This window comes from Haemaphysalis longicornis, unplaced genomic scaffold (genome assembly GCF_048455015.1).
Source record: "Haemaphysalis longicornis isolate Haplotype H1 unplaced genomic scaffold, Haemaphysalis longicornis Haplotype H1 scaffold_6, whole genome shotgun sequence".
NCBI lineage: Eukaryota > Metazoa > Arthropoda > Arachnida > Ixodida > Ixodidae > Haemaphysalis > Haemaphysalis longicornis.
Window position 1 is genome coordinate 102,814,140 of NW_027526407.1, and position 252,251 is coordinate 103,066,390.

At 46.4% G+C, this 252,251-nt stretch overlaps 3 protein-coding genes across 3 annotated transcripts; 2 read left to right on the forward strand and 1 right to left on the reverse strand.

Annotated features, from left to right (window-relative positions):
* The first annotated feature begins 29,820 nt into the window (after window positions 1-29,820).
* On the forward strand, window positions 29,821-42,419 carry LOC144141828 (carbohydrate sulfotransferase 14-like). The gene is made up of 3 exons (XM_077673315.1): window positions 29,821-29,925; window positions 30,414-31,060; window positions 41,989-42,419. Exons 1-3 carry the CDS (start codon window positions 29,821-29,823, stop codon window positions 42,239-42,241), a joined length of 1,005 nt encoding a protein of 334 aa, XP_077529441.1. The 3' UTR covers window positions 42,242-42,419.
* Window positions 42,420-71,216: 28,797 nt separating this feature from the next.
* Window positions 71,217-80,544, forward strand: LOC144143174 (uncharacterized). The gene is made up of 4 exons (XM_077674973.1): window positions 71,217-71,651; window positions 73,286-73,690; window positions 75,085-75,189; window positions 80,434-80,544. Exons 1-4 carry the CDS (start codon window positions 71,217-71,219, stop codon window positions 80,542-80,544), a joined length of 1,056 nt encoding a protein of 351 aa, XP_077531099.1.
* A 2,787-nt stretch (window positions 80,545-83,331) lies between these two features.
* LOC144141830 (metalloproteinase-like) lies at window positions 83,332-188,747 on the reverse strand. The gene is made up of 14 exons (XM_077673317.1): window positions 188,608-188,747; window positions 173,339-173,520; window positions 171,309-171,401; window positions 157,028-157,154; window positions 156,865-156,921; window positions 156,614-156,732; window positions 151,480-151,551; window positions 151,243-151,385; window positions 137,785-137,834; window positions 133,885-133,993; window positions 132,701-132,871; window positions 108,902-109,049; window positions 96,440-96,556; window positions 83,332-83,415 (listed from the first exon to the last, which is right to left on the reverse strand). The coding sequence occupies exons 1-14, from the start codon at window positions 188,666-188,668 to the stop codon at window positions 83,350-83,352; spliced, it is 1,515 nt and encodes a 504-aa protein (XP_077529443.1). The 5' UTR covers window positions 188,669-188,747; the 3' UTR covers window positions 83,332-83,349.
* Window positions 188,748-252,251: the final 63,504 nt, after the last annotated feature.

Below are 252,251 nucleotides of genomic sequence, written 5' to 3' on the forward strand. Positions count from 1 at the left end.
GAATTCGCTATAGATACACTATTGTAGTTCAAGGTAACCGTGCGACCAGTGTTGGGAAAATAGGGATATTCACTTGGAGCGCTCGGCACTTGCTGCGATCACGTGCTCTTTCTTTCATCGCAGCGTTCCGCTCCCAGGTTGGCACAAGCCAAGCCCTCTTTGAATGATTATCGCTAGTGGCACCTCCTTCGCAGCGCTGTAAGGAAGAAGAAAGTGTGACAGCTGCATCGCACGGGTATTAACCTACGGGGCAGAAAATTGGAGGCTCACTAAGAGGGTTCCATTTAAATTGAGAACGACTCAGCGAGCAATGGAACGGAAGATGATAGGTGTAACATTAATGGAGAAGAAGTGAGCGGAGTAGGTCAGGGAACAAACGCGTGTAAAGGACATGCTAGTAGAAATTAAGAAGAATAAATGGGCGTGGCAGGGCATGTATGCGAAGGCAAGGTAACAATTGATCATTAAGGGTAACAGAGTGGATCCATAGTTAAGGTAAGCGTTGCAGAGGACAGCAGAATGTTAGATCGGCAGACGAGATTTTGAAGTTTCCGGAAATACATTATTCCCGATTTTTCAGTGCTATAAACAATCGCTCTGGTTATCAGTTAAAAGAGCAATGTCATCTGCGTAAAACGTTCTAGTTATACGCTGTGGTACTTGTTCGCCTTTACACATATGCGTTAGTTTGAACCCAAATACATTTTCTTCCAGTTTTTTTCTAACCCTGCCCTGCAATATATAAACAGTAATCGATGCAAAGTGCATCCCTGTTTCCGTCCTCGATGGATGTTAACCTGCTGTGCGCTTTCCGGCCATTACCATGTCAGGTGCCCTCTATTATGTTTATACATTGGTATGTACGCATCACGAGCCATTTATGGGTCGCTTGGAACACTTCTATTCCCTCGAACAATTACTGTATAAACTCCACGTTTCTTCTCTGGTGGCGTAGGGCTAGGAGAAGGGGTTTTGTAGCTGTAATGGTATTAATTTGCCGTTGACTTTGTTTCTGCGTGTGTGAAATTGTGAGAAGACATTTGGGGGGTTGGTACGGTAGAATATTAGCGTAATTAGTATTGTCATTTCTTCTACAATTTTTAAAGTTTCTAACTTTCATTAGCTCTGGTTTCCTTCTTATGACATTATTTCTATGGATGTTAAAAAGTTGTTCTCTGTGTTGATTTGTTACAGGACAGTCCTGTAAATAGTGGTCGAAGCTGTCTGCTGGTAGATTACAATTATATTTGTTATTATTTGTAATAGCAAACCTGTGAAAATAAAATGGAAATCTACCGTGTGCAGTGATAAACTGTGACGTGTAATAGTTCGTGGGAAAGGGGGCCGGAGTTTCGTGAACATTTTTTATCCACTGGAATGTGTCGCTTTCATTTCCTTCTTGTTGCCACTCAACATTCCAATGTTTTCTTACCTTAACATTCAGCTGTTTTTTGGTAAATCGTAGTGAAATAGGCCAGGCTTTTTTAGCTATTTCATCCGCTAATTTGTTACGACATTGCCACTGTGAGCTTTAATGTAAGTGAACGTTATTTTGACCGAGTGTTCTATTTTGTTTAGCATTTCTTTATTTCTAGATTTATTTGGGTTCCGAATATTTGGATTGCTCATTGTGTTTAGGGTTGATAGGCTATCAGTATACAACTGTCCGTTACCTTCTTTGAAGATAGTTTGGAGGTATTCAGTTGCCTTGAAAATTGCGATTCCTTCTGCCTCAACGTTATTGCTGTACTCCGAAGGTTTGTATTGTTTGGTTTCTACTATTTTTCCGGATTTATCTAGAATTATAAAAGCTGCTCCTATGTTAGTTTTTCTTCTTCCAAGCCGTCTGTAAATACTGCCAAGTCCGTCTGCGAAATTCGTTGAGTAAGAGAGGTAAAAGATCTCTTATCTGCTGGATGCAGCTGCTATATATCTACTTTATTAGTTATTTGGTCTCCTGTAACAGCGCTGGTTTTCCAGGTGAACATTTTTACGGCGAATGGTTCCTTAAATGTTTCGATTTCTTTTTCGATTGCTTGATGAATTAGAGGGATATTAGCTATAATGTTTAAGGGAGAATTGGATACTGTTTTAAATGCTTTGGTAATTTTGATAAGCCTTGTTCTTTGAATACTTCGTGGTTTAAACTATAATCCTTTCTACAGCTCTAATAGAAATTTGTTGTTGGTGTTCGCTGGTAAGCCCCCAGTTGTATGCTGTAAATTTTCGTAGGCTGCTTATTATTTGGTTTACTTTTTCCTCTACATAGTTAATATGAGGGATAAAACTGAGCTTGTTGTCTATATAGATGGGTAACGGCATAATTTCTTTACAGAATTTAGGATTTTTGTTTCTATGTTTGATAATGGGAGGTCTTTTATTGTACGTGTCACCTATCACAGTGAATTTTGATTTTTTTGTGTTAAATGGAAGTTCTTTGTCTATTCACATGTTTTTTACTATTTTTAACGCTTCGGTTGCCTTTTGCGCAAAATTATCTCATGCATTGCCTGTTATTACTTAGGTTATGCCGTCGGCGAAGGCCTGAATATATACATCGCTATCAAATTTGCTGTTTATGAGATCTAAGATTGGTATGTTCCAGACTAATGGACTTACAGGTGACCCTTGCGGAGAACCTGACTTAAGATCAAATTGAATTCTTGATTTCTCCACGTTGTAGATAATTTTTCTATTTTTTTATATATGAGCCGAATAGATAAGATTTCTCGGATAGCCTGATTTTTTTAGAAAGTTTACAATGACGGATGATTTGATGCAGCTATATGGCTGTTACTTCAGAAGCGCAACCGCCTGAACGCGGCCATGAGGAAGACGTACAAGGCAGCCATAGGCGCGCTCGATAGCGCGTGCACGGAGAGGCTCTTACAACTGGGAATACATAACACACTGGAGGAGATCATGGAAGCCCAGCGGGTCGGCCTGATAGAGCGGCTCAAGGGTTCGCGAAAGGGGAGGACCATTCTCGCCTGGCTTGGAATGCAGACGGTGGCCGACCCTCAGAGCCTTGGCAAGGAGGAAGAGCGCGAAGTCCCGGTGGCACTCCGAAACGCCGTCCGACTGCACCCGTTACCCAAGAACATAGATCTGACCCACAACGCGGACAGGAGAGCGGCCAGAGCGAAGGCTGTGTTGGAACATCACCTGAACGTTCCGGGCACCAGATTCGTCAACGCCTCGGAGTACTGCGACTACCGGTGCTTCGCGGCGGTAGTGATAGACGGGAAGATGGGACTCCCGGTGAACGCCGCGAGCATCGTCACGAGAGACTCGCAGCGAGCGGAAGAGGTGGTCATCGCCCTGGCCATCGCGGACCCAGAGAAGACGACGGTGCTAAGTGACTCCAAGAGTGCGGTGCGCAATTTCGCCAAGGGTTGGCTGTGCTGGGAAGCAGTGCGCGTGGTGGAGCGGGTGAACAGTGATGCACGCAAGGTGACAATCAAGTGGTTTCCGCCAACGCGGGGAACGAGGTATCTGAAGTCGCCACCAACCACAACGAGACGGCGAACGCAGTCGCGCGAGGATTAGCTGGCTGCGCGGCAGCAGTGGAACTGTCTGCAGAGTGGTTGACCGAGGCGAAGGACAGGTATGATACCTTTCAGGGTATCACCAAATATTATAGAAATAGTGAGAGGGTGCTGGCACCGCCTCACCCCGAGCTAACCAGGGAGGAAGCGCCCATGTTCAGACAGATGCAGACGAATTCACTGATGACCCTGGTCGTCATAAAACCCATACAGCCGGAACTCTATACGGACGACACGTGCGTGTTTTGTAACAATGCTAGGGCGTCGACCGCCCACTTACTGTGGGACACTAAAGTTCAACCTAACGAGGCAGCAACCAGGACAGACTTACCACCGTGGATCCAAGAAGCAATGCGCAGTTGTGACAAGGACACCCCAACTATCAGCCGTCCAGCAGGTCCTGGCGGCCTTCGAAAAACAGCACCGGAGCGCAAGCTGCGCTCGACGCACTCCCTTACGGGGCAGCGGCGTCCAACCCTGTAGCGAGTAGGGAAGGGGTGGTCCGAGTAGGGGTGACGTCGGGATCGACGAGTGGCTATGTCCGGGCGCAGGGTGTCTGCTGCAGGCATTCAACAAAGTCTGTCTTCCTTCCTTCTTTATGTTTAAAGAGAGGACAACACCTACCACTTTATCTAATCTTGCTTGAACGATTTCCTCTTTAACTCGTTTAAGGCGATGGTTGCCGGCGTGTTATGAGTGAATCTGAATTATTTTGTGCTATGGAGCTTTTTCTTGTTAAGAAGTATTATATTCTGTCTAATTTTTTCCACATATTTTTCCTAATATAGAGCTGACTGCTATGGGTATATATTTGTTGGCTCCTTGATTATCTCCTGATTTTGGTTACGTTTGATTCCTCCGACAGTGCGGGAGTGTAGCCTGCTTAGATATATGCGTTGTAAAAATCATGAAAGAATAGTTTTTGATTATTATATAGACATTGTACAAACGTGGCTCGTAGGCCATCTGGTCCAGGAGCTAGATTTCTGCGTAATTAAGAAATAACTGCGTTTATTTCATTTTCCGCAATAACAGCTTCATCGTTATCGTTTTGAATGGGAAAAAGGTCGTCGTCACAAACCTTGTCGACCTCGTATAACTCTATTAATATATAACGTGTTTCTTCGTTTGATTTATTTTTCCTCCACTTTCTTTTCCCGAACTTGAAATGATGGTTGCTTTACTATTCCTCGGGCTAATTTTTACGGTAATGTGAAGGGAGTTTTATGAACTTGTGAACAATGTTGTTCCCAAATTTTATTTTTGCTGTGGCTAAGTTATCATTGTAAGCTTTGTGTTCATTATAGTACTCGCACCTAAATTCTTCCCTGATTTCTCCTCGCGATTTTTTATACCCCCTTCTTAGTGCCCTTACTCGCTTTGTCATGATTTCAAGTTCAGCTGTCCTCCACGGGTTTGGTTGCTTGGGTGTGGTTTAACGTTTCTTTATGTTTACTTACTAAGTTTGCTATTTTTTCATACAGGGTGCTTACAGCATTTTTGATTTCTTCTGTTGTTTAAGTCCCGTTTCTGGCGATTTGGACCCAAGTGTCCCTTTTTAAACGTAGTAGGACATGTTTCTCGCCTTTCAGAGTGAGACGGTACTTGGGTTTATTAAAGATATCGTATAAAAGTAAACTAATTAATTGGTGGTCGCTGCGATTGAAATCTTCCAGTACTTCACAGTGAATAAGTTCTGTTAACAACACTTGCCCTAGAATGGTTACGTCGATCCAACTCCTACCTATACTGATTTCGAATGCCGGAGGTGAGTTAGGGCTCTTTATCACAGACAGGTCGTGCCTAAGGGAAAGTTCAAGTAAATCGTCACCCCTTAGATCGGTTATATCTCCTCCTCATTCTCTGTGTTTGGCATCGAAGTCACCCAGTAGTAATACATGGTCTGTAGAAAAATCTTGAAAGGAGAGTTCTAATCGGTGTAACGTCATTTCAAAATCGTCTCTGGGAGGCGCGTAGCAATTAATTACAATGAATTCCTTTTTTGCCAGTTTACCTTTTCCGCAATAATTTTTTGTTCAAATATTACCGGGAATATTTTTACATCTGCAGAAAAATTTACTGGAGCGACTTAAGGGTTGTTTCTCTGGGCTATGACTTGATGTCACATGGGAAAACATATGGCCTAACCTTTCACATGATAAGGTTCCTGTATTGCTAAGATGTGATTACGATTTTTGTTAAGGTAGAACCTTAACGCCTCGCTCCCTTTGGCACACCTTTCCCAATTAACTTGGATGATGTGTTGTGACGACCGTGGCTGCTGCATCACTGTATCGGCCGTCGTATCGCTGTGAACGAGCCTCCAGACACGCCCCCTTTTCCACAATCATTTCTCTTCCTGAGAGCCCAGCTTCAGGCTGGCGCTGTCTTCTTGCACGGCCCCTATATTTGTGGTTGGCCGTGATGACGTCCTTCTGGTGACGTCTGTTGAGCACATCTGGCGGTGGACAGGTAGCGCCCACAGAAAATATTTCAATGATTTTATTATGACCTCTATTTATTAAAAAGTAAATTCATTGACATGAAATTATTTTTATGATATTTTATGTCCGACGTGCCATTTTTATGTTGCCAAAAATTCTGTGTTTCCGGCAGGATGTAGAGCGTTATTAAACGTGGTCGTAAACTGCGGCTCGTACCTGAAGCCGCCTAAGAGATATCAAATCAGCGTTCTAAAGACACATACCACTAGAATTGATTTTAGGCACTGTTTTAAAATGGGCATATCGCAAAAAAAATTGCAATTGCTGGGGCTATATCCCTGGCCGCCAGCACCAAAAGCATTAACCCTAACTTCAGGCCACAGAGGCCCAACAATGAGATTATGTAGCAGTTGCCTATTGAATAGTCGGCGCCTTCCAGCCGAAACAGCAGAGGCTGCCAGGGTATAGAGAAAACGCCTGGTCGGTTTGTACCCACAGGAGAATGAAATCTCGCATCGGGTGTATGTCTCAGGAGGGGGATACCGCTTTTGTGGAGGGAATTGATGTCGGTATATGGGGTGCGAGAAACTGCCAAGATGACAAATATTTGGAGGCTACTCAATACAGTGAGGAAGAGTTTCGGCATTTCTGGATAGGAAAAAGACACGGCAGTTTCGCCTTTTTCTAAGGCATACCTAGCATTTCTTAAAATCATTGACAATGCTGTGAATTTTTGTTACGCATGCAATAGAACTAAACAATAAAACAGCAAAGCACATTACAGATCACAACGTGGTGATTGGAGTAAAGAAGTTTTAATGTGGGTGGCGCAAAGTGATTCAATAAGTAAACGAACGAGCCGTTTTTCTTTCTGCTCGAAGATATGTTGTAGATGGCCATCAACGACTTTTCACTACAGAACACGACTCCTAAGTTTTTTTTAATGAAAATACACTCAATGAGGCACTTGTTCAGCTGCAACAAATTGGCAGGAGTAAATAGAATTGAAAATGCAAAGAAATATTTTAGATGCGACCGCATCTAATTCACTCGCCTTGTCCTTCCATACGGCGTTGTTGTCCGTCCACACCCCTCCCCCTGCACTATAAAAAAAATAATAGTTAGCTGCGTCCGGTTTAGATCCCACGACCCTGTGGGCGGAACGCGAGGTACATGGTGCTCTTTCCACTGCGCCACAAAACCGAGATAGAATCAAATGCTACGAACGCGCCTTATATCCTTGACTCATTCAAACTACGTCAAGATGCTACTGACGCAACGCATGATGGGGCAATGATTAACACTTGCAATAAAAGAAAAGAAGCTCCTACTTACAGCAACAATGATGGAGTAAAGGTAGTTGCGACAGCGAAGCCCCAAGCATACCACTTCGAGAGATTGACCAAGTTTGGCCAATAAAACATAATAATAATCATAACACATAATAATCATACGCGTTCCCGACATGTTTCACGCGATTTCAGAATCAAGCCAACGGAAACACCAAGTGAACCCCAGGATGCGTCGCATCTACACAGGGTTCTCCTCGCGGGGAGAGGAGGTGGGCGCAATTTTTTTCTTGAGGTTGAGATACACGCAAGCTTTTAGTTCTTTTGTGAATGATCATTGGGTTTGTGTTTTTGTACAAATTACCCATATGCTCAGATTATCATCGCAAGTTGGCAAGCGCCAGGAGGCAAGGCACATGACAAGAGATGAGCAGCGTGTAGGAAACATTGAATATCTCACAATTCCTGTGCTCCAATTTGAAACTACGTAATTTTTGAGTCATTAATTCAATGGCGGGGCTACAATAGACCATTGCGGTGCGTTGCTGTTTCGTTCAATCTTAATTCCCTTCATGGAGCCGAGGTCAGTTATCTGAACGCCTGAGTCGAGGTAATTTACAGAAAAATAAAAAGGCAACAAGACCCTTACCCACAACGCCATCGCGTAGCGAGTGGACAACGTAATCGAATGTTATAGAAGCTGCTAGAAAAAACGCGCAAAAAAGTTTATAGCATCTGGATTCGCTGTTCCTGCTATCAATGACTTGTTTACTGTAAGCTGCGTACCTCATTGTCAGAAGCCTATGGGATTCGGCATGTGTCGCAATGGCAGGTGTTGCAATATAAGACCGGAAAATAGGCAAAACGAACGTTGTACAGAGGAATATAAACAAATATACCTCGAAAACAGGTAGAGAGGTAAAAGTTACGACATTTAAGCGAAGCTGAAAGCAGGAAGAAAAACAACTTAAGCACAGGAAAAATGGAAAAATGACAGAACGAACGCGTTGCATTTGGGACTTGCGTACCAGATGCGACCCGCCAGGTGGTTAGACGTGTAGGTTCCTAAAAACGACGATGGTTCCAGGAACGTGTAGGTTCCAGGAGCATAGGTTTTAGGAACGTGTACGTTCTATAGTTCATATCACAAGCTAGCTGCAGCACTGTGGAGCCTACATCGTTATCAATAGTGCGCCCACTGAGGGCGCCTAATCCGCCGTGAAGGGGGTCCTGAAAGGACACTCCCTTCTCCCCTCTCGGCAAGTGGCACCGCACGGCCCCGGCGCCTTTTGTCGCTTCCTTCGCGGTGACTGAGGCGCCCTGAGGGGGACAACAATGTAGCCTCCATAGTGCTGCAGCTAGCTTGTGATATGAACTATAGTAACTTAGGTTCCAGGAACCTACACCCGAAGCTCATTTAAACAAGCGGCAATGCGCCTTCCTTTTGCATGCTACGAGATCCCGTATGAAAGGCCGAAGTAAGAATTTAAAGCGTGTAATTTCAATCGGGGACGTGTTAACCCCTTTTTTTGTGGGTGGTTTTCTGTGCACCAGTGTGGAATGGGGAGGTTAAACCTAAGAGAATGAACACTATATAATGACTCACGTTCCTGATAGCAGCAAGAAAACAAAAAGAAGACATAATCCAAAGACTATGATAGAGTAGGTAACGTGCCACAGTAGCAAGATTACAAGAAAGTTGGCGGCCTATCTGGTCACCGTCCTGCAAATGTCTTGGAAAGAGGCTAGTATTTTGCCACACGTGCAACAAAAACGCCTCTCTTCATTCCACCTCCCAAGGTTGAATGGGAAAGGCGAAGGTGGGATGGGAAGCTACGCGCGCGCGTAGTCAGCAGCGTCGGTGAAGACCGCCGTAGCCGACTTGCGGTATTGTCTTTCGAGGGTTTATGCCCAAGCCGTTCTTCTGACGACCCTGTGATGGTGACTTATCTTTGTTGGCATGAGCGTGAAGCCCCAAGAAAGGAGAAAAACGGCCAGGACACAAACCCTAACACTGGGAATGCACCATACGTATTCACGTTCTGCCTCGAATACGCCTAACCTTTTTTCTCAACAATGTTGACATGTGTGAAGTATAGTACAAGATTTAGTAATTCGGAAAGGTATTGGGCATATGAACTTAATATTTTAGAACGTTTGTAGTGTTTGCCTGTTTGGATAATTCGAGGAAAAGACCGACAGACGACCATTTTTTAGTTTTAGTAGCCCCATAAAGGATACCGTCTTTGAAAGAAGGATGACAACACAAAACAACTAACGAGACATAGCCTCTTTTTTCGGTCTAGGTCATAGAGGACTCTACTCTGCATTGGTATGCTAGCTAAAGACGCCATGAGCATTTGAAACATGACACGAGCATGCGCAGTGCAGCGCCGATCAAATGGGCACCACCGGTGAAAAACGGCATTTTTAGCACCAGATGAGAAGAAGGAATGGACGATGGGAGGCTGTGAGTATGTAGCTTGCGCCTCACCTCATCGATGGGTATATCTGTGGGCCAAAAGTACTGCATAAACTTTGTACCACCGTCGAGCCACGCGCCCTGTACAAACGAAAGTTCAAAGTACAATAGATTATAAGATGAGACGCATGGACCCACACAGAGTCTGATTTTCAGAGTCCGGGAAAAGTGGCGTATAGTCGCAGGTACAAGGAATCGCAAGCCGGCATACAGGCGATCAAAGGCAGTATACAAGTACAATCTTTCGCCCCATCGAGCACAACGTGGCGACAGCGGCGGGTGCTTCCTTCCTTCGGGCGCCACAAGACCACACCGTCTATGCTTCGATCTAGCCGTCGGCTCCGCAGTCCGATGATTATCACACCTTGCACTCACACGCTTAGACATTTATAATTCGTGGACGTTCCCCTCAGACACTTTAAATACATTTCCGCTTTGCCTATGGATTCCTTAATTTTTGAATCATTGAGGACAGTTTGCTCGTCAACTGTATCGGTGCATTGCTGTTTGGTTTGTACTTATCTCTCATTCGCTGTATTAACGGTGGTGCATAGGGGCGCGCTATGTCCGGCGACGCTTGTTACTCCAGACGAAATGCTGCCCGGCACGCCAGGCGAAGGTACATCGCGGGCCGAAAAATGGCACCACCGCCTCGACGGCCGTCCGATAAACGATCTCCATTGGCACGCCAGAGGGTCAGGAGAAGAGGAAGGAAATGATTATGTAAGACTTAGCGCGGCCATTAGACAAGGGCCTTCGCGCCATGGACGCCGAATGGTTGGACAGACCAAGTGTGCTCACCACTGAACGCTCGCCCATACTCGCTACGAAAACATCGGACGGAGTAGGGCTAGAACATCAGCGCTTGTTCGCCCGTGAGCGTCAACAACAGCTGTGCTGTTATATCCGGTTTCACGAGCGTGACTCTGGCTTTATTTTTAAAGCGACGCTTTAAGGTTCTTACTGATGCCTTCTGTAACACAAAAATGCTGTAGAGAAAGAAAAAAAGCGTTTCCGGTGGCTAGAATCGAACCTGGATGCCTCGCGGTATGAAGCAGGTGTCTGTCGAATTGTTTAATTTCAACATGGTCGAAGCGGCTCGGAAAACATACAGGACAACCAAAGAATCCACCACGAGAAAGCTTCACGTTGAACCATATCCGTCGTTTGACAGACAGCTGCCTGATTTTTTTTTGTTTTCGTGGCCAGCTAGCATGTTTTGTGTTCTGCCTATGATATTTTGAGCTCAAACACGCGGGCGCCCTTTTTCAGATGAAGCTGAAAAACGGGAATGCCAAATGTCAAGAGTGTGAAAAATTACGCCCACCTCCCCTGGCGGGAACCCTGGTGTGATGCGACGCTGAAGGGGGTTCCATTGAGTGTTTCCGTTGGGTCGATTACTCGAATTGCGTGAGCAATCCTCGGATAATGTGAGAGAGAGAGAGAGAGAGAGAGAGAGAGAGAGAGAGAGAGAGAGAGGGGGAGAGAGAGAGAGAGAGAGGGAGCACACGTAGCGCGGACGACCGTCGACTGAGAGACCGGCCGGAGCGCGGCACTCCGCTTATATGCGTAGCATGCCCGAAGGAGAGGAGACCGCGGAGAGAGAGGGCGCTGCACATGCACACAGCGCGCTTGCGCCGCGCGCAGCGCCGCCCACCCGCGGAGTGAGAGAGCGTGCCTCACTGCGCGCGCCACAGATGTTGGGGGAGAGGGCGCGCTATCACGGCGAGAGGAGAGGGGTGAGCGGAGGAGAGACGCAGCTGTGCGGACGCGGACAATGACGACGCAGGAAGGACAGGGCCGCCGGCAAGAGATGCTCCTCTCAGCGTCGCATCTAATAAAGGTGAATACCTTCAGATGGTTGACACCTGATTATCCGGAAACACCTGCAAGTGCGGAGACACATTAGACGCAAAACTGAAAGAAGAGCAGAATATGGAAGCAGCACGGAAAGCAGGGAAACAAATCTGACATCACTTATTAAACCAAAGACTTCAGCCTCACTGATGATGTTCGTCCGTGAAAACGCATTGTAGGAAAGCCAATTTTCTCTGCGGATGATGATGGCAGTGGGCAAAATGAAGCAAAATTAAAACACTCCCCTAAGGAGCTTGACGAAAGCTTCGTTAGGCCCCCTCGTTCAAAGTTGATGTGCGGGAGAGGGAGGAAGTGAAGCAGGATTGCGACGGCGCGGCCGAACGTCATGTTATGAGGTGAACATCAAGAGCCGTTACCCACCACTCGACGCACTGTAAAAAAATTCCCCGCATTTCCCCGAGGGGAAGAATGTGAAAGTGCGAATGCACGAGTTCAATTTGCGCGGTTCGGTAATGTTCGCGAAAGAGAGATCACACACACACACACACACCACTACAAAGAAAGAAAGATGCATTTATTCCCAGACACCTATTTGTGTTGTCGTTGTACTTGATTGCTAGAGCGGATCTCAGCTTTGAAATTTCGTGTCAGTACTCCTTTAAGCGGGTGCATTAGCCCTTCTCACGCCCGATTCCTGGCCAATCCCCCACTCCTGGCCAGGCAGCGCGCGCCCATCTCCCCCCGTTGCTATGGAAGACGAGGAGCGCGCGCACCCGCAGCTGTTGCTATGCGGACTACGGTGGCGGACGATTCAGGCTCGCTTAAGAAGTGCATTCGCACTTAAAACCTTGCCCTGAATGGCGTAAGGCTGTTACCCGCAGGACGTCACGCCTAATGTCGATTTTGACGTTAAGGACGTTGGCCCAAACTTAATATTTTTAGCCTTAGGACGTTAGGCCCTATGTCCCATTCAGAGGTTGAACTCTTCAAACCGACACCCACTCAAAAAAGTACTCACTGTATACGCCCAGCAGCAGCTAACGATTCACTTGCTGCGGTTATTCTAGAAAAGCTGTTCATACCTCCAGAGTAGAACATACTTTTTGTGTGAGATTGGCCAACCGAGGAATCCATAACAAGAACGCTTCGCGCTCAACCATCGTCGTCGTTAGACGGATGGTGCATCTTTTTGCACCGTAATGCCACGTCATGAAAATATTATATATACTGATACAAATTGTGGGGTTTTCTGGCCGTATCTTGGGAATCTCGGAGGGGGTATATTCCGCCTTTGGGGCAGGTTCCTGTAGTATCGCTGTATGTGGCTCACAAAACGGCTCATAAAGGAACACTTGTAAAGCAAGGCTTTCTGCCTCTATCAGCCAACGGTTCTTTCGTGGCGTGCGGAACAAGAAAATCGCAATGCGGCTGGGAAGGCGGGGGGCGCATTTCACTCACGGAGCACAGCGTAGATGGCGCGACGATAGGGCGCTATTACCCAGCGTTCCCCGTGCTCACCCAAGTGTACGCGTCGGCGGGACCCTTCCGTCGCCTTTGTCGTCTGCTGTAGCGACGGTGTTGCGCCTCTATAATGACATTATAGCTAACCATTCCAAGGTGGACCCCTCGGCCATTCTGGCACTCGATCTCCACAAAGCACTCGACAACGTCTCTCACGTAGCCATTCTTAACTGTATAAACTCACTCGGACTTGGTTCGCGTACCGACTATTACATCTTTTCCTTTCTTCGTGACCGCACGGCCACTCTACGATTAGGACCCCTCCAAACCTGGAACTTTCCTTTCCCCGCAATAGGCACACCCCAGGGTTCGGTAATATCTCCTCTTCTTTTCAATCTGGCGATGATCCCCATGACCACTGCCTTGTCCTCCATCACAAATCTCCACACCTGTATCTATGCAGACGATATACGTTATGGGTCAAATCATGTAGCAATGCTCTAATCGTACACATACTCCAGCAAGGCGCAGACATTGCCCCAGCAACTGCTTCTCAGTTAGGCCTCCAGTGCTCCTTGCACAAATCCGAGTTACTTCTTTTGCACCCCCCTTGCAAGCGACCCCCCACGGAACCCCCCATCACAGTTTACGCGGACAACCATATCGTCTCTCATGTCTCCTCCCTCCGCGTGCTAGGTCTCACCATTAAGGCCAACCGAGGAAACGCCACCACCTTAACTAAACTCTGGTCGCACCTAATTAAAACACTCAACCTCCTAAGAAGAATCCCCACAAGGCGTCACGGCATTTCCGAACCTGCACGCTTGCAACTTCTTCATTCCTTCGTACTCTCTCGCTTTACGTTTTACGTCCAGTACTGTAAACATAATGCATCCGACAAAACAAAACTAGATTGCCTACTACGACGCATATACCGAGTTACGCTCCTAATACCTCCCAGCACCCCCACTAGCCCACTATTAGCCCTGGGCATTTAGAACACCGTCGATGAAATCATCGAAGCACACAGCACAGCCCAGATAGCTAGGCTATCGCGCACGCATCCCGGCCGCGCCCTTCTCGCAGCGGCCCGCCTGACCTCTCCCTTCACCTCACCTGTGGTTTCCCGTATTCCCTCTACGCTACGCCAATTTTTGCATGTACGGCCACTGCCTCGCAATATGCACCCCCACCACCACGCCGACCGCCGACTGGCGGGGGCAAGACATCTGCAGCGCACCTTCCCTCCCTCCCGGCATCCTTTATACGTCGACGCAGCCAGCTACCACGATAGGCCGGCTTTCGCCCCAACAGTCATTTGATCGCTCGACAGCCCTCCCTTGGACGCACTCACTAAACATACATCAGCGACCGCTGCGGAGGAGGCGGCTATCGCCCTCGCCCTAGTACAGTCTCCCACACCCAGAGTTGTCCTTTCAGTCTCTCAATCGGCAATTCGCAACTTCTCTGCAGGGCTACTCTCTCCAATCGCCCTCAAAATCCTCTCCCGCAAAGCACCATCCCACCCCGTGGCTCTGCTGTGGACCCTGGCCCACACGGGAACAGAAGCCAATGAAGAGGCCCACCGTACAGCTCGAGCTCTTGTCACCTGAGCAGGCCCTTCTTTTGGCTCTACCCACGGAACCCCCAGCTTCCGGGCCGCTCTAGTCTCGTACCGGGACATTACCCACACTTCCCCGTCCTCCGAAGGCTATATCCTCCCTCACACCCTTCCCTCACTCACGAAGCCGCTCGCCACTGGCGGCTACTTCAAACCCACACAACCCCCTGCCGAACTATCCTTCACCGCATCAACCCGAATCGCTACCCTTCGCCTCTTTGCCCTCAATGTCTCAAACCGGATACGCGCTACCATTCCCTTTGCAAGTGTCCCTACGACCCATTTCCCCCTTTTCCTTCCCCCTTACACTGGGAGCAGGCCCTGGAGAGCTCCGACCCGGAAGTGCAGTTGGCACTAACCAACCGGGCCTCCCAGGTCGCGGAGGACATCGCATCCTCCGCCACCCCTCTCCCCTAGACCCAGTTTGCAAATAAAATGTTTCTCCTTTATCTCCTCCTCCGTGGCCGAAGCTGCAGCGTTCGGGACGGTGCCCCCGGGAATCCCAGGTAACGGCTGACAGAAACTCCGGTTTCACCCTGTCTAGAGACACGTGTACGAATTCAAGTGAGCATTAATTTCAAAATAGCTTGTAAATACAAATATCGCGACAATCAACTCCCGATCGGATGTAAGCAGAACTAGACATAATGCTGTAGAGCGTCCTGTATGAAGTTATGGAATATAGAACAAAGGAGCTGAGACGCGGAAAGACGTAGGAGGAAACTAACGCAAAGAAATGCCTTGTCAGGTATCAACGCTCGGGTGTATCAAATCTTCTGTACACATCACAGTAGCAGTGTTGGTGTTGTTAATAACAGCCATGCAACTTTGCCGAAAAGCCACTTGCCAAAAGGCAAATACATATGCAAATGGTGAGTGTATACGATATGGTAGTCGAGCGTCGCCGCTGGGAACTGGAAAGCAAGGCAGTCTACCTATAATCAATTAGTAAACTGCCCTGTTTTGCAGTTCTCATCGGAACATGTGGCATTTGTGTTGGCTTGTCCAGTTATTTGCTGATATGCCTGTGTTCCTCCCGTCCAAAGCGACATCACCGATTTACCCTTTATATGTTCAGTTCGCTGGTACGCAAATGGCAAAAAAGAGAAGCAATGATGGAACGGAACTACGTGCATCGGAGCAGTGCAATTCCATTGCACTCATTAGTAAAGGCAGTTTCTGTGTTGCGCTTTTGGTTTGACCTTTGTGCTATTACATGCACGGCGGCATTTAGTTCTCGTATTATAAATTGCTGGTTGGGTCTCTCTAATGGCTGCGTGACAGATGGAGAGAAAGGAACAACTAAAGAACGATTGTTTACTCTGCACTAAACATTTCTGAATGCAAAACCATGCAAACAATTTTGCAAAACCTTGCACTTTGCACACGAGCACACAACTTCGGCTAAAACCACACCCATCAGCTACTACGGTCCAGGAAGTCAACGAATTTATTCATAAACGCCGTGGGAGTGGCTTATACATTGTTCACGTTTTTGTACCGTGCCATATGCTTCAATTATACACAACGGCAACTGTTTTCTATGCATACAAAAAAGTAGCTCCAATCTACGCTGAAAAGGCGGTTGGAAAGCAACGATGTAAAAGACACCCACAACAATTGCCCATGCAAGTGAATTGTATTCACACACGTTGCTCCGCAAACAGCAAAACCAGAGGTTCTGCGTGCCGTTACGTAGAATTCGCCTCGGTGGCGTCCCGAACGTAGCAGCGTCGGCCACGGCCAGGCTAGAGCGGTGGATGCCGCCGCTGTAGCCCGGAGGTGCATTGGCAGAAAAAAAATTGCGAGGAGCGTCATTCCAAATCTGAGAAAACGGAATCTATACATTCTGATATACCAGCTCGGGGCTGCACCACCACGCGACACAAGCGCTGACATCGAAACAATTCGCCATATAAGCTTAGAGATTACCATTTATACTGATTTAAACTAGTCAATTTAGTAAGTCTGAGAACTGGGAGAAAGCTTAGGAATTCGCATACTCACTATTTACCAGAACCAGTTGCTTGTTTTGCCAATTGAAATACTTGGTAAGATACAACCGAATTGGTAACCACCAATTTAGGAAATTGAGTGCCATTTGTGGCAAGCAGTGCGCAAAATGGAGTGTTTTTCTAGCGGCCGGATGTCTGTATGTGGTCGCTACATTTTGTTTTCCCACCCTAAAAACCAATCTTTAATGTATATTTGCCGTACGACCACTTAATTCCCTGCGGTCGAACAATTTAATCAGGCCGTGCGAAGAAAGCGCGCAATGGACGCGAAGCTGCGCCTAAACAGGCCCGAAATCAACATCGCCAGAAGTGAACTGGACTTCCAGTTCACTGTAGCCGGGTCGGGTCGATGCGCTCGACGGCGCGAGCGTGCGGGGAACGCTGCGTAAATTCGCCCCACCGTCTACTCTGTGCTCCGTCTGTGAAAACTGTCCTTCCCTCCGCAGCCACGTTGGTAGTTTCTTGTCGCGCACGCCACGAAGGAAGCGTTGGTTGGTAGAGGTAGAAAGCTTTGCTTTGAAAGCATTATGTTTGTCTAACAGCGCCTGGCAACAGCACGTTTTAATGTGCGCAGGGACAGCAATGATCGCGGTGCTTTGAGCGCAATGAGCGCATGTGCTCTCAGCCTATCACTCGCTCGCCGCGCTTTCTTCATTATTTGGAACAAATCGCCGGAAGCTAGATCACGGGACGCAAGGCCGGTGCGGCATTCAATGACGTGTGCACGTGCGTCGTCGAACATGTTCATGCTGAAGTCCTTGGCGTACATACAGTTGGATGTTTTTTTGCGCAGCTGCACGTGCCATGCGTTTACGTGAGAAGGGGAACGGCGTTTTAGCGCCGCACAAAGTGGCAAAGTTTTAAAGCGAAACTTTCTGAGCCTGAATTACGGCAGACATTATGCCACCAAAACGCACTGAAGGAAAGCCATGTTTGCACAATGGGATTTCAGAAATGATTATCATAATTAGCCGAGGAACAACAAGCGTCCTAAGAAATTCTTAAGCCGCTCCACTCAATGTGAAAGCTGTAGGATTTGCAGAGCAGTGATTCGCCATAACGGGCTCTGATGCCTTTATGCGCTGCTCACTGCTACCACTCAATGCGATTCAAAGTTGTCGCCTTCGCAATGCTCACGCTACCCCTGCCTGAAACTGCGTCAGCGGGAGTTCTGTTCCTTTCGTGCTCGCGTTTGCTCCCGCACGTGCCGGCGTTGCACTGCCACTCTTTGTAGCGCACGCTACACTAGCTGACGTTGAGCAGTTTTGCGTGGACGCTGATGGGCGATGCTGCGGAAGCGCGAGGAGCGTTGCAGTGGATTGGAATAAATTTGATTGTATTGGATTGCGTTGGAAATCCAATCCAATTGGAGTACGGGTGTGTAGAGAATTGGGTCCGCACATTTGCCGGTCTGCTCATTCCAGAGGAGTGACGTCATAGCCATGGCAGACGCACTGGCCCCGGCGCGTGCCCAGATGTCGCCTCCGTTGCTCAGTAGCCAAGTCTGACAAGGTGCCGGATCTACCTGATAGCTGTTTCGCGTGGCTCCTGGAGAGCCGTGCTGCGCATGCGCGAGGAGGAGTGACGGCACTGGACTGGACCGGACCGGACTGGACTGAATTAGATTGGATTGGACTGGACTGTACTGGACTGGATGGGATTGGATTGGATTACTGAAGCTTAGCTCACGCTACGTATATCCTTGCATAGCCGAGCTAAGCCACTGCTAATGTTTTCGCTTACTATCGTAAAAACCATGGAAGGAGCGTTCATAACTAATAAAAAGTGGGCGCTGCTGGTTAATCACATATATTTTGTCCCAAGTGTACTACGGTTTTCTTTGCGGTATACAACGGGGAGATGTATGAAAAACACCAGCGGTTCAGGAGTTTCGAACGCTGTGACTATAGAAACCGCTTGGCTTTCGAAGCCTCTGAATTACGCGACGGAACGCTGTGTGGCTGTACTTCGGTCCAGCGAGTTAGCTACGACAAGAATGCGAGCCCTTAAAGTGCTCTGCACTTAAAAACGCTCCCCCTGGTGGGAACAAGATCGGGGTCCTTCGGGTTAGAGGCCGATGCCCACGCAATTTCACCTTTCCAGCACGGTTGAAGCAGTTTGTGTTTAAAGCGAAACTTACTTGGGTCTCACTGTTGGTGGCCGTACTACCACTAAAACTCTGTGAACTCTTACAACCCTAACAACAGCGAACGAACCCCAGAAGCGAAAGCTGGGCGCTTCAACCATCGTTGTCATGAGCCGAAGAGGCATTTGAATTTTTCGAACAGCTTTCGTTTCGTGTGAACAGGATGTACAGGAAATCACGGAAAGCTGCTGCGACGTCAGCGGTCAATATATAATTATTTTGGGGATCCTTGTAAGAAGCATTTTCTATATGCCACATTCTGCCCCAACAATTCTTGACCATGTGTGTATCGCCGTGTGTGTATGACGAATGGGCTGCTGGAAAGAGAACTCTAAATTAAACTTATTCTGAATAGTTGAGGTTTGTAAAACAGGATCCGAGACCCATGGGTAACTGTGGTTGTAATTATAACCGCTCCACCACTAGGGTATGCCGGATGGTTCTGCATGTGGTTTGGTGTTTTTTTTTGGCGCCTGGAAGGAGGAAAGCTGATAAAATGCTTTTGCTTATTCTGTCGCCAATGAATTTGGCAACGTGAAAACACGAACAGTCGCTAATGTACAAGCATACGCATATATTAGTGAAGCAATAGAAAACCGGTTTTGCGTCAAAACCGGGTATGCGGATATTCCACTATCCAACATTCGAATTTGAAATCCGGATAAACGGATAACCGGTGTGATTGGTTAGGGCAGCTTTTTGGCCGCTTTATCTGGATTTCTGTTTTAGATTTCGATGAATCTTAGGAGTGTATCAGGGTAAAATAATTTTAGCTTATGTTGACAATAGATTTCAGACTGTAGGTTGCACGAAGTATTTTGCGGAGTACAAATTATTGCGTTAGCGACACGATATTATCATACGGAACGTTAACCGAGCAATCGAATTGCGGGTTAGCGGCTTTGATAATTGCGTCAAATATTCGGATATGCGGTTAACTAGCTTTTGAAACCGGGTATCCCGATTTTTCTTTAGTAAAAATTTAAATATCCGCATAACCAGCTTTGAAGGCCGGTGTCACCAGTCTTGCCCATTGTAGGATTTTCGCTACACATTCCGAGCGTTTTAGGGATTTCTGTCGTGACTTGGATGCGTAGATTATGGCCGGCCAGCCATTTTTCCGAATGTCGTAGGGCTATTTTAGATTTTCTGGTTAGACTTGCGATTGTAAGTTACACGAAGCTGTATAGATATGAACTTTTTTATTATTAAGTTATAACAAACACTTGGACTGCATAATTACGTTTCTGCGGCTCCATCCGGAAACCGTAAGCAACAGAAGATGAGACTCACCCGACAACAACACAGTGCGGGAGGCATGCGTAGGAAGTATATGAAAAATGTTCAAATCATCACACTCTGCAATGCAACGTTGCCAGCATCAAGGACAAATTAAAAGCTAGCTTTCCTCCATGATCAGCGTCGATCAAGCAATATCTGTTAGCCTAGGCTTTTATACTAATATACAGTGCGTACGGATATTAGTACGCAACTCTACAAATATCAGTTTCGTGCTGGTACGCCTAGAACGCATGATCGTTCCCAGCCGCGGTAGCTGTTTTATAGGTGAAGGTGTAAACAAAAACGTCGTTTGTCGACATTTCGGCACATGACTAACATTCTCAAGGTGGCCAAAATCCACTCGGAGGCCTCTTCTACGGCGTGTTTCATAGCCTAGGTGTGGGTTCTATGTGCTACCTACCCAATTCATTCTTTTGTACCTTTCAGTTGTATAGTGGTGTAGGCCACATCAAATTTATATTTGAGAACAGTTAGCAAAAGATAGAACAAAGGCTAGTGCGCATCTCATAGCCTATGTGTACCTTCTACGCATTAAACCTCACTATTCAGTCGCTTCAACTACCAGTTGTATAGCAGCTCAAGTAACATCATCAAACGTGTACAGTCGAGCCTGCTTATAATGAACCTGAGCGACACGCGGCCTCTATCCGCTATATCCCGAAGTTCGTAGTAAACGGACAACAGTTAAAAAAATCAGAAGTCAAAACACGATTTATTTTGTCGGAAAGGAGTCCTAATTGCTGTTAGCTTGCGGATGATAGCAAGCGACTAACGTAATATCAAAGATTGTGTTCTGCAGCGCAGCATCAAAGGACGCAGCTTCGAAAAAGAAGCTGTGTCAGTAGATGAAAACATGTTCTCGAAGAAAATCGTAACGGCACCCCCCCCCCCCCCCCCCCCGCCAATGGTACGGTACAATCATGATTCTCATAACCTTCAACCGAAAACTGCTGGGTTAAGCGTTCAGGAATGTTTATGTCAGTCAGATTAAGAGCGTCTGGGGATTGTTTTAGTTTACCTGTAATAGATCAAAATTTGCCTCGGTGTTTACAAATCTTTACATGAATGAAAGTTAAAGAGCCATCCGTGGTTGCCGAAAACGACTGATGAAGTGCATAAACATATCTGAATACAAGGTTGTCAGGTGCCATAAAGGAACAAAGCGAAGAAGGACGCGGACCGGTTATTTATGCCGTTCGACGAATAAGAGGTGCCGAAGTTGAAAGGCTTGATGGCCCTTTCTGCGAGGAGTAGATGGGGCAGTTATTACCCACAAAAAATAGCAGTATTGTTCTTCAGCAACACCACGTGAGGCAAAGAAAACCTCCCTGTTTGATCGCGTAGGGTTATCTGAGAAGCAGCACTCTTAGGCAAAAAAGACTAAACGTTCGTCTTCTGGGGAACTAACCGCCTTTGCCACAATCATTGCTCCATTTGGGGACTAAATGTGCGCGGACATACGGCTAGTCTGCCACCCGGTTGGTACGTCCCGATACTCCCCACCCAAGAAATGCTGAAAGGAAGTCGCATCAAAAAAACGATACGCTTGGGCTGGTTGAAAAAGCCCGCCTGGCAGCGACTGCCCAGGGACTTTTGGACTGAGAAGACCCCCATTGATATGACTCCATAACTAATATAAAATAAAGAATAATCTTCCTCCTCCGGCACCAGTAGGGATCTAGCAACCGACTTCCGCAAAAATACCAAAGGAATCCAATACGCTACCACGAGGCCACGGCCGCGGACAGAATGTTTACTTAAAAAGTATGTATTGAAGTTTACAGTGTGGAGTACTGTGCACAACGCGATGGATTCATTGCAACAGGTGTGCGAATTTCCATCCGTCCAAGCGAATGTAACCGCGATTTGCCCTTTGGGCTTTGCTAATTGTAGGGCTGTTGTCAATTCGATTTAAAGCAGAGCTTCACAGGCGTAGTTTTTTCCTCGTGAAGAACAATCAACTCGCCGCCTAGTTGAGACAGGTGGCTGGGTGATGGGACGACTCATTTGTTTTGCAGGAATCAGCGCAAACTAAGAGTATTCTTAGTGTTCGACACATATAATAAATGGTCTTGGTGTCATATGTGAAAGCGGTCGTGTGCATGACCGTCAAGATATTTAAACGGACCATAATTTCGTGCAAAGGCGAAACCGAATTCGGTGTTGCTTAGCCATTATTTCTTCAAGTTAGCAGTGGTGGACAATGAAGACTGGGAACTGCAGCCGTGTTTGACAGCAGTGGCAGCGTTGTCATAGCTTTGGTGCCCAAGGCAATTATGTAGCGATTGTAAGAGACAAGTTTTCAAAGCCCTTAGCGGTAGCGAGCATGTTTAATTTGCAGTTGTCATCAGCAACTAATGCGTTTTTCTCTTCTGTCAAACATATACATATTCATTACGCTTGGGGATCAACGTTTGCTATTGTCACTAATATTTGTCTTATTGTTGACGCGCTTGAAATCTTTCCTTGGCCGTTATTACCTCGCGCGAATCGTATGGAGCACAGCCTATTGACATAACTTCACCGAGAAGCGTTTGTCCATCGAGCTTCGCCATTCCTTGCCATTACCCACCACTCGATTAACGGTAACCACTTTTCTTTAAATTAGCATCGATGTCGTCTCTCGTGGCACTATGTAAAGGATCTACTGACTGCAATGACTTGTGTTTTGGAAATGTAAAACTGTCCACAGATATTTGCGCGAAATGGCAACAACCACGCAATTACAGGGGATTAACGATGCAGCAAAGAGAATAAAAGCACGCATTTTGTCGTCCCGTTACTCGTCTTAGATTGGCGGGGACAAACATATATTCCGAATGTGTGCACACGACCCACCCTCTGCCACAGATACTCCCCTTGAAGATGAATGGTTGCCCGAGAAGACTAACGGCTGTATTTTAATTGCTACTCTGTCCCTTTTCGCCTAAGAGTGAGGTAGCTTTTCTGAGAATTGCTCTTCAGGTAAAACTGTGGAACCTTATAAAAATCGTTGTGGTTCCTTTTGCCGTGAAAAAAACACGCCAATTTTTTTTAACGCCATGTAGAAGGCATGCTGGCTTTTTATTTCCTGTAGTGAGGCGGCTAGCGAGCAGCAAAAAGTGCATTCTAACAGAGGCCGGTGAGGTTAACAGTTACCTTTACGATTGCACGTGCGGTTGTGGAAAAGATAAAGCACACACACACACACACACACACACTTACACATGCTGAGGCTGCAAACTATCCGGCAATACAAATACATCTGAAATGCACTATTTGTATTCGCATAACACAGCCGTGGAAACAATAAAACGGTCTGCCTCCCTCTCGACGCACGCCCTTTGGCAGTGCTAACCAGCATTTATGTCTTTAAGCTTACGTAGGTACATATTCCTAAATATTGCAGGAAACACGCCTTAACTTTCAAATAGGTCGCATCTCACTCCCGGTATTAAAGCTTCCAATGCCCACGACGTAACTCTCCGGTTGTTTTCCCACGAGGATAAAGTCACGGCATCGGCCCCCAACTAACTTCCTGTCCGATTCCGATGCACTGAAATTCTTTATCTTTGCAGAGGGTCCAGAATGCAGCACCACCTCCCCCACCCGTTACTCAGCCACACCAGTACCTTTCATACTACCCCTGCCCTGGACTGCACATCTCCATCAGCATAACCATACAACGTTCGTGCGTGAAACACACCGGGATCCACATACCACCTCCTATAAGAGTTCCCACCTCCTTTACAAAGGTTACAAGGGGGGGAGGGGGGCATTACCTGTACAATATCCCTGTATCATCCTTTTCCCCAGAGCAGTTTCAGAGGGGGCTGATCATGAATTCATGGTCTGTCGGCCTCGAGCAACAACTGTAGCCCGCGGCCTTTGGAATGAGAGCAATTCACGCACCTTTCTTTTCATTTATTTTATTTATTAGCGGTTTAAATGGGCGCTCTTTCCCTCCCCCTCGATTATCAGTATGGTTGCGACCGGATTGCGCAATTAACATCGAAAGGAAAGAAGGTGGTCAAGTATACTGGCATTGGCGAAATAGTTCTGTATTATTTGTATGCGCAATTGCGTTTATTTTAAATGCTAAAAAAAATATAGCGAAAAACATTGCAGGTGACATCTACGTTTAGGTCTTAAGATGTATAGCGGGATAGCATTTTCGGCATAAAAGGAGTGTCTTGGATTGGAGGCGTGCATATGCCATTTATTCATTCCGTGTATTGCAGTTCAGCGATGGCAGATAGCCTAGCCGCAACGTTCAATGCGGCACGGGAAAGGCAAACGACATTTCCGCTGGTGTGGCTTACGATGTGCGCCCGAAAGGCTGCGCTGCGGTGTGTTGGTAAGTGGGAGCAAGAAGTTGACAGTATCAGTGTTTCATCGTATTTATGCTCTAGCGTTGTGAGGTAACTGAATGTTTTTATTTATTTATAACGCACACGCAACACACAAAGAGAGAGAGAGAGAGAGTGCGTGAGAAACAAGGAGAGTCAGAGCTTTATTGAGTAAAATTTAATGGAAGTTGTTCGCCCCCCAGCACACTCTCGAAACTAACCACACCGTGCAAAGAGGGTAGGTGATTGCGCGTATTTAGTACAGTTTAGGGTTGGTGTCGCACGTTTCCAACCTAACATCTTCGCCCATCTAGACTTGTCGGTATATGTATCTGATTGCATCGTGCGCCTAGTTTGCAGTTATTCGGCGCTTAGATCCTTGTGTGGCGCGGGAGTGGCGGTGTTCCTAGGCGTGTGATGATAAGAAGTAGCAAACATTTTTCTTGGAGAGAAGTGTGTAGTCGTGGAGCATGGTATGCGAGTTTCGGTGGATATTCGCCGGCTGCTACATTTCCTTTAAGTCTGCCGTGTCCTGATGCTAATGTGGCGGGTACCTCATCTTTGTGTATTAACGTCTCCTCCTCAATTGTTTAGGTAATGCCTAATTGCCTTTTGAGCGTATGTAACGATGTTTAAGCATAGTTCGGTTGGGAGGATTGTAAAGACTTTTTCCGGTTTTCCTTTTCTATGTTTGGAGTGTAATGAGTCAAAGCGATTGACACTTAAGTACACTGCGAAAATTGTTGCCTTCGTCGTTTCAAACGTGCCGGCGTCGGCGTATACTGTGTTTTCACAGTTTTGGAGCTTTTGTCGAAACAATTTGATCCTAGCCTTTCGCCTGTTAATATGTAGGTCTGGGTTTATGTTTTCCGTTAGTGGGAGGGCTTTAATCAAGGACCGCTGGATCGTGGACATACCTACCATGGCGTGCCGCCCTTTTCTTTCTGGAGGTGCGGCACATTTTTCATAGGATGGCTGCTTCCAATTTGTCCCGCTTTTTTCCCCCAGGGGCTCCTTATGTGCTAGGAAAATGGCCTATCAGATATGTGCAAAATTATTACAAGACAGTTTAGGACCTGTACAGTGATCTTGAAAATTGAGGTGCAGGCGCGCCGGTCTTCCCTATATGAAGTTGTTACCGGGGTCCTTATTCCACTTTCTTCAGGCCGGGTAAGTTTCTGGAACGGCAGGCTGACCGATATCCGACTCGTGACCACGGCGTATAAGTTTTTTAGTTTCTTCTTTTATTGCTGCTGCCCCGTGTATCGGCGTTTTACAGCGTGAGCCTAGTGTTAAATATTCTATGTATTTTTCCGACTGCGTATTCGGCTCCGCCTCTTCTCTGTATGGCCCTATCAATGATTCTTACCTGACTTCTTTCTTACATCACACGCTGATGTATTTTTAAGTTTTTTAAATTATCGTCGTGGCATCATTCAGCAATTACCGCAGAGAGCTTGCGGCGCTGTCGGGCACGAAAAATTCCAGAAATCGTTTAAAAATTCCCGGAATTAGAAGTCATACACCCCATTTTTATTGTTTATTGCAGCACATTTTACTTGGTTTCTGGTGCTAATCTAGGTGTTCCAGATATTTAGCGTGTGAAGCCTTAATCGTTTGCATGTCTTTTATCTAGGTGACACAATGTTAGTGCTGGTATTAGTATAGGTTGGAAAGACACTTTCGTAGTGGCGTAAGTTGCGGGAGCAGCTAGCGACCTTATGTGCCGAGCTTGGGACTACCTAAGGTGCGTAGAACGAACATGACTGCGCAGGTGTGGCGCCTGCTTGAATCACGCACCTTGTATTTCGTCTCGGCCGTACATCATTCAGTGATGCCAATTTAGCGGATTTTCCGCTAAATCTGGCGGATTTCATTTTGTTCTTACGAGGAAAAAATTAGTCTAGCGGCTAGTGGATTTTTTGACGGGCCATTTTCATACATAGCGGATTTCTGGCGGATACCTCACGCAGTGCACCGATTCAAAATCGCCCTGCAAGAAAGCCCTTATGACTTTGCTTTCAAGCTTTGTTAAAAAAGTCGTAATTCCGACAGATCAGATTGCCGTTCTGACGTGCAGACTTGAGGACCACTTGAACCCCAAGGCATATCTGGGCTACCTGTTTGAGACGTACGTTAACAACGTGAAAGTTCATAAGACCGGCGGGTTCTCTCTCGCAGATGAAGCTGTGATGCGAGAAAGCTGCATAAGGTTTATTACCACGCTAGTAGATCAAATCAGTCAGCGACTTCCCTACAAGATCACAGTTCTCCAGGAAACATCACTATTATCCATCGAAAACGCTTTGTGCGTCGTGAAGGAGCCATTGATTCCTCTGCTGGAAGCAATGGCAGTGCCCCCTGAGACAATAGAAAAAATTCAAAACCAGTGGAGCAAAATCACCCTCCTGAACTGGAAGCAAATATCATCCACGCAGTCGTTCTGGTGTGAAGTTCACTCCTGTAAGGACGCCTGCGGCGAAAACCTGTTCGCCGAGCTGGCCAGATTTGCCATGTCGATGCTCGTGCTGCCGTATTCAAATGCCGAAGTAGCGAGTATGTTTAGTCAGCTTAAAATAGTAAAATCCAAGCTGCGGAACAAGATGAAGCCTGAAACTACAAACGCCATCCTCGTCGTAAGAGCGGGGCTGAAGCGACACCAGAAACGTTGTTTTGATTACGAACTTCCCGCGGCAGTTCTTAGTGCCATCGGGACATCTGCAACGTATGTGCAACCAAGTCTCCTTTCTGGTCCCTGAAGAAGTACCTGAACAAGTTCCTGTAGAGATGATATCAGACGACGACAGCGGCGACGAAGACCTCGATGTGTTTTTTGTTGACCTGTGAGTTCTTTTTTCATCCGTGTGAACATTTATAACTTTTAGCCTCATCTGTGATGAGGTTGACAAATGACGACCACCGCCGCACTGAAGCCTCAAGTGTTCTAGTTAGACTCCTTGGAAGACTCTTTTATATGTTATTTCAGCTTTCGTAGTTTTGGGAAGATTCTAAGAATGATAAAAGTGTTTATCATACGAAATTGCACGGTTTTTCTAATAATATAGGCCCTAGCGGGAAATTTAGCGGATATGTTTTAGAATCTAGCGGAATCTGGCGGATCTCTTATTGCTTTTTAGTGGATATCTGACGCCCAGCGATGGCAACACTGCTATCATTGCCCTCCTTTCCACAGCCAAGTTGCCGCTGCTCGGTAGTGCCGCTTCAGGCAAGCCCTCGTATCTTGCTGCCTCAGTTGTAATTTTCGGTTTGCAGCGGTGACGTACTTCCTTGGACGCTTGATGAGCACGGCTGATAGCGGACGGGTAGCAGGCAGGGAAAAATCGAGAAATGAGCCTGATAACGCTATCGCGTTAGAAATACAAGCGCCTGTGTGGGATCATAACTTTTCGTGTGGGGATTACCAATGCGCTGCCTTATCAATTGCTTTAGCACGGCGGCCTTCCTTATTCCCCTCCATTTTCGTGTATTTGCTTGTGAATATATATGTAATTGGGGTGGCAGCCAGCGCCGCTACCACAGCCCGAGTTGTCAGAGAGGCGCTGGCTACTACCGGATGTGCTTGGGATGCCTTTACACTCACACAAATACACACAAAAGTACACCAAACTGGATTATAGTACACCAAATTGCATTATTACGAAATTATAGTTTTGCAGACGAATCGTAGTAAGGATTTGCGATAAGGAATCATTGTTCCGGGTGCACAAATTTTTATTGTTTTGAAGCACTGTAAAGGATGTGTGTCCACAGTAACATTACACAACGATTTTATTTTTCCAACCTCGTAATAGTTCTTAATTGACTAATTTTACTTCAATATCCTCTGTCTCGGCCTCCCCTTTTCCCCCATACCATCCCAACTGTAATTTCTGTCCCTTAACCGGTACCCTATAGTATAGAGTGGGAGCACGGGCAAAATCAAGGCTTTTCCTCCAACCCTTCCACCGCTTACGAGCAGTGGGTGGCCTGCCTGAAACATCCGGACCCTGCTTCCCAGTGCATACGGGTGCAGAGGGCCGGGATGGCCAGCCAAGGTGATGGCATCCCGCACTAGAGACGCCTCCTACCGGGCGGATGCCCGAACAGCAGCACCAACACTCGTCAAATAAACATATTTCACCTGGTGGTGTTTCCCTCAATCACAGATATTTTTAATTCACCAAGTCCTTCCCACCAGATTTATTCTGGGAATGTGCTTCACAGCCTAGAATTGATAAAGTTCGCATTTGCGGCAAAAAAAATAGATTTCCATTCTTTGGGTAAAAGAATGGCACAACATCGTGCCTATGCAGCTACGTCGTGAAGCATAGCTAGGTAACTTATTGACTGCTTGACAGCGGTTTTGCTTAAGCACGTCCTCAAATAACGTTCCATAAAGAACGCCCACTACACCCATATGGCATAGAAAAGGAGGAACATGTACCGTTTGGTGGACTGGCCTGTACAGCGTTTCTTGTTCGCGCTTGGCCTGGCTCCACAATGGTGTACACGGGAGGCCGGATAGTGTATCCCCGAAAAAAGGTTATTCCACATTGTTGAAGTGCGGAAACCAAAGATCCCTGTTTCTGAGGGGCACACGAAGGGTGACGTGCAGACCACAAAAAGAATTTTAACCACAAAGCCTGCCCACTATACGGCCGGTGTCACAGAACCATGCTTCAGTGGTAAATATGTTTTGTTGAGTGAGGACGACTGGTATACCTGGTAATAAAAAAAATTATAGCCTGTTTTATAGCATGACATAGATAAAGGTTAAAAAATACAAGCCAGCAACAAAACAATACGGGACGCATGCGGAGGCACAATAGCCGTCAGAATAGATGAGCGAGAGGAGAGAGCAGTTTCTGCTTGCATTCTTGGGTATAGATAGCTTCTGAAGCAGGTTAATGGGACACAGCTGTGCGTTTAGAGCAAGCGAAGCAATATCGCTTTAGTGGGTCTATCATTTGTCCCACTTTTTCGGAAAGCTATGTGCTATTCCCTTTCGGCCAAGCAGTGCGTACAAATTAGGTGCCTCATGACGCTTCATATCAGCAGCGCAGGTATAGTTGCAGCTGATTTTATTATTGGTGGGGTATCAGCCACCTGCAAGGGCGAAGTTGATTCTGCGGTGCCCTTGGCGCATGTGGATCACAAGCTGCTGCTATCATTTTTTTTTTCTTTTTAGAGCAGAGCTACACACAATAAGGGGAACTCACGGTTTATATGACAACCATGTTTGCTGACCTGAGCTGAAGCATACGCGGAAATGCTGTGCAGATGCAGCATATCAGCTCTAACCTGTGCACAGCTGAGTGCGCCTTAACCGTTAGTTTAATAGCCCGAGAAGAGCTTTTGAAATGGCAATGCAACCTAGTCACGCACGTTGGGCGATTGTAGTTTCCACAATAGCTTTGGGCACCATCTTCGTCATCCTTGAAGGCTACTGGTACCTTCGACATGGGATACGGGTAGGTAAAACGGCAGCAGCTTCAGTGGGCATGTGGATTCGTTCAAGTGCCTTTGGCATTTTTTGTACAATAGAATCTCTGTAGATCCGAGTCCTCTGCGCGGTGTTATGTTTTTCAGATAGGTATCACATCGAGCAGCATATATATAAAGAGCTGATATTAGGTTTTAAGGATTACGTTACGAACATATAGGCAAGTACAAGCCTTTACACCATTCTGTGTCGATTAATTCCGTTTAATATCTCTAGCCCACTCTTTTCTTAAACAAACACATTCGTGATTTAACGCTTCTTTATAAAATATGTTTGAAAATCAGCAAAAGTGTTGGCATCTCACGACTAGAAGGCCGTTAATGGTAGCGTTGCGACGAGTAATGCCAGTGGGTCGAAGAAGAAAGTGTCATATGTATTTTGAAGCGATCTGCTACAGTGGAACTAGGTCAGGTACAAAGACGTATTTAACGCGCTTTTCCCGAATTCTCGTCCCAGGTTTCTGGTTACGTGTTTACCGCCCACGATTTCCTCTTTGGTCCGAACACCAACACGGCAAGCGAAGAATTGGACGACTTACCCTCCAGGTTGACCCGGATAGCCTCCGTCTGCAAGAAGTACGAGGCCCATTTAAGGGAAAGCAAAACGGACTCCAGAGCGAGCTGGCGTCATCCGTACTGCGACAGAGAGACTTGTTCGTTCCACCTCGTCGAGAAGCACCGATTTGGATTTTGTCCTATTCCCAAGGCAGCCACTTCTAGCCTAAAGACACTGATTCTAGCAGCAGAGCACATCAAGGACCCTGGAGATGACCCTGACGACATTTTTAATGCGTTTAAGGCTAGGTTTCCTTCTGTTGCTCCAAGCACCTATTGGGCGGAAGAGCTAGGTTCCCAATACACGAAGCTCATTGTAGTCCGGCACCCTTTTGGCAGGCTTGTTTCCGCGTACGTTGACAAAATACTGACGACTCATCCTTCCATACCCGGAGCCAAGGTCATGTACAAACGTGGCTTTGTTGGCCAAGGACCCAGCGGGACTTTTACTTTCGCAGAGTTCGTCAACAATATTCTGAAGCTACCACTGAAAGACTGGGACCCGCATTGGGCTCCCTTCACACCTCGCTGCAGGCCATGCAGCATGAGGTAGGTCCCGTTGCATTGTACGAAAAAATTGACGGACTTCATTTCTTTTTTTGGAAAACAAAAAAATGAATAGTGAGTCTAGACTTGGGGCACACAATACCGAGACGGACCGGCAATATCGTGTTTCGAAAATCTCCTTGATGGCAACGTACGCGTTAAAGGAGCCATTAAGAGAAAATACAACTTAGTTTAATTTGAACGAACTAGGATTCAGTGTCTCACTCAGCTCCATTACAGCCACAAAAGATGTTTTTTAACGAAAAAAAGCAAGTCGTATTTAAAAACTTTTAAATTTTGCGCCACAGTGACGTGTTATGAGCAAGAATTACGTCATACGGGCCAACAAAAAAACATAATTTTCAGTGCGTTAACTGCATTTAGCATTTAAGTGATGTAGTCAAATGGAACTAGAGGCCCCAATGCAGAAGTCCAGTTGTCTGTCGTCACGACAGGTCAGTTAGGCGGCCGCCAATCGCACAAACAAGGTTTCATGACGTCATAGAAAAGTTGCGGGAAATTGGCTACGGGGTCGCAACTGCTTCACATGGTTTCTTTTAAAATCTCCGTTATTTGTTGGAAGTTTGCGATGATATTGGTATCATTGTTATTGGAACTAAGCAGTCTTTCTAATAAACCAAACTTGTATTTTGTCTTCATGGCTCCTTTAAACAGAATCAGTTTTCGATGCGGCTGTTTGAGCATTCAATAGGGCGTAGTAGCGGTTGTTGCATTATAATACTTTTGAATTTGTACTTATAATATTTGTAGGACTTGTACGTGTGTTAGAAACTAACGTAACATCTTAATGAGGAAATGATTTCCTCGGAATATCAGTATTTTTATCACGGGGTTTATTTCGAACTGAGGAGCAACCTAAAGGCATTAAGCCAGAATCATAAGCGGCATTGCGTTATGTGGTGTAGTTGCTCAAGTACTGTACGGCTGCGGTTGTATTAGGGGCATTAAAAAACTCAGCAGAGGACATCACACCGCTTTTGTTAGGTGTACACAGAATTCGTACACATAATGATGAGTAACTTTATACAATCGTCACATGTCATGCAATTTCATCGCAGCAGGCACTTTCCAGGTGAAGGTATTTCGACAGTGTGAAATCCCGTAGGAGCGTGGAGAGTACGTTGCGCTGATAGAAGTATGGCATTTTCATATTACGATCTTGTTGATCGTTCTCTTTTTGCGTCGATCTTTTTATTATTATCCGTAGATCTTTAAAAACTATTAAGAGGCAAGGCCAATCACCCCGGTTTGCCCTAGGTTACCGCTATAAGGGTAAGTGTTCTTTCGCACGGGAACAATTATCTTGCACAGATTATCGGCGCTGTTCTCAGTACAGGTCTCGGACGCATGCTTGTCGATCGACGGGCTCGACGACTTAACTATGTGCCACTTCTGTCAGCCACGACCATGGGTGGGCCATGGTGCAAAAGATGAGGGAGGTATCTGCGGTCGACTACACCAGAACCAAATTATCCCCACCGTAATATTATTCTCCTTGCACTGTAGGCAATTTCTAAAATCAATGTTAGGTGATGCCCACGCTGAACGCTACTGTTTTTACTTAAAGGCCAACTGCACTCAAACTTTTTTTTGTCCAAATAAGTAGTCTATGCTCTTAAAATCACCATGGCGAAATCCTTAGCTTCGTAATCACAAAGAGCGCTAGGTACCGCCGTTCAAAGTACCTCCGAGCAGACGACGTTTGCACCTGGCGGAGAGTCGCCGTAACAAGTTCCGAGCGACCTGTGACGGAGGTTGGGGAACCTGTTCCGTGAAGCTCGCGCTTCTCCGGCGACTTGCAGGGCGCTCCGCCGGGCGCAATGATGCGTTCGCCCGGGGTTTCTCTGCTACACCAGCGCGCTGTACCGGCGTCGCCATGAAATGTTTAAACTAACCGCATAGGCAGTAATATCCCCCATTTTTCTCAATGCAAAAAAATTATTAGAAGCCTAAACCTATTCAGGCGCTTCCGAACGTGTTGGAGTTAGCAAAACTCTTTTTACTTGAAAATGATATTTTTACTCAAAGAAAACAATAGCGCGAAAGGAGCACTTGCCTTACATTTCTCATTCCTATTGCATTTACCACAGAAAAAAAAGATATATTATAAATTATTGACCACTTGCACTTTCGCGTGCAATATTGACCTCATTTGGCCTCGCCCAATGCCACCTCTATAATTTAGACATTTCCAAAAGTTTTACGACCCAAATAGAGTTCTTGTACACGCGGCTATAAACATTTGTGCGACTTTTGTCTCGCTAGCTAAGTGAACCAAAATCAGGCTTTCTCGTAGTAACAAATACACCCGCACAAATATTGGTCATCGTATTTGGGAAGTGCGAAAACTAAACTGCTCCTCGGCTAAACAATATATTATATTTTTGTTCGATTCCCAAGTGAAGTATTTACTTTGAGCGTTAGATTTAGTTTATTTGAAAGTAAAACGTTTTCAACAGTATCTGTCTCTGGTTAAAGTAGAAAACAGCTGTAGATAGGAAGTGTTTTCGTGTTTTAGTGCGTCATTTAGCTCTTTAGGCGGGCTAATAGTTTCAGATCCCTGTTATAATTCGATTCTCGATGTGCACACAGGGGAAAAAAATACTGGGCCGATATTCACGAAGCTGTTTGTATGTAATGTATAGTAGAAATAGTGATTTATCTCCTCCCGCATGCGATTTGTTCCCTTCAGAGAGGGCGACGTGATAGCCGAGGGGTCGGCTATAATAAAAGCTGCTTTTCGATATCGTATACGAGCAAATAGCTTTGTAAATCAGGGTCTGTTTTTTACTTGCAATGCCAAAAATTGCCATTCTGGCAGTTATTATGATGGAAAAAATTACTGTCGGGTGGTCTACTTCATCTCGATTGATAGCAACGGGATGCCGGAATTGCGCCCAACTCTTTTATCATGGGCAAACGTTAGTGGAAGTTCTTCTGTGGCGCTACCACGCGCATTTGAAGGCGGCTCTGAGCGGCCGCCGGCTCTGGCGCGGTCGCTTTCGTTCCCTCACGTACGTCACGTCCAGCCGCCGGTATGGCCGCCTTTTCTATTCAGTTTTGGTTCCGAAAACGCGAATGTCGCGAGCCGTTTTCGTCGCGCGCGTTGATGTTTGAAGCGCAATGTTTTGCATTTCGCACCCTTTTTATATGAACTGTTAGTTGACATTATTTTTACGTTGTCGAAAATTTGAGTGCAGTTGGCCTTTAAGAGGCGTTTAATTGTTTTGCGTGAAAATCTAGAGAAGAGGGGCTATAGACTAGTGAAACCACACTTGGGTGTCAGGTGGGCCGTCATGTATAATTAGGAATAGTCAAGACCACGACATTTGCAGGACATTTTGACACACGGATATTTTTGTTTTGCGTGCAGATAGAATACGCTGACTGTGGCCAGTGTCAAAGCCGAATCCGCGGGCAAGACACCGACTCTGTACTGCCTCTGCGGTACATGAAAAAAAACTAGAACAAGCTGTCTGATGGAACATTGCCAGGTAACACGTAGTAATAACAGTGGAGTCATATGTGTGATAATTACCTTTAACGGTAGCTTTTAAGTGTCCGCATCCGTACTGTGTAAACCATGCAGATTTGAGCGCAGTTGGCGCGCCATGCGAGCTGACAGCACTTCTCACGTGTACTACCGCGACTCCCGACACCCCTTCTGCAAGTTGTTGAATTGAGGCTGCAGCCACTCCATGGGTGCGAAAAAGGACGCAATGCGAATGACGGCAAAGAAAAGCCGATAGTGGCGGGCAATAAAAGGAACGACAGGCTGCCACTGCCGCTTTGAAATGAAGTACACACCCCGACTGAGACATTTTTGAGCGCCAAGTGTCGTTGGAACTGTGTACGAGAGATGTATCAGAAACACCGCGTGGCGGATGTCTGAAGCCGGAGATGATGATGATGTTTGGAGTTTACTGGCGCAAGGCCAACTAAGGGCAAAGAGCGCCAAACAATAATGATTACGTGAGAGTGACATGGAAGTAAAAGTAGAACGTTTCAGTAAAGTTAAAGTAAAACGCAACGTAATAAAGATGACTGGTGTAAAGGGCCAGGTTGTCAAGATGCATGATAAGAAATGAGGTGTAAAACTTTTATGTCGGCTAGAAACTTAAAAACACGTTTGAATGAAAACATGGGCTCGTCTCCTGAGAAGTATGACGGGTGTTCTAGAATATGTCGTATGTACAGCTGTGGGAAGTGTTTGCGTCGTGTTAATGTCAAGTGCCTTACATTGAATGAGTATGTGGATTATGGATAGGCCCTCTCCACACCCGCTGCATATGGGTCTTGGGGATCCATTGAGCAGGTGGGAGTGTGTTACATGTGTGTGGCCTATCCGTAACCTTGCCAAGGCAACTTCTGTGTGTCTGTTGTGTGAATCGGTTGTGTGTCGTCCCAAGTGTGGTTTTACAATGTGGGCTTTGTTGTCTGTCTGTTCATGCCAATGTTTTTGCCATGTTTTACGTAGTTGTTGTTTTATGTGTGGTTTCAAGTCGGTGTAGGGTACTGTTGTTATGTCCACCGTGTTTGTGAGTGCAGCAGCGGCCATTTTATCTGCTGTCTCATTTCCAGTGGCCTGGGAGCCAACAAACAGTTACCTCAAGGTTTGCGCCATATGCTGACATAATTGTCCTAAGGACAAGATTGATGATGTAATACATTTGGACTTCTTTCGGGATGATAAAGCCCGTGCAATGCTTATGAATCAGTGCAAATGAGAGCTTTTGGAATATGACATTTGGCAATGTGATTCACAGTAAGAAAAATTCCATAAGCCTCTGCTGTGAAGATGCTACAAGTTACATTTATGGTCTCAGAAGCAATAAAATTGAGTCTGTGCGCAGCACGTGACACGGCGGAGGCAGTTTTCGAGGCGTCACTGTAAAATTCGGTACACTGGTACTTCTCCTGCAGTGACAGAAAGTGCTGCAAAATATAATTTCTCAGTACCCTTTTTTATCAAGGTGGATGAAAGACAAGTGACACAACAAAGTGCAAAGGTGCCATGGTGCTATAAAATCAATGCAAGATGATTTCAAGATGTTTAAAAAAGGAGACATTAAGTAAAGGCACCTCCTCTCTCACTCTTTGTTAGAAGAAGAAGAAGAAGAAGAAGAAGAAGAAGAAGAAGAAGAAGAAGACTTTATTTTTCAGCAGACGTTGTTACAGTTCCTGCAGAAGAGGCAGGAGCTAAAGGCATTGAGTGCCTGACGAGGGCTCCTGACTTCTGGAGTTCACAACAGAGGAGTTCACAGTAGAGGACATGTTCGAATCAAATATGCGTGCTTAGCAATAAGACCCAGCAATACAGAGAGAAAAAATAAGTAAATCAAGAAAAATACGAAAATCGTACATTTCCAGTATGAGAAACACAAGTTATACAATATACATAATATTTTTCTTCAATACCTCTTGCCAGCAGATACAATACAACACGAAATGTTTCCTTACTGATTGTTCCTCATGTCTATGAAAAAATCACGTCTTCACACAGTACAGTTTAAATTCTTTAGAGTGAGGCACGCCTAGTGATTGTCATATCTCACTTTCTTTTCTATAAAAGAAGGGAACAGAAGCGGATGGGCGATTTAAAAACAGCTGTGAAGTGGATGTATCCATAAAAACAGGTTTAAAAGGATGGTTATCGATTGATGATATTTTACAAGCATAAAAAAATTAACATAAATTTGCTGGTACTGCAGGCACCATTTGTCACATTCCACATACAGGCTTTGGACAGGGCTTGTATGGAAAGCACCACACGAGAGGCGAAGCCCCAGGTTCAGCACTGGCTCGAGCATTTTTAGCGCTGTTTTTGTAGTCGACCCACAGACAACACTACCGTAATCCAAACGAGACCCTACCAAAGCACTATAAAGGCGCAGCAGGAGTTGTTTATCTGCACTGTATGATTGGTGAGACAAGTCTTTCAAAATGTTCATTGTTTTTAGACATTTTTGTTTGAGTTGTTTGATGTGAGACATGAATGTGAGTTTTTGATCCATCACCACACCCAAAAACTTGTGTTCCTTTTTAACAGGGATTGGGTCACCATTGAGGTTTATTTCAGGATCGGGCCTTACTCCACGTCTCCTTGAGAATACGACACAGGTACTTTTTGTGATATTAAAATTGAAATCATTTTCATCTGCCCAGCGAGAGAGTTTCTTTACCCCAAGCTGGAGTTGACGTTCACATATGGATATGTTGCAAGACTTAAAAGATATTTGTACATCATCAACATACACTAAACGGGAGATAAATGGAGGCAATGCTTTCCGAAGTGAATTGATCTAACGATAAACAGCGTTCAGCTCAAAATCCGCCTTGAGGCACGCCAGTTTCTTGAATGTGAACTCTTGACAGTGCCGACCCGACTCTCCCACGAAATGTTCGTTTGGACAAGTAACTATCAAGAGTGTTCAACATATTACCTGTTACACCATAGGATTTTAAGTCTGCAAGGAAGCCGTAACGCCATGCCGTGTAGTACGCTTTCTCGATGTCAAAAAATACGGTCATGCAACACTGTTTCTGTATAAAGACATCTTTAATGCATGATTCTAATGCCACAAGCTGATCATTTGTGGATCGCCCTGCCCGAAAGCCTGCCTGGCAGCTCTCGAGAAGACCATTGTACACAAGAAATTACATGAGCCTCCGGTTAATCATCTGCTCGAAAAGCTTGCACAGGCAGCTTGTCAGGGCAATAGGTCTATAGCTTGCGGGAGAAGAAGGGTCCTTCCCTTAGTTCACAAAAGCCGCAACTATGGCCTCCCTCCAAAGCCTTGGAAGGTGCCCCGATAGCCATATTTGGTTGTATAGGTGCAGGAGTGTCTCAAGGGTGTCTGCGTGTAGGTGGTGAATCATAGTGTATGTAATGTTGTCTGCACCTGGAGCAGAAGGTTTACAAGTGGCAAGAGCAATCTTCAGCTCATGGAGTGTAAATTCACAATTGTATGCAGACTTGGACTTGTTCTTGTCGCGTATAGGCTTCTTTTCGGCTGATGTTTTGTGTTGCATAAAAGTGTTTGTATAGTGTGCAGAACTAGACGCGTGTTGGAAGTGTTGTGCAAGTGTGTTACCCTGATCTTCCAGAGTGTCCCTTGTCGTGCTAACCAGGGGCAGGCTATGTGTGTTTTCTTTTTAGTTTACGTATTCGGGTCCATACCTTGTGGGTGTCCGTGTATGAATTTATGGATGTGAGCAAGGCGCGCCAGCTGTCCTTTTTGCCTCATGGCGCACACGCTTACCTAATGCCTTTGCTCTTTTGAAAGAAATAAGGTTAAAACTTGTGGTGTGTCTACGGAGGATGCCCCACGCCTTGTTCTGGGCCTCCCGCGCACGCTTGCAGTCGTCATTCCACCAGGGCCTTCTCGGGTTGCGCGGGGCCCCAGAGGCCAGGGGTATTGACTTTTTGGCGGTGGCGAGAATGTGCTCCGTGACGAGCCGGGTTGCCTTCTCTACAAGTAAGTGTGTTATATCTGTGTAGTGTATTTGAGATGTCTCTATGAATGTGTTCCAGTTTGCTCTTGCTTCTATAAACTTGCAATGGGAAGGGGAACTGTTAGGGCCTTTATCTATGTATGTTAGTGAGGTAGGAACGTGGTCACTGCCATATGGGTTAGTGCCGACATAGCACTCAAGTGATGGAAAGATTACTGCAGAGCCAATGGCCAAGTTGAGGTGTGAATAAGTGTTGTGTGCTATACTATGGTATGTAGGCTTGTTTTTGTGAAATAGGCATGGTCCTGCAGATATTAGAAATTTTTTGATTAGGCGACCTCGGACATCCGTGCGGAGAGAGCCCCAAAGAGTGTTGTGTGCATTGAGGTCACCTATCAGAATGAAAGGTTCTGGTAGCTGATATACAAGGCCCTCGAAATCGGAGCTTGAAAGCTCGAAATCAGGAGGGATGTAGATGGAGCACACTGTGATTAGCCTATTGAAAATTCTGGTTCTAATGGCCATAGCCTCAAGGACAGTCTGTAACTGCATAGGGTGGCATGCCAATGATTTTCGGGCAATGATGGCCACACCACCTGAAGATGTACCACCACCATCGGTGTCCTTCCTAAATACCATGTAACTATTCAAGAGATTTGTGTGTTTGGTGTTTAAATGTGTTTCTTGTAGACACATCACACTTGGCTGATTGGAATGCAATATTTCGTAGACATCGTCAAGATGTTTAAGGAGGCCTCTACAGTTCCACTGGATATTTTCTGTTCATATTATATACCTTTCAGAGCTACTGGATTGTGTGTGTGGGTTTATGTTTTGTCTATCGGGGCTTGTATTTTTGTAGCTGGTTTCTTTTTCTTTTCCGTTGGTTTGGACGCCGCAGGCCGTTCTTTGCGCAGCGATGCAGAGAGGAACGGTTCGACGTCCACTTTCTTATCAGATGTTCGGGGGGTGACCAGCGGACCGGGCCCCCTGGACTTGGCACCCTTTCGGGTGCCTTTGGTTCCAGCCGGAAGCGCCGCGGGCGGGGCAGGCGGCGAGGCTAGGATGGGAGCTTCTGTGGGCCCTGTCGTGTCCATCTCCTCCGTGCCCTCAGGTGTCCCTAGGGCCGGTGGAGAGGTGACAGCGAGAGCGGCAGAGCTCCCAGCGGGGATCGCAATCGCCACATACACTGGAGTCGCCACACTGGGCGATTCCTGACTACTCTGGACTACCAAAGGCAGTCCGGCAAGAGACGGGGCCCCCGCATCCTCTACAGGCGTTGTAGAGGCAGCAGGTGGCTGCTCAGCTGGGGGTTGGGACAGCAACACGTCAGCAAGAAGGCTGCTCTGTGTTGCCGTGCTGACCAAACGCCACCCCAACCCCCGGCGGGCGGCGTCTGCGTACGATGTGGCCGAAAGCAGCTTGTGCTTGTGGCGCGCTTCTGGATAGGTGATATTTTCATTTACCTTTATGGGAATTATTTCCTCTTCGGCCTTGAATTGTGTACACGCACGCGAGTAAGTAGCGTGCGGTCCACTGCAATTCGGGCACTTCTGAGTGGTGCTTTCACAAGCTTCTGAGGAGTGACCTGTCTCAGCACAGTTGGCACATGTGAACTTCCCTCTGCATGATTGGGTTCCATGGCCGTATCGTTGGCACTTAAATTAGCGCCTCGGATTTGGTACATACGGTCGTACGTTGCAGCTACTAAAACCAACTTTGACCTTTTCTGGAGGCGCTGTGCGATCAAACGTTAGGTATAGATGCGTTGTCGGAGTTTCTTGATTTGCTCTCCGGATTACAATTCGTTTTACTGCAGTTACACCTTGAGGTTGGAGCGCCTCAAGAAGATCTGCTTCTGTCTCAGACTCTCGTTCTTTCTCTGATATGACTCCTTGCGAGGAGGTGAGGGTCTGGTGTGGCGTCACAGTGACAGTAAAGTTGGCCAATGTCGTCGGTTTCAGTAGCTTCTTACTCAGATTTTTCCTTTTTACTTCAACCAGTACATCACCTGATGCGAGTTTCTTAGCATCATAGTCTGAACCAGCAACAAACTCAATGCATTTTTCCAACAGAATGGCAGACTTCTTTGCAACAGAAGTGGTTTCTGCAGAGTGAATGACAGGAAATTTGTGGAAATATTCTGATTTACGTTTAGCTAGTACTTCGGTGCGGCCTCTTTCAGGGGGCCGATCATTGGATTGGGGGCATAAAGAAAATGCCATGCGATATTGAAAAAAGCAGGGTGGGGGGGGGGGGGGGTACTTTCTTCGCTCAGTTTACCCTGATGCCGAGAGAGGTCCCGGAGCTCCTTGCCTGGTAAACAGACAGGGAGCCCATCCGCCGGAGCTTGACCTGGGCTCCGCCGGCCACCGTTTGTGGTTTCTGCCCTTCACCTACAACTCGTAGCCGCGGTAGATTACAGCAAGAGTATGGGGGCTCGGTGTCCGCGGTGTCGCCAACACCGTCACCAAGATTACTCAAGGTGCCGCGTGCGGGGCTGAAGCCGGAGAGAGGCGTACGCTCTGAACGGAACGTCAAGTTTGCGATGGAGATTGCCGGGACGCTCCTGTGTTCATAAACATCTACTTGTAGATCTTAAAATAGTTTTTTATAATACCAGGAGGTGGTTGAACCTGAAGATGGAGATTATTGACCTAGCGGGGATAAAATCCCGCAGAATTTGAAAATGAACAGAGTATATTTACAAAATTATCGGGGAATATTCAGTGTGCGCTGGGTGCATATTGGTCTCACTTTGTTGCAGGCAATGTGGAAAATCATGCGATCAGTGGATATTTAACCGAACATCTTGGAGTTAAAACTGAGTATTGGATGAATTGGTACATTATGCCTACTAAAGTTGCAAATAACACCACACAAGCTAAGAGGGCACGAACACGAAGCTTACTAAGAACTATTTTTTATTCAAAATTTTTGTGAGTGCCGTGTTCGTGCCCTCTTCCTTCGTGTGCTGTGTTGTTTTCGCTGTTAATAAAAGGATGGCGAACATTTTGGATTTCATGCCACGTTTCTAGTGAGTAAATTTTAAATGAGGTAGGTCTGACCTTGTGCGGAATTCCGAGTAGTATATATTTCGGAAAATCTATATCTGGCTCGTTCTGGTCGTGACGTAGGTGCATTTAGAAGGCCTATGAATAACTCATATGGTGCAGCTCATCTGGCCCTCCCTCTGCGTTCAGTGAATGATGCTTCGCTCGAAGCGAACAACTTGAAACGGGCATAAAACTGAAATAAAAACTGAGAATTCCGCTCATGGTAAATGCATAGGGGATATTAAATAAAAAAAAACGCTACTGCTTGGGCAGTGGAAGGTTCGGTATTTGCCTATTAATGTGATTCCTGCAAAACGTGTTTTTATATTCGGTTTCTGAGAGGGGTTTTTTCTGCACCCAAGCCTTCACTTATTTTATGCGCTGTATCCCACGTGACAGGTACGACGTTATTGTAAAGGTGGAGACGCTGGACCAAGACCTCGAGGCTTTACTTCCAAGGATTGGCCTCGCATCGTGGTCTTTCCCCAAGAGAAATGTGAAGGCGCGTAGAAAAGACACTCGACGACGGACTGTGGCTGACTACTTCTCAGAATTGTCACGCCAGCAGGTGCTGCAGTTGTACGCGATTTACATGTACGACTTTGAATTGTTCGGATACAAGCTTGAGGGATTCACAGACCCTGTACTGTGAAAGCGCTGCGAATAGCCATGGCTTTGTGATGTGTTTCTGCCGGTGATTGGGAAGTTCTAAATCAGGGAATATTGTACAGCTATCCTGCTTGTTTCTGCCGGAAAGTCGCGGATGCGAGCAAAATAACTAATGGCTGAGGTCTGTTTCAAACCACGGAAACAATCTTTGATAAATTCTGAAGGCAGCAATGTGAAGAGGAATAAGGATACCTTTCTTGAAGCCAGTGGTGTTTGGTGCTTGTGCGTGTCGTCATTTGCTGTGTTTTACAGCTTTCGTAATAGCATATTTTACATGCCAGGGCTTTAGGTGTTTTAGGCTGTCGGCTCTGGCATTAGTCACAACTTTACCTGATCCTATTAAACAAGAAAATTTGTTGCTGGGCTAGTAGGCGCAAATCCAGTATAGAAGAATTAAACCAGCTGAACATTAAAAACAACAGACTAATTCTTAACAAAGAAGTCATATGGACACTCCTGTACTAGCAATGGAAATTTTATTACAGAGGTCAAAGGTATATGCGTGAGGTGAATGTTTATCACCTAAAAGTATGAAAAACTTGGCATCTCAGACACGTCCCTTCAAAGCAGAAAACGATATATCGCGGAAATGGGTCTTTTTACCGCCCGATGAACTATGTCTTCGCACATGCCTGCCTAAAGCACAGCTTTTCCTTTTCTGTCTGCAGTACCGACAGACTTCTCGCGCATGCGCTGCCTTTTGTGTCTATCATTGATTGATTGTTGGGTTTAACGCGCCGACGCAACGAAGGCGATGAGACGCGCTGTAGTGGAGGGCTGCGGATTAATTTTGAGCACCTGGGGGTCTTAACGTGCGCCGACATCTCGTGCACACGGGCGTTTTTCATTTTCGCCTCCATCAGAAAAGCGGCCGCCCCGGCCGGGAAACAAACCCGCGACCTCGTGCACAGCAGCGCAACGCCTTAGCCACTGAGCCACCCTGGCGGGTTTTTGTGTCTATCATACCGGCTTCCATGATTTATATCGAGAGCTTGTTTTGTTTTTTCCTGCGATAGCAATATCAAACCGGTTTGCGCTGCATACACACTGTCGGCAATGCATACTCAGATTTCCTGACAAGGCCGTCGTTTTTAAAATTGCCGTGTTCTCTGGCCCTATCGTTCATGTACCGGCCTGTCTGGCCCACACACTCTTTTCCACAGGGTCCCAGCGGGATGCTGTAATCAACGCCTTCCACTCACTCATAATATCTTGCCTTGTGATTTGTCTTGCATATTCGTTCGTCTGAGGCGTTGTTTACTTGGCGGCACATGGTGTATACTTTCATGGGGGCTGAGCACACCACCTTCACACCCTGCCTTGCCGCTATTTTCTTTACATTGTGGGACACGCCATGCACGTACGGAACACCGGCGACCTTCTTTCTTTTCTCAGTGGTCTTTGTCGAGCCTTCTGCCTTGCTCTCGCGCTTTAGTCTTTTCAGAATGGACTCGCACAAAACTGTGAATGTCCTACCTGCCCTAATCGGGCCGATTGCTGGCTGAAGCTGTCGCAGCTATGCTTGACAATGAAGCTATGCTTGACAATGCTATCACGGAAAAAAAAACTTCCGCCAATCCACCCTGTGAATGTGATTGGAAAGCAAAGCTGTAAACGGCACCCACAACAATTAAACATGCGACGACACTTCAATTCACTCACGTGCGTGGCTCTACAAATAGTGAAACCAGAGAGAAGTGAAATGCACTTATAATTTCAGAGATATCCTTGGTAAGGTTAAATGATTGCATGGTGCATGAACGGTGGTTAGTTGAGTTGTATTGGTGTAGAACATGAGTGGAAATTCTTTGTTTATAAAATTAAATCTAAAACCCGGTGATATACTCGGTTAAAACTCAAGAACGGCACCACCTCATGTAGTGTATCACTCCGCCAAAGCGCCGGACCCGTGACGTCAGTGTGCGCGTGTTTTGAAAGGGGTTTGCTATGAATGCGTGATATCGTCTGCCTTGTCTCACGCAGTTTGTTTGTTGTCACTGGAATCGTTTAAAAGCACATTAGCTCCAAAAAATCACGGGAACGGCTCACGCCATGTTCAAAATATTCCCAGTAACGCCCTACTTGCGCCGCGTGGAGAAACATCCGGCTACGGTGATAAGGCACAGCGGCAACTTCCGGGCCGTTCTTAAGTTGTCACCGAGTATAGACGATCTCACTTCTCCGTCTTTGCCATTGTTGACGGAGGCAACGAGGTCGCCGGCGGAGACGGAGGAGCAGCAGGGGTGCAGGGGGAGGAAATACTTCTATTCAGTTTTCTGAACGGCATAGAGTGGTGCCCAGCGCAGTGGTCCCTTTTTCACTGTAGCCCATATACCGTTCACGCCACCTGTGCTCTGTCCACCAGCATAAGCTGGGTAAGCAGAGAGGGGCTGGACAGCAGCGTCTCCCATTGGTCTTGTTGGATAGTTACGGAAAGAGAGGAGGATACTCAGGGCTAACGTCGCACACCCCGATTATGTGGCAGAGTTTTCCTACTTCTGAGCAAAAGTTACATTCAGCGTCGTAGCGATTCGGGTGCATTAAGTGAAGACTCGGCCGGTGTGGGAAGAAGCTGGAGTGTATGAGCCGTAGGGTGGTGTGTTGTTCTATAGAAAGTTCAGGGTAAGGCGACGCTAGGGTCTGTCTCGTGAAGGCGACAATGCTGGGTTATGTTCCTGAACGGGACAAGTGGGTGACTGTCCTCGTGCAGCTTCATAGCACGGGGAGGGGGGGGGGGGTAAAAGTGCGGCTTGGTGGTATTCGTTTCCCTCCATGAAAGCGTGAGCGGGTGTCCAGGCGAGCTGAATGGAAGCGTTTGGGTAGTGGTTAGTTGTTTTTAGCATACGCAGTGCAGGTTGGGACAACAAACCCGACTGGTAATTCCGGTAGGCTTATTGGGAATAGCTGACTACCTTACGAACCCCTGGTTGAGTTAGAGCCAACGCGATGGCTGCCTCTTCTGCTGCCGTCATGTCTTAGGTCTTGAGTGAGGCACAAGCAAGGAGGCTGGTTCTGGAGGTAGTCACGATGATGGCATACCGCTGCCCGCGTTGTTGGGAGGCGTCTGTGTAGGTAACTGCATCATCCCCACCTAGGGTGGTGTTGAGCGAGAGAGCCCGTGCTCGTCGGAGACTCTCGCCGTGTGAGGAGTCCATATTTCTATGAGCAAAAGAAGCACCTTTAGTTCTTGTCACCAAAAGCCCCGGAGTGCATGAAGCAGAGTGACGTTCTGTGCCGCCCAGTCAATCTGGTGAAGGATGGGGCGACCCGCCGCAGTTCTGCTCATTTGGAGCTTCTAGATAGAAATATGGCCCTCTATCAGCTCTTCCAGCATGTGTAAAGCCCCATGCTAATCAGCCTCTCTTTGGACGCACTCAGGGGAAGAACAATCCCCTGCTCAACCGCCTTTCTAACCATTATATAAAACATCTTTATGTCCTCCTTGCCGAGAAGAAGACAGGGGGTTGACGTAAGCGATTCGCGAGAGCAAAAGCTTGAATTATTCGAAAGGTATCGGATCACTTGAGGCCTCGCGTCTTGGTGGCCACTTGCCTGATCATGTGTATGATTTGATGCATGCTGTGTTTTAGGCGCTGCAACAATACGTCAGTCTTGATGTTGGCCTGGAGATGTAGGCCCAGGATCTTTATGCTGGGGCTTGGAGTGATGGCCTGGCCATCAAGGCGTATTTGAATGTGTTCCTTGAGGTGTCGTCTGGCGTGAGGGCGGACGACAAGGAGCTGAGATTTGTTACGTGAACACTGGAAGCCACAGCTTTAGCACATTGGCGTACTAGAAGTGAGGTGCCATCGTTTGGTGTGAGCTTCCTTCGCTATTACGTGGCCTTCAGCGAGAATGCAGGGGTTACACCCGTAGATGTGCTTGGTGTGTGCCCCACTTGTCTCCCTCGCTCGCGTGGGCTCGTAGCTGAATCGATAAGACAACGGGCTCTGGCTTTGTTACTCCGTTAGTTCCAGGTTCGATTCCTGACGGTGCCAGTAAATTCTTTCTGTTGACACCAAAGGTGTTTTCTGTTGACACCAACGGTCGTGGAAGAACCCCTGGGGGATAGAAGTAAAAAGCTTTGATTTGAAAACAAGTTTTCGACAGAAATCATGGAAGCCATTATGATAGACGCCAAAGGCAGCGCACGCGTGAGAAGCCTGTCGGTACTGCTGACCGAAAAGGAAAAGCTGTGCCTTATGCAGGCATGTGCGAAGATGTAGTTCATCGGGCGTGACAGGGATTCATTTCCGCGATAGTGTACTCGGCCTCGAAGGGACGTGTTTAAGGCAGCAATGTGCTTATATTTTCATACGCGATATGCATTCACCTATGTATATATGTGTGACCTTTGTAATAAACGTTCAGTTGCTAGAACAGCAGTACCCCTGTCCCTTCGTCGTTAACACTTAGTTTTTGCTTTCTATGTTGAACTAGCTTCTTCTAAACTTAAACTGATCTGGTTACCACGGAAGAAGATCCCGACAAGCCTTAACCATCATTCTTTCGGATTTAAAAAAAATGCTTTATGTTATTACTCCCCAATAATACCACGTTATAATTATGGCTGACGTGAAATAAATTTCTTTTGGATTCCCGAAGTAGTGTACTCGCTAGTTACATAACCTCGCTTTCCCACGCACAAACTGCTGAGCATACCCTGGAACTAGAAATATTCTGCATAAACATTCAGGATGCGGCTTGTTATTGTCAGCCTGACGCCGCCACATTAAAAAGTTTTGTGTCATACAACGTGCCTATAGGAAAGCTGCCAATACAAAACCTAACGTGCGAATAATGTAATCAGTGAATCAGCCCTAGAGTAATACTCATATCCTACTGTTTGGCGCTCATTGGCTATATATTAGCACATTACTGTTTTAAATTTGTAATGTTTTGCAAAATTGGCGTGCTTCACGTACGAACATTGTTCAAAATAGGAAGTATAAACAAGACCCAGGAACATATTAGGCACCGCAAAGTAACCATCATAAAAATACAAATGTGGTACGCTGTCAGTATAAAATATTGAACAAATGAGGAAATAATCAAACTGTAACATTGAAAAGAATAAACAGATTTTCAACCGTATTTTTAAAACTTCAAAAATTCAGTTACGTACGCAACTGATTGTAGGAGGTTAATCTATTCCTGACAAAAAGTCTTAGACAGTAGTGTTTCAGAATACGTTGCTTCTTCGCGGCGAAGAACAGGAACTTTCTGTGTATGGTCACGACGATTTGAAACGTACGGCGGGGGGTTATCGAAAATGAGCGACGAAAGCAGTGGTTAACGCATATTGTGTGAAATGGTACATGCGAGTTTACTTATGGCGAATAGCAAACAACGCAATTTCAAGTATTGGTTTTTTTGTCATGCTCGGGGGTCTGTGATAATCGGATAAAATAAATCTACCGGCGTGATTCTGATTACGGCTAAGTTCATTAAATAAAGTGATGCTAGCAGGACACCGTATAATTGCGTGGGTTCAAATTGCCAGGAATATATTATGTCATGTAAAACAGCGTTCATAGCTCACGGTGTCGAATTGTTGCTTGTTCGCATAATTCCTAGAACCTGGTTGGTTTTGCATGTGACAGAGTTGACCTGACGTGTTGAAGATAGGTTGTTAGAAATATGAACCACGTACCTGGAAGAGATGAAAGTGGGGGCGGAGATGCTATGAAAATATGTTTATATGCGGCAGTATTTCAGGTCATGCGTATGAATTTGTACCTCGAGACATATATTTGCATTTGTCAGAATTTGCAACAGCTACGCATATTAGTCAAATATGCTTAGAGAATATTGATGTCTTTATCGTTAGACATTGGCGATAAAATATGCCCCTGCCACACGGCCGTTTCAAAGGCATTTGAACCGAATTTCAGTCGGCTCAAATGCCACCTTTGAGCTACTACACGACGTTTTTCAAAGGCATTTGTTGGAAATGCCTTTTGAGTAAAAGAAGCCCCACCCTCCCCCTTTAACGTTCTAAACATCTTTGAAACGCATACGCTTGTACTCTCGGCCCCATTATGTGCATGCTGTATTTATAACAAGCAATTAGTTACCAGTAATAACTTGGCTTTATTTGTGCGCGGTCTCACTCATTTGTTAGTAGTTTTTGTTTTATATCACTCGCTCTACGACGACAAGGTAATAGTGTACTCCCAAAACCAATGGTGCACAAAAAGAAAAGCAATCGGTCATTTTTGTCCATGTTTTTGCGCGTTTGTATGTTGGTATAAATTTTATATCTAGTAATTGTTTTTGTGTCCTGTTTTACCCTGAAATGATTTTTTTATCGAGAAAACAGAACAGTAGAGGCGACACCAAAACACGGCTGGTGAAAGCAAAAACTTTCAACTGCTTTAGAGAATTGCTCGGTTGATCGGCGGAACTCCTTCTAGCTGGTTTCATTTGAAATTTCGAAAGCCATTCTTCTTTATTCTTTATTCAAAAAAACCTTACAGGCCCCAGAACAGGGCATTGGGTAAGGGGGAAATCGGACAGATAACATACAGTTTACAGGCAGGGTCAGTGCGCAACAACAAAAAATATAAATGAAATCACATATATGGTGGTACAGGGTGAGGTAAATTTGAAGATACACCATTTGCCGACTTGAACATGGCGAAAGAGGGATACATTTTCAACAAATAAAAGACAAGCAAAATATAAATCGCTTTATTACGCCATGCACTCAGAATTCAGGAACATGGTCACATGGTGAAGAGAGTGAGGAGCTGACGGCGAAATGTATCGGGATTAGATATGGAGGCTACGCAATCGGGGAGGTCATTCCAAAGACGAACGGCCCGAGGCAGTGGTGATGAATTGAATGCATTAGTTGTACCGTATATGCGCATGAAGCTGAACTGATTATACAATCTGCGCGAAAAGGAGTGAGGTGTTTGAAGCTGAAGCCGCGATCGTTTATTAGAGGTAATATATTTCTGGAACAGGCAGAGAAGAGCAATATCGCGGCAGTTATCTAATGGCGGCAGTTGAAGGTCTAATTTAATTTGTGTTATGCTTGAGCTGATGTCGTAGTTACGTGATATGAAGCGGGCAGCTCTATTTTGAATCTTTTCTGCCAATATGTTTAAGTAGTTTTGATGAGGGGACCAAATTGCTGAGGCGAATTCCAGTATTGGCAGAATAAAGGTAAGGAAGGCTAGTTTTTGAATGTTAGTAGGAAAATTTCGCATGTTGCGGCGTAGGTAGCCCAGTGAACGTGATGCTTTGGCACTGGTAGACACGATGTGTGAGGCCCATGAAAGATTCTCTGTGAGAAGAACACCAAGGTATTTGTACAAAGAAGTGTGGGAAAGCATAGTGTTGTTCAAATAATAGGAAAATTCAGAGTTTACGTGTTTACGGCTGAAGGACATTACCTCGCATTTTGTAAAGTTCAATTTCACCAGCCATTTGTCACACCAGTTACAAATATGATTAAGATCTGCTTGAATGGTTAAGTGGTCATTACTGGAGTTTATAGAACGGTATATTATACAATCGTCGGCAAAAAGACGCATGCAAGAAGTAATCTCGGAGGGTAAGTCATTAATGTAGAATAAAAAGAGTAAGGGCCCAAGGACGCTGCCTTGCGGTACGCCCGAACTGACAGAAGAAAGAGGAGACGCGAAATTGTTAACAACAGCAACTGTTGTCGAAAGGAAATGAAGTTACGAATCCAGGATAATGTTAAAGAGTCAAGTCGTAGAGCAGATAACTTAGAGATTAGTCGGAAGTGGGGCACGCGATCGAAGGCTTTTGAAAAATCAAGAAAGATACAGTCCGTTTGAAGGTTGCTGTTCATGTTAAAGTGTAAATCGGTGGTTAATTAACAGAATTGTGTGTCACACGAAAATCCCTTTCTGAAACCATGCTGATTAGGAAAAAAGAAATTGTTCGACTCGAGGTGATTGTACACGTGTGAACTGATTATGTGCTCAAGCATTTTTCAGCATATGCAAGTTACAGATATGGGTCGATAGTTGTCGGGCGAGTGAATATCTCCAGTTTTGTGAATTGGTTTTATCTTTCCTATTAACCAGTCGTCGGGTAGCATGCCAGATGTTAGAGATTGTTCAAAAATTTGGCATACTATTTTGCTTGATATGGGGAGGGTGTTCTTAAGTATCTTGGAATTAATGTTATCGATACCGGCTGATGTGGATAATTTTAGGTTACTAATGAGTGATTCAATGCCTCCAACTGTGATAGTAATGGGTTCCATATAGGCGGCGTCAAGTTCAGCAAAAGTAGGCACATTGGAATAATCCTCCTGGGTGAAAACAGATGAGAAGAAGCTGTTAAAAACAGAGGGGCAATAAGCGCTAGGAATGGGTTTGTTGTCAGTTCTATGTAAAGTGATAGTGTGAGTATCTCTGGCTGGTGATGTAGTTTGGCAAAATTTTTTGGGATTACACTGAAGCAGGGATGGTAGGTCTTGCGAATAATATTTATCTTTAGCTAAGTTTATTGCTGAGCAGTAGGTTTTCAAACAGTGTTTGTATGCCTGCCAGGCGTCATCCGTGCCCAGGCGTTTGGCCCTATTGTACAAACGTTTCTTTTTATTTCGTAATTTGCCAAGGGACTTGTTGAACCAGGGGCTTAATTTATCGTTGGTGATGCACAGTAAGGGAACATGCTGATCGACAAGCGCAGTTAATTTATCTCTATAAAGTACCCAGTTTTCCATTACGGATCGACAACTGAATGTAGGTAGTAACACTTTCAAAAAAAATTGTTCTAGTTCTGTGTTAATGGCAGCGTAATTTCCTCTATTGTAATCGCGAATTCGCTTTGTTGTTTTACCAGACACAGGCTTCGGAATGCTTAAAGTAAGTTGAACGAGGTTATGGTCACTAAAACCGCTCACATTTGAAATTGAAAGTATTGTGTCAGGAGCGTTAGTGAATACCAAGTCAAGGATATTGGAAGCACGGGTGGGTTGTTTGACTACTTGGAAGACGTTGAAATCCAACGTTAGATTTATTAGTTCTAGAGACGCGTTACATGAAGATGACATGTGTTCCCAGTCGATAAAAGGAAAATTAAAGTCACCAAGAAGATAAACATGGTTAGATAGACACAACTGAATGGCATGAGAGATGCTATCACGCAAGTCTTTCAAAAAGGAATGATCAGAATGTGGTGCACGGTAACGAGCCCCAATCAATACCACACTGGATGACATAGACAAACCTGCCCAAACAATTTCAATGGAAGATTTTGAATCAATGAAATGCGAATGGAGCGTTTTCCTAATGGCAAGAAGCACGCCGCCACCGCGCCTATTTATGCGGTCGTTCCTATAAATTTTGTAAATGTCATTTTGTGGTAGTATTTTGTTATCGCCAATATCTCGATTCAACCATGTCTCCGTTAGCACAACTATGTCCGAATCGCTATCATCAAGAAATGAACAAAACGTGTCACGTTTGGGTAACAGGCTTCGAATGTTTGTGTATGCGACTGAGAGCGAAAAGGCTGCGTGGGGCGCAAGAGGCGGCGCTTGCGAGTTTAAGCTTACATCTAGCTATCTGGTAGATTGCGCAACGTTGTCATTACGGCATCATACACATATACCTTCTTATCTAAGTGAAGCTTGTCAAGGAACAACTTGAACGGTTTGTCAAATGTTTTGGCAAAAGCGACCAGCTTTCTTCTAGCCACACGTGTTGATGGCGCAAAGTCTTCCCCAATCGAAAACGTTGTCCCCTTAAGTTTCTTGGCTGCGGACAAGATGCTCTGTTTGTCCTTGAATGAAGATAATTTTGCTATAATGGGCCGGTTCTTTTCACTGGAAAATTTGCCAAGGCGGTGTGCACGTTCATACTGCACACCGGTAGTGGCAAGTTCGAGTTTTTCTGTGCAAAATTTGATGACCTTTTCTTCAGACGTGGCCCAATCCTCTTTTTCGTCGTCCTCTAAACCGAAAAATATTACGTTGGAACGCCTTAACCTGTTTTCTGCATCGTCGCATCTGTAAGTTATTTGTTTCAGCTGACTTGAGATACCATGCAAGGCATTTTGAGAAGGAACAGCTTCAGGGGAAGGGGAATCGGTTACGCCGGCTTCAAGAGCAGTGACTTGCGCCATAAGTTTCTTGATTTCACCATTAGTAGTAGCTTGTTCTGCCTTAATACCTTGAAGTTCAAGCAAAACAGACTTCAGTTCAGTTTGCAGTTTCTCAATTGCCTCCAAAGCCGAATCGAAGGCAACGCCCTCAGCCTTGCTCATCGGGCCGGGGTTCAATTCTACATCGCCCGCCAGCATGAGCAGCAAGTTGACAAGGGACGAAGATAAGCACAATGAACAATTCCAAACGTTTTTTAACGCAGGACAACTCCGATGGGCACGACACCGCTATAAGGCAGTAATTGCTAGTTTTGTAACGCACGACATGGTTCAAGTAACTAACCTAGAAGGAGAGCATTCGTGAGCAGCGCATGGTTGCAGCAGTGTCGTGCCCGATGGTGTTGACGGCTGGCTCCAATTTGTGCTTCGCTCCGCTTGCGTCACCGGTAAACGTGCCCAATCCGGGTTGCCAGGCGTTGGAAGCGGTTGATTCCAGACACAGCGGGGATCCGAGCAGAACCGGAATAAGCGGTGGTGGGTCATCGAAGTGCAGCGGGAAAAGCCAGTCAGCCAGGAATGGACGGTCCGTAGCAGTGTGGCCTGGAAGAAGAGCATTCGTGAGCAGCGCATGGTTGCAGCAGTGTCGTGCCCCTGAATGTCCCCTCAAATGTTTGTGGAGCCCCGCTATTACACAGTTATCTAGAAATCAGCATGTGTTTTGTGAAATGTTTTTAGGCAATTAGTATATGTACTTTAGAAGGAGCCATGTTCTCGGGGAAACCCTTGTGACACGTCGTTAAGTAGTGGTGTAGTAAAAACGTCAAAAGTATAGGCCGATACCTGGTGGAGCGGCTAGTTGGGAAGTTGTGGATTGAGCAAAGCGTGGATGAAATAATGTTAACTTGTCCTGGTTTGTCCTGGCAGTGTGCTTTTTTGAAAGGCTTCGCTGACGTCTAGCAACCTGCACTATAATAATGTTATGAGTCGAGGGTTATGTATAAGTCCTTAGCTAAATGTAGCAAAGTGGCTTTACATTACTGCTGTTGTCAGAAGATTTGTTGATTGAGCAGGTATCAAGAAATTGCTTGCGACAACATATTAATTAAGGCAACAACTTCAAGACACCTGTGCAGTTTGTGTCGTCTTTGACATTTTCTGGGAGAAATACAAGACAAAAGTTACTTTTAGCCATGTTGAGAAAACGTCCTCAATGAGAAATTTTTAAATAATTACGGGAATGACTGGCATCACCCTTGACTATATGATGCTTTTGTACTTACTGCATCCTGTTGTGGAGCAATGGAACGCTAACAGAAGCTAATGCCGCTTTGGCCTGAAAGAGATATGGGGACTAAGAGACGGACGAAGTTGTTACGTGGAATGCATATTACGAAGTTTGAAATTACAAATTTATATGTTTGCCTGTATATTTAATAAACTTTCTATATTTTCACATTGTAAGTGCTGTAAACCAAAATATCTATCACCTCCGGGTAAAGCAATGAGCTGCCCATAGTTTGCGAGTAATTAAGGGTGATATGATTGTACTTCCGCTTTCATTTTTATATGCAAATATGTTGAAGAGATAGAACTCTATATGAAAACCTAAATTGACGTGTACATAGTACCGGTTGATTGAAATGCGCACTTCCTGCACACGATTTTAAAAAAAGAACAGTGAATAGTTAGTAGGCTCTGACCTAGAATAGACGCAATACAGGTGCCCTTTTGTACACATAGAAACTTGTTAGAAATTCTGGCCTGGCGCGCTTGAATTAGGTTATCTCTTTGGGTCTGATGTAACTTCGATGTGTCTTTTGCAAAAACTAAACCCTATTGTTCCTTATGACAGTAATATTTAAAACTTCTTTACATCATCAACAAGAGAACAGATTGCTACGAGAGCAGAGCCTTCGTCCGGACTAACAGGCTAGAAATTTAGCGCTACCTTTTATCTCACCTAAAATAAATGCACCTCCACTTCAACGTGCGGTAAATCTTTACGGCCAACGCGCGGTAGTGGCCGTGGTGGTGGATCAGCAGGGCAATGTGATCTCATCCTGCTCAATCCCTACGTACAACCTAGAAACGGGTGAAGAGGTGGGCATAGCTCTTGCAATTACGGGCACGCAGGCTACCTCCATCATCTCGGACTCCAAGGCCGCCCTGCGCAACTATGCGCGCGGTAGGATTTCCACTACAGCCGCCAAAATCCTTACGAACAGCGCGACCCCAGTTTCAAGGCACACCCGCTTGGTATGGGCGCCAGCTCACTCGTCTCTCCCGGGGAACGATATGGCACATGAAGCAGCCCGAGGATACACGAACACCAGGCTGAATTCGAATCCGACAACGTGCCGTCTGTGACGGGGGGGGGCGGGGGTGGAGGGGGCGGGAAAGACTCGCAACTTACCGAGAGATTACTCAACACTATATGCTGAGCCGACTGCACTTTTCTGCTGCACACACTGCTCTAAACAAGTGGCAAACAGTTGCGTGGCGCAAGTTGCAATCAAATCCGTTCCCTCACCCCGCCCTGTGTCACTGCAGCTATCCGGATAGTACGCGGATAGGTATCCGAATAGGCAAGTGGTGCAACATTGCAGCAGCCACACTACAGCATATGGTCTGGCAATGCTCCAATAAACCATGGGCCTTTGAACAAGTAATACGTATAAGAAGTAGTGAGCAGTGGGAGGGCGCACTGCTCAGCTCCGTTCCCGAGATAAAAGCTGCTGTCATCCAACCGGCAGAGGACCCCGCCACGGACCACTGGTTCCTGACCGCCGTCTGATGGGACGAAGACACGGGACTTTTCCGCACGGTGCATTCGTCTTAAGAGGGGTGACAATAAAGTCTGTTGTCTTTCTCTCCACGTCAGTTCACGTGACTTGCAGCTCCCAAATATACGTGTATTCAAAGCGCGAATGCGCTTGGGTTACTGTTAGCTAAGTTCTATGTAGCTCTGACTCTAAAATAAATGTGTATATTTCTTCTCACATTTTGGCGTGGCAGTTTTTTTTTCTGTACCACTCTTCAAACAATCTAAAGAGACGCTACAATGTTCGAGGCAAGCTTTTCTATTACCAGCGAACTAACCACACGTTTCACACTGTTCAGGCATTTCATATGCCTCCCCACGTCAGTGGCTAAATATTAGATGGGGCGTTTTCTGCGAGCGGACATTCGTTGTGCAGTTGTCGTATTCTCCATCCTGAGAAAATCTGCAGGTTACAATTTGTTGGCGTTGCATTTATGGTGCCAATGTGGCGGGTAGAGGCGAAAAAATTCCCCGCATTTCCCCGAGGGGAAGAATGTGAAAGTGCGAATGCAGGAGTTGAATTTGCGCGGTTCGGTAATGTTCGCGAAAGAGAGATCACACACACACACACACAACTACAAAGAAAGAAAGATGCATTTATTCACAGACACCTATTTGTGTTGTCGTTGTACTTGATTGCTAGAGCGGATCTCAGCTTTGAAATTTCGTGTCAGTACTCCTTTAAGCAGGTGCATTAGCCCTTCTCACGCCCGATTCTTGGCCAATCCCCCACGTGGGTATGTGTCATGTCAGCGGCCAGGCAGCGCGCGCCCATCTCCCCCCGTTGCCAAGGAAGACGAGGAGATTCCTGGCCAATCCCCCACGTGGGTATGTGCCATGTCAGCGGTCAGGCTGCGCGCGCCCATCTCCACGTGCGCGGACATCGCCGGTGGACGCATGTTCAGGGTAGCTTAAGAAGTGCATTGCACTTAAAACCTCCTGAAGTGGTCGATGGGGCGAAGGGTATGACCGGAAAATAAATGTGCTCAATACATAATTAGGAACATTTAGAAACGACTTGGAATTGTCCCCGGGCCGTGAAATGGGAGTTGAACATGTATTGTAGTTGCTCCGTGGAGCTGTGTGAATGAAAGTAAACCTAGTGAAGACGTGTCCACTTCTCACTTAAAGAACGTGGAAAGCCACTAAACGAAGCTTTTCACAAGAGAATTTTTTCTCAGCCGCATATCGTGGCGCAGCTTCTAGTGGAAAAGCTCTGCACTAAAAACTGCAAATTATTTACCCAGTTTGTGAATAACCCGCTCTTTCAACACATTACAGAACAAATGTCTGGACTGATGAACAAAGTACTACAAAAACAGCCACTGCAGAGGGGCTCAGGGTATTGTTTCTGGCCACTATGAAGCGCGTATTCAAGCTTAAAAAAGGCTCCTCTGCCAGAGCTGACAGCTCGTGCTCCACTAGACTCGTTGGAATCGTCCTTTCATTCTACAGCAGTAGGAACATCGCCTGTTGAGTTCCAGGATTTGGTCACAATACACGTAAGAAAGTCCGCCAACACATCATTTGGACGTGTACTACAGCGAGTTTGCAGCTTCTAGGCACGCCGTTAAATTTAGCTTAACGATCCCCATACTTTTGAGGCTCAGTACATGGATTTCAACACATGCAGTCCGATGGATTGCCCAGTGACGAAGAGAGCTATTGTCAGAAGTTTATTGCCTTTTCAGCATTGACATTTCCACGGTGACGTCACCTCTGTCTCCCACTATTCTCCCATACGCTCAAGGGGGATAGCCAATGCGTACGATATCTTGTGAGCGCGACGTTGCATTGCCAAGTAAGAGCAGACTGGCCACTTCTTGTTCCAACTAACCCAGTATGGCTGCTGGTAGTTTCACTCACTGCAGAAATATTTTTTTATAAAGGGATAAAACAAGCCTGCTATTTGGACTCAAGGGCGTGCGTGGAGCGTCGCCGCTGCTAAAGCTTACGTTCTGTTTGGAGCCCAAGCAATTTTGATTCTTTCTTATACTTCTCTACTCGCGGTTGGCAAAACGCTTTTTTACATCGTTTCTACAGGTTCTGTAGATAGACCAAAGCAGTCACCTACTTTCACACCAGAGTACGAGCGGAGAAAAGCTTGCTACCATGCTTGACTAAAATTCTGCATCGCACCTGAGCTGCCCAGCCTTCTGTGACTTGGGAAGTGATCGTGGCACTGCAGCTCACGGCGTAAACACTTATTTATATTTGGCTGTTGTATGCGTACAACCAACCGATATTCTCGCGTGCCCACTCATTGGAATTGGCCACACACGGGGAGAGGTGCCATATGATGTTCTCACTTGGCTTACCGTTTACGTAGTCGACAAAGATTGATGCAGGCTTTAATTAAACGATAATAATTCACATTCACCGCTCGTAATAAACAATCAGTTTCCCTGGAACTTTCTTCCATTCCAGAACATAAAAAATAGCAACTAATTGTGTGTTGCGATTTTTCAAATGGCTGTGGTGCGCAATACGCCGTGACTCTGAACCGCTAGATGCGCCGACCCAACCTACCGCCTCACTTATACCTGGCCGCACATCCGTAGCGCATCGTAATGTCAAACTTACTGGGCTACACTCCTTTGCAGCAAGAGGGAAATTTGGGCCAGTTGGTTTGGAATCCTGACAAATAGCGCAGGGAACGAGACGGAAACCAGAAACACGCATTGGTTTCCCTGGAACTTTCTTCCGTTCCAGAACATAGGAAATAGCAACTAATTGTATGTTGCAATTTTTGAAATGGCTATGGTGCGCAATGCGCCGTGACTGTGAACCGCTAGATGCGCCGATACAACCTACCGCCACACTGGTACTTCGCGGCACATCCGTAGCGCATCGTAATGTAAAACTTACTGGGCTACACTCCTTTGCTGAAAAAGGGAAATTTGGGCCAGTTGGTATGGAATCCTGATAAATAGTGCAGGGAACGAGACGGAAACCAGAAACATACCGGAAGAGCGCTGACTGACAACTGAATGTTCATTAGGACAAAAAAAAAACAGAAAATGCACGCAGATGCGCGCGCACTATACGCACACTACGAAAAAGAAAAATGTAAAGAAGAAAGTGCAGCGTGGATATTATCATGTAGTATTCAAAAAACATTTTGTTCAAAAGTTCTACTCCTTTTGTTCAAAAGGTATACTCCTGTTGTTGAAAAGTTATACTACTGCCCAAACTACCCTCGTATTACAAGTAGAGCCCGAAGTTTTCAATTCTACTACGAATACTTACGGTTTTATGTGGCAGAATTATATTCTTATGCCAACGCATGTTAAAAAGACACCTGAGTGATTTTCCACCAATGTCTAATCCTCTTAACTGAAACCAAATCTAGAACGCTAGGCCATCGCCACTCTAGTCGTTTAAAACGAATCTTAAACGAGAAAAGAGCACCCAAAATGTGGTTCCTTCGTAACTATCTCCGCAGCACTTCATTTATTAAGCGACAATTACACCGTGCTTAGTTTTCTTATATAAATTATGCAGACTGCCAGCATTCTTTTTCAAACAACCTCTGCATCCAACGTCATATTGACCATGACATCTGCGGAAACTAAAAATTTGAAAGCTTTAAATCAGCCTGCACCATTTGTAAACAATACTTACGCAATTACGTAAGTGGTATAGACGTCCGTAGCTGTTCACTGTATTTTTTCTTGTGAGGGGGAAGCAAATGACGAATGCCGTGAACGGGAAGAAATATTTCTCAAGTCACCTAAATCTGCTTACATGCTCAAAAGGTACTTATTGCAGCTGCAACAACTTATTTTGGTGCCATCTCTCACAGCCACTTATGTTGTTTTTTGGCGCTAATTGCTTCAGCCGGCTGCTTTTCTGATACACCCTGTTTGCGTCTCTGTTTTTGTTTCTCCGCCCAAGGCCTTGAATTACGTTAGCAAGGGGACTGGAACGTGCCACAGCTTTCATGGAATAAGAGTCTGCGCGGGCGGTGCACATGTGTTATACTCACTTGCCATCCTGTTAAAGGGTCACAAGGACGCACTTTTTTAGAACTTCCACGTTTCCGATTTGTAGCGATTCCGTAAAGCGGGCACAATAAACTGGAAAGCTCCCGATATCTGCGAACGTACTACTTCGAAATGAACAAAAACAGTGGCGGCAAGTTTTTCTCTACTCCTAGCACCGCGCTTGCACTTGCGAGTGGTGGCCCATTTCGTTGTTTCTGGGGACAGTGGGCCTGAAACACCATCCTATTCTACTTGTTGGACCAATGTGGCTCCCTTTTCCTAAACGGAGTACAGCGCTACTTTAAGTCAACAATAACCACCATGTTTTTCCGGAGAATGGTGCCCGTAAATCTTTCACTTTATTACCCCTTCATGGGTTACGCCTCATAATAATTTAAATATTCTCATGGGGAACACGGTAATGCGGCCAAACACTATTCGTAGCTAACTGCACCCAGCTGCTGTTATAATCGGATTCATCCCACTTTGGCTCGCCTTAAGGTGTCTGCCAGCAAACATTTTTCAACCGTGACGTTAAAGTGTCCTAAAAACATTGTCGAACGCCACACCCGTCGTACAGCAACTGAAATAAAGGCCAGGAGCCTAATATATAGTCTTCAAGAATGCAACTCTTTGTTTATGGCGTCCATAAACTGCCTCCCAATTTCAATACCTTCTGGGGGATCACGTGTGGGTTAGAGTTATGCAAATCGGAAAGCATAACTTCTTTATGACAATTGTTGCTAAATACTAGGCTTCGCTACCTCAGCGAAATGTTTGGTAGATGTACTCCAATTTCCCTGATTTACCCTAAAGTTTGGGCAATCTCTTTGAAATAGTGGGAGATGGTGCAACAACTGGCAGGCAGTTATAGCTACCTAGCATTACCCTAAATGTGTTAGGCTAGCTTGTTAATAAAACAAATTACAAGGGAATGGTAATATGCTGCCTGTAGATGAATTTGCGCCGTCATAATAGACAAAAAGACAACCAGCCAGTCTGGCAACCCCACTTTTGACATTTGAATAAGAAGCGACAACAGCTGCAACCATAAAATGAACGAAAAGGGACGCTTCGAGCGTCACAGCAAAAAATTGATGGGCTGATTTTAGTCTGTATTTGGTCGCAGCTATAGGTACGTGTTCCGGCTATACTGCGTGCCTGTGCAGTTAGATTCACGTCTGCATAGCTGCGGAGATTCCAACGTCGAATGAGCAGAGGCGGAAACGCTCTACCATTTCCTGAGATGGATGATATAGTGTATAAACATTAGGGCCTATCAATGGCATTTTCAATGGCCCTGTTTTGAAAAATGACAAGCATTTTCAACGGCGCTGTTTAGGAAACGAGTCCGTGAAGACGAAATGCAAGTTTGGTCCAATAAAAATTCCGCTGTGTCCCGATAACAATGACGCCAAGCTCAAGGAATTGTCGAGGTACTAAAGCAACACATTAGGCAACTGGGACTCCCCGGCCACATTGTGGCGATATTTTTTTTTTGGATGTCACAGAATTTCGTTTTTGCGATTGACGGCCGCTCATGTAGGCCACCACAAGGATCATGACTGGAGGCTTGCAGTGGAGCTACTTGTTGCGTTGTGTAGCATCACTTGAGTGCTAAATTGAAGTTGACACACTTAAAAGTTTCAGTATTACGTCACTGTAGAGCAAAACGTCAACGTTGTTTAGCCCTTGCATTTTTTAGGATAAAACACGTCTTTCGAGGCTAAAATGTAGCAGGTGGAGTTACGAAGACGTAGTTCTGTCTGTCTGAATATAGTTGTAGTTAGTCTTTATGCCCCCTGTACTTCATGTTAACTTCTGGTTTACAGCCTGCCTACGTAAACGCCTGGTCTGTAGAGTGGCTTACGTAGTGTAGAGGTAAGAAACACTGCAGTATATAGAACGGCGCGCACTCCTTTAGCTTTGCTTACGTTCACAAAAACAACAGAAGTGGCTGTCAGCTGATGCGACAATGAGTACTACAATGCGTTTTTCTACGTCATTCCGCTTCGAAATAAATACGCACAGTTTATGACTGGAGCTTGCATACGTCACTGGGGACACAAAACATCCAAAACACCAGTTCTCACATTAGAAATCCGGTAATATTGAGGTAATAATATAAGCCACGCGCGTACCATGCCCCAAGAGGTTGATCGGCTTTTGTCGCTTACGCTATTGAGGGCGGCGAGTAAACGTGCCGTATAGTCTCCAGGTACCCCGGATGCCTGTTTCGGGCGTTTAAGCACAGCGCTAACCAGAAATTGCTTACTGAGGGATTTTGAGAAGACGTGCACGCACAAGTGGCCATAACCCGCCTTGTATGTTACGTACGGGCGTAATAATGAAGAAAATGCAAACAAAACACTGCACCAGTGGATATCAACTACTCAGCCATCCCCCATAGACACCGCAGAAGAGCGTCAACAGGATGAGTCTTAGCCGCAATACCCAGACTTTATGCTTCCATGATGAAGGTTTTTTGACTCTAACACTTTGAAACTAGACAAGTTCTCTGTATACACCATGCAACTCTTTGTTGAAGAGCAAGCTGATAGCTAAGTTGGTAATCTGACCTCTGCACACCAGTGGGAAACGTGTTGAAATCTAAGCACTCAAAACTCCATTTTATTTTACAGGCCGGTACGAAGAGTGGCTAGGCACACAATCATGTGAGCTCGCAGTGCGTAAAGTGACATCATTTGCGTAAAAAAGTCTCAGCAGTTTCATTTACGATTTGTGGTGGCGCTCTCTCTCAATGCAGCACAACCAGTTACCATGACCTCCTTGTAGGCAAAATATTGCAGCGAACCATGCATTGGGTTTGTTTGTTTATGTTTTGTTTTACTGCCCAGCCGCGCCCGGCTGTGTTATAGGTGTCCCAAGCGAACCGCGGGTTCTGTTCTTTATTTTTATGCCGCACGGGTTATCTCATTCTGATACGCAGAGCGTTTCGCCTTAACATTACCAGCCTAGAATATCCTTCTTTTATCTACGATGTTCTGGATGTAAATCGACTGTTCGAAAAACACTCACACCGAATGATAAAAGCCTGCACAGAAGACGCCGCGGTATTCGACTAGCCGGTGCTCGCTCCGACTTTGCTCACTGCTGCTTCGCCACCGGTGTATTCTTTGAGTTGTTATGGGAGCACAAATTCGCTCCAATAAACTTGTTTTCCTTCAAGACAACTCAGTCGTATTTGGCTTCGTGACAATATTAAAAAGGAGCTATGTAGCTGCCATGACCAAATCAGTCCAAAGTTAGGAGGTATGCTATTACAACTGCTGCTCCATACAACTGCAAGTTCTAAGACATGCGTTAGATATAGTGTTAGACATTAAAATATAGTTCGTTTCCTCCCGCTAACAAGCCTTATGACCATGTCAAATAAAAAGTGGAAAAAATACGCCAGGTGTTCTATGACTCATACTATGACGGATCTCGTCTTGGCTATTTCAACATTCGGGGCCACTAACCTCGTTATCTATAAACTATATAACTAACAACTGAAAACAACCTTGTCTACTCCGTATATTTCAATATGCTGGGACATGCATTACGTCCCGACATAACTACCAGAGTCCTAAAGACTTTTATTATATGTACATATACTTATACCCTATGCGTATGCAGTTGAAGAACTGATTGGGAATGCACTCAGTGTTAGAGGAGCGTAATTAAAATTTATAATTTACCTCTGCTCTGTAATACGCGCTCCTAATGTGTGCGAACATGCAGTGATCCGGAACAATAAATGAATCTCTGCTTATAATTCAGCCTATTTCGAACAATGCCTGTTTCTGTGAAATATTAATTGCAACAAACTTTAGGGGCTCGCCTTGTCATCGTAGCTCACTCGCTGGACCAGAGTACAGCCACACGGCGTTCTGTTGCCGCGGCGTAACCCAGATGCTTCGAAAGCCAAGCGGTTTAAATAGTCATAAGGGTTCGAAACTCGGGAACCGCTGGCGCTTGTCATACAACTCCCCGTTGTTTAGCGCAAAGATAAATGTAGGTACATTTGAGGCAAAACATACGTATTAAGCGGCAGCGCACGTGTTCAGTTAGTTAGGAACGCTCGTTGGGTTGGTTTTTACTATAGTAAGAGCAAAAAGTGGCAGAGCAGCGCCTGCACGTGCGGGAGGATAAGCAAGCACAAAAAGAAGAGAAGTCCCGCTGCCGCAGATTCAGGCAGGGAGCGCGCGAGCACTGCGATGGCGGGAAAGTAGAATTCCATTGGGTGGTTGCAGTGAGCGGATAACAGCGCCACAGCATATTGCGGGAAATCGCTGCTTTGGACGTCCGACAGCTTTCACATTTGTGTGGAGCTCCTTTAATTCTTAAAATAAGGGGGTTAGAGCCGTGAAGCCACGCCTGAGCTATGAGGTGGGCCGTGGAGGCGAGTTCCGGACTGAATTTACAAACCTCGGCGTTTTTAGCTTGTGCCGTAGTCTGCACACAGGTCGTTTTGGCTTTTCACCACCATCTTAAAGCTGGCCACCACTGCTGGAATGAAACGCGCCTCCTTCCCTTGGGCTCAGCAGTACAACTCCTTAGGCAGGGAGCCACCGTGGCTGGTTGCTTGTTTTGTGTTGCGCGAAGAGTCTGGATATGAAACACCATACTTCTTTCTGCACTGGCGTAAAGTTATCCTATTTTTCCGCATGCCAGTAGCGATTTCAGGAACCTGAAACTTTATTTGTATTTTGGGTAAAATCTAACGAAATTGCTGAAACGGGCTTCTCTAGTGCGCAGCTCGTGAAAAAAACACCTGTCTACGGGCGGCACGTTTGGATAGCAGTTGCTGGATCGATAGAGCAGAATGCTGCCTGTTTTCGCTTGCACTGTTTGCCCGTGCATGACTCGATTCCACAAACTTTGTTGGTTACTGGAACGAGAGGGCTCCAGGTGGGCGGCAGGACGAGGTTAGGCCTCACGTCACGCTTTCCGGTCTAAACTCGGCAACAAAAACAGGTGCATTGACGTAAGATGAGTATGACGTTTCGCAGAATGAAGAATCCCACAATTTTACCCAATAAAGTTGATTTGTTTCCTCCCTGCCGGTTAACCCTCCCTGAACAGACAGAGAAATTTTAGGCCTAAGCTCAGGTGATGCAAAAAACAGGAGTTGCTGTTGTTCATCAAGCAAAGTACTTCACAACCACACAGAGGCAGAACGTCTCAGTGCATTATTAAACAACGCTGTATAAGCGAAAACCTACGCTGCTGCACCGCGCAATCGCACAGACACTGGTGGGAATGCAACAAGGACTCAGTGAATCTGTAAAGTATTTACAATGCAAGCACAAGGATGGTGGGCATTGCGAAACATGCGATTGCACTGAGAATCATGTATGGTTACTCAGATTTCTAGGATTCTTTAGATCGTTGGTACATATTCATGCGCAGATTATGCGGTGATTAACGTGTTTTCCTTCACTACAATTGCCGAAGGGATGTACAGGGTGGATTAAAATAAATGCAAACAAAGTAGGGCTAACTTAACTAAATAAAGAGGATCATTAACACGACGCCTAAAAATTTTTTCGACGAAATATATCCAGAGACTGTCAACGTAGTTGCCGATAATCGAAAAAAAAAAATCAGCTTCGTGTTTACGTGTTTTGATGTCTATGACGTCGCCGACGCGATCTCACGGAAAACTTCGAGGTATTACAGCTCTAAATATGTGGGGAGTATGAGAGAGGAATGAAATTAACAAAAATTGCTTTTGAGGCATGCTCATCGCTTTCTTATACCGACCACTAAACCTCGCGTAATGTTTACCGTCCGCTAAAGTAGGGTGCGTAGCTTGGAACTTCGGAGTTAAGACTTGTACAAGTTTTTCAGATTCTTTAGGTGAATGTGAAAATTTATGCCTCTGTCTTACTGGTTCGCTCATGCATCCCCCCCAATTTCGGCCCATCACCTTATGTAGGCTCGTATTGACGGTAAAACCTTTTTCACATAGTGTGGCAATAAAGAGCTTTTTGACCACTGTATAGCACGCATCTGGAATGCATAAGTACGGCCCGTTCATTTGGTGCTCGGCATAAGGTATTGCAGTGCGGTGGTACTGCTGGAGACGTCTGCTGGCTACTATTGTGGGTGGCCCAAAAACACGTGAATGTTTCCAAAATCGCATGATCCAGAACCGTATGCAGGCCATGTTCCTTCTGTAAGAAAAATCTTCGTGCAAAAAAAAAACCGGTTTTATTTTCAACGCACTTTTTAAATCAATATAAACTCAAGAAGGTTGAAAAATATTTATTCACAACTCGCAAACTTTGCTACAGCAAGACCGAAGGCGGAAATTAAAGACTTTATTTATATAAATAATTTACCATACTTGGTATGTTGATTATAAAATTCCCGCCATGACATCGGGAACCACACTACATATAAACACGAGTTATCGAAAGTGTGGAAGGCCGCGGTGGCTCAGTGGCTAAGGCGTTGCGCTGCTGAGCACGAGGTCGCGGGTTCGATTCCCGGCCGCGGCGGCCGCTTTTCTGATGGAGGCGAAAAGCAAAAACGCCCGTGTGTACGAGATTTTGGCGCACGATAAAGAGCCCCAGGTGGTCAAAATTAATCCGGAGCCCTCCACTACGGCACGCCTCATCGCCTGCGTTGCGTCGGCGCGTTAATCCCCACAATCAATCAATCAATCAATCAATCAATCAATCAATCAATCAATCAATCAATCAATCAATCAATCAATCAATCAATCAATCAATCAATCAATCAAAATGTGGATGGGAAGTTGTATTAGTTCGTCATTTCAAATGGACGTAATTTCTTCTGTTCTGCTGAAATTCCGCATGACTCGCCATTCCCCGCTAGAGGTTTATCGTGGCCACCATCAAATTTCAGCTAGCTCCAAATAATTGGCTATCCATTTCAAAAAGGCTACTGCATCATCCTGAGTATTAGCGTGCGGTTTATAGGTGGAGACCGGAGTTTTCAGAGTTTATTTCTAATAAAATGCGGTTGGCGTTTTTCGGAGTGCGTTTGTAGCGAACTTGTGGATGTTATAAATATGCAATTCTTGAGTATTCCGATTTAATACCCCGCAATTCTAAATACTCGAAATCATAGATGAAATGATATCTGAACCCGAACACCTCAGAACTCTCGCAGAAAATGTTTATTATCTCAAAGGTTTGTATGCCAGACACTTCCACACAAGCACAAATAGGTAAAGAGAAAACACGCATGTTTCTCCTATTTCAGCCTTAAAGCTTGTTATAATACAATCTAAATAACTGACGAGATCAGTGTAGCTCACGGAAACGCGCTGCTTTAGATTTATGATTCTCAGCATACACAATGTGATTTCAACATTTGGGCTAAAAAAAATTCCCCGCATTTCCCCGATGGGAAGAATGTGAAAGTGCGAATGCACGAGTTCAATTTGCGCGGTTCGGCAATGTTCGCAAAAGAGAGATCACACACACACACACACAACTACAAAGAAATAAAGATGCATTTATTCACAGACACCTATTTGTGTTGTCGTTGTACTTGATTGCTAGAGCGGATCTCAGCTTTGAAATTTCGTGTCAGTACTCCTTTAAGCGGGTGCATTAGCCCTTCTCACGCCCGATTCCTGGCCAATCCCCCACGTGGGTATGTGCCATGTCAGCGGCCAGGCAGCGCGCGCCCATCTACCCCCGTTGCTAAGGAAGACGACGAGCGCGCGCACCCGCAGCTGTTGCTATGCGGACTACGGCGGCGGACGATTCAGGCTCGCTTAAGAAGTGCATTCGCACTTAAAATAAGTAGAGCGAGAAGCCTCGCCGCCCAGTGAAAATGCACTGGCCGCTGCTTAGGATGACCTCTCCGATACGAGAGGGGTTCAACAGTGTTATTTATTTCACATTATTGAAATTAAGCAAAATCTTTCACGATATGGCTCATGTCGTCAGTTAAAAGACACACTAACTGGAAAATCAGCACATACGTTTCGAATGCGTGGGGAAGCTCAAAATTCACACGTGGTTTAACAATTCGAACAATTTACGAGAACGATTCGCTGGAGAGAGAGAGAGAGAGAGAGAGAGAGAGAGAGAGAGAGAGAGAGAGAGAGAGAGAGAGAGAGAGAGAGAGATGAAACATTTATTGCGCTGTAAAGGTAGGGGTGGATTCTCAGTTCAGGAAGCCATGTGTTGAACGTGCAGTCATAGCCCGGGTTACAAGGAGTGCTTGGTCCTCCAGGCGAGCGCTAGTCAACAGTATCTCCAACTGCTCAGGGGGAAGGGCAATTGTATTTGTGTTCCTTTAAAAATTTCCCTTAAACTGTCTGGCTTCCCTTTTCTTCGACCTCGGCGTAATGTTATATAAGGTCCGTCACAACTGCTGAGCGGCCGTTCTGTTCAAGGACATGTAAGAGGCTTTGGACATCTAGAGGAAGGTATCAGACTGGCTATGCTCATCACTGACCAGAGCATGCAAACAAACCCCCCGAAGCGGGGAAACCTGGTGCAGCAGATTTCCTTCAGCCTCAACTTCAGTAATGATTGCAAGCACAACTGACGAATTTGTCTCACGAAACCTGAGCTTAATCATGTCGCGCACAAGTAACTGTAATGAAACAGGCGTTTTGTGCACTTTTCACTATAAAATCGCCGTTTATCGTATAAATCGCGATTATCCAAGTTTTTACCGGCGATTGTTGAACGGAGTTTTTGAGTGATTTCCAAAACCTGATATACTTTTGAGGCCGTTGCCTCTACTTTTGAGGCCGTTGATATACTTTTGAGGCACAGGCCTCCTGTGGTGTTGGCCTGGCCTTTCCTAATGATGAAGACAAAGCGTCGTACAACTGCCGTCTGTTGAAGAAAGGAGTGCGAAGCCGCCATACAGAAAGAAAAATCTCTATTTACATCAGACTGAATTGCTTAATCTCCTACAAACATGGCGTTCCAACGCTGCTCGCCTTTCTTCTCTTCCTTTCTGTCGACCCCTGAATCGTCCTCTTCTTTATTTTCATTCTTGCCCCAATGTCCCGCGCAGAAAATGCAACACCGTCCTTGTTCTTTAAGCTAAATCATGGGTGTTGACACCGGAAGAGCCTTCAAAGTTGTAAACGGCATGAGATAGCGAGCAGCCGCTGCTTTCCGCGTATTTTTTTTTTTTGTGCAAGATCTTGCTAGCAAAGGCTTGTGCGGCTAAACGGGATCGCTTTCGTGAATAAAGCGCACAAATCTTCCGGTAACGACGGCGGGCAAGATAAAGAGGTGAGGTGGATAGACCATGCAGATCATTTATTTGTCGAACGCGCATATTGTCGAATAAAGCTCTTTTCAGAAATAAGGACAAGGCGTAATGGGCTGTGCTTGGTACTTCGCCCTTACAGCGCGAAGGCCACTTTCAAGGCGCACATTTGCTATTTTCATTTTCCGTGCCTGCAAGGTTGACTTGTTGAAACAGGGTGCAGTGGTCCTACCCTTAAAAGAAACGAAAAGAGTGCAAATAAAACGGTTTCGCGTTGCGAGGCAAGAATACTAAACACACACTATTTTGACAGCATCTCTGGAGCCACGCACTTATCGAATGCGTTTTTTGAAATTTATTGGGTCACGTTCCTGCCCCATCATGACTGCAGAAACTACCACAAACAGTACCATAAAAGTTCTGTAATTTAACGAGGCCCAAGCCGACCAATCTCTGTAGAAGGCTATATACATGTCTAAGCGAATCGGTCGGAAAATAAACGCAAAAACAACGCTCACAAAAAAACATTTCCAGACGACTTGGGCGCACCATCGCTAAAATCATGACATTAGAATAGATTCTTCGGAATCGTATTGTTTTTTGGTAATGATGTACTATTTTATGGCAATGAATGTCTTTCGGCTGCGGTAGCCATTGTGGTGTCGGTAAAAAATGTCTCTCAATCTTTACCACTTTGTGGAAGTGACGGAAGGACCCAGCCCAAGTGCAATGATTCGAGTTTCAGCTGGGAAGTTGTCATTCTTGATCGGTAGACTGCCGGCACGGAGTGCGTGAATTAGCCACGCCACGATATGCGGCGTCTGGTGAAATAGTGAATCAGCCATTTACAGCTGCCGGTGATGAGCACAGAAAAGCCGAAGATGCCAATAAGAAATTCTTTGCGATGGCTGTTGCGATAACTAATTATGATCGCACGACAATTTCGCATATTGGCAATCATGGCTTCTTGTTGCACCCAGTGACCTGCGAGGAGAAATTATTGAGGCCTGTCATGATGACCCCAGCTCTGGACACCTCGGCTATACGCGCACGCTTTCAAGAGTACGAGAAAGTTACTACTGGCGGCGACTCGCGAAGACCATACGCTGGTACACTAAGACTTGCCACCAGTGCCAAAGACGGAAGACACTGCCCTTACGCCATGCCGGCTTTCTGCATCCAATTCCACCGCCAAGGGTGCCATTCCAACAAATCGGAATGGACTTACTTGGCCCATTTCCTAGGTCAGAGTCAGGAAATCGGTGGATTATTGTAGCGACTGATTACCTGAGCCGCTATGCCGAGTCGAAAGCCCTACCGACAGGAACTGCGACGGAAGCGGCGAAGTTTTTTATCGAATGTATTGTACTATGGCACGGCGCTCCCGAAGTAATCATTACTGACCGAGGATCAGCATTTACGGCACAACTTACTGAAGGAATCTGACGTTTAAGTGGCACTAGTCACCGCAAATCAACTGCGTACCACCCACAAACAAATGGGTTAACCGAAAGGCTAAATAAGACGATTTCTGACATGATCGCTATGTACGTAGACGTGAAACACAGAAGATGGGATGATGTACTTTCGTACGTAACCTTCGCATACAACACGGCCGTGCAAGAAACTACCGGAACGTAACCATTTCAACTTGTTCACGGTAGAAAGGTAACTACCATGCTGGATGCCATGTTGCCTCACCAACAGGACGCAATCACAGACGTTGATTGCCAACTCGTGTGCCAGCGTGCTGAAGAAGCCCGTCAACTAGCAAGAACTCGAATATGCGACCAGCAGCGCACCGATTCCCATCGGTAGAATCTCCGCCGTCGAGACGTACGGTTCAACCCTGGTGACAAAGTATGGATATGGACACCGATAAGACGCCGCGGCCTAAGCGAAAAGCTCTTGAAACGCTATTTTGGTATATACAAAATAACGCGCCGTGTCAGTGAATTGACCTACGAAGTATTACCCGACGACACTCAAGCGTCATCCAATAGGCGGCCGCTTCGTCCGGAGGTGGTGCACGTTGTGCGGCTGAAACCGTACTACTCTCGCTAGTGCAGTGAGTGTATTGAACGCTTTGTTGTGTTTTTTTGTCCTAGGCAGCATCGGGACGATGCAGCTTTTCTGAGGGGGGATAGTGCCACACGCTCCGACAAAGCGTTCCATTTTTAGTAAGAGCAGGGAGTGCCAGCGACCACCGGAACAGCGCCGCGTCATGCGACCGCGTTCGAGAAGATTCTGCGCCGGGTAGGACGCGCAAGTGTGCCGAGTGGCGTCCAGCGCACAGCTCGCGGACGCACGTGGGAGGAATCGACGAGGAACGCGTTCGCAGTGGAAGAGTGCTCTCTCTTTCTCGACGGCGGCCTCCCTGTTCGTGTTTCTTCAGTTCGGTGGGCACAAGTTCGCCTAATTAAAACAGTTGTTTTGCCCTACTCTACCCATCTGTCATCCTGTCATCCGTGACAATATATATATATATATATTGTGAGCATCCTTGGGCAATTTATCGGCACCGGTGGGCACAGTCGGTCTTGGTGGGGAATCATCGGACTGCCATCAGTGCTTCCTCTTCATCTGTACATTGTCATCATCATTAGCGAACCTGCTCTAGCACTTCGTCCTCATCTCTGTGAATATTCATCATCATGGTGTGTGTACTCGCGCCTTCCCTGCTCGAGCCTCCGAATAAACGGTCGCCCCGAACATCGGCCTCTCCGGTGAACCTTGTCGTCTCAAGTGGTGGAGGGTGCGTTTCGGTCCCACTTCGTACCTCTTCGGTCCCACTCCTGGAGCTGCGTTCCGGTCACCGGTTGCCTGGCCCAGCCATGCCCATGACGCGAGAATTGGCCAACACTGCCCCCAACCCGGCACCGCCGCAGTGTATCATTACGACCCGCCAGCGCGACCCGCTATCGTTCGCTGGCCTTCGTGGCGAAGATATTGAGGAGTGGCTCGATAGCTACGAACGAGTCAGCGCCTTTAACAGGTGGGACGACCGCGCTAAGCTGCAGAACGTCTCGTGGTCCCTCGACAAAGCAGCCAAGACGTGGTTCTTCAACAACGAGCACCGAATCGCTGACTGGCTCGATTTCAGCGGGCAGATACGCCAGAAATTTGGCTCGTCCGCTGCTCGTTCTGACGCCGCGAAGAAACAGCTGGACGATCGCGTGCAACATGCCCAAGAGACGTATACGTCGTATATAGAGGACGTTCTTGCGCTGTGCCGTCGGGTCAACGGAGATATGCCAGATGCAGATCGGGTGCGTCACATTATGAAGGGGATCGGCCAGTTTGCATTTTCAGCCCTTGCTGTGCAGAACCCAGCGACGGTAGCCGATGTGGTCGCGACGTGTCAACGATTGGACGAGCCGCAATCCATCCGCCTACACAATGACTCGCTGGCACCTGCCTATCTCGCAAATGATGAGCTACGCACGATGATTCTTGCCATAATTTGTGAAGAGCTCGTCAACCAACCGTCACTATGCAGTGCCGGCTTTCGTCGCAGCGCTCCTGCACCTGGGCTTCATGAAATAGTTCAAGAGGAGCTGGCGTCTATGTCCTGCCTTTCGGCGTCCCCTCTACCGACAGCGGCAACCAACCCGTCGTATTGCGAAGTCGTAAGCCGAACGCCCTTGCCGTTGGCGCCAGTCGCTGCTCAGCCTCACCCTGGGTTTGTGGCAGCTGTTCCTGCCGTCTCCCGCCCGCAGACCTTCCAGCCGACGTGGCGACACCCCCGCCAGGACCTCCGCACTCGCCGGCCAACGTGTTACTCTTGTGGAATCCCGGCGACGCCAGCAAGACGAAAGACGCGGCTACGATGTCAACGAACGGGATGACTTCCATTTTGGTTCCGGTTGCCGTCCACGGTCCTATACGCCCCCTATGCGACGCTCATCGTCTCCACCTGGCCAACCAGCCTATGATCACGATTCCCGAGAAGTACGCCGCCGATCTTCGTCACCGTATCGCCGCACGTCGTCTCCTCTTCGCCCTGTCTCTCATGAGACTAACCAATTGAAGGGAAACTAGGCCCTGCAGTTTTTTTGGGGAAACCTGCACCAGTTTCGAAAATTGAAATTCCCCCAGGTCATCCAGCTAATATGTTATCGGTATCGGTTGAGGGGATTCCTGTACAAGCTTTGATTGATACGGGAGCAAGCATTTCGATTATCCATGCCAATTTTTGTACACGTTTACGAAAAGTGAGGACTCCCTACGTAGGGCCATCTTTGCGCGGTGCTAATGAGACTGCACTTACACCTTCGGGACACTGTGCAGTTAGGGTTATGATCGCTGGAGTTACTTACCACATATTGTGTGCTGTGCTCTCTTATTGTGCCCACAAGCTGATATTGGGCTGGGACTTTCTCTCTTCGACGTCTGCTATCATTTCATGTCGTCAACCCGTCATCGACATCTCGGACACAGAAGACTTCATTGTTTCCGCTTCAACGGAGTCAGTGACTTTGACAGCAGATTGTGTTATACCTGCTAGCTGCGAGCACATCTTGCCGATTTCCGCTGGAGCCATTACTGGGGGAGGTGTCCTTGTGCTGCCCTCTGCTCGTTTGCTATCGCGCGGTATTATAGTCGGTGCGGGTCTTGTCCGATTTACGCAAGGTACTGCACTCATTACTGTTCAGAATACGACACCAGAACCAATTCCGCTGTTTAAGGGTTGCACGATTGGATCAGTTAATGACGAAATTGCCGCCGTTCTCCCACCTGCCATAACTCCACAGTGTCCACCCAATTCAGTTTCTGCCTCTCCCACACCTCTTCTTGGTGCAATCATCAGCCCCGATCTCACTCCATCCAAAAAAAGTCTCTTCTAGACGTGCTCTCTAAATACCAAGCTTCCTTCGACTCGTGCTCCCCCTCTCTTTCGCAGACTTCTACCACAGAGCACTGCATCGAAACTGATGGCCCCGACATAGTTCGCCGTCGTCCATACCGTGTCTCACCATTAGAAAGAAAAATAATTGACGACCATGTGGCCGACATGCTCAAGCGCAAAATCATACGCCCCTCGGCAAGCCCGTGGTCTTCACCTGTCGTCTTGGTGGAGAAGAAGGATGGCTCAGTTCGCTTCTGCGTGGATTACAGGGCGCTAAATAAGATCACTCGGAAGGATTTGCACCCGATGCCTCACATTGACGATGCTCTGGACTGCCCTCAAGGCGCTGAGTATTTTTCCAGTCGGGACCTACGGTCCGGTTACTGGCAAATTCTGCTGCGTGACTCGGACAAACAGAAGACGGCATTCGCTACGCCTGACGGCCTCTACGAGTTCAACGTGATGCCGTTCGGGCTGTGCAATGCTCCGGCCACGTTTGAACGGATGATGGATACAGTTCTCCGTGGCCTAAAATGAAAAACGTGCTTCTGCTACCTTGACGATATTGTCATCTTCTCGTCCACGTTCTCCGAGCACCTCAAGCGTCTGGAAGAAGTATTAGCGTGCCTTGCCCGCGCTGGGCTTCAGCTTAATGCAAAGAAATGCTGCTTTGCGGGTAAGACTATTAGGGTATTGGGCCACGTGGTCAGCAAAGAGGGCATAGAACCTGATCCTGGCAAGGTCGCCGCTGTAGTCGATTTCCCTCGTCCGCTCCACTTAAAAGATCTACGGAGCTTCCTCGGCTTGGCTTCTTAGTTCCGTCGCTTTGTGCGTAACTTTGCGGCCATTGCGTCTCCTTTACACAAGCTTTTAAAGTCTGGCACGCCTTACGATTGGTCGTGCGAATGTGAAGCAGCCTTTCAAGCACTCAAGGACGCGCTCACATCTCGACCTGTTCTGCGCCACTTCGACAAAAAGAGCCCCACAATACTCCACATGGACGCCAGCGGTCATGGCCTTGGCGCTGTCCTTCTGCAGCGGGACGCCCAGAATCAGGAAAGGGTAGTTGCCTATGCCAGTCGTTCCCTGACAAGTGCTGAACAAAACTATACCATCACAGAGCAAAGGTGTCTGGCAGTAGTGTGGGCTGTTCAAAAATTCCACCCATACCTTTATGGCCGCCACTTCACCATTGTAACTGACCACCTCGCTCTGTGTTGGTTGTATTCCCTCAAGAACTTGTCCGGACGCCTAGGCCGCTGGGTTCTCCGCCTGCAGCAGTATGATTTCGTCGTCACACATCAGTCCGGCCGGAAACATCTCGATGCCGACGCCCTGTCTCGATGCCCTCTGACCACCAGTCCGTCACCTGCTGGGGAGGTCCCGAAAACCGTACTCCAAGTAGCACCCGTTACGTCTCCTGCCCTGGAAGACCCTCCAGAACTTCTTTCCTTGCAGAGGGCGGACGCATACTGTGGTCCTATCATTGACTACCTTACCGGTCGCGTACAACCTCCCAGCAGTCGTGCTCGCCGTCAACTCGAGAAGTTCCAGCTCCTGCATGGCACGTTTCACCGTCGCAACCTCCACCCTACCGGCCAAAATGGGTCCCTGTCGTACCCCGTTTCCTTCGCACATCGATATTGCAAGCTTGTCACGACGATGCCACGGCTAGTCACCTTGGATTTGCGAAGACTTATTACAGGGTCCGCAGCCGCTACTTCTGGCCTGGGATCTCAACAACTGTCGAAAAATACGTTTTCTCGTGTGCATCTTGCCAGCGTCGCAAACGTTCGATGGCTGCCCCTGCCGGGTTGCTTCAGCCCTTATCTTGTCCCTGCGCGCCTTTCCAGACGGTCGGAATCGACTTGTATGGACCTTTGCCCATCACGCAGTCCGGTCACCGGTGGATAGTGACGGCGGTCGATCACTTGACAAGATACGCTGAAACTGCACCTGTACGCTCCGGGACAGCCGCAGAAGTCGCCGAATTCATTCTACATCACATCATTTTGCGCCATGGTGCACCACGCATACTTCTTATCCACCGCGGGCGAACCTTCCTGACGATTATTGTTGAGCAGCTCCTGCGTGCCTCCAACATCGTGCACAAGACTTCTTCCGGCTACCATCCCCAGACAAACGGCTTAACCGAACGTTTCCACCGAACTCTTTCTGACATGATCACTATGTATATAAGCCCCGACCATCGCAACTGGGACATTATCCTCTCCTTCGTCACCTTTGCTTATAACACTGCACGTCAGCGTACTACTCGCTACTCTCCGTTCTTTCTCGTCTTCGGCCGCTCACCTTCCTATACCTTCGAGTCAACTTTCTTCTCCGCCCCTGTTTCCTCTGATGCACCAACCCATGAGCAGTACATTTCACGGCTCGCATATTGCCGAGAACAAGCACGCTTGCACAGTTAAGCTCATCAGCAAGTCAGGAAGACAAGATACGACTCGACACATTCCTCCGTTCGTTTTCACCCTGGTGATGAAGTGCTCCTATGGACCCCCGAACGGAAGCCTGGTCTCTGTGAGAAGTTCCTTCAGCGTTTCCTCGGCCCTTACGTCGTCCTCGAAGAGACTTCTGCAGTTAATTACCGCATAGCACCGATAGGCCCCGTAACAGATCGTCGTCGCCGTGGCGTCGAAATAGTCCATGTATCTCGCCTCAAGCCCTTCAGACGCCGGGCTCCAGAATGACTCGCGGCCAGGTGGCCGACTCCGCAAGGGGGGGGGGGGGCGGAAGTGTGAGCATCTTTGGGCAATCTATCGGCACCGGTTGGCACAGTCGGTCTTGGTGGGGAATCATCGGACTGCCATCAGTGCTTCCTCTTCATCTGTACATTATCATCATCATTAGCGAACGTGCTCTAGCACTTCGTCCTCGTCTCTGTGAATACTCATCCTCATATATTGTGATGACCGAGATTCCCCGGCCACGACAACGCGCAAGCAGACGACGCAAACGAACCGGCGGTCAAAGATGAGAAAAAGGTACTTTGATGAGTTGGCACTTTGCTTGAGAAAACGGAAGCCTACCGGGAGCACGCGGAGCGGCGGGCATGCGAGGGGGTAAGCCGGCGGAGACTAGCTACCAGAGAGCGCTAAAGGAACAGGCGCAAGGATTGCTTTCGGGAGGCGGTTGGAGGGCAAGCAAGGAGCGTGCTCGCGCCGTGCTGCGAGAATCGTCCCGGGAGCTGTTCCGGGGCTCCTCTGCTGCAACACGGGGTATCTGCTCCCGCTGGCGAGATCCCGAGGCGTGTTCCGGGCCAAGGTTCGGGGCGAGGGCTAGAGGGGCCAGGCATGAGCGCGGGTTTCGGCGTTCCGACCTGGGGCCTCTGCGCCTCAAAATGCGGCACCGAGAAAGTGACCCGCCACGTCTTCGGACCACCAGCACAGTACACGGGAACGCTCCACACGTTCCACCGACGCTGTTCCGCCCATCGTCGAGTAGTCTGAAATGTGAGCGTATCGTACAGCTACCAATGACGTTCTACGTCAGGACCAACAGCAACTACGAGTAGAGTATGTAGACACGAATTCGAGTTTTAAAATTTGGAGGCGACCAATATGCAGCATTGAGCACATCGACAGCATAAATGTGGTCGGCGCAGCCACCGAAAACTAGCCGCATTGATGGCAGCAAAAAAGTAAACTACAGCCAATTTGAAACAAATCCTACTCTCTACGCCCCTACAAACTTCATACGGCTAGTTTTTGTCTATTATTGCACCGGAAAGCTAACAATATATAGGTTGGCCAATAAATACAGTTGAGTTAATATACGTAATCATAGTACAACTTTCAACCAAAACACAAGCCTCTGCCCATGTCCCCAATGGCTCAACAATATTGTTATCCCATAATTTGGTGTTGACTCGTGGTGCTTTCATAACACTTCTTCATTGATTACCCTTGGTGCCGCAGGCTTTTTTTTTTAATGGGCGAAAATGTAACTGCGAAAACAGTTTAGCTGCAACGGTAGGTCCGGAGAAATTCGAGTCTGACACACCTTGGAGTGATTAGTGTGCAAATGCCACCACACTAAGGTTTATTAGAACGTGCAGACTAATATATTTTTCAATGACAGTTATTCCATCATTCCGATGTTTCGTGGCAGTAATTTCGGAATCACCCGGGCATAAATGTCATTGCTTATTTCTGAATAGTAATGGCTGCGGCAGTGATGTCTGTAGGGGGCTTTAGCTGCTGCGAGTACCTGCCGCTTTCCTTGCCATGTGGCATTTTTGTGTTCCCGTCCATCTTCTGGTGGGTGCTTGAGTGGCCTACAACACTGCAGAGCTTCCGCATATGTTGACGCACGAGGTCGTATGGCAGCAGAAGCAGCATAGACACGGAGAAAAGGGTAGAGTGTATCTCGTTACCGATGTACCATCGTCAAATCAACCTCTAGTACAGTCGTTTTTTTCTCGCTGTTACTATGAGCGAGACGCGGGGGTAATCATGCTTGTTATCCTTTTATAAGCGCAATTCCACATACATCAATTATCCATTTTATACTCTGCTTCAAAACAGCGATTTGATTTCGAAGGATTTGGTGTTCTAGGCAGAACAGCGGCAGATTTTTCTCTGTAACCGCGCGTTCTCCAGGTTCCAGGTAACTCATCTTCTCTACCTCTAAGAGGTATTACGTTTTTCGCGATTCATAATAGAGGCTTTTAGTTTGTTTATTGCGTTCATGTAGTGAGCAGACGTGGCGTGATAATCTTTTTCAACCGTTGGTAGACAGGGAATTTTCATTTGCTCATCCGTTTGTTTCGCAGCTTGATTTTGGTTTCTTTTTCACCAAGGTGTTCGACAAGAAATAACACACACGACTCGTAAATTTCTTGTATTGTTGTGTTACCTAAGTCTGTTAAAATGGCGACACCATAGATAATTCTTGAAGAAATCAAGTAAACGTTTCCGCTTCTACGATTTCTAAGCTGATTCTTGAGTACCCTTTTTTGATCCTTTGCGCAAATAGAATAACGAAGCGGTTTTTTCTTAAGTTTTCCCATTCCTTTTACACATTGTGCATTGCCTTCTGTGCCAATTCCGGGATGTCCTTATAGCGTTAGTACAATGTGCGCCACCGCACTTGCTAAGCCACTTTCATTAAAATGGCAGAATTCCTGTTTAAATCATAGATGAAAGATCGTGGTATTTCTGTAGCGTGTCAAAAACTTCCCCTTGTGTTCGCGCTTAGAGATGCGCAATTAGCACTTTAAAAAATCCGGGGCCATGTCCACTAACGGGAAACATGGTGAAGCGGAAAGCATGTATTGTGTGTGTGTGTATTCTAGGTGCATTGGCGTTTTTGCCAACGGAGAAGAAACCATTGGAGGGTTAGTGTTAGACGGCTTTGCTGCAAAGTATCTTATGTTTTAAGCACGTTGTGAACCGGTCTAGTTCCAGGCGTAAGCAAATTTCCTGGTGTTCAGTACCGGGACTACATGAGGCCAACGACGATTACGACGACGAGAGGAATCACCAACAGCCCCGTCCCTAAGGGTCTTCGCCCCAAAATGATACGCGTTGGCGTTCGGATGTACTATTGAACCTACGCAATACCCGTTCGATTTAGTGGGTTTAAATGCTATTTTAGAAAGTAGTGAGGAGCGTACACATTGGAAAACACCTCCTGAAGCAACTACACCAAGAAAATCGCTATTAAACCGTGACGGATGCATACTTTGTGTATAGTATTTGGGCCTGCCACCTCACTCGTTTTTCTCTTGTGATGCCCTTTGTTCTTTGCCCTCCTGTTTATGTGTTTGCATTCGACCCAAGTTACACGTGCGCTGTTTGTTGCTCTACTATGAGAATCTCGTCGCCCAGCCAGGATGTTTGCACACATTATCCTGATAAGGTTTATGAACTTGGATGCGGTGTAGCGGATGCGTGTTTTACTGGCAATCCGTTGGCAAAAGCAAACACAAATGAGGCAGAGCTAAGCTTGCCGAACGAGCTATTTGAGCATAAAGTTCGGGGACATTCTTTGCAATGACTCAAGATGGCCAAACTTCAATACACCGTACCCAACGTGGTGTCCCCCACGGAGGAGTCATGAGCCCCAAGCTGTTCAAGCTCACATTCATCGGCCTGGCAAGCTCCCTCCGAAGAACGGTCCATCCGTGGATTTACGTGCATGATATTTGCTTTTAGGCAGAAGGACACTCAACGGCACGTGCGCGCGCTCCTGCAGAAGGCTGCAGACTTGACCAACACCTATGTAAATATGTTGGCGTTGGAGGTGTTTTACAGCTAATGCGCAGTGCTTGCATTCTCACGGAAGCCTATGATGCATACCCTTTGACCATTAATGGTGAAAGGGTATCTAATGTGTGGAATCGACAGTTTTCCGGCGTAGATTTCGACAGAGACATTTCTTGTAGCCCCCACTTTTGTTGTTTGAAAAAGAGGCTGTCTGCAGTGGCCCCTATTTTCCCGTTCTTTGGCGGCAAGACCTGGGGAGCACCTTTGAAGTACAAGTTCCAGATATAAAACGCACTTTTCTTATTCTCCCTACTTCCCGGTGCGTGCCCTACAATTATTCAGCAACTGCAAGGCATACAAGCGCCGGCCCTCCGAACTTGCCTTGGCCAACCACAGCAAACGTCAACAGCTGCAACCATTGCTGTGGCTCGTTATCACCCTATACCTACTTACGTGACAATTCAAACACTCAGGGCGTACATTAGGCACATAATCAGGCTGCCTTATCCTCACTTTGAAGTAGGCCATCTAAACGCCCCCATGCGTTTTTCGCAAAGTTAGTAGCTTCCCACATCACCATCATGCCGTGCAACTATACGCCTACGATGAAGCAGCCACTCCCGCTTTGGAGTACGACGCTGCTTCGAGCATGACTTAAAATCCCAGGATTAACAAAGAAGCAAGACTTTCCAATGCTCGCACTACAGCAGCTAACTCACATTTTTTTGACACGAGAGATACAGTCACCGCAACCATAATTACACCGATGGCTCTATAACAACATCTGGTTCTGCCGGCGCAATTGTTATACCACGAATGCCCTTGTGCACATAATTTAAAATAGCCCATCTTACCACTTCCACGGCTACAGAACTTACCGCCACCTGTTGTGCCCTTCCCACCATTGGACAAACTTCATGCCGAAGATGGGCGTTCTTCTGAGACTCAACGCCTGCGCTTCAATCGCTCCAGTCAGCCCTGTGCCGTGGACCTCATAAACAGCTGCTGACGGAGATCGTGTTGTATGACCGTGCCGCCCAAGCGGGTCATGACATCGCCTTCCAGTGGCTTTCCAGTCATTGAGTAATTGTCGGAAACGAAAGTGTGAAAGGTGCCGCCCGCTTGGCACACCAAAAAAAAGGAGACCATATCCATTCCGTCATCCAGAACGTACGCAGCTGGGACTCTCCGAAAACTTGCTCTGAAGACCATGCTATCGAAATAGACTACGCAAGAGTTGACGTTCGCTCGTATTCATGACGTGGACCCACTTCTTCAGCGTCCACTTTTATTAGGCCTCCAGCGATCTGATGCAACCATTCTCTGTCGTCTCTGGCTTGGCGTCGCATTCACAAATACTTACTCCTATTAGATTAGAATGGCAGCCAGTCAGGCGTGCGAAATCTCTGACACGCCAGAGACCATACGACATGTCCTATGCAAGTGTACAGTGTTTCGTCGAAAAGAAACCAACTCTGTTCAGCTCTACGAAATCTACACTCTCCGCGCCCGTTCTCTGAGGAGAAAATCCTTGGCCACTAGCTTTCACCGTCATCTACGGACAAGGCGACAAAAGCGCTCCTGTTCTTTCTAAAAACGACGGGATTGCACAGAAGAATAGCACAAAAAACTAATCTCTATTAACTCACAGAACATTTTGTCTATAGTGTCCAACCCCTGGGCAAACCTTTTTACGCTGTCTGTACCTCCTCGCTTTTTCTGTTTTCCTTTTTTTCAATTTTCTCCTTTCCCCGTGTAGGATAGCATACTAGGCCGTAGCCTGGTTAATATTCCTGCCTTTCCTTTACATTTTTTATACCTCCCTCTCATTTATAGTCAGATAACTCAGTTATAGTCCAAATAGGTTTTCGTTGCAACAGAGAGTTCGCGGTAGAACGTTGCCAAACTCAAATTTCAGAGGCGGCCTGTCCAGACAAAGGTGCTGCTGTCCGGACAGCACCCGCTGCTGTGTCGTTGGCGTGCCCGCCGCACGTAGCCAGGTGCTGCACAGCTGCTCGGGATTGAGGGCCAAGGGTTCGGTTGTTGAATTGTTCTAGGTGGGTCCAGCTATTGCAGATTCTCAATGGTGAAGGATTCTTCTAGCCAGATTCTTCTATGGTGAAGGAATGCTCTTTGTGTCTCTGAGTGCCTTCCCAGCTCGGTTGCGCCTTTCTAGTGTAGGCTCTCAGGTATCCCGGAGGAACGTTACTCCCGTAGAAGGCTGCACTCCTTAAGTGAGACATTGTGGCAGCCGAAGTAGAAAAAAAGAGAGAGAAACCTCCACCCGTACTGTCTTTGGGTTCAAACATTTTTTTACCGCGAGAACAAGCTGCACGATTGCGCAGAGTGAGGTATTCACTCTACGTATCCACATTGTGAAGTATTTACTCTACGGTGCTTAACGGGTACATAAATATCCTTAAAAAAAGACGTTGAAGGCGTGATATCGCACAATGGCCGACCTGTGGTTCCTGCAAGTCGCGACCATTGAAAACTTTTTGAACTTTGTAGGCGCTCCCGTCAACAGGTTACTTGCTCTATGAACGGCCGTTTCGCTGCCTGGCCATTGCCAGGAGGCTCGTTTTCACCCCGTCGGCGCTTTCACCTCTGAAGGCGGCTTGGACGTACAGTAGTGGTATTCACCCGGTGTGCTCTTTCATTACGCGGCTCGCACTAACGCCCCGTTTCTCGAACCTTCTTCCAACCTTCCACCGGCCCTGCTATGTCCTTTTCCAGCGCGCGCGCCCCGGTATTCGATCCTGTCTAGGCGCATCAAGATTTTGTGTACATCAGAGCGGTTTCGAGAAAACATAGAGACTTCTCGTTTTCATTTTAAAATCTATCGCGTGAAAGCACGTTACAAAAGACTGTTAAAAGCGCGACTATTTAGGCCGAGCAGTATACATTCTTTACCCCACAAGCCCTCGATGTGTGGTGAAGGTGGCCAGGAGGCAAGGAGCTACGAGCAGGGGTTTCGAGAGCAGGCCTGAAAAAATTTGGTGAGTTAGGTGATGAAAATTCAAGGCGGGACTTTTACGCCATAAAACTGGGAACCTGACCACAGGGCCATCCAGAAACAGGAGGGGTGCGAAGTTTCCAGTGCCGGGAAACAGTAGTATTTGCAGCCAATTGAAAAAACCAAATGCTTTCCTTCATCAGAATTGAACCTCGGTCAATTGCGCTATGAAACCGGCGTCTATCTGACTGAGCTATCATTGGGTTTCCTGCGCCCGCCATTTAATTTGGGTTCGTTGCGCGGATGTCGTCTTTCCGCCAGGGCGCGAGTTTGTGGGCGTGCTAATGTGGCCCACTTTGGTAGAAGTATGAAAGCCTGCGAACAAAACGATTCTGTTCTGGCAGAAATGGAGATCTTTCAGCGGACAGTTCAGAATTAAGGGTGAGGCGCAAATGCCGGGTCTTCGATGAAGGAAGACGGGCCGCCAGCTCTGGCGTTACTCCAGCCTTGCGCCACTGGTGCAAGCTGTACTATGTTTTTTCAACAGCCGCTGTCCAAAACAACTCCTGATTGTGCCTATATTCCAAAACATAAAATAGTCGCACTTGGGCGCCACGTGTTTGCACGACTGAATAGAAAGCAATCGGGAACGAAAGGGTCACTTTTAATTTAAAATCCGTTATAAAATTGCTGAATTTTATCACGTACAAAAATTTGGGGTGGAAAATGAAACGCTTTCTTCATATTTTGGATTAGTTGAAACACCCATAAAATGTTCCAAACTCCTGATAACATAAAAAGTGCTATAATTACATATGGTGAAAGTGCTTTTACTTTACGGTATCTAACACAATTGGCACAACAGTGAAGAGGCTGGTATGAATTCAAACACGCAGAGAAATGTATTCAGAGTATCAGCAAAACAACTGTTTTTATTTTCCCACTACTCTATACGGATATCGGCGTAGCTTAGGCCAACAGTCTCCATTGATGCACATCTGTAAAAAAACGTATTCAAGATGAAAATTTTCTTTCGTTTTATTGTGAAGCCTAAACGAGAAGCAAAGTATGAGCAGCTATAGTACGCGCAAAAAGGAGAAAAAGAAGTAACAGCCGGAAAAATTCAAGCTGCCAAACCAGCGACCTTTCACATTAGTTGGAAAGCAAGCAATCCACACTATCAACATAAAGAAGCATGCTTGATTAACAATCGATCATAAAAACGGTTAGTCAAGCAGGTTTCATTTCAGAACGCATTGAAGTGAATAACAATTCTTAGTTTTTTTTCGCGAAGTCGGGTTATCCGTAGAAAAAGCAACTACACCGAAGAAATAACACAACTGCTTTTTATCATCACCATTGTTGTCGTCGCCATCATAATTATCACCACAATTAGCGTATCTGAGTCCAGTGGAGGGCTAAGGCCCCTCCTACTTACCTCTGACTCAATTTCATATTCCTTAATTCATTTCTAAACCCCAAGTGTTTTTATTCATTCATTCAACGAGTTGACGGTCATATATTACTTGCAATTTCATCTCTCAGTATCCACTCCACGCGAGTTTGATACCTGACTTAGACGCTAGTTTTCTCTTGGTATACGTTACCCATAACATTTTTGGTTCATTAGCCAACAGAGGCCACCTAAGCTTGCTTTCCACTTGTGCACTAAGACCCCAAGTTTACGTCCGATAGGACGTCAACGTCAGCACGCATTGGTTGTAAAGCAGTCTTTTTAGTGGTAGCCTTTTCTTAGATTTCATTATTTGGAGGCTCTTTCGCAGTTAATGCGTCGTATACATATTACAAACACTTTTTCTCGCGTGGGTCGTGCTTACCACTGACAACCTGTCCAAGGAAGTTATGTTTTATTTGTTCAAGTTTTTTGCAGCCTACAGTCAAATCTCGTTACAACGAACACCACATTAACGAACTTTTCAGATTAACGAGCATTTAAGAGATCCCACACCGACTGCCTATAGTTTTAGTCTAATATTATTTCGGTAGTACCTACTTCAGAATAGCGAACTTTTAAAAATACCGATCGTTTTATTTAGTTCCGTGATATGTTAACAACGCCTCAGTACAACGAACTCATATTTTCGAGGCCGGAGATTCTTAGATTTCCGTTAAACAATCTCGTCAACCGGAGCCGTATGCCACCAGACGACACGGCAAAGCGCAGCGCAGAAGAGGACGTCTTGCAACTTGCTCCTCAGAATGCGAGAGCCGATGCGAGAGAGAAAAAAAAAGAAGGCGAAGAGAAGAAAAAAAATGAAGCATGGGTGGCCTCCTCCGCCCAGAAAGCCGCGGCCGCGCTAATCGAGCCCCACCCCAAGTTTTTCTCAGTTCCGCCGCTGCTCGGGTGGCTTGCTCGATCTTCACGGAAATCAGTGGAGCTGAGAACAGTGGCGCTGTGTGTTGTCTCCCTTCGCTTGTCTCGTCCTTACATGCGAATTTTATTACATCATGTCAGTACATCAACTAGCCCCTCAGATCGCTTTGGTGATTGCTTGGTTGAACTTTATTTGAGCCCATAGAGGGGTCACCATCAAGGCGACCGATGGGGCGGTCCCCTATTCTCGGGGCCCGTATGCCTCCAGAACAAAAGACATTCTCCAGAGCGTGAGCGTTCACGAGGAAGAAGGCAGCGACGACGGCGTGAACGACGTCAGGGTGCCGCGGACGCACTGGAAGACTGCGACTAGCACGTGACGACTGCGAGTGTGCTGAACAGCATACGAAAACTCCGCACATTTCGGGGAAAAAACCACACGGCTACTGAGTCAGTCCGCAGGAACGTGGAAGAGTTGGGGTCCTTCGTGCTAGAAAGCTTGTGGTGCACTCACCAGAAAAAAATTTGCCAACTACTTTAAATAAACGTGCATTGATTCATGATCACTTGTGCCTATTTTGTTAAAAATGACACTGCTGTACAGGTAGGAGGTTTTAGGCATTGAAATATTTTTTTTTACTGAAGATTTGCGATTTCCGCTACAACGACCTTTCAGAATAACGAGCGATTTTCTGTGGTCTCCTGAAGTTCGATTTCACTGTATTCGGAAGAGGATGCTGCAGGCGTCGTTATTGTCTTTACGCAAGATTGACTGAAGTTCAATTTTAGCACCTTGGCTAATGTTTGCGACTACAGTTGCTATTTTTCTCAAGCGTTATGAAAGCTCGCACAGGAAAACTATGTCGTTTGCTAACCTGAGATGGCTCTAAATTGTATGTTCATTCGTATTAATGTGCTTCCTCAGTCAAGCTTTCTGTACAGCCTATCCAAACGTGCTTTGAACAATTTCTTTGGGATGGCATCGGCGTATCGTGCTCACTTTCGTTTCTCAAACATTGAGCTTTTTTGTTGACGTTTTTTTGAAGTACACGTTTTGTGGACTAATATCCTGACTTTCCATCCTTTATATATACATCGCCTAGAACATCTATGCGGGCTTCCTCCATTCGCTTTTTGTTTAAGTGTGCCACGCACGGCTGTGGTGGTTACTAAATACAACCATTTTTCTCAGGGTGGGAATTTATTATGAAGAGGTTTTTTTTGTTCGGCTGGTGTTTCGGTTGCTCGATTGATAACGCGTGTTCTTTAACGGAGAATGATTTTCTAAACCCAGACTGTTTTCTGGGTTGTGGGAAATCTAGACTGTCTCTCTAAAACACACAATAAATAAAACATTACATTTTATAACGTTGTGCTGAAGTTTTATCAAAAAGCGCTGGCATGCTTTATGGCTCAAGTGGTGTACGCAATACTCAACAACGTGCTCTGGGAGCAGTTTTGATATCGAGTGAGCATTTTCTGGTGATGTCCGCCATGTATTGATAAGGAAGGGTAAGCGCCATTGCATAAAACCAAGCATGCGCTCAGATTTCGCATTTCAGGATTCCGCTAGAGCTTGCTGCCTTTTTCCCGTATTCTACCACCGGATGCTGACATTTCCGGCTGAAGCTGGCCAGTTCTTTTTCCCACTAGTCATTAGAAGATTAGGAGATTGCCTGCACTTCTATGTTTTTAAGCAGGTCGACGCTACACATAGGAAGCTGTAGCCCTCATTGCAGCGTGCGCAGGAGGGAACCTTGAGGGTGAGATTGACACTGCTCTGTGATTGTTTGCCCTGTTTTTTCTTACGCGCTCTTTGATTTTTTGCGAATGGTTGTGTGCCCTGTGGTTGCTATTGTGTAGGTACTTTAAATACTATCCAGGGCCTACTGCCAAAAAATGACCTCTGAAGGTTTTAGATGGTCAAGACGTATTGCGCAGTGAAATATATGTAGCCTTAAGCAGAAACAGAGGGCATGTTTGTTGATATTACGCACCGGTTCGACTATATGAAAAAATGTATTACTGATCCTAATACCAATGCATCGAAAGTAGACGGACTTGCTAATATATTACGGTATGCCAAAAATCAGTAATCTTTCAGACACAACTTCCTCACCTCGATGATAAAAGTACAGGTACAAATTTAATGGTTTTTGGAATATAAGAATGCCCAAAGGAGACAGAAGAGAAACAAATCTAGAAAGTGATTCATGGAACGTTTAGAAATAAGGTGGGTGTCCCGAGCAGATAGGTAGGACGTATTTATAGGATAGGCAAACCCGGAACAAACAGGCCAAATCTGTGTTTCTCTCAAGGCTTCAATGAAAAATTCACTAGTCTAAAATGTGCAAGAAAGTTCAAGGGAATTACATTATTTGCCCCAAACAACTACTTGAGCAATCCTTTAACCAAAATCTACTATTAAAAAATGCAAAAGTAAAAAATGCGAATTGGGAGACGGTTTTCTAGTTCACATTAACCTCCGTGTTGAAAACGAAGTTTTTGTTCAGAACGAAGCAGCGAACGAACGTAGAAAAATCGCTCCAAGGGAATAGCATGCCCTTAGAGTAAACGCAGAAGCTGTTGGAAGCAATGATCACGAAGCTAATAACACTGAAAGTGCGTGCAATGAAACCAGTTAACGGGTCAGGCTACTAACAATAAACGCTCGTAGCATTACAAAACAACACAGAACAGCTTGAAGCCATACATCTAACACGTGGTCCTCCTGCTTTTGCCCTTAGCGGTACGTAGCTTCTTACTATTGTCAGTGGTGATGACATCATGCTGCCGGGTTTTCATTTTTTGTAAAGACAGGTAAAAAAGAGCGGGGGTGGAGTTGCAGTTGTTCCGAAGAACTCTATAGTAGCTTAGTTGGTATCTCTTGTCCCCGATCTTGAGTAATTGGGTTTAAAAGTGACACTTTACGGGCAAAATTTCGTTTTGTACGCAGTGGAACGGGCTGCTGATTCAACTAGCGATTATCTGACAACATGGCACAGGGACCTAGCACAGGACAAAGAGAGAAAAGTAGCGTTATTAGGAAGGTGGCCAGTTGGGCTAGTTGGTGCAATTGCATCTTGGGGAAGAGCGCGAAAGGACGGGGACCCAAAGAAAGAAGTGAACCGGGCGAGCACTGACTTTCAACGCATTTTAATCGAAGGGAGTCTAACTACATATACATACGCATATTCTCCCTTCCCCTCAACCCGTGCCAACATCAGCCACTGACATACTACCATTACCGAAACACGCCACAGTTGACATCCCACTTTTCTTGCCATTGGAACCGCTTATCACAACGACCATTCCAAAAGCCTGTGTTCTTTCTCGTGTAAAACAAAGGACGAATGCCTAATGCAATCTCTCCCTCATTTCCTGATAAAAAACACGAATACGCATGTCTGGCGAAGCGTTGTCGCAAGTGTAAGCACTCTTGTTATTCATTATTTCGCGAGACTCATCTTGTACAGGCACAAAGACAGACACACCAGAGAGTTCTTATAATCGTTCCATATCAGGAAGTGAGAGAGATTGCATTAGGCATTCGTCCTTTGTTTTACACGGGAAAGAATACAGGCTTTTTGAATGGTAGTTGTGATAAGCGGTTCCGATGGCAAGAAAAGTGGGATGTCAACTGTGGCGTGTTTTGCTAATGTATGTCAGTGGCTGATGTTGGCACGGGGTACGGGGAAGGGAGAATATGTGTATGTACATGTAGTTAGACGCCCTTCCATTAAAACGAGTTGAAAGTCAGTCCTCGTCCTGTTCACCTAATTCTATGTGTCCCCGTCTTTCGCGCTGTTTTCCAACACGTCATTTTAGTAGGACATTTTAACTTTCCTGACATTGATGTGGTAAAATTACAAGACTGCACTCACTCCGGCAATACATGCTATGTTTGATATTATGTCTCACCACAATATTGTGCATGTTTTGGTTGAGCCTACACGTATGTCAGAGTCACCATCTTCAGTGCTTGACCTGTTATTTTTACATTTACCTGCTCAGTTCAGTGCGACGTGTCCGCAATCGGTGACATAACGGACCTCCGTTCGGTCAGTGTCTGTTTTCCTTTACATGTAAGCATACGCTCACGCATAACACAACATCAGTTAAAAAGTTGGAACGCGCTGATTATACTGGCATTTTTTATAATTTGGACTATCATACTTCCTAGTTTTGTGGTGATGGTGTGGAACATCTTTTGGAGACATGAAGGCACTAGAGTTTTTTGTTTGAATACATTTCTTCCAAACAAACAAACAAAAACCACTAAGTTCGCTGCGTGGGACGCAAGATATTATCACAAATAGAACGGGAGGCCGAACGTCTCACAAAAAACAGGGCAGTTTCCCGCTGTCGAAGCGAAGATCTGTATGCTTTACATGAAACGATTTCTCGTACGCAAAGCTTTTATTCAATGTGAGAGTAGGTTTTTTAGTGAAGATTACCTGCAGAAGCGTTGGCCCTAAATTAGCGATTGCAAAAAGACTATAAATAAAGTTTCCGTGAACGGGTCTCTGACAGCTGATGGAAAAATGATTGGTAATAATTTCAACGCCTTTTTCTATAGTGTAATCTCTAAGTCTGCAGCCAGCCTCCTTTGAGCGAAATCTATATATCACACCGGGTAATTTATTTCATATGAAGGAGTTTTAAGCGCGGTTTTTGAATGAACGTAAAATCTTCCGGTGGATCAGAGTGAATACGAATTCAAATTTCCGCGGTGACCGGAGCCCTTGTACAATAGCCTCGTTACAATTTTTAAACATTCAATTAGAACTGCAGCGCTACCTGAATAACTAATAATGGATGGAGTTAGGCTTACTAACAAGAGTGGTACACGTTCTAGTTGCACACTAACGACCAATCTCCATTAAATCGCCCTGCAATAAAATGCTATAACACATTGCCACAGCGTTCATATTAAAACACCTTAATCTCTGTAGAAGCATGGTTTTTGGAAACGCTCTTTAACAACAGCCTAGTTACGTACAGTCGTTCATCCTCTTGCATCTGCGCTTGATAAGGGCGGCCAAGTCGACGTGATATTTCCAGATTTACGCAAATCTTTCGAGTTCACCCTCACGACAAAGCGATTGGTACATTTCAGCTTATTGGCCCTCCCTATTTTTTGTTAGCTTGGAGTTCTAACAACTCCTGTAATCTCTCGCAGTTTTCTGGCATTTCTTATGAAATTCCAATTCTTCCACAGGTTACTCCACGAATTCCAGAGATCAGTGTATTTGGTCCCCTGCTATTTTTGAGTTAATTTAGTGATAAATAAAACAGTGTAAATCTTCCTGTTAATGATCGTCAAGTTGTGGAAGATTGTACGTATTCTGTTTAAATCGATAAAGAACCCTGGTGATCAAGCAGCTCTGAAGTCAACTCTAAACAATATATGTTTATGGTGCATCCAATAGGGAAGAAAAATAAACGCGTTCAAATCCCGTTTACTTGCTATGACAAACATAAAAAAACCACTAGTAGCAGGATACGCGCTCTGTAACAATTCTATAAGCAAATTCAGGGAATACAAGTATCTTGGAGTCACTTTAAAAGTAATTTCACCTGGAATTGTCATATTCGGAATGTTTCCTCCACAGAATTCTGCAATTTAGCAATGCTAAGGACATGTTCATAGATGCTCCCACAAAAGTGAAACATTGAGCCTACCAATCCTTGATACTCCCAAAGAAAAATATCCATGCATTCTTTGTGACCCTCGTTATAAAACAAACACGTTTATTCACTTTATAAGCGTGGTAGTTCTTTCAGTAACATTATTATGACTAATGGTTTCCCAACTTTGCAGTCATGAGGCAGACGCTTGCGCCTAAACTATTTCCACCTGAGTTTAAATCGCAAGCTCGCTGTCAACCCCAATTCCTACCTCACACAAGTAAGAACACGTCAGACCTGGTATTCACACATACTCACTTTCACCCCGTACATTGCTCGCACTAACTAGTTTAAATTTTCTTTCGTTCCTCACACCATTGAGGAGGGGAACAGTTGGCCTGCTGGCAGCCCACACCGTGCGTTGCTCAAGTTTGAATTTTTTTTCTACCTGTTACACCGGCTGCGCTTTTCGCTCTAAGTTTTTCCTCTCTTGGCTTTTGAATGAAATGTTTCGCTTTTCTTTTTTTTCTTTCCTTTTTGTTGCTGTTGTAATAAAATTTTACGTATAATAAATCTATTCTTTTACACCTCCCGCTTTGGCCTCTGACCATTTATATTTGTCTTTAAATAAATATCCTGTGGTTAAAATGGGCAAAATCGCGTAAGTTCGTGAGAGCCTCCGTTTATGCTCCTTGTTCACTTTGAGTGATGAGTTGACGGGATGGTACGGTAACCTTTTTAATTTGTGGTGCAAGGTGGAGCTCAGAGGAATAATTGAGGGGAGAGCCGCTTTTAGACAAATGGCTCGGGGAACATTTCTGGTAATTCTCGGGATGGCATGTTGGAAATAACATTGTCGCCACCGGACGTGCAGGCAGAGGGTAAACCAATCCAGATGTCGCATTTAGGGGCCATAGGGAAAGTTTTTTTTCGCAAGTATCCGTGGTTATCCCGTTAGGTATCTTCAAAATCTTGCTTTAGAGTCAGTAATGACTGTATCTGACGTGTGGTGAGTGATACCAAGAGCGATTGGTAGTTTCTCTGCTTGGGTGGTTTTGAGGCTCGTAAACGTGATACTGGCGTTGTTCTCGGTGCTGTGGTGACACCCACTTTCATCGTTTTTGTGCTAGCTTGTCGGCAGTGTCTGTGATTATGGTTGTGGGGTTGGATCGATACATTCTATGTAATTCATGTGGACTCAATGCAGTTGTATGTTCAGTAGAAAGAGAACCGCAATAATGTTTTGACTGATAGTTGGTGGTGTGTCTAGGGCATACTTGCCTTGTTCTCTTCGGGTATTGTATTTCAGTGAGCGAGTCCTTTGCGTCCTGTGTATGTTTTCGCTAGTAAACTGTAGAGTTTCCAGATGAGCCTACAATAGCTTTTTTGCCGTGTTATATACTCTTACAAAATTGAGGAGCTTCCAAAGTTGTGCTGAGTAGACGAGTGCTTGCACATCTGCTTTCCGAATACGTTCGTGGAGATATGTTCTTTTCACTTAGGGACGGCAGTATAATACATGGTGTAATTGTTATTAAAGAAGGTGAATTGTTTAGTCTTAGTTTGTCTGTATTTTTCATCCGTCGAATCTTACGTTATTCGGCGGAAAAGGACTACGATTTTATGAATTGTGTCAGTCAGGCGGTGAACAAATCTTGATTTTTCAGTATCTCTTAAAGGTAATTTTTACTGCCTAGACAAATATTTCCACTGGAAAACAAAATGAGGTAATAAAATTACAGAAACAATAAAAATGATAGAAACACTGACAATGCCAATTAGCGTAAATGTTTAATAATATTACCCATCAAATATTTCGGGGCAAAGTTTTACTTACACGCAGACAAAATAAGCGGCAAATAACAGGAGAATAATTTTGAGATCTTGCGTAACTTACCAGTGTGTTTATATTAAGTTATTTTCTATCTAATTATTTCGTGCAACTGCCTTTATACACTTATTAACCATTTGAATATATAAACTTTCAACGCCCCTTTTAACCCGTTATACCTTGGTGGTACCGCAAGGGGCTCCATACACGAGCCAGTTGAAGAAACTAAAAAGAGGTACTGTAATATGTGTAAAAAGCGTGACCACTGGGTGTTGTTTTACTGCATGCTTTCAGACACGTTTGCGCTAATGTGAAATGAGGCATGAACCACAACTGGTTGTGTTGGCTAGTACGATGCAAGGAGCTTCCTGAAGACGCTCTTGCATTCGCTCTCCAGTCTCTATTCCAGTCTATATGTTGTGTCATCGACGTATACGCCATGGAAAAGGTCTGATATAGCTCGAAATAGTTTGGTAAGGTAGATGAGGGCGATGTTCAAATTGCTGTGAAAAAAAAACTGGTCCCTGCGGTAATCCGTGCCCCCTAACAAGGGTAGGTCGCTTGAGACTCACATTCAGGATTTCTGGAAGCTTGGTGAAAGCTTCACTGATGCAGATACATGTTCTGTCGGCGCTCGTAGTTCTGGAACGAACTGAGGAAACCGCTTGCGAACACTAAACATTCACTGTTTAGCCCACTAGGCAAATGCTCTGCTGTCATTAGCAGCTCACTGAACATGATAGAGATCAGTGAAGGAGTGCAATGCTTACTGGTTAATTCAGTGGCGGGAAATGGGCTGCCGCCTTCACGTATGGGAAGCTGCTTCTGAAGTCGAAAAATTTGCTATTGCGCAACAAACGTTTGCACGTAGAAAACCGCTGGTTTATGAAGTTTTTGTCGGGAAATGTTTCTGGATGCGTGTTAAGGTCGCCCGATTGCGCATTTGTAGCAGCAAAACGAATTGACGACCTGACTGAGATGCTACATGCCCGAGGTTCACATTTGTCTTCAAAAACTTTTTTTTGAAGTACTTGTCGGCTCGGTGTTTTAATTATTGCTTCTGCGGGCGGATGTGGCACGCTCCTATATTTTACTTAGTGATTTTTCTCCCATATTGCGGGGGTTTGTAGATCACCCGAGTGAGCGATTTGTTTACGCTGGTATCTCTCCTGCGTTGTACAGAGGGCGACACGCTTGTGTATAACACATGTTTCGTACATACAGCCTTATCTTGCCTCGGCCGAAAAGCATTTCAAGAAAACTATTGTGTCATTCTCAAGTATTAATCATGTATTTTGGCCTCAACGTTTTTTTAAGTTTGAGTCCACAGTTTTGAGAGGTACCTAGTTGAAGTTGAACTCAGTGTTATAGACAAGGGTTTGGCGCAATGAACCTTCCAACTGGAATCTCCGGTCCCGGTGACGCTGAGCTTCATACGCCTGACTTTGCCGGGTTGTTCTGGATTGCAGATTTCCCCTTAAGCTACCTTGCGGTTGTTCAACACTCCCTGTACAGGAGTTGCAACGGGCCAGTTGAAACTAGGTGCGCAAAAATGCCAGAAATAGGCCTGAGGAAGCCGACACGCTACGTAGCGTTGACGGCCAACTAAAAATGTATTTCGGAAAAGGCTTCTTTTTATAACGTTTGGTAGACACAACACAAAGCATGACAAATAAGAAATGTGACCAAACAGCACGCGGTTATGAATTCAGCGATTTTGTTTCCCCTTCCAAGAGATGGAAGGGTGGGCAGCTGACGAAATTTTTGCCTTTTTGGTGAGTGAGCAATCCCCGGAGATCAGGATCTACTTGCAAGAGAAAAGCAGAAGACGGCTGCGGCTACACATTTTCAGTAGTACGCATTCTCCCTTTAACAAACAATGACGCACCGAAGTAGCTTGCCTGACTTGAACCGGCCGCATAGAAACTTGGTTTTTACAGCCCACGTACACTCACTTAATATAGTGAAAACGAGTGTTTTGCAAGTGCCTGTTATGATGATTGTGTAATGGCCCAAGGGCTACTGGACCAAAGAGCGCCAGGCAAAGTATTGCAAGAGCCTTTATTGCAACGGCCTTTACTGCAAGGGTATTTACTCATTCTGGGAACAACAAGGCGGCACAAGTCACCTAGCCTTTTCGTAGAGGCAATTATTTGGGCCTATCAACCGCACCATCTACTCTATGAAACCTTTTTTCTTACTACATGGGCATTCTAGATAATCGCCGTTTAACGACGACGTGTCAACGGCTGGCACTTGATCTCAGCCCCATCGCGGGTCTCTAAAAGCAGCGCTCCTGTGATTTTCAGAAGCAGATCATTAGAGTGGCAGTATACCCAATACCTTTGAACTTGATTCAGAAGGCTATGTACTCTGAGGTAAACACATGCACCTAGTGGAAATTGTAGACAGAGCGGGCAACACTCCCGTTAACAACTTCGGAGTGCGTACAAATACAGGTCCACTTGCTCTGCGCTCACCGTACGTTGTTAACAGGAAATCCAATGGCAGTAACCTTGCTGCGGATTATTTGAAGTTGTTCGCAAGCTCTAAATTAAGTCATACTTTTAGGGCGACAGAAGGATGAACGTGCACAACATATTTCAAGCTATAGCCATCGGAAAAAAGGTACTACATGAATATGCTCACAATCCTTGAGGTTTGTATAAAGGCAAAAAAATATATCAAACCGTATATTTTTACTGTTTTGTCGTTATTTTTATTTGCCTTCTTTGGAACGCTATCTGCTACACCAGTATGAAACCTCCTGTTTTGTGTAATAAGCTTTCAGTTGCCAGTGAGCGCTGAATAGTTAAGTGCCGTTCCCAGTCCTGTCTGTGTTGTACAGTGTAGCTTCGGTGTTCGCACTGATGGCGTATCTAACCTAACTGGGCACTGCAAAAAAGATAACTTTCTCTGACGATGACGACGATTGTTTGTGAAGGGTCGCAACATTAAAACGGTTCCCTGCTAGGCTTGGCGCCAGCTTCGTTACACTCTCTCCTCTAAGTGTTGATGTAGAACAGAGGGGCGAGGTGACGCAGGCGTGCAACAGCACGTCATAAGTAGTCCGAGCGTCATGTTGTGAAGTGAACACCAAAAGGCGTCACCCACAGACCGACGTAGGATCAGAATGGCCTTTCTCTGTGCGCAGCAAGGTTGTTAGCCACAAGACATGATGTCTCGCTCTCCATTTTGAGGTTTAGGAGATTACGCTAACGTCACCTCGTGGGGTTTACCTCCTCAAACCGGCACCCACTAATAATGTCTTACTGAACGTCAGCCAGCAGGTACACATGCACCCCAAACCCCAAAAATAACGCCTACGGAGTGCACACCGGAGAGTTGCTGTGGATATCTTGAAAAGTGGTGCGCACCTCCAGAGTAGCACATCCCGTAGTGTGGAATTGACCAAACAAAGAATCCGTCACGAGAAAGATTCGCGTTCAAACATCGTCATCCTTTTACGAAGTCGGGGATGCATGATCGTTTTCCCTCAAACATTTAAACGCCGCTTTTTCGCATCTTTAGTGCTTCAGCGACCCTAGTCCGCACAAAACATCGTGCCGCCTCCGGTTGTTTTTTTAATGCCAATACCTTCGTATTTCATCGGTGTTTCTACGATATGGAATGTAGAGGGACGTACGCCATACTGTCCATGGACATTTACACACCACCTGCGCTTCACTGTTGTGAACAATTAAACATTCGGAATTCTGTGTGGAGCATAAACAGAGATGATCCCCTTGGCCAGACAACACATGTCATGAAGGATGAATTAAAACGCGTTTTTACCTTGAGATTGTTGTCTAGTAAAGTTGCTCATGAACACCGTGGACTGCATCCGGGTGAGTAAGTGTGTTGTCCCCGTTTCGCGCCAAAGCAATACACACCCGCATGTATGGTGTGGATTGCGACAACTAAGCGGCAGTGTAGCAAGAAAAACGCCCGCATTGGATCCGGGAGGTTCCAGGTTCGAGACTTAAAACCATGTATCTCCCCTGATTCACCAATTTCTATATTGTTTCATACGTTACGTCTTTTTTTGTCAAAACTGTATTTCCCTGAGAAGTGTGTGATAATGCGGCACATAAACGTTGCAGTCGGACGGACGAGCTTTCTTGTTTAGTTCACAAAAAAGTGCTTTCACAACAAAAGAACCCTACGGTAAATAAGTTTCAAAAATAACAGTCCAGCCGGGACTTGTTACAATACGGAAACTTACTCTGTTTATTCCGCACCTAGTACCATCGATGAGGATCACAGGCCAGTGAGAGTTGGAGGCTTGGAATTGCCATCCTGGTACGAAGCATTGGGCGATACAGCGTTGAATGGGATATTCCTGCGGAAAAAATGTGTTTGTAAAAGTAATCTGAATTGTTTATGGCGTTAATTTTAATCTGTGCTAGATTGTGCAACCATGTATCAGATCGTACATCGTTTTTGACCGCGGTGTCAAAGTTGTAAAAATAGCAACTACAAAATACAAGTCAACAGGACACAAGATCAAGTTTGGGCTCCTATAATAAAGAAATGCGGAACAAATATTTTCAAGTGCGCTTTTACACTGTGGACAACCACAATAAATTGTATTGGGCGGCTTGTTCATTCATAAAGTGCATTCGCAAAGTTAAGAGCTCCCGTTGGTTGTTTTTGTTCTACCGTGATGTGGTTATTGCGCTGATTCTGCGATTGTGCTGTGAGTGCTAGGCGTTAATTATTAGCGATCCTTGACGCCGCTGTCAAACAAAAAATACCACTGAGGCCGCCGTCGTACTGCTCGCTTCGATGCAGAATATGCCACAGGGGCAAACGTAAAACGAAGCTAATGTAAAAAGAAGTTAGTGTTAAAAGAAGTGCAATATTACTATGCTCGAAACCGAAGAATCAATACGGAATTTCAGTCAGCACTGGGCCTGTGCAGTGAAGTTCCTCCTACGTGCTATCAGTGGTAGCACAACGCTAGACAGAAAATGTTACCAGCCGTTCCCAAAACTGACGCCATCACACCAAAGTGCCTCTCCCACCGATAGGGACGCTGGCACTAAAAAGCACCATACATACCAATCACCGTACCAGCCTAAATAAAACACACAAAACAACCAAAAATAACTAATTCAGGAAACAAAATAAATTAGGACAACAAAACACAGCAAGAAAGGCTTCCTGGCCTTTGTAATTTGTCAAGGTGTTTATAGTGTTTATTGCGCGTGTTTGGCCCTTTCGCCGTTGATCAAAACGGAGCTCAACAATGCAATATTAACCGCACCATTTGTCACACAAGCCAGAATACTTTCTCCCCAAAAGCAACACAATCCAGATTCAGGTTGCACTTGCAGCTGCAGTGGACATGCCGCTGTCACCGAATTATGAAACCGGGGTGATATATATAACCAGTTCCTCTTTTTTGCCGTTAAAGATTTTCGTCTGTCGATAAAAATAAATACCCTATAATTTTGAACTCTTATACGCAACACAAGAAATGTTAACTATTATCATGACTTTTCTTCTTAGTGATTGATTCGTCGACTGCAGAGCACGTAATTACAGCGCGTGTGCATCAATCCCGTATTGTGTGGCAGGCGTTTTTACGTAGCCATGGAGTCAGAGCGCAACCTCTCTGCTACACATATATGCGGTATCAAGTTTTGGGAGGACGGCGTACAGCGGCCGCATGCATACCGAAATTCAAATTGAGTTATTATCCGATCTCTACTGCGGAATAATTGCCTCGATGAAAAGTTTTGTCTTCACAGGTGGATTGAATGCCAAGTTGCGCGTGTGCGAACGGTTGTCGTGTGCTTTCTTCCCTGCGCCCATGCGAGCGCTCGTGAGCACATGCATGTGCTCGCGGACGTGTGGTTCACACTGATGACTTGATCGGTTATGATGTTTAACGTTTATGATGTTTATGATATTTAGTGGAGGGCTGCAGAATAATTTTCAGCACCTGGGGATCTTTAACGTGCGCCGAAATCTCAAACACACGGGCGGTTTCGCTTTTCGCCTATATTACAAAAGCGGCAGCAGAGTCCGGTAATCGGACTCGGACACGCGGTTCTCAGGGAAGCTTTTAACAGCGACGCCGTTTATTGTGGTGGTTGAACCGGCTAACGTGCACAGGAAAACCTGGCCGAACGGACTTTTTTGCGGGCGCCGGTATCGCTTCACGATAGCTTTTCCTCGCCGCCCTCCGGCGTAATTCATGTTGCTACATCTCCGAGGCGCGACACAACTGCTTCAAGCACTGCTTCGGAAGCGAATCGCCAGGTGCCTCGCTCTATCGCTTATTGCGACGAATGGCGCAGTTTTCCCTTCGCAAAAAGTAGAAACATTACCACAATGAAAGAAACCAAGTCCTAGAAGCGTTAACGTTATTCAATCTGATAGCGTCCCAAACACCAGACCACACAAACAGAACAGTGGACACCAACCCAAGTAAAGCATTTTCAGCAAACGTTTGTCCCGCTGCGTCTTTCGCATTTCTTGGAACTTCACCCCAAAGCCCATGGGCACGCGTACATTGTAGGTACTTCAATGACCGAGTTTCAGTGCTCCTTGGGGTCTACAGTGATCAGATTACACTGTACATTTGACCGAGATTCGACGCTTAAACACGCATAAAGTTAGCTGAACCAAGAATAAGCCATGTGGAGCTGCCAAGTTTGCCTTTTGATTATTTTTTGGCCACTAGTACGAAGCTGCCGAAACTTTTTTGGACAATATTTCTGTTGTAAGGAGGCGGGCAGCATACACTGTGGTTGGCATTACCACAGGTCAATTACGGAAGTGGCATAGTTCATATTCGGTGTTATTTCTTCAAAGTTACACCTTACAAGATTGGCTGGGCACGCTAAATAGACCATGACAAGGAAACATAGTCTTGCGATTTTTCAACAACTAGCCTACTGTACCTCGTAAATTCTACTGTTGCCTGAAGAGCGTTCGTTTGTGCCGAAAAGATGAGAAATATTGAATAAGGTCAACTTTGGGCTGCAAGACGTAATCAGTGACGTATTAGCAAAAACATTAAAAATAGGGTTGTCATTGTATTACTAGCACGCACACAATGCCATAAAATGGTAATAAATTCGACAATAAATCTACGGTTACGATTTCTGGCGTTGGCGTGTCGAAGGAGTGCTCGACTACACACACACACACCCACACAGATACACACACACACAAACACACACACGCACACGCACCAGCACACACACACACGCAGACACGCTCACACACACACCCACACAGATACACACACACACACAAACACACACACGCACACGCACCAGCACACACACACACGCAGACACGCTCACACACACACAAACACACACACGCACACACACACATACACACACACACACACACACACACACACACACACACACACACACACACACACACACACACACACACACACACACACACACACACACGCACACGCATACGCACACACACAAAGTTACCTGGACACTCACGCCCGCCCACACCTTTTGAGTAGACTGAAACACCGTATGTTTTCTAGTCACCCTTATGAAATATTGTAGATGTCCGTGCGGTCTTGATGAAAGAAAGGGCCAAATCGAGTACAGAAAAGGAGGGATATGGTTGAGGAAGCGGACGCCCAAAAAAGAAGCTGTTTACCTCCGAGGACATCAACCACTGTAAAAAAGATTCAAGAACATGTGCGCCATTTTGCTTTGACTGCGGTGTTGGTTTGGCGGGATTAGTTGTTAACTAAGAACAAACAACTGAGCAGCCATAATATTGTCCAAAGGGATGGGTCTTAGGAAACAACGATTAGATATGCAAAAGGCAAAACCATGTCACGAACATTGCTGAGGTTTATGGCTGCTATACGAAGGTTGCCTAGCGATAGCATAGTTTTTGAGCCGACAGTACGCAGTGAACACGCACACCTTTGAACCGTAAAAAAGAACAGCGATGTCGCTCTTTGCACTCGGTACTCTAGGCGTGGACGCACACTGGTCTTGATGCTACCTGACCTCCTTTTATTATTTTCTGGTGGAGCTTCCCGTATTTACTCTATCCCCTTTGCACCACTCCCCTAGAAATAAACATAAAATTAGATGCTTGAATTGTGGCATCTCACGAGCCCCTGGCTTTATGTTGGATAGTTAGAAGGTCAGATTGGCGCTACTAGGATCGAGTGGTTTTCGGTTTTCTACACGCCGTAATATAACTGCAGCTGTAAAGTTTTGCAGGTAAGTGTGTAGGATGCAGTAACTTCGATATATGTCAAAGCTTAGGTTCGTTTTTTTTCTCATATCGCAGGAGTGTGTCGAAAAAATGGCTCCAATGCGAGCTGTAAAGGTGGTTAGACTGCAAACCGCTAAACGACACCTTCACGGTTTACCCATACGAGATCACTTGAATTCACACAGGTGGCTATACGAAGAGTGAAGCCAGAGACTCTTGCGGCCGTTAACTCGGATTCGCGGTGGCGACAACCGCGTAAGCGATTGGGCGAACGCAGGAGCGAAGTAAGAAAGGAAGCGAAAAGGAGCGTCTAGCAAAGGATGAGGAGGAGGGCCGCACGCGTGGCGATAGCGTACTCTCTCCCACTGCCACCCCCTCACTCGGCTTTCATGCGTGTCTGCCAAGGCCCTGACACTTTCCCAAGACGATGTTCCCTTCGCCGCGAATCCAAACAACGTGAACGCCGCTATAATACATTATGCCATTTTCACTTCACACGATGGCTTGAACGACGAGCCGTCGCTCCCTTTCTCTTTTGATGTCCAGGTTCGATTACCGGCGGTGCCAGTAATTTCTTCCATGTTGGCCGGCGTTTTATAATGATCCGGACACAAATATTTGCTTGGCTCGTACGGGTAAACGTGCAGTAAAATTTGGTCAGGCGAGGGTTTGCATCAAAACACTCTAAGCAGCTGTGGAATTGTATAATCTAAGGGGCATACAGACGTTGAGATCTGTACTTGTCGACACCTGAACAGACGACAGAATAAAGGCCGTACCTATTTGAAAACATCGTAATTGTGACAGCGCAACACTCAGGGAGGACAGGTGCTCAAGGAGAACCTCCGGTGTCCCATTCACCAATGTTTTACCTTCCCGAGAAGCTTACGACGCTTTTCCGCCATCATGAAACTAAACAAGTCGTGTCGACCGCAGAAACTAACCTTGCAATCAGCTCTTCACAATCATCATCACCACAATATTTAGGTCGACTGCTTGATCAAGGTCGACTGCTTCTTGACCTCAAACTTATCCTCTCCTGTGCTGCCTGAGTCTAATGCTTGCCTGCAGGTCTTTGTATTTTGTCCCTAAATCTGCCTCAAGGTCTACCAATTCTTCTAGATAAGTCTCTCCACAGGCACTGTGTAATCCTGGAAATCCAGTTGTTTTCTATTCGTCTCACTTCATGCCATCCCAAGTTCACTTCCTTTTTTAAAAAATTGGGCTATGATAAATTCTACTCAAGTCTGTGCTTTCATCCAGGAAGCTCGTTTCCAGTATCTGAGCGTTACTTCTATAGCTCTTCGTTCAATCACCCGTTGAGCCGCCCTAAGTTTGTGGTCCAGTTATTTAGTGACGGGCCAAGTGTTTGCTTCATATGTCGTCACTGCGAGCACGCAATGATTGCATACTATCTTTTTCAGTGGCATAGGTAGCTGACTTTAAATTATTTACAAGTGCTTGCAGAGTGCGCCCCAGCACATACCTATCCTGCGTCAGAATTCAATCTTGTGGTTTGGAAGAGCACTAAGAACGGCTCAGAGGAAGATACGATTTCAGTTGGTTCAGCATTAAGTCTCTCAAATTATAGATAGTCCTTTTAGCGCGCCAGTTTTTCGTCACTTTAGCTATTTCTTGCAAAAGGTAATACTTCATGGGTCTCAGGTTACGTGAGGATGTTTGTGTACCGGGTTGGGGTGTTCATTATTTTGGCAAAGCGGATGGTGGCAGTAAGGGGTAACATTTTTATTAATAGTATCCTCCGATAGGCCTCAAAGATTTCAACCAAGGTGGTTGCCGGCATGACGGCAAAAACATATTGACAAACACGGTTGAAGTTTCCCATAAAAAATGCACTACCGTCGAACACAGGTACAGTGCTCACGGATTGAAACGCGACACTGCGAGCGCGTGACCTGCGGTACTTGCAGGACCGCCCGTGGACGCCCGTGGAAGCTAGGTGTTGCATTGTGGTATACCACGAGGATGAGAGCGTGTTAACCGCAGGCTTGCTGCTTCCGGTTGCCAATAAGCGGGGCTGTGGTTCCCCGCATCGACAGCGGTGCGCTGCGAGCCTGGAGCGGAGGAGCGCGTTTGTGCGCCGCTGGTAGCCGGCCGGGGGTCCGCGCTGACAATTTCGCTACATTGTCTGCTCGCGCGCTCTTCTTACGGGTGCCCTTCTGATGCGACACAGATTATGTGCGTATAAGCATCGCCTCCTGTATTTTTACAATGCCAAACTCATCAGCCCGGACCGACCAACCAAGCCCTCTTCTTCTACTCCGGCCACTCTCCCCCAATCGGTAACCTTTCCAGCGCTAAAATCATGTGACCAGTTCAGCTTGGGGCGACGCGTGGTGGAGAGCGGCAACGTTGGAAAAACATGCTCCGCCGCGGGCGGCTCTGAGCTTTCTAGCACTGGTGCGAGCGGCATTTGTTTGACAATCTCAAACATCGGTTGCCTTGGAAACAAGGCACAAACCGCTCTCGAAGTCAGTTACGGTTCCGTGATCCCTCGTGACATGTGGGCACTGCAGGGGTACCACGCACTCCCATTGGAAAGTGCGTTTGGCATTGTGAAAATACAAGAGGCGAGGATGTAAGGCATGGTCACGCTTATCTGAATAAAACGAGAGTCTGCACGAAGGAACAGCCAACTTTATTCCATAATATAAACTAAAAAAAGAGGAGAGCCGACGACGTAGTAATGCACCACACCGTCTTTCCTTTTTTTAGTTTACATCCTGGAATGTTTGCTGTTCCTTCATACATAGGTTTCTTTTATTCTGATGAGCGTGACTGTGCATTACATGAAAATTACTCTGCCGCATTGAAAGGACACGCGTAACAATAGCGCGCGCACACGATGTCGCGAAATCGGCTGCGCACACAGCCGGGCTACTGCCGTCGGCGCACAAAATCATTCCAGCGCTCCAGGCTCGCAGCGCCCCGCAGTCGGTACTGGGGAACCACAGTCCCGCTCATTGGCAAACGGAAGCAGTAAGCATACGGTCAACGCGCTCTCATCCTCGCGGTATACCACAATGCAACACCTAGCTTCCACGGGCGTCCATGGGCGGTGCTGCATGTACCGGCGGCCACGCGCTCGCAGTGTCGCGTTTGAATCCGTGAGCACTGTACGTATAAACGGCCTTGCTAGGTCTGACTCGTCATTAGTTAATCTTCATCTTTCTCTGTGACATTTATTTTGGCCTACCACCATCTCCAGACGTATTTTTGAAGTGTTAAACCTGCAGTGGGTTCGACAGTGGGCTTAAATGAAAAGGTTTTTAAATGTGAGATCACTACCAGGTTACCTTGCCTGTTTACCAGTGTGAGGAAAAGACCCAAGTTTTGTTTTTTTTCCTTGTGTGTGTTTTTTTAATTATTACACTGTGACATGGGCCGTGAGTGAACTCAAGCTACCAGTGCAACACGGAAGAGAAGACGACGGGCTGTGGGCAGGTGGCGCGACAGCTGGGCAAAAATCGAGGGAAGAGGAGAACGAAGCCAGAAGGGCTACAAGTGGGACGTGCGATGAGGCTCGTGCCACGGAACCACGGGCTGGGGGACGTTCCAGAGGAAGAGCTCCTGCCGTCGTTCCTGCTGCGGGCCATCACCCAGGGCGTGCCTACCTCATCCGGTCCTGGTGGCTTGTTCCAGGACCAAGGGGCGGCCTGTCGAGCGGCTCCTGCCAGGGCGCAGTTGCCGAGTGCGGGCCTTGGCCGACGCTACCGAAGCGCTCATCTCCGGGGTCATTCGTGGGACGTGGTCCTTGCGAGCTCAACTTGGATCAGACATCGGTGCGCTGTCCCGTGGCAAGCGCCGCACACGGTAGAGCAGCTGTGTGCCGGCGACGATCCAGTTGCATCAGTCGTGCCACCCCTGCCATCGCTCGCTTCGACGGCCACATCAACTGACGACGAGAAGGCGTCGGGACCTGTCTGTGAGACGAAGGCTTTGATTATCCCGAATCCTACTCGCGAGGGACGTTGGTGTGGGGCGGAACAGACAGTAGCTCGAGAAGTGCCGAACCGTATTTTGGGTTCAATTGTCATGTGAGACTGACACGAAATGACGATGAACTTTGTTCTCCCGCTCCCGTAACTCAGGACTTGTGGAACAGATAAACATCTAATTCTCTTTTTCCCTCTTCACAACGTCTCTGTCGCCTCCTTTCTCGTCCGACAGCACACGAAAGCGTGACGAACGTCCATTCACCATCACAATTTCTGGCGCCCGCGACAGGACGAATCTCTCTCGCTACATCTGAGAGCCTCACGCTGTTCTTGTGTAAGGACGAGAATGGAAGAAAAGAGAACGTTAGTGGAGCTAGGAAAGGAGATGGGTCTGAGTGGAGAGGCGTTGCGGGCATGGGTGACCGATGAACAAAATATATGAGGGCACAACGAGCAAAAGAAAGGGAAGAGGCACGCATAGCAGCACAGACTGAGCATGAGCGAGAAATGGCTCGCTTGGAGGCTGAGCGACTCCTCCTTGAGGAGTGACGCCGAGTTTCGGAGGCGCAGCGTCCGAGTGCGAGTTTGGTGGATGAGAGTGTATGTTCCGGTCAGAGTTTTAAAAGCCCGCACAAGATGATTCCTCCCTATAATGAGGGTACGGATGAACTGGATGCATACATCCAGAGATTTGAAAGGGTTGCCATGAACCTAGGGTGGCCAACCGACAAGTGGGCTTTGTCTTTGAGCTTATGCCTGACGGGAGAAGCCTTGACCGTGATCGGGCGGATGTCTGCTGAAGACAGCACGGACTACACAAAGCTCAAGCAAACGCTGCTCCAACGGTTCCGATACACGGAAGAGGGATACCGCTTGAAGTTTAGGGATGCGCGGCCCGAGAATGCCGAGACGGGTCGACAGTTCGCGGGACGTCTCTCTGGGTACTTCGACCATTGGCAAGAGAAGGCGAAGACTCCGAAGACGTACGACGCACTACGAGACAAGATGATCTCCGAGCAATTTCTCAGGCGGTGCGACGACAGGTTGGCGATCTTCCTGAAGGAGCGGGGAAGTAATAACTTGGACATGTTGGCGACAACGGCAGATCAGTACTTGGAAGCCCAAGGAATCGTGAATCTCGCTCGAGGAAAGGAAGAAAAGGGGAGACCGATGGTTGCTGCCAAAGCTGGCACCGCGAACGAAAGCAAAGGAAAGCCGCTTTGTTTTCTATGCAACAAGCCGGGTCACCGAGCTTCGGATTGTTGGTCAAAATCACGGCACAGAAGTCACCACCGTGCTGGAAGTGTAAGAGGACAGGACACCGACCAGAGAATTGCCCTGCAAATTCTGGAAAACGTGGGGAAGCATCGTGCTCCGTCTTAGGACCCCAGAAAGCGCAGCATGACGAAACGATGGAATCTGGTGATTACAAGCAACAGGTCAATCATAGTCATGACATGTGCGATAGTACCCAAAACAGTACAACTTGCGATGGAGGTTCGAAGCCGTTACCGACAGTAGAGGGCTATCTGGAGGGAACACCTGTTACTGTATTACGGGATACCGGATGTAATACCGTAGTAGTGAAACGGTCACTCGTACCAGACTGCAACTTACTGGTAGCACCCGTACCATCCGCTTACTAGACCGGTCTGCAAAGAGCCTACCAGAGGCTAGGGTGTACGTCGATTCGCCGCTCTTTAAGGGAGAGGTGTTTGCTGTTTGCATGGAGAACCCGTTGTACGAAGTAGTGCTGGGAAACATTTCGGGAGTACGGTCGGACCAACAGCATATCGCAAAGCCGGAACATCAACTGAGTCTTTCTCAGACTGACCATGAGCATGTTGGCCGTAAAGAGGAACCTGAAGGCACAACGGCTTTGAATAGAGAACGGCAAGGGAACGTGTTAGCAGCTGCAGGTAAAGAAGGGAAAAAGCCAAGAGAACTGCTTGTGCCACAGATCAACCCCTTAGAAGTCATCCCGGAAGAATTACGGAAATTGCAGCGCGCAGACCCCACGCTGGAAACTTGTTTCACGGCTGTGGGAAGGAAAATCACGTCCAAAAATTTGGCAGTCACTGAGTTTGTGCTGATCCGTGACGTTCTTTTCCGACGCCACCACACGGCAGAACGGCGAGACTTGGAGCAACTTGTAGTCCCCAAGAATCTCCGCAAGAGCGTGATGAAGATGGCTCATGAAGGTCTTCTGGCTGGTCACCAGGGGCAACGAAGGACTGCAGACCGGGTCCTTGAAGAATTTTATTGGCCGGGTGTACAGGCCGATGTTATACGTTTTGTAAAGTCGTGCGACATCTGCCAAAGGACGGTACCAAAACACCTCGTCGGTAGAGTTCCTTTGGGAAGTATGCCCATCATCGACACGCCATTTCAGCGGGTCGCAATTGACATTATGGGCCCTCTGTCCCCAACTTCATCTAAGGGAAACCAATACATATTAACAATGGTAGACTTCGCTACGCGTTACCCGGATGCGGTAGCACTACCAAGTATTGAGACCGAGCGGGTAGCAGAAGCGCTTGTAGAAATGTTTTCCCGTGTCGGAGTTCCGCGAGAAATAGTGAGCGACCGTGGGAAGTCGTTCACTTCGAACCTTATGCAGGAACTCGGGCGACTGCTCTCGTTTCGGCAACTACCCACAACTCCCTATCACCCCATGGCCAACGGACTGGTGGAAAGGTTTAATGGAACTCTAAAACAAATGGTACGCCGTATGTGCCAGGAAAAGCCGAAACAATGGGATAGATACCTAGCTCCATTGCCCTTCGCATACCGTGAAGTTCCACAAAGGAGTCTGGGATTCTCCCCATTCGATCTCCTCTATGGTCGCTTCGTACGGGGACCGATGTCAATTCTTAAGGAACTGTGGACAGGGGCCAACATTGATTGCGATACGAAGACAACATACGGATATGTCGTAGAGCTTAAGGAGCGACTGCAGAACACCTGCAAGGTGGCGCATGAAGAACTCCAGAAGGCTAAAATGACACAAAAGGAGTATTACGACAGAAGAACAAAAGTTCGACAACTAGCACCAGGGGACAAGGTACTGCTGCTTTTACCTGCAGATAAGAACAAGCGGATATTAACATGGAAGGGACACTTCACGATCGTCGCCAAACACAGTGAATATGACTACCTGATAAACCTTGGGGTCCGGAGGAGAGACGTTGTGAAGAGGGAAAAAGAGAATTAGATATTAATCTGTTCCACAAGTCCAGAGTTACGGGAGCGGGAGAACAAAGTACATCGTCATTTCGCGTCAGTCTCACATGACAATTGAACCCAAAATACGGTTCGGCACTTCTCGAGCTACTGTCTGTTCCGCCCCACACCAACGTCCCTCGCGAGTAGGATTCGGGATAATCAAAGCCTTCGTCTCACAGACAGGTCCCGACGCCTTCTCGTCGTCAGTTGATGTGGCCGTCGAAGCGAGCGATGGCAGGGGTGGCACGACTGCTGCAACTGGATCGTCGCCGGCACACAGCTGCTCTACCGTGTGCGGCGCTTGCCACGGGACAGCGCACCGATGTCTGATCCAAGCTGAGCTCGCAAGGACCACGTCCCACGAACGACCCTGCTGCGTTCCTGCTGCGGGCCTTCACCCAGGGCGTGCCTACCTCATCCGGTCCTGGTGGCTTGTTCCAGGACCAAGGGGCGGCCTGTCCAGCGGCTCCTGCCAGGGCGCAGTTGCCGAGTGCGGGCCTTGGCCGACGCTACCGAAGCGCTCATCTCCGGGGTCGTTCGTGGGACGTGGTCCTTGCGAGCTCAGCTTGGATCAGACATCGGTGCGCTGTCCCGTGGCGAACGCCGCACACGGTAGAGCAGCTGTGTGCCGGCGACGATCCAGTTGCAGCAGTCGCGCCACCCCTGCCCTCGCTCGCTTCGACGGCCACATCAACTGACGACGAGAAGGCGTCGGGACCAGCCTGTGAGACGAAGGCTTTGATTATCCCGAATCCTACTCGCGAGGGACGTTGGTGTGGGGCGGAACAGACAGTAGCTCGAGAAGTGCCGAACCGTATTTTGGGTTCAATTGTCATGTGAGACTGACGCGAAATGACGATGTACTTTGTTCTCCCGCTCCCGTAACTCAGGACTTGTGGAACAGATAAACATCTAATTCTCTTTTTCCCTCTTCACAACGTCTCTGTCGCCTCCTTTCTCGTCCGAAAGCACACAAAAGCGGGACGAACGTCCATTCACTATCACAACCAGGTTACCTGGTGAGATCATTACGAGGTTACCCACCAAATCGAAGTATTGAAATTGCGCCTGCGGAGAACATCCGCAAACAATCTTGATTCATTGGTTGGGCTCAACTCTGATGTGTACGCGTGATGAATTCCGATTGGCTGCGACTCGTTTTAACAAGACACAAGCAGCAAAATAATTAAAACACAGCGAAGGATTTTCACGGTGTGTTGCAGAGCGAGGATTAAAAAACTATTTAAATAAAACCAGGCTGTATAAAATATCCTTACCGTCATGTAGTATGTCCCCTTAAGGGTTGGATATGTCATTTGGCACTGCCTGTTTTTGCTTAAAAAGCGACCAGGAAGTCTTCCTGTTTTATGTTTTTTTAAACGACTTCCAGAGGTAAAATGATACAAACATTCAATTTCTGTTGACCTAAAACAGAAGAAGCAACAAGAATTTGGTAATGTTAAAACGCTCCACCTCCACTTATTTAAATTACAAAATCTCATACAATTATCGAAGCACAAAGTATTGCTCACCCAAGCAGTCATCACCAACCGCTGCAGTAAATCTAGCGCAACAATTATCGGCCCCGCTCATACGAGTCGTTTACAACAACAAGCAAAAACCTCAGAGTTCCTTGAATGTTCTGTCGAAAGTGATGCGATTAAACGAATATGAATATAACCCTATTTAGGTACAATGCAGCACTTCTTAGTGTGGTACTTAAGGATTCGCACAGACGATGGCTGGCTTGCTTCTTTCCTGCTGAAAGAGTTGTATATATATATATATATATATATATAATGAGAGCTCGAATCTTACATGCTTCTTCAATACGCGAACTCTGAGCATTGCGAGCTCGGGATATTGTGAACGTCGCTGTCATTTTTTGTATTCATTACTGCACTTGTTGCAGTGGCCATCGTCTTCCTCCGCTTATGACTCCTCATCTTCCTCCTCATGCTCCTTCTCCTCTTCTTACTCCTCTTCTCATAATCATCATCATCATTGTGATTCGGTTCTCTTATGGCAGGGATTCCACTCGCCGAGTAAACTACCTTTATGCATTGCCTCTCAGGTGGTGGAGATTGCGTTTGTGCCTTGATCCAGTGGCCTCCGTCTCTGAGTGCACCCCTGAAGTTTCGTTCGGATCGTCAGTTACCTCGACAACGCCATACTTCGTCCCGAGCCGCCTGCAAGAACGACGTTTTCACTGGCCTTCGTGGGGACGACGTTGAGGAGAGGACCGATAACCACGGACGAGTCAGCGCCTTTGACAGGTGGAGTGACCGCACGAGCTTCAAAACACCTCGATTCCCACCTCGATTCCTACTTTTCAGCCGTGGCACATGCGACCGCTATGGGCCAAAGTCTTGATGAACACCAGTGTATGCACCTGCAGCAGGAGACCATCACATCACAGTACACCTCAGAAGACAGTCTTTGGGCGCTGATACAGGCTATCCTCCGTTAATAGCTCCTCGATTAGGGTTCTCCTTGTCCTCGCGTCTCCCATCCCTGGCGTTCCGCAACTGGTTTGTGAGAAATCATTGTATAGGAGCTTGCCTAAGTGCCCGGTCTTTCTTCTCGCGACCCTCCTACTCCTCTCACAATACCGTACAACTCAGAGCTTGCTGGGTGACACCCTATGCCGCTGGTTCGGTTCTGGCTCAACGTTCTACCAACTGTATGGAAGCAATTCGGCGAGTGTTGGTTCCGCGGGCTCCCTGCCAAAGTTTCTGACCACCCCGACCAGACTCAGGTGTTCGGCGGCGATTTGCTATTACTTCAGCGTCAGCGGTGACATCTCCTGGTTCAGCCGCCGGCGCCAAGTGTACGAGAGACGTGGCTACACCACGTATGAGCGCGACCATGAGTCTCCTATGGCCGTAGCCAGCAAAACTATTTGTCGCCGAAACGTCCTTCTTTCTCTCCACGTGACTCAGCAGACCTCCCACGCACAGGGCGAAACGACCGACGTCACTCACCACAACCACACGACCGGGGTATTTTAACTCTTCGACCGGTAACTCATGATTGCAACCTGATGTTTTGGTGGCGAAACTCCATTGCGAAGGAATAATTTAAGACCCGCTGTCCGGGCATGTAATACTGTGAGTGCCGTCGTCGAGGGAATACAAATTGAAGCTCTGGTAAACACGGGCGCCAGCATCTCTATCATTCGGCAAACTGTGCGCGTTCGATTAAGGAAGGTAAGGACCCTTTACTCTGCACCACCTGTATTTGGTAAGAACGCGGATATGATTTGCCTTTCAGGATATTGTAGAAAACCCGTATTTTTCAAAGTTATTGGTCATCACATTCAGTTGGCGGTACTCTATTTATGCGTTCATCAACTGAGTTTAGGTTGACATTTTTACAGTCAGGATCTGCTATCAACTCCTTTTGTCGCCCGCTGATGGATATCGCAGACAAAGACCTCACAAATTAAGGTCATGCGTCACAGCTACGCTTGGTAATGACCTCTGACTATACCCTGTATTCTGACCAAGAAGCCTGACTTTTGGTGTCATCGGACCAACTTTTTGACGGTGATACATCAATTACACAAACGTAAAAATCTCGGTTAAAGGGCTGATGATACTGCCATGCCTTCTACGTTTTCCTCGCGGAGAGGGTTATCTCGTAGCAATAAAGACGCCATTGAAAACCCTCCACGTACCCCAACATGCTACTATTGCCTCTTTCCCTCTATAATGCCACTGATTTTCTTTCTTTTGACTCTATATCAATCTGGATAATTGTTCCGTTCTTAAGCTCCCATGTTTTCCTATTGATGCGATCACCAACCCTGACTGACCATGAAGTAAACAAAAAGATGTTTACCGTATAGAAAAATCACACAGCTTTATTTGACATCCACTTCTTGGTTTTGGGGTAGACGTCTGCAACCACTAATCGCTTCGAAATGGAAACTTCCTGTCAAGTTCGTCGACGTGCGTACCGTGTGTCGCCTAAACAATATAAAATTATACAAGAAAACGTCGACCACATCCTGAAATGCAACAGTGTTCGCCCTTCGAAAATTTCTTGGTCAGAACCTTTGGTCCTAGCTCAGACGAAGGATTCAGTAAGGTATTGCGTTGATAAGAAGGCCTCAACAAACTTCCACGCAAAGACGTTTACCCGATGGCACGCTTCGACGGTGCTTTCGACATCTTCCGAGGGGCAGACTATTTTTATAGCCTCGAACTTAAATCCGGAAGTTGGCAGATTCGTAAGAATGAAGCAGGCTAAGAGAAAACAATCTCCGCAACATGTAATCGACTATACAAATGTAATGAAATGCCGTTCAGACGTTGCAACGCTCCCGCCACCTTGGAGTGCATGATAACGTACTTCGTGTTTTGAAATGAAAAATATGCCTTTTCTACCTGGAAGACGGATTAATCTTTTCTGGAACATTCAATGAGATCGTCAACCGCCTGGAAAAGTTTTTAACCTGCTAGAGCAACGCCGCTCTGCCACTCAGCCCAAAAAATGCCACGATGCAAGCAAATCCCTCAAGTTTTCGGTCACGCCATTACCAAAGGTAGTATTAATCACGAACCCGACAAAACAAGGCTGTACATAATTTCTCCCGGCCTGTCCGTCCGAAACACTTCTCAGTTAACTCGGATTTGATTCATACTTTCAGTGCTTCATTTGGGACATTTCTGACACAAGCTCCTAACCTTTGGTACACGATTTGTTCGGTGCGAAGATTACAAAACTGCATTTCTTAAACTCAAGCAGTCTTTGCTTCTTCACCCGTACTAAGCCATTTCGACGACAACACTACGACAATACTGCGCACGGGCACCAGTGGCCATGGTATTGTGCTGCGCTCCTGCACCTCGACGTATCACTCTTGGGGGCAAGTGGTTGCATACGCCAGCCGTACGTTGACGGCAGCCGAAAAAACTACACTATAAGGGAAAAAGAGAGCCTCGCTTTTGTTTGGCGCTTTACAACGTTCTAACCATACCTGCACTAAGGTCACTTTATGTTGTAGCGGATCATAATACCATGTGCTGGCTGTCCTCCATCCAAAACCTCACCTGGCGCTTCGAAAGCAATGCAAGGAGGTTAGACGGACGACGTTTACTCGGCGAGAGCTACCCTGGCCAGGAGAGAGCCGAATCACAATGATGGTGTTGGCGTGTAAGCACAGAGAAGGAAGGACATGATTATGATGGCCGCACATAGTGTAAGAATGAAGTTTAGGTGTGACGGCGGGGTTGATCAGTCACAATGGAGGCAGTTTACGTTTGATTATATATATATATATTATAGTTATATTATATATATATATATATATATATATATATATATATATATATATATATATATATATATATATATATATATATATATATATATATATATATGTATGTATAGCGAATCAGAAATGGGAAAATGAGGGCCTCAGTAAAATAAGACAGAAAATAATTGTTGGCAGTCAAGAAAACCGCGGAAAGTAAAGGGGAGGTTGTGGTGGGTCATAGAAAGAGATAAAAAATTTGTTGAGTCAGAAAGCTAGTGGTGAAAAAATTCCCGCCGGTTGGGATCCGACCCAACGACCTCAAGAATACCTGGCCTGGTGCGATAACCACTACGCTACCGGCGGGGCTGTTCCCACACAACATTCTCGGGTATTTATGTAAAGTTATTTTTTTGTTTCCTGCACTGGGAGGTGGTAGCCAGCGCCACTCGGACTACTCGGGCTGAAGGCGACCTTCTTTTTAATCCGCGGGTCGTGACTCTAGTGTCTACGACATGTCGAGGGTGGTCGACTGGCGTTGAACCCTCTAGCTACTTTTGGCACCAAGACTGCCAGAACAGAGGCCCTCGCTAAGCATGTAGCGAATCAGAAATGGGAAATAAGGGTGTTGGTGAAATAAAACAGAAAATAAGAGTTGGCAGTCAAGTAAACCTCGGAAAGCCAAGGGGAGGTTGTCGGGGGTCATAGAAACAGGTGAAGAATTGTTTCAGTACGAAAGAAAGTTGTGAAAAAATCGCACCAGACCGGTATTCTGGATGTCGTGGGTTCCGATCCCACCCGGGGGGCATTTTTTCCCCACTTTCTTTCTGACTCAAAAAATTGTTCATCTGTTTCTATGACCCACCACAACCTACCCTTTGCTGTCAGGGTATTCTTGACTGCCAACCCTTATTTTCTATATATACACACATACATATATATATAGGCATCAAGTAAAAGAAAAGTACGCTCTTCAGAGACTTTATTTCAACTTGCTCTGCAAATAATATTAGAAATATCAACTGCCTCATTAATTTCCCGGCGAATTGGACCCATTCGAATTCCTGGGTTGCTTCGCAAGTCTATGCGCGTGTCTATTCCACATTACCTAATAAAATTTCTACATAGGGTTTCTTCATTAAAACCCTGAAAATAATTTATGGTACATTTTACGCCATTCGAAACAGCTGGCATTCATTCCTGGAATCACCCAGCGAGCATAACGCGAAAGTGCACAAAGGACGTGCATGAAATCAGGAACACTGAACTAGCCTTGGGTAAGCTAGTTTGATTCTTTATTGTGTGAAATTAACGTTACTTAAAGTAAACTGAAAAGGAGGGTTCACAACGAACCAAAAGTGTGGGAAAGCAGGTCATGAGCTCCAGATTACATGCTGAATTCATTACTGACTCGGCTAATGGGGTAGCTTCAGTGTACTTCGCTTTGCTGCGCATGTATATCAATATAGGTAAGTACTAACAACTCCTGGGACTTGCACTTCATCGTCATCTTCACAAGCCCATTTGGGTGTACTGCGGGACGAACGACACCCCCTCACGTAGAATGACACAGCTTCTTCAAGGGCTGTATTTTGTTCTTGTAGCCGAACAGCATCATCATCCTGGGCTTGGAAAGACAGCGCAACACCAAGCTACAGAATCTACGCTCTTCTTACCAGGCCATCTACGATGTGACCTGAACCAATCGAGTTCACACTATTTCGCAAGTATAGTGGATCATTTTCGACCCTCAACTGCCGTACATTGCCGCTTTTACACTGTAAACCGACCTTCTGAAGGCAGCAGGGATGCCCGACGCCCACCAACCGTAATAACAGAGTTTCAATCTTCTACCATAGCAGCGGGGCGATCGCCGCCGCCACCACGTGCCGCCGGTGTATCTCCACCCGAGGCACACGCTCTTCTTGCTGAAGACCCCGCTGATACCATCGAAGAAGACATCCACGCGAGTGACTGCACTACCATTACCAGGAAATGCGAGCCAAAGATTCCCACAGCACCAATCGCAACACTGAAGACCGTCGTCATCAGAATGCCAAACACTCTGAAAATCGCTCAGGTTAGACCCTACGAAATTCTTCAAGCCATTGCTTCAGCTCCAAACTTGGCACCACACCAGCAACAGGCTTTGAGCCTCCAAGTTCGGTACCGCCAGAATGGTATCGTCCTCAAGGCCTCCAAAGAATTCACTGCTCGAAAGGTAGCAGCTATGACCACGTTGTATATTCGAGCATGCATTCACATCGCGAAAGCCTATGTGACGGCCCCGTGGTTTTGCGCCCTGGCGTCATTCACGGGATTGAGAAAGGACTTTCCGTTACCCAAATTTTAGAAAGCATTCAATCGTGGCATGCGACGATCCTGTCCGCCCGCATAATGGGAGATAGTCGGTGTTAATAACGTCCGAGGGCACCCATGTACCCCACAATGTTCCGTTTTGCTGCGTCATGTATAGATGCAAACCTGAGAGACCCAATGTCCTGAAGTGCAATAGGTGCCGCGATTATGAACATCGGGTGCGGAACTGCCCTCACCGTCCGACATATCAACGCTGCCCCACTGCTCAACTAAGCTCAACGCACAGGATGAACCGCACGGTTGCTCCGCCCATTGCTTCAACTGCGGAGGAACCCATCCGAACTTTGACAGCACCTGCCTCGTGTACAAGCAGCAAGACCAAAAGATCCACAAAGCTGCATACGAGCGCAGGAAACGTCGCCGGAACAAGCTGGAAACCTCGTAACCAGAAGAACACACAAAGTCACCTAAGTCCCAGAAATTAGCTCCAAAGAAAACATCCACTGCTTGGCAGATGTCATCTGGTCGCAGCAACCAGAAGCATGCGCAGCTCCAACAACCTGACTTCCCCCAGTACCCCCAGCCCAACAGAAGGCTGCAAGACATCCTCGACCCAATCCCTGGCATCTGCAAGTTCAGGAAAAGTCAATTCCACCACGTTCACCTTTCAAGCCGGCTACGCTTTAACCAGCGGGTTCACCGACCCCGTCCCTTCTCCCTCTCCCCTCCATCTTACGGATCTCAAAATACCATACCAGTCATCACATGTGACAATTATATGCAAAACATAAAAGACCGGAGTGACCCGATACTTTGGTATCTCGCCGAAAAAGTTTCTGTCATTCGCCATGAAGTGGAGCTCATGCACACCCTTCTTAGTAATATTCTACAGGATGACGAACGCGTGGACTTTCTCACCAATTCACTCTAACGTCCCTGTCCACCTAAATCCACCGAAGTAGCTGCTGCATCTTCTTTCATGCCTCCAGAGAAGCGGGTTAACATAGGTTAACGATGGCAGTGAACAATACCACTCACATTGTACAGTCGAACTGTAGAGACCTTAACACCAATCGAACCCTCCTAATTCAATGGCTCTTTACTTTGCCTTCGCAACCTCACGTCGTTCTCATACAGGAATCGCGTGCACTTAAAGTTATCCCTGGCTACCGCACCCTACAAGCAGCTTACGACAGCGATAGTTCCCTATCAGTTGGCACATACAGTCACCGGGATCTTCGATTTGAGGTTATCGATGTGCCCCCGGTCTTCAGCGGTATCTCAGCGCGTTTACTATGTACCCAAAACACTCTCGCCCGTTGTCTATCCTAAATGTTTATAATCCCCATAAAGAGTACACCCTATTTACGCCACTTATTCACTTTAGTTCAAGGTTGTATCGCAACGGCGACTTCATAATAGGTGAGGACTTTAATGCCCAGCACGCTATTTGGGCTTACCCACGCACCTTACAAGCTGGCCGCATAATCAATGACACTTTAAACGTAGCTCAAATAACAGTTTACAACCACCCCGATTCCATTACTCGCGAAGGTCACAAATATCAACAGTCGATCATGCCAGACATCAAGGCACGTCGGGGAGTGCGAGACGTCACCGGGAATGTTAGAGATGAAACATTACTAAGCTACCAATACCTTATTCCAAACACTATCCCTACCTGTATCCGATCGCCTAAGCGTAACATTTCACTCACAAACTGTGAACTCTTCCGCGATATTCGGGACACCTATAAAATGAATGGGAACCTCAAGAACTGTTCTAAATCACTCAAACACTCCCGTAAACAAGCCACACGGGATCGTTTCACTTCAACCCTGTAAGGGTCGGTTGATCCCGTCATTATTGCCCTAATTTCATGCGCAGGCAGGCAACAGGGCAACGGCCTCGCGGGCGTAGAGTCCCCCCTCTTGTGTGCCGTGTTTCGGCCTTGCGTGCCAGATGGAGGCAATCGAGGGAGCTGCTGGGTGGATGACCGCGCTTTGTATTTCGCGCGGCGGCTGCAATGCGCGGCTGGGAAGCTAGCGCTAGGTTGAGGCGTCGGATATCGTGGTGCACGTGAGTTTGGTTTGAGTGGCGCGTATGGTTGCGCGCCTTTGAATAAGGGCCCGCAACAGTGCAGGTGCGTGGGAGCGCGGTCGGAGCAAGCGCGCCCTCCTCCCCCGGATGCGAGGTTTCTTCGATTGCAAGTATGCGCTGATCGGGCAGACCGGGTTGAGTTGTGGCTCGTCTCTGACGGGGTGCCGCGGGCACATAGCGGCCAACGGCCTCAATGTATCCTCTTGGTGACCAACTGTAAAAAGTGTAAATACAAGTTTTCGTTTCGTCTCAACGGGTCGTCGCCTTCATCACAGCCGCAGCGCTGCACTAAACGCAGCGCAGGGCTGGCAGGAATTCCAAGGGTCACCAACGCCCGCCTCGCAAGGAGGCGAATTGGAGAAGAACGAGGCATTACTGGCGCAGTCGGCAAGATCCTGCTTGGCGAGACGACCAGGGAACGAGAACGGAGGATAGACGCATCGGCCACGGGCGGAGGGCTCTGCCAATCCAAGGAGCATGTGCCGAAGCGGGAAGGGCGAGTTTACCCGAACTTGCTGGGTGCGATCGACAGCACCAGAGTCGTCACGACGCCGACTGAGGAGCGACGACTGGGTTGCAGCCACGTGAAGGAGCACCTGCAGGCAACCGGAAACTCCTGGCGACTAGCGGAGCAGCTGGGAGAGTTGCGGAGGAGCGGCCGACGGAGACGGCGAGTTTTTGCGGTAGCGAAGGAGGCCGGCAGTCACCGCAGACCGACAGACTGTGAACGACACCGCCTCGGCGAAGGCGAAGGAGCGCCAACAGGCATCGCAGACCTGCCGAATCTGAGGGAGAAGTCGGAGAGTCGCGCGGAAACGGCGGACGAAACAGGCGGCCACATCGGATCGACACTGGGTGAGTCCTTTTTGTCTTCCGCTGGGTCGCGATCACTGCCGCCCAACAAGAGCCCGTAAAAGGCATGATCACGCGTTTTGCCCACTTGAATCCGGACAAACGAGGGGAGCCCATCATGGGTAACGAAGATGAAGGTGCGGAAGGGCGGAGTCCACCTGAGCCAGTGGCGTCCGAAGCGGAAATGCAAATGAAAAAATTGGAAACTGAACTAAAAATCGAAGAGGAGAGACGCTTGGTCCTCGAGCGGCAGATCGAGCTTGAGAAACTGAAAAGAAGTTCTGAACCAGGCGTGAGCTCCGGCTACTCGGGCGGACAGGACACGCGCAGCGAACTCCGGCATTTTTCAAAACTCGTCTCGGGAGTAGTGCCGAAATTGCCTTCAGAATCGGAAGTGCCGATCTGGTTTGAGTCCGTGGAAAATACGCTTGAGGCACACGCCGCGCCGAGGCAGTTGTGGGGCAAAATTGTCTTTCCGCTTATAGCGGAAAAGGTTCCCTTTGTTTCGACGCGACTTACTCCATCTTAGCATAGTGAGTATGAGGTTCTCAAAAAGACAGTGCTGGAGGAGCTGAAATTGTCAGCCGGGGAGTACCAGCGGAGGTTTCTTGGGGCGAGGAGACGCGCGAGTGAAGGATGGAGACAATTCGCGACGTGACTCCAGAGTTACCTTCATTTCTACCTCGAGGCCAGAAACGTGAAGTCGTTCGAGGAGGTGATCGAGCTGCTGGTGGCCGACCAGCTAAAAAATAACCTAGCCGAGTCCGCGCTGCGCTACGTAACCCTTCAAGAAAGGGAAGGCTGGAAGAAGGCCTCAGCTTTGGCAAGCCTATTGCAGACTTTTGAGGATGCAGAGGGAAGGGACGGCGCAGCTAAGAAGCCGAAAACAAAGGTACGGCATGCACCGGCCTCGCAGGGAGTAAGTAACTTCAAGTGCACCGCCGCCAAAACCGGGCGCGGTGAAACAGAGCACCGACGTGCGAAAAAAGTGAGGAGCCTGCTTCGGGTGTGGTTCAAGAGACCACCTTAAAGCGAAATGCCCGCACAATGTGAACAAACTGACGGCAGTTGCCTCGGAAGGAAAAGGAAATAGCTTCTCGGCCAGAGTTGCAAGGAATGAAGCGTGTGCAGGCCACAGCGAACTTAAGCGCGTGAGCTTGGGCTGCCATGGCAGGAAGATCGACGCAATTCTGGACACGGGAGCGGAGATAACTGTCGTTAGAGAAAGCGCGCTGCCACGGGAGCTAGTCGAGCCTCACGGGACAATCAACTTGACTTCCGCATTCGGAGAGAAGGTAGTGGCAAAGCTCGCGGTGGTTCCGTTGACGATAACGCGCGAGGTCGGTGTGTTTTCGGACATTAAAGAGGCGGTGCCGGTACTTTGCGCGCTCACGGACAGGTTGGTTTCTCAGACCGATTTTCTACTCTCGGAAGAGGCGTGGGAACGTCTTAGGACGGGAGCCGAGTTGAAAGGGGTGGTATGTGCAGGCGGGAGCGACGTTGCGGACCGCACGGAGGGCGAACTGGCAAGGCTGGTAGACGATGAGCGGAGAGCAGAGGGGTCGGTTCAAGTTGCAATCGGTCAGGTTACAACGCGAGCAAAGGGTGGTCAGGACGCGGAAAGCGAGGAGCAGTGCAGTGAAACAACTCACGACGCGAATGGCGAGAGGAGCTCGTCGGAGAAGTTTCGGGCCGAGCAGCAGAGTGATGCGACATTGCAAGCTGCCTGGGAAAATGCAAAACGCGGAAAGGGACGCATGGTCGTGGTAGACGGCATTTTGTACCACCGAGACAAACTTCTGGGACAAGCTGTAATGCAACTGGTGCTACCGGAGAGTCGTAGAGGCGATGTACTGTGAATGGCTCACGAGTCGAACTGGGCTGGTCATCTAGGTTTCCGCAAAATGAAGGCCCGCATAAAGTACAGTTTCTTTTGGCCGGCTATCGAAGGAGACGTAAGGCGCTACTGCGCTAGCTGTCATGCCTGTCAGACAAGATCCGACTTGCGTACTGCCGACCGGATCCCGATAGAACCGCTGGCAAGGCCTAGGTACCCGTTTGAGGGAGTTAACGTTGACGTCATTGGCCCGCTGCAGCCACCATCAGTTAGAGGGCACAAATATGCACTGTGCATAATTGATTTGTGCACACGGTGGCCCGAGGTAGTGTGTCTGCGCTCTCTGAGCGCTAGGGCGACTTGCGACGCCCTACTGAGGGTATTTAGCAGCACAGGGATACCCGAAGTGATCGCGTCCGACTGTGGGACTAACTTCACTGCTGAGTTAACACAGGAGTTCTTAAAGCGACTCGGCTGCTCCCCGAGGTTTTCGACCCCGGGCCACCCGGAGAGCAACGGCGCTGTGGAGCGGTGGAACAGGACGTTTAAGAACATGCTGTACCACACCATCCAAAAGGGAGGTAGAGACTGGGACAAGGCGGTGCCCTTTCTTTTGTGGGCATATCGCGAAGTCCCGCATGATACTACAGGAGTGTCGCCATTTGAAATGGTGTATGGTAGGCCGCCTAGCGGACCGCTAGCTGTCGTCATACGCGCTTTAACGGGAGAAATTCCTGCGTTAGCGGACCTTGGCCCGTCCCCGTCCGCTTACAAGAAAGAGCTGAAAGAGCGTCTAGAGCAGGCAGCGCAAACAGCCGAACTGATAGGATCCAGACAGCAGAATGCTTACGCAAAGCAGTTCAACAAGCGGGCGACAAGCAAGAGCTTTCAGGAGGTGGACGCAGTGTTGGTGTTTCATGACGACACTCCGGGTAAGATGTTCCCCAAGTGGAAGGGACCAGGTAGGGTAACCGAGCGGTACAGGGAGCACTCATACTTTGTCGAAATGCCGGAAGGAAACCGACGGCTAGTACACGCAGTCAAGTTGCGACCCTATAGCAGTAGGGTAATACAGATAGGCGTTGCTTTCGAGGAAGATGAGGCGTTCGAGGAGGTGGAGTGCGCGCCCCGATCTGGGAAAGCAGGTTCCGCGGACATGACCTCGTTGGGGAACTTATTAGGTTATCTCGAGAAGAACGAGAGTGGTCAGATCCGCAAGGTGTTTGCGGAGTACAGCGGTTTGTTCGACGACAGACTGGTGGTGGCGAGGGTACGCGATCACGACATAGTGTTGCAGGAGGACTTCACGCTAAAACCGTGCAAACCGTATCGCACCCCCATAGCTCTAAAGAAAGAAGTAGGGGCGCAAGTGGACGAGCTACTAGATAGGGATTTAATTTTCCCGTGCGAGAGCCCACACGCGCATTCCATTGTGTGCGAGGCGAAAAAGGACGGATCAGTCAGAATATGCGTTGATTACCGCGGACTGAACGCAGGAACGGTGCCCGACGCGTATCCGATGACACTGCAGCAGGAGCTCATAATGAACGTCGGGCAGGCCAACTATATTACCCTTTTGGACCTGCGAAGAGGCTACTGGCAAGTGCCTCTAGCGCCAGCGGCTCGTTCACTCACCGCCTTCACGTGCCATCGGGGGCAGTTTGAGTGGAAAGTCATGCCTTTTGGCCGCAAAAACGCGGCGCAAACGTTTCAGAGGGCCATGAATGAGCTGCTCCATCCGCACTCTGAATACGCCCGTGCGTATCTAGACGACATAGCGGCATTCAGTGAGACCCTGAGCGAGCATGTACAACATTTAAGGGCGGTCTTCGCGGCGTTAGACCGGGCGAGGCTCAAGGTGAAACTCGAGAAGTGTCAGGTCGCCCGAGGGTCCATACGCTACTTAGGGCATATTGTCGGTTCGGGAGTGCACGCGCCGGACCCGGACAAGTTGGCTGCAATACGGGGGCTTAAAAAGCCAACCACTAAGAGGGAGCTGCGCAGCGTCCTCGGACTGTGCGGCTACTACCGAAGTTACGTGCCCAACTATGCTGAGGTGGCGAGGCCGCTTACAGAACTGACCGGGAAGGGAATTCCAAACAAGATTCCGTGGTCGGCCGAAGCTGACAGCGCGTTCCAGGGACTAAAAGCAGCACTTTGCGAGGCGACAGCGCTGGCAACGCCGAAGCCGGACGCGCCGTTTTTGTTGTCCACCGACGCCTCGGCTTTCGCGGCGCGTGCCTGTTTGTCCCAGCGCGCCGAGGATGGCTCCGAGCTCCCCATAGCGTTCGCGAGCCATAACTTCACGCCCACTCAAGCTCGATGGTCGACCATAGAGAGGGAGGCATTTAGGGTGATCTGGGGGCTTAAACAATTTGACATTTGGCTCTTCGGCGCCCAGGTGACGGTGATCTCCGACCACAACCCCCTTTCCTTCCTCACTTTGTCCACGCCTCAGGGTGCAAAGTTGACTCTTTGGGCACTAGCTCCAGCGCTATAATGTTATCGTACAGCACCGAAAGGGCAGCGACCATTCAAACGCGGACGCTTTGTCCAGAGTACCTAACGCATGTCGGGAAGCGGGTGGCAGTGTTGGTGGCCTGGCGGGCGGCGAGAAGGACCCACTCCAAGAGAAGTGAGGGGTCTCACGGCGGAGAAGAATACCGTGAACGTTCGAACTTGCAGAGGACCCATCGGCCTGAAAACGACCTTTGCATGGGTGGTTGTTTGACATGAGATTGTGTGTGCGTGTGTGTTGTTTTCTTTACGGTGACGCGCTTTTCCTGAGTGGACACCATGCTTACGGACAAGTGCCTGTGTTGTCATGGGAAGTGACCGTTGGGAATTTTGTCGGGTTTGCTCTGTGTTGTGTTCATCTTTTCTTATTCAGTTTTAAGGGAGCGATTGTCGCTATTTTCTGTGTCTTGTTGGGATCTCCATAAGAGGCCTTTGAGCCCTTATGTTTATCTTGGGAAGGGCGTGTAAGGGTCGGTTGATCCCGTCATTATTGCCCTAATTACATGCGCAGGCAGGCAACAGGGCAACGGCCTCGCGGGCGTAGAGTCCCCCCTCTTGTGTGCCGTGTTTCGGCCTTGCGTGCCAGATGGAGGCAATCGAGGGAGCTGCTGGGTGGATGACCGCGCTTTGTATTTCGCGCGGCGGCTGCAATGCGCGGCTGGGAAGCTAGCGCTAGGTTGAGGCGTCGGATATCGTGGTGCACGTAAGTTTGGTTTGAGTGGCGCGTATGGTTGCGCGCCCTTGAATAAGGGCCCGCAACAGTGCAGGTGCGTGGGAGCGCGGTCGGAGCAAGCGCGCCCTCCTCCCCCGGATGCGAGGTTTCTTCGATTGCAAGTATGCGCTGATCGGGCAGACCGGGTTGAGTTGTGGCTCGTCTCTCACGGGGTGCCGCGGGCACATAGCGACCAACGGCCTCAATGTATCCTCTTGGTAACCAACTGTAAAAAGTGTAAATACAAGTTTTCGTTTCGTCTCAACGGGTCGTCGCCTTCATCACAGCCGCAGCGCTGCACTACACGCAGCGCAGGGCTGGCAGGAACTCCAAGGATCACCAACGCCCGCCTCGCAAGGAGGCGAATCGGAGAAGAACGAGGCATTACTAACCCCATCAGACAACCAAGACTCTTATCTTGTTCGTATCTGGAAGAGGAGAAAACGACTCTTGCGCGCCCTTCGCACCCAACCAAATAATAGTCGGCTAACAGAGCGCATCTCTGGGTTAAGAGAACATGTCAAAGAGCACTGCTACACTAGCCAGGAATCAATGGAATGAAATTTGTAACGCTATCAACGGCAGCCTGGATCAGAAAAGCAACTGGCACCTACGTAGAAAGCTCCTTGGGCCTGATCCGGCTCCTGTTCCCACTTTTGAGAAGCACCATTCCCTGCTGCGATTTGACGCCTTAGCAACCCCGCTCCGCGACCTTTATATTCCTCCACCCCTACCTAGTCATTATCCTTCCTATATGGGCACCTTAAATCTAGAACTCGATGAGCCGTTCACCCTTTAGGATCTCGAGTGGGCGCTGGAACAACTAATGCGAATGTTGGCCTCAGGTGAGGATCAGCTTGCGTATACACTTATACGAAATCTATCGAACAAGGAGAAGGAATATTTTACGGACAATATAAACTCCCACTGGGAAGAAGGGAGCCTGTAAACATCTTGGAAGCAATGCCTTATAACACTGCTACCTAAGCCAGGCAAAAAAATCTGCCCTTGAAAATCTCCGCCCAATCTCTCTAACCCTTTGCCAAGAAGAGACCATGGAAAGGAAGGTTATCAATAGATGTGAGGCCTATTTTGAGTCCACAGATTTCTTTCTTCCTCAACAAATTGGTTTCCGCAAGGGTGTGTCTACCCAAGGCCTCTTTTTTCTCTTAGCTCACGACTTTGACCCTCCTGCTCATCCCCAGATACAGGCCATAGTGACCCTGAATGTCCGCAAAGCATTCGATAACCTTGCCCACGATCCTCTCCTAAACATACTTGCCTCTACCGGCTGTGGGCCGAAGATGTACGGTTACATCGCTGCATTTCTGTGTGACCGCATGGCCAAGTTCCGTCTCCCTGATTCGGTCTCCGATCCTTTTCCCATAACGCGTGCTCCCCCGAGGGCGGATGTTCTCTCACCCACCCTTTTCAACCTCGGAATGGCGCCCCTGTTTCGTATTTTAGCGTAGATTCCGAACCACAAGCATACATCCTACGAAGATGACCTTACTCTTTGGTGCACATCTGGGTCTCCTGGGTCAGTGCAGGACACCTAGCAGCAAGGTATCAATCCAGGCACTAAGTATCTCGACACAGTAGGCCTGTCTCCCACACCTGAAAAGTCCGCATTGCTGCTCATTTCGAAAACTCGCTATCAGCGCCTACACAACCACCTGATCAAACTCACAATAGTAGATCACCCCATCCCTCACGCAATATCCTGCCGAAATCTTGGGCTGCATATCTATGAGTCATCTAATCAGGCTAATGTGGCTACAACAGTTAAAGTTTGCTAACAGCTTACGCGGCTAGTGCTCCGCATTGTCAACAAGCACGCGGGGCTACATGAGGGTCAACTTAGGCAGCTCGTACATGCCTTAGCTCTAAGTAAAGTCTTTATACAATTACATATCTCTCTATTACTTGTCCACAAAGACATCAGATTGGGTTTGCACTTCAGACACGGTATAAGACCGCCCTCAATGTTCCCATTAATACGTCCCCTTAGCGTCCCACTTTTACGGGACTCTTCTTGCCCCTGGGAGATCTTATACAACATAAAGATCGGCAAATACCACGTCTTTCTAGTACAAAACAATGACACTGGATCCTTCACCAAGTTGCTCTGAAGCCTATTGAGCTCCCTATCATCACCCTTTCTGCACCGCTCCCAGATAGCCTCAGGATAGCTACAACCCCAAAAAACGCTGCAGCTGATATAATTCCAGGGAGTAGGTGTGCTCGTTGTCAATTGTGTACATCCTATTCATTCCACAATCGTCTACACGGATCCATCACGGACGCATGTCGGAGAAGCCGCCTATACCACCGCAAGTCGCAATGAAGTAGTGACACACACCCTTGGTCTTTTCACTAATCACCCACCTACAGCGACTCTAGAAACCATCCCAATAACCACCAGTATTCAATACCTCTCGTTAGCCCCCCCCCCCCGAGCCGCTCAGGATATACCATATTAACTGATTCAATGCAAGCTATTCGTATCATCTACATTATTAGGATTCCTTAAAAACTGCCGTATGATCTACGCAAAGCCTTAACAAAGCTACGTCCCCACACTGTCACACTGAGGGGGATTCCTGGTCACGCTGCAATCACAGGCAATGAGGTAGTGCATAGCCTCGCCCGCAAACTTCTGCACCGGGTGCCTCGAATTCCCCGGCCTTATCCACCGGCGAGGGACCCTACTCTCCACTACGAACAAAAAATAAAGCTTCACTACAAGAACATCAGAAAAACTATTCGTACAACTCCTGTTTCCGACAAATCTCTAACCACCACGCAACTACGCATTCTTCGACGCATACAGGTAAATACCATCCTTACACCTGCTCATTCTTTCCTCTACCGTATTCGACACTCACCAGCATGTCCCAATTGTCCCGAACCATACGCTAATTTAGAACAATGCATTTCCTTCTGCCCCATGGCGATTCATTTCACACAACGCCCCCCCTCCCGACCCCCCAACCCCGCCGTCCTCCTTCAACGTGGCGGACTTGGCTAGCCTCGGACCACCTCACAGACCAGTTGGCACTGGTGAACCTGGTCCGGGACATTTTCGACGCCTAATGATGCGTTCGAATAAAGTTTTTTGCTCCTCTTCCACATTTCTTGTAGCCAGGTATTCTCAATTTTATTCCTTCACCTAGGTATCAGTATTTTGCTTCTTCCAGTTGCTCGGTAGGCACTTTGTTCCGCAGGTAGTCTCTCAGTTGTCAGTTCCCCACATTTTATTTTGCATAATGCAATATATTACAACGCGACCGCAGGTAATTCTGTTCGTTTGACACAGGCTGTCTATAGTCTCTGTTTGTTCGCAATCTACGTCGCTAGTTTTTTGTGGCTGGACATTACCCTTACATGTTTTCTTTACCAACCTTCGTAGGCAGACGCATTTTTGAAATTCCTTTACGGTACCCCAGTTTTGGCCAAGCAAGCCACCTATAAGTCATACGCACTCTTTGAATACTTTTCCTGCAAAAATGATAGTCTTTTTCGGCTACCTTAACCAAAACATTTACGCCAGTATGCATGTCTGCTGGCTAGCTCTTTGTCCATACATTCAACCTCATGACCAAAATGAAGGAATACTTGACCAGAAAGTATATTCAAACATGACCGGGCAATATATGCCCTGACGGTAATTGTAATATTTTTGCAAGCGAATGAAAACGAAACAGGAATACAAAACCGCAAGACTGAAAGACAAAACGTAACCACCTTCATTCTCAGGGGCAGCTCGGGAATTACGCAATGTCGCATCAAATAGATAAAACGGCCGATTCCTTGCAGCGTCCGACTGACCGTAAAGCTCGAGCCAGCGCCTAGTGAACTTGCCCACTGGATTAGCTTAATCAATCACTGGTTCGTTCGAAAGGGAGCGCTGAAGAGATGTGGATTGTAGGAGAGTAAGTGCGCGTAGCATCAGAGTAAATTCAGCCTGTATCTTTCAGAAAAATTAAATGTCACCACTGTACAGTGTGCCTAGCAGCTTCACTGGTTATTTACCTTCAGAGAACTAAATGCGTTTTAATTTTAGCAGCGAAGATGATGTTGCTGGACGTAAATTCCCCGGTGCAGGAAACAATACCAAGGAAATGCCGAGCGCTCGTGAGCGTGGGCCTGGCGGCGACCGCCGAGCGTCCTCAGCACACGTGGTCCCATTAGAAGAAAAACTGGCAGAACCCCTAGGAGCAGGACAATGGTGACCGCCAAGGCCCTATCTCCCGCAGTGGCTTTCGCAAAAGAAAATCAATCTCCAGCAACAATTATAATAATGAACAGACACCCTGCTTAAAAGAGGTCACCCCGGCTGCCGCCTTTTCCAGAAGTAGACAGGGTAAATCCTCCCCGAATATGTAGAGTGTGCCAATCCTTCCTGAGAGGACTTTCAGATCACGCCACCGCTGCCCCGAGTAGATGACGAAGAGCTGGGAGAAGCGTACAATGCTGAGGATGAGTTTGTATCCACCATTCACTGAGAAGAGGACGACGACCTCTTCGATGCATATGACTGCGAATTATGCAACCGCAAATGTGCGAATAAACGATGATACTGAAGCGTAACTATGTTTCAGGCCATCCGCAACCACAACAGCTTCGCCATTCAAGTATTTTGTGGGAGTGCAAGCTTACTTGATTACTTTTTTTTCATCATGTGTACTTGCTCGGCAAGGCTCAGAGCAGCAATTAACCCTTTCCGCCTTGGTGGTGTCCACTGACACCATCAAAGAAAAGTTTCTCGAGCCAATATAGAACGAAACCAAAACTGCTGGCTTTGGGAGAATTGTTCTTCAATGATGGCTTTTGCGATAAATACCACTGTTATTTTTTAGTGGAGCTGCAGGTTACAAGGAATCAAAAGTTCCGGTGAAGTGAAAATTACAAAATTGAGGCTGGAAAAAATGGGGGACTCAGTTTCATTCCCAATGTGATAAATCTATAAATACCTGCACTACGAAGCTCACTTTATGTTTGTATGTTCATGTTGTCATATAGTTTAGCAGAATGTACAAAAGTGATGTCTCTACTGAACATAAAATTTTTAATTGTGAGATGTCCTAAATAATTGCCTCTGTGATGGAACATACCCGCGAAGGGGACTGACGCCGTATTCTACGCGACAAAGACGAAGTGCAAGGCCAAGCGCCTGCTGAGGAGTTGGAAGAAGAAGAGGTGAAGGAGGCACGGGCGCAGGGAGCGAGACCCCAGCCAGGGAACGAGGCGGACTGAACGGTGCACGGCTCTGTGCGACCTCAGGGCGAGAAGTCTGGTCTACGTGCCACAGTGAGGCAAGGCCATCGCCAGTCTCCGCTACGGTTCTGGGCGTCGCCGCCAAGGCCCGGAACATCGTCGCCAGCACGGGCCACCGTCGACCGGGCTCCGGCGTTCCGAACAGCGCGTGACCAGGCTCGAGGCGGGAGCAAGGCCGTCAGCGGACCCGGCGGAAAGTCTTCTGGCTACGGAACCTGGGCAGCCAACCTCAACGACGCGGACACCGCTACGAGGGCGACGTCGGCACCCGCGTCCCATACAGCCGATGTGAGCGTTTCCTGCCCCGGGACGTTTACGCGGGGACGGTGCGCGGACTTTGTAGTTGCGGGCGCTGGGGCGGGCCGCGTGGGCTGTTTTATTATCTGAGTTTTCCCCATAACGCTTAGTGAATTCCCTTTGTCATTGCTTCAACCCTCTGTGCTGTCCAGTCTGTAAATACAATGTTATTTCCTCATCCGCACTAAGAGCGTTCCCCCCGTTTCGTGTGATCCGGCCCATTTCATTACAAAAAGTGGCGAGCTTTACCTCACAGCTTATGAAGGAGGTAGGCCGACTGCTATCGGTTCCACTTTTCCGAACTACCCCGTACCACGCTATGGCGAACGGACTCGTAGAGAAGTTGAATGGCACCCTCAAATGCATGTTAGAGAAGATGTGTCAGGAGAAGCCGAAGTCCTGGGACCGATACCTTGCACCACTTCTCTTCGCCTACAGGGAAGTTCCTCAAGCAAGTCTAGGCTTTTCGCCATTCGACCTGATTTACGGCCGTCACATCCGAGGACCCTTGACCGTGCTCAAGGAGCTGTGGACGAATGACAGCATCGAGAGTGAGGTTAGGTCTACATACAGCTACCTCGTCGACCTTCGAGAGCGACTCGAGGCAACGTGTGAACTGGCGCATGCGGAGCTTGAGAAAAGCCACTCGAAGCAGAAGAGGTACTACGACCGGAAGAGTCGCCCGAGAAAGCTGTCTATAGGAGATAAAGTCCTTATTTTGCTTCCTACCGACTCTAACAAACTGGTTATGCAATGGAAAGGCCCGTTCGAGGTTGCAGAGAAGAAAAACGAGGTTGATTACGTCATCAACCTTGGGGAAAAGTGCAAAGTTTTCCACATTAACATGTTAAAACGTTACGACGAACGAGACCCACCGACTCCACTCCAAGCATCTGCGGTCGCAGCGGTAGACGACGCCGTTTCTCCATCAGACGAGCCAATGGATAACGAATCGATGGAGGTTTTACCCATGCTACCTTTCGTTCGAACTCAGTCGGCCGCAGACATCAAGTTGTCGGCCAATCTTGACGATGAACAGCTTAGAGAGGTCCGCACCTTATTCCAACAGTTCGGGGAAATATTTTCGGATTTGCCCGGGAAGACTGATCTAGTTAACTGTTCGCTAACATTAACTTCCGACAAGCCGGTACATGTACCGCAATACCCGATTCCTCTAGCTCTGCTTGAGACAATTGAGAAAGAGGTGCAAGAGATGTTAAGCATGGGTATTATAGAGAAATCAAAGTCGCCATACCATGCCCCGATTGTGGTGGTTAAGAAACCTGACGGCACCATCAGGCTTTGCATAGATTTTCGGGAGCTAAACAAGCTTTTGCTTCCGGACTGTGAACTGATTCCACGTATTGACGTAGTACTCGCCCTTGCGGGCAAAAAGAAATATTTCTCAAAGTTTGAGTTTACAAATTGCTACTGGCAAGTCCCGATGGATCCAGAAAGCCGGGAGAAGACTGCGTTTTCGAGCCTTTCAGGACTCTACCATTTCCGCTACATGCCTTTTGGTATCAAGACAGCCCCTGCCGTCTTTGCACGTCTCATGCGAGCTGTACTTGGAGGTTTGCCTAACGTCCATCATTACTTCGACGACGTTATCGTAGCCGCGGACACATGGCAGGAACATCTCAACACCCTACGTCAAGTTTTCCAACGGATCCAGCAAGCCAACCTTACTATTAAACCCAGCAAGTGCGAGATCAGAGAAAGCGACATAGCATTCCTGGGACATCGCATCGGGGACTCCAAGGTCCGACCACTACTGAAGACTTTGGACAAAATTTTAGAGTCCAAACGACCGACGACCAAAAAAGCTGTTCGGTCCTTCCTCGGCTTGACAGGTTATTATCGAAAGTTCATTCCGAATTACGCGACCCTCACCAAACCCCTAACCGACCTGACGAAGAAAGGACATCGAAACACTGTTGCTTGGGGCGACTCTCAGGAAGCTGCGTTTACCACCCTCAAGGAGAAACTTTCGTCGGCCCCGATTCTCCAAGCACCCGACCTGGATCAACCGTTCGTGTTAAGGACAGACGCCTCAAACACCAGTCTTGGCGCCGTTCTTCTGCAACGTGGTAGCGACAACATTTTACACCCTGTCGGCTATGCAAGCCGTAACCTTTTGCCACGAGAGACCCGCTACTCCACCATTGAACGGGAGTGTCTAGCTCTCATTTGGGCTGTACACAAATTCCACATTTACCTGTACGGCAAACCATTTGAGATACAATGTGATCACCAACCCTTGCAATATTTGCAATCAGCAAAGCATGTAAACAACACAGTTTTGCGCTGGAGCTTAGCCTTGCAAGAATATTCCTTCTCTGTTGATTATATCAAAGGCAGTGACAATGTAGGAGCTGATTACTTGAGTCGCATTTGATTACTTACTTTTGACCTGCCTTAGCGATCCCCATGTTTGCTTCAACCCAATTTCTTCGAGGGGACTGTGCGTGTTTTTGTCTGTGTGTGGGTACGTGTTGGACTTTTTGGGACTCTGCTTTGGACTGTAGAATAGTTGTTCCCCGAACAACTTTCTTAAGCGGGGGGTAATGTGATGGAACATACCCGCGAAGGGGACTGACGCCGTATTCTACGCGAGAAAGACGAAGTGCAAGGCCAAGCGCCTGCTGAGGAGTTGGAAGAAGAAGGCACGGGCGCAGGGAGCGAGACCCCTGCCTCATTATAATTCTTTAATACTTTTGCTTCAAGCTCAAGTTTTTGTTTGTGGGCTTAAGGGATATTAAAATCTAGGAGAACAGAAAACGCTGTCTTGCTGCAAATAAAAAAGTAAGGGCTCAAAGGGGGAAATGTTTAGGCTACAATAGCTTTTTCTGCAGAACAGCAACATCGAAGCTGATAACTAAGGTTGGTGTAAGAGGAAAAAAGAAAAAAAAGTGGTAACCGAAGGAATCCAAGGTTTTGTTGAAAAAAATTGTTGGCGCACCGCGCTTCGGTCACATTTCAGAACAATTCTGCTGTCTTAATAAAAGACGAAGGTTGCCTTCACATACTAAATGACAACATAACTACGATACACGGACGTTCTGCCGTTGCTGTAGCTGATCTAGAACCCGGAGAGCAAAGTGAAAAGGCAAAATTAAAATAGGTGACTGATATGTGTGGGAATTAAAATTAGAATTAACCAACAGCCGAATCAAGTTTGTGGAAGAAATCGTAAAATATAGGAGAAAAGCTAGCACAGGGTCATTCGGGCGCACACGAAGGACGAACCAATGGAGCGTCATGTTGCTGATTAAAAGGCTCGATACATTGAGGCAGCCCGCACCGAGGTGCGTGCTAGAATGATTGCTTGCGATATAAAGGGGTGTGACTAACCAATTTGGCAAAGGATCTGCCGAGCTTCTGTTGCGTCCGTCGCCTGCCCAGCGTAGTCATGGGACTCAAGCGGGCGCGTGCGCTCGAACCAAAGCTCAGCAGACGCTGAAGTTAGCGCCCGTGACAGACAGCCCTGTCATCAGACAGTCGTTGTTTGATGCAGCCTGGCAAGGTGAAGTGGCTGGCAAATATTTGTGAACAGGATAACCTTTCCTACAGACGTAACAAACACCAATCTGCACTGAAAGATCTGTGTAATTAAAACGGAAATTTATGTTGATGGCTGTCATGATTACAGTTCCAAGAAACGTGTTTTTTTTCAAGGTTATTCCCTCCAGGCTTTTCTAAGTGTCCTAAACATCACTCCTTGGATAAGTGTCTTCTTAAATTCTCCTTACCTCTTACCACCCGCGTAATATATAATCTTAATACGTGACATGTGTTCGGACATTCTATAAAATGTGCATATGTCACCAAATACTCTGCTTCTGATAATATTTACACCAAATTTCGGACTGCTGTGGCAATAAACGACCACAAGTACATACCAAGCCACCAGAGACATTGAATATTCACAGCATGTAGAGAATTTCATGCTCCTGTGGTCCTCTTCAATGTAGCTCATCAGGTAGCCATCTGTCCAAGGGCAACTGTTCGAGTTAGCATGGTACCCTTTTATTGTTCCGTCTATTGCTGAGCCATCATGAGAGCATCCAAGGCTGGAAAAGAGGATTTGTAGTTGTTTAGGTTTTTGGGAGGTTCAAATTCACATACAGTAAAACTTTGACATTACGCATACGCTTTTTGTTTTCAAACATGTAACCAATAAATTCAACGTTTTCGTGTAATAAACAATTATAAGGAAATATACAATTTAATATGTTTGCAGTGAAGCTTTAAAGGTGAAATGAAGGATTTCTTCAGTAATGCTTTTATCAACACAATCGGTAAACATCACAGTCAAAATTAGCGATCAAGGGCCATTCTGTTTTTTAAATTATTGTGTTTGTAACAAACATCATGACACCGATGCAAGGGAAATCGACGCGTAAACTTGATTGCACTAAGCAGAGGTTTTCGCCAAGTGATGAAAACTGATAAAAGCATTTCGGCTCCTTTAGAAATGTGTGAGTAAATATATTGTTTTTGAAATTTTAGTTTTTAGAAAAACATCATGCCTTGAGCATCTAATAAATTGCATTCCTAGGTATTCGGCGAAACATATTTCGCTAAATAGCTCACAAACACAGAACAGGCTACGCAAGTGTAAAAACCCGAAACAAATACCTACCGATTGCGATAGACTTCATCGGTGCTAGTAGTCTTATAAATTAAGATTTATTCGTGCCGAACACATTTCAATGAACTACTTTTTTGTTTGAGGCCTACTATTAATTACAATATGCGGTGCCATTTCGTCGTTTTGGTGTTAAGCCAATGAGCTTTCTTGATACTTTTTGAACTATGTGTTTTAATGGTTTTTAACCCATGCAAGGTATAAAAATTTTATTAGTGATGTCGTTCATAAGAAGGACGACCAGAGCTGGCTTTTATCGTCACACTGTAACGTCCTTTAAAATCCCAATGGAGCACTTCAAGTTCATGCCAATAATGATTCTAAAGCAAAAAATGCAGCCGTGACCTTTTACTCATTCCATTCCTCTTTGTGAGCAAAATGAGGTCGGTGTCGCTATATGCTGATGAGTAAAGAAATGATTAGTATAAGACTTACGTGTGTCCCATTTCGTGCGCCATAATACGAATTCCGATGTATGACATTGGTTTATCTTCCCCTAGGCCTACTCGGTTATGAGTACACACGGATCCAACAAAAGCAAACCCTGAAAACAAAAAAAAGTGCTGATGAACTTCAGCTAGGTAACGTTTTTGTTTTATGCATTTATGAATGCCCAGTGTTCCAGCGTTTACATTCGGAAGGTAAAATACATGTCGAACAAATCTGGTAGTCTACATTCTTTGGTTGTTCTTTTCAAGAAACGTCTCACCAGCATGCAGTGCAAAAATTTAGAAACCCAGTAATATATATTAACTGTGGTTCGTTATCGAATTCTGCTGACAATATTCCCCCGTCAACAGCAGAAAACTTGAAGTAATTGGAGTCGAGAATAACAAGTAGAAAAATTGCGTAACTGAGGTACGTTAATACTAATACACTCCAAAACTCTTGCGCTATCAAACGTAAGATAAAATCTGTTATTATAACTGACGTCTCTACGTTTTGAAAGAGAATACCCAGCATATATGTAGCCCCAGAGATTTTTGAACAAATGCACGAAATGATTTATTTCCCACATTGGTGGTCACCCTGCCGAAAGGTGCCTGTGAATATTAATTGTCTTGTCTTACTGATTTTTTATACATTCGCATGGATATTTGCTACCGCTTTAAGAAAACGAGGAAACAGACACGTCTGATGTTTGCCCGCCTCAGACACGTCTGATGTTTGACCGCCACAGGAAGAAAGTAAATAGAAAAGAAAAACTAACCACTTGGTGACAGAAACTGCGAAAAAGATGGGGCTTTAAGAGTCACCATGGACGACACCGGTCGTAAAGCGGTATATCATTGAGAAAGTTCTTGAGCTGAGATAAACTCAAGAAAACAAAAGAAAGCGGGCCAAATAAAAACAAAACAAAACGACGCAAAAATTTTGGGCTAAGCGACACCCTTGAATCAATGATGCATTGATCTTCAGGACTTTTTCTTGTGCAGAGTAAAAATGCATGGAACCCTAGGCATCAGTAATTTTCCGTAAGAGCTCCAAATCTCAACAAATGAAATTTATGAAAGCTGTGGGTATTTTCACGCACGCTTGTTTTATTTATATATTTACACTATGCCGGCAGCTTTACTTAAGAAGTGAACAATAGAAATAGGCACAAAAGAGATGAAATCAATTATTCTAAACAGCAAGTAATACAACCCACAAGCAACAACAAGGAAATAAATAAGTGCTGTTCATAGAGAAAATAAAGAACACCAATAAACACGAACAAAGCGGAACGCTAAAGACAACATCTTCAAGCAAAGCTTTCGTGACTCACTGACAGTGATCGTACTGTAGGAAGGCGAACTTTACACAATGGGTTTCACAGATATACTATAGGTAAAAGCGAAGGTACTCTCGCGAAGCAAGAATATATTCTTGCTCCATGGGTATTATCGTGATGAATTGAAATAGGAACAACACACCACGTGGTTTGCAGAACATGCCACGCATCCTGGCGAAGGGCCGCGTTTGCGCAGTGCGAACGAATTACGAGAGTTCGTGACCAACCATGATATGGAAAGACCTTCGCATTTCCATTGTCCAATGGGCGCTGAGCACGAAATACAAAATAAAGGAACATAGCTGTGTGCGCCGTTTTCACTCTTCGCAGCAACAAACTTAGATAATTCTTGTGTGAGCGGCTGCCGAACGCGTTGGGAAAACAAAGCAAAACACTCACACGCCGAACGATGGTGTTTCCGCATCAACTTTGGACACAAACTCTGGTAACGTTTTTGCACTGCGGATACGCAGCTTGTCGCCAGGATGCGCGGCATGTACTGAAAGCTACGCGCTCCGTTGTTCGTATTGAAATTTACGACCATAGTACATGGACCGCCTCAAGAAAACAAAAACATCGGCCCGCGCGAGGTGTCGAATGTGGACCCATCGTGTTATGAGCCGCCTTCCATCCAACCAAGCCATTGAGAAACATAGAAGCAGTTTCGTTATTGAACTTTGACTAAGATCGCATGGTAGAAAAAATACCTATTTTAATCGTCCTTGCCTTAAGAATGCAATTAGATATTCTACACGATATTTCATTAAATCAACGCGCAGATAACCGTGAGAAACATGAACATCCAAAAGCAAATCCGGAATACTTAGAATAAGACTCACATTAATGAACGCCGCAAAAATCTGTGAACCGGGCGCAATTGCAAGCAACCAAATGCATGGGCGCAGAGGTCGAGTGCCTATGGCTTTGATACTGACCTAAATGATTGCACATTACTAAACTCTACATAAGCAGGCACTCTATACTATTCGCGGAATATACGTGACAATAAATGTCTTTTCAAAATCTAATTCGCACGCGAGTTATTAAATGTTGCCCACGCTATAATCACTGAGAGACGTATTCAAAGTGATTTCAACTACTTCATTGACGTTTGTCTTTGTACACTAAGGACAAAGATATCAATCGTTCAACTTATTATCCGAGTTGAGACGGTTTAATTTGTCGCCTTTACTAAGTATGTATTGTTTTAAATTAGAGACAGGCCTATTTTCCTCATTCTTAAATACAAGAACACATGCTCGTAAAAAGCATTGGCCAACCGAACGCAATATTTCTAAACAGTTTATTTCATGCAAAACAAGCACGACACTCCATGCGTTTGTATTGTTCCGCATTCCGAACAGCAAAAATTGAGTGTCTACTGGCTGTATACATAGGTAAGATAAATGAAATTGCTGGACGAAACAAATCTTTGAGAAACACTTTTAAACGTTGCCACAATTTAAGATGTCCTACGTTTACGGACATTATGAACACAGCTTAATGAACACAACCCTCATGATCATCACTGTTACTTGCGCGTAGTGATACGATGCCCAAATGGGGTATGTTACTTAGGATGCACACTCCGAACACAAGATATGAAGTAAGGTCAGTTCTTAACCAAAATTCTTTGTTGTATTTTTGTTCGTTTTGTTTGCCAAGGCTAAGTGGGAAATGCGGGTCCTCATTCTTTCTACTAGAATGCTCAAGGCGTAGTTAACACTAAATTGTTTGAAGTAGTGTTTGTGAAATTATGAATTTTACGGGTGATTTACGTGTTTTTTTACCATAGTGAATCAGTCGCAGAAGGAAGACTAGTATGTCCAGCGGAAGAAAACCAAAAAACCTCAAACCACCCGCAATTATTTCACTGCTGAAGAAATAATACCCTGTTAAAGGGCATTCAGTTCAAATTCGAATTTTGCGCAGCAAAAGAGCTTGAGATTTTACACTTGGTCTTCTTTAGTGCTTTCGGCTTTGCGAATTCATTGGTGCAGGTAGTATTTTTAGTTTGCATGCTAATTAGTTGGCTATCAATACGAACCAGTTCCACAGTATTACTAAGAATTTTAGTGCTGCGGCGAGTGCCCCCACCCCCTCTACAGTGACTACTGCACCGCAGAGGACGTCGGCGCCACGAAAGTCTAATGATGTGTAGCTCCCGCCCACATTCGCGATCGCAGCCTGAGCTTTCTGAGTGGCTCTGCCTACACGCAGATGTTGCCTAACGGTGGATGCTTTTTGAATGCTTAAAAGTATGAACACAGCAACAAGGCGTTCCCACAAATGCTTAGGAGCTGTTTCTCTCAACAGACACCGCTGAAACCGCCTTTTTAACTTTGTAGGCAACCTCTCCTTTCGCAATTGACTTCAAATTGTGTGGTTTGATTTTCATATTTCACGTGGACATACAAAACCTCTGAAAGAAATATTAGCATGTAATTATAGGAATCGTTAGTCAGGAATGAATGTGCGTTTGCTCAAGAACATCCTAAAGGCATCTGCAACAGTGCTTTTTTTAGCCATCAGATGAATTTGGTGTAATTTTCTAGTTTTACCTTGAAGAGAGCTTTCATGCCGGGATCCTTCAACAGCCACCATGTCCAGGCTGCGAGAAAGAAAGAGATCGTTGTTCATCTTGCTCTGACCTTAATACCACGCTTTAAAATGGGCACTCGCTCACGGGGTAATTTCATGTATGATTTTGTCTTGTTTCCTCTATTACTTTTACCAAAACGTGACAAAATTGTAAAGTATTATTCACAAATTATCTGGTCTTCCGCGCGCAGTTAATTGTAACATGCTCAATTGAACTTGAAAATATACATTTTAGACGTATCTTTCCTAAGTACCCGTTTTTCTTAAGGAAGTTTGTCACGATAAAAGGCCTAGTTTACTGGAAGTTCTAGAAAACTGAAGTCATTGTCAGAGAAGATCTTCAGGCGGGCATGTTAACATGAATCGTAGAACTCCAGAGTCATACACCAAAGTAACGACGTGACACATACGTTGCTTCATCACGGGTCTACTGGCGTAGGCTTCACTTAAATCTTGACGCGCTGCCAATAAGGGCCACGCCCTTTTGCATGGCTCTGACTCCCAGAAACAAACGAACAACCTGCCATTTTCCCAACAACGAGGCCTAGCACCCGTAGTGAGGCTCCTTTAAAAAAGTCATTGACAACTTCTGCACCACAAACAGAATCTTCTTCTTTGACGTAAAGAGGGCGTCTGAGAACCTGCCGAATGCTGCTAGGCTCTAAAATCTCCAAAATAGCCACTATGGAGCAGAAGCCTATAGCCGCCTAAAATGAGCGCCGACCTGCCCAGATGGGACGTACAGACGCACACCATTCACGAAGAATGCGTAATAAATTCTGAGATATAGCGTCCGTGTATTCGATGGTAAACAACCGCTAAGCACTGAAGACTGTAGACAAAGCACGTGACAGACGAGAGCAGGGGCTATTTCTTATCAATTTTCATTTTATTCTCGGTACAAGTGGGAGGACCTGCTGAGTTGCGATGTCCTGGAAAACCAGCGTGGCCTGGTGACCAGGGCCATTCGAGCTGCAGCTGGCCATGGCATCACGGACAAGGGACGCCACCCACCATGGATGACCGACAAGCATCCCGCGCTCCTTTTTTTCCCATTCAACGGGAGCAATAAATGTTTTTCCTCCTGTTACTCCTCTCGAGACAAATATATTTCAACAGATACGCCAAGGAAATAACACAACCAACGTGCGCAGTGTACAATTACTTTGCCAAAAAAGGCCAGCTCCTTTGTGGTCAGTGATAGAAACGTCCTGCAGAGGCAATTACCACCCTTGCGCTGCATTTTAGATACTTAAAATCTCTCCCATGTGTGCTCAGGTTGGCGCACCCGCTGTGGTGAATAACGTACCTTGAAAATTTCCTGTTCTAAACTAACACAGGTTGACAGAAGTCGACACAGAACCTTCAAATATCTCTGGCAATAGACACCGGAGCAGAATATTTATCATGGGTACCGAAGTTGGAAAAAGGTAGGCAATTAGACCGCCCACACATATGCACAATATGAGGCCGTCTCGAAACCATAGCAAATATAGCGCGCGTCATCGCAAGCAGCACCACGTAATCTTCTCATTTGCTTACACTACTGAGCTTCTACCTAAGCGTAATTCAGAAATGCGCTTTTTGAAGGTCATTGACCAAACAAGCCATCTGCAGAAAGTGAACATGTTTTAGCTATTACGCCGAGGGGCCTAAGCAAACTGAAATAATGTATGCGAGCTTTATGACAGAGTCATACTGCTGCCTCGTCAGAGGCATATAATCAGATTCATCTTTCGCTGCTGTTTTGGGCACCAATATTTAACTGAGAGCGACCTCAGCGTAGTAATTTGGTGAAATATTTTATGGATGAGTGTCAGGATTCAGAGCGCTATCATTGCGTGCCATTTAATTACAAATAATACAGTGCTTGCAATCCTCCACCATTTTACCCTAAATTGAGTTCTATCTAAAGAAAACCAAATTGGTAAGTGTTCTTAGTAAATTGTTTTCGTTGACTTCTTAATGACAACCAACACCATCTCCAAGCAAGAAATTATCAAAGAAGACCTGCCTCCACGACCGTTATTTTACAGCGTGTATTTAAACGAATGAATTTATACCGAAATTAGGTTCCACATTTTCTTGATGGCGACAATACAGTCATCCAACAGCCCCTAGGCTGCCCAGTTGTATTGATGAAGACACAATGCCGGACATTAACAGTTCTGTGTTCGCTGTCATTGGACACGAAGTTAGACTGATCATGCACAAAAATTGAATGCAACTTTGAAAACCTGTACTGAGAACTGATTGAATGGATGAAAAACGATGCAAGCTAACTAAAGGAGACAAGAATTGTTGTGAGAAGACTGTTTGTAACGGTGGATATACTGTACCAGTGTAAGTACCGGTGCAGCCGGTCATGTTCTTTCGGCTCGGGAAGCCCCCAGAAACGCTCCAACATATTACGAACGAGGTGCTAGCCGGCATGAGGCACCACAACAAGCGCGTCAACCTTGGCAACCCTGTCTAAGTCGGCCGAAGCTTCTAGGATGTTCAGCTGTGCGCCCTCATTTCTGTGCCCTTTCCAAAGAGGACGTCACTCATCTTGCACAGGGTCTTTACGAACGAATCTACTAAGCGAGCGTTGTTTTATTAACATCTCATATAGCTAGCAGCCAGTATTTGATGTAACCTCAGCATTCAAGGCCGAAAATTTTATCTTCGTTGGCGAAGAACTGAATTTTTCGTTAACGTCTTCCAAATCAAAGTAGTTCTGCATGATCTCTTACTAGAAAACGACACCCATAAATATATCTATCGGTACTCAAGGAGAAAAAAGACATGCTATAAGACTTTGGGCTGTGTGTACAGTGTCACTACTTCATCAAAACATTTCCCCGAGTGGCAGAGCCGCTCAACCGCTGGACAATAGATAGCGCCCTATTTGAGGGAGCAATTAAGCCAGGGAGAAGGCCTACTCCTTATCACCACTCCTGGGAAGGGCTTGTGCCTGCAGAAACTAAATGTTATGGCAGTTTACTCATGCAGCAGGAAACGTTTAAGTGGCGACGGCTTACAGCGCGCAATCGCAGATTGCCGCTTCTGAATCTATGGAGACGACACTTCTTCCGCATCATGGTAGAGGTCTACCTAGCTACACAGGCTAGCGCGGAACCCGGACAGGTGCATAACGATTGATTACGTCGCAAATGTAGACGCCGCCATAACAAAGGCTTTCAAGCGTAACTCAGCGGCGTTCATGCCGAAGAGGTCTATCCTTGTCATGAACTGAGGCCCGGCAAGTAACGTTTTTTATTACCGCCTACTACGAAATATTTTAACGTACCACTGCAACTTGTGCTCTTGGCACCTTGGCGCATCACCTATACAAACAATATCAAATGGACGAATGCCCCGTAATAGACAAAACAACACCAGCACTGGAAAGATGCACACATGACACTTGCTCGTACAATCCATACAATATCCGACTAGCCAAACTTCGTTCCTTAAAGGGGAATATCATTAATCCGCTGCGCACTCGATGTGGCGCCCTCCGTATGGAGCTGCCTTTTCTGTGAGTGGCCGAAAATGCCACGGGAAAGGCATGCCGGGGTTTTCCATCTGGATATCGCACAATCACATTGTTCCGAAGATATCAGTCTGAACGTCCTATGCTCGCTTACTACGTTACGAGCACCGTACGGCTGGATTTTTTAGTCGCATAATACGTAGGTCGCTACGCAAAAGCCATCCCTTTATGACGAGACATGCGCAAGAGGTTGCCAATTCTTTTTAGGAGTGGACCCCCAAGCTGGCTCGCGACGATGCAACGGGCAAGCAGCTCTGGCATGCTGTCTGCCGCAACCTTCAACGCAGACAACCTCAGTACACCCCAAAGACCTGATACGGGATTGGCTATTTCCGATGAACCGAGCTCAGGGAAATAGTTCTGTGATGTTTAGGAATATTCCAAACCAAGTGTCCTCTAAGCCAAGTTGTCAGCGATGTTCTTGTCTCCTGCAACTACAGAACATGAGAACGGCGCACGTGGCCTGAGGTCGTCCATTAGGTTCGCGGCAAACCTTAATACTCAAGAAAGCCTAGCTCTCCTTTAGTTGCTCAGCATCAGAACAACGCATACTGATTGGTGGTTAATGGCGGAAATCACGTTCCCGAAATAGTTTCCATTATGCTTTGTATCCGGCACCCAACCTCCAAAGATTGTTATATATGCTAACAGCGGGACATCCATTTGTTTTGTTGGTGGTGAGATTGCTGTGTTTCTTCAAATGAAAGGATATATTCTGTGCGGTCCTTGCGGAGAATGATCTTGGTTGATAAGCCATGTTTTCGTGTCTGACCGCATTTGAGAGAAAACCGCTGTGCTACACGTGAATCTGTATAAATCGCGGCAGTCTGCTTTCGGCTGCTAGTTCAAACTTGGCGCTTTTTCCTGTTTTTTATTTAGAGCTTTGGTTTGCTTTTATCACCTTTATCTAAACACGAAATTGGCGCAGCTTGAAGTAGCACTACGAAGTTGGAGCAGGAGCTTAGCTGGCAGACCCGCTGCCTCCGTCGGAGACCAAGCGGTTGCACCTCACACGTATTTCAGAACTTTCCGCTGAAAGTGGCTGAAACAACTGCCCAAGCGGCCGTGGCCGATTGCCAATGTTTGGAAATTCCATGGGTTGCTATTGGCTTTGGAGCTATCTGCCACCCGCCCGTTCAGCAGCATGAATATTGTTTGGGCGTCAAGTAAACGGGGACCGGAAGTAGCGTCACAGGAAAACCCTATCGGAGCCCAAGCTTTGGACAGCCCATAAACGCGACCATAGACTATGCTTTTTCCGTGTGTTTACGGGGTTAATATGCCGATTTACGGGGTTAATACGGAACAACACAAAAAAACCTAGTTACAGATAGGGCTGCAGCACCGCGTCCCGAAACAAGGGATGTTCGAAATAGAAAATAATTAATAATAAATAGAGTGCAGTGTATTCAAAATATCGTGCAAGTTTGTGCTACACGTTTAGTAGGTGTGGGCCATTTGTGTGGCCTAACGGAAAGGTGTCTGGTGGAATAAGTGAATGTGCGCTACCGCGCTCCCTTAGTCCCCGCGGCTTCAGACTGGACGGACGCGTAGCTGGGACGGCTGCGTCTGTTTAGTAGCATTGAATATGCTTTTGTACCCCTATCGGCGTCTATGAGGTGTATTTTGGTTTTGGTGAGTGTGTTTGAATTATATCTGCCTGGTGGTATAACGTCGTTTTTTTACAGCGGCCGTGAGGAGGGGACTGTCCCTCTTCAACAACGTTAAAGGGCCTTTCCACGTGTACTGGATCCCTGGTCAAGCAGGCGTTGCAGGGAACGAACGCGCTCATCAGCTTGCCCGCAAAGCTCTCCTCCGGGCCCCTGTCGACGCTCGGACACAAATCCTTGTCCTCCCCCTCCGCTCCCCACCTTAGCAGATATTCTAAGCACACGCCGCACGTTCCCTCCTCTCCATTATGGGCTTACTCGTCGCGAGTAAGTAATAATTCGGCAGGCGCAAACATATACACTCACACACCCACTCGGCTCCATCTGTTCCAACGCACGCCAGACACCCCTGTACCACTCTGTCCCCACTGCCTTATTCCCCCTACCCAGGACCACATTCTGTGGGAGTGCCCCTACAACCCTTCCCAACTACACAATTACACCGGAGAGTGGCTGGCTGTTGCGGCGAGTCTCCAACAGCAACGGGAACTGGCGGCCGACGTCATCAGGGCCCTCAGCGGCTGCCTGGACCGAGGCGGCTGATTCGCCCCACCATCCCATGAATAATAAAGTTTCTATCGATCTATCTATCTACATTTCTATCTATCTACATCTATGAGTCCCATTTTACTTTTTCTGTGTGCGGTACTCCTGAGTTGGTGCTTGTTCCCACCTAAACTTGACCTGTCTTTTATAACGATTGGCGCGGTGTAGTGCTCAGTCGTGTTGTTGATTCATAGGAAGAATTAGGCGGTCACATACCTGTGTTTTTATTTGCGTGATGCCAGTTCTACCTATCTTCTTTCCGGCTTTGTGTTTCCAAACATGTTGCCGTCCTCCCCCTGATGGTTCACGACGTCCAGCATTCTTTGAAGCAGGACTGGTGTAGTGTGAGGAATATGGATGTATTAGGCTGGCATCATAAATGCGCACAATAAATGAACTTTTCGCTTTCCGCTCTTCGTGCCTTACATATAGGTATGGCCTGGCGACAAAGTAATCCCACTACTGCTCTGCTTATAAGTCGGTTTCGTTCGCTTCTGACGAGGCAGAGGTGAGCAACGACAACATTTGATTTTGATTGATTGTAGGGTTTAACGCACCGACGCAACGCAGGCGATGAGGCGCACCGCAGTGGAGGGCTCCGGATTATTTTTGACCACCTGGGGTTCTTTGACGTGCGCCGAAATCTCGTACACACGGGCGTTTTTGCTTTTCGCAGCAACGGCAACAGCAACACCATACCCACTTTATAACGAATGCGTTACGTTTGTAGCGTCGCTTGGAATTGCCACTTTTCTTGGTTGCGCCTTAAAAATATAGGGTATTGAAAGGTCAAAGGGATCCACAATTAGCTCCAGGCTGGCATAGATGTCGTGCGAAAAAAGACGTGAAAGTTTCTGCATTCCCAACCCAATGTGTAGTACGTTGGCTTGCAGTTTCTGATCCCGTTATGGACGGTGCTGGATATATTTTACTAGCGCGAAAGACGGACTACAAGAGTAAGAGAATCACAGGACGAAGTAGCGTTCGTCCTGTGATTTTTTACTCTTGTGGTCCGTCTTTTGCGCTAGTAAAATGTACCAAGTATCTGATGTCGTGTTGTTAAAGAAACAAACTTAGGAAAAAACCTTGCAGGCACGACTATTTTGTGTTGCGCTTAATTGTTTGTGTGACTACAGTAGGCACAACAAAATAACACGGAACACTGGTGTGATACTTGTCTTTTGAAGTTTGTTAAACTTACCTTGTGCGACTGCCTTACCACATTTGCGGTAAAAGCCCGAAAATTTATTCATAACGAACCAACTTCTATCGCAAAGTGTAGTATTGAAAAATAAATAGCCCAAAATAGTGTACGTTTAATACTTCCAGAGTGAGAGTTAACAAGCTAAAACTTTTGGCTGAATATATTCACACGTGCATGCGTTAAGGATGGTGCCAGGTGCTGCATTTAGTAAGCGCCGTGCATTTACCATTGTAGTGCACGACTTTGTTTCCGTATTAGAGGTGCAAAAACATAAAGGTATTTCCCGAAATCAAGGTGCGGATAAAGCAGAGAGAACAAGTCTGCCAAGCTATACCATGCTACGATAGTGCTGATGAACTACATATTTTGGTCTTCGCAAATCGCCGAAACACCTAAGGAAAAGGGTGTTGTTTTCATTTAACTAAATGTTTTTCTTTTGTAGGCATCTGAAGCAGGTAACTGAAGCACGGATCGTTTCGTGCTTCATGATATTTTTCATTGGTGACTGCAGAACAGTATACCTCTAAACAGACTAGGAAAGTATGGTGCCGCGTCAGCAGAAAGCTAATAGTCTACTACTGGCTTCACAAACAAACATACAAAGCTACTAATGGCCACTGGCTACAGAACCTAACTACTGCCATCACCACGGATCAAATTGGGGCCGGAATGAGAAGCGGAACGAAAGTAAACTCGAGTCTGACACTCCGTTTCCGACACGAGGAAACGGACTGTCAGAGGGTGTACTTATGGCGAGCACACCTGCGGGTCTACAAACCTGTCCTCATTCAAAGCCATAGTGGGAAGTGCAAACCGCAAAAGGTATGATAATTGAGTTCGGTTTGGATTAGCGGTGAATAGAACAACGTCTCGGGAAGGGGAGCGTGGCTTCGTGGGCGGGTGGGCAAGGGGGGGGGGGGGGGGGGGGGGAGCGGCGCTCTTTACAGGCGAGGCATCAAAACAACAGTGACGGCGAGGCAGTGCCAGAGATGATGCCATTGCCGGGCAATCCGCCCTCCTCCTCGCCGACGCTACCGCGTTTGGGGCGCAGCCACCTCTCAAGCCAGTAACTGCTGCCAGAGGGCTGCGCACTAATAGAGAGACTGGTACTGCAACTGATTGAGGTCATGTATCGCAATGAGAAAAAAGCAGTTTTGAATGTCGTTGTAAAGGAATAAAGGGTGTGGGTAAGTACATTTCACTTGTCTCTGGTTTAACTCTTTGTAGAGCCACGTGTGTAAATTTAAGTGACGTCGCATGGGGGATCGTTGCGGATGTTGGTTACAGCATCGCAGTCGAACCCCCGCCAAAGCGTGGATTTGTGCCAATTTTAAGTCTACTATAGTGTTTGTGTTTTACTTTCGTGTAAAACTTGTGAGCAAACCTGTTTCTATTCTTCCCACTGTAAAGTCACGTTTCCCATTGTAAATTTCCTGTGCCTAAAGAAAAGTAAGCAAAGATATCTGGTGTGGTATGGTCCTCAATTGGTTTCGGGAAGTCGCGTAGTTATAGTTCCCAAAGTTGATGCGGTTCGTTTGTTGTGCCTGGCGGCTTGATTTCCGTTTTATGCATGTCATTGTGCAAATACCTATTCTGTGCTCGTGAAGTAAATAAAGTTTTGTATTCTGGCACGTATAAAGCAGAAATCTGGCCGTGATACAATCACAGAATCGGCATTGGCCATAAGGACCGGACAGAAGGCCACAAATGTGCTTGCGAATAGCATGGGGTCTACGCTTAGGGGTTATAATGGGAATATCCTTTTCCCAAGCATCGTCCAATATTGCCCTTCCAGAGCCAGCTAATACTATAAAATATATAAAGCTGAATTGTAAAGCGCAATACCACGGTTGCGAGAAACCAAACGGCGTGGTTTTTCTTTCTTGAAATTGTGATTATTCCGAAATGTTTGCACAGCTACTAAGTCAAACAAGTGCTGACATCAAGACCGGTTGACTAAATCAAATTTCTGCACGTGAAAGATTCTTATATAGGTAACTTTAGAGTTAGATTCTTCTGTAATGTTTTCGTAACTCTAGCATGTAAGGGCTTAATTTTTATTCTAGCATGGATTTAATTTTTTTATTTTGGGTTTGAAGTGTCATCTTCATATTATTGCGTGAGCATGGCTTGTCGGCAAGACATGCCAATGCGACAGGCCTATGCACGCCTGCATATAGATGGAGATGTCAGATGTGCTTTTCGCTGTTGATTTCTGTATCCAGAGTGATATAATATTATAAACGAGGGCCTGCGTGACGAGGGGGGCCAATCAGCCAAGATCTCTTTGCGGCATCGGTCTGTCGAAGATATATTTGCACTGTTGCCTAGTGAGGTGCAAGTGGAAGCGTTGCAGGCTGCCCCAATTGTTTTCAATCTGCCTAAATTGAAACCTTCGTTATGCGTTTTCACCTTCAACTCTGAAGCTTTCGTTAAGAAGTGCGTCCTATCTTGTGGGAGTGACTTGAACCTGCTAATTACAGAATCAACAAAGCATCTGGTAGCTCATAGCAAGTGGGGTAACCTTACAATCGTGTAGAGCAAGAAAAGGGCGTACAATAAAACAAATAAAAGGGAAAATACTTATGACGCCTGCAATGAGAGTACGCAAATTTGAGCTTAAGGGGGGGGGGTAATTGTAACGTTGCACATTTAACCCAATACCTTGTGTGTGGAATTAACACAGGCAGGTGAAAGAGCGCCTCACTCACCGTAATAAATGAAGGCAACCACATAGTCATAAAGCGAATATCAGCACAGTAATCTTAGGACATATTCGCACCCCCGCCAGCACGTTCTTGATATAGTGACTATATCTACGGTAAGCTGTGAAACCTCACCTTCAGCAGCAGCCCTGCAATCCCGTCATTACCGGAAGTTCACCTAGGATTACGCAAGCGAACACAAAAAGAACTCTCGAAGAGTAAACGAGCATGCCTGGCCAAAATTACCTCTAGTCGACGCTACTGAAACACTTACTACTCGAATATTTAACGAGGCAAACGAAGTTCTGGAGGCAAAGGTTACGACGAACCCAGGTAATGACATACTCAAAAAGGCATTAGCCATTAGCTGTGTGGATGTCGTTGTCCCGTGACGGTGAGACGGCAGATGAATATGAATAAAGGCACACACTCTTGGAAACGCTCCTGCTGGAAGTAGCCCTTATTGGAAAACATTTAATTTGTGTGAACGATCTGCAAACAAGAGGTGGACGGATTTGTTTGTTCTTGAGAGTCAGAGGTGAGAAATTTTATTGATAGATATTTAGACTGCCCGACGTTTTAACATTTTCGACCTCACCGTCTTTCATCCTTCCGAAATGTATGCGCACTGCCCATTACGATGCAAGAACAAAAGTGAAAGTTACAATGAAGAATGACAATAGTTTGGGTAAAGCAAGTGCGGAGACTAATAAAAGCAAGAAAGCGCAAAAAAAAGGAACCAAAGAAGCTCGCTGTTCAGACATGAACGTAGACACAGAGCCAGTAAATAAATACAGACACGCGAATGCGACAGCACTCTGCATGCAAATGATGAGTGAAGTTTCCGATCCCGCTGGATACATGGAACCTCGGCCTTGAACGGCTTCGCTCTAATGCAGGTGAGCACACCGTGAAAAGTAATATAGGGCTTTGGCGTTTTTACTAGTGAGATGTCTTCAGTGACTCACCGAACTTTTTTTTACCCGCAGCAAGAAGTTTCACTCTTCATTTGTTTGCCCATTGCCGCCGAGTTGGCTTTGTAAATTGTTTTGAGTGCTTTGTTGCCAGCCACCGGTTACTCAATGTTCTCACACTTTTCCTCAAAGCGACGCATTCCTTACGACTCTACCATCTATTAATTATATTCTAATAAGTAGGACTTATTGACCACTGGCAAAGATTGTTTTGGGTCATCATGCGTTTATCGTGGATGTGATTCGATCCCCCGCACCACGCACCAACTGTTTCCGAAAGAACGGCGCGATAACGTCGGAAATAATAGGCCGCCAAATATGCAGAATATGGTAACTTTTTACGCTGAAACTCAGTGACGAGGCGTCAGTAAGAAATTGGTACGACAATATTTACAAGCATCCTTAGTATAATTAAATTTCGCCCAACTTTGTCGTGAAGTTGCTTCTGACGATGCCTGCATAGAATCAAGATGGTGCAGCAACGCAAGTTCGTTTACGTAGATCCACTCAAGAGATACCAAGCCAGATAAAAACCTTTTTTACTGTAACATTTCGTTATGACGACATGTCGAAGGCGCACTCTTCTTCTGAAGTTTTAAGTGGCAAGCATGTTTTTTTAAATACGTTTTTTTATGTTTTTTGCCATTTTTAGGCAGATGAGTGTATTGTGCCCGCTGCAAAAAGCGGAGCGCCCGTTTAGCCGACCACACGTGCTCAAACGCGCAAACCTAAAGTATATTACCAGATGCCCAAGTGTCTCAAACCCAGGTTTATCAACTCTACAGGGTTTGCGTCACTCTGTTTGACAGCTCATGTGTTTGTGTGTTTGTATGGTGTGATACGTTGCATAATTTCGTTTCATCAACTTGTAGCAGCATTGCGTTAAGCACTGCAACTGCGATCTACACCATCTATTAAAGAACTGCGCTTCGACTGCGTCATGTCGGCTTACAGGTACGCCAGAATGGTGCCACATTCCTGAATATCCCGCCTTGATTGTCTGATTTCTGCCGGCAGCGTGGGAAACCTCGTGACAGCGGAGGAACATAACCAGAATTAGCGGACGAGGAAGCTAAGAGCACCTCTGGGGAGACCTAGCATATAATTCATCGGGGCATTTAGGTATCCATCGTGCTTTAGGGAAGAAAAGTTGGCTCTATATATTAACAACTTCAACCTTAATAAATTACTTCTGCCACCTCATTTCCTTCCACTCACGTGACATTGTGCTACATTTTGCAATTCCAGTTCATACTTTTTATGATTTTGGGAAGCTGGCAGATCCCCGGCAAATTCCCGAACGTATGGGGCAAATACTCCAAGCAATGTACGTGCAGCGATGAAAGGAGCAACGACAGCAGGTTTTGTTCCTCCGCTGTTATCATTCCGAAATGCTGCAGTTTTAATACGTTTAGCTGCTACTGTCGACAACCGGGATCCATTTTTTGTGTTTTTGCTTAGTCTTTAGAGCGGCGGCCATATTATTGACAAAAAACCACGGCGCCTTTTTGCATAAAGGGGCAGTTTAGAGCAACCAAGCTCCGAGTAGAATGAACGTTGTGGCCCTTCACGCCAACGAGGGGATGCGAAGCTACATGGTCTTCAAATCCAGATGACAAACAAGAAACAAGGAAGTGTGGAGAGCACGACACACGAGGACGACGTTCTCTCTGTCGTCCTTGTAATTGTTTGCACTGTAGATATTAAGACTATGGAACACCAACTCGCCCAAGCATCAAAGTTAAGAAGGTACATGGTCTACTGTTGTGATCACGGACATGGATGTTTGCTGATCACCTGAAGCTAAGGGACTGAAGACAGGTCAGAGACACAAATCACTAAAAAGGCTTCAGCCACATCACCAAAAAGGTCGGCAGCGAGCCACTGATTACGTCAGCAGCGTAGGCCCTTTGGAAGCGATGGGCGATGCAATTGGAGGAACATCAAAGAGTGAACGACGATAGCCAAAAAAATGTGTAGCTAAGCCCGCTTTAGTGTTTTGCTCTAGAAGTAATTGTAATTCATTTTGGGTTACCTTTAGCAGCGGTTCTCATTGAGCAATCGATGAACAGACTCCGCAATTTATGGCAATGTACGAAGCACACACTTTCAAAACCTTTATCCCGACCATTTCAGTGGAAGTCTTTATAACACACGGGTCGCTATATTCAACCAGTGTTTCAACGCTGAATATTGCAGGCCATTTCAGTAAAAGCGTAATGTTGTTCATGGAAACGAAGGGGATGTTTTTACAGGTAGTAATTACCATAATAAACGGGATAGCAAAGGCAGACAAGGCAGCTGCGATGTCCCAGGTACTTCACGCACACCAACATAAGCGAGCGTCTTCATCTTCCTCCATAGCCTATACTGCCGCTTATCCCACATGGCGCATACCCGCAGAGATGGGTTGGCCACTGGTTCAGTTTATCACCAGGAGCCAAGGGAATGCACCTATGACAATATTCTACTAATATTGGCTTCTGTCTTTTAAACCTTCTGCACTGTTTTTAAATGATATTTCTTTTCCAAGTTGACTCCGTTTTTTAGCGGCACCGGAGAAGTTCAGGTGAAACAAAATGGGGAGTGAACGAGATATCGTGGAGAAAATTTCCAAAGAGTTTTTATCGTCGCCTATGCGAAGCCGATGAGTATCCGGGTGGCTATGCTGATGAGCTCAAGGCGAAGTCAGCCGAAATGGTGGTGCTTACAATTCTTAAACCGCCATTACATTAGCAAGGCCAAATTGAAAAATAATTTTGGGCAAAAGTGTAATCTCACCCAGTAGTAAAGTACACAAGGTCATATTTTCCGTATGAACTGTTGCGTTTTTCTACGTATTTTACCAGTTTGTACAAAGTGTCCAAAGCGTTAATTGACGTATCATAGTATATCCACTGCATATATTCTTGTTCTTGAGTTCTCTGAACACAAGGAAAGGTAAAAGACAACGGTGGTGCGCTGAAACATCATTCGAGGTGCCTTTTTTGTGAAAAAGTGGTCTGGCCGTGAGCTTACCGTGGTAACTTCAATGGCACGGAGCTTTAAGTGTATCTCCGGTCTTGTAACAGTCAGATAGCGAAGTCTCACCTGGAAACGCAGGTCATTCAAGATTGTGAAACTATTGAAAAAAAATTTACAGCCTCTAAGTTTCTACTGGGAGTACTGGCAATATGAGAGATATTGCCGAAATGATTTTTATACAAATATTTACAAACTTAGCTATCATCCAGGACAGTGATTTGAGAATGTTGTTACACCCCCGGCTGCACCCGGCTATCGTATTACTTGTTTGAAGCGTGGGCGTCGTCTGTCCTCAGTAGAACCGCAAAACAGTTGTTTATTTGAGCGAGGGTGTCACCATCGGTTCAAAAATTCGACTATGCCTGTTTTTTGACACATATTGGTGTTCCACTATCATCATCAACAACCACATCCCTCTAGGTATACTGCCAGAGAAGGGCCTTTCCCGTCGGCCTTCAACCGCTCCTGTGTACCACTTACTAACTATTGATGTGTGCATGCAGAGTTTACCTAAACATGCATCCTCGAAATTAAAAAAACTGCGCCACGTGGCACAGCAACGATCATGGAGGACTGAATTAGTTATATTTCGCAGTAGCTTGGTTAACACATCAGCAGACTGTTTTGAAACGAATTTCTGCCTATTCACGAGTTTATGTGAGCGACATGACATCTTCAAATAGGATGAGTCTCAACACAAGGAGATCACAAGCTCACCATGGAGCATGCAGAGCGACTGAAGAAAAGCGCCCAGCAACCAGCACATGGCGTGACACCAACCGGGACAAACATTGGGCACACTCTCGTCATACATATTAGTTAGAGGTATTTTACAGTGCAGGTTAGTCGAACACAGCGCATTACGTACGAGCCTCTAGAGTCAAGCCGAATTCAATTTTTTAGAACTACATGCTCGTATTTCAGCATGCTGTGCTTAATAGCAACAACGATGCCCTGAGCATCGAGCGAGCCGCTGACGTCATCAAGCAAGGATGCTTTTTAGAGCAGCGCCACTCCAGCCCCATGCAAGTGATTTTCAGTCGCGAACTCTTTTTGAGCCTGTAGTATGATGTAAAAATTCAGAGCCCTTCCACCCCGTGAAGTGGGATGGCCAGCAAAGCTGCGGTGCCGAACTTCAACGTGAGGTTTGGCTGGGTCGTAGTAAAGTTCAATTGCATGAAGCTAAGCATGCACGAAGCAAAACACGTTTGTTTGTAATTTGCGATTTAGCATTGTTCCTGGTTATTAACTGAAAGTCCAGTCCTGTCCAGTCACTGCTCCTCGCGCATGCTCAGCCCGGCTCTTCCCGAGCCACGTGAAACGGCTATCAAGCGGCTCCGACACAGCGTTAGACTTGGCTACTGCGCAATCGAGGCGCACACCTGGGCCCGCGCCGGCGCCATTGCGTCTGCCGCGGCTATGACGCAACACCATCCAACACAATCCACTTTAATCCAATCCACTCCATATCCAATCCAAGCCAAGCCAATCTAATCCAATCCAATGGCCCTCGCACTTGCGCAGAACGGCCCTTCACGGCACACGCAAAACTGCTCAACCTCGGCTAGTGTAGCTTACGCTACAAAACACACAGGAATCGTGAGTAGAAATTAATTATAGCGCGGGTATGGTAATCACGGTGCATGCTTTATGAAGGCCCTAGGACCTTTTTAATTGTGTGTGATTTTTTTCATGCCCCGGGGGTGTGGCGCGCAGTTTTGCGATTCCGGGGATCTGAGTGGGCTCCGCAACGTGGCGCTACGCTCGCTAGCGATTCCTGTCTACATCGCTCTGGGACCGGAGACGGTCTGCTGGATCCTAGCCATTTACAGCTTTGCTGTAAAAACAGATGATTTCATAGCGCGCTTGACGCTGAGGTATAAGTTCTAATTTCACATGCCACAACGTCCTGGTTTTGTTGTACAGTGTTTGAAACCTTACATGTACAATTTTATGGCTGAAATGGCTGCAAAACGTTTTTTGAGTCTCTACATCGTGGCACAGAAGGACTGTACAACTTCCTAATTACCCAACCATTCAACCTCGAATATCACATGAGTAGGTTGAAGTCATTTTATGTAACATATGACAAAACCGTTCCGTTTAATATGACATTACGTATGCCACGTAAATTTGAGTGTGACGCTATTCAATTTTGTTTTGGTCGCCAACTAAATCGACCGACCTGGAGGCAGAAACGACAGAGGAGATAGATTGCGCGGAGAGGGCTATGAACGCAATTTATGTTGCCTATAAATCAAGTAGCAGCGAGGAGCGCCAGCTGCTGCTCCATTGACGGGCCCTGTCACTCCCCACAATTGCTTCTTGGTGTTAAAGAATCCAGTTTGCAGGCCGTGTTGGTAGCAAAAGTGGAATGCAGGTTGATGACGGCGACTAAAAAATGCTGATATTGCTGAACAACAAAAACAGGAGCAGACACAGAATGTCAGTGCTACCACGAGAACACGTCCCTACGGAAACCATGTGAGTGCTATGCACGGTTGGGCCGCTGTACGATAGAGAAACCCGGATCAAGGCATGTGCTCGGGTCACGGCTGCATCTTCCCAAGAGATAGAAGTAGATATTTCGTATATTTCTCAAAATTGATTAGTAGATTTTGAAATATCTTTGGGTTATGAACAGCGAATTAAAACAGAACTAAGCTTTCGCGATAAGCCATTTGGAAAATGAATGAAACAAATCTTTATTAAAACAACAGGTATTTGGGAAATTAATGAACCGCCAGTAGGGGGGGGGGCAGACACAATAACATCACTCAGAAAACACTTGCACAATATTTGTTGCCTCTAAAGCAAGAGCATGCATGGAAGAAAATACCTTTAGTACACAAAATGTCGAATACTCGTAAATAAAATGCGCCCTGTGGGAGCTCTGTCAGAGCTAAAACCGGAAATCTCAATCTCCAAGGGCACTCTCCTGCTTTTTACTTAAAACATCATACCCTCCTTATCAATGAGTCTGTCGTGAGTTTCGAGGTAGCACTAGCCCCTTGATCATAACTTCATCTTGCTGTGCGCTTGCCATACATTTCCAGTGAAAATTCATGATGGTTTAGATTGGGCAGAACGCTCATTTAAAGAATTTTTTGTGAGGGGTAATACGTAGAGGTTTTAACAAGATCTGACTCCTTGCTATCTTGCTGTTATTTTAGGTGATCGCTTTTCTGCATCAGTGGCACTGTGTTACAATCCCCTAGCAAAGTATACGGGGTTTAAGTTCAGGTTGGCACTGAGAATGGTATACCTGATAAAACGTTTCGTACTTATGTTGCCAACAAATTATTTCCGCCAATTACAAGAGCTGCTATGACGCTCGTTAATTCGTTAGTCACAAACTTATATTATGGTGGGTACACGCAGAGCTTGGAGCAAATGAGACACACTGAGGCGGGAGAAAAACGTTTAAAGTAGTTTAATGGGGTACCTCAGTGGTGCCGACTTCCTCACCAGGTTGGGCGGAATCGTTCAGGTTGCAGGAGTGGTCGAACGTCGACGGGACGCCGACGGGCCAACTGGGTCTCAGGGCCAGGAGATGGAGGCAGTGCGGGGCCGGTGGCTCGAAAGGCCTGCGCGGTGAATCCGAGGGCAGAAACTGGAGGCAGTACCCGACCAGTAGTTCGGCGGGCTCCAGCTGTAGGCCGCGGTCAGGAAGGGGAGGCCGTGCAGGACCGGTAGCTTGGCGCGCTCGAAGTGTACTGCAGGTCCGGAAACCCTGGCAGCGTGCGAGCTCCTGGGAGCGACGCGCTTCCGGATTGCTCCTACAGCTGCGTCCGAATAACAAGACGGTCGCCCCAAGTCCAACCCCGATCCTCTCCGTCCGCTCCTCTTTATCTCGTGCTCCTCCTACGTCCAAGCTTAGGCGGTGAGATGGGCGAGAAGGGCGGGCTACAAGCGGCGGTGGACGACGCGGCTGTCCGCGCACCCGCCAAGGAGGCGTCAAGCGAACGGAAGCTTGACTTCACCGGCGCAAAAAGGAAACATGTTTCCTTTGCGATGCTGCCGCGTGTTCCCTGGGAAAACTTCCTGCGGGCAACATTTTTCCATCGGGCTCGGAGAAGTCGGGACACACGCACGACGGTCACACTGCGATTGCACGACACCGTATCGAAAAGTTTTGGTTCTAGGTCGATGACATGGGCATGTTCCATTAAATACCGCTTGCACTCCTCCCCCTTTCAAATATTCTCCTCTCCTAGAAACAGCGTCCTACAAACTGAGGTTTCACACAACACTATATTAAACATCCAGGATATTTGGAAAGCAGATGAAAATGTTTCCGCCATCTTTAGAAGCATAACTGGGCACCTTTCGAAATTCGCAAACATGGCGGTTGTTGGAATTTGACAGTAATGTGCTTGGCAGCAGAGGTCTGCGTGAGAAATGGTCAGGGACATGGTGCTAACATGCTGCATTTAGTTTTGTTGCCTGCCAGATATCTCGTCACTTTAGCGAAATGTCCTTCACTATACGCCTACAATTCTGCAGCAGAGCACGCATTTAACAGGCTGAACTGATGTCTAATGCTTCAATAAAGGAATATAAAAAACAAAAGGTCGCTGATTTTATACATATATTACGTAAATACGTTTGAATAATTATTTCGCATACAAATCTATGTATATACTTTTCGTATTCAATCTATCTTGGTTCCGTATTGCCTCCTTGAATGACAGCAGAATCACGTTAGTCTTCGGCGAAGTCACTGAGAATAGAAATACACTAAAATTGTATAGTGAATCATATATCTTATGTTGTGAAAATAGAAGGGGAAGAGAAAGGGGGCTGAGTGTATTGGATGAATTTTGACCCCGAAGTAGCAACGAAGGTACTTTTGATATCTTTATTCCTCTCAGAAATAAAAGAAAATAAATGCGATGCGAACTTAATCCCTGTGTTCTTGACAATGTGCGGCAGAACGTACCCATTAATATCCATATGATATAAAGTTGAAATGAAACATCACTCCCCACGATGAACTGGGTTATACAATGTGAAGTGGAAACTTTTATGTTGCCGCTGTACAAAAAATAAAGTACCTTTCTTGTAGAGTGAACAAAAAGATGACGATGAAATTTAATAAAATTAACAATATAAAAACATTACTTACGCAGTTCATCTCAATCATTAAATATCTGATCATATCCTTCACAACTCTAAATTCACGACGGAATTTTGAATCTACCACAAGTCGAATTTCGCAATGGACTCTCTTTGCTTGGTACCGATCTGAAGGAAATAGTGAGAAGACGTATGAGTTTTACAATTCCCAAAAAACACCTGAAGTAATTCAGAACAAAAAGACCGTTTTATGTGCAAAACAAGTGTTGCGCTATTGCAAAATATAGTTGTCAACATTACCATTGAGCGTAAGCTTCCGCTCTGTAACTGTGGTGTTCCTTTCTTCGATTGGCACACCTGAGGAAATAAATTTTTTTAACATATTATGAGAGGTGCTATACATTAGGCACGTCAAGGTAATCTGCATCTGTTACGCCAATGTTATTATAAGTTTTTAGCTTACCAAAAACGGTTTGATGTTTTGGATCATCGTTGCTGATAAGTTCTAAGGCATGTGGTAGGTGACCATCTTCAGTGCGCTCCATGTGTTCCAAAGGCCGAATCTTTAAATTTGGTCCAACTACACCTTCCTTGTGGTAAAAAGTAGTACAAGCAGAATGTTAGAAGAAAATATTATGCCTTTTGTTAAAGCATTTCAAAAAGTCATGAACAGGCCTAACAGAAAAATATGCTCCCCAATTAGAAATGCTTATTTCGTTCAAACTACAACCACTGATCATAAAAAACTGTCGTAGCCGATTGGTTTTAACGTCACAACTACTCATCGAATGCCGCAGCCAATAAGGCTGCGTAGAATGATGTAATGAGTCATTTTTGCGTCGAAAGCGGGTATGTTGCAGCATAAGCCATAAAAGAAGGCCTCCGTGTTCGAGATCTCGGCATGCGCTACAGATATCTAGGAGCTATAAACCTTTTTCAGTTATTTGCTGTTTTATATGTACACGTGAATGCTTGCTTACGTGTTTTTTTCGATGTGCGAACGTTCATTTGTGCGTGTGCGCAAATATACCGGATTAGGGTTAGCATACAGCAGTGTGCTTTAGAGAGTTTTGGTTTTCGGATGGAATTAGTATGCATATGCAACTACAACGGTCCCTTCTTGCATGTTCATGACTGCAGTAACACACAATCTGCGTGACTCTCATTCCTCCGGTCTAGTAAGCTCTGAGGTCATGAAAAGCCACGCATTCAACGTCTCTTAGATTTAGCACGCGAAAGACTCGGCGCCAGCACATGGGTTCCGATTGTGTTCAGGTAGTTGGGAAGGCTGATGAGTTCATCACAGTCTAGTGGCTGATACTTGAGGTGAATTAGTGCTGGCCCGCTTAAAACTATAAGGACGGGAAGGCACTCATGACGGGATTGCGCAACAATCTCAAATTACACAATGGGGAATTTTATTCCAACCAGTTCACCATATTTAACTGATGACAGCGGCTCCGGTAGACAAGAGGAGCACAAGCGGACGCACACCAAAACTTAGCGTGGAGTGGGCGGTAGCCGAAATGGCAGCCGCGTATGCAGCCGCCCTCTCCAGTACCGAGGACGTCTTTGTAAATGTCGATGCGTTCCCTAGTTGGGCGCGCATCATTTCGTTCCGCGTAATTTCATGGCCTAAATGCGCTATTCTGCAACAAACCCCATTGCTATTTGTCCGAAATGGTAAACGAAATGGGTGCCGCTATTAAGAGCAAATATAAATTGCGGTGGTGAAGTGTAACTCTCCGAGAATGTGATGGCACAATCTTGGTTTGCCCTTCAGCTTATGTCGTGTCGAATTTTATATTCAGATCTGCGTCCGCGCCCGTCTCCACTTGACAGGCTGCTGGACAGCACAAGCCATTCATTGCGGTCGCGGGCCATCCGTAGGAGCCTCCTGCTTATTTAATTTTGACCTTGCTGTTTACGTTGGCAAGCGTACGCATAACCATTTGACCAACCCCATGGACAAAACTGTCCTAAGTTTGTCCTCTGGCTACTCACCGCAAAGAGCATTGTGCTCGTTTTCCATCAGCACCTTCACCCCTCGAGTTGGCTCGCTTTAATCGTGCAGCCGCGGTAAACCCGCGTTTGTCACTGGTATTCCTTTCCTCCCTCGCGCTGCGTCTATCTGGGTTGCCTTGTTGAGTCGTGCTCCGCACTGCGGTTTCTTTTGTTGTTTCTGGTTTGATTCAATGGAAATGAGAACGTCGTCTACTGGGGATATTATTGAGCTCTGCAGGGAGCTCACCTCCATAGAACTTAGCGGGGGAGGGGAAGTAGATGGGAGCATTTCCTCTTCATGGCCAGCGTTACTGGCGCGCGGTCACCTCCGAAAGTTTAGCACCTTATTTAGCCACCTTATCTAATACCGCCATTTTTTGTGTCCCTCAAAGCGGGTTCTTGAAATATGGAGACCTATGTCGTGTGCCATACTAACAGGGGCGATCGTGTTAACCATAGGTGTTGTCACGATAGGACAAAAGTTGCTGTTTCTCCTTTTGTACCACATACCCAGTTTGGGAACTGGCCAGATATTGGCAGCTCTGAAGGGCAGTTTTGACAGCGTCAGAATACTAACTGGAAAACGTGCAGTTGGTAGAATAACATCGGCCATGCGTCGTGACTCGGGAAGGGGAACGCACGCAAGTAGAACAGGCGTATAGTAGCCGCGAGAAAGTCCGGTTGTAGGGAAGGTGAGGTGGATGCCAGTCTGCGTGTTACGTAACTCACGACAAAAGAAAAAAAAAAGCGAATATAAAATCAAAGCAGGTGTCGCAGTAATTGGCACCAGAAAAGAAAGGAAAACACGCGCGGAAATGCAGAATTTACGCTATACGAGCACAAAAAGGTTCTGCTCAACTTTTATCTTTATTGCACACAACCTAACCCCAGTAGTAATTCTGTATCTCCGCCATTCACTGGTTTTTGGGTTTATTTTATGCACAAATTATAAAAAAAGAGTTTATTGGACATATTGTGGCACGATATATTTTGCCGCACAATGAGTCATTTATGCCATCTCACAAGAAGAAATGACGACGACAACAGGATATGCCTTGTGTGTTTATTCTATGCGGACGATGTCAGAACAGTTTGTGTGACGCGTTTGTGGCATGATAGATTTTCTCGCACAGTTAGCCATTTACGCTATCGCATAGACTAAAATGACGGCGAAATAAGGACATGAGTGGGGTTCCACACCAAAGCTGAGTGATTGTATGACTCGAAACAACATTAATCGGGACTGAGAACAAACGAGAGGAAAGACGCAAACAGGGTGGTTTAAGATGCTAAGCACGACCCTTCCGAATTATAACCAGTAAAGTTTCGTCGACAACATGTTTATCCTGAAGATATACAGAGGCTGCTGAATAAATAAGGGAGATGGCTTTATATACGCATGTTTTGACTGCGAGTGATTCATCGCACTTTCTGGGAGACAATTTGCCAAGGCTTTATAACAGGGCTGTGCAAATATAAAATTTTTCAAATACGAACCGAATACGATAATCTTGCTTCAAATATCAAATCGAATATCGAATAAATAAGGAAGAATGTGGCTTTCGAAATCAACTTTTTGATATTTTGATGAATTTTGATGAGAATTGCCACAGCAACCGTAAGTGCTTCTGTGTTAACACCATAAATATTTCGAAGTAATATTTTGAAAACTTTTTATTCACAATATTTTCTTTCTGTCAACCTTGCACCGAGCTTAAGCGGCCTATAAAACACGATAGAAAAATTGTTCAATGTGCTTTGCATTTCCAAATGAATGAACGAGGTCATGACAGTCTTACGTTGCGCAAGAAAGCGATATGGCTCGACCGCATCGCGGCACTTGTATACCGCAACATGTCATACTCTGTTTATCCCTGACATAGCCCGCCAGGTCGCTACTAAGAATAACTCTAAAGTGACCGACAATTATTACTACCACTGGCGTTCAATCGTACCAGGTTGTGCAGCCAGCGATGCTCCAACACGCAGCGGTTACGCCGTGCGCATCGAAACTTTTGACGCATAGGCTGCTTTTTTCCCAAGGCTAGTAAGCCTACTGTCAAGCTTAGCAATACCTAAGCGTGCAAGCAAATAACATAAGACGAAACGTTCAATGTGAGAACCGCTATTACAAGTGCGCACACCGCGTTTCATCCTCCAGGGTAAGGTCACGTGCACCACGAAGCGTTCGATGACCTCCGCCTTTCGAGTCACGCAACTTCCCGTAATACGGCTTGTTATCTTAGGAATTGCCATCGCTATAATGCCGTGTTGAATACCATAGAAGATACACTGATGGAACAGAAACTTGAACGAGCGAGGCAGGGCAAATGAACCGAGAAACGCGCCCTATACAGTTCAGGAGGCCGCCATTGTGCATTGCCGCCGCGACGCCCAGAAAGGAGGGCCGGTTCAACGCCCGCTGACCGGAAGGCCAACCGCGCTTTAGCATCTAATTCTGGCTTTGTTTGTGCGCATTTATTTTTCTGCCATTCGTGCGTTTGTGAATGAACGAACATAAAAGACATGGTAAGCACCGAAAAGAGGCTCGCTCGGCCCGTCCAAAGGTACGAATACGGCCACGCCCGGTGGCACCGTTGCGGAGATAGGGAGCTCCAAAAAATCTGTTTTTTGGGCCATTTCTGCTGACATTTTGTCACCGCAGCTGACAAAAGTATTCTTTATACCACTTTGCAACGGTTTTCGGTGGACAAACTTTGGAAACGCACAGAATAGAAAACATAGAAACCGAATATGTGGCTTTAAAGAAAACGATGTTGGGTTTCTTTTTCGTAGTTAAAAGACATGCCCCCCCCCCACCCCTTAAAGTAATCAATCTAAATATTCAATAATAGCCGATTATTCGAACCAGTTCGAATATTGCAAATGTTTCGAAAAGATAGTTTTCCAAGTGAATACGAATATGACATATTTATTATTCGAGTAGTATTCGAAATTTTGAAATATTCCCGCACTCCTACTTTACAACAGTTTATAACGCCATGGATATAAAACCCCAATGTTTATATACCCTTTAGCTTAGCCACATCGAGGTATTGCAAGCAAAATGCGGTAAACGCAGCCACCCGAATTTAAATAACCGTGGTTATCACCTTCTCATTCAGGCAAAACAGCGAAGATTAACTACATGCACTTAACCGTAGCAATTACCCGGTGTATTGAGCAGCGCCTTCAATATTTATGCGATCTAACAATAAAATAGTCACCGATGCGGGCGACTTGACCCCTCACCCTTTTAAAGGGACAATTTGCAACCTTCTAAAAGGATCTCTTTCTCGAACACCCACCCCAAATCTGAAAGTAATCGCATTAAGCTTAGACTCGAAATTCTCCACTTTCACATTATACCAATAAGATTGTGGACAAAATTGTTCGAAAATGCCGCACTTGAGTTTCACAAGACACCAAACTACAAGAAGCAGTCGACTCCATTGCGGAACATCTGGATGGGTCTGGACTTGTTTCCTCTCCAAGAAAATCAGAACTTCTAGTAGTACCACCACGTAGGGGTCGCATCACCGACAGACACAAGACACAATCAGGATACCTACACGGTCTTGTCAAGTTGTTGCCGAAGTTAGCAAGATCAGAGTATTCTTTATGATCATCGAACGGCACTGAAGAAACGGAGAGGCTACCGCAATCATCACAGCAAGACCGCGGGCGCAATGAGGCTCATTCGATAAGTCACCTCACGGAAAGCCTGCATGGAGGAGGACAGTCTGATAAGACTAGTCCACTCCTTTGTGATCAGTCACATCACGTATGTAGCGGCATACCACAAGTGGTTACATGACGAGCGTAATAACATCAACGCCATCTTTAGGAAGGCCTATAAGTCCGCGCTGAGCCTGTTTGAATCTATAAACACACCGGTCTTCAAGTTAGGAGTACATAATACGCTCGAGGAGATAACGTGAGCACAACGCACGGCCCAGCTCGAGCGTCTATATACAAAGAAAACTTGAAGAAAGATACAAGAGGACCTAGGATATGCACGCCACAGCGGTGATAACAACGAACTCACCATCCCGCATGAGATACGTCAACGAATCAGAGTAGATTTTCTATCAAAAAGCCCGCACCCAGACTTCAACAAGGGCAGGAAGGCGGCAAGGTCTAGAACCCGCGTCGACAAAGGATCAGCACGCTCGCTATGTTGATGCGGCGCAATATCCACAGGAAGCCTTCGCTGGCGTTGTCATAAAGCCTGTGACGTCGATAAGCGTCTAGTGCACCGATGCCGAACACGCACAGGAGGTGGCCATCGCCCTGGCCACTACCGACGCAGGATGCCAGCCGGTGATCAGTGACTCACGAACGGCAGTTTGGATCTACGCCAAGGGATGCATCTTCAAAGAAGCTTTGCAGGTGCTACGCAATGCACGTCTAGGAAGGGCAAATAGCTGTTCGAGTAAAGTGGATCCCGGTGCTTGCGGCAAAGGCGCAACGAGTAAGAATGCAAATCACAACAAGACTGTACACGCGAAGGAGCGAGCACTCACATACCGCGCCCCCACAACTGACCGTCCAACGTAGTTCGGTGCTAACGACCGAATGACAGACAATGGCGAAATCATCAAAGAATGCCGCCTGGCTTGTAGGGCCATCCCTCCTCCGGACACGGGTTTAAGAAGCGCGGAGGCACTGCTATTTAGGCAGTTTCAAACTGGGTCCCTACCCACCCCGGCTGCGTATTCCCAAACCATATCCCGTAGGGGCCCAGGCCGACCACACCCTCTTCAAACAGCGACGTCACAGCGTGACGTCACTTTCTCTTCGTGCGCGACTTCATGCGACGTGGATTTTTTTTCTCGTTTTGGACGGCGGCCAATGGTTTCGCTCCGTGCGCGAGGCTGGGGCTGCGGCGCTGGGGAGCTGACGCACATTTAGTAGAAGTTAAAGGCCCAACCACATGCAGCGTACTTTCGGGGTTTTCTCGCGTGGCGACGCGAGCTGACGCGCCAGCAACGCCGATGTCTACGCTCGCCAGATATCGGCGTCGAAAGCAGCGGAAAGCGGCGGAAGCAGCGGTTGGGTTTCACGTCGTTCTTGTGCTTTGAGGTCGTTCCTTAAATTTCAGCAGAAGAGAATCAAGTTCTTTTTAACTTGCGGTTATCGGCTGCCTTAAGATCAATTGCAAGCTATTTCTGTTCGAAAGCGCTCATTTATTTGTGGCTTGTTTGGTTTTCATCGGGCAGATCCGATATTTGCGATAGCTTTTTTTTAGTTAAATAATATAGCTCTGGCTACGTCGCTTGTAGTATTAGCACGACGGGGCTAGGCTGCAAGATTGGTGCGTGACGACCAAGCCTTATCAACGCCAGAATGCTAGCGGCGCATGCCATTCCATTCGTTGCTACCGTGGCTTGCGTAGGGGAGACCGAGGTTTTGCGATAGCTTTTCTTGGGTCAAATAAGGGGGCTGTGGTTACATCGCTTGTAGTAATAGCATAACTGCCCTCGGATCCAAGATGGGTGCGTAAGAAACAAGCGTTACCACTGCTCAAATTTGTCAAACACGGCCAAAGCAAGTCACTCGACCATATTCGTTGGCAGCCTCTGTAAGGGTACCAAATTCTTGACACCCGCGTTTCTCCTGCCGTGGTCCAGTGGTTGTGCCCTTGTGTGCTGGCGTTTTGTTTTGAAAGTCCATGGTTCGAATATTGCAAAACTTCGTTTTTTTGCAATGAGAGTTTTACCGGCTTTTCTTTTTTTTTCAAGGCAAACAAAGGGGCCCAGAGTGCATTGCCGTTTAACCTACAAGTGACGTTCGACGGTAACCTCAGCATCAAGGCAGCCCCGAAATTTGCTTTGCTCACACTTTGGATTCATGAAGCTACAGTCGGTACATAACATCAAGGTTAAATCAAGTAGCAAGTAAAGTTGTGCTAAGTGCGCCTTCGTTCATCATCCTATCTTATTTTGTTCAGATTTGACGGTAATGACTTGACATACATTTCGCAGGATGTCGACATTTGCCCGCAAATATTTTTTATAAGGCAAGTGTCTTGTTAAGTGGAGTTGAACAATAGACAATAACTGCTCATAAATGACTTCAACTAATGGCAAGTTTAATACAAACGTGTCCAGCAGCGCACCGACGCGGCGGCTAGCACGTGACTTTACTAGTACACTATAGCTTGACTTCGCCGGTCTCATGCCTTTGTAACACGGCCGTTTTAATCGCGATCGAGCTCGATCCCGCTCGAACTCAATTCTGCTTTCTCAAGCGCGATCGAGGCTTCCAAGCGCGATCGAACGAAAACGGCGATAATCTTGTACCAGCTCAGTAATGGCACAGATGGTGACAACTTCAACTAACGCCACAAATTGTGTCAAATAACGTGACCCAAATGAGCGTGCGTTATTATTTACTTAGTTACGTATACATACGGCCGCGCATAGTGACCAGACGCCGGCCGCAAGTACATTGTTAGCGCCATGTGGCATACACGAATGCAACCGGTGCAACTGCTCGATCGCGACTGAAACGTGCGGAGTAGCAGCGGCAGTGCGTGGAGCGCGTTCGAAAACTCGATCGCGATTCACTTCAATCGCGACTGAAAGTGCTCGAGTCTGTGCGTTGCCGCCGAACGACGCCGACGCTCGCGCGACGCGTGATTTCGCGTCCATGTAGTTAGGACTTTAACCTTCTCGTACCTATACGTTCCGGAAAGCACTCTCATTAAAGTAAAGACAAAAATTAGTTTTGATGTTTTGTGGTCGCGCTGCTTCGTGGCGGTCGATGGTTTCGCTCCGTGCGCGAGTATTACGTACGCGCTGGGAAGCTGAAGCCTTTGCATACCCGTTCTCGCTTCTCACTCTCCGCACTCTCTTGTGAGCCTGCAGACGCTCGTCTTCGATCCTGTTATTAGTTAATCTAGCACTGGGCGTGGAGCTCTAAGTGCGTGCGCAGGCGGACGCTTTTTCACGTACACGTGGTCATTGTTTACGTGCCTGGAAGCGAACACTCTCGATCATTACAGTGAAGACAAAAATGTTTTTTTTTTTATCTTGGGTGGTCTTTTGGATTCCGTACCGAAGAGCAGAACGTTTGCTCCCAATCGGCCGAAAGCACACGCGTACGTCGGTCGCTCATCTGCTGTTAAGATCAGCGAGCGTGTTGATCCGTTTTTATAATTGTGTCATTACCGTCAAATCTGAACAAAGTAAGATAGGATGATGAAAGAAGACGCACATAGCACAACTTTACTTGCTACTTGATTTAACCTAGATGTTATGTACCAACTGCAGCTTCATGGGTATTCAAAGTGTGAGCAACGCGAATTTCGGGGCGGCCTTGATACTGAGGGTACCGTCGAATGTCACTTGAAGGTTAAACGACAAGGCTCTCTGGCCGCCTTTATTTGCCTTGAAAAAAAAAAGACAAACCGGTGAAACCCTCATTGCAAAAAATCAGGTTTTGCCAAGATCCGAACCATGGACTTTCGAAACAAAACGCCAGCACACAAGCGCGCAACCACCACGCCAGAAGAAGACGCGGGTGACAAGAATTTGGTACCCTACAGAGGCTGCCAACGAATATTGTCGAGTGATTGGCTTTGGTCACGTTTGAGAAATTTGAGCCGTGGTAACGCTTGTTTCTTACACACCCATCTTAGATCCGAGGGCAGTTATGCTATTACTACAAGCGATGTAACCCCAGCCCCCTTATTTGAGTCAAGAAAAGCACCCGCCGCGGTGGCTCAGTGGCTAAGGCGTTGCACTACTGAGCACAAGGTCGCGGGTTTGATTCCCTGCCGCGGCGGCCGCTTTTCTGATGGAGGCGAAAAGCAAAAACGCCCGTGTGTACGAGCTTTCGGCGCACGTTAAAGGTCCCCGGGTGGTCAAAATTAATCCGTAGTACTCCACTGTGGTGCGCCTCATCGCCTGCGTTGCGTCGGCGCGTTAAACCCTACAATCAATCAGTCAAGAAAAGCTATCGCAAAACCTCGGTCTTCCCTACGCAATCCACGCTAGCAACGAATGGAATGGCATGCGCCGCTAGCATTCTGGCGTTGATAAGTCTTGGTCGTCACGCACCAATCTTGCAGCCAGGCCCCATCATGCTAATACTACAAGCTACGTAGCCAGAGCTCCCTTATTTAACTTAAAAAAAGGTATCGCAAATACCGGGTCTCCCCGAAGAAAATCAAACAAGCCCCCAATGAATGAGCGCTTTCGAAACGAAATAGCTTGCGATTTGTCTCAAGGCAGCCGGTACCCGCAAGTTAAAAAGACATTGATGCTCTTCTGCTTATAGGAATCACCTCAAAGGAAAAAAGGATGTGAAACCCGACCGCTGCTGCCAGCTTTCCGCTGCTCTCTGGCGCTGCGTCGACGCCGATATCTGCCGAGCGTAGACATCGGCGTTGCTTGCACGTCAGCTCTCGTCGCCACGCGAGAAAACCCCGAAAGTACGCTGCATGTGGTTGGGCCTTCAACTTCTACTAAATGTGCGGCAGCTCGCCAGCGCCGCATCCCCAGTCTCGCGCACGGAGCGAAACCATCGGCCGCCGCCCAAAACGAGAGAGAGAGTAAAAAAAAGAAAAATCCACGTCGCATGACGTCGCGCACGAAGAGAAAGTGACGTCACGCTGTGACGTCGCTGTTTGAAGGGGGTGTGGTCGGCCTGGGCCCCTACGGGATACAGTTTGGGAATACGCACCCCGGCTCTGATGCACCGAATGTATCCGGATGCGTACCCGACCAACACGTGCAAGCTCCGCTGTAGCAGGAGTGGCTGAAGACCAGGAGCACATCTAATGGAAATGTGTCACGAACCATGGGGAAGTGACGTCAAGAGCCATCCCGCCACGGCTTGCAGAAGCCACAAGGAGCTACACCTACGAACATCAGCACTGGGCCGTGCAGCAGATCCTGGGGGCGCTCGAAAGGCATGAGACTCGCGAGTCGCAACGGCGAGCTCATGTCTTAGATGAGTAGCTACCAGGAAAACGCCGAGGCCCACGCCGCGGCATGTAAAAACGTGGTTCTGTCGGCCTAAATAAAGTTTAGTCAATCCAAGTTAGTCCCGGAATATTCTAGCACCAAAAAAGCGGTCACCCCATTTTGTGTGGTGCCGAATGACAACGCCCAAAGGACTCCTCAGTACCAACGCATGACCGTATTCTTCAAATATGCCATTCCCGCACAAGTGATACCGACCACAGAGCTATTAGGCAATTTCTATGATACCTGATCCCTTACAACAATTGGGAACAAAGTCTATTCATAGTCAACCTGTACAGCCCACCACTGTGTCTCTTGCGGCAACATTAAAACACTGCCCTACGAATGTCGTTAAACTGGCCTATTTAACGTACGCCCGTCCTCAACTTGAGTTCGCTTAATATGTTTGGTCCTCTTATCAAAAATACTTCATCTCTATGATCGAAGCAATTCAAAACCGTGCCGCACGTTTAATCTCTCAGAAATATAGCCGTTATTTTAGTGCAACTCAAATAAAGATTGATAACTCTCTCAAACCCATGGAAACACGTCGCGCTGTTGCCATCGTTTGCTTACTTCACAAATATGTAAACTGCTCTTATCTATCCCCCCTTCCCCTAGAAGGTCCCGTGCGCATGTTTAATAGACTAAACAACCAGCGAAGTTTCAAACGCATTTAGGGCCACACCCAAGCATTTAACTTATCCGCACTGCCCACACCCGTAACAATATGGAACGATCTTCCTAACCCAGTAGTTTCAATCACTGACCATACATTATTCCGCAACCAAGTATACCGGCATTACTTAACATAAAAATGTAGCTCTGTATATCTGTACATATCTGTATATGTGCACTGACTTTGTACCTAGTGCTCATGTTTTTGGTACCATTTATTTGTTTGAGTACTTGTCGTATTCCACACCTTTGTAATAGACACCACCATTGTAACTACATTATGTTTTCCATGCCCTTCCTCTTTAAGTTATGTTATATTACCACATTGTAATGTTTTGTACTCTGTTTGCTTCTGTTATATTTTGTGTTTTTGCTCTTGTCGCCCCCTTACTCAATGTTCCTACGGGAACCTGTAAGGTAACGTGAATAAATAAATAAATAAACAAATAAGAGCTGCTGCCCTCCATCGCCTGACTCACTGGTGAGAATCTGGATAGTCCTCAGAGATTTTCCTGCACCTCACACGTTTGATGGTACACTATATTTCCAAGTAGGTGCGTCTCTCGTTGTCTTCAGAAAATTACAATTTTACCCTACAAAAACCCAATCGATTCAGCCGGAGCGGCCACAGCGTAACTCACGACACCAGACCTGATCACACCGACTTTGGCGTATCTGCCACACATAGGCATCATCGTTCCCCAGGCAGCTCTGCCCAACCTCAGGCGAAACCGACATCCGCATAGTACGAAACTGCGGAGGTACCGTAGCCTCCCGTGTGCACAGAAGCGACATGAACAGGGTACTCCCGATTGTTTTGCGACATGATCTCCTGCACAGCCCTCGCGCGTCCGAACTCTTCCTGGCGATCAACCTGGCACTAGGGCTAAAAGGTAAAGGCTTTCCACTCAATGGCAAAGCTCTCAGAAGTGCAGAGCAGTGATTCGCCATAATGGGCTGTACCGCCAATTATCCGGTCCATGCTACCACACAATGCAGTTCTAATTTATCGCCTTCGGAGTGCTCGCGCGTCCCCTGCCTAAAACTGCGGCAGTGGCAGTTGTGTTTGTTTTGTACTTTCTTTTCCTCCCGCACGTGGTGGCCTTGCACTGACACTTTTTTTCGCTTACTATTTTAACACCAACAAAACGAGAGTTCCTAACCAAATGAACGCGGGTCGTGCCGGTTAATTGCGCACTCGTTGCCTGAAATGTACTTAAAGTTTTCTCTGCGCTGAACAACGGGGAGATGTATGACAAGCGCCAGCAGTTTACGAGTTTTGGATGCCTATGACTATATAAAAAGCGGGGCTTTCGACGTCTCTAGGTTGCGCCGCAACGACAGCGGCTACGAAGGAACGCCGGCTCTACTCATGTGAAGCGAGCGAGCTAGACGACATGGCACGGCCCTAAAGTGCTCTGTACCTAAAATTATTTGGATCGTCAAATAGATTTGCAGCGTCGAGGGAACTACTGATACGGTGACGCCGCTCTGTAACTCGCCGGTGCACCGATGGTCGTAAGAAGTATAATTTCAACCGAGCTCTTGAAATTCCCACAATAACATGTGCAGCCACATGGAAAGAAAAAAAAGAGGTGGTGTCGCCACGCAGTGCACAACACCCACAAAAAAACAGGCCGGATAAGCGTTTTCGTAGGTATATTTTGAAATTTCGAAGGTATATTTTGAAATGAGTATAGTTTGAAGCTTAAAAGGTAAATACGTTTAAGATCAAATGTAGGCGCAAATAGCGTGCGCAAACTTTCATCTCGCCTTTCCAACGTACCTCATTACGAAACCTGGACACAAATGAACGCATGCCTTGGGGATGTCGGAACTAACCAATAAAAGAACAAGAAAGCAGGAAAGTAGCATCTCAAGTTGAGTTTAACGCAAAACAATGGAAAGAGCACCGCCTCATGAAAAAAAAAGAGACCAACCAGGGGAGAAACGCTTAACGTTGGTGGAACATGTGGGTGGACTTTTCATTTGACAGGAAGGCCGAAGCTAATGAGGGCCTGGTTGGGGTTGTGAGGGAAGGAGGATACAGAGTAGGACCCGTTTAAGTTCTTAGTGTCACTTCACAGTCTGTTAGTCAGTGTGACGGACTAGGCGTTTCCCTGGTGGGCAATTCGCGCCAGACCACTTTTAATTGCAAAGCCACTGAGCTCCGAGAGAAGCTCACCGCAGTCTCTGGTGTCTGATATTTCAGAGAAGGTAAGTAGGATACGACGGGATAGAAGCTGTGTTCTATGCTCCGTAAGTATACACATGAGCAAATAAGATTATATAAATCCGATATGACGACCGGATTTCAATAAGGCCAATTCTCCCGCCCTTCATTTCTGAATTTAATGGGGAGTATACGCATCGTCAGCACAAAACTTAATTACGAAAACTTCAGCCGTTCTTGGTTGCGTGCTAGCATTGAATTAATAACCTGTCGGGGAGGCAATTCGGTATTACTGTGGTCTTGTTTAAATTATCCACAATGAGGTCAAAAAATGAGCCACCCATTCAGCCTAATTGGTAGGAAAAGCGACCCCTAATCTGCAGCCGCCTGTTGGGTCCCCACTAGGAATTTGTGCTTTCTGCAGAACTCTGCTTTATGTTACAAAAAAGGTTACTTTGCTATAAGTCCATTGAAATTGCGTTTTTTATTAGTAATCCGTCTTCCGAATTTGTGACTGCATTAATGCTTTCCAAAAGAGCGAATAAGACCTTAAATGTTAATACTTATATTGGTAAAAACATTGTCAACAAGCAATTTTCTCCGCCGATTAAGCGAACGAGATACAACATAGTTCCTTGATTTCACATTTTCTCCTTTTCGAAGTTACTGAAAAATTAGTGGGGAGCTGTTCCTTCTAACAAATTACTGCTATCGCATTCGGTAGATTAATCTTGCAGTTTCTATACATACGCCAACTTTCGCAGAATACCATGATTTCGGTAGATATATTCTAAGAAACAGAAAAGGCGGTTGATCTTAGCCCTAATACAAGGGGAATTTTATTTCGCTGAATGATTGCGGAATGACATAGCACATAGAAATATTTGGGGCGATGAAAATAAAAACAAACATACCACTTTCGTAGCACCACCATCGTCAGTGACGAAAACACTGGCAAAATGTTTTTCGTCGTGATAAAGATCATCTTCCAAGGCATACACATCAAACTGCAAAGAAGCAATTTTGTTGCAGAATATAGAAGCCTGCGCTCCACAAAATAAATTAGCTGGACCAAATAAATGATTGCGCTTAGGTATTTTATGCAGTGACCAATTTTATCTTTTCAGTTTTACCGATCAATGCCCATAGCAATGTGTAAAAATCAAAAAGTTGGGCGAATAAATGGAAAAAGGTTTCTTGTTTCAGCAATGGTGACTTTTCGATTATCTGGCCAGTTAGCAGCCAATAGCAAAGTGCTGCTGTTTTTTTGTTACGCAAGTTTATAAAAAGCCTGAAAATATTGATTTCAAAGAAACGCTTAGCCTGAGAACTGTGTGGGGCGTATTGGAGCCGCTAACTACTGGAATGCAGCGCTTTTACCTTTGGATGATACTAATTTAGGCAAACTTTGCATGCATCGGTGGACATATTGTTTTGACAATCTTCCACAACGCGTTTTTTTGTTGGCAGCCCCAGCTTAACGTAAAAATTCAAAGCTGTTCAAAGCTAAAAATTCAAAACACACCCCCGCAATGCTTTCCCCTTATAGTGGCCGCAAGCGCTACATACGAAGTCATTTTCGTGAAGCGTCCTCACCCCTCAAAGTTCTATTGCATGCACATGCCCTCCCTGATGCGGTGGAACTTGACGTTATTACTGTTTGTGTATTTTATCTATTGGTATTCTGATGGCTGCTCAAAGACTTCATTTGGTCTTGCGGAATAGTTTAGTCATTCGGGTCTTTTCGACTAAGCGCCTAAATCGAAAAAGCTTCAGAATTTAAAATTTTTATTTCCAAAATGGCGGGGAAGCTTACTGAAATAGTGTGCTTCCGGTGAAAGTTATTGGGTTATGTTGCGAAAAAATTGCGATATTGCAGCAAACGTTTATTGTCGTTTAGTTCAGTTGCTAGCAACGAAACTCTTCGCTCTCCCGTGCTAGGTATAGCATTGACGCCGGACCTAAGAATTAGGTGGTGATAATAATAAATCCGCCATGCGTAAAAACTTCACACAGGTGCTACTTCGAGTAGCGTGGTTCAGAAGACATCTTGCATAATGACACCCCGCGCTTTGCGCCATTGCTCCTTCGCTCATTCTTGTTATTTACTCAGAATTGTGGCCATCGTTGGTTTCCGGTGTCCACACGTGATTTTTTTCGCAAAAGCGAGGTGTCTTTGGGGGCCTTACCACTGGCCTGTGTTGTGGCTACCTGTTTATAGCTGCTATAGCAACCATTCACTGGATGGCGGTCGTGCAAACTGGAGAAAAAGATTAGTCAGTTAAGGTGATACTTCCAGTTCACGTAACTTAAATGAGATGCCTCGTAATTTGGTTTTACAGTAGGTGACCCAGTTTATTTAAACACTAACGCAATCTGTTAAGCACGGTTGTGGTTACAGTAACCATGATCTGTGCCCTAGTCTCCTATACACCGTGACACTTGAGTAACAAACACAGAACGTCATTTCCTCAAAGAAACGAGGCTCAGGGCTTCGCATCCCCTTGAGAATTTTCTTTCCTAGTATAGTTCTTCGAACAAAGCCTTGCTTTATATTTTATGCCATTTTAAACTTTGCTAAGCATAGGCGCGTGCAAAAAATTTAATGATAGGATACAAACGGCTAAGGACGTGTTGTGTTATTGCAATATTACGCAAAGAAGGTCAAAGGCTGAGTTTCACAACTGGGCGTGGCCTGTGTTACAAGTGAAGTTGTCGTTCAAATAAAAACTATTTATATCCATTTCGCAGTATGTTTTTATATTGTGCGTTGAGTTTAACAGAACGTTTTACCTCCATTTTTTATCCCAATTAAATTCACGGTAGAACCACCCCACTCACTTGTCTGCTGCATCGCGGCAAAGCTCGAAGGCACAGGCAGTTATGAAAAGTATATTTGAAATGAAGCAAAAAGGGCTCGAACTATAAAGAGTTTGTTACATACGTAAGTATGTTGTGGAACATCTTCTCTGTCTTCGCGATATGTCCGCAAAAAGAATTCCTCATGCAATACGGAACTTCGTTTAAGATTAAGAGTGAGCTTATCGTTCACCCTTAATACTCTTGAGCCGAGATTTTCACGGTCCTCAAATATTTGTGGAAATACAAGTTCGGCTCCTTTGGGCACTAGAAAAGAGCAAATGTGCATTACAGAGAATTACGATGTGCGATTTCAAACAAGTATACTAAAGACGACACGGGTTACAAAAATATACGCCAAAATTCAGGTTCTTCGACCTACAACCGCATGTTTGCACATGACCGGCCGCCTCAATAAATAAGAAGTAAACGTATATTTTTATATTTTTTGAAATGCATTAGCAGAGAAAGGGTAAGCTTCTCTGAGTGTCCTTTTTTTAATATATCCTGCAGGTGCTGATTACCGCCATTTCAAGAATATTGGTCAAGTTTCCCATGTCGCGCTGACACCGAAAACATTCGTATGTAATGTTTAAATGTCGAAAACTCCAGCCTAGGGAAAGTTTTCATCGCACCAAACTAATACCCTGGACGTTTACAGCACCACCAGCCCAGCTGTGAAAGTTGACGCCAACAGCTAGATGGTTTTAACACATCTGATAAAAACGAATAATAAATTACATATTAGTAGGTATCTAGAAGTGCATTGTGTACGATTTAAGTTTCCAGTACGTTGTCTTCGGCAAATTGAAACTGAAAATTTGTTTAATGGGGAAATGCGGAATTTTGACGGCTGTAAATGCGTATATCCTTTTTCTGCATAATATACATCAGGAAGGTTGGTACCTGGGACAGTTAGCTCTTATCACGAATTGAACAGCTATATGATGAGACAAAGTGAAGTGTAACAAACACGGGGGCTCGCTAACCAGAGTTTAATTTGTGAAAAAACCACTATATATGCAGGAACGAAACAAACATTTTTATCAGTGCGCGCAGTGCGGAGGCCTGAAAACAAAAAAAGGTATAGAACCGCGAATATAATGTGAATGTTGCCTTCAGGTGAAACGTGAACTTTTCCTCTCTGGCCAATTGTGCTTTTTATTTATCCCGCAGTGCCAGGGACGGTGTGCTTATGAAGTACAATTTTCTGCTACGAATAAAGAACGCCCCGGAGACCTCACATGGGCGCTGACCACCGCATCTTTTTAAGAAAGTGCAGGCCTAAAAATTGGGCTCACACTTGCAACTCTTCACATGCCTGGCAACCATACTGGTTTTTACCTAGTTGACTTGTTTTGCAGCCGGTCGTTATTGCAGCGTCCCATCAAGATGTGATTTTTACAGGGCCATCGGATTTCTTAGACTGACTAAGGGCGTAGCGTTTGCAAAGGGTGTAGCGTTTACTTTTAGCGCAATGCTGGTTTACTTCCTCGTGGTTGACGGCGTTGCATATTCTATTCAGTTTGGTGGTCACTGAAAATTAACCTCCACACCTGCGCCGCCAACAATTTTTTAGGTGGCCGCATACCGGTCTAGCTACAGCATGACTGGAGGTTCTTGGAAGGCGTACCCCGAAAGTCGCTGAGTTTGTCGTCAATGCTCCGCAGCAGGTTATCCGGACACTCAGTAGATCGGAAGCTCTCGATTTGAGTCCCAACACTGGACTTTGTACCGGGTACCAACTTTGTACCGGGAGGAATTAAAGAGGAAGTTCTTTAAAGCGGAGGTGGCTATCGCCTTTTTCGCCATTTTCGAGTGGACGCACAAATACGGGAGAGAGAGACAAAAAATACGTTCTTTGGCTCTTTCGGGCCAGGTATTGCGGCTGGGGTTGGTGGGATGACAGAGAGCCGCCGTGACCGCCTGGGCCCTGCACCTTGTAACGAATGTACCTGACTCACCAAAGTCGCGCCGCTTCCGCTTCCAGAGCTGAGGTGAGAGAAGGGTTGGGAATGGTTCTGCGGGGAATTCACAAAGAGAATGTTGTGAGTGTGCACTGCCCCGCAGGCTGGACAGGTAGGGGCCGTAAAGAGGTGTGTGGAAAGTGTGTGGACATAGGATGCCTGCCACGTAACCTGCCTTCGAGGAAAGTGTTGGGTGCGGGACCGAGGCTGCCGGCGGAGGAGAAAGCAGGAGGGGAGGGCCATGTCCCTGTATTGCAAGAGGGAGGTTGGCTACCTGAAGGAGCATCTTGTGTACGCGAAATAAAAATGGCGACTCGGTCAGTAAGTTTCCGAGCACCGACGTGCAACCCTTCATTATCAAGTACGCCTGTGTGGACTGAGCCACACAAAAGGCTCACGTGTCGGATCGAGGATTTTCTAAGAGAATTCGCGAGATTGTGGGAAATATACTACCGCGAATAAAGTTGCTGATCGCCTGTCGAGCGTTACATAAGACTAATTCGGGGACGGGCAGTGGTCAAGCGCAAAACAATGGCTGCCTCCTTTCCCGTGGTTGTGTTGGTAGTTAGTGTGGCGAACGGTATGATGTTAGATGGCGTGTATTAACCAACAACATGACCACTTTGTGCCCGTTTGAGGGGTTAGGTTGCAACGACAGTGTACAGTGTGCTTGGCGATGATGGGTATATTTTGGTGTGAGTATTGGCTCGTGATAGTCGTCGCGTTCGTGGTAATTGGCGAGGAGTAGGGCGCATATCGAGGCTGCCACTCATGTGAGGGTCTCCTTCAAGCCCGTTGCAAACGTAAACGTCCAGCAAACATGTCTTCTTTATCCTGTCTTAGCGCATTTCCATTCGTGAGACATCACTTTACATTTCCCTAGCACACAAATGAAGACATGGACGAACATGCATTCTCTTTTGTAATCGCTATGTTACGAGATCTTTGTATACATATTTGTTGGTCCCAAACTTTTTTTGACCAGTACGCGTAGATTGAGTGTACAGAAGTCGAGATTCAGTTTTTTCCATACTGCGGTGGTCCAATACCTCAGTTTTGCTACAAGACCCACATTTAGGGCATTTCGGCTATCGTAACCTCGATACGAGGCAAATGCGCCGCTCCTATATAGGAAAAAATGACCGGTAATTAGGATTCCCGTGTTCAGGTTTCTGCTATATGTCATCCGGCTACAATAAATGCCAGCAATACCACGACCGAAATTTCAGGCTGGACTTAACTCCCGGGTTACTAATTATAAAAACAGAAGCCCTAGAGCGCAAATGGGTGTACTTGGTGATCAACAATGAGTTTTTGAAATTGCCTGGGCCATATCAGGACAAAAGCTACTTAGAATTGGATATTTTCTAACACCGGTGTCAGACATTCGTGAACTGTGAGAAAATGTGCTATGAACAGCTGATAGTACTTTCCCTTCATTGATTCCTTATTAGTGCGTTTCAATTTTATCGGCAATATTTGTGTGCCTTGTGCGTTAATTGCAGTGTGTAGTGAGCGACTACGGAGTGTTTTCTTTCTACAAACTTTTCCTTCTGTCCCGACGACTGGCCGATGGCTGTCGCGCAGTTTCAGATTTGTGCCAGGGAAGTGAGACTGGCCGTTTCAGTGACGTTTGTTGTCTTGACAGTTTGTTTGGACCGTCGCAATCGACGCATGCGAGCTTGCTACGATCATGAAGCCGCAAGCAGTTTTTTAAGAAGGCATTGAAGCAGCAATTATTATTCGAACAACATGGTTTACCATTGGTGTGTGAGACCTCAACGCAAATGTAGGTGACAGGCAAGTAGGAGAAACGTCAGTGGGAATACATCAGAATAGGTAGTGGCACCAATCTAGGAGATACAGGGGTAGAATTATGAGGGAACAAAGAACGGAGGGTAACGAGCACATCTTTCAGCAAACTAAAAGTACGAAATGGACATTCAAATGTTGCAACGTTTAACACAAAAACTGATTTCGTTTCTGAAGACACACATGTATTGTGCAGGACGTGGTGGGGCTATGCAAGAGTCGTACCAGCGATCGTAGGCTGGTCAGGTGAAAGGTAAGCCAGAATATCGAAAGGGAAAGATAGAAGCAGGAAAATAGAGAATCTATCGAAATCAAAGAAACCCAAGGCGGAGTCAGACCCAGCACGGACGAGTACAAAACAACAAAATGTGGGCAGTTTTAGCAGGTCAGAAAGAGGAGTTCTGGAGTGCCTAACAGTGGCAGTCATACAGCAATCAGCAGTTGTGGTCAAAGGGCATGTAGTAACGAAACTGGCAAACTACCCAAAATAGGGAGGGACGTAATGCCAAACGTAAGAAAATAAATGTGTGGGGTACAGTGAAAGATGCTGAATAAGTGGAGCTCTCAAAATTGGTTGACGGAAGTAAAGGAAGCTAAAATTGTGCGCAAGATATGGCAGTGATCAAGAAAACGCTGGAAGGGTAAGGAATGTTGGCTGCTGTTAAGGGGAAGCTACCTATCGACTGACAGACTGTACGCACTCAGAAACGGGTAGGGTAACATTGCGCACAGCATGGATGACGTAGTAAAACTATTGGAGCTATTCTACACCGGGGTATACGCGTGCGTTGTTAGGGCAGAAGAAATTAGTTAGCGTGCCCGCTTAGCTTTTGATATCTTACTAGAAACTAATGAACAAGTACATAGGGCACCCTAAGGTATCACAAGAGAAGCATTTCCCGGCGACGGTGAAGTAGGCGTGGGTTTTTGAAAGGAGGGAGTTACATTTTACTAGAAATGCTTGTTACGCTGCTTTAGAATGGTTATTTACTCAAATGGTCCATAAAGGCATTGCGAGCATACTACATGAACAAGGGCAATCATTAGGCTGGGTGGTCAACGTCATCTGTGCCAAGTTTAACTACTTTATGTGCAGCAGAAAGCTCACAATTTTGTTGAAAAGCTTGTCCCCACGTTCCCACCCTTTCCTGCGTGTTTTGGAGCTCCGCTATTCAAAAGCATGTACGTCAATGATTTTCCCATGTGCGTCACAAAGCCTGAACCCTCGTATTAAGCGGCTCTTTCACGGCCTTCCCGCAGAAACATGCGTCGTCTGCTAAGCGTCGGCGGGTCGCGGCGGCGCCTTTGGCTAATTAGCGCTTCCTGCAGCATGCGGAATGCTATCGTGTTCGTCTACCTTATCTTTTCATGTTATTACCACGCTTGTTGTTAAGGCGCGTTCGCTAGGCCGACACGACGACGACACGACGGCGACGATGACTTCAGAGGTGGCAAAGCACTTTGTCAAACGACGCTAGCAGTGACAGGAGCACGTCGGTGAATCTAAAATCTGCGTGTTGCCTCTGGATGGCTGACCAAAGACGTCGACAATTTCGATGGGCCGAACGGCCGAAGGATCACCCAGATTTTATCGAGAAGAGAAAATGGAGCCCTGACACCCTGCGTGCCCTAATGCGTGCGGCTTTATTCTGTTAGTTCATAGAGTGCAAAAACATCGTAAGGTCTATGAAGTCCATACAAATGGTGCATAATGCGATCGGTATTTCGGTTTATGATGCTGCGGCTCTTTGCTCTGGGGAATGCGTTTCCCCGAGTAGCAAACTGCATATTCGTGTGGGACGAGGAACGCTTGTAAAAAAAGAAGCGGAGTTAAGAGCCGAAGACAAGTCACAGAAGGTTAATAGGTAATAAGAAATCCATATCTGCATAAGTTTTTAGCGTGAAGCAAAAGTATTGCGAGCACTATTCCTGCCAAGGCAAATTGCAGTCGCAGCTGGAAAAACTTAGCGATCGCTTGCTCTTCTCTAAAAAAGTGCAGTTACTGCTGGTCAATTATGGTGATGGCTGATGGAACCATTAGAAGTGACAACAGGGATAGATGGTCATGCAATTGGGACGTCTTGAAGGTAGCGCACATAGATACGGACACCAGGTAGACAGGGAAAAACCACAGTGATGTCCCTCATTCAACCTTACGGCGCAAATATTATTCAAAACATTTTCAGTTACCTGCCAGGAATTCTTGAAATCAGTTAGAAAGCATTGATGTAATACAAAGGGTGATATCGATCTAGTAAACGGGTTATTTCGTCAGAAATGTATGTTTGCAGAAAGCTGTGAACCGTGCTGTGCATGACTTTCTTTTCTCAGTGTTATAACACGTCTCGCTGCGACACAGCGTCCTCGAATGTGCAGAGATGTCTTAGGGCGAGTGCTTAGCTAGCGTGATTTTAAAGAAAAAAATGGAGAACGTTTCTATATAATGTCGTCCCTGAAGCAGGGGTCGCCCTTGGGACCCTTGTTGTTTGTGATTGATCTTGGGCCATTTTGTCTAAATATTCTTAAAATGAAAATATTGTGGGCGTGCGTGAGTGCATTCAACATTAATGAGCACTTGCTTCGCTGTAGGACCCTTAAATATGCTGTCACTTGGTAGGGCCAATCTCTCATTTCTGTATACCCATTGTAATCATCATCTATAGATAACCATCGTCACAAGTGGCTGGTTCTGTCCAGTCACCGAAGGGCGGATTTAAACCCAGACTGCTGGTACTGGTGCCGACTTGTGTGGGGTCTTCACTACCATTACAACATACACGGATTCCATTTGCACTACAGGGAAGTTAAAATTTTGTGATATGTCGATGACATCGCTCTTTTCTGTAGTGATAAGATAGTGTGAGTGAGGTGGTGAATGATCTAAATCGTTTTTAAAATTTGTTTGGCAGTGCAGGTAACTGGAACACATGCATAGAATATTAGCACGGTTACTGCCCGTGTAGGCCTGTGTTTTTCGAAAACATGCCTTTGCCAACTCCGGCCACATGTCTAGGAGTCCCGCTAGAACATTACCATGACGCTAGAAAGTACTGAAACGGAAAAAACAGAGTGAGTTAGAGAAAAATTAACAAAATGGGGAAGAGATTGTTTCAATGTTTGCTGGTGCATGAGTGTGTAATGTGGTTGCCGTTCCCAAGGTATGGTACGTCCTTCAAGCGCTCTGTCAAGAAGAAACATAAAAAAGAGTTTCACTGAGTGGTTGCGTTTGTTTTTAGAGCTGAATTTGGTAGCGCATAAGTCGAACTAAATTGTTTCGCGTGGTGAAAAGTGGTGGCTTTGGACTAGCATACTTCTTTATCCCACAAATCGTTTCTAAATTTATGTTTCTGAGTGAGCAGAGAGATTGCTTTCTATGGTCTATGGGACAATATCGACTGCATATCAATTTCAGACTATGGGGTGTCAACTTCCAAAATTCGCTGTGTATACGTCTGTGGTTTCTTGCGCGAAGTCATGGACAACGTTAGGATTTTACGAGTTATGTTTTCCTTGGAGTATTTGAGCAATATACCTCAGCAGCTTTAGTGCAAATATATGATTGATGTGTGTCTATGTGTTTCGGTTTATCGACAGTTTTATGCGGCAGTTCCTAATAAAGTTGTTCTAAAAAAGTGAAAAGAATTCCAGTACGTTGATCAGTCAAACCAAGTTATTCAAACTTCATAACGGCACGGTCCTAGTAAAACCTTGGCTAAAGCAAAAAGGACTATATGTGCAGCCATGGACACTTAACGGCCGCTCATTCACAAAACCTGAAATAAAACAATTGAGCACATCTTTAGGGGGTAATGGGATACGGTGTTCCACAGGAACATCCTCCAACAAAGGGTGAAAACAGACCCGCCATTAAAACCTTATGGCATTAGCTTTCGGCAAGTAAACAATGAAGAGGGTGTGCCCTATAATATGGTGCTTAGTCTGAATTCTATGTAGAATACTCGTATGGCAACTCAAAATGCCCACGAGGATGCTCCTACAGTAGGGGAGTATTTCATATAAGGTGTTTGTTATAAAAAAGAACCGTATGAAATCATGCCTCAAAAAACCTGAGTGATTATCTATTCTTGATGTACAATCACTGTTTAAGAATTTTGATGCCACCCACTTCTCGCAGACTGGAGACTGGAACTTTGAATTTCTGTTCTGTGCAGTGCGTTTGTGTTGTCGCCAAGTAGGCAATAAAAAATAGTCGAGGTGCACAAAGTCGTTGTTCAAATCCCGGAAGGATGTTTTTTTTTCTGGGCGGTCTTTTACGTGAAAATGATTCGCGATTCGTAGTCATGAATCCAAAACAAAACGTTTTTGTTGAGCTGTAGAACTAACACATCAAACGCCTATGCGTCATTTAGGGCATTGGCTCCATTTTCAGATTTAAAATCGTGCTCTTTATATAAAAGAGGCAGTTGTATTTTGAGACCGAGAAATATTGATGTCTATTTTCCAATGTTCGTATGTTTTACTGCTTCAAGAGGTGAGTCCGCTACCTCTTAACAACGCTCGAAATTCTCGAAGCGCCCCTTTTGAGAGACCCCTTTGTTAGTGTAAGACTCACAGTGTAAATTACTATGATGGCGAAGCAGAATAGTGTTCACTTCATGGTAAATATTGCACGAAGTTTAATTTTGTGACGAAAGCACACGATATTCTCAGGCTGAAGAGCCGTGGTATATCCCAACAGCTATTAGACATCACACCAAAGAAGCTAAACCCATTTATACAGAACTCTCTTCAACCCCTAGTGCTAATGTTTCAGTGTAACGAAAATCCAAGTGGAAAAGGAGATATCGCAAGAGGTTGAGACCGATGTCAGTCCATGGACAAAATATAGGGCCGCTCCGGCTCAGAAAGCGGTATAGGCTTTGTAGGCAACCTAACGCACAGTGCTTTGTGAAGATTAGGCAGAAAAGCTTACAAAAAGCTGCGCACAGAGTCCCACAAACTCGGTGGGCTCATGCCTCAATTGCCGTGTATACCTTTGCAGCCAATACAGAAAGGTAACTGATGGTGTCCGCGGCAGCATGCGAAATGCCGCAGTCCTTGAAAAGGCACCTGTGGGGAATTGGCTCATGTGAACGAAATTCACACAAAACCAGCGACGAAACCATGAATACGTGAAAAAGCATGTGCTTCCTAACTTTTGGGAGAGTCGCGGCTCTTTTATTTGCTCAAGAATTGATGAAAACGGCCCTTCTAGAAGGCGCAGGAACCGATACCGCGGTGTCTTGCTCAGCAAGTGTGCATGATGCCCACGGCAAAAGAGGCACCGAATTTCCTCGCGAGGAACCTTTTGCTCTCCCAGAAGGCTCGCTTGTACACTTGAAATTTTTCTGCAATCCTGTTCCTCACTTCAACGCAGAAATTTGGGCTAGTTGGTGATACGCCTTCGACATGGTAAAAAGCGCACTAGGCGAGGACACAAAAAAAGACAGTGACACGGGACGAGCGCTCGTCGCGTGTCACTGTTTTTTCTTGTGTCCCCGTGTAGTGTGCTTTTTACCATATCGAAGGCTGTTCCACACAAATGCGAAAGACCAGTGGGGTGTTGCATACTCTAGATTTGTTTGTTCGGGTGGTCCGCACAAGCAGGGTAAAATACCTCACAAACCTTTCCGGTTTTCGAACGTTGTTTATTCTAACTAACCGTACAAAAAGGAGCTACATTTCAAGAATTTGTTGAATTTTTTTCAAATTTACCTCAATGACTGTGTTGTGTATTTGTAGGCCGATCTTGTAGGACTCATTTTTGAACTCTCCAACCATAACCATTCACGACATGAGCTGGACACATACCAAATATACGACTAGGACATTTAGAATAGTCCCCCAGGGAGCTTTGTTAAGATGGGGGTAGGCCGAGCAGGTGTCGATGCTGTAGCACATCAAGAGTGGTCGATCCACCGAATGCTCGGTCTGCACCGAAAGCAAGAAGACGGGGAGATGCTGTTCGGTCTCGGAGAAACCGAGCTGCGATGCAGAATTCGAAGGCTTGACTGGAGATAATTTATTATTTTGAGGTCCCCATGTATCTCAACAACCGATTTGGCCCTAGCCAATCCCCCCTTGTGGGTATCCGCCAAAATCCTTGAGGACAGCATCATCATCACCATCAGCAAGAGGGCCACCCTCGCGCTGTAGCCCGAGGACCGTCGCCGACTCTGCAGTCCGCAACAACACCCGGCTGTCAACGTGACGACGGCCATCCGTCGAGGTGTAGGTCCGACAAATTTCTCCAACGCTACCTCGATAAGGCGGTTCGCCCGATGAATGAACGGGGTCCCGGTGGCGTGGAGCGTGAGCAGTGAGGCCTCACTGCAGCACACGCCTTAGGTCTTCCCTATCGCCGCTAGCCTACAGCCAATATCACGTTCTTGTCCAGCAAGGCACCTCTTCAAGGGCTGCAGTGACCTGCTCTGTCGTGAGACAGAGATGTGCGCCTCCGAGTCGCCGCTTTCAGACCATCTCGTCAGTGCGAAAGTCGTGATGGGTGCACGACTCTTCCTTTTCACAGCGAAGCTGTTTAGAAATCGTTTTTTTCGTGCCGGCGAGTTATAAAACCAAAACGAAAAATGCCTAGCGCTCGTGCGACGTCCCTCGCGACGACCGCCCATTGTCCTCTGAGTACTGGTACTGGTAGTCAAGCCAAGTATACCCACTTAGGCAAATTGGCCAATATTTAGGGAACTGCCCGGCAGTTTAAAACGAACTGCCCAGCGTCCCCGGTGCACGTTTGTCACGCCAAGAGTAACCACCTAAAAAATTGTCCAAGATTGGCCAAGAGAAACTCCAGCGTTCGCCATAATCATGGCAATAATTGTTCGGAACAAAAACGACACGTCGTAGAGTACGCCCCTCAAGGTCCTGGTCAATTATCAGCATTTCCAAAAAATGAAAGGTGCTCACACTTACAGCAGCAATGATGGAGTAAAGGTGGTTGTGGCAGTCAAGGAAGAAATCGGCTGCAATCATGAACTTGAACATTCGTGATAGTTGCGAAGACTGCGCAAGCTTCGCCAGTTTTAAGTCTTGCGCATTAGTGTGAGCTTCCTTCTTTTTTCTAACTTTGTCCGCAATCATCTGCCCCTGAGTGTTTACGCGCCTTGTCCTTTCGTGTGTTTTAGTGCCCATTCCGCTTTGTACGAGCACCCGGTAATATATTTCGTGTGTCTGCGTGTGCGTGTGCTTTCGAGAAGATAGTCCTCACTGGTAACTTTCTACGTTGTCCGGCCCAACAATCATTACAGACACACTTCAGGGATCCTACAAGTGATACAAAACATTGACTCCTGCTCAAAGAAAAGCTCCCCCTCTCCGTCTCTCTCTCTCTCTCTCTCTCTCTCTCTCTCTCTCTCTCTCTCTCTCTCTCTGCCTGTCTTTGACTTCCGCTGCCTAAGAGAAGTGAGGCCGGAAGATTGCTGCACTGCGCAACGGGGAAGGCCCACACCATAAACGTGCCAACTTGTTGAATTTTATCATCATGCTTAAAAGTTTCAAGACCTGGAAAGCGTCAGTACTTGAGAAATGTTTTCCAAACGACTGATTTAGTGGTTAGTCCATGGGCAATGATTAATGTTCGATCTACCCCCCCCCCTCCGGCGGCCGTTTTTTGCTGGTAGGTAAAAAAGGAAAACGTATGTGTGTCATTAATTTGACGCTCGTTAAAAATTCTCAGGTGGTCAAAATATTTTTGCTCCCAAAAAATGTTCGGTGCGCCTCAGAGCACAGACATAGCATCGAAGTGTCAAACGCTGCAACCTTTTTTGACAAAAATGTTCCGCGGGAAAACAAAAAAGCCAAGCGCTTAAATTAGATTTAACTCATTGCGCGCACAGTTAATATACGAAAAATATGTGCTCTTCGTTGCCTTCAGCAATCTTATAAGCCCAAAATCAAGAGGCCGATTTTTCTGTAGACGTCCCCACCATTTGTCCCACTTTTTACATAACCTCACTTCAAGTCACTGCTAAGGCAGTGGACGCCGTCGTGCACGGTATAAGTTAATCTCTCAGGACACGTAAAGCGGACTTGATTGTACCGGGTATTTGTCGTATTACGTTGACGCCAAGAGTTTGAAAGAAACCACTTAGGTTTCGCAGAGAATTACAGCTAAGAAGGTAAAATGTTTTGCTATGCAGCTACAAACGTACCTCAATAATGCAACATGTTTTAGAATCGTGTGGTAAAAAAAAACCTTACATTCGATTTGCAGCAGTTTAAGACAAAAGTTCGGGGTGGCCGTTTTAGTACTGGTTCTAAAATTGTGGCAAAATGCCCGACTTACCTGCAATGAAATGTAATTTTAAAAGTAAGCTGTTTTTCTATGTAATCTAAGTTGGCAAAAAGAAGAAAAGATAGTGTTTGAATAATACTTCAAGAATTGAACTCCCTAGCTGATATAGATAAAGAAAATCAGGAGCGACATTCCGGATATTTTTAAAACGTGTCATGTTTGTAATCTTTTATATGATCTTCTTTATTCTTCTGCAAACCAAACATTAATTCGTCAGCTCATTTATAAATATGCAATGTCTTTACAGATAAAATCTGCGGCGGTAGATTCAGTTGCGGAGGTGAAAACGTGAAATATCTCGCGATTCGTCCAACCTGCCTATGACCATTTCCGTCATTAGGACTTCTATTTAGCTATGGAAGTATGCTTTTCCTGCAAAATACAGATATGTTATTCTTTGAGCACAGGAAGCTGCATATAAATTTTGATGCCGGATTTAAAAATATTGACAGCACCCACATGTCACCCTCTTTATGAATAAGGCGACATAACAGCTTGGCTATAAAGAGGCCCCTGTTTCCTTATTATCTTACAAAATCGATGCCCTTGTCGTTGCAACTGCACCACCCCCACTAGAAAAAGCAGTATTACGACTGCTTCGTTAGCATCTTGTTGTTATTATCCCTTTAAACTACTAAACATTTCTTTTCTCATAACGCCGATAAACTTGTGCAACATGTTCGGGACTTGATTTAGTCGAACTGGAACTGAACCGGAACGAAATGAATTTATCCGTAAATGACCCAAAAGCTAACAGAGGCATAGTTTTTTTCGGTTCGACTCACCGATTTAAGCAGCACGCAATACCTCAGCTTACTTCCACTGCTTAAATGCTTAAACGTGTTTTGGTGTGATTTCTAAAATCGACGTAAGTTCTATTAGAGGTACTGGACCAAGCATGATTTCAGCTTTCGTCACATTTTTTTCTGATAAAAAGTGGCAAAACGAACTCGCCATTGTAATAAACATAAATGGCAAAACCATACACAGTTTCCAGAAATGAAAGGACGATTTCGTAGCATATCAAAATCTGAAACTTCTTCTTAAACTACTTCCTTGAAATCCGAAAAATGGGCTCTAAAGGAGCTGTTCTAAGTTATTCACCCCCTAAATTATAGTTTGTGCAAAGACCCGTTTTGCCTAATGTTGGCGTTTAGATTCTCATTCTCGGTATATTCTCTACCGTATGATAGGTGTGCCGTAACTTGTTACCCAAGACTTTGCGATGCTTCTCCCAGTGAAAGTATGTTGCTATAGTGAGAAAATAATTGTACTCATTGATGCAGGTGAAATTAGCTTGAATATGCTAATGCGTGAATGGTGCGATTTGTTTGTTAAAGTTTTTCACCGAGGTGCAAACAGTATGGCGTGACCTCTTATGAAAAGTTCTAAACATGCTCCTTACTCTTGCAAAACAGGCAAAAATGTTTCCCACACTAACACCAAAATTTACGTAGTGTTGGGAATATAGGTTTTGCATTTGTAGCATGCACTCGTCCTGAAATAAAAGCATTACAAAATAACACACACGTAGCTAGAGAAACTTGAAGTACGGAGGTTCACTTAGTTTTTAAATTGTTTACTGAGATATTTCGTAGCGGTGATACCACCGGAAGACACGTTGTCTTCCCCAGCCCTTCATGAGGAGCAAATCAGCACTCCTGGGCACGAATCTTTTTGCGCCCTAAATTTCGCAAGGGAAGCAATGAACAAAGGAAAGCAATTATATATCCATACAGTGGAAGGGCCATTATACAATCATTTTAGTTCAACCAAAGCCTGTTTTTTTAGGAATTCTGATTTAAACATCTATAATATGCCCGTCCTTTTACTGGTTCTATGGGATAAATCTTACTGGGTAAAACTGCCAGACATGCGATTAATCTACCTGCCATACCCCGAAACTAGTCTCCTCAAAGAGATCTATTCAGCTGCTTATTACATTACAAGTAGTCAAACTTCCTCTATGTTAACGGCTCACGATGGCTTTTGCGAGCAATGCTGCGCTATCCCCCTCTCTACTAATGCTAATTGGCAGCAGATTTTTAGCACGTTCTAGTAGGCTGTCATTAACAATTACGGCATCGTATTCCTGTGGCTGGCAAGCAGCATGAAAAGCCCATGGGAGTGAGCGCACCTTGGTCTTGCTATCAAGTTTGGACACCGCGAGGGCACCTTGTTCTCTTCAAAGTATTGCAGCATTAAAATGTAGGATTGACCGCAAATGGTTATCTCCTCTTCTACAGGGGGTATCTCCTCCTCTAGCGGCGTTTTCTGTGTGGCTCATCACCATCATTGTTGACTTCACTCTGTTGACAGTGGTTTAGAGTAGCGTTCGCAAAGTCTACCTTTTCCTCATCAAAATACGCAGCAGTGCCCGCAACGATGAGAACTACATGAGTAAGTCAAGTATCTGTCATCTGTCTAGTTGCTGCATTAGTATTCACCGAGCGAAACCTGTTGGGCATAAAATTTAATGGAGAGGGCATTCGCCCCTTACGGGTGATGAACTCGGCCCCTCCAATAATATTTGCAGTGCCTAATAGCTCCTTTTGCTCATGTCTCTTTTGCTCTTTGCCCATGTCGGCCTTGCGCCATTTAACTCAAACCACCACCACCACCACCACCACCACCACCACCATCATCATCATCATCATCATCATCATCATCCTTTTCCTGTGCAATAAACGTCTACAATAACAACTTTGGCGTCATATAAAGACTTTGAGCGTTCCTGTTTCTATGTCCTTGGTTTCGCGTTCCCCGTTTTTCTCCCGTAAACGTACTCCGCCAGTGCAGGGTAGCAAACCGCGCTGTGTACCTGGCTAACCTCCCTGCTTTTTCATGATTTGCCGTCCTCGCCTCCTAAGAAACGCGGTCTTTTTATACGCGTATACTCGACCCAGAATACACGCTGATGAGAGTGTGAGTGATTTACCCTGACAGAAATTATATACTGTACATAACAAGAACTGTGACAGGAGCTATTAAAATATACCAAGCTTCAGATACGGAACACTAGCGAAATAAAATGTAGTTTTCAAACTAAGTAAACGTTGTTTCATACAACGAAGAGCGTTGCAGACTGCATATGTTGGGAAAAACTTTAGTGAAGACAAAATCAGTTCAAAATGTGTTATGAGCGGAGAAGTATAATTACAAATATTAGCCGCTCCCCTTTTGAAAAATAAAAACCTAATAGCCTTTTTGAACATATCTTCGAAAACGGAAAAGAAAAGCAATTGATATATTAGGCTGGAGACTCACCATACGCAGTACATGAGTAGAAAAATGCAACCGACAAGACGACCGTGAGCCTGACGAGCATTGTAGCAACTACTGCCCAACGAAAGAAATCCACAAAACTGTTTTAACAGGCCTGCTTTCGCGGCTCAAAGAGCGGCCGTCGTCAACGGCCTTTGTTTGAATGCCACTAAGACATTGGTGAGAAACTAACCGACTATGGCGTCCAAAAAACTTCAAAGGTTTTCTTACACCGGAATATTTTAAGTAAATTTTTTTTTCAGGTTTTTGTTTGCCTTTTTGCGGCAGTGGATGTACAAGAATTCGGTTTCTTTTTTGTTTGTGCGTTTAATTCCTAAAGAAATTACCACTTTAAAATTTGTCCTTTGAATTAACGAAAAGTGTGAAAATGCTTTTGAAATCCCCTGGCATAGAGCAGAATCTAAGTAGCTATTGCCATCATTTGACAAATTGGTGTAATTATGGTGAGTGCAATAGATAACTGCGCTTTCTTAATGACTAATAGGGCACTGGCGTGCCCTAGTGCCTTTTCACTTGAGAATTGCTATTTTAGACTTGCAAAAGGCTGCTTTGCCCCGTGAATATCAAGTGAACAAATGTTATAGACAAAATTATTGAAAATAAAGTTTGGAAATGTTTATTGTGTACTTGTTCAGTCATAAGCTGCCTCTTCCAAATGTACAGAAAAAAAATTATTCAACGCGATTCCATACGTCTTACGCCTCAGTTTTCTTTCAAGAAACTCAATACGTTTTTACATCATAGACACCAATTGTGGTATGAGACATAAACGCACATATGAACACCAATTCTGTATGCCGAAGCCCCGGAGTTATTAGTGAAAGGCAAGGAGGGGCCAAGAAGAAACATGTCGCACAAAAACATTGTCTGCCCTCCTGAAAATGCCATGCAGACACGACAGACTTCGCGGTCCCTGCTGGGAAACTGCCTCTCCTCCTTCCAATTCTACCACTTGCACTCTTCTCCCTTATCGCGACTGCCACCATGAATGAAATGAAGGTTCGTTCAATTCAATTGCCCGCCCTTCGCGGCGCACTCGCTCGCCATCTGTTAAGAGGACACCAATGTTGTTGTTTCTCTTTTATTGTTACTTCTGCGTGGAACCGCTCAACGCGATAGCCTCTCTTTAGATGTTTGATTTCATATAGTTTTGAAGCAAAGCTTCCGACTTCTACCAGCCAACCGTTCCTTCGTGGCGTGCGGCACAAAAAACTTTCACCGCGGCTGCGAAGGGGGAGGGCGCTTTTAACTCATGGAGCACATATAGATCTCGCACCGAATTGGCGGCGGAAGTAATCCAGGGCGGGTGCCTGCGGACAAAAACGCTTATCCGCGAGCCGGTACAACACGAACCGTGCGCAGGCTTCTCCAGGGAGCCAGAAACCATGCGACATATTGTAACAGAGTGCAAAAGTATCCGTCCAGTCCTCAGTGTGAAACCCATCCAGCTTCCGGAAGCCCCTGGCTTTAGGGTTAACGGAAAAGTGAATTGGACAGTAGAAGAGGTTAGTAAAAGAAGGTTGAAATGTTGGTGGGACAAGAGCAGAGAACTAACTTGGAAGACATGCGAACAAAGAAGTCAGACAAGCACAAAAATTTTATTAAGTTCTTTTTATGTTATTATTCTTAATTTAATTTTAATTTTTCGCGTTGTGATTGTACAGTGGCGTTACGACTAAGGCCGCTGCCTTAGTAACGCCACCCCATTACAAAGGCGAAGCTGCTAAGCATCATAATCATCATCATAATTACCCAGCGTTCCCCGTGCTCACCTCGGCGGGTGCATCAGCGGAATCCTTCTGTCGGCTTTGTCGGCTCCTTTAGCGACGATTGCTTTGAGCCTGTTTTGGCGCAGCTTTGCGTGCATTGCGCGCTTTCTGCGCACGGATTGACTAAGTTGATTAACAAAACATTCTCGTTAACCAGAACCCGATGTAATTAAGTTGTCGTACGGCAAAGATACGTTAACGATTGTTTGCAGCGCGGGACATCTTGGTGTACATCTTCACTGCCATTTGAAGTTTATTCTTCCCTCTGATCGCCTCAGAAAGAAAACTGCCTTCGGAATTCGGGCTTTATTAAAAACTCGTCAAGTTTTTCATATAAATGTACTTACGTCTCTGTATGTCGTCTTCATTCATTCCCATATCATGTACGGTATTGCTCCTTAGGGAAACACGTATAACTGTCATCTATCACAATTCAGAACATACTAAATCAAGCGATCAGCACTGTTTCTAATAGCCCACCTTACTCCAGTGTAGGCGATCTACTCCAAGACAATAAAATCCTGCATGTTCGTAAGTTATTTTTATAGAGTAGCGCTTCTTTTGTTTCAATTGCGAAATTCACGATTACCCTTTGTGTTTATTGATTCAGTTTTCTTATGAAACAAAAGTGTGACCATATTTGCAACGAACCTTAACTTTTTGCGACCCGTATCGCGCACAAATTATGGAAAAATGTACTCTGCCTTTGCGCCCATTTCTTTATGGAATGACATGCCTCTTCCTGTTAAATTGATGTTTACTTTGTTATCATTCAAAAAGTCGCTCAAAAGTTTTCTGTTCAATTATTAGCTGCCTGGGGGGCTTTGGGTTTCTGGGTTTTATGTTGTGCAATTTAGATAACTGTATTTTGATTTCCAATATCCGCCATTAAACTACATGTGATTTTTTTCGTCTCTTTCTTCTTTTTTTTTCCTTCTTTGCGTTGCTTTTTGTAACCTGATGTGTCACACAGACTTAGTTTATAATATATTACTCACCACTCTATATTGTATAGTTGATCGCCATTTACTCGTACTACAAATTGCTTGTTTACTTGATCTAATTTATTGATTGTTGTATTGCATCGAGGGTCACATAACAGTTTTTAACTTTGATACCCTCGTCTGTATAATACTATTACTGCACTACATTTTTAAATGAATAATGAAGTGAAACTGAAACTGAAAATACAGACATCTGGCCGCTAGAGAAAAGCTAACTCACGCGCACTGCTTCCCATGAATGTGACTTCATTTTCTACATTGTGAATTACCAATTCGATCAGGTTTAAGAGGTATTGCAAAAGGCGAAAGGAGCAAGAGGTTCTGATAAATAGCGATAATAAAACATTCTCTCAGCTTTTTGGAAACTCTAAAACTTGCTAAACTGACTAGTTTAAGTCGGTGTACATGGGAATCAATAAGCTCACATACTCAATTGTTTCGGTGTCTGCGCTTGTGTCGCGTGGTGGTGCAGCCCCGAGCTAGTACATCAGGACACCTAGGCTCTGCTGTCTCACCCTTCGAAAGACTCTCCTCGCCATTTACGTTCCACCGACGCAGGGACGTGCTATAACCGACTGCCGTTCTAGCCCGCCAATGGCTGATTCTGCTGCGTACGTGACGCCACCCCGCGAATTCCAGGTAAAAACTGGCGGAAACTCTTTTTTAACTCATGGTAGAGCCACCTGTGTGAATCAAAGTGACGTCGCATGGCAATTGTTCTGGGCGTCGTTTAAAGCTTTGCTTCACAACCACCTTCACAGCGTGGATTCGAGCCAATTTGTTTATTGGCCACCATTTTAAAGCGTTGAATTGTTTCTTGCTTATCATAAAAAGCCTTTCTTTGTGTATTTTAAGTGGAAACTTGGGTACTCTCGCAGCACACTTACATATTGCTTCATAAATTCTTAACGTTTTTTGTGGGTTGAATAATAAGGTCATGCGTGAATCATACGAGCCGTTTTAGTTGGTTTGAAGAGACCTGCAATGTATACCACGTGCTGAAGCAGTTCTTTTACTTTTAGGCCGGTCGATGAATAGACTGAGAGTCGGGCAGACCAAAATATTTTATGTTTAGGTACCAGAAGACGAATATATACTTCAACACGGGTTACCTATCCAGTAGTTGCGCTATTGACTATTAAGTGGCTTGTTGCACATGCAGGATGGTGATTGCATTTTTCTTTAACGTATCTGAGCCTGGAACGCCCTTGTTTCGGTTTAGGCAGGTTGGCACCTTATTCGTTCTCAAAATCCTGCCTTTTTAGAGGAATTATTTGCAAATGTTTTCACACATCGTTACAAACTGGGTAGGCCTCGTAGCATGTCTGGCCGGAGTAGGGTTTCAAAATTCAATTTGCTGTTGTTCCTTCGTCCTGGTTACAACTGTAACATTGTCATTTGCAGCTAGAAGGATTGATTATCACAGTTTCTTCGGAATTCTGGTATTGACGATACAATACGTCTTCTAAAGTGAAGAATGCCTTAGTGCATTTCGGAATAATAAGTGCTCTTTATTTCGTCCAGAAACAGCGTCGGAGAGTCGGATCACTATTTTTTCATGGGTACACTCTTTTCTGATGATTGCGCAGCAAATGCAATGTACAATTAGGCACCTTGCTTTTTCCTGGTCTGTATTGCAAACATCCGAGTCCACATCTACTGGCGCCTGTGTGGCTGTTGCTGCCAGTGCCGTGCTTGGAGCATCTCTGTGTTTGGGCTGCGATTCGAGATATAGAAGTGAGGCTCTGCCACACCTGAAACGCCCCCAAACACAAGGTCAAAAATCGGCGGACCCACAGAAATTGCCGCAGCCTAACCCATTAGATACAGGTTTCAGACAGTCGTTGATGTTCCAACTGTTCCATTGAGAAGCACTCGCCTGGTGGTTTCTGCCGTCAAATGATTTTCACTCACCAAAAACTTCGGGTAATGGTGGTATTACTGTGAGAAACCAGAAACGTGGTTTTCCGAGTAATGGCCTTTAGTCTACGAGCATTTATTTTGCTACCAATGCAGAGCTGTTCAACGGGGCACGAGGATATGTGAAACTAGGACTCTAAAAACTCATACTGTGTCAATGGACAGAATTAGCTTTGAGCTGTTAGCTAATGCCTTGTACCGGTGACTGAAATGCACAGATTGATAGAAAGGTGAGCACTAGTAGCTAGATTTTCGGCAAATAACGTCTCGTATTTTCTGCGCTCTCTGCAACACGTGAAAGTGTTTTAGCGCATTAGCAAGGGATCAGTTGCACATGTTTTGGTGTCGCGATTGCCTGGGGAGACCGCGTAAGATGGTAACAGAACCGATTCGGTGTATCTTTTCTGATGTTTTTAGTCTCAAAATAAACATCACACAGTTTAACCCCACATTTTTTAATTGCTCATTTTCCACATCACGTTGTTCCCCAAGGGCAAATCAAATAGCTCCTGCTTATAAAAATTATCGCTTACGCAACTGGCTTATATATCCATTCAGAGAAGTCCGTCTTTGACGCCACAGTTGCAAGTTTCGACGGCGTACCTGCCGTCATCTTGTCAACCCCATTTTTCGAAGGCCGAGATTCCCTTGCACAATTCCCATTCTTTTCGCAGCGAACACGAGTACATGCCGGACTAACCTTCATTTGCTACGGGTATGCGGCAACCTGATGTGGCCGTTGGAAGTGAAAAGGCATATGAGGTAACCTTACTCCTCATTGCTTTCTACCCTTCACGTGGTAGCGAACGCAACCCGAAGCAGTGTCCCGAGGCCGCTATTTGGCATGCCATGACCCGACCTTAGAGCGAGCTTTATGCTTGAAATACTCATGTCGTCGGCCACTTCTCGCAGCTCGACGTACAATGAGTGGGACGGTTGTCTCCATTTTAACGTTACATAATTAGAACACACCCCTACTGGTAGGTCCGCCAATAAGGATTGGGCGTCAGGTGCTCTTTGGCATAGATAACTGTACCGAACACCGGTTCTCCAAAACTTTCTAAAGGGGATTCATGACTGACGGTGAGATCTGATGGCAGCATATCATGGTTCAACAAGCGATTCTCATTGGGCTGCTGCGGAAAGATAAGCTTCCAACACAATGACATACCTACTCAGAAAAAGAGTGCAGGGTTGGTTACATCTGCTGTCAAAAGCAACCAGTCGAATCACAAAGTCTGTATGGGAGTGGCGCAAACGTACCCAGCAACATTTCTTACATTCTTACTCGAGACAATTTTCCAGTGAAGATGACAGCTTGCGCGAGACTCTCCCGGTCAGTTCTGATATATGTATGTATTAGGAAATAAACATATAAGCCTGTAGTCCATCACGCGCGTAAGGAAACTTGATTGGTATGTTTCCTGTTTATGCCTCCGACACAGTCTGTCTTCGAGTTGGTAGTCCGTGAGTGGGTCGGTATATTCTTCCTTTAGTCAGGAGCTCATTCCTTGTTTTCTTCAACCATTTTGCGAGTAATTGTATCGGGTACAACTCTTTACCTATTAACAGAGCTCATTTACGCTAAGTTACACACACTTAACGAGCTCGGTTATCAATTACCACGCTTAATCGCTTCCACTCTCTTGCTTACTGGTCCAATCATTCCCTAAATCATTTCACTGATCTCTTCCTCACTCGCACACTTACTCACTCGTTTACTCACTCACTCAATAAACGACCTTCAGCCCATGATAAGAGAAAGCCATAATTCAACGCGGTAGCACGCCCCGAAGATTGGAATGTCTCAGATCGTCTCAGATACTTAAGTGTCGTGGAAAAGGTATGGGTAAAAATAGACTTTTTAGACGGACATAGGCCACGTGCGATCACCCTCTTTGAAAGGGCAGTATCAGAAAAGCGTGAGCTTGGAAATGCCTCTCCTGGAAAGGGAAACAACACGGTGGGAGGAGGGCTAGTTCCCGGGAAGACTCCCAGAAAGGCCGATGCAGCGGCCGCCCGATATGAGAAACGGCACTGTAAATGAACGTTAGGCCGCTCGTCTCTAAAATGCTAGCCGCCTGAGAGGTGAACACGCTGACGGCGTCGAACAAAATGTTTCTTGCAACGCCTAGGGAGCGGAGGAGCATAACGTGCCCCTGGCGAGGCCTAGCGAACGGACAGAGCTTAAGAGAGTGTTCTCTAGATGTATGGCAAAGTGGTCACGGGCGCAGCAGGAAAATTGGACAAAGTCACAAGACAGGATCACCAAAAGGTCGTCCAACTAACTAGGCTTCTGCCTTCACATGATTAGATATACCGAAGCACCCCCATAACATTTCGACGTATGAAATTTTGACGAGGTGAAAGGAAGTCTCACAAAGGTCTGTATAGGCGAAGAAGACTTCGTAAATGCCTTCCAAAAGCTCCTGCAGAAAGTGACTTTTCACTTTCAGGAAATGTTACTGACCTGCTGTGAACGGCTGTTTTTTTACGTTCTTTATTGCAATTCAGGTCTGCGCGCTTCTTTTAGGGTGTTTTCTTCGGCTGCATTTTAACTTTAAAGACGTATGTGAACTTTCCTGCTTAATACACCCCAAGCATGTGCGCACTTTTTTCAGGTAGTGAAGCTACGTTACTGTCAGTAGTTGACCGATAAAGGTAGAACCATTAAATAACTTCTACACGACACCAATGTGGCTGACATGTCACGCTTCACACCATCTTGATTCAAGTGATGCATGTATGATTGAATGGCAGCGAGTGCAAAGCGTCATTTGGAAGCATTATGCACTGGTTTTGCTTGCGTGGTACTGGTTTCCCTGCTTCCTTAGTGGCCACAGGAACGACCCGGACATTACTATACCTGCAACGAAGAGCGAGAGTTCTTGACGGAAAGAATTTCGTAAAACGGATAGCCTAGCGCTGCGCGCTATTTTACTTTTATTTATTTGTTGAAAATACTTTCAAGGCCCATAGGGCATAACAGAAAGAAGTGGTAAGATTCCAAACATCAGGTGCAGTTGTTTCACAGAAACAGCATGCAAACAACACTCAAGAACAAACCAGAGCGATTCAACAAGGAGCGTTGTTAATGACTGCTTTAAAGAGAGTGGCATCAACGATGGCAGCGATGGTGGGAGGGAGGTGGTTTCATTCTACACTGGTTTTCGAGATCAATGATTCATGATACATAGCAGTACGACAATATGGTACACGAACTTTGCTAGAATGGTCAATTCGAGATGACACGCAACAGGGGGCTGTGATAACTTGATCCTTTAAAGTTGGGTTGTGATGATAAATGTTGTGAAACAAAGACGACAGCACTTGCGATGGCGTAAAAGGCTGGTGAGACTGCGTGTATTTTTTATGCGTGAGACACTGGCAAGGTGAAAATAAGATGATAATATGCAATGAGCGGCACAATTTTGGACAGATTTAAGAGCGAGGGTCAGCGTGGTTTGGTTAGGTTCCAATATTGCGCATGCGTATTTTAATTTGGAACGGACGAGTGTTTTGTACAGGGTTATTTTTAAACATTGAGGTACAGAATAAAAATTCTGGCGCAAATAAACTGGCATGTGACTAGCGTTCTTTATTACGTAGTCTAAGTGAGGGTTTCATGACAGGTTATCAGAAATGTGTACACCAAGATATTCATATGTTAACATGTACAAGAGGAATATCGCGAAAAAAGTAGGAATGCATATATATTTTATTGGGCTGCCCGCATATCCTTATACTTTTGCACTACGTATTGTTAAGCTTCATGTGCCATTTGTTACACCAGTTAGTTACACTGTTAAGGTCATTTTGCAAAATTTGAATATCAGCAAGATTAGAAAGTTTATAGTAAATTGCACAGTCATCCGCCAATAGCTTAATTGATGAGAATTGAACACAGTCTGGAATGGCGTTGATATAAACAAGGAAAAAAGTGCTCCTAGCACCGGTCCCTGTGGCACGCCTGATTCTACCGGTGATAAAGCAGATGAGCTGTGGTTACCCATAACAAATTGGGAACGGTTGAAAAGAAAGTCTTTATTCGATCAAAAATTTCGGGAATAATGTTTAGTTTGCTGAGCTTAAAAATTAATAAATCGTGTGGGACTATATCAAAGGCTGGAGTGAAATCTGGGATTATAAAATCGGTTTCAATTCCAAATTCAGCACTTGCGAGTAAATGGTTAGTAAATGTTAGCAGTTGCGTTTTAGAAGAAAACATTTTCCTGAACCCGTGTTGACAGCTAGTGAAAAAGGAATTGGACTCAATAAATTCAATAAATGGGAATATGTTATATGATGTAACGTTTTACAAGGCAATGCTACAATGTTAATGAGATGGAACCGTAATTATCGGGGAAATGAACGTCACCAGATTTGAAAACAGGAGACACCTTTCCCACCTTCCAATCGCGAGGCATTATAGAATGGTACAAAGATCGATCGAAAATTTTTGAAAGAATAACAGATGAATACACATTTGTACATTGGAGCATTTTAAACGTAAACGTAATAAACGTAAACTCAATACACAAAGAATATATCTTAAGATTACAATGTGAGCAAGTGTTCCAGCAAGCAAAAAAGCCAGGAACGAGCAGTTTGAAAAACATCTGAGGTTTAGTTCAATAACGTGGCTATCTGGGCGTGTTGGTTTAACATGATTAGGAGAAGACAGCGCGGTTTACACACGGATCAGCGCTCGTATGTGTCAAGTACTCTTCCCTTTGTCCGTGTGTAAACCGCACTGTCTTCTCCTAATCATGTTTATTTCAAATATTTTTAGAAATACGTGTCTTTTTGACTCCAGAATGCCAATATGGGTCACACCTGTACAAGTTTCCACCTGGCCCAATGAACGCCGGGCGTATGCTAACGCTATTACCATATTCCAAATTATTCACGTTACAAGACTACGACTCGCTAGGCCGGAAATTGCTGAAAGTTTTTCAGCGAAGGAGGCATAGAATCACAGAAGTGAAGAAATCACTGACAGGAAAGGGAAAGCGACTTAATAGAATGTTTTTCTGAAGAGCTTGAAACCTATTTATTACAACCGTGTTGCCTAAGATGTAGTCAAATGAACATAGTAGTAACCCGTAAAGGTGTCTTCCTTAAAAAATAGCCAGAACCTTTTATACATAGCCGGTACTTTGGTTTGTAGTCGTGTTTTTATAGAGCTATCCATAAAAAGGGAATTTTACACCCAGACTTTCTCACCCATATGCAACTGGAGGTTTGTGAAATAAGCCGAGAAGAATGGGTAGAATAGCAGGCAAACTGGAACACTCAAGTTCACAGCGCTACAACGTTTTCTTTTCTGAAGCCCTGATATTTTTTGGGGCAGCATTTTGTCGCATTCTTTTGTCCAGACAGTATGCTTCTCGCCGTCGTTATTTCACTATACCTAGACGGAGCAGCCACTCTTTAACGCTGATTCAATGAACATGCCAATAAAAGGGCCAGAACCGTCTTTCGGTGGAAGCAGACGTCCCGCAAGCTAAATAATGACAATTCATTTTATTGACACTTTAGTGTGGGGGGACTGCAGTGTGAACAGATATGACGCGTATTTCAGTGTTCCAAGTAACACGGGAAATATAAAAAATTATCGGTTGTTAGATTGTATTTAATGATGAGGAGGCTTGAAAGAGAAGGAGGTTGGGGATTTCAGGAAGAGGATAGCTAGGTGGCACGTCTTCTTGCCTTGAGTCATGGATGGCAACCTGAGGGGATTGTCAGGCTCGGTTCAGGCAGCCCTAAAGAGACCGTTTCTCAGCGCGTTACGGCAAATATTCACGAGAAAAAGGGTTTTCTGGGACCGAATTGTGGATATTAATTTAGATCAGTAGAGGCTTTCTATTTCTCGAGTAAAGCAGCCATGCTCCCAATAAAACTTGTGCAGTGCCGGTTACATTATAAAGGTCCGGCATTACTTGTGCCATGCAGAATGTGCACGTGGGTGCCGACGTAGAGGACGTGGCTGCATTGCACAATTAAGAAAACCACCAAAGGAAACGGAGAAACAGTGCTTTGACTTATCTCCAGTTCAATAAAAGTCACCACCTTCCGCAAACTGGAAGAGCTGGTGAACGTAAGGCAAGTACGTGTGATTGAACAATGTTTGTGTTTATATATATTCATATACAAATACCCACACTTTCACCTGCAGACTTGTGCAGTATAAAGACAGAGTGTCTGAAAGCACTCGAGGAGGCAAAGCCGCTCCAGCAGGAAAATGATGTACTTGTGCCGAGGTCTATCCCCGCGACAAGTGGTCTCTTTCACTGTAATCACCTCTAGCCTTCAGCCAAACTCGGACAATGAGCCAGTGCGGTTATCGCTGCGTGTCTATTTTGCTCCCGTATTACAACCTGCAAGAAAAGAGAGATAAACGTCATTTTTGTTCAGATAAAATTGTACCAACAGTTGTCATGTTTGTGGCATGTTAGGCAGTTCAGGAAAAAGTGTAGGTGGAAACAGTGCGTACGACGCCCGCGCTAGGTGAGTGCCTTGGGCATGCAGTTTGGGCATTCTCGTTGGATAGAACGTTTTCTTCAGGTGTGTGCGTTTCAACGTGGGGCCTTTCCGAACAACGATAGGCTAGCAGATTGACTGCAAAACACAAAACGAGGGCAAGCATCTTCTGGGTGCACGATAATGTGCAACGCAAGACTCAATATCGCGCTACTGTAACCTCTCTAGCAGCTTTCACTTCGGCGCTGCCAAGAAGAAAAATAAAAACTTAAACCCAGTTTCACGCCTGTAAAATCTGCTAAAACACCGTAACTGACTTCGGCACGTGGGCATCTAAGTCCCGCAAAGGTGTTTCTCGCTGACACCGCGATTTGTCGCTGTTTGTACGTACTCAAAGCTGACCCACTGAGACCTGCTTGCTTATCGGTGCATATATGTGGAGTGGAGTACGACGCGTTCTCCGACACATCAGCCGAGATCCCGCAGCGGACGGTCTTCGCCTCGTCTCCGGAGCAATTCCCTGCAAGCCGTAAGGGTCTAAAGGAAGCTTGCGGTGGGCACCTTTGGCCGAAGGAGTGAGGCCCTCCCTATTGTGTGCGCCAACCCTCCGTGTGACGACGCCACTGGTATTTGGCGAATTTGTTCCGCTGGACGCCAGCTCCTCCAGAGGCCAGTGTCGCCCAGAAAGCCACTCGGCGCTGTCTATAAGCACTCAAAGCTCACCCACGCAGGTCTGGTAGTTTATCGGCGCATGTTTAGGGTGCGAGGTGGATGGGTTCCGAGTTCTCCGGTCTACGTTCTGAGAACGCGCACAGAACGGCCGTCGAGGCAGTGGCGCCATCTGTTAGCCTAGCGGCGTTCCTTTGCCTGGCGGGACCCGCATCAGCGGACATTGCGACCCACTTTAGAGCTCCGCTGTTGAAACTAGCGAGATCTCACTGGGGATGCATCAGCGCATGGGGCTCGTGGTGTCATGGGCCGTAAAGAAAAGACATCAGTGCACCTGTTAACAATCGGAGTTGTAAGATTGTCTCCTGCTGTAGCTTGGAATAGAAAGCGACTCGACGTTAAGTGTATTCTTGTCTCTGGGTCAGCTATGGGTTGTAGACCATGCAAGTACGCAAACAACAGCCAAAGGTTGAAGGCGTAAATTGCCAGCGGAAGCCGTTACGCTCTTTCATAGCAGCCACATAGGTAGTCATTCTTGAGGCTCCCTTGAAATTTTCGTAGAGAAGACATTGGGAGATCCGGTGAGTTCGGGGGGAGGCAGAAAAAGACTGGGGTTTTGGCGGCAGATTTATCGCACGTTTTTGTATCCACTCATTAGAATCTAGTGTCGGAGTGCCCCGCCCTCACGAGGAAAGCAGCGAACACGCGTTGCCCTAACTTCTTATTACCCCGTGTAAACTGCCTCATTCATTGGTGAAGATTCTCTATGCACGTGTGGCCAATCAATTGAGTGCTAGTGTTGTTGGGACTAAAGAATTTCACCTGTTAAGGAATTTTGTGAACAAGTGCGTTGGTTAAACTAAGGCTTTCAATACTTTGGAGAGCGTCGAAAAATATGTGACATACGAAGTTGGGGCAGAATGGCAACCGCAAACTGATTAATGTGGAATCGAGAGTGTGGATGATGGCGTAGACTTCAGCGCAGAGTGTGGTCACACATGCCCTTCGGGCGGCGTGAAGCAATTAACAGTGTGCAGTCGTGGAGTTCCCGGGGGGCGGGGGGAGGACCCTTGGGAACTCCACTACTGCACACTGTTCCGAGTTTATATTGGAGAATATTTTGTACATTACAAAACGATGAATAAAATTCAATTATTCGTTATTGGAGTTTAGAAAATTGAGTTACTACTAATCACTAGGATGTTGAACAGTGGGTAAAGAGCGCAGGTGATATCGCTTCTCCTTGTCAGGTGCCTTGTGCGCGCAATTTTTTTTTTTGCTGGTTTCAAATAAAACATGAGCTCACCCAGGTAATGTCGACTGATTAATGGATTGAACCGAGTACGCTGCTTTACTACGTGTTTCTGGCCCGTTGAAGCTTAGAAGCACAACCATTTAAAACATTGTCATTTCAATTGGTGGCTCCACGTATCGCACTCTAGACAGCTGAGGAAGCGGAAGCGTTGTGTAGAAGTATAAATTCACCTTGTACCTGAGTTTTATTTATTTTAGTGACGTCTCGATATTTCTTTTTCTGTGCGCTCCACCAAAACTTATAAGTTAACAATGAGCGCCCTAACGTTCCCTCCCTACTTTAAACGCGGATACTTTCTCCATAGCACGGAGGTTCAAGGTACGTCAGGAGCAAACGACAGTTATTTTTTTTTGTGACGCTGTTTGCTGAGACGCTGACTGGCACGTGCAGTAGGTATTTTTTCTTTTCTGTTTCCGAACCCCTCACGTGACTCAACACCACGCGCAAGCCTGGATGACGTCGGGCGCTAATGACGCGACGTAGGCTCGGGCTCGGGGTCGGTATTTTTTTAAGTTTTTTCTAAATATTTTTTTCTTATCAATTGCGCAACCAAAAGGCCAAACAGCTCTGCTCCTAATATTTTAATTATATGAGAATATCGAAACACATACGTTGTACTCTTTTGTGTAGATCGGAAAAAAAGCCTGCGGGGCAAGTGAATAAAAATGCGCCCAGCGGCTTAGCCACTGAGGAATTGCTGGGGATAACATTTGTCAAGCATTTACAATTTGTCTGAAACTGAATAAGTGAAAGAGGGACTATTTAAATTCTGGGCCTTCGCTGCACCGAAGTGCAGTAATTTTGCGGCGTGATTGCTCCTTTACAGTCGCGGCGAAGTAATAAGGGCAAATTCGATGCTTCATTTTGCCTGCAGGATGCCGAAAGTGTGTCTTGCTCAGCCTTCCACTCTGCAGGTGCGACAACTAGCAATGTGAAGTTTATGTGGGATATTGTTAGACTGGAGCGTATACTTTTATTCATGTCGTGACTACACCTAAGGTGGTGGTAGTGTTGTGGCTGTTCTGAAGGGGAAAAGTGTATCAGAGGTAAGAAACTGCCTTTACAAGAAAGATAAAAGCCCCGAATGATATTGAGCGCTCACTGGGAAGAAAGGGTGGTGGGACCGTTTCGTCCTGAACCAGTTACAGTCAACTGTTAATCTCACAGTATTCACAATGCAAAGGACAAAGATGCTTTTGTATTGTTCTGTTGAAGAGGATTATTTACAGCCAACGGCTCGGTTAAGCCGAGTTACGAGCTTTGACGTGGTAGCAGGTTTCACCCAAGGACCTTCTGTGGTGCTTCTTCTGCGGAAAACAGCCTAAATGAACACTCTTCAGGCTTAGTGGGCATCTTTCTACCACGAACAGTGCACTGCACCACGTGCCACAATCAGTAAACTTAAAAGACGCACCACTGTGGCAACTTAATTAAAGTGATGACGACACCAGCAGTGATAGTAGGGCTTGAGGCCATGTATATGAAGTTGAGGTTGAAGTTGAAGTTTATTTCCATAAACGTACACCGTTATGGCAGAAAATAGGGTAAAAAGCTGCACTCAGCAACTTGACGAAGCCCTACATCCTTCATGGTCAACAGAAACAACAGAAACAACATAAACAACAACAGCGGCGGGGAAAACAAACAAAAAAAGCAGTACATGACACCACTTGTGGGTGACAAACTTGTGGGTGAATTGTTTTATGGCTAACGCGTCAAATTTCACATGCGTAGCGACAGGTTCAAGCAAGGTGTGCGCTGTCCTGGTGCAGCCACTAACTGAATTGTCAATGAAATTACCAGCTAGTATGAAGGAGAAGCGCGGTGTGCAATAGCGCACCTTCACCCACTTATTCAAGCAAGCATGGCTGGAGTTATCACGGTCACTCTTCTGGCCCTGTTCGTTGTCGCTCGTAGAACAACGGTTACATTTTCCACATTCTTCAGTGTTCTAAGTGACATTTACAACCGGAGTATAATAACTGGTTCCGGAGAATTAAGACAAATTGCTGGGAATGGTTCTGTATTGGTTGTGGCAAGAGAAATAAATAGACAAAATTGTGTTTTTTTTCTCAGTGCCTGTATAGACACATGCTTTTCACGCGGGACTACGAACACACCATTGGACTAGTTTGCCAACCCCGACATTTAAAACATGTCGCGAAGACTTAGGTCGACTCCGTTCACAAGATCTCTAATTTGTCGGGTCTTTGAGAAGACCCTCATTGAAAGACGTTGGCTTTGTCCAAGTAGCGCTTTCACAGCTTGAAATTAAAGTCTTTTGTCACTCAGCTCCAGAGGTGCTCCTCCGTAAAATATGAATGACGTAAAAATCCCTGACGTCACCAGGCGTGGTTGCTGGAATTGCGACGGTTTTGGAGTGATTTTGAGATATTGTCGACAGCGGCAAATCTGCACACTTAGCTTTGGCAGTAAAAGGCAGTGGACCTTATAACTCAATCTCTACGCGGTTGGAGGGTTTTCTGGGGAAGGGTAGTTGCAAAAGCACGGTTAAGCGTGCAGGTGATGATCTGTGGATCTGGCATTAAAGGCATAAGCCTGCGTATTTCCTTATCTAGGTATACTTGTCTTACCACTTATCATGTCGCCAAAGCCACTGGTATCTCTCAGGCGCAACAATACTACTGCCCTCAGGGTTAAATGAAAGGATGCGCATGTGTCGGCAAGAAACAGGCCTCAACTAAGTAAAATTTGTGGGGATGACACCGCAGATACTCGCGCACCAACAAGTGAAAACTGTGCCAATGTCTATCACTAGCTTTCCTACTGCTGACAAGCAGCACAAGAACCCGTTTGTATATACATCCCATTGGTCCTGACGGTGCTCTGGAGACAGGTTGTCAGAGAAAGATGAGAAGCTGCGAGATTGTGGAAAGTCGAGACACTTATTCCGGCATTCGAGCCCGCCACGGATCATCAGCTTCCGAGTACGTTATGTCGGAATGGTAATCAAAGGTGATAATGTAATCTTGTAGCTATAGAATGCAGTGGTCATGGGGACTAAAGCGCTAACTAGATGGAGCGATTTTTTCAGCGACGCCACGAGCGACGCGACTAGGATCCGCAGTCGCTAATCCGAAGTCGCTTGCCGAGGCAACCACATGACAGCGACGGCTCGGGCGACTTTGCTGTGCAGGTCATCCTTCTTTTGCAGGTCATCCGTCGAGCTTTGCAGGTCATCCTTCTTCACAGAGTGGAAAGACACCGATTTTTTTGGTATATTTGGTTTGAGGTTTGATTTTTATCGATTGTGGGCAATTGATTTCAGGAGTGTTGTGTGTTAGGGTTTTCAAGTATGGATTAAATGTTTAATTTGTCAAACTCGTCAACCGCTTTCCTGCGTTCATCTTTCTCAGCTGGTCGAGACAACCTCACCATCCATCACGTGACAATGGCCGTCGCCTGCACTGTCCGGGAGTGGTTTTTCACACTTGATCTCACCCCCACCACTCTTTGCACATGCACATTGATGCCATAGCGATGGAGGCACGTCGTCTGCTTCCAGGCTTCCGTTTCCGCTGCCGTGCGCCGCGGACCCGAAGTCGAACGGGAGGGCGCGGCACGCCGCTCACTGAAACGCGCCGCCGATAGCTACCCCCGGTGCCACCGCACATACGATGACGATATTTAAAATATTTGAGCGTAGATCGCCAGACATTTGGCGCAATCACCTCTGCTTCGTTACGAACAGCTTATCTGACGATTCGTGTAATATTTCGATGTGCGTAGCTAGGCTAATCGGCGCTAGCATGTCCTTCCTTTGCGATGGGTGCTTGATACAATGACGACCTTGGCTGTTCACCGTATCTTGTAACGTGTGCTTCAGAAACCGGCTTCACAATGCGAGCACGATATTGTTTATGGAAATGATGTACTTGGAAGTATTCTGATGTATTTCATGTGCTTCCTGCTTTGTCGGGAACGATGCTAGTCTTGTTTGCGGTTTTTTTGTTGTATTTTTGGCTCAGCAGCCTTACTGACTTACTAACGAAGTAAATAAATTATTATAATAAGTAAGTAAATAAATAACATTGATGGATATATAAATAAAGAAATGAATACATGAAACACAAAACCCGAATAATAAAGGCCAATGTATATCAGCTATTGCAGGGTTGGAGGCCATGTGTGGACTTGCGCATTCGGCCTTGCGCATTCGGCGAGGAAATATGGTTTTGGGAAGCGAAATAATTTTTTTGGAGGTTGGCAAGATACGCTTCATCACACGGTAGCTTTTCGGCTCCTTCATGAACCCCAGCAGGAAGCACTCGGCGCCAATTACGTTCAGGCTGTCGAGCAGCCGCGTCCACAACCCACACGCCGCGTTTGCGTCGTTAACTTGAAGTTGCCAAAAGCACTGCAGTCGTAAAAACTAATGTTCGGGCTGCTATTGTAAACAAAACAGTGCAGGGTCTTGAGCATTTGTTTTGGTTCAGGCACTAATTGAAAGAGCTGAATATTGCGAATCAGCCGAAAAATGAGAGATTGACAAATTACGGCTGCAGTACTCCATTTATTTAAAAAATGTATTGCATAAACCCGTGATGCGGCGTCTGATAGCGTATTTTATATAAGATGACATGCAATTGATGGTTACCTGTCGTGTTGCGATCGTGTTATCAGCGCAGCGGTTGGCTAGCAGCGCGTGCGCAGCAGCGACGCTTTGTGTATAAATTGGCGCACCCGGCTTGGGTGCGCGTCCTTCAGTTGTGAGGCTGCCAGTGCGCGCCTCGGGAAATAAAGCAACGTTTTCCACGCTTGCCCGGATGCCGGTTACTACAAGTGGCGACGAGGATGGGATTCGAACCCACGCGGGCATAGCCCAATGGATTGGGCATGCCCGTAGGTCATTGGGCATAGCCCAATGACCTACGATAGACGGCAGGGCAGCGCTGTTGCAACTGCAAGAGTGCATCGATGGGTCACATTTTTGGCGAACTATCGCTACAAGATAAAGCATAAGCCAGGGTCGGCTATCAGTCATGCGGACGCGTTGTCTCGCTTGCCGCTGCCGGACACGGACGACCACAGTGAAGATATTTTTTATTTTGCGCCACTGAATGAGTTGCCGCTGACAGCGAAAGATATTGAGCGCGAAACTGGACAGGACAAACTGTTGAGTGTCGTTCGTGACATGATATGGCACGGCTGGAAAAAAACTGTACCCGAGCAGTTAAAGCCATTCTGGTTGCGCCGGTTTGAACTCAGTGTAGATAACGGATGCATTGTGTGGCTGAATCGCGTAGTTGTGCCGCAGTCCTTGCACAGTGTTGTCTTGGGGTTGCTGCACGCACAGCACTTAGGGATAACCAAAATGAAAGCGGTAGCAAGGTCAATGCTATGGTGGCCAGGCATGGATAGCGCCCTGGAAGAAACTGTGCGGAAGTGCAAAATTTGTCAGTCTGTCCTTCCTGAAGCTCAACCTGTACCTTTGACACCATGACAAGTGTGCCAAAACCCATGGGAAAGAGTACATCTTGATTTTGCAGAAGAAAAAGGAAAAATGTTTCTGCTAGCCATAGACTCCTACTCCAAATGGTTGGAAATTAAACCTATGGGTGTAACAACTGCCGCGAAGACGATTGAAGTTGTGCGATCTTGGTTTGCTGCGCATGGACTTCCTTTGGAAGTGGTAACTGACAATGGTCCGCAGTTTCGTGCACAAGAGTTCGAAGACTTTCTTTCATCGAATGGTGTTAGGCACACACTGACACCCCCCTATCATCCGCAGTCTAACGGAGCTGCGGAGCGCGCGGTGCAATCCACCAAGAAAGCACTACTCAAACAGAATCTAGAAGATTCTGAAAAAGGCACTACGAGGTCTCTTCAACACAGACTAGACAACTTTTTGTTTTCTTACCGCACAACTCCTCACACTTTTACGGGAAGGACACCCGCGGAATTATTCCTGCGAAGGAAACTGCGGACCAGGTTGTCGTTGCTACGGCCAGACACTCGAAATGAAATGGTTGTGAGGAGGGAGAAAATGAAAACTCTGGCTGACAAGCGAAGAGGTCGGCCCCGAGTGTTTGCTGTGGGTGACAGTGTGTTGGTGCGTTCTGTGCGCGGTGATGTGGTGAAATGGTGGCTTGGCAGAGTGACGCGTGTCAAGTCTCCGTCAACCTATTTGGTGTGCGTCGGAAACAAAGTGAGGTTCGTGCACGCTGACCATCTGCGACCATCCTGCGTTGAATCGACCAATCATCCAGACAACCACGCTGAATGCGAACTGCCTCATGCAACTGACGTGGTCCCTGCTGCACTTACAACGGAACGCCTTGCCGAGCCGGCTACACGTGCCACGGTAGCGCCGTCGGCCAGCAATGAAGAAGCGGTCCCTTTGCGGAGGAGCAACAGGGAACGACGACCACCGGACCGTTTGACCTACGATAGTTTTTAGAATTGTGCAGGGAGGGAGTGTCGTGTTGCGATCGTGTTATCAGCGCAGCGGTTGGCTAGCAGCGCGTGCGCAGCAGCGACGCTTTGTGTATAAATTGGCGCACCCGGCTTGGGTGCGCGTCCTTCAGTTGTGAGGCTGCCAGTGCGCGCCTCGGGAAATAAAGCAACGTTTTCCACGCTTGCCCGGATGCCGGTTACTACATTACCTAATTTCATTTTTCCAACTATCCTACGTATAGTGCTCGGATGCAAGGTATCCCAAACTGAAACAATGGATAATGTGTACTGTTTGATGGATCCTGAAATGTCAAGCAAGAACGAAATGCAGCAAGGATAAAATTTTCAATTAAATTTCATTAATAACAAGAGATGGCGATTTGACCAGAGATAGTTTTTTTATCTTGAATTTATTGCAGTGCACTTTTTTACTAAAAAACTTGCGAAACAATATTCCAAGCCAGTTCAGCACCCTCTACTCATCAAAAAATGTGGAAAAAGGAAGTGAGGCGTTTACAGGCCACCTTGCTGAAACAAAGTTCACACATTTACATCAGTACCATTCAGGTACACCTCACATGTATATGGCCTCTGTAGAAACACGACCAACGTCTACAATATCCACAAGACAAAACAATGGTACTCAGAGCAAACAAGAAAACCTAAAAAATACACCACTCCACTAAGACAGTTTCGTGTGAATCCAGGCCCTCACCACAGTTGAAACCTAACATAAGATACACAATAATAATAAGATGGAAGCAATGCACAATACACAGCCGCTTCTACTGACTAACCAAGACGCCAATCCACAATGTTTCCAATTGCATGTGGACCTCCTTTAGTGGCACCACAACATCTCCTTTCCGTGAAAGCCCGCTTGTTCAACCTATCAGAACAACCACTTCAGTGTGACGGCAGTTTCTCAGAAACAGGAGCATTGCACCAAAATTTATGGCAAATAAAACTGCAAAGAGCAAAGCACGGCACATATTTATTGCATCTGACAAATGAGCTAGGTTTGTTGAATATACATATGTGGGGTACAGAGAGTAGGCAAATTTATGACCACCGGAAGCTGCTTCTGTTGATTCACTAATTAAAGTAACCCAGAACAGCCACGGTATTATGGATTTTCTACTTCAGTAACTCCATGACGCTAACGACACCTGAAAACCTGCTTATTGAACAACTCACAAGAATTCCGTTTCCGTTTTCCAACCCAAGTGTAACAGAATAACTTCATCAAATGAGAACAGGAGAAGCAAAACAAAGCATGCATCATTGCAGATCACAGTATCGTGCTCCCATCGTGGAATCGGTTTACGAAGCACACGCTACCAGGGTATCGTGGACAGCCAAGGACGTCGATGGTATCAAGCGGCCATTGTCTTGATTGTAGACGTGGGCGATTGATAGATTACTCCACCGATTAATCAAATAATTTATTAAGGATGATAAAGGTTTTCTGTACCAATTAATCGGTTCAACTCACCTGAGCGTATTAAACCTGAAATCAAGCTCCCCAAAACTCTACGTTAGTTTATCTCACGCTGTCGCCTTACATCTTAACAGCCCACTCGTATAATGCCATAATTAAAACCCCACGCTTGAAGTGGCAACGGCGAGTGGCGCCGGGTTCGCTTCATTGAGAAACAACGACCCCATAGAAGCACGTGTTCGAGCCACCATATGCCAGCCACATCTAGTACGCGAGGGTCTGTTTAACCAACTACTACGCGAGGATCTGGACAACCACACACATCTGGACAACCACACATATTGCCTTCAAATTAAAAAATGTATGTGATTTTGACTCTTCCGTGTGGAAGACCTCATAGCAAAAAAATATTTCGAACTCGAAATGTAGTTTATAGCACCAACCGGTTAACCGATCAATTGATTGAATATTGCCTATCGATTATTCGAATTAATTTTTGATCGATGCCTAGCTCTAGAAAGCTGACCCTAGAGCCGATTAGCCTATCCACAGCGAACGCATACCGAAATTTTACACGAATTGTCAAATCAGCTGTAGTCGCTAAGCTTGTAAGCTAAATGTGCCGAATGCCTCGCGCTTTAACCTCGCGCTGCCGATGGCGTGTTTCGACGTACGACACGACGCCGCGTCCTGGACAATTCTAGTACACTATATGGATGCAGACGACGCGAGTGCGTTGCTATAGAAACGGGACGCATGCGCAGAGAGAAAATGGGGTGCGATCACGTGCGAAAAACCGCTTCGCCACTGTCCACTGGCTGGGGATATGGGCAGTCGCGCACGTTTGTCGGTTGGCTTTCTACTAGTTTATTTGAAGTCTATGGATTATCGATTCGGTGGAGAGACACCGCCGCTGATTTAAGGTAAGTAACGAGTCAAGTTTGTGTACTTCTCATGTGTATTTAACAGGCTAGGGCTGTTCCGTGTAGCTGGTCTTACTTGCCACTTTTCACTAACGTTTTGTGGCAGCGCTACTTCAAGGGCTTCCTTCTACCCTTCAAGCAGGATCAGTGTCTTTCCGTTCCTTGGGTTTCTAAACATTTTGATTGCCGAAATGGGATCATACTGCTACGTTGGCTCAACGGTGTCTTGCACGCAACCGATTATCAATACTCGCGGTCGGCCATTAGAACACTGATACGCCGCTCCATGTTATATTTGCAACAGTTCAAATTTGTTTTTGGTGGGCAGTTCTTTTTAAAAAATTACTAATGTCGGCTTGCGTCTCGCAGGCGTTATGAATTCTACCACCCCCCTCCCTCGCTACCCGAGACTCCGTTAATTCCGTGCAGTGAGCCTCGCAGCTATTGTGCCCGTGAGACGGCCTGCTGCCGTCGCGACTGTACAGCTCGCGGCCTGAAGGTTGGCGCCGTGATATGCCCGCCATAGTCGTGAAGGCAGCAACAATGAGGCGTCGTGAAATTACACCAGTGGCTGAAGCGAGAATATTAGCACTTGAGCACTTGGACAGTTTGTAAGGATATATTGCTCACGTGTTGACGGACAGACCTGTCGACAGAGAATTAAACACCAGAGCCGCGGCTTTATTTATTCCCTGGAATAAGCATTTCCTCTGGGACTCGCTTTGATCATTTCATACTATTTACAACGCGGGGTGTATAGCTATTGAGGCGGCCCCTGTAAAAGATCACATCACTTTGGTGGCGGCGTGCCGTAATTCTTACGGATTACAAGTCAGCCGTACAATTTTTGCAGATTGCATTTCCCGCAGACAAAACTTGCCAACGCTCACTACGTCTCCTTCAGCAGCTAAATAAAAATGGGCTTAGCGTTCGCTTCCAGTCGGTTCCTTCCCATGTCGGTGTGCCTGGAAACGAAGCCGCGGAAAGTTGGCCCGTGATGCGACATCTTGGACTCGTTTTCTGACGGTGGCTCCAGCCGAACAGCAAATTGAAAAACTATCATTAGAGAACACCTGAGAACTCTTTGAGGACCGAAACACCAACATTTTGTTACTAAAGGAATGAAGAGGACAGAGGCATACTTACATTTCTGCATCCGGACCAACTCAGCGCGGGCACCGGCATGTCTTTATAAGCTTAGCCTTATCTCCTCACCTCTGTGTGCAACATGTTGTGTAACAGGTGAGATGGGACATTTTCTCATAGGCTGCCCAGATCATACGACGGATAGGTTATGTTTGTTTAAAGAGAGCCGCTCCGCATGGCTGTTTGGATCATATATTTTTCCCAGAGGTCATTGGATCACAAGAAGAGACATTTTGCGCCTTATCCTTGAGTTTTTAAGGGACAGACACCTCAGTGACTCCTGGTGATTTCCCGCGCATAGCGGTCAAAAGGGGCGGATCAAATTACTTCTGTTGATTTCCCCCGCATAGCGGAAGAAGGTGTTGATTCGGGGGAGCGATTGCCGGCATATCACGCATGGCTAGATACATTCGTTAAAAAATATCAGCCCCACCACCACCTGGCTTATCAACGGATCTTGAGGGACTCGAAAATCAAAACCAACCCATCTGGTAATCGTGAAGCACGAAAATAAGGAACGACGACACCCAGCCCCGAGTTCGATTCATTTCATGAAATAAATGATGCAGTGATGTTTTGTCAGCCGGATATGCTCGTGTATGGCTTACTGCAGAAGCGTTCAACAGTAATATTGTTCTTAAAACTCTGCAGGTTACAAATTAAAATGACAAGAGCAAAGTACATGGCTACAAATACAAACTGGCTATTATGCAGCTTTTGTCTGGTCTAGTACGCTTTTTCTGGTTTTAGTTAACCGGCTAAGATATTTATGCCTTCCCAGAGGCCCCAGGATCAATCCTCAAATTTTTTTCTTGAGCGACTGTGTGACGTCTGGTATTGCAAAAATAAAATGCTGACTAGAATTCGAAAAAGCGCAGCAACACAAGTATCAAAACTGTGCAAACAACCAGTTGGCTGGACTAAGGTTGCCAGACAGCTGAAGTGGTTGCGTCAGTCATCGTCACGAGAGAAAATGTTTTGTGGCGATTACAAAGACGTCCCACCAGTTCTGTTTCCGACTGACAGTATTGCATGGTCACTTAAGATTCGCCTAGAAACGACCATTTCAGAAGGTAGCTCCTTAATTCTAGAAGGAATGAATTGTAAAGTATTTTGAATTTACGTTCTTAAAAGGCGGTTCAAGCAGATAACCTCAGCCAAACCCCCACTTTTTCAAAGAAGTGAACTGTAGTGTACAAGCTGCCCAACTGGTTCGTTTCTTAGCAAACGTTACACTAAAATTCTTTTTCGGAAAAGGTGATGCCATCATGCAATGCCTCCTAGAGCAGTCGATGCCATGAGCACCGTGCAACGACTGAAGGGAGTCCCAGCCAGATAGTTTCCACTCAAGTTTGTGAAAATGTTTTCTTCTTTCAGATTTTTTATTGTTATGGCAAGAAAGAATGGCAGCAACATAATCGGTAAAAAGAAAGGGACCCTATCCGAATCCCAACAACGTGATATTTCGGAAAGCGTGTGCACTGTGACTATAACTTTGTGCTGAGATGGTCTATATTGTGCAGGCTTTGGTGTATAACTGAATGATTAATTTTTTATTTTCATCTGCCTACCTTTTCTGAGGTGGTCATCATGTCTGATACTTATTTTATTGTGGCCGGATAGCAGAAAAACAGTACCACACGAATAATCAGAGCAAAGCGCAATTCCGGGGTATGAGTTCACTTCTTTGCTTGAAATCTTATTTTGTAAATTTATTTGCAAGAAATGGAATCAGTTTAATGTTAGCATTGCGAAGGATCTTTTAATTTGTTGTCTTCATCATTTCTGTACTATTTCACGTATATATGAGTCATACTGTCATCCAACCTATCATCATCAAAGCTACCATTACAGGCATGCCGTCGTCTACCAGCATGCCGACAACCAGCACCTTGTCATTGCGACCGCATGCCGATGTCTGCTGTAATGTCATCATATGTGCTTACTGTAATTCACTCTGATGATGTCTGATGGCTTCGATCTAGTCCGCAATTGCAATAGGGACGGGAATAAGCGATGCTGATGGATTTATTGATTGTAAGGATTAACGCGCTGACGCAACAAAGGCGATGAGGCGAGCGGTAGTTTAGGGCTCCGGATTAATTTTTACCACTTGGGGATCGTACATCCCGTCATTTTTATTTTTCGCCTCCACTAGAAAACTGGACACCGCGGCCGGGAAGGACAAGGCCTTAGCCAGTGAGCCACTGCGGCGGGTTGAATAAAAGATGCATTCGCCGCACAACGTTTATCTATCCTTCACAAGTTGGAAGCACTTAATGCCCCAGACAAAAAATGGGAGTGGTGAATCATCTTAAATATTGGCCACGTGTCTGCGTGCTTTAAAGCAAATATCCTCGAAAGATGATAGTCTCAAGTGCAGACGAACAGATCTACAAACCAAAATTTATGTTGCCTTTTCGGAGCATGTGTTCGCGTCTAGTATTTGCACTGCATGTCCACCTGCATTGTCGTGCAAGTGGGGGAAACCAAGGATTCTCGCGTCGCGCGCCTTGGTGCTGCGTGTTGCCTCCGCATTCGCCTCGTCTCATGGCCTTTCACCTGCCTCTCCGCATGTTGCACGTAATGGGCAAGCTCGAGATGAGTAGCGAGGGCACTCCACGGTTTTCCGAAGCAACAACCCCCTAAATTCGAAGATAATGTTTGACGGCGACAGAGATGGTGGCGGCTGGCAGTGATCCTGGGAAACTCGCGGAAGTTCGCAACCAGGGCGAAAAAAAGATTGCGACCCGACTGCGCGTTTTTCACAGTGGCTGAAAGTTTCTGATTTGATTCAGCAAAAATGAAATATCCATGTACGTTTTCATAAACAAACACTGCAAATACCTTTTAGGTATTCATTTTCTCTGTCGTATATCCGCAATGTTTTGCTTTGGCTCAACAATCTGGACAACTGTGGTAATTGCTACCGATGTGTTCAGAAATGGCAGTGGATTTTAAAGCATTTCCGTCGGCGAGGCCTTCAACTTTCGCCGGCGGCTTAATCGAGTGACAGACAGACCAGACTTTCCGCGTGGAAGTAGTGCAAGAAAGACTGTGTGTAAAACGCGGAGCGTTTTTTTATCGTAAGAAGTGATGAACCCAAACCGGCAGGAATAATTGCTTAGTTTTTCGCTTTTCTAGTTGAGGCTGGCGCCGCTTATAGCTCGGGTCGTATTACTGGCAACAACCAAGTGGTAATGTTCACCGTGCCCCTATGAATTGTTTATATAAAAGCATTCACATGTCCACCATACCTGTAACACTGGCAGAAGCTAAAGAATATCACCGAAAAATTGATGTCCGTAATGCTTGATGGTTGTTATATTTCAACAAGCATCAAGTCTATTGTTATTTGAAGACGATTATATAAGGCACGAATGTAAGCCCGCTTTAGTAAAATTGTTCCTTGTTGAACACATGAGCATGCCTTGTATTTCCACTGATTTTCATCTTGTCGGCGAGCAGAGAACATTCAGCGTGATCAAACAAACGTAATATTTCAAAATTTTAGCGGTTGGTCATCAAGAAGGCGTACGTATCAAAGTACGAATGGTTGCAGTAGTTGGCCTGGCCGGCAAGTGTTGATGTCGTGGCCACCTATTTCAAAACTTGCGTCTCGTTTTCATGTCCTCTACAGTAAATTTTATGTGCATTAAAATTTACCCGGGAGCGCAACAGTATCTTCTGGGTTTTCAAAATTCTCAACAACTTTTGTTTCTAATTCAAGGCTTTATAGGCACGATTCACGGAATTTGTGCTTTTTTGGCGAAGTAATAAAAACTTTCTACATGAATTTGCTTGTTACACCTGTTGTGCTCATGAATTCCTGGATGCGGCTGCCAAACAACGTTGCCTTTACCTTTTATGCTCCTTTCGCTTTCAGAAGAGAATAAATCTGCATAGGTGTACATATTAATTATATATACAACTGAATAAACTTTTGAGGACATTTTCTATTGCATACAAGCTGTAAAAGGCATAGAAAAAGTCCAAATTCATGTATTGTTGGTACGAGGAACAATGTGCTTGAAAGAAGCACTGGACAGATATTTCTGTGGAGAATTTGGTAATAACCTCAACAACCAATATAGCACCCGGCTGAGTGCCTATATCAAATATAATTTAAAAATACGTAGTATTAGTTGACAGATCAGTGTTCATTTGCAGCCCGCAATAAACTTCACCGCTACACAAAAAAATGAAAATGATGGAAGTAACCGCTCTTTCAAATGGCGAATTGAAGTAAAGGTCTGTCGGGGCTTACACATTTGTGTATTGGTTTCTGACATTTTTATTCGTTTTCAACAAAGGCCGTCGAAAAGGACAAGCTATCGTTAGTTTTTCAGTATTAATAAACTTAAATGTGACTGACTCCTTATACTGCGTCCTAGAAGTACCTTGCACTTAAGGTGCCTTTGAGATGGTAATTCCTGGGGCGCACTTTAAAAAGACTCCAAACGCCATACCGAGAACGGTACGTGTGACCTTATCTCTCACATCGGTACAGGGGGCTGACCTTCACATATGTATATGCTATGCCATTTATAAAAGCCACTGTGCGATATTTCGTGGAAAGCGTAAGAAATACTCAGAAATGTCCAGACGCGAAAATCAAATGCGATAGACAAATCTCTTCAGAAATTTTTACAGCCTCAAGCTATTCTTGCTCGTGTTGTACTATTTTTGTTTAAAAATATCTTCGAAAACAAAATCAGCAGTGTTATGTAGAAATATTCGCTTTAGTCTTGAACATCACTTATTTAGGGTATGTGTTGTATAGCAATAAAGCTTAAAAATGCAGGTTGTGTAAAGTATCGTCTTCTGGTACATAATTTAATTGATTGATCTGTACTGCATGCACCCGAAAAATATAGTATTACTGTTCTTCCACAGCCTAATCAATAGGTATCAATGATACCTGAACATTGTTTAGTGCTATGGTCGAGCTTACACGCACATAAGCCTATCTAGGCACTAGTCGTTTGTAGGTCCACCAGTCATGCTTAAAGGTTTCGCAAAATGAACTTGGCACGTAAGATTCGTTAGTTTACATTGAAATGAGATATAGGCCTTGCGTTTGTTCCTTGAGCTGGCGTTGTAAAAAGATTCACCAACCCTTCTCCTATAACGGACCGCTGTGGAGGCGAAGTTTGTAGGGTAATCAGCATATCGAATAGGTGGATCTGTCCTCGTTGAGTCTGTCCCTCAGCCATTCTATCCCTAATACGTGGGTTCACCTGTCGTTATCGTTTGTCTTCTGCTTCTATTAGCCAAACGACAGCCTGCTCTTCAGCAGCCTGTCGTTGTTCGATCGCATGGTTTTCCAATTACCGAATCGCATGGTTAGCTCTCCTAGCACAAGCACGTTCACAGCCGCGCTCTCATTGACATCATTTCATGGCTTCGCGCTCTTCGACGGATGACACCAAACACGACGTCCGCATGGTGCAGCTGGCCTAGAACGGACTGACAAAAGACGCGCGTCGAGCGAATGAATCTCTCACTCCTCCGGTAGCGGGAGTGACTCTGATTACTTGGAGTATGGTGTGATCCCGCGTGCCACTTTTAGGAGCGACCGCCACCTGCGGGCGAAGAGAGCCAGTTGAGGGACAGGAGCGGATTCTAAAGGCGAGAAAGAATGGGTGAGGCGGGAATACGTGGTGGAGAATTTTGACGTACTGCGATAGCATTGACGGAACAAGTCAGCCAGCTCAGGTTTCGCCTAAAAACAATAATCCTGTAGTAATCATTGTGAATGTCCTAGTAGACACTCTTTTTACAATCCACACGGTTAGTACCTGCCTTATACTACAGACAGTGCCGGTCTGTCTGACTGTACAGGCTTTTTATGCAGAACCAAATCAAATAAATGAAACTTCCATTACCAATTCTTGGATTTACTTTGGTGTTCGTTTGGCTTAACCGCCACTGATAATTAGGCATGAATGAACAAAGGTTTAAAATAAAATTTTATTTCCGAACACTTAGTATTGGGTATCGCCTACTGATTGGTACATACTAACAATTTATGGACACATGCAGAAATAGCAGAGCAGACACACTCTATTCGATAATTGTTCGGTTCTAAACTGGTTCTAAACATGTAAAAAAATTTATATAAGGGCCGACTCATATATGACTGTGGGAAGGTTACAGAAGCCCATTAATTAGTGAGCGGTTGAGCCAATGCCACTTTGTTTCATTTATTTCCCATGCAATAAAGTTTTTCTCTTTCTCATTTTTTACACGAAGCTTTGTTTTTTCAGCGGACAGCGGCTAATAGTTGACTGTTATTTGCATACACGTGCTGTTACGTCCTAGGTAAAATATTTCATGGTTCTACTATACATCTACCCGAATGTATGTGTGGCAGTCTATGGAGTGTTTTCGATGGCTTACATCATTGCAATTCCGCCGTCCCAGCAGTGACTGGGATGGCCGAGCACACGATGACGCTGCACGCCCACCTCAAGCGCGCCCAATTCAAGGTGTGTGTTCCACCTCCGTGGAACGGAGCTCGAACTGAGCGTGGACCACGCGGTTTATTGCGCACACAATCTGCGGTGGCAAATAGTAAGCGCAGCTCCGCCGTAGAGGTCAGAGCTGGACATACGTATCGCTTAAGCTGCGATTGAGTATGTTGGGCTAAGGAAATACCGTGATTGGATCTCACCGTCTGGACAGTGAGCTCTCCTGCCGCTGCGGGCCCGGTTTCAAATACAGCATATCAAATAAAGAATCAGAACCTTTCGCGATAACCTCATCTTGAATTAAGTTTCTAAAGAAGGTAGATAGGTATTACTGGGCTACCTAAGCGCGACAGTGTTGGTTCGTTTGCCTGTGTCTTCGCATCTGTTCCTCGATTTAAAATTTCGGGTAGAAGATGAAACCATTGGTCAAGCAGACGTTTAGGTAGGAACAACCGTTCCAAGTTGTACACGTTCTTCATTTAGCGCACACTAAACCTCACACTCATGTGAGGCAAAATGCATGAGTTAACCGTTATTACAGTCGATGTTTAAGATGAGAAAATGCGTTCGGTTGGCGTTTCAAATGGCTAGGGGTAAATAAACTTGACAGATGCGTGAATGCTAAAGGAGCGTTCAGCCCTCATTGAATGTGTACCACACATATAGTCAAAGTATAGGGCCAAACATATCGTCAAACATTCAAAAACCAAATAGGGAGTGAAGATATCCGTACCCAAGCGACGATGTTTCGCGCACTACGTAACCGCATCCACGGACGATCTAATTGATACCGACACCTTATTTTATGACCTAAAGGTATACTAGTACACTCCTTCATGATCCATACGTGCATTGTTGCCTCTACAGCCATTCCTTTTTTTGCGATTTTGGTGTAGCCATTTTGACACAATGGAAGCATGGTTATACTCACGTGCCGTGTGTCTAGAGCTATTAGTATAACCTTTTGGTCGACCAACCGGTCTTTGGGGAAGACGATATGTTTCTTTCTCAGAAAACCATTGGTCACACCAAGAGAGCTTTCACTTTAGAAACAACTAGTTAAAGTTGCGGTGAAAAACTCCAGCTTATGTGCTCTGCACCAGAAGAAATTCTTGAATTTAAACCGGTCTATAAATTAACAATTAGTTGTGCACAGTGTTCTGTTTCGGATGTGCTAGCAATACAAGAATAGCGTCCTGATGTCAGGGGTGGGCTGCTTGGTCATATTAATTTGAAAGGGGTTGTGTTTTCAATGAAATTATTGGCGTGTTTAGTCTTGTCATGTCTTCATCCTATCCTCCCTCGTGTATTCGTCTACAAGAACCTCAACTTATTAAACCACTACCAACTTGCCCACCGGTTGATTATTTGTGCTGCTCGGTACTCTGCAACAGACAGCAACTATATTAGCCAGCATACGACTGCAATGGACTTAATGGCTTTATTGTGGCCAGGAAGCCACAAGGCCCTCAAGGAGGCATGGCGCTCGAGGATCGAGAAGGATAGATCGAATGTAGCTTGTCCCCAGCACGTAGTGTTTCTTAATTTTTGCCCATGAAGTGAAAGATAGTTCACATTATGTTTGTAATGACACTTAGCGAGTATTTATAGTTTTCAAGTGTATTATGCCCATGGTATAGCGCCCACACAACAAAGTTCGTGCAGTTGTCAAAGATACCGCAATAGAATAACAGTCCTCTATGAGTCGTAAACGGCGTTTAGCAAAGGGTCATTTTGAGAGGGGTACAAGAAGCCATCCTACTACATCACCAAAAAAGTGTTTAAAAAACAAAAAGTGTGATTTTTGGCTATGCCTGCAAACTTTCCTTGAAACACTGGACATCGTCTGCGGTATTCGTTGTGGTAGGTGCTGTTGTTTGAGACTGGCCATGGCCAGTCGAGTGGGTTATACATGCCGAGATCTTATGAAATAATTTCGGCGCTCCCCACTAGGGGCACCAGCCCCATTAGGTGCTTGTGAGGCGTCAATCTGGTGATGACTGACACGTGACGGATGGTTAGGTTGTCTTGACCAGCCAACAGAGATGGACGCAGTAAAGCCGTTGACGGGTTTGACAAAACACACATTTAATGCTAACTTGAAAAACCCTTACAGCGAACCACTTAATAAATAATTGCATTCAACCATGAAACAATCAAACCCCTCACTTAATATCTCAAAATACAGTTCGCACCAAAACACAATAAGTCTGCCCAATAAAGTTCTACCCAATTTGTCCTAATACCCTCATTAGGGGACAATAACACTGTTCTCAGCGAAATCTGTAGTACTACCTAGTTGTGTCGCACAACCCCGGTTGTCGGCGCTGACGTGTCAAACCCTTGTGTGCCCGCGACTCGGTTGGAGCTGTCGTCGTCCCTTGTTACTGGCGTTCGATGCGAGCGGTCGTTCTTTGGACGGCATGGGCTCCGCTCACCCCGACGTGTTTCCTCAGTGGCTACCCCCTGACAGCCGGTGCCGCTGGAGGTCCTAAGTAGGTCTTGGCACGAACGCAGCCTATCGGGGCCGTCGAAGCGAAGGTCGATGGAGCGTGGACGTTGGCCGCAGGTGCCCGACCGTCTCCGCTGGGGCCATGAAGACATAGGTTCGTAGTGGGCATAGGATTCCGCAGCCGATACGAAGAAGGCCCACACTCGCCAAGGCTTTGGTGGCTCGTTCTTTGAAGCTGACGTGCTCATTCCGCTTCCTGGTTTCTTGCCTGTCCCCCTGCTCCGCGTTCGCAGGGATTTTAACCCCTCTCGGCTTGAACGCAACACACTCCTAATTGGCTCCTTGCCTTTTCGTCACAGTAGAAGGTCATCACGCCACTTGCCTCTTGCACGGCGTTCTTTGATTTACTGGCCAGTACGCTGCCATATTTGACAATGACGCCTAGGTGTTTAGGCGCTGACGTTAATTCATTGGTGCGCCGCTGGCGTGCACTTCAAGTGTTCGGTTCTTTGTTCTTGTATTTTTTGCGCGAGGTTTTGCAGCATCCCCCCTGCGGGGGTGCCCTTGACACATACCGCTTACCCACCGCTCTAAGAGTTTTTACTCAAAAAACTGCTTCGTCTTGGCCGCCGATGTTCACTAGTTTCACCACCATTGCTCCCTTCCTAGTCCACACTTCTCACTCCACACTTCGCCTTCACTTTTTTACACTTGCCTGTTCACTCCAGTCTACAGATCATACCCATTGTGTTCACACAAGCCTTACCACTTCTATTGCCCGCCCTAAACTTTCTCAAACCCCGATAAATCGAAACGTCCTCTAACACATCACTGCAATCCAACACTTGAAAGATTTCCAAATTTACAGCAATCTTTCCCAATCCACAGGAACTCCCGCCAGAGGGCCACGGCATGCACAAGCACTGCACACCGGCTCCCGACTCGGAAGCGAAGTTGACCGGCTACTACCACCTCAGACTGATTACACAGGCACCGTACGATTCTCTACGTCAAGCGAGTCAACCCGACACCAACATTGAAGGAATTGGCCTCTCCTGCGGTCAGTAATCGCCAAGTGAAATCGGTTCTATTTCGGCCCCTTCGCTTGGCTGCGCTGCACTCTTGGCGCGCGCTTATGACCGCTACCAATGCACGATAGGAACTGAGCCTCCCAGCTATGGAGATCGCAGCCGGAGAAACCGACGACCCCGTTGAGCTTACCAAACCGGAATGGGCAGCTATACGCAACCGGCAGCGTACATTTTTCAACGTTGCAAATAACCTCTCAGCATTTCCAGCCACGAGTAACGAAATGCAGCGAATCAAGGGCAGCCACTACACCCGGTGTGGCCCACCTGCTACGCCATCCCCTGAAACTGACATCAAGGTCGTCCTCCAGTCACGCGAAGGACTCGATCTCAGGTGAGTGGTTCAGGCCTCCCTTTTGGACGCTCTTTTTTTACAAGCCAACATCCAACAAAACCCGACCGATCAAATACGGGACCAGCAAGTGGCCAACTTCCTGCTCATCAGCACCCCCTCAGAAAAACGGACTCGAAAACACTCTGCCATCCAGTCCCTGTCCCTGAAAGGTCGCCTGTCTAAAGTCGTCGCTCACGTCTCCGCTCCAGCTAAAATGGCTACAGGAGTCATCTTTAACAAACCTGAAGACTCAACACCCCATGAAATATACAGTAGTATTATTAACTACAACCCTGATGTACGGATCCTTTCGGCGAAACGACTTGGCACCTCGAACATGGCCCAAATCCTATTCCATTGCCCACGAGTCCGTTACTGGATCCGATATAGGGCAGCAACATACCGTTGCAAGCCATTTCGCCGCAAGACCGAAGCCTGCACGTCAAGCTGGCAGCTCGTACATCGCCAGGACGTTTGCCCTACCGCGAATGCGACCCCAAGATGCTCCAAGTGCGGGATCCCCAATGCTGATGAACCCCATCGCTGCCCTCCGAAGTGCATTGTGTGCGATGTCCCGCTCGTGAGACTGTTCGCACCGCTTTCAACCCCGCAAACCTCATCAAACCTATGCCCAGGTAGCTGCTTCTGGACAAGACCAAAAGGACACCCAGGCTTTCCAAACCGTGATCGCCAGCCACGAGGCACATCCAGGCACCATCTCCCAAAACCCACCCAGACTGAAGGCGGAACGAAGAAGCCCCCACCCGGGTTTCAGAAGTCGAACAAGCAGCAACCTATGCAACCACCGAAGAATACTACGCCTGGCGGTGGAAACAAGGCGAGCGGCCCCAGCACCAACTCACGCTGCTTGTCTCAAACCCAGCAACCCATCTATCTGTCGCCCCGGATATACCTAAGCAACTAGCTAATATCAGGGCTGAAATCACCCTGCTCAGGCAAGAAAATGCCTCCTTGCGGCAAAAGAATCGGTCGCTCAAACTTTAGATCGAGAACCGTACTCGCGAAGACCCTGTTCCGAATCCTCCTCCACCCAAACGCAGAGCAATCCCCGACGCTCCCGAAATGGCAGCTCAGAAAAGCACACTAGACGAGCAGATAGACAACCAGTTCGCCGCCCTCGAGCAGAATGCGGTATCCTACAGGCAAACTCTAGTAGAACAAAACAACGAATACCTAGGACTCTATCAAGCGCTACAGGCAAATTTATCCACCCTTCAATCGAGCTTGACATCTAGCATTGAGGAACTCCGCCCCGAAATGCGCACGTACATGAGAGACGTCCTCAACCGCATAAATAACCCAATGGGATGCATCCCCTCAGTAATTACTCACTATGAGCCTGCCCATCAATAAAATCATCAAGATCGTCAGAGTCTTGCAGTCGAACTGCAGGAGCATTCAAAAAAAGCGTGGCAACCTGCCGCTACACATACAGTCGGTTGCCTCTCCCCCAGATGTCATACCCTTACGGGAAACGGGCACAATCGTTTAGCTTCCCGCATACAAAACCCTGCAGGGAGATACTGAGCCCAAAGCAGCTGTACTAATCCAACGTAACATCCCAGCACAAAGGACCCAGTTCGGAAGCATGGAAATTCCCTAAGACCTAATCACGATTTCCCCCACGAAAAAAGGAACCTCCAAGCTTTTTGTTCTAAACGTATATAGTAACACCAAAGCGCATAACCATAAATTCCACCTTTTATTCTCCCTTGCTCGGAAAGAGGCTGGCCCACATGCTCTAGTTGTTGTAGGTGATTTCAATGCACCTCACACAGCATGGGGCTACCCCAGCTGCACAAAAAAGGGGACGGGGCTTCTGGGACCAGGTGCAAATCCATCATCTCACGTTAGAATCAGACCCAAGCACCCCTACTGTATAGGTAACAGTGTTCAAAGAGACTCCACCCCGGATCTCTAATTTACGCTTCACGTCAAGGAGACCAAATGGACGGTCACCGACACCTCCCTTGGGAGTGATCACTTCATTATCCAAACAGACATTACTCTCACTCACTCCATCAAAGCTCATCCTCGACAACAGCATCTCAAAAAGTGGGAAGATTTCACGATTTTCCGAAAATTGCATGATGAAACATTAGATAAGCCAACCCCATCCAATCTCCATGCTTGGGTTCAACAGTTGCTTGCAGACACACGAGCCGCAACCAAAACAATTTACTCAGAGATACCTTCGGAAGTCGTAGGCCCGCCCCTACAAGACCTGTGGGTGGCATACAAAAGCATTTAAAAACATTGGAGGAGAGCTAAACACAACCAAAATCTACGCCGTAAACTCAGATCTAAAAAATAAAATTGAAAATTACCCTCTCCGGCTTTCCGAGGATTAATGGGGCCAAATTTGCGAACAGATGCGTGGTAACCTGGCATGGGACGCACATTGCAGCTTTTGAAGCATCTTTTGAACCCGAACCACTCAAAAACGAAACAGGTGCATCGCCTCACTAGCATCATCCAAACTTTTCCAGGGTGGAATCTAGACCTTATTGACAAAGTCAAAGATATTTACCTGCCCCTAGGCGCTTGCATTCCCCTTCCCCCATACGCAGGATTAGCTAACGCTACTATGGACGATGATATAACCGAGGCAGAGGCAAGAGGAGCCCTACTAAAGCGTCGGCCCCAGGCCCAGACCAGGTAACGAATAAAATGTGCAGGAATCTAGATGACAGCTTTATCACTGTGTCACAGGATTTTTTAACAATTATTGGCAACAAGGCTCCCTACCGCAATCGTGGTAACACGTTAAAATTACTTTTATCCCCAAACCCCGAAAACCATTGCCATTAGAACACCTTCGACCAATTTCCCTTACATCCGGTTTGGGGAAGCTCTTTGAACACATTATCCTCACGCGGCTAGTCTCCCACCTTCGAGGCTCCCAGTCTCTCCCACACTCCATGATAAAGTTCCGTGCTGGTCTGTCCACACAAGATGTCCTCCTCCAAATTCCCTGAGAAATAATAACACCACAAAATAACCTGGACACGACAGCTATATTTGCCTTAGACCTAACTAAGGCATTCGAGAATGTATCCCTAAAAGCCATATTGAACGGACTGCAGTCAATGAATCCGGGAGCCCGCATGTATGACTACATTTGTAGCTTTTTGTCCGATCAAACTCCAATGATCCAAATTGGGGGAAATACCTCTTACACGGTTGACTTCCAAACAAACGAATCCTTCAAGGAGCGGTGCTCTCTCCTATACTATTCAATCTGCTCATACTAAACATTCACAATCGATTAGAACAAATTCTCGACCTCAGGTTCAGCCTATACTCCGATGGCATCACCTTATGTGTCACGGGCGGCAGTGATTCGCACATAGAGAAGATTCTTCAGGCAGGTGCTCAGGTCGTAGTAGAAGAAGCTGGACGTTCAGGGCTTTCCTGCTCTTCTATTTTGTCAGAACTGCTCCTAGTACCCCCTAAAGCAAATTGTAAGGTCTCTCCGGACATTAAAATTCAGATAGTGAACAAGCCAATCCCAGAGGTCCTTGCACTGAAAATATTAGGAATGACAATTCAGCGAAATCGAGGCAAATCAACAATTTCTCCATAAATTGGAACAGAATGTCAACCAAACTATTGGGCTCATTAGGCGTATCTCTAACCGTCGCAAGGGGCTCAAGGAGGCGGAGAGGATCCGTCTGATCCAGGCTTTGTTATCAGTAGGATCACGTACTCACTCTCCTACTTGAACCCAAGTAAAAGTGAATTGGGGAAAGTCAACCGCTTCATCCGACGGGCATACAAAGCTGCCCTTCACCTCTCTCTTATAATACGTCTACTGCCAGACTCGATGAACTTGGGATACATAAAACAGCAGAGGAGCTTATCGAAGCCCATTTATCCAATCAGGTGGTCCGCGAATCAAAAACTCCAACTGGGCATCACATTCTCAAACAATTAGGAATAATCATTATCGACCACCTTGAAGGAAAATCTCCCCTCTCTAGCGACATTCCCTTCAACCTCATCATCAGACCAATCCCTCGCAACATGCATCCTATTCACAACGTAGGCGGTAGAGAACAAATGGTACTAGCTCTGCGCAAACGTCTCCCGGTACGACCCGATGTAGTATATGTGGATGCTGCCGCATATAGGCACTACAATGCCTACGCCATCGTTGCAATTAATCACCCCGATAACCCCCCACTCACCTCCCGGATAATTTACTCTCGCCACCCAGTTATGGAGGAGGAGGCGTCCATTGCGTTAGCACCCTCAATAAGGCCGAGCCTATCAATCATGTTCTCTGATTCTAAAACGGCCGTTCGAAATTTCGCTAGAGGACTAATATCAACGCTGGCCTCCAAAATTCGGCAACAAAATCCACACAATTCCCCGGTATAGCTTGTCTGGACTCCGGCACACGCTGGTCTCGAGAGAAATGAGACTGCCCACAATGCGGCTCGAGGGCTTACGATCCGAGCCGGGGTCAGTTACGTTGGCTACCACGGGGTCAGATCTGCCAGGGACTGACTAGTCACGTGCAATGAAATTACTACCCATTACCGCTTCTCCCGCCATAGATACCCTCCCGCCCATATCCAACTCGACCTTTCCTAAGAACACGTGTGGCGTCTTCTGCAGACAAACACCTTTCCTAATCCAGCAAAACTGAACCTTATTCATCCTTCTTTATACCCCTCCCCAGAATTCTCTGCATGTGGTGCCCTCGCCACCCTTCCTCACTTCCTGTGGGGATGACCAAACGACCCCTTTCCTTCAATTAGTTGTGAATAGCAGTAGGAGAAGCGCTGGGAAGCTCAGACCAGGAGGTGCAAACCGCTGTGGTCAACAAAGCTACCGAAGTCGCCACTCGGCTCAAGCTTGGGGCCATTAAAAACCCTTAAACAACAAAAAACGCTCAATAAAGTGTCTCTCTGTCTCTCCCAATCCACACACAAAATAACCTTTCCCCTCGTCCTGCTCCTCAATCCGCACTTCGCTGCTTCTTTTATATCTACATTTTGTACAGTTAGACCAACCTGTTGATTCAGTCTGTGCCCAAACAAACCACCAAAATGAAGCATATCACTAAATCTGAAATGCGAACGCACTCTTACTGAAATTGCTCATCGCTTCTCGGTATGCTTCATACTCCCACAACAACTGCGTTTGCACCATACTATAGTTGTGGTTTATCCTTTTTACTTTACTTTTTACTATTTACTTTTACCCTAGAATACTTGAGTATTCATGAGGCACTACAAGCCTGCATGACCAACTTGCATGCCAGCATCGAAGCCCTGCGCTGCAAACTGCACTCCAGCATAAGTGATATAATGAACAACATCAACTCCCTATCCAGATTCCCATTCCCAACTATGGCCCAACCATTCAGTAACAACATCGGGTCCGCTTAGGTCTGGCAGTGGAATTGCCGGGGGTTCTGCTCTAAACGGCATGCCTTGCAACTCCTCATACATGCAGCCGAATCCCCCCCTATGATTATTGCCTTACAAGTAGTAGGCTAAGCTGAGTAAGCACCAAGGCTTACTGGGTACCATGGCTAATCCCCGGTTACAGGGCTTTTCAGGGGACGGATAACACTGCAAGGGCGGTCTTAGTTCACAGCAATATTCGCGCTGAACGGATGCAATTTGACAGTATCCTCATTCCCGACGATTTAGCGGTTCTCTACCCACGTAAACGGGAGGGTGAGCGGCTATATATTTTGAACTTATACAGCAGCCATCGTTCAACACCGCATACTTTTAACCACTTGTTTCTTCACAAAAAGCAAACAGTAGGGTCACAAGCTCTACTTATTATCGACGTCTTTATTGCGCCTCACAACTCCTGGGGATATCCTCACCGTACGCGCAAGGGTAGGCTCCACTGGGATCACATCGAGTTACATCGGTTTGCTATAGCATCGGATCCGATTATTCCCACAAGAATTGGCAACAGTGCACAAGAAGACTCATCTCCAGATCTCATCTTCACCTATCATGTCACGGACGCATACTGTTCCAACACCAATGACACTTTAGGTGGTGACCACTTCATTCTCCCTACTGATGTCATTTTAAAACGCCCCCTGCGCTCCCATCCGCGTCAGCCGCATCTGGCAGACTGGAATGAATACCGCGAGATGCGCCAAGCCCAAGCCCCTCCAGAAATCACCCCTTCCGGGTTGGAACAATGGGTAAACCAACGTCTTACTAATACCCGAACCACGAGCGCTCCAGTCGATCCAGATACGCCATCCGACACGGTAGACACGATTTGTAACACCTACAGAATGCCCTCCGTATCATTCAGCGCAGGTGGAGAAAAAATAAACTGAAATTAACTGAAATAATACTGAAATAGAAACCTATTCCGTCACACTTGCTCAGAGTCATTGCCATGAAATTTGGAATAACATGAAAGGCAACCTTGGCATGTGGAGAACGTGGTCCCTCTTGAGACACCTCTTAGACCCCGGTAGCGCAAAAACAGAACAGGGCCGTCGGCTCACAGCCATCGTACAAAGGTTTCCGGGTACTAATCAGCAACTAATCGATAGAGTTTGTTCCTTATATCAACCTTCAGGAGAGGCTCAGCTGCTTCCATCATATCAAGAAGCACCAATCACGATCTAGAGGCCGTCATCAAGGAGGCGGAAGTGCGCATCGCTCTTCTGGCTATCCGCCCAGGATCAGTACTGCGTCCGGATTGAGTGACTACAAAATGCTCCGCAACCATGATGATCCTTCAATCTCGACTTTTACGTAATACTTCTATTATTTTTGGGAACGCGGTACACTCCCTTCCGAATGGAAGCACGCTAAGGTCACCCAAGTTTTTGACGCGAGCCGCAATATCCGCCACGACGCAGGACGGGCTGGTGTCGTGTGCCTCTGTCAAAACGGCGTTCCCGGAAGAAGCGGATGACGCGGCAATAGCCTTGGCGTTCACGCTGACTAACGTGAGCAAAATAATCATGAACTCGCAGAAAGCGAATAATAACTATAGAAAAGGGCAGTTATCTCTCACGTTACTCAGAATACTAAAGGGAGGAATACGCCGCATACCCGAGGAGAAAGTCGAACCGATATGCACACCGGCTTACTCAGGGCTGGAAGGCAATGAATTCGCCCAACAAATCTATAGGCAAATACAAGTAGGATCCTTCCCGCACTTCTATCTGCAAAGCATAATCTACCCAGAGAGATACAAAGACGAGTGTAGCTTCTGTAAGTAATTAGGAACGCTCCGGCACGTCATCGGAGAGTGCGATTTCACCCAGACCATCCCCCCACGCCTTACCCATCCTTCCACCGCCCCTCCCACACTTCTTAACGAGCGATGGGAGACCTTGCTAACCGGCCCCGCTTTCGAAGACCTCCAGGGGCCAGGCAGCCGAGTAATCATATGTGCCACGTGAAGCGGGAACCACCCACTCCGGCACATAGTCGCCGCAATGTTGTTTGGCTCAATAAAGTTGTTCGCTCTCTCTCTCTCTAAGGTCACGCTCATACAAAACCTGGAAAGCGCCTCACCATTAATCATCCCCGACCCATTTCTCTCGCATCATGCGTTGGTAGAGTCCTAGATCACATTCTCGTCCGCCTTACGCGCCGTCTCAATTCCACCAACGTTCTTCCACACTCGATGATTGGTTTCCGCCCCGGACTCTCTACTCTGGACGTCCTTCTACAACTTTCCCGCGAGATTATCACCCCTCCATCCCGATTCAACACTGCTGCTATTCTGGCACTGGATCTCACCATGGCATTCGACCGGGTTACCAAAGCCGCCATCCTGCGTAGCGTAGAATGAATATCTCCTGGAGGGCGTATGTATAACTACGTGCCTAACTTCCTGACATCTCGTACAGCGTTCATTCAAATAAGGGACCTTTATTCTGATACACTAACACTTCAACAAGGTGGAAATTTGGGCTGGTTGGTACATTTTTTGATGAGCGAAAAAACAGTGCGAAGAACGGGACAAGGAAGGACAAACGGACGAAGCGCTGTCCGTTTGTCCTTCCTTGTCCCGTTCTTCGCGCTGTTTTTTCGCTCATCAAAAAAACTAACACTTCCTTTCCTAGGGACTCCACAAGGTGCCGTTTTATCACCGCTATAATTAATTTTTGCTCTACTCAATATCCCAAAGAAAGTTGAGACAATCCCGCACCTTACCTTTCGCGTATACATGGATAATACTACGCTGTGGGTCACTGGTGGTAGCGATGCACTCATTGAAGAAACATTACAGCAAGGTGTACTTCTAGTAATGAGGAAGCACATTTGGCGCGCCTGGAGTGCTCTCCCGCCAAATCGGAGCTTCTTCTCTTACCAGCCAAATCGACCTCTCAAAATTCTTCTGACATCAAAATTTACCTGAATGAATATTTGCTCCCAGATGTGCGAACCCCATGGTCCTCGGTGTCGTTATTCAGCATAATCGTAGTAACCCTAAATATATCTCGCACTTAAGCTCACACGTTAATCAAACATGATGATGATGATGATGGTTGGTGTTTTATGGCGCAAGGCCAACGAGGGCAAAGAGCGCCAAAGAAGAAGTTATTGAGTTTTCATCACACCGTAAGTACTAAAACATGTAACTAAAAGTAAAGGTGATGCAAAACAAAAGACAATGGAGATGGCTGGTGTATAGGGCCAGGGTGATTACACATGATATGACAAGAGCTGCAGAAAGTTTACCTCAGCTAAAAACTTAAAAACACGTTGACTAGAAAACATGGGTTCGTCGGCTAAAAAGTATGATGGGTGCAAAGGAATGTGTCGTCTGTATAATTCAGGGAAATGTTTGTGTCGTGTTGTGTCAAGTGCCTTGCATGTGATTAGTATGTGGACTACGGATAGGCCCTTTCCACACCTGCTACACGTGGGTCCCGAAGTTCCAGTGAACAGGTGGGAGTGCGTCGCATGTGTGTGACCTATCCGCAGCCTAGCCAGGGCAACTTCAGTGTATCTGTTGTGTGAGTCAGTTATGTAGCGTCCCAGTTGAGGTTTTGTTACGTGTAGTTTGTTGTCTGTTTGTTGACTCCAGTGTAGTTGCCATGTGTTACGAAGCTGTCGTCTGATGTGTGTCTTTAGGTCGGTGTAAGGTACTGTTGTTATGTCAACTGTGGTCATGAGAGCAGCAGCACTAGCCATTTGATCAGCGGTCTCATTGCCAGGGATCCCACAGTGACCTGGTACCCAGCATATGGTTATTTCTAAATCTGAAGCATATGCAGTCATTATGACCTTTAAAAGAACATTGATTACATAGTTTTTTGACGACCTTCCTGATGACAATGCCTGCACAACGCTTAGAGAATCTGTGTAGACGATGGACTTTGGAATCTTATGTTCGAGGATGTGGTTTGAAACGAGTAATATGCCATAGGCTTCTGCCGTGTAAATACTGGTATGAAAATTCATTGTCTTAGTTACGGTAAAATTTGGTCCGTGTGCTGCACAAGATACAGTAAAACCAGTTTTCGACGCGTCGCTATAGAATTCTGCGCGCCTGTACTTGTCCTGCAGGAACAGGAAGTGCTGCAGAATTGCACTCCTTGGTACCCTATTTTTTTCTACTAATGTGAATGATAGGTCGCATGATATAGGATGTAGATGCCATGGTGGAATTAAATTATGGATGGGTGTCTTGTGCGTATCTGAAAGAGGGACCGTGAGTGCAGAAGCCTCCTCCCTAACTCTGAGAGAGAAAGGTAAGGAAATAGATGGCCTATTTAAAAAGAGTTGCAAGTTTGATGTATTGTTCATGATAGGATTAAAAGGATGGTTGGTAAGGGACACAATCTTAGATGCATACAGCAGGTCAACATACTCCCGCTGATGCCCTAGACACCACTTGTCGCACTCGACATAAAGGCTTTCGACAGGGCTAGTGCGGAAAGCGCCGCATGAGAGGCGAAGGCCAAGATGCAGCACTGGGTCGAGCATTCTCAGTGCGGTCTTTGTCGCCGACCCATACACGACACTGCCGTAGTCGAGCCGGGACCCCACCAACGCTGTGTACAGGCGCAGCAGGAGTTGTTTGTCGGCCCCATAAGATTGATGTGAGAGAACCTTAAGAATATTCATTGCCTTTAGGCATTTACATTTGAGCTGTTTGACATGAGGAATGAATGTAAGTTTTTCATCGAATAAAATGCCTAAAAACTTGTGCTCCTTGTTCACAGGAATTGGCACATTCGCAAGAGTGATGTCTTGGTCCGGGTGGACCCCACGCTTCCTGGAGAATACAACACAAGAGCTCTTTCCGGGATTAATTTTAAAACCATTTTTGTCTGCCCAGCCGGCAAGCTTCTTGACGCCAAGCTGGACTTGACGTTCGCAGATGGACATATTACATGATTTAAAAGATATCTGCACGTCATCTACATACATGGAGTAAGAAATTGTAGGCGGCAGTGCCTTCCCAAGGGAGTTCATTTTTACTATGAAGAAAGTGCAGCTTAGAACTCCGCCTTGCGGCACGCCATTTTCTTGCACGTGTACCTTTGACAGTGCAGAACCAACTCTGACGCGAAAGGTTCTCTCCGACAAATAGCTAGCAAGGGTGTTAAACATATTTCCAGAAACACCGAATGACTTCAGGTCAGTAAGGATCCCATAACGCCAAGCGGTGTCATAGGCCTTTTCTAGGTCGAAAAACACAGTTAAACAGAACTGTTTATGCACGAAGGCATCCTTAATATACGACTCTAGTGCCACAAGTTGATCATTCGTGGATCGCCCCGCCCTGAAGCCTGCCTGGCAGCTCTCGAGAAGGCCGTTATACTCCAAAAAGTACACGAGCCTCCGGTTTATCATCTTCTCGAGAAGCTTGCACAGGCAGCTGGTCAGGGCAATGGGTCGATAGCTAGCGGGAGAAGAAGGGTCCTTCCCTTCTTTCAAGAATGCTACAACTATGGCATCCCTCCAAGACTTTGGAATGTGCCCCGAAAGCCATATCTTGTTGAAAAGGTGAAGAAGTGTTACAAGAGTGTCTGTGTGTAGGTTCTGTATCATTGTATATGTAATGTTGTCTGGGCCTGGAGCTGAGGGTTTACACGTGCTCAGAGCAGCCCTCAGCTCATGTAGTGAAAACAGGGAGTTGTACGAAGTCTGTGATTTGTTGTTGTCGTGTAGGGACTTCTTTTCACAAGAGGCTTTATGTTTCAGGAAAGTGTTCGTGTAGTGTGCTGAACTGGACACGTGTTGGAAGTGTTGTGCGAGTGTGTCAGCCTGGTCTTCCAGAGTGTCCCCTGTTGTACTGACCAGGGGCAGGCTGTGTGTCTGTTGTCCTTTGAGTTTGCGTATACGTGTCCATACTTTCCGTGTGTCTGTGTAGGAGTTTATTGATGTTATGAATGTACGCCAACTCTCTCGTTTTGCCTCACGGCGCACACGTTTTCCTAATGCCTTGGCCCGTTTGAACAAGAGGAGGTTTCCCGACGTGGGGTACCGACGAAGGATACCCCACGCCTTGTTCTGGGCCTCTCGCGCCCGCCTACAGTCCTCATTCCACCACGGCCTCCGCTGGTTGCGCGGGGCTCCAGAGACGTGGGGAATGGACTTTTCGGCGGCGTCGAGGATGTGCGCCGTGAGGAGTATGGTAGCTTCTTCAACGTGTTGGTGTCCTATGGACGTGTGGTGTAGTTTGGATGTCTCTGTAAATGTATTCCAGTTAGCTCGTGCTTCATTGAACCTATTATGGGAAGAGGAACTGCTTGGGCCTTTACCTATATATGTAAGTGAGGTGGGGAAGTGGTCACTGCCATATGGGTCAGTTCCCACACCCCACTCGAGAAGAGGAAAGAGAACTGCGGAGCCAATCGCCAAGTCAAGACATGAGTATGTGTTGTGTCCTATGTTATGGTATGTAGGCTGTTTACTGTTGAAAAGGCATGCTCCTGAAGATGTAAGGAATTTCTCTATGAGGCGACCTCGGGCATCCGTGCGAGAAGAGCCCCAAAGAGTGTTGTGAGCATTAAGGTCGCCTGTCAGGATGTATGGTTCGGGCAGCTGGTCAACCAGCGCCTCGAAGTCAGAGCTTAAAAGTGAAACATCAGGAGGAATGTATATGGAGCATACCGTTATCAACCTATTAAATATTATCGTTCGAATTGCCACAGCCTCCAGGATAGTGTTCAAGGTGACAGGGTGGCATGCTAAGGATTTGCGGGCGATTATGGCCACACCGCCAGAAGAGTGTGTGCAGCCAACCCTGTCCTTTCTGTATACCAGGTAACTATTCAAGAAATTTGTGTTCTTGGAATTCTGGTGTGTTTCCTGAACACACATTACACTTGGCTGATTAGCATGCAGAATCTCATAGACGTCGTCAAGATTATTTAGAAGGCCTCTGCAGTTCCATTGAACGATATTTTCTCTTCCCATTATTATGTATTAGAGCTACTGGAGTGTGACTATTTATGTAGGGTCTTTCGGGGCTTGGACTCTTGGACGGGGTTTCTTTACCTCCTCTGGAGGTTTAGATGGAGGGACCCGTTCCTTCCGCTGCGAAGCAGACAGGAAGGGTCCTACATCGAAGTCATCATCTGATTTGGAAGGGGTACCCGGCGTACCGGACCCCCCGGACCAGGCACCCTTTGCGGTGCCCTTCGTTTTGGCCGCGACCGCCGAGGGCGTCAGGAGCGCCCCGGGTGGCACAGGCGGTGCGGCGGAGGTGGGAACTGCTGCGGTTTCCTCCAGCTCCATCTCCTCCGGGCCCTCGCATGTGCTTCGGCCCGGTGGAGAGGAGGAAACAGAGGGTGCAGCAGCATCCCCAACGGACGTGGATGCCACCACAGCCGCTGCTGACTTAGCAGGCGGTGCGGTGGCGGGTTGGGCCGCCAGAGGCAACCCAGGGGGGGCGAGGGCGGGACCAGGTCCGACTCGCGGTACTGGGTCCCCGCCGAAACCAGACGCCGCTCCGCCCCCCGGCGAGCTGCGTCGGCGTACCTGCCCAGAGGGAAGGAGGCGAACCTCTTCCGTGCCTCTGGGAAGGTGATGTTTTCGTTGACTTTCAAGGCAATGATTTGTTTCTCTTGTTTGAACTTTTCACAGCTCCTAGAATAGGCAGCGTGTGGTCCCTGGCAGTTGGCACAGGTGAAGTTCTCGGATTTACAATTGTCAGTTTGATGATCATGGGCTGCACATTTTGCGCACGTCAATTTACCACGACAAGACGTTGTGCCGTGCCCAAAGCGCTGACACTTGAAACAGCGGCGTGGGTTTGGCACGTAGGGTCGGATTGGACATCTCAAGAAACCTGCATTGACCGACTCAGGAAGGCTAGAGTGGTCAAGTGTCAAGATTATGTGCTTAGTTGGAATTATTTCATCATTTCGGCGTATGGTTATTCGCCTCACTGCTGTCACGCCCTGATCTCGGAGGCCCTCGAGCAGATCTGCTTCAGTCTCATTCATTAGATCCCGATCAGAGATCACGCCCTGGCAGCTATTGAGGCTGCGATGGGGCGTGATCTTGATGTCAACATCTACCATGCGCGTTTGCTTGAGAAGGTTAGAGGATTGCTGTTTGTTTTCAACTTCTATCAGAACTTCTCCCGTTGTGAGTTTCTTAGCCTTGTAGGACTTTCCGACAAGGCTTTCAAGAAACTTAGAGATTAGAAACACAGACTGGGAAGTGATTGGTTTTGCCTTGTCAACAGATTCCATGATCAGAAAGCGCGAAAAGTTATCGGGCTTTGGGGAAGAGATCGATTGCAAAGGAGGAAAAGAAACTTCGGTGCGGCCCCTTTTCGGGGGCCGATCACGTCTGGGGGGGGGTTTGAAGATGCCATATGATACATTGGAAAGCAGGGAGACGGGGGTACTTTCTCCTTTGACCTTACCCTGGTAGTCAAAGAGGTCCCGGAGCTCCCTGCCTGGTAGACAGGCAGGGAGCCCATCGGCCGGAGCTTGACCAAGGCTCCGACGGCCACCGTTCGTGGTTTCTAACCCTCCACCTATAAACACATTGCCACGGTTGGATCCAGCGTATGTTTGGGGGCTCGGGGTCCGCGGTATCGCCAGTACCGTCACCAAGATTGCTCAAGGTGCCCCGTGCGGGGGTTAATCAAACATTTGGTCTCATCTGACAAAAAACTGAATGCCACCATGGTCTTCAGGAGACAGAAAGAATCAGGTTATCCAGGTCTTCATCATCAGTCGTGTAACATATTCTCTCCCCTATCTGCGTGTATCGAACGCCGACATGATCAGAATTAACTGTCTTATCAGAAACGCCTAAAAATCGGCGCTACAAATTGCTCTGAGTACATCCACTGCCAGATGTGAGCGCGGGGGGGTTCATAATACCGCTCACGAATTGGTGGTGGTGCATCATAACAATCAGCTACGTCGTCTCTCAACTACTCCCCCTGGCCAACATATACTGATGCGTGTTGGTATCGGGGCCCCACTCTGTTCTGAATTAGCTATTGCCATCTCGCGGCCTCTGCGTGACTGCCGCCGTGTCCGTCCAATTTCGAGGAACATGCACCCCACCTACCACAGAGGTAGAAGGGAGCAACGGGTGCGTGCTCTTACCAAGGAACTCTTTATTAAACCCGACATCTTATATGTTGGTGCGGCAGAATACGGTCACCTAGACGCAATTGCCCTCGCAGTTGCTAATAGCCCGCATGACTGCACCACCATCCTGGCAGCGACATAGGAGGCGGAAATAGCGCTGGCACTAAAGACTCGGCCGTCATCCACAATTATAATTACAGATTCAAAAGCGGCCATTCAAAACTTAGCCCGTGTGTACATATCGCCGGTGGCGTCCACAATTCGCCGTCAAAATCCCCCGACCGACCTGTAGACATCGCCTGGACCCCGGCGCACACCGGCTTGGGGGAAATGTTGCAGCACACAACGCAGCCCGAGGATTTACTATCCGTGCCGGTGCCAGCCTCGTTCCCTACCACGGCGCTAGGTCAGCCAGGGCTCACGTAATGACCTACAATGATATCACTGCGCGTTATCGCCTCGCTCACCGACAATACCCTTCGGCCCAGCCTGAGCTAACAAACAAGAAGGAGCGCTTATGGCGGCTCCTGCAGACGCCGAGCACTTCTGCACCGAATTCGCCCCTCGCAATTCCCCTTGCCAAATTGCCCACTGTTAGGGGACCTAGCCACGCCGGTTCACTCTATGTGGGCCTGTCCTCAACACCCCTTTAAACCTTTAGTTAATGAAGAGCACTGGGAGCGCTGGCAAGCTCGGACCTAGAGGTTCAGATACTTGTGGTCACCCGTGCTGCCAACATCACTGCGGGCCTCAAACCGGCAGCCACGCCGCTTCCTTAAACCAGCCTAAGGCTCAATAAAGTGATTACTCCTCCGCCTCGGCAGCGGCCGCTTTCGGTGTTTTGTACGTCCATGCTCACATCCGTTGATTCACCGCAATCACCTGATAACGGCGCTACCGCCGTTGTCAGCCGATTGCAGAACTTGTGAAGCAGGCGTCGGTGGTGGGCAGGGGCAGAAACGTTGTGACAGAGGATTGACGGTGAAGAGGAGAAGAACTCGAACGCCGCTTAGAAAATTATTTTCACAGGAATAAAAACTGGGGAGTGGGAGGGGGGCAAGACATATACAGCTTCGCAGTCGAAAATGCCCCTTTGCTGCCAAAATCAGCAAATTTCTCGGCCATGCCGTTAGTAAACATGGTCTAAAATCGATCCTGACAAGATCCCTACCATTGTCAGCTTTCGTCGTCCGCTACAAAAAGACTTTCTTATTTTTCTCTGGGCGGGGTCCTATTTCTGCGCTTTCTAGGGAACTTCGCCATTATTGCGTCCCTTCTGCACCATCTTCTACAGTCCGGCACACCGCGCATTTGGTATGATGACTACCAGCGCGCTTTTGACGTCCTGAAAGTCGCCCTCTTGTCTGTTCGAGTGCTCTGCCACTTCAACGAAACAAACCCCTTTATACTCCGCACGGCATTTCCGGTGTTCTACTCCAAAGAGGTGATCGACTTCTGGAGAAGGTTGTCCCCCTAACAAGCCATTCATTGACCCCTGCAGATAAGAATTACACAATCACTGAAAAGGATTGCGTTGCCATCGTCTGGGCTGTGTGGAAATTTCACCCTTAGCTTCCTGGCACTGATTTTAGTGGTTACCGACAACCGTGCGTCATGCCTATTTTGCCCCATAAAAAACCTCTCTTGGAATCTTGCCCTCTGGCTTCTTCACCCCCAGCTGAACAATATATTTTCGTGGTGTGTAAGTCACGGAAGGAGGATGTGGACAAAGATGCTCTCTCTGATTGCCCATTGTCTTCTACATCTTCTGATGCGTGTGTGCACTCCGATAACACGTCGTGTTTGGCACCCGTTATTACCTCGAGCATTTATGAACACATCAATTTGAAACCGCTGAAATGTGGAGACGCGAAGTTAGGTCCAATCACTGACTCTCTCGACGGCCGCTTGTGACCTCCAAACAGCGGTGCACATTTTCAACTCAGCAAGTTCAAACTAATACATGGCGCCCTTTACCGGCAGAATTCGCAACAAAATTGGTTTAAATAATAATGTATTTAAATGGTTTAAATACATTCCGGCGCTCTTATTCGAAGCCCACTACAATGCGACCACCACTGGACACATTGGCTTCGCAAAAACGTACGAGCGAATGCGTAGTCGCTACATTTGGCGTAGCCTCTCTACAGCCGTTGCCAAATGTGTTCGCTCGTGCTCCCCTTGCCACCAATGCAAGCGCTCGACATCTCGTGCCGACGGACTACTCAAAATCTTTCTTGTGCGCCGGAGCCTTTTGGGCAGTAGGTATCGACTTGCTCGGACCATTCATTTCTATGCCATCTGGATGTCATTGGATAGTTACGACCATCGATCATTTAACGCGATGCGCTGAAACAGCGCCCATTCACTCTGGCACAGCTGCACAAGTCACATACATCATTTGACACAGCATTGTTTTGTGTCATGGCGCACCACCCGTGGCCCACAACTATCACGGCATGGCGTTCTGCCCTCTGTGGTCGAACAGCTTCTGCGTGCCTCCAACACGGTGCACAAAACAATCTCCAGCTACCACGCCCAGATGAATGGTTTAACTGAAAGATTCCATCAAGCTCTCGCTGACGTGCACTCCAGTCACATTAGCCATGATCATCTCAACTGGGATAGAATACAATACTGCAACGCAAAGAACGACTGAATATTCAGCAACAATTCTCCTGTTTGGCAACTTCCCATCGATTACCTTTGAGTCAACTTTCTTCTAACCTCCTGTCGCCTCTGAAGATCCATCTCAAAAGCAGCACGTTTTGCTGCTCACCCACTGCCGACCACTTGCGCGACACCGAAACAAAATTCAGCAGCAAGAATGCAAAACTCGCTACGACGTTGCACATCGCTCTTCAGTTTCGGAAGGGTGATGAAGTAATGTTGTTCATTAGATTGCGGGCAGTAATCCGGGTTCCTGTAGCCGGTCTCCGCCAAAACTTTTTTCACCGTCTTCATGGCCCATACAAGATAATCGAAGATATTTCACCAGTAACCTACCATGTAACGCCAGAAGATCTGTCACCAGATCGGTGCCACCGCCGTCACCGTGATACTGAAATCGGTAATCTATCTCAGTTAAAGCAGTTGAACCACCGGACCGCAGAATGACTAGCGGCCCAGTGGCCGCTCACGGTTGCGGAGGGGTCATCATGAAGGTGAACATTTTTACAGACTTCTGTGTGGTTGGGGAGTTACTGAACTGAGATTTAATTATGCTCCAACCAATACATAGACAAAACACGATGTTTTGAAGCCGGCTCGGGTTCTTTTTGAGGCGTGACTGAGGCCACGCTGCAGCTGCGTCTTATAGTCTTTCACTTTTGCTGGCCTCGCGCAAAGGCCCTCGCTGCGGCACGTAATCCATGTGTGTACACCGAAGAGAGAGTGCCAAGCATGCGATAAAGTTTCCCAGGGGTGCGCTGGATATGTCACGACTCAAGGAAAAGCCGCTTCCTTCAGTTTGTTTCCCTTTATAGGATGGCCGTTCCGGAGAAGTGAATTTTGTGGCCGGCCACTTCACAGTGTTCGTCGACTGCGCTGCGTTCTCTATTCTGTTTTCGTACGTCGTTTTTGCGTTGCCTAATTCTCCCCGGTAGGTTTTTGATTTCATTCATGTACGAGGCGTTGCACTCAGCGCACGAAATGCGGTGAACGACCCGGGTGCTTTCTCTATTGTCGGCCGGTTTTTGGGGCGGGGGATTAGGCGGCCTATAGTTGTCGAAGGCTTGTTGGCGATGCGCACTCCTACCCCCCTGAAACTGTGGGCCAGGCGTACGGAAACAGAATAGAGAACGCAGCGCAGTCACCGAACACTTTGAAGTGGCCGACCACAAAATTGACTTCTCCGGAATGGCTATCCTCGAAAGGGAAAAAAAATTGGAGCAAGCGGCGTTTCCTTGAGTCGTGGCATTTCCAAGGCACCCCTGGGAACCTTAATCGCTCGCTTGGCACTCTCTCTTCCGTGTACATACACGGATTACATGCCGCAGAGAGGGGCTTTGTGCGAGGCCAGCGAAAGTGAAAGATTATAAGACCCAGCTACAGCGTGGCCCCAGTCACCCCTGAAGAAGGAGCCGAGCCGGCTTCGAAACGTCGGGTTTTGTCTATCTCAGGGGTAATCATGTGAGACACTTTGGCCACCTTCCCTGCGTTCTTCACTGCGCTATTGACACTTCACCACAATCATCACAGGGTCATCGGCGAAAGCTTCCACAACTTGAGCATCATCATCACTTGCACGTAATCACCCATACATACACTTGCAAACACATAAGCCCGCTTCGAGAGTTCCTTGGCCCGAGTGCCCCAATACACCTATCGCGCTTTCTATTGTATCTCAATATACAATTAAAATAGCTTGGAGCCACGCAAGTTGATGATGTCTTTAATGATGGCTGGACCCGCAACAGCAATGTCTGGAGCGGCGATGAAGCGTCTAAATTTGTAGGAGCCACGTCGGAAAAGAAGAGCTCAGGGCTCATCCTCGGTTTGTCTCTTAATGGCTGGTCACTTGACGATGATGATGATGTTTGGATTTTAAAAGCGCAAGGCCAACAAAAGGCAAAGAGCGCCAACCGAAAGTCATGCCATGAGATTGACATGAAACTAAAAGTAAACCATTCCAGAAAAATATTCCAAGTAAAAAACTTAGTAATGAAGATGACTGGTTTAAAGGGCCAGGTTGTCAAGGTGCCCGATAGGATATAACAGTACAACAGTACATTACAATCTTACAACAGTACATTACAACAGTACAGTACAGTACAAACGTACAACAGTACATTTACAATCTTGTTCATTTTGTGCCTTGTTTTTTTGTTTTTTTATTTTGTTTGCTTTTTACTTGGTTGTTCAATTTTGTGGTTGGGCACCATTGTCATATTTTGAAATTGTTGAAATCTTTGTTTTCTTTCTGTGCGCATTACCACGTGTTTGTATGCTTGCATCACCTGTATTAATGCACATAGCGATTTATGTACTATGTTGCTTTAATGCTCTTGCACATAGTTTTGTATTTACCCCCCCCCCTTACTCAATGCTCCTAGGAGCCTGTAAGGAATTGTGAATAAATAAATAAATAAATAAATAAATAAGATGTAAAAATTTTACATGGGTAAGAAACTCAAACATACGTTTGATTGAAAGCATGGGCTCGTCTCCTAAAACGTTACGAGTGTGGTGGAATATGTTGTTTTTATGGTTGTGGGATGTGTTTGCGTTGTGCCAAGTGCTTTCCATTGAATGAGTATGTGAATTACGGGTAGGCCCTCTCCACACCCGCTGCACATGGGTTTTGGTGATCCGCTGAGCAGCTGGGGGTGGGTTACATGTGTGTGTCCTATCCGCAACCTGGCTAAGGCACCTTGTGTGTCTGTTGTGTGAATCGGTTGTGTATCGTCCCAAGTGTGGTTTTACAATGCGTAGTTGGTTGTCTGTCTGCTCACCCCACTTTTTTGTCATGATTTACGTAGTTTTTGTGTGCAGCTTCGGTGTACGGTATTGTTATTTACACTGTGTTTATCAGTGCAGCAGTGGCCAGTTCATGTGCTGTCTTCTTTCCCGCGATCTCTGAGTGGCATGGGACCCAACCAACAGTCACCTCAACGTTAGCGTTATATACTGATATAAGCATCCTAAGAACAACATTTATTATGCTTCTTTTACTTCTTTCGGGATGACAACGCTCGCACAACCCTTAGTGAATCAGTCTAAGTGATAGATTTTGGGATATGACATTTGGCAATGTGATTGCCAACAAAAAAATTACATGTGCCTGGTCTGTGTCAATGCTACAAGTTATATTCATGGTCTCAAAAACATCAATACTGGGCCCGTCCGCAACACAAAACACGGTGGAAGCAGTTTTGGAAGCTTTGGTGTAAAATTCTGCACACTTGTACTTCTCCTGAAGGACAGAAAGAGCTGCAGAATAGCATTTTTGGCCCCATATTTTTCTTGAGTTGACTCAAAGACAAGTCACACGGCACTGCGCGAAGGTGCCAGGGGGCTATAAAATCAATGCAAGATATTTGAAATTGTTTGGAAAGATGGCATTAAGTAAATCCACCTACTCACTCCCTCTTTGTGAGAAGTGAACAGAAGAGGATAGCCGATCTGGAAAGAGCTCTGGTGTTGACGTATAAAAAACGGTTTAAAAGTAAGGTTATCGGTTGATGAAAATTCAGAAGCACATTACAAGACAATATGGGTTCGCTCGTGTGAAAGGCACTATTTCTCACTCTCTGCATAAAGACTGTGGACCGGACTAGTACGGAACGCACCACACGAAAGGCGAAGTTTCAAGTGCAACACTGGGTCAATCATTTTAGCGCTGTTTTCGGGGCTTACATATACACTACACTTCCATAGCCCATTCGTGACCCAACCAGACTGGGAAAATACGTAACAGAAGTTTGTCTGTTTCATGGGACTTGTATGACATGATTTTAGGAATGTTGATCGCTTTTGGGCATTTATGTTTCAGTTGCTTATAGTGAAGGATAAATATGAGTTTTTCGTCCATCACAACACCCAAAAAGTTGTGCCCCAGTTTAGAGTAATTGAGTCGCCATTGATATTTATTTCAGGATCGGGGTTTACTCAGCGTCTCCTTGAGAATGCAACACAGGTACTTTTTGCGGGAGTAAGTTCAAACCATTTTTGTATGCCCAGAGAGATGGTGTCTTTACCCCAAGCTAGAATTGAAGTTCACATATGGATGTTACCAGATTTAGGTGACTTTCGGACATCGTTCACTTACAATAACAGGATAATAATGGAAGCGATGCTTTAGGAAGCGAATTTATCTTCACAATAAACAGCGTGAAGCTAAAAACTCCGCAAAAGATACGCCATTTTCTTGAATGTGAAGTCTTCATGTTGCCGAAACGACTCCGACACGAAATGCTCGTTCGGACAAATAACTATGAAAAAAGTTCTACATGTTACCTGTTACAACGTAGGATTTTAGGTCTGCAAGGATTTCGTAACGCCATGTCATACCGTACACTTTTTCAATATCAAAAAATAGGTCATGCAATACTGCTTAAGCATAAAGGCGTGTTTAATGTACGATTCTAATTCAACTAGTTTGTCATTTCTGGATCGCCCTGCCCAAAAAGCTCCCTGGCAGCTTTCGAGAAGTTCATTGTACTTACAAAAGTACATGAGCCTCCCTTTAATTATTCTTCTCGAAAAGCTTCCACAGACAGATTGTCAGGGCAATGGGTCTACAGTTTGCGGGAGAAGGGTACTTCCCCTTTATCAGAAAATCCACCAATATGAACTCCCTCCAAGACCTTGAAAGGTGCCCCGATAGCCACATTTGGTTGTATCAGTCTAGAAGTGCCTCAAGAGTGTATGCGTGTAGGTGTTCAATCAAACTGTATGTAATGTCTGCACCTGGGTCTCAAGGCTTACAAGTGTCAAAACCAATCTTCAGCTTATGAACTGTAAATTTAGAGTTATATGGATACTTTGCCTTCTCCTGTCCTGTACGTGCTTCTTCTCCGGATATGTTTTGTGTTGCATGAAAGTGTCTTTGTAGTGTGCAGAACTAGATGCGTGTTGCAAGTGTTGTGCGAGTTTGTTAGCATGGTCCGCAAGTGTATCCCCGGTTGTGCTCACTAGAGGCGGGATTGTGCGTGCTGTCCTTTGAGTGTACGTATTCTTGACCATACGTTTTGTGTGTCTGTGTATGACTTTATCAATGTAGGGGAGGCATGCCAGCTATCCAATTTTTACTCACGACGCACACGCTTACACACTGCATTTGCTGTTTTAAAAGAACTAAGGCTAATGGTTGTGGGGTACCAGCGAAGGGCACTCTATGCCTTGTTGTGAGACTCCCGCTAACGCCTACGCTCGTCCTTCGGCCAGGGCCTCTTTGGGTTGCGCGGGGAAAAGAAAGCTTGGGGAATGGTCTTTTCGGCGGCGGCAAGTATGTGCGCCGCTAAAGCTGGGCGGCCTTCTCTGCAGTCAAGTGTGCTATGTTTGTGTAGTGTAGGTTACATGTCTCTGTGAATGTGTTAAAGTTTGCTCTTGCTTCGTTAATCTTGCTATAGCAAGGTGAATTGCTGAGGCGTTTAGCTATATATGAGGCGTTTTTTTTATATGAGCCAGATCAACAATACGCGAATTTCCGAAACAAGGGGAAGTTTTTTACCGGACCCAAATACACCCCTGTCAAAGCTCTTATTTTATCTTTTTTGCACCTCACCAAGGAGACGTTTATGGCCAGAAGTAATGAGAAACTATGGGGTGAATTAGAGCAATATTGGGGTGATGGAATTTGAGATGGCTTATAATGAATTGAAACACTCAAGTTGACGCGGCATTCTTATGAGAACTTTTTAGGTGACTTTCAAGGGTGGTGTCATTGAGTATTGGCAAAAAGAACATTAGAATATGCAAAAGGGCTTCAAAAACAGTCGAACTATGCATAGAGAGCGGGTGAATGCTCTAGGCACCAGTACTAGCTCTACTCGAATTCTTTTCTGGGATAGTTTTCTTGGGCACGCGTGAAGGCACACACGAAATAACCGAGTCTTCATTCCTTTGCCATGAATTTCCAAAACGCTTCCCGTGAAGGCTGCTAATACGATTTTCATCACCTTAATGAAGTCGTTCCTACACTCACATGGGTGAGGGGATTTTTCAGGGCTGGTAAGCGGCTGCTAGTTAGTTAAGTACGGAAATGAGAAATAGGGTGGTACCAAAATAACTGTTACCAGAGTTACTCTGCAGGGATGGACGTGACAAAATTATTCATCGTTTCACGCCTCTCAGCTTCATTTCGTTCATTTCTTCCCTTCACTTTTCTGTCTTTCTTTATTTATTTACTTCATCGTTGACATCTGGGAACAAATGTTTTACCGATGTCTTTATTGCCATCTGAATTCACAATAGGCCAGCTCCGAAAAGGAAAAAACTCCTTGAAACAGCCCCGAAACAGTCTGAACAGTCATTTCAAAAGCAAACTTCAACAGGGCAAATGAATTTGGATGGTTTTGATCCCTGAAACAGCATGAGCTGTGTGATTTTCGATAGAAACTACGGCCCGCGTACACGTTTGCAGGGCGTTATTTCTTCCATTTTTTCCACCACTTTTTCAGGGAATAGTAGCCGAGTTTTTCTTGTCACTACAGTTTTGTGCGACCTAGTTTTTATGTCTGGGTGAGGCTCGTTTCGAAAAAAATGCCTCCAATGTTAGTGAGGTCGGGAAGCGGTCACTGCAACTTGGGTTAGTGCTAAGATCCCGCTCAAGCGATGGAATGAGTACTACAGAGCCAATAGCCAAGTCAGGGTTTGTGTTAACGTTTGTGCCATATTTCAATGTATGGTGGCTTGTTTTTTGTTGAAGAGACGTGCTCTTGAAGGTGTTAGAACTTTTTGCATAGGGCGACCTCTGGAATCGGGGCGGAGAGATCCCCAAAGAGAGTTGTATGCACTGAGGTCCGCTATAGGAATGATAGGTTTGGGTAGCTGATTTACAAGGCCCTCAAAATCGGAGCTAGAAATTTGGAAATTAGGGGGGATGTAAAAGGAGCAGACTGTTATTAGCCTATTGCAAATTATGGTTCCAATGGCCACGGCGTCAAGGCCACTATGTAATTTGATAGTGTGACACGCCAATAATTTCCGAGCAATGATCGCCACACCCCCTGAAGATGTAGCACGACCATCCCTGTCCTGCGTAAATACAATGTAACTACTCAAGACATTTGTGTGCTTAGAGCCTAAATGTGTTTCTTGGACACACCTGACTCTTGGCTGATTGTAATACAATATCTCGTAGACGTCTTAAGGGGGTGTAAGGTCCACTTATGAGGTTAGTGGCCAGGCGCGCAGGCTGCGCGCGAGATCCCGCCACTCTGTCTGGTGGCTCAACACTGGGGCCCCTACGCGGCAGCCGCCGCCAATTCGTCACGGCACGCTTGGGCGCGGGATGGTCCGGCCAACGGAATTCCGCTTGGATGATCCCCCATTCAGGACGCAGTCGGTGTCGAATTAGTTGTAAGACCCACTGATGAGATCAGCGGCCAGGCACCCGGGCTGCGCGTGAGAACTCGCCAGTCTGTCTGGTGGCTCAACACTATGGACTCTACGCGGCAGCCCTCGCCAATTCGTCACGGCACGCAGGGGAGACGGATTGTCTAGCCCACAGTATAACACGGGGATAATACCCCATTGAAAACGCCGACGGCGCCGCCGGGTTCCGAGAAGCACCGGGGAGGTGTAATTGCAGACGTCGGGGCGTGCGCCGTGCGGGCCTCTATTGTTAACACGCTCCTTCGGCAGAGTGCACTATCGCCGCCTTTCGCCCTCACCCCGCGGGGTCACGCGAGTTTGCTCGTCCGCGAGCGAGCCGTTGACCCAAAGATGGTGGCGCCTCATTGAATATTCCGTAGCGCACTGAGTGACAGCTGTCGACGTGAATTCCCGAGAGAGCGTGAGCTCGAGGTGCTATAAGGCCGAACTTGGTCGTTACAAATCGTTCTTGTCTGAGCGCTCAGCTGGGCAGCTCCCGGCGGGACAAGGAGTCTCGACTGTTAAAGCTAGGTTGGGATTTGTGAGCGCCCTAGGCTAGAGGTTAAGATCGCGTCGGAAGTTTAGGGTACAGCGCCGTACCGGGCAACTAGACTGATCTTGAGGCGAGACAGTTTCTCGGCCGGCGTTTCTCGAGCGGTTTGTGTACGCTTCGAGGATAGGAGAGTTAAACGAAGTTGAGGAGCTCGAGTTATTTGTGCGCACTCAGAGCTAGCTAGCTGAAGTTTGAAGTTTTTTTCTTTTACTACTCATGTACCCAGTTTTCCTACTGTATATAGCTGTACACAAACTCTTCGTTTCCCTTAATCACCCCAACGCCTCGAGTTCGTCAATTCGACCGCCGCCTCCAAGAACTTCAACACCATCGCCCTGCCAGCCTCCTGCCAAATCAACCGGAGCCCGGGCGATTGGGTTCCTGATCGACACCGCACTTCGGGGAAACAAACCACAACCATCTTTACTGGGGGCCTCTACAGTTAAACTGGGTGATATTTTCTGTTCCCATTATATACATCTATGAGCTAGTGGAATGTGTTTTTGCATTGATGTTTTGTCTTGTGGTGCTTGCACTCTTGGAACAGCCTTTTTGGCTTTTCTGCTGGTTTGGACGCCGCCAAATGTTACTTTGGCCGGTGGAGTAGAACCGGGAGGAGTGGCAGAGCTCCCAGCGGGGATTGCAGTCACCACGTTCACTGATGTCACCACAATTGGCGATTCCTCACGACTCTGAACTACCGAAGGAAGTCCGGCATGAGACGGGACCACCACAGCTTCTACTGGTGTTGTAGAGGCAGCGGGTGGCTGCACAAAAGGGGCTGGGGAAGCAACACTTCAGAAAGACGTCTGCAGTCTGTTGCTGTGCTGATTAAACGCGGCCCCAAACCCCCGGGAGCAGCGTCTGCGAAAGATGTGGCCGAATGCAGCCTGCGCTTTTGGCGCACCTCAGCAAAGGCGATGTTTTGTGTAAATGTCATTGTAGAAACTTTTTTTTTTTAGCTTTAGATTTCAGGCAGGTTCACGAATAAGCAGCGTGTGGGCCACTGCAATTCGGGCATTTCGCTGTGCTGTTTCGACAGTCATCCGACGGATAATCAGTCTCTGCACATTTGGGACAAGTCCGCTCTCCTCGACACGATTGCCATATCGTTGGGACAAAAGAGCCGCCCAGGATTAGGGACAGCAGGTTGTGCATTATAGCTTACGAAGACCACTTTGACCTTTTCGGGTGGGGTTGTGAAATCAAATTTTAGGGCAGGTTCCTTTGTTGGGATTTCTTCATTTGCTTTCCGGGTTACAATTCTTTGGGCAGAAGTTACTTCTTCAGGTTGAAGCGCCTGGTTGAAGCTCCACCTCGCTCTCAGACTGTAAGTGTTCTTCTGAGAGGACGCCTTCAGAGGATTTTAGGCTCTGTGTGGGGTCACAGTAACTGACAGGTCCGCCAAAGTGGTGTGTTTCAGGAAGTGTGTGCTTTGATTTTTTTCTTTTTACTTCAACAAGGATGTCACTAGATGAAAGCTTTTTACCAATATGGTCTCAACTAACAAAAGCGCAATGCATTTGGCCATAAGAATTGCTGAATTTTTTGCAAATGGGGTGTCCTTAGCGGAATGAACTGTTTTTTTGCGCTATTCATTGAATGTCGCTTTGCCGTTGTCATTTATGTGTCTCCTGATTTTGTCCACCGGACGAGGGCTACCGTCTCGTCGAAGCCGCAGAAAGTTAGGGGCTAATATGCGGATCAAAAATGCGATGTGAACATAGAAGAAACAACGGTTTGCCGCCACGGATCTCGATGATGTCGTTGGTGGTGGCTGGCTCCCCAAATGTGGTCTCCAACCGTTTCGAATCTTCAGAGGTCGCGGGAGCTACGTCGGAAAATAAGAGCTGGGGGCGCATCTGCGGTTCGTCTCGTCACGGCTGGTATCGTCAGGCCTTGATCGTCGTTTCCAGTCAAGGGCACTTGGGAGGTAAGGGGGACGTTTTCGAGCCCGCAAGCCGTCCACGGGGTACACGGCCCACAAGCCTTCCACGGAAGCGCCTATGCTGAGACGATGTAATGTTGGGGCTAGGATGCGCAATTACCAATTACACAACCAATAAGGGTCCTATCGGCCACACAGATAATTCCAACTAAGGTACAAAATGATGAGCGATCACTTTACACTATCTACATGACGGCAATGAAAGCGTTCGCGAAAGGTAAGCCACAGCCACTTGGTCGTCGTCGTCATCCGTTTTCGGTTATGGCGCTGTGGGACATTGTTCAACTATGAGTAGCGTGATAATAATGCAGAGTGAGAAATGTAGAGGGGCCATCGGCATCCTTGTGTGCTGCATCAACCCAAGGGGTGAAAGTCTCAGAAGTACAACCACGTATAAATTCTTATTTTAAATGTTTGTTTTGAAGTTTATTCTGTCAGTTTGCGTTATGCAATGGATCGGAAACACGCAGTAGTAGAAGGCAGCGGAAAATTTTAATCCTCTAGTTATCATCAATACCCGCGAAAATTATGTCACACAGGCATTCGATGCGAAGCAGTATATAGTTAACTCCTCCGCCCCACGTTTTTATTCTGGGGATGCCTATTCAATATCGCCGCTCGTGGGCTCTTCCTGGCCACCGTATACCGCTCTATCACAAGAGTTACTCCCCTCGCCACCACCAATGCCTGTTTCACAAGTTACGCTATCTATCGGCTGACAACGGCGGTAGCGCCCTTATCAGATGATGATTGCGGCGAAAACACAAAAAGTGCGAATGGATGTTAAAATGACCGGAAGCCGATGCCACCGCCGCGGCCGCATCAAATACCCTCGCCGAGTACGTGTGAAGTGAGGAGCAATTTGCTAGGTCGGAACGCCAGCGTGACCCACAATTCTTCATCTTGAAAGGCTTTCCGAGCGACATTTTCACCAGCGTGTTTCACGCTTAACTATGCGCTCATCGCCGATTTCCGGTTTATGCGTGCATGGGTGAGTGAGGGTGTGGAGTTAATTGGGACATTTACGAACAGCTGGGGTCCATACCGCTACCGATAAAGCCCGTTTTGGTGCTTCTACACTTGAACGTAGAAGTATTATGTTTCAATATTTCCTGCCAGCTGCTATCCTTAATCGAGTGGTGTCGCTCTGGGTTGGCGTGTAACACACGCAGTAAGATGCCTTCGAAAAGGCAGATGAAACGACAGTCAGATGTTTGTCCTGCATAATAAAGCTTCCGACCTTCCGGCTTTGGCTTTCTATGGGACGAACGCATGTAGTTGCCTTTAAGGAAGTGCGGGAATTGAAGCCTCGGCCGGATGAGAAGCGAGAATAGGCTAAAAAGCAATATAAAGCCGCTGCGCCATTGTTGCGGCGGCTAGTTCCAGCGCATCAAGTTGCTGCAAATACTTCCCGGATTAACGGTAACTTGCCTTCTTGGAAGGCCGACGTGGGGCCATATTACTTGTTCAGCTTTAACAGCTAGTAAAGCGATACTTTCGACGGTTTCTTTCACTTCTATGCCCCCGCACATAACGGGCTGCCGCGCGTGCACGGGTTGGTAGAGGGATAGGAGGGGTGGCGTGCACGCGGAGCTATAGGTTTCATGCCCTTACTAAAGATGCATGTCCGTAGTGCTGGTGGTAGGTTTAAACGTGGGCGTGAAACGGCCCAATGCGACTTGTCCTTTGTCCAGTAAGGGGTCCAGTGACTTGGGCTGGTGTGTTACACAAAGAGAGAGATGCCTACTACGCGGGAGAAAAAGAGAAAGCTTAATATTTGACCGCAAGACTGAAGCTCGGGTTCTTCCAAGTTTCACTAAGCTAACTGCTAGGAAGTATGCTCACTCGCAAGTTACGAAAAAACGTGTTTTGTTTCGTGCACACGGCAAGGTGCGTCGAGCTTCGCAGGTCATCTTTCTTCACAGACTTGAAGGGCACTAATTTTTTAAAACTTATTTTTACGTGTATAAAAATCTGAAATGCCGGATCACAACCCGCGGTCCTATGTAGTGCTCATTGGCGCTGCGTTAAAGCCTCTAGAACAGTGTGTCATTACATCAGCTGTGTAAAAACCACTATACAAGTACCTTTCACTAAAGAGGGCAAATGTATTTCTTTTCTTCGATAGTTGCTGCTTCAGACATCACAAAGGTATATACAGCTTCCTGCAGGAGGAGGTCTTGTAGTAGTTGCTTCGGTATGGAGCTGCTTTGGTATGCTTTCAGAATGTTTTTATACGAGGGTGCAAAAAATGTCATTTTTCGTTGTAAAGCTTGAAGCGAACTGTTCTTTCCGACCTTCTACACGAGTGTCAACGTTTATTCAAGCGACACCAACCTTGAAATGCACCTCGCAGAACAAAGATAAGCCCATTTAAGAGTGGCGTTAGAAATATTGTAACTACCATAATAATTTCTTTACTGCTTAGTTACTGGGCTGCCGTTGGAAATCAAGCCAAACAAAACAACGACATGGTTATGCCTTGTTTTATTTAAAACACGTGTTCAGAGACTGCGATGCAAAAATGAAAGCGCACGGAACGATGCGCTGCTAGCAACTAGGAACTGTATTAAAACCTGAAATATATAATGGGAAAAGCCCGATAACCCAGACTGGCACACTCACACAAATACAAGTAAATTTGCACAAAATAAAAGTCTCATTGCCACCTCAACTGAAGTGAAGCAGGCGAAGGGGAAGGCATGAATTGTATTACTTTTTTCTAGGCGCCTTATAATTTTTGCCCATGGATATAAATTAGCTGGGGGTAAAGGTATACAGATGTGCTGTAAATCTCATGTTTTTGGAGCACGAAACGTCTTACCGCGATGCGTTGGAAAACGAGTGCCGCCGTGTGTTCTTTAGGTACGCCTTTTCCCCACTAAGATGAAACGTTCTAGCCCGAGGTGTTGAAAACAAGTGTAACGGTGTTTTGGTACCGTGACTACGTGGTACTACGACGGCGTAAGACAACGATAACATCAGACGCTGACAGCACAAGCCCCTAATACGCTTACCCCTAAAATCCAATCTATAAGGGCCACACTACTATTACAGCACACGTCGCTTCGTGAATGCCAACTTTGCAGACTGTAAGGGTGA

What these genes read in the sequence shown, in the direction of transcription:
- LOC144141828 (XM_077673315.1), top strand. Translation starts at nt 29,821, where the DNA reads ATGCAACCTAGTCACGCACGTTGGGCGATTGTAGTTTCCACAATAGCT. An exon ending in ACCTTCGACATGGGATACGG is followed by an intron (nt 29,926 to 30,413) that starts GTAGGTAAAACG and finishes TTCTCGTCCCAG; the next exon opens with GTTTCTGGTTACGTGTTTAC. An exon ending in TGCAGGCCATGCAGCATGAG is followed by an intron (nt 31,061 to 41,988) that starts GTAGGTCCCGTT and finishes CCCACGTGACAG; the next exon opens with GTACGACGTTATTGTAAAGG.
- LOC144143174 (XM_077674973.1), top strand. Translation starts at nt 71,217, where the DNA reads ATGCCCATGACGCGAGAATTGGCCAACACTGCCCCCAACCCGGCACCG. An exon ending in ATATGCCAGATGCAGATCGG is followed by an intron (nt 71,652 to 73,285) that starts GTGCGTCACATT and finishes TCTCTTTCGCAG; the next exon opens with ACTTCTACCACAGAGCACTG. An exon ending in GATACGCTGAAACTGCACCT is followed by an intron (nt 75,190 to 80,433) that starts GTACGCTCCGGG and finishes CAATCGCTCCAG; the next exon opens with TCAGCCCTGTGCCGTGGACC.
- LOC144141830 (XM_077673317.1), bottom strand. Translation starts at nt 188,668, where the DNA reads ATGCTCGTCAGGCTCACGGTCGTCTTGTCGGTTGCATTTTTCTACTCA. An exon ending in CTACTCATGTACTGCGTATG is followed by an intron (nt 173,521 to 188,607) that starts GTGAGTCTCCAG and finishes GCTCTTTTCTAG; the next exon opens with TGCCCAAAGGAGCCGAACTT. An exon ending in AGGGGACATACTACATGACG is followed by an intron (nt 96,557 to 108,901) that starts GTAAGGATATTT and finishes TTTTTTCCGCAG; the next exon opens with GAATATCCCATTCAACGCTG.